General features: G+C 38.0%; 6 protein-coding genes and 2 long non-coding RNA genes across 13 annotated transcripts; 5 read left to right on the plus strand and 3 right to left on the minus strand.

Moving 5' to 3' along the window:
* Positions 1-5,560: 5,560 nt before the first annotated feature.
* Positions 5,561-100,661, minus strand: LOC5569031 (PQ-loop repeat-containing protein 1). Of its 6 annotated transcripts, none has more exons than XM_021846180.1 (7): positions 100,554-100,661; positions 88,632-89,206; positions 49,738-49,874; positions 42,236-42,496; positions 21,774-21,938; positions 21,553-21,707; positions 5,561-7,639 (listed from the first exon to the last, which is right to left on the minus strand). In XM_021846180.1, the coding sequence occupies exons 2-7, from the start codon at positions 88,832-88,834 to the stop codon at positions 7,559-7,561; spliced, it is 1,002 nt and encodes a 333-aa protein (XP_021701872.1). In that variant the 5' UTR covers positions 88,835-89,206; positions 100,554-100,661; the 3' UTR covers positions 5,561-7,558. The 6 variants fall into 6 exon arrangements, with proteins under 6 accessions (XP_021701872.1, XP_021701871.1, XP_021701870.1 ...); XM_021846179.1 differs by having other exon boundaries at positions 100,245-100,659; XM_021846178.1 differs by having other exon boundaries at positions 100,114-100,659.
* LOC5569033 (chymotrypsinogen B2) lies at positions 16,757-19,677 on the plus strand. The gene is made up of 2 exons (XM_021846175.1): positions 16,757-19,536; positions 19,595-19,677. The coding sequence occupies exon 1, from the start codon at positions 17,748-17,750 to the stop codon at positions 18,861-18,863; it is 1,116 nt and encodes a 371-aa protein (XP_021701867.1). The 5' UTR covers positions 16,757-17,747; the 3' UTR covers positions 18,864-19,536; positions 19,595-19,677.
* LOC110676832 (serine protease 7-like) lies at positions 19,543-20,191 on the plus strand. Its single transcript, XM_021846182.1, has one exon. The coding sequence runs from the start codon at positions 19,555-19,557 to the stop codon at positions 20,008-20,010; it is 456 nt and encodes a 151-aa protein (XP_021701874.1). The 5' UTR covers positions 19,543-19,554; the 3' UTR covers positions 20,011-20,191.
* Positions 100,662-111,248: 10,587 nt separating the features above from the next.
* Positions 111,249-111,733, plus strand: LOC110675856. The gene is made up of 2 exons (XR_002499854.1): positions 111,249-111,512; positions 111,578-111,733. It is a non-coding gene; the product is annotated as an uncharacterized LOC110675856 (long non-coding RNA).
* A 269-nt stretch (positions 111,734-112,002) lies between these two features.
* On the plus strand, positions 112,003-112,497 carry LOC110675857. Its single transcript, XR_002499855.1, has 2 exons — positions 112,003-112,276; positions 112,342-112,497. It is a non-coding gene; the product is annotated as an uncharacterized LOC110675857 (long non-coding RNA).
* A 20,114-nt stretch (positions 112,498-132,611) lies between these two features.
* LOC5579491 (mitochondrial import inner membrane translocase subunit Tim21) lies at positions 132,612-134,151 on the plus strand. The gene is made up of 3 exons (XM_001647740.2): positions 132,612-132,748; positions 133,313-133,844; positions 133,904-134,151. Exons 2-3 carry the CDS (start codon positions 133,314-133,316, stop codon positions 134,039-134,041), a joined length of 669 nt encoding a protein of 222 aa, XP_001647790.2. The 5' UTR covers positions 132,612-132,748; position 133,313; the 3' UTR covers positions 134,042-134,151.
* Positions 134,152-134,352: 201 nt separating this feature from the next.
* LOC5574513 (transmembrane protein 231) lies at positions 134,353-142,936 on the minus strand. Its single transcript, XM_001661432.2, has 3 exons — positions 142,574-142,936; positions 142,350-142,481; positions 134,353-134,995 (listed from the first exon to the last, which is right to left on the minus strand). Exons 1-3 carry the CDS (start codon positions 142,892-142,894, stop codon positions 134,462-134,464), a joined length of 987 nt encoding a protein of 328 aa, XP_001661482.2. The 5' UTR covers positions 142,895-142,936; the 3' UTR covers positions 134,353-134,461.
* A 1,778-nt stretch (positions 142,937-144,714) lies between these two features.
* Positions 144,715-174,922, minus strand: LOC5574512 (inactive hydroxysteroid dehydrogenase-like protein 1). Its single transcript, XM_021846184.1, has 5 exons — positions 174,417-174,922; positions 174,048-174,281; positions 158,131-158,351; positions 157,866-157,961; positions 144,715-145,214 (listed from the first exon to the last, which is right to left on the minus strand). The coding sequence occupies exons 1-5, from the start codon at positions 174,586-174,588 to the stop codon at positions 144,966-144,968; spliced, it is 972 nt and encodes a 323-aa protein (XP_021701876.1). The 5' UTR covers positions 174,589-174,922; the 3' UTR covers positions 144,715-144,965.
* Positions 174,923-276,340: the final 101,418 nt, after the last annotated feature.

Genomic DNA, 276,340 nt, shown 5'->3' on the forward strand with positions numbered 1-276,340 from the left:
TGTTCGACAGTTGGTTTGGAGTACGGTGTGATTTGATGATGGGTTGAAAAGCAACCAGTTAAATTAAGGAAGCTGAGTTCTGAAGCACTTCGTTTTGCTAAAGTGTTCTTCTGGGTTTCGTCAATGCCACGTGTTTTCAAGTAGAAACATATCCGTAAATGCTTTTTTGTCAGTGTGTGGCGGATCCTATTTTCTCGGAAAAAAGTGTATTGCCTTTGATGATGAATGTATAATGCACATTGTGTATTGCCTTAAATGTTTTTTAAATAGCATATTTCCTACATAATTCCTAGTTTATTTAGCAACATCACTTTGATGTCCGATTCACGAGAAAAATTCTGATAACCGTTTGATTTGAAAATTAATCAATATGTATCTTGGAAGTGTAATAAATTAGGGAAGATAATATTCTTGATAAACATTGGTTATGCCAAATGATTTAGACCTATACTTTTAGAAACTTTTAATCCAAAGGCACAGAATGCGTTTGATTGACAAAAGTATATCTCAGACATACCAACATGTTTGGTATATGCCAGTAAATAACAAACATTTATTAATGTGATTGAGAACCCTATAAGGTATCTTCTTGAAGCAAAATGGTCTTTAAAGCACTTTTCGTAGAAATTTGTTTCTGAAATTTGGTGGGAAAACCGGCATTGGGGTCGATAGGGGCAGTATGGTCCACCTAAACAAAAAGTCTTGAAAAGCATAGAAACACAATACAATTTAATCGTTTCATAAGGTTGATTTGTAGTTCGAAGTATCTCCTTTCATACCACAGTTGTATTTTGTAAGAACAGTTATTTAGAATTTTTCGTTTCCAAGACATAATGTAGAAGAAGACAATGTGTATGAGAGAATTTTGTACAAAAACTGTGTTGAAGTCTGATTTGAATCATGAAATTGTATGTTTTTTTTCTGAAAGTTCAATAAGCTTCATTTTTCTAACATTGTCGTTCAAAAAAGTTTAATCAGTTTTTAAAATCCTAGTTTCAGTTAAAATCACGTGCGGCGATATTGAAATGAAACTGCAAAAATGATATGTTTTGATTGTCTATTTTCTTGATAAGATAGCCTATGACCATATTGCCCCGTTCCTACATTTTTTATATAAGTTCTGATTTTATTGAAAACCTATTTTTGAATCCTCACAATTTCGTGCACATCGTGCCTATAGATAGTGGAAGAAGGAACTACTGTGAAAAACAATTGAAAGCAATAGACAAAACTTTATGCAAAGCTTATTTTAACATCCAACATCTTATAAGATTTTCGTAGTAGCATAAACAATTCAGATTTTTATGAATATATGAAGTATAAAATAAGAATTTCACACGGTTTTCACGGTGGTGGCTAGTTTAATCATATTTTATGAGGTCCTAAGGTAATCAGGATCAAAATCGTTTTTTTAAGCTCAAATGAAGGGTGACCCATAATACCCCGTATGACCATACTGCCCCACTTTCCCCTATTACACATTTCATGCAATATGATAATTTCCAATATCAAACGTGGGCTTCATGGCCGTGCGGTTAGTGTTACCAAGCATTTAGCAGCATCGAGTCAAGGAGTGTAGGTTCGATTCACGCTTCAGTCCGGAAAACTTTTCGTCAGGAACATATTTCGACTGTGCCACTGGGCGTTGCATGCCAGTTCGTTGTCTAGTGTGGTCAAAGATGGTTAAAAGGACCTAACCATCTTTGGTGTGGTGCTTCCTTCAAAGGACATAATTTCTTCTTATTCTGCTTCGCATTCCGACCCAACTGGGTCAGGCTCAGTTCAGTTCAGTGTTCTAGTACTTTCACGGGCTTTATTTGCCAATTGACTATTTTTGTATTCGTATATGCCTTATTTGCAGAGATGCTATATAAAAATTGAGAAATTTTCCTAGCCAAAAAGATCCCCTTGGTCGGGATTTGAACTCACAACCATCAGCTTGGGCTCCAACTTAGGGTTCCTTTCTTTATGGTAAGCAATTTTTGAATTAAATATATGACAATATCCTTCCTAAAGATGTTACCCTCAGAAATAACACTTCCGATTTTTCTCATGATGATTTAAAAAGATTCTATTAGGTTCTATGAACCGATGCACGAGTACACTATTTGACGTTTGAGCGGTGCCGCGTTGTTTACGTGACCGTAGCAACGAGTGAATTTGGCACCGCTCAAACGTCAATTTAGTGAACTCATGCATTGGTCCATTGTACGGAAACCATCAGGCTCTCCTGAAAAGATTTTTACGGAAAATTCTAGAAGACCTCCTCAAAATCGCTACTGAACGTACGTTCTTGGGAGAATCTCGGAACAGATTTTCGAAGTAATCCCTGCTGATACTCAGGCTTGTTCTGCGAGTCGGGTGAATCGTAACCAGTCATTCTCACCTCGGGTGACATGGGACAACTAATGCAAGTTAAATGGGAATGAGTCGACAATGTTCACCTTATTCGACTCGTATCACCTCACATAACTCGCAAAATGGTTATAAGTCAAATTCACTTTGGTTTGTGAACCAATCTTTACGAATTTCATGAACAAATTGATGAGGTAATCTCTTGATTGATTTTTGATTTCATCAAAGAAATTTCTAAGAGTTTACTCTTAATTATGAGGTGCCCCAGAAAGTAAGTGCACGACTTAATGAAAATCATAGTACTTTTCCAAACAATTAAATATTTTTATATTTTTCTATAGGCTCAACCAGCACCTGTGATAAATTTGTTTGATTTGATAATGGATCATTAAAATAACCAAAGCGGCCGCTATGGAAAGCATAGATAGCGCCACCGTAGCCTTGTGTGTTTGACAGAACAGTAATGCAGTCACAATGTTAAATATAAAATTGAAAATGACTGCCATCCTTACCTTTCACTAGACTGGGGCTCACCATGAAAATTTGACAGTTGTAACGCGCAGCATAACAGAAATAATGCAAAAAGTATCAAAAGTCAAATTTTGATGTAATTTTTCACAAGCAAGCTCCGTAGCAGTTTTAAGCGCGGCATAGGCATAGGCGACTGATGTGAGGCACACTGTCCATTTGTCATGGGACGTATTATCCGTGTGTTGTGGGGCATATTATACTGATGCTGGGGCATATTGTAGGGGAAGGGGTGGTAAAATGAACACCTTAAGGAAACCATCTTGTTTCTGATAGAAAAACGAGGAATTTGAATAATTCTATCGCACAACATCAAAAATAGGGAAGTTATCTATAGCAGCGACATGGATTCAGACTAAAATAACTAAATTTTCACATATTTTCATCGCTATCAAAAAGCGATGCAATTGTTCATTTTACCTGCACTATGTGGGTAAAATGAACAGCGGTTGGTGGTTAAATGAACACCTCGCAAAAAACGTGAGTAAAACAAATATTTCTGAAAAATTTCATTGCCCCACCGGAAATACATCCATTAATGATTGTAACCCATTGAAAAGTAATTCTAAAGGTATCAGATTAGACATCGTATCATAACGATTTCCACCTCACTGAAAAACCTCAAGTCTTCCGAGCTCAAAGTTATGTCAGTTCTAATTTTCAAACGTGGTTTTCTAAAATCTTAGTTTGCGTTGATATTTTAACTTCAATTGACATCCGTATCAACTCGAACACTCAGATTTATGCTCTAAATCGTCCGTGCGTGATAAAAATCCATCGAAATTTGTTTTTTTCTTGATAAAAGGAACGGTGATCATTTTACCACCCCTGTTCATTTTACCACCACTTCCCCTATAGGCTCTTTCTGAAGCGCGAGATTTAAATGATTGTAAAAAGGATTTTTTTTTTAAGTAAAGTAGATTTTGCGGAAAAGCTTGCATTTTTTAAACAACTAGTAAGATAAGGAGCCTATCGATGTGGGTTTTCCATAGAAGATAGTACTTTTGACAAAGATATTTTTTTCTTAAGGGGGTTAGGGCATATTATACCGGGTTCCCCTACCGAATATTCGGTCCGAATATCTCGATTATTTTGATTATACCAAATATTCAGTCTGCCGAATAAGTGCCGAAAAGTGACCGAATAGGACCTAAATAAACTAAATTTTAATAAAATATTATGTTTTAAACGAATGAAAATTTTGAAAAATTCTATGATGTATTCAAATGACGATACATTTAATTTTCCTTTTAATGGATTCCATGGATGGAGTTTGAAGCCAAATAATTTAAAATGTGATAATTTCTCCGTTCTACGACGTAAAGACGACTACGGTGCTTCTCAATACACAAACCATTCTCTGCAAATCAACCTTCACTCATCTGTCTTATTAAACTAGTTTCTTGAAAAAATAATTGTAACCAAAATGCTATGAATAAGATACATCCCAGGCATCAGATATACAAATTACAAATCCTCAGAACTTACGATTTTTGTAATTTCTTCAAACGGTTTCAAAAGCTCAAGAAAACGATCATTCATTTTCATTCATATTCCGCTCAATTCATCAACCTAGAAGCTACACCTATGAAAAAAACTAATTTGTTGTGTTAGTCCAGGAATAATGATGTAGTTTTCGAACATATGGGTGTTATTCGGCTGAATTTTAGGGTTTTATTTGTCCGAATATTAAGTCATTATTCGGCCGAATGTTCGGCAAAATTTCAGCTATTCGGTATTCGACCGGAAACCGAATAGTGCTATTCAGCACATCTCTAACAATGAGTTCTTCGGAAGACTTCCCTGAACTTTCAATTCAAGAACACCCATTTCCAGGGGTTTGCAAAATGCTTGTAGAGCTTTAAAGAGGGTCGTAGCCATGGAAGGTACTGCTCTATTCATATACTATTTTGTTAAATCGTCTGAAATTCGGCAATCAGATAGATGCGCTCACATCCCAAAACATATTTCAGCCCAATAGGGGCCTTCCATAGCCGAGTGGTTAGAGTCTGCGGCTACAAAGCAAAAGCATGCTGAAGGTGTCTGGGTTCGATTCCCGGTCGGTCCAGGATCTTTTCGTAATACAAATTTCGTTGACCTCCCTGGACATTGACTGACAATTACCCACCATTTTTCCAAGAAAAAAGATGGCACACACACTATCATAGCCTATTGATTAAAATCAATGTTTTTCTTTTCATTCATTTTCTATCAAGTAAGTTAATTAGCAAGTACGCAAATTATTCAAACATTTCCGCAATAATTTGGCTACACTAAATGCTTGCAATAATAGTTTATTTTAACAAAAATTTCACAGCAAAATTGCCTCCTCACTTAAACAAACTAAACTTTCACTTTGTTCCAGGCCCTAACGATTTCGTTCATTCGTTTCCCTCTCTAAGACTAGACTTGAACATAGCGTAATTCTCACAATTGAATATAATGCAATAGTTTTCATCCTGTTCTAATTATGGAAACAATATAGACATTATCTCTTTTTCCATTACTCAGAAAGCGTAGATATAAAGGCTTTTTTGTTAGTGTTTGTCAGGCATTAAGTCTTTTTTTATGAAATTAGAATAGTTCGTTTCTAGTGGTAGTTTTCTTGTTTTAACCTAAATAGAATTTGACCCCTCAAAATATTCCTAAAGTGATGTTGTTGGTTTACCTTATTAACGGTAAAACATGTAGTGGATTTGCATTTCTGGATGAGTGTGGGGGGTAAAGTAGTGGATTTCAAAGTGGATCGTTTAGGAGAAACCCCCAGCCGTGGGATGAGCCCCAACGGAACCAACACCGTTATTGGGTTTGTGACTTTTCAAGCGCATTAGTTTTTTCACGTTCGCCTAGCAACTTGTGGGTCAATTCATAATTGTCCTTCTAAATATGTAGATTTTCTAGGAAATATCTAAATTTTTTCATCTTTGTTGTTGAATGGTTGATTTTTGGTACAAAAATAGATCACCTCTATACAATTTAAGGTAAGACTCGATCGCTCATTGGCACACTCGCTCACCGCTCCCCTCAAGCATTCACACAGGAAGAAAGAAATTAAGTCTCACTAACAATAATATTTCTCTTTCTATATGCAGTTCTAAAAATAAATAACGACTCTTAAATAAAAAGAGAAATGCCACTGCTATAATATCACTTCTGGACTTTCCTGGATGAAGACGATCGCACTGCTGGAACCAGTCGACTCTTCCTTAGTCCGTTTTCCCTCTCCTGCTGCCGCGGCCTGTTCTAGTTCTTCGTCGATGGCCACGTGCATCTCGTGCTCGCATAGATTCCGACTGCTGTCGCTGATTTGCTGTTGCCCAGTGGAAACCACCGAGCAGCGTTCGTTCAACAGTTCCAGCTTGTTGAAGTTGAACAGGTTGGTACAGTTCAACCGTTTGATGGTCTTCAGCTTAGCATGCTCTCCGAGAATATCGTCATCGTCGTATTCATCCTCGTCGTCGTTGTCATCTTTTTGCACAGCACCTGTTGCTTCCTCGGTCGGAGGACGCGTTGAGATCACTTCAAGTTCATCGTCAATAGCACTTCCGGCGTCTTCGCTGCTGGCTCCCTCATCCCCGCTGCATTCTAGCAGTTCGGTTTGCGTCTCGGCTGACCTCATCGTGCGAGATTCATTGTTTGATATGGTCGATGTCGCCGAACGGTGTTGCTTGGAATCGGTTTCCGATTCAAGCTTCGCTATTTGCTCGTGTCTCAGCACTGGCCACAGGACCAGTGCTGCGTGTCGTCATAAAATATCCTCCAGGGACTTTGAATTCGTTTCATAGTGGTGCGGCTTAACTTCCAAACTAACTTCACATTCTTGCCCTTTCCTAGGGACAACCAGATGTTCTACCATTCCTGCCGACTCATGGCCATCATCCTTATCCTTGAGCCGCACCGCTGTTGACGACAACAGCATCGAGTCGTAATGCTCCTGGCTGTGACGGTTGATATTATTGTTATAGTTACTACCTAGAATGTACTGCTCCTTGTAGCTATTGCTATTTAACGTACAATTGGAATCTCGACGATTGCTGAAAGCATTCCCGGTGATTGTTACAAACGAACAGTTGTCTCCCAGACTGCTCAAATTGTACACGTCCTCGCTGAGAACGTTGCCTCGTCCTCTTCGCCCCGTCTGCCCAACAGTCTCATGCTCTCCTTCAACAATCTCGTCATCTCCCGCAGGATCGCCGGAGGTATTGGCACTCAAACTGAGCTGTCGTCGCTTGGGCAGGGGCAGCGAGGCAGTCTTCTGTCGATCAAACCGTTCCGAGTTGGCTCTTCGGCTGGGGACTCCCACCACTCGCACCGGAGTAGCTTCCCTAGAGCCGGAGATTGAGTGAGACTTTGAGTGGTGGAACCGGGAGCCCGATTTGTGTCGATGGGGAGTCACTGTGGATTTAAGCGATACTGAACTTTCCGTTTGCATCATGGAACTGTAGAAGGACGAGGCCGCCGGGGAAGACGAGTAGGCCATCACGGCTGATGGACCCGACGAACGGTTGATTTTGGCGTTGCCCAGAATTGAGCTGGTGCGCTGGGTGGGCATTGGACCCGTTTGGGTGTAGCTGTTGATCTTTGTCGCAGTGCCGGAGTTGGTTTGGTGGTGGTGATTGCTGTTGATGTTATTGTTGTTGCTGGTACCGTTTTGAATATTTTGAGGGGCAAACTGCTAGTCACCGCGATGGGTGCTGCGGGGAGGATTTTTCCGATATATGTACACTTGCAGCAGGATGGCAAGATCGAGGCTGACCTGGAAGGAAATGGAAAAGGGGAAGACGATTAGAATTGCTAAAGCAGAGGAATATCGTACTACGGTATAACTCAGTTTAAACTGGGATTTCGTAACAGATCTTCACTGGAGGTACATACGGTTAATTTTCTAAAACAAATCGAAAATGTTCTCAACGCATTTTTATACGCTTTGAGTAAACTGTGTAATTACAATTGTCATTAATAAATTGGTCAGATGAAGTTAAGTATCAAGGACTCATGCTAGATAATAATTTAACTTTCAAAAATCATATCGAGGGCATTCAAGCCAAATATAACAAATACTATGGGCTCCAGAAGAAACTGCGGTCAAGAAAGATTCACCCCCGCACCAAATGCACGATGTACAAAACGCTCATAAGACCGGTAGTCCTCTATGGGCATGAGGCGTGGACTATGCTCGAGGAGGACTTGCAAGCTCTTGGGGTTTTCGAACGCCGAGTGCTAAGGACGATCTTCGGCGGCGTGCAGGAGAACGGCGTGTGGCGGCGAAGGATGAACCACGAGCTCGCTCAACTCTACGGCGAACCCAGTATCGTGAAGGTAGCTAAAGCTGGAAGGATACGCTGGGCAGGGCATGTTGCAAGAATGCCGGACAACAACCCTGTAAAGATGGTGTTCGCCACGAATCCGGTCGGAACAAGAAGGCGTGGGGCGCAGCGAGCTAGGTGGATGGACCAGGTACACCAGGACCTGGAGAGCGTGGGTCACAGTCGAGGATGGAGAGAAGCGGCCATGAACCGAGGGAATTGGCGAAATATTGTTGGCGAGGCTTTATCAAGATAATTGATGTAAAGCCAAATAAGTAAGTAAGTAAGTATAACAAATATGTAAAATGTCTCTATCCCTTTACTCATAGAGAATCAAAACTTTGTCTTAAGAACAAGCTTTTGATCTTCAAACAAATTTTCAGGCCAACCATGTCGTATGCTGTACCAATATGAACTAGCTGTTGTAATTCAAGAAAGAAAGCTCTGCAGAGAATTCAAAATAAAATTTTGAAAATGATTCTGAAGCTTCCTCCCTGGTATAGTACCAATGAGTTACATAGAATATCCAATGTTGAAACATTGGAACAAACGTCATATAAAATAATTAAAAATTTCAGGCAAAAATCGTTACAATCTTCTATTGCCACGATTAATGCGTTATATATTTAGGTTATGTAAATTGAAAATGTGTTTTTTTTTCTCTTATTATAATAAACAGGTGAAATCAACTCACCTGTAAAAAACCTGAACTGCTACGGCAAATGAAATGTAATATGTTATTACATAATGTTAATAAAATCTTAAATTCGTTTTACCTAATTAGGATGATAGTGTTGTCTAATACAGGGTGTCGACTCAATTTTGAAAACAAAATTCCCTGACTTTCCCTGACCTTCCAGTTGTGTTTAGGGGAAAATTCCAGACCACTGATTTAATTAATTTGAACCGAAATAAGTACGATTTTTTACGATACATATTCAACCTTTTGTATGAATCAATGTTATAGGCCGTAATGATAAACTGAGCAAAAACTTTTATTTTACTCATGTTGACATAAAAACTTTCTTGAGAGTTTTTCAGGGTAAAATTTCAGATATCGCTTAGGAACTATCTCAGAGAACTGGTTAAAAAAAATCAACTGAGATTTCTTTATAAATTTCCTTTGAAATTCTTAGACGCATTTTTATTTATTTGTATTCCAGATCTTTCTCCAATTACTTCTTCGGGTTTTTATCCAAAAACTTTTCTAAGAAGCTTATTTTCTCCTAATATTTCCTTTTCATATCACAAGGAATTATATCATTAATTCTTTTAACCTTTAACTTTTACATTGTTCCTCCATACACAAATCCAAAGATTCTTCTAAGAATTCCTCTAGTCTGAGGAATCATATCCAGAGCTTTCTCTAAAAATGGTTAACAATTGAGGGAGTTAGAAGCAGAAGAGTGTAGGTGAAAAAACCTAGTGTTGAGGAAATCAACTCAAATTTTTCAGTTTTGCAATTTTTCAAACATGCCAATCTTCTGTGGATTATGTTAATTTTACTGTTGGACTAAAAAACCTAAAATACCGTTGGAAAGCTTAAAAACAAGATAATTTTGAAGTATATCTTACTCAAAACGTCCCTTTGCGTTTGGGCCCCACAATTTTGTTCAACCATTCCGCCTTGAATTTCTCCCAGAATAGCATTTTTCCTGAGAAGATTTCAGGAACACTTCACGCAAATCATCGTGGTAATATTTTATGATCCCAATATGAAATTCGCCTAGGTTTTCTTCCCTGCGTAATTTATCTAAAGATTCTTAAACGAATGCATTCAGGAATTTCATAATGCATTTATAATAAGTTTACTGATATGAAAAAACAGCCTAGGACTGAAAATCTCATTAACAAAGGAAGGAATAGTTTTCTGATGTCCTTCTTGCATTCGTCGTGCCTCCAGAAATGCTCTAAGGACCTCATCAAGATCTCCTATGAATATCTCCAAGAACTCTTACAAAATTTTAATGCATTATCGAGGAGATTCTTTGAAGCCAAATTTCTACTTTCAATGGATCTTCTAAATTAGTAAAAACAATCATTCAGAAAGCTTTTCTTTTGAGATACTATTCAGAAGGGAATTTCATGAGGCATCTAGAAGAATCTTCCGAATCTCTGGAAAATTTCCTGAGTATATTCTTAGAAATGAAAAAAGAAGGAAATACATATCCTGAAACAATCCTGAAATAACGCTTGTACCCTAATTCAGCAATGTTTAATAAAATAGGAAATTCGAAGTTATAGCCAATGGTATTTTTTAAGAACCATTCACCTAAAATTTTCAGGAGCTTTCGAAAATTTGAGATACGACTGTGTCTTCACCTAAATACAGGAAATCTCATTTGTTTTTCTGCATGCATCGTTTTACCAGTTTTTTTCTCAAGATTTCGAGCAAAACGTACAAAATTAGGCAAAGCGTTGATCTAAAGCACTTCAAATTGAAAAAAAATCAAAGTGATCTACGCCAACATCGAAGACATGATCATTTTTGATCCAGAAAAAAAAATCTGAGGCTAAGTAAAGAGTAAAAAAAGTACAGTTTACGAATGGAGTATGGATAAGAGCGTTTTCTCAATGACAAGCTGCTATTTTGAACGATTTGTTTACTTTTTTCGTGCATAAATCGTATTCAATGTTAACATAATGATTATTGCATTGCTGTGTTGGCCTAATCGATTGCATTGCAGACAATCAACTAGTTTGATGTTGTAGTATATGATTGATAATTTATCCCTGACCTCTAGTGAAATTCCCTGACTTTCCAGATCAACAATTGAATTCCCTGACATTCCCGGACTTTCCAGGTTTTTCCAGGTAGTCGACACCCTGTAATAACACTGAACACCTAGATATATGAAATGAATGCAATGTTGGGAATGGTATTTTTTTAATTTCTTCATTGGTATAATGAAGCAATAAAAAAAAACATTGTCATTAGATGGATTGGTTCTGGGAACATCCGTAGCACCGCTTGCAATAATTTCATTTTGAAATGATTTTACCTGATTTTGTTTGTGGTTGCCGCAGACGTACTGTTTAGTCCTAAATTACAGGCATTGCTACCAGCATTGTTCATTAATATAACATTTATAAATTTCAATCGCTTCAATGTGGAAAATTCAAAACATAGATGAAATTATACTGTTTCTATTCGCATAATTCTCCCATGTATAAAATAAATTATATAGAGCATCAGACAATTATGCGAACAGGGGCAGTATAGTGCAGTGAAAATCATCCTGCGACAATTTCTCCAAACATTTCACCAGCAACATGGGGTATTGTTATCAATTGTATGTATCAAATGTTCAAAAATTGCTACTCGATTTTATCCGATTTCTTGCTTGAATTTCTCATGCGATTCTGTTAGGAATACCCTCAATTTGCTCAAATTGTTATTATTGTAAAGTAATTAAATTAGTTGGAAAGTTATATATTTTATTTAATGAAATTAAATCTTCTGTTATTAAAGAATTTGTAGAAAATAAATCTTTTTTTTCCGAAAATGAGAAAACAGCTTTTTCTATTTCTTTATTTTTTTCTAATTCATACAATAGATTTTCAGTGAGTTTAATTAACCTTCAGACAAACCTTGACAATTGTTTAAAGGCCTAATATCTCGCCTAATTATGAACAGCTCGTGCATCTCTTATGGGGGTTGTAGGACAAAAGGTCGAAGGACAAAAGGTCGAATGACAAAAGGTCGAAGGACAAAAGGTCGAATAGACAAAAGGTCGAAGGGACAAAAGGTCGAATGAACAAAAGGTCGAATGGACAAAACGTCGAATGGACAAAAGGTCGAATGAGCAAAAGGTTGACTGGACAAAAGGTCGAATGAGCAAAAGGTTGACTGGACAAAAGGTCGAATGGACAAAAGGTCGAATGAGCAAAAGGTTGACTGGACAAAAGGTCGTTTGGACGAAAGGTCCAAATTGTACCGCTGTAAGGATTATCGTACACTCAGTTGCTAACATTTTAATCACAAATTCCTCCCTTCTCATCTGAAGTTTTTCTTTCTTTTAAATGAGAGCTGTTTTTCAGAACCATCGTTTGAAGCAATAATTTGTATTAATGCTATAATTTCCAAACAAAAGAATCATTTTCTGAAGGTCGGTCGTTATTATTTTGATACTCCAAAGCATAAAGTAATTATTATTAGCTTTTTATTTGATACATTTTCAATAGAGATTTGTCCTTCTTTGAAACATTGGCTGTTCTTTTGGAGTTATACATTATAGTGATTTTATACTGTTGTAAACACTTGTATCGACGATTATTCCTTCTATTATACAACGACTGTTCTTCATAGATTTCACTTTTACATCTTGCCTGTTTTTTTTTTCAAATGAAATGTTGCCTTCTTATAAATATCGGTTGTTCTTCATGCTTTACAGTGTTTATGAGCATTTCAATTGCATTTCTAACAAAGGATTTTCCATCTTTTGAAGTTTTGCTGTTTTAGGGCTATGCATTAGAGTTTTATCTGACTGTTGGTTTCGACTGATTTAAATTAGCATCAGGGAAAAATAATCATCCTTTTTCTGGAATTAGGTCCCAACTAGGGTAGAGTTTGCTTCTCAGCTAAACTAGCATTTACTGAGAGCTTTTCTGATAATTTGATCATTTTTGTATTTGTGCATCATGCTTTTTATTAGGAGATCTGCAACCCGAACCGTTAGAAGATAATTCAAGGAATGCAGGTGTGATGTTGCACCACCGACAATCTGAAATCTACCCATGCTCTGAATGGAGGTTTACAGAAACACACACATTACTCTTGGACTCTATTTCATATACACTCCCGTGCAAAAGTTTGGGTTCACCCCCTAAAAAACATACAAAAGTGTTCTGTCCATATCTCTGTGATTACACGTCCAATTGAAACTCTTTAAGCCGCATTCGAAAGGCAAGGAGTTATTCTTACTTCGTATGTATCTTTCCAAAAACATTCTTTGAACTTTGTATACTAAATTTTTACTTAAAATTGTGACATTTTTCAAAAAACACACTGAAAAATCATATTGAATTTCCTCAGCATTGGGTCGACCAAAATTTTAAATCAAAGTGTCATTAGAATCGTAATGTTATATTCTTTAAAGAGACCCCACGAAATTTAGGCGGAAAAATCTGGAAAGTATTCAAAATCAATGAAGCAGTCAGTCAAGTCATCGTGCAAAAGTTTGGGTTCACCCCTCAGTATGATGCAAATCGTGCAAAAGTTTGGGTTCACTTCTTCTCTCCTTCTTGGCATTAACGTCCTCACTGGGACAGAGCCTGCTTCTCAGCTTAGTGTTCTTATGAGCACTTCCACAGTTATTAACTGAGAGCTTCCTTTGCCAAAGTTGCCATTTTCGCATTCGTATATCGTGTGGCAGGTACGATGATACTCTATGCCCAGGGAAGTCAAGGAAATTTCCATTACGAAAAGATCCTGGACCGACCGGGAATCGAACTCAGACACCTTCAGCATGGCTTTGCTTTGTAGCCCCGGACTCTAACCACTCGGCTAAGGACGACTTACCGTACTGATTTTATGCAAAAATAACAAATGCTGTGCTGTACAAATTACGGGATTGTTCTTACAAAATTATTGGTAAACTCCTTGGATAATTCCTGCAGAACACTCACAAAAAAGAAGAGAAGAGTTTCTGAATAAATTTCTGGTACAAATCCGGGAAAAAACATATTCATTACAATCCAGAACGCAGTGCATGGTGAGGTCAGACATCTGAATTTTTATAAACTCCTCGAACTAATTTAGAAACACCTCGCTTCCACATAACTTTTTGCTTAAGTCTCAATCTTCAAAATATGAAGTACTTCAGAATCTCAGACAGACGTTTCAGCTTTTCATGGAGTCGATTTGGATCACTTGCAGTTTGACCGCGAGAAGCTTCATGAGGTCAGCGTGTTCCAGGTGAAGACAGTTACGTACGGAACCAAGCCTGCACCGTTCCTGGCCACAAGAACACTCAAGCAGATGGCGATAGATGAAGAGGAAACATTTCCGTTCGGTTCACGAGCGACGAGTGAAGACACATACATTAACGATGTCATGGCTGGAGCAGATGTGGTGTAACATGCGTGTGAACATCGTAAACAGTTGAGTGAAATGACAGAAAGAGGTATAATTTCGGCTAAGGAAGTGGGCTTCAATTTGTTCCAAGCACTTTCTGAGGATAACCTAGCGATCCGAGAGGTGGACGGAATCCATTTGGATCCGGACCCGTCCGTGAAGACCCTCGGACTGACCTGGATGCTGAAGAGTGATCAACTCAAAATCAAGTTTGATATTCCTTCGGTGCAACCAACTCAACAATTCTCCAAAAGACAAGTGTTTACCATCATTGCAACGCTTTTCGATCCCCCAGGCTTACCCGGGGCAGCCATCACAACAGCTGGAAACCTGATGCAACTTTCATGAAATTCCGGGATACCAAAGACCGTGCGCTGGACTGGGACCAACCAATGCCTTATTTAGGACAACTTCCTCTATTGAACGAGATCAGGATTAATAGTGGCGTTGGCATTCATGAATCAAGTTTCACGGCAATGCATTGTTTTTCGGATGCCTCTGAAAAAGCGTTTGGCTGCTGCATTTATTTGAGGAGCGTAGATACATCGGGGACGACTAAAGTGCAGCTACTTTCATCAAAATCTCGAAATTCTCGACGGGTGTCAGACCCTGATGATCCTAAAGACCTGGATCCGTTAACTCTGTCACATTTTTTTGATTGGATCGAAATTACAGGCACTTCCGAATCCAGACTTGGACATCTCTTCAATAAATCGTTTAGATCGCTACCAGTTAGTTTAACAAATTCTCCAATATTTCTGGCAAAGATGGAAACGTGAATGAGACGTGCCAGCTTCAAGGTATAAATGAACGCTGGTAGCCACCGATTCGAATCAACATTGGAGTCTAGTGCACGAAATTATAGACGGCCTTACAATGGAGGTTGAAATACGCGTATCTGTCAAAGGATACAAACTATAGTGGAATTAAATGGTATAGTACTAAATTCGGTTTTTCATCTACTTATAGGTATTCCACTAACAGCTGGAAGATTTATTATCATTGGAAAACTTGTCGTAATCCGAGAGGACAACCTACCTCCGATGAAATGGAAAATGGGTCGCATAACTGGTATTCATCCTGGAGCGGACGGAATAGTGAGAATGGTAACATTAAAAACAGCCTCTGGGACCTTGAAACGCGCTGTAGAGAAACTGAATCAACGCCTAGCCAACAGAACCAATGAAATCAATAAATCCTTTTCTTTCCTTTCTTGTCGAAGAGGATTTGTTATTTCGTTCCATAAATTTGAGAAATTTCAGGGAGGGTTAGGATATTGTGGACCATCTTCCCCCCTCGAGTAACATATCTGGATCCTGCTTATATGTACTGAGATTTGTTGCTTCAACAGAACAATGAGTTAACTACAATCTAAGATATCGGATGGATCAGAGGTAGCGGAGTAATAGGTACATGGGCGTTAAAGTTGATAAACAACTGCAGTAATGACATGAAGGTCAAGGTCATAATTGACTTTGTGCTCCCAATATTGCCAGTATAGACGTGCTTAATCTGATTGAAATAAATATCAATTTAGGGCTGACAAAATCGGGTAAAAAAGGATGCTTAAATCGGGGGTAGATAAAATCGGAGATAGACAAAATCGGGGACTGACAAAATCGGGTCATTACTGCTTCGAACTTTCGAGAAAAAGTGTCCACCACACGACCCGTTCGTTCATATGGAATTCGGCCAAATTGCCGGACACCTTAATTAATATATTTTTAGTGCATCAATCGTGAAATAACTCAAAAATGGCTACTTCTAGAAAAGTTATCATGATAATCATAATGGTTAAGAATAATGTCAAGTTTGTTTTATCGTCAAAACTTAAATATTTCTACAAACGTTTTTATTAAAATATCTTTATCATGAAATTTTGTCTCAAACATTTTGTTAATTCAATGGTAAAAATATAAAGAGATTCAGAGCTATTCAGAGGTTATTCTTGAGTCAAAATTATCGATGTATGGAATATGGAAAACATTTGTTTCACCCTACTGAATACATGCAAAGGAAGCTCTCATTTGATAACTGTAGAAGTGCCTATTAGAACACTAAGCTGAGAAGCAGGACAGATATCCCAGTTGGAACGTAATACCAGAAATAATAAGAATTATGTTCGATATATATGAACTATTAAAAATATCCGTTATATCCAGAGGAAATACTGTACAAAACTGTTGCGACGGTTGATTAAACTGAAAAGGAAAGTGCTCAGAATCAAGCTACTGAACATGAAAGTTTTTTTTTTCAAAATTTAAAAATGTACTATTTTGGATTATTCATAACACCGTCACAGACAAATATACGTAGCACTCTAATTATTTTCATCGCATAGCAGAATAGCACCCAATTCTAATATTTGATAGTTGAGCGACGGACCACTTGTGGCGCTCGCATCGCTTTGGCTCGAGTTTGACGTTTGCTCACTACCGCCACCTAGTTCGCGGTTGGCCAAATGAAGTATTCTTAGCATGGGCGTAAATGTTCACATGACTATGTTTTGAATTGATAATTGTTTTAGCTGTTACGTCTGTTTGTCTGTGACACCGTGTTGATTCGATGTGTCCGGATGCTTCAAATCTGGGACAACGGCCTTCAATCACCCAAATTTTTTGATCGACTACTTTTATGCATACAACACATCTTTATTATGGATTCTGGGCACAAAAAATCGGAATTTGGACCAAAATCACAGTGAAAAAGGCCAGTCTCCGGCTTTCGAAGCATCCGACAATTCGATGCAGAACGGTTTAAAGTATAGGTATTTGTAAATTCAGAGAAAATGTTAAAAAAATAAAACTGAAAATTAAACTTGAAATTAAATCAAAGTTTAAAATAATTAGCCTTGTTATGTTTCAACTTGATTCTAGTTCAATCAACGGGAAAGATATGAGAACAAGCTTTGAACTGTTCAGCTTCAGTGGACATGTTCGTCATTTTCCATCACTGGTTACCGGGATTCTAATAGGACAAGTATGCTGTACACGGCAGTGTATTTATGTATCACTAGAAGAAAGCAATGCGCCTGGTTCTCCTATTCATATGCTGAAGTTCATCACGCATCGTGCTGGTAAAAAACAGTGTCACGTGTCCTCCTCATTGTAATGTGTGATGCTTGAATAACAAAACAAGGATGACACGCATACATGCCAAAAGAAAGAGAACAATTTAAAGACCGAAGCAAAGCACTGCTAATAAGAGACAAAAAGGATATTATGTAAAAGTGCTTCGATTAAAACAGGTAACAAACAGCTTAGCAGGGAATTCACCACATCACCGGAGAAACATTATTGTTGTATGTTCAGTATGAACTTAGCCATCAGATCAGGCATCTAAAAAATTTTTCACATGCGTTGTTCACCTGCAGGTCAAACAATAAGGAGGTGATAAGGCTTATTCTGTGAAGTTGATATTTATTAGTGTAATTTTAAACCTTTGTTAGTACGATTACCATTAAATCCCATATTATAATCGAAATGAAGTGTAGTTCAATCATATTGTTGATAGCAATCCAGGCCGGTATAAGTAATCAGTTTAAGTGTGGCGTTCCACAGCAAAGCACAATCCACTTGATAGTGAACGGATTCAACGCACTGAAAGGACGATGGCCGTGGCACGTCGCAATCTACCACAAGAACCATCCCCTGACAGCTTACGTGTGTGGTGGAACTCTGATCTCGTCGACGCACATCCTAACGGCTGCGCATTGTGTCATCAATCCACGCACCGGCTATCAAATACCAAGTAAAAGCATTTTGATGGAAGCCGGTGCGTACGATTTGAACCAAGACTTCCAAGGTCGGCAGCGACACTCGGTCAAAGCTGTTTATAAGATGGCAAACTACACCAGGACAAGTCCCAAATATGATGTGGCCATCCTAGAGCTAGATTCGGAAGTTGAGTTCAACCAGTATGTCCAACCGGCTTGTGTGTACTCGAGAAAGGATTTGACTGGAAAGGTGGGAACCGTCGTTGGATGGGGCATAACTGAGACAAACGAAGTTTCCAGTGTCCTGAAGGAAGCGGAACTTCCGGTAGTTGATACGCTTACTTGTCTAACAAGCAATCGGTATGTTTTTGGACCAACTTTGGAAAAGGGCATGTTTTGTGCGGGTTACGTAGATGGAACCAGCGTTTGCAACGGCGACAGTGGAGGTGGAATATTCTTCAACATAAACGGAGCCTGGCACGTTGGAGGTATTGTGTCGTACAAACAAGTTAGAGAAGGGAATACTGCATTGTGCCGAACTGATGGATACGCTGTTTTTACGAAACTTTACGATTACTTGCAATGGATAAGCACAGTAACTGGAGTCAATCTGATAGGTGTAAAAGGAAGAAAAATGCCGGACGGCGATAAGTGCGAACCAAAGAGCGCCAACGCACCCAAAATAGGCACGAATGCATTTCCTCGAAATTGTGGCATCTATTCTCCAAGTAGAATAATTTTCGGCCGGACTGCAAAAGTGTTTGAATTTCCGTGGATGGCAATACTTCTATACAAGAACAAAAACCTTCATTGCGTGGGTACTCTCATCAATAAGCGCTACGTGTTAACATCGGCGCTTTGTGTTCAGCCAAGTTTTCCGTAAGTTGATTTTTTTTTTTTCAAAGACTTAGGGCTGGTAGCGAATGGGTGTCTTGAAAATAGGAACTTTAGTGACCACTTGTCTGAAAAAAGAGATCAAACCGAGAGCAAACAGAAACCAATAAGGGACCAAACAGGAATTATTAAAGCAAGCATAAACCAGGAGAAAGAAATTTGATTCCTCATAGAATCTGCCAAGACATTTTTTTCAGAATATTTTTCAAGTTCGCTGGAGTAATGTCTAGGTGGAGGAATCTTTATAAGAGTCCCTGGAGGGATCACATTCCTTCCCAACTTTTGCATCAGAATTCACTTCAAGCAGAATAAGAAAGAAGTGACTTCAGAGACCATGTTAAAATAAAGACTTAAGAAACTTTTTATAAAAAAATACCTAGACAAAAACAGTGAACAAGTCCTTAAAGAGACCTGCTGCCAAACTTGTAAAATGAGTATGGGTCTATATACCTAATACTAAATTGTATGATCTTTTAGCGAAAAAGTGCGATTGGGGGAACACACCCGACAACAAAATGTGGACTGTAACGAAGATGATGATTGTGCTCCTCCTGTGCGAGATTACCAAGTTGAATGCGTTGTACGACATCAGAACTACAACCATAAAACTGAACTGTACAACATTGCGCTCATTAGACTGAAGAGAAATGTACTATTTGAGGGTATTATAACATTCTTCTATGATTACAGATACGTTTCATACGTTTCCATCTATTTCAGATCACATCCAACCGATTTGCCTTCCCCTAACTAAAAATCTAAGATCGGCCGAGGTGGGAAGCTACATCATTACCGGGTGGGGGACAACGGAAGAGAACAAACTATCCCTATCGCTCAAAAAGGCAACCATTCTGGCGGTGAGTGGTCACGATAAATGTCGCCGACTGTTTGCCGGAGAGCAGTATGACCCCAAAGCAATCTACACCGATCAGTTCTGTACGGTATCGGAGGATTCGCCGGCTTACTGTTACGGAGATGGCGGAGGACCGCTGGGTCAAACGGTGCGGTTCAACGGAATGCGTTTCGTACAGTTTGGAATCTTCTCGAACGGATGGGGTGAATGCCATCGGTCGAATATTCTTTTTACAAGAGTGGGCGCCTATATGGATTGGATTTTGGCCAATGTAAGAGCGTAGCAGTGGATGAAATATTCGGGTGTGTACATCTTCTATAAACGATTGCAATATCCTTTAAAATTTTAGAACATAGTCACTACAATTAGAAGATGATAAGCTGAACTTGTGTTATTATTATTAGTAAAATTTATAAATGAAGGAAACATAGAAAATCATTACTGTAATAAAATTGATTAAATTGTTATAACATTTTCTTCTCACCTATATTACATTCCCTACAAAGTGGGAACTTGGAAGCTGAATACCTAGGGAGGTTAAGGACGCCATTAAACAGCTCAAGAACAACAGAGCCGCCGGCAAGGATGATATCAGAGCCGAGCTTATCAAGATGGACCCAGAGCGGTTGGCCGCTTCTCTACATCGGATGATGATAGCATGGCAACCCTGCCGTGTGGATACTCTACATCACGAACTTTTTCCATTTATTTTCCATTTGAGCTTTGAATAAAAATACAGTTGAATTCGTTTTCTCTACCTGATTGGTTTTGTTTTATTAGCTCTGCTCTACATCCTAATAGATGATAGTCAAAATCTGGGAAACGGAACAAGTACCGGAGGAGTGGAAGCAAGGCTTTATATGCCCTATCTACAAGAAGGGCGAAAAACTGGAGTGTGAAAATTATCGTGCAATCACTATCCTTAACACTATCCTCCTACAAAATAATTATCTTCCGTCGTTTATCACCTGTAGCAAACGAGTTTGTGGAAAGTTTGCAAGCAGGTTTCATCGACGGCCGCTCGACAACGGACCAGATATTTTCCGTGCAGCAAATTCTCCAGAAATGCCGTGAGTACCAGCTCCCCAGGTGAATGCGTCAAAAACAAAGTGCATCTTGGTAGACGGAACTGAGCGCGACAGGGCCTTCCTAGGAAGCAGTGTCACGATAGCTGGGGATACCTGTGAGGTGGTGGACGAGTTCGTCTACCTTGGACCCTTGCTGACGGCTGACAACAACGTTAGTCGAGAAATACGCAGGCGCATCATTTATGGAAGTCGTGTCTACTATGGGCTCCAGTAAAAAATGGGGTCGAGAAAGATTCACCCCCGCACCAAATGCACGATGTACAAAACGTTCATAAGACCGGAAGTCCGGTTGGAACAAGAAGGATCAAATAAAATAATAATGATAATAATGATCGTTGCTGATCTTCTATGTTGAAGATTGATCAGAAACTATCCTAATCGTAGCCAATACCCGAACTAGGCAGGGTGAAGCTTTTAATATCGGTATTAATTGAGCATCTTCAATGGTAAAATAAACTCAGAATACACTGCGTAAGATGCACCATACGAAATCATTTAGGTGACATAAGTTAACTAACCTAATCCCATTCCTATTCAGCCTCAGTCATGATACTTGAAAAGGACGGCCGATTATGTCGGAGAAACACGAGGTCGCTTGCACCATTGTTTCGGATAGTGCAAGAAACGCACAATACAGGGCACCCCTAGTACTCCACAGAAATATTCAGAAATTCAAATTATAGAGATTCTCCTAGAGAAACATTTTTTACAGCAGATATCGAAAAGCGATAACTTACCTGCAGCGTGCCACAGATCCAGAACTGCGTCGGTGCATTCCTTAAGATAAAGTAACCAGTCTTGAACATATCACCGGCGGTCCACATGATCACCATGCAGATGCTCATGCCGTGTGTTGATTTATTCCTATAGTTTCTAAGAAATTGCGGAGCACCTAAAACAAAATATTATCGTTTATATGTTGCTAAAGTACATGTGTCGTCGGGGTGTGGACACTCACCTAACATTGCCTCGGTGAACACGGCGAGGAAGCCCACGGATTCCATGAACCAAGTCACGGACAACATTAGGTAGGTGACGGCCGCTCCAACAACCCACACCACCAGCATAAAGTCCAGGTACGACTGGAAGTCAGTCCAGTTCCAGAAGTACCGCGAGTCGAAATCTGTGAATTGAAAAAAGATTCATTTATTATGGATCAGATTATCGTTTGTAATCGGTTTAAGCATGCTAGCGAATCAACGAAACACAAGAACGAAATGAGCAATAACTCAATTTGGTGGAACAATACTCAACGGCTGTATTAGTAAATGGCGTAAATGGCTTGATGGTAGTTTTTAACGCATTAGATTGGACAGGACGCTATAAAACAATAGTGCTAAACAGGTTCCTTAAATGCTTGTACACCATCCCGAATCGAGGGTTAATAAATTATGGAAATGATGGAGCGAAATATGCCGATGATGGTCCCACTTTCCATGATTTATGGTTGAATGTCAACCCAATGCATTCCCAGGGGGGTGTGGTCCTCGCTGGACGCTCCCCATCTCACCAATAAACTAATGGGTCCACTCTCTTTGCATGGTGTTGTTGTTGTCGTGAACGGTGAAATATGTGAAATGGAAAAATTATCCTCGTCATCGTGTTTGCTCAGACAATTCGCTAGCTTTTAACAGAGCTTTTACGCGGGGTTCCGTTTTTCCTGCAAGGTAATCCACGTCCTACGGCTGTTGCGTGACCAGGGAAGCGTTAAAAGAGTACTGTCAGAGACAGAGATGGATTGACCTTCGTGTCTTCTTCCTCTACCAGTGCTGGCCAGTTCCGGATGCGCTGTTCCCTAGGGTGAGGTGATGGCCACTCTAATAAGCGATTGATTTATGTTTGATTTTGGTGTTCAGTTATTGCGCTCCGTGTACGACAGAAAGAGAATGAAATAGTATCCTCAAAGGAACCTAAGGGATCAAAAATTGACAAAGGTCATGGTTGAATTTTGTTATTGATTTGAGCAATATAATGCTATGGATAACATAGAAATATGCACCAGATATTGCTCGCCGCCAATGTAGAACACAAAATAAAATCTGCAAAAGTCGTAAAGCCATCCTTACTTCCGATTTATTTCTTCTTAAAGAGATCAAAACTACTACAATTACTTAATATTTAAGTCATACCAATGCTCACCTAGCGAATGATGAATCTTCTGAAAACATAACTTGCAAACAAATCATTTATCTATTGATTTCCAGGTAGCATAGGATAGTGTCTTCATATGGTTTTAAAGCGAAGTCGATTGAGTCGATTGTTCGAAATCAAGAGTTTGAATTGCAGACTTGTTCGATTCCCCCGAAGAGGAAAATAGCGAAGGATAGACTAAGACATTAACTCTACCAAAACTAAGAGCATGGTTGCAGGTAGAGAAATAGGCAATACTAGTGGTATTTTTACTAAGGTTGCACTTAATGGACACGTGAATAGTAATATAACAATAATCCAGTCGTTTACAATTCAATCAACATCAATCAAAAGTTTGGTATACATTTTGGGCAGTAAAATTGTTTTTATTTCTTTGAATTCTCTTCGTCTACACCATGTTCATCACCAGATTGCAACGACACAATGATGATGCCTTATTTCGCCACAGGTAGTCCAGGCGACCGCCCGCACGCTTCCCTCCAATAGTAAATACATATTAGCAACGAACCCAAGCGAAACGAGGAAACTTTATGGAGTGTGAAATATGGCGAAATGCCACCGCTCAATTATTGTGCAAAATGTTCCACGCTTCCCAAGGCAGTGCTAGTGGGTGCAATTTAAAGGTGCCACCCATCGGCACTGTGGTGTTTGCATTTGTCTTGCGTCAGGATGGGTTCCTTCTACCTCCCAACTTTGACATTTCGTTATTTAGAACCCACCACGGAGGCACACGGAGGTGATAAGCGATCACAACTACCTACCGCAGCACACTTTTATCAGCTGCGACAGGTGTAGAGATATACCTTCATATGTGGGGATATGCGAGTGGTGGATGCCACCAACCATGAACCTAGGTCAAACTAAAGGTAGCATTGATTGATTTCGGGAGCGACCTTGCTACTATTTCACAGTGGCCACGATTCATACAAAAGTTAGTCAAAAGTAAAAATCTTTTTTAAATCGTTTTTCAACCACGGCCCAATTGTATTTGAAACGCGAGTCGAATCTCGCGAACAAAATTACGCGGCGGACCAAATTGTTCAGGACAGGCTATTATTATTTTTTTAAATCCTAAAAAAATCTGTTAAAATCGTTCTTATGAAACCGTTAAAATCTAGTCCAAGCTTCATTTTGAGATCTGAAATCTGTAAGAGATTGTGTGACCCTTGTATTCCAAATTCGGTGGTAACTATGACTCGGAGTCTATGAAATTTTGCTGAAGATTCTAGAAGTAACATTTTCAGGTGGAATGGTGGCATGTTGAGTTGGGTTGTTGGGTATTGCCACTGGTAAACGAGTTCAGGGTCTCGACTCTCTTTTGAGAACATGAATTCCTTGACCCTCCAGCCGATCTCCAGAAAAAAATCCAGACCATTGATTTTGTTGATATAACGTAAACATTTTTTACGTGATATTCTTTCTTCTTTCGGACGTTACGTCCCAACTGGGACAGAGCCTAATTCTCAGCATAGAGTTCTTATGAGCACTTATTGAGAACATAAAAAATCCATAAGTGACTATTTACAGTAGTTATTATTAGAAAACAATACATCCATTTTCAAAAATGAATACAACAGATTTTAATTCTTAAAACATTTTGATCTTTGTTCAGACAGACCAGACTAGTTATGTTTTGCCTTTGTAAAGAGTAGTAAAGAACTCCATCGAATATGATCTTTCCTCTGATATTTGGATACATGCGTTTTATCGGATAGAAAGGTTCCAGTATTACAGCAAGTAATGCAATCGACTTTGCATGATGTCTTCTAAATTATTTCCATGAAATAATGAAAAAATATTGTCTATTGTACAGTGGGCTTCTGTTTTTGGCAACAAAGTCGAAATTTTCAATTGCCAAAAACAGAACCGTGCCAAAGTCGGAACCATTTTTTTTTTTTTTTTCATTTATTGGTTTTGAAAACATTATTAGAATGTTATTACACCTTGTTTATGAAACCATATTACATCAAGACTTCGGGACGGTCCACTTCGAAGCAGATTTCCTAGGGTTGGGCTATGCTATGAATCTATCTATAGTCCCGTACTGTTAAATATGACAGACGTTCTCTTTACTTTGTATCGCTTAAATGTCTTCAGTGGTTTTAAAAGCTTCATGTATACTATCTGAATGTATGGGCAATGTAAAACGCATTAGTGACCTTTATTTAAGAACTAGACATTTTCTGAGGAAAAGTACAAGTTGAGAATGGTTCCTTTAATTTACGTTTCTGAAAAAGTAAAGCACGTCATAACGAATGATTGACTGAAGAAATCTCAAACCCCCCCTCCCCCCATAAACCCTTACGTAATTAATGGATAGCCCCTTAAGGATGATCAAAATCTGAAGTGGCCGTTTTTTTAAATCGACTTTGAAGTTTTGAATATTTTTTTTTCAGTGTAGAAAATGTGTTTTAATTTTTTTAAATTTTTTTTTCTAAAACGTCAGGAAATTTGACGACAGTCCCCCATACAACACTTTTTTGTAGGTCTTACCGTTTTCGAATTATACGGGTTTATAAAAAAAGTGAAAATAAACTTTGACCCTTTCCAAATGTTAGTCTAGATCGATTTTGAAAAAAACAAAGTATGTAAAGTATCTTAGTTTCACATAGTCTTCACACCCAGAAAGTTTCATTGAATTCTGAAGGGGTGCTGCCAATCCTTTTGTCGAGTTGGCGTGAAATCCGTCACATCAATTCTTATCTACGCAATGAAATATGTTCTATGGAACACCAAATAACTTCGAGGGCCACATTGGAACCGGTTCCGGATGTTCCGGATTGTAGTTCTATGGTTTCATGTTTGATATCTTAGAAATCATATCAAGCGACACAACAATTCAAATCTACGCTACGAAATATGTTCAATGGAACACCAAATAACACTATACTGTCAATGGCCACATTGGAAATCTCGGATGTTCCAGATTGTAGTTCCATGGTTTCATATCTGATACGTTAGAAACCATATTCTAAGTAAGATCTAATATGACACCATGGAATCATAATCCGCAACATCCGGGACCGGTTCCAATGCGGCCATTGAAAGTATGAAGTATTATTTGGCGTTCCAATGAGGATATTGCACTGTGTAGATGTGAATTGACGAGTCACATGATATGGTTCCTAAGATATCAAACATAACACAATGGAACCACAATCCGTCGCCGTCAATGTAGCCATTGAGAATTTAAATTGTTATTTGACTTTCTAAAGAACATAATTCATTGCGTAGATGTGAATTGATGTGTCGCATAATATGGTTTCTAAGTAACATCAAACACGATCCCATAGAACCATAGTCCGGAACTTCCGGTACCGATTCCATTGTGGCTAATTCCTCAAAAGACAAAACTAACATTTTGTTTAAAAACCCACTCTAAACTGAGCTGCTAAACTGAATAATTGGAATCCGAAAAATACCCTCGCGTCGACGCATTTTCCGATACCCAGAAAAGTTGGAGAGGTCAAGGGAAATGTCCCACTCAAGGATTGTAACACCATCTAACCGCATCAAGTTTAGAATTTATATCAAAATAATAAATCAAGCAGCCTTCAAATTGTGGCCATTTTAAAATGTAATGTACGTCCCGGGCTTTTAAGGGTTAAACTTAATCCCGGGACGTACCTTAATTTTTAAATGCTCACATTTCGGAGAGTAGATCAATTAATTTGAAATAAATTTTGAAGTAAATGCGATTAATTAGTCTTACAACCCTTGGGTGAGACATCCGATTTTACCCCTCCCTCCTTTTCTGGGTCACGGAAAAAACATGGACACGAGGGGTCCAAAATAGGCCTCAAACGGATATCTCAATATCCAGCTCAAGCTAGAAGGTTGGTGTCTTCGGCAAAGTTGTTCAGCAGATCAAGGACTATCAGGCGATAAAAAAATCTAATTGAGAATTCATCCGCCCGATGGCCCTTGTGACAAATTTTATTCAATCATCTGTATTTCCGGTAAAGCTGTTCAGCAGTTCAAGAGCTATTTGGCGAGCTATCTGACAATTTCTTTCTCCATTGCCTGTATCTCAATATCCTTATCAGCTAAAAGGTTGGTGCCTTCGGCAAAGATATCACAGCGCAACAAAAATGACATTTTTGCGTGTCTCAAGGATCAAATCATGTGTCTCTAGTAGATTTGAGGTTGCTGAATCTGATGCCGTTCTCAGAAATTTCCCAGCACGTCACAATTTTTAGCAACAGGTCGCTAAAGTTGTAAAAAAACATTGGTTTTATTGATGTTTACCTAAAATTTGAAATATATTTTATTAAACTTTTTTGTGATCTTATCCACCAAGCATGCAAAAGAGGAATTAAACTTTCGTTTTAGATATATTTTAGTTGAAATTTCACAATTAAATTTAGATTAAACCGATCTTTTTCAACATTTTTGCAGTCTCCATACAAAATTTTTCGTTTCTCTTATATGGAAAAATGCAATACTTTTCTAAACCATTAAAAAATAACTTTTCCGCTTCAAAAATATTATAAACTTTGATGATAAGTATTGTTGTACACATAAAGTTTGAATTCTGTGGCAAATTAAGCAAATAAATTGCCTTACAAGCTGGCAAACTTGCATGCAAGTTGGCTGAAATAGTCAATTTTTGCATTTTGAACAACCAATATCTCAAAAACTAGACGTTCTATGATATTTCTGTAAACGGCAATGGATTCAGCAATCTTTAATTAAGTAAATAGAGGTATTTTGATGCTGGAGACAAAAACGTGTTCCGCAGTGTATTCGAAAGATTTAGGGCTATCTTGCGGAGAAGAGTCTGATTGGGAATTCTTCGGCTTGGTGGTGCTTAAAAATAAAATCTTCAATATTCTCTTCATCAAGATCCTTACCGGTTAGAAGATGTGTGTCTTCGGCAAAGATATTCAGCAGGAGGGCTATCTGAAGGTGGAGAATCTAATTGAGGATTTATCCGCTAGGTTGTGCTAGCGACAAATTGTCTTATCTCAAAATCTTTATTATTTCGAAGGTTGGTGTCTTCGGCAAAGCTAGCGGTGAGAATTTATCCGTTAGGTGACGCTAGTAACTCATAACGTAATAGTATTTTGGCTTTGTGCACAAGCAGCTAAAAATAATAAGATCAGAAACGCGTGCCAACTATTTCTCCAGTTCAGTGCCTTTAAAAACGTAAGTAGGGGCCATTCTTTAGATTCCGAGATGATTCACCTGGACACACAAAAAATATAATTAGCTTTTTTCAGAAACTGTGCGTTTTACGACAATTGTAAAAAACAAATTCAGAATCAGCAGGCCAAAATCTATTGAATCAACTTGAAATGCGACCGAATGAGCGCAAAAAGTTTTGATTTTGTTGTCTAGTGTAACTTGATGGAAATTATTGCTGATATAAAAAAATCAACAATTCCTGTACATTTGACAAATTGAGTTACAAAAAGCATATTTCGTATCACCATTATAGTTAGATGACAATTCGAAGAATAACATCATGCGTAATGTTTTCGTAATTTCTGAATTTATTCAATAACTGACATGCGTTGTAGAAACAATTCAGATGCGTTGTGGAAACAATTCAGATGATTTGAATGCTGTGTTACTTTTTATTTTAAATTTTCAAATTTTGTTGGAATAATGTGCAAGCAAAGCCACAGCACATTGAATACCATACATACAGTATTGGACAAAACATATATTTTTGAGTGATTTTTCTAATCACAAATTTAGAGTGTTTTTTTTTTTACTTTTTTTTATAAAAGACAAAATCAAACATATTGAAAAAATAGCTTCATGATATCTTCAGCAAAGTTGTAGATTTTAACGAGATGAACAAGTTTGCTGAAGACAGTTTTTGTGTAGGACTATCAGATTTTGAGATAAAGATTTTTGAATTTTTTGTTAATATTCCAGTTACATCTGATGTTCTGTGAAAATTACATTCGAATCGGTCCATAAATAACTGAGATCTAGCTTACCAAAGTTGGTCATTTTGTACAGAAAATCGAAAAAGTTGCAAATGTTTTGTAACATTTGTATTTATGAGCAATGAATGATCTTTTTCTCATGTTTTCTAATTAACTTAACACTTCAGTCGTCGCGCTCTTGCATTTTGTACAACACAGGTGAAAAAAGCTCGCTTTTTGTACACAGCATCAGCGTGGTGTTTTTGACGGTGGTCAACCGCGCAACGACCGGAAGGTTAAAACAGTATTGAAAAGTTGCCAAAATTTTGTGAAAGTTCCATATTATACACTTGTTGACATATTTGAAAGATCTTCAGAACATGACATATTTGAAAGGTAAACATGTCAATTCGAAACAACTTCAGAACATGCAATAAGGTCTATTCTTTCGAATGAGACTGTTTGCGCTTGTTAGAATTTTATTACAGGGGCAGCAGTTCTCATCTGCAAAATTATGTGGGCTCCGTAGCCGTTCGACTAGCAGCGTTAGTCGCTTAGGCGTGATGTGTTCAGGAGTGTAGATTCGATTCCCGCCCTAGTCGGAGGAAACTTTTCGTCAAACGGAAAAATTATTCACTGGACCGCTGGTTGTTCCGTGTGTCTGTTTTCTAATGTAAGTTATGTTCAGTCTGTGCAGCCTTTGGCTGTAAACGTTCTAAATTGTATTTTTTTTTTTCAATTTCGACAGTCCACATGATGAGAATTATCGAAATATGTACCAATCGATCTAAAAATTACAAAAGCAAGAAAAAATATTAGTCAAAGAATTTTTAAACCTTTTTATTAAATTTGGCCAGCTTTGGGTCACTCTTCGATGCACAATGAGTGATTCATTAGTCCAAATTTAGAACGATAAATATGATGAATAATTCTCTATTAAAATAGCTAATGAACACACAAATTTAGATAATCATTTGTTTACTGCATCTATAAGTTTAACCAAACATAATCCTCAGAGAAGTCAAAAATAGATTAGGCCACTGTGCATTGAACTATGAATGAAACAGAAAAATACACCTGCTACTATCTAGAAGCTACTATTGCGTCCGATGAAACGCGTAAACAAATCATCCATAATGAAAGATGTCTCGTGAACACGCGACCTCAGAACCGCTTGCCTGTAGCTTTTGGTCGAAAAAGAGTGTCAATCACCCAACATTTCTTGCTCGAATACCATCGTGGAAAGCGATATTTTTGGAATCGATTGTTTGTCCCCATTCTGTACCCAAAAAAAGAAAAAAAAAATCATGGTAGCTACACATATCCATAATGATTCCGACGGCCTTCAGACGGAGAAATGTTGTGGCCGCCTCTACTAATAATAGAAACTAAAGATTTCATAGGTATTACCTTCACTTTGGTCAGCGTACGTCAGGGGTGCCCAATGTACGTCCCGCGGCTCAATTTTTGCGCTTCTATTTATTTGAAGTAAGAACACACCAAGTCTAATAATTTCCATTAATGAATCAATTTGTAGGTGATATTTCAATATGGTCATTCTATGATTTATTTTGTTCTTAATGCATCCCTAGGTACAATTCACACAGAACCCTGCACAGGGTTTTCATTAAATCTTGGCCAAGATTATCGAAGAATCCAAAACCTGATTTTCACTGAATTCTGGCAGAATTATTGTACAATGCTTGGTAAACTTCTGAGACCAAATTCTAGTTAAAATCCCAGACATTATTCTCAAGAGGGTTATTCTTCATGGCAATAACGTCCCCTCTGGGACAGAGCTGGCTACTCAGCGTAGTGTTCTAAGAGCACTTCCACAGTTATTAGCTGAGAGCTTTATTTGCCAAAATTGCCATTTTCGCATTCGTCTATCGTGTGGCAGGTACGATAATACTCTATGCCCAGGGAAGTCAAGGAAATTTCCATTCCGAAAAGATCCTGGACCGACCGGGAATCGAACCCAGACACCTTCAATAGCTTTGCTTTGTAGCCGCGGACTAAACAAATCTACCCGGTCACACGATTTTGTTACCGACATTTGACCCGCCGTTCAAAAAGGTTGAACAGGCCTGGTGTACGTGCTTGGCGCGATACGTTTTTGTCCCTTTCCGTTACAGCTGTGTTGATCATCGAGGTGCGATTAGTAGCAGATTGGTTCCTTAAATGGAATCAAGCACACTAATTCTGGCTAATGAATTTTCAACTTTCTCGTTGCGGTGACATCGTTTTTTGTAGGTATCCTTTGTTCGGTACTGGGGTTAATATCTATAGCCAGAATGAATCCTTAACCGGTCAACCACAAAAACGGTACCCGCGATCCCTTTAGGGGTGGGACAATATTAGCCTAAGACAAAAATCCTTCTCGGAAGATATGAAATATCGTTCGAGTGATGGAGTTTTTGCAAAACCGAGAAAATATTAGTCAAACGGAAAATTGTTCAGGTCATATCAACAGCATCACCGACGGAGTATGAAATAACAATTCGGTGGACGTGATTCTTCTTCCGGGGTACTGTCGCCAGAAAGGATAAACTTTCACGTTGTGTGTATACAGACAGTCAAAGTGTAGTTCTGTGACGAAAACATCCATTAGCTCAGCCCGGACGGATTGGCTCCGGTAGAAAAGTATTTTCTACTTTGACATTTTCGCAGATGGGCTTTCCGTTTCTACTAAATAAACTATCGCTAGCCAGTCGAGTGACTAATGGATGGGAGTTGCTCGGAAATGCGGAAATTGATAAATGATGTTACCCAAATTGGTTTCGTAAGCGTATAAAGTTTGATGAGACGATTTTAAAATTCACGGAGGAAGTCATATTTGGCAAACGACGAACAGAAAATTTAATTATATCATCGCACAAGGCTTATTTTGAAGGTTTGGTGTTTGAAAATGGAAATTATTCCATTAATTACAATTTTTTATTTTGAATCCTCTGCAGAGCTTTCTTCCTAGTATTACAAGAGCTAGTCCAGCATACAGCATACAACATGGACGGCCTGAAAAATCATTTGAATATCAAAAGCTTGTTCGTAAGACAAAGTTTTGATTTTATATAAATAAGGGGATAGGAACATATTACATATTTGTTAGATTTGGCTTGAATGCCTTCAATGTGATTTTTGAAAGTTAAATTTTTATCTAGCATGAGCCCTAGATACTTAACTTCATCTGACCAATTTATTGGAATCCCTCTCATCGTGACAACATGTCTACTTGAAGGTTTCAAATAAAGAGCTTTTGGTTTATGTGGGAATATTATTAGTTCAGTTTTGGAAGCATTAGGAGAAATCTTCCATTTTTGCAAGTACCGTTTTGTCTCAAATTCGGAACAGACTCATATTCCGAACACTCGGTTTTTGTATGGCGATGTGGTTGAAATGTTTCGAAGACCAAGACCAGTAGAATAACCTTCAGATTTGTTGGAACGAATCAGGTTTGTTACACGTAAAAGTTGATGAGTGGTCAAATGTCCATGGCGGAATCCGAACTGTTCATTGGCAAAAATTGAATTTTCGTTGATGTGGACCATCATTCTGTTCAAAATGACCTTTTCAAAAACTTTACTGATGGAGGAAAGCAAATTGATTGGACGATAGCTAGAAGCTTCTGCAGGATTTTTGTCTGGTATCAAAATTGGTACAACCTTAGCCTTTTTCCATTTGTCCGGAAAATATGCCAACTGAAAACAATTGTTAAATATATCAACTAAAAATGATAAGCTACTTTCTGGAAGTTTCATAATGAGGATGTAAAAAATTTCGTCATCGCCAGGAGCTTTCATGTTTTTGAATTTTCTAATAATAATCTAATAAGAATCACTTCTTCCAAATCTGTCGCCCAGATGTTTTCGAAAATGTTCTCATGATTGAGAATATTTTCGAAGTCCTGAGTCACTTGATTTTCAATTGAACTAGTCAGTCCTTAATTGAAATTGTGCGCACTTTCAAACTGCATAGCAATGTTATGAGCTTTTTCGCAATTAGTTAGTAATAACTTGTTATCCTCTTTCAATGGCGGTATTGGCTTCTGAGGTTTTTTCAAAAGTTTAGAAAATTTCCAAAAGGGCTTAGAGCCAGAGTCCAATTGAGAAATTTTATTTTCAAAATTGTTGTTTCTTAATTGTGAAAAACGTTTCTTGATTTCTTTCTGCAAATCCTGCCATATAATTTTCATAGTAGGATCGCGAGAGCGTTGAAATTGCCTTCTCCTCACGTTTTTAAGACGGATCAAGAGTTTAAGATCATCGTCTATAATCACGGAATCAAATTCACATTTTGGAATTGCAATGCTTCTGGCTTCAACAATGGAATATGTTAAAGTTTCAAGAGCATTGTCAATATCAAGTTTAGTTTCTAAAGAAATGCTAACATCAAGATTAGAGTCAACATACGTTTTATATATATTCCAGTCGGCTCGTAAATAATTGAAAGCGGGGCTGATAGGATTGAGAATCGCTTCATGCGATGTTTGAAATGTAACAGGGACATGATCAGAATCAAAATCAGCATGAGTAACTAATTGGCTACAAAGATGACTAGAGTCGGTTAAGACCAAGTCAATCGTAGATGGATTTCTAGAAGAGGAAAAACATGTAGGGCTATCAGGGTATTGAATTGAGAAATATCCTGAGGAGCACTCATCAAATAAAATTCTGCAGTTGGAATTACTTTGAGAATTATTCCATGACCGATGTTTGGCATTGAAGACATCAATGACAAAAAAAATTGACTTATTGCGAGTCAATTTTCGCAAGTCAGTTTGAAGCTAATTAACTTGCTGCCCAGAACATTGAAAAGGCAAATAGGCAGCTATGGAAGTATATTTACCAAGCTGTGTTTCAACTGAAATACCAAAAGTTTCAAAAACTTAAGTTTCAAATAACGAAAAAAGTTGATGTTTTAGACGCTTAAGAATGATGATTGCAACTTCCCCACATGCCTCCTCAAGTCGATCATAACGATAAACAAAAAAGTTTGAATCTATTTTATTCTTTGATTTGCATGATTCTAATCCACCTGGAGGGTATGATTCCTAATCAAGCGGTCGTTAACTAAAAATTGAGCATTGTTCGATACTCAACCAGGGGAATTCTGGAAATGAAATCAATAGCGTTGTTCATCTGCCTGGCACAAGCCTCGACGACTCGCCTATACGAAGGACAATCCCAAAAGTGAGACTTATTGTTGTCCCTGAATTTGCGTATCCAAACTTTTTGGTATCTTCCTTCACATGACAGTCGTCTTTAGCGTGAGAAGAACCTCCGCAAATCATACATTTAGCATCCATGCGGCAATGTTTTGTACCATGACTCCACTTTTGGCACCGACGGCACTGAGTGGGGTTCTGGAAATTTCCTCCAGCATTCTGGAATGTTCCCATATGACACGGACATCGAACATAAGTCTTGCTTTTCGCAGAGCTTTAATATGATCAAGATCACTTTTATTAAAGTGAACTAAATATTATTCATGAGAAAGCCTTTTCCGAAAATGCCAGATTGGGTTCTCTTTTTTTATGATTACTTGGACTGGGAAAATCCAAGTAAATCATTTATTCCATTTTTGATCACTTCAGGTGACTTATAATCACTTGAGAGCCCTTTCAAGACAACTTTGAACTAACGTTCAGTTTTGTCGTCATAAGTAAAAAATGTGCTTCTTCTCTTCAAGATGTTTGAGAAGAATTTCGCGATCTTTAAGAGTTGCCGGCAAAACGCGACAGTCTCCTTCCTTTAGAACGAAACCTTGTTGTCCCTAATGAAGTTCAAGATCTCTTGCCGAAGTCCTTCAAATTCGTAACAACTGATCACCATTGGCAGCACACTTTGCTTCCTCACTTGAATCAAAGTGCCTGTGCTAGAAGCTGTTTCGATTTGATGCCCGGAAAATTTGTCTGAAATATCGAACTGATTGCTCGTTTCAACAATTATCGATCTTAACTGTTTCACCCTAGGAAGAAAGCACGCATTCCAGAGAAACGTCCTTTCTTCCATTCTTGCCACGTTTAGTGACAGTTTCAAACCTCAGAAAGTGCCAATTTAATTTGCGTGTTAAGCTGGAAATACTCTAATTGAAATGTGCACATTATTGTCATGAAGGTGTATGTCTACAAACTACTGTTTATGTTAAAGTCTTGCTCTCACCATTTTATTTTGAAAACAAGTCTCCACTCAAAGTGACCCATAACTGCAGGACGATGATACAAAAAGTCAATGATTCCCACCCATTTGCAGCGCACAAATTATGACTTCCACTGAATAAAGAATGTTCACATTTACAATGTGTCGCACACAAACGCCGTTTGTTTTTCCAAGCTTTTAACACAATACTAAATGAAGCATATCCAGTTTCAAAGCTAATCCAACGGTGGAAGCGGGGAAGCTTTCAGTTAAAAAAGGACAACATTGCACTATGGGTCAGATATTGAAAATAAAAACGTGAAAAAGTCCAAAAAACTTTTTCTAATAAGACTAATTGGTCGGTGTTCAGACAAACTGGACCAAGTGTGTTTTAATGGTTTCAGGAAAACGTACCCCAGTCATTCAAAATATCAAAATCTTTGCATTATTTGCTGTAATAATGGAAATTATCTATTGGATGATACATCTGTATGAAAAGTAGAGATGGGCGACTCACCCACGAATCATTCAAAAGAGTCGACTCTCGAAAGTGAATGAACGAATCACGGTTCTTTTCAAAAGAGTCATGATTCATTTGCACCGAATATTTTAGAAGAGGGCTTAAAAATTCACTAGGAATCATATTTTAGAGTTGGAATTATCATAGTCAAACAATTCGGACATGTATCAATAGTTAAATTTGCTGTACGAAAAATATTCTCACACAAAAAATGTTATACTTTTTATTTCTTGTGTAAAAAAATACAAGATTCATTTTTGGTTTTATAAAATGAGTCACCGAATCGATCAAAAGAGTCGATTCACTTTTGTGAGTGAGTCACCTACGATTCGCTCTCAAAATTTGATCATTTTGCCCATCTCTAATGAAAAGAGCGTCAAAAACATCAGTATTGATGGAGCCTTAGAGAATCTTTAGATAGCCAAAATATCATCTAGTCCGGTCTGTCTGAACACCGACCAATTATAGAGATGAATTTCTCATTGTTGAGAATATGTGTGATTGTATTCCAATGGTTCAATATTTACTGAATTTCATTGCATTCATAGATTTTTTTAAAGGGATAAAACTTCGTTTCAAACATATCTCAAGAAATTTTTTTTTTTAAAATTAAGCCTTTCCTTAAAAGGCCTCATATCTAAATTTACCGAAACCGAGTTGAGGCCTTTTAAACAAACATCAAAATTGCAATATAGATTACGAAAAACGTTTCAAATTTACTAAGCAGATGCAAGTTATGCTACAGCCGCTCCTCTCTTTGTATTATTTTACAAAGCGATTGTCTCAAAGGCGAACTTTACCAAATTTTCCGTCGGATTCCTGTAGACTGATGTATTCTGTATCATACCACCTTATAAGACCCGTGTCAGCCTATCTGTACTTCACTACTTATCAACACAAACACGATTTGGTTACAATTGCATGAAAAATACCGTTCAATTGCAATATTATTTTGAATGAACCAATATATCCATAAAAATTCTTGACGACAAACTCGCGTAGCACATTCATTGTGTTCATGGATGACGAAGGATTCAATAAAGCACATAATTAATCGACCGCACGAATCTTCTCTTGCTGTAGAGATTTCCATGTACCTTACTTCACCACTTAACACTCTTCGACACTTCAATTTGCTTAAGTATATCAACGTTAATTTTGATTGATTTTTAAAAACCCGCATCTGAAGATGGTGAAAAACTAAGCCACAACTAGATGGCCTCAACACATGTTAGAGTAAACAAAGGCGTCAACTCGCTGGCCTCATCAGCGTCGGCCGGCGTCTATGGGCACAAATGAAAAGGGCTCCCATACCTTTTGATGAAATAAAAGCCTCATTCCCTTTTATCTCGTTTTTTTAGTAGAATTTTTGGCAAAAATGATAGTAATAAACATTCATTGTTGTAAATCAATTTGTACAGTGACTTTCTGGACGATAAAATAACACACATTACTAAAATTTATGATATAAATTTGATTTATTTTTTGAGAAAACAAGTTTTCGTTTTTCTTTTTGTTTACTTTTTTGGTGATGAGGCCTTTTCAATTGTTGATCTTCAAATGGCAAGGATAATTGTTGTTCGTTTTTTTGTAAAGCAAACTTAGTATATTGCACAAATCGGATGAAGAAGTAATGAAAATTGTAGATTTTACAATGTATCCACAAGTTCTAAAAACATTCACTACTTCGCCTTGAAAGTTAAAGTATTCCTACGTATTCAGCTTGTAATCAGTAAGAGGTAACCTGGACTTCCTCTTTCATGACCTCACAAAATTTCTTGTATATATATTCAAAATGCATCTTAGTCACACCAAACACAACTTTTTCATGTATACGTAAGTTTATTTTACTTTTAGGTTGATTTTCGTTTGTTATGAAAGTGCTTGGAATTTTGTCGCGTAATTTTAATTCTTGGCCCATAGTGCACCGTAACCAGGCGGGATCCGGACCAGTCTCTGAACGAACTTCGGTATTTATAGTGTTTGCATTTTTACGGCCAACGTCTGTAGGTTGCACCGTGGTCAGCCGTGATAATGACTAGTCTCTGGAGGAGGCATAATATCGTGGAGGTTATATACCAAGAACAAAAAAAAAATGGCCGCCAAGGGATGAGGGAATTGTAAAAGATAGCATCTCTCGGCGCTGTTGTTAGTTTTCGCTGTGGGGCTAAATTATTGGGTTTTTATTGGATGGGGTTGGTTGGAAATTTGCTGGATTTGTTGACGCTGGAAATAGAATTTCCCACATAATAGTTCCATTTGCATTCAAATTAGATCAATCAACTAGAGCTGGCACAATAATAGTCCGTAAAATGGTTGTGGGGCTTGAGTGAAACTGTAGAGAGAAATTGGCATTGTTATTTTTATTTGCTTTTGCCAAATATACCAAATTAACATATGAGCTGTAATATGCAGCAGATAAAGGCTAAATTGATATACGATATATGGAATATTTTCATAAAAACACTGAGTGGAATAAAGTTGTAACACGCTGTAGACAAGGGACCGAATCTCATATCAGATAATCTAGAAAAAAAAAAAAGATTCGTAAATAACCTATCGTCTGACTCTGTTTTAGTTTCACTTTTAGATTTCGGATCGAAGCTTCGGTTTTTGAAGTTCTTGATATCATGGAAGGATTCTTATGAGAATCCTAGAAGGATACTGTTGAGCATCCCAGAAAAATACTTTGAAAATCCGGGCAGGAAACTGTAGAGAATCCTGTTTGGATTGTAATGTAATGAGTATGCTGAGAGAATCCTGGACCGTTTCTGACGATATCCCTGGAATAGGGAATCTCATGAGGATCCTGAAACGATTGAAAATCTAGAAAGGGGTTCTGATGAGATTTCTGGATAAGAATTCTGGAGGATACTGGTGAGAATCTTGAGAGAATCTGATGAGAATCTTGCAGGGAGTCTGTTGTGAATCCAGAAAAATATAACAAGTTTTAATAGTTTCTGATGATAATCCTAACAGGTAACTGAAGAATCCTGTAAGGATTGTGATTAGAAGCCAGGAAAGATTCTGATGAGATTCTTGGATGGATTCTGATCAGAATTTTGGAAGGGTTTTAATGTGAATCCTGGAAGGTTTCTTATCACATGATAAGAGAATCATGATGATGAGAATCCTATTAGGGTGCTGTTGAGAACCCTGGGAGGATCCTGTGCGTATACTGGAAGGAAACTGTGGAGAATCCTGAAAGGGTTCTTATGCAAATTCTTATGTGGATTTTAGAAGAATTCTGTAAGGATTGTGATCAGAATCCTACAAGGATTATGATTAAAATCCTGCAAGAATTTTGACAACAATCCTGAACGGATTTTGACGATAATCCTAAAAGGATTCTGATGAGAACTCTGAAATGATCAGAATCCTTAGCGTATACTGATGCCAGTACTGGAGGGACACCGTGAGGATTGGAAGCTATCTGATGAACCCTGGAAGGATTGTGATGAGCATCCTGGAAGTATTCTGATAAGAATCCTGAAAGGTTTTCGATGTGAATCCTGCGAGTATTCTGATGAGATTCCAGCAAGGATCCTGATAGGAACCCTTAAAGATTCTGATGATAGCCCTGAAAGGTTTTTTATTAGAATTCTGATTAGAATCTCTGAGAGTGTACTGATGCCATACTGAGAGGATACAGTGGAGAAACCGGGAAAGGTTTCAGTGCTAATGGAATGGTTCCTGAAAGGATTGTGATGAGAATTCTGGAATGATCATGCTGAAAGGATTCTAAAGAGTATCTTTTAACGATTCTGGTTAGTGTTAGGTGATTTCTGATGAGAATTTTGGGAGGTTTCTGAGTAGAATCCTGAAACAATTCTAATGAGAATCCTGAAACGATTCTGATGAGAGTGATGGAAGAGTTCTGATGAGATCCTTGAAAGGTTTGTGGTGAGAATCCTGAAAGTATTCTGATGAAAATCCTGCAAGGAATCTGATGAGATTCCGGAAAAGATCTTGATAGGAACCCATAAAGATTCTGATGAGAATCCTGCTAGGAGTTTGATGAACCCTGAAAGGTTTCTTATTACAATTCTTTTTTTTATCTTTATTAACGAGATTTTTAGCCCTGGGCTAGTTCATCTCGGGACCAACTGCTTTACTTCCTTTCCGAAGGAAGTCGTCACTGAAATTTTTAGTGACTATCTCGGGGATGGGATTCGATCCCAGGTTCTCGGCGTGAGAGGCGTGTGTTCTAACCACTACACCAGGTCCGTCCTCTATTACAATTCTGAAAGGTTTCTGATTAGAATACTGGGAGTGATCTGATGACATACTGAAAGGATACTGTGAATAATCCTGGAAAGGTTTCAATGCGAATCATGGAAAGATTGTTATGAAAGCTCTGGAATGATTATCCTGATTGGATTGTAATGAGAATCCTGAAACGATTCTTATAAGAGTGTTAGAAGATTTCTGATGATAATCCTGGAAAATATCTGAAGAGAAACTTTGAAGGTTTCTGATGAGAATCCTGAATCGATTCTAATGAGAATCCTGAAACCATTCTAATGAGAAACGATCCTGATGAGAGTGATGGAAGAGTTCCCTGAGATCCCTGAAAGGTTTCAGATAAAAATCCTGGATGATTTCTGATGAATCCTGGAAGGATTGTGAAGAGCATCCTAGAAGGATTGTGACCAGAATCCCGGAAGTATTCTGATAAGAATCTTTGAAGGATTTTGATGAGAATCCTGAAAGGATTCCGATAAAAACCAGCAAGGATTCCGATAAGGTGATTGAGATTCTAATGAGAATCCTGCTAGGATTTTGATGAGAACCCTGAAAGGTTTTTTATTACAATTTGAAAGATTTCTTTTTAAAATCCTAAGAGTGTACTGATGACATACTGAAAGGATACTGTGGAGAATCCAGGAAAGGTTTCAATGCGGATCCTGGAATGGTTCTGAAGGATTGTGATGAGAATTCTGGAGTGATTATGCTGAAAGGATTGTAATGAGAATCCTGAAACGATTCTGATAAGAGTGAGTGAGAGTGATAAGACTTCTGATGAGAATCCTGGAAAGTATCTGATGAAAGTCCTGGAAGGTTTCTGATGACCTTAGAAGGATCTCATCAGCAACCTTCTGATGAGAGTTTTGGAAGGTTTTGTAAGGAAACTGTAGTTAATTATGAGAGGATCAGGATTTTGATGGCAATCCTTGGAAGATTCAGTTAAGAATCCTGAGATGATTTAGATGAGAGCCTTCATTTTCTTATTATTCTGTGACGGTCTTTAACCCGGTGCTCATTCGTCCCATAGGATGATAATCTTTAAAATATCCTGCGAGTGAATTCTGATGACAATGTTGAGGCGATTGTGATGAAAATCCTCAGAGGATTATGATGCTACTATTCTTCTGCACAAGACCATAACATTTTGAAAATTGATCTATTGAGTAAAAAGGTATGATAAAAAGAGGGCGATAAAGTGGTCCACGTTTTTCAAAGGTTAATGGAGATAGCTGAAAGTAATATTGCCCACTAGAATTGGGCAATTTTGGATCAATGTTCCAAAAATCGATTCTTGTAATCGATCAGAACTCGGAATCGATTTCATCCATTCGATTAATTTATAATTAAACCAAATTTCAAATTGTTTGAACTGTTTTGTTACATTTCAATATGTCATTATTGATTCATTTGAAAGATTAAAAACAATGAAATTTCATTTGATTTAAAGCACTTGTTTTCATACATTTCAATCAAACCTCGATATCAGTTTCTGTTCAGAAACATTGATGCAAAGTATTCTACTTCTTCTTTCTGGCGTTACGTCCCCACTGGGACAAAGCCTGCTACTCAGATTAGTGTTCTGATGAGCACTTCCACAGTTGTTAACTGAGAGCTTTCTTTGCCGATTGACCATTTTTGCATGTGTATATCGTGTGGCAGGTACGAAGATACTCTATGCCCTGGGAATCGAGAAAATTTCCTTTACGAAAAGATCCTCGATCAGCGGGATACGAACCCACGACCCTCAGCATGGTCATGCTGAATAGCTGCGCGTTTACCGCTACGGCTATCTGGGCCCCTAAAGTATTCTACTAAGTCGGTGAACTATTCGACAATTCCAATATGAATTGAATCAGTAACATCGGTGTTTTGGACAAATTTGCCCAACTCTACTGTCCACGTACTATGTATTCTGAAATATCATGGCTTACGTTTAATATGGTGCAAACTTTCTACAGTAAAAGAATATATGTTAAATTATTCTTACAATTAAGACGACACTATTCCCCTTGTTTAGGTATGAGAAAAATGAGCATTGATGTTAGTCCTTAACTTTCTAGATTCCGATGCTATAGATAACCCACTATCGGTACACTACTTGTGTGATGGGAGAATGCACTGATGGAACCGATGAGCACTTGTACGCCTACAAAAAGTGGATGGCCTCATACTATCTCAGCGTTATGAAGCAGCCTCAAGCGAAAAGTGGACGATGCTTGGATGGATTTTCTGTTGGCGAAGCAAAAGATTGGCATCCTACCGGGAGTGATTGTAGTTTTATACAAGTGAGTGGGATGGCATTGGGGCTAACCCTCTAGCATGGAAACGGATTACGAGGGAAGACGTACACAAAACAAATGAAGGCGCGCGGGAGAGGTTTTTAGATGGCGAGCGAATGTGGTGGCGGTGGGTGGTGTAGTTAATTGAAGATGATACTCGACTTCCGAGCTAGGAGGAGGACACGAAACGGGCAATTGGGACGTACCGACGATGTAGTGCCGGGATCGAGATTTCTTCAGACTTCCCGGCATGCCACCCACCGATGGGTGATGGGTGGGTAAGGTGGACCCAATCCCGATACTGGTGCTGTTGGCCAACTTCCCTGTCCCGGTAGCGCCATCTACAGTTGTTGTTGTCGCCGTCGTCGTCGTCACCGCAGCTCGATTGCTAATTACGCCATCGCTCTTGGTGTGCTCTTCAATGGCCTTATTAATAGACTCCCGGGCTTCCAGCAGCGTTTCGTCTCCTGCGAGAGATGGAATGGAAATCATTCGAAACTGCTGATTGATCGTGATATTTTGATGGAACAGTTGAAGGGCACAGGGGGTTCCCTTCGAGCGAAGGATGATAATTTTTGCTGTTGTACAATATTTGTCCGGTGCTCAAGCCTTGAGTGACATAAGAGCAATATGTAGAGGCGTGATTCGGTGAAAGCAAACGAAAAATGCAGAGCTCAACTAATTACTAGATTGGAAGGCTTTTGATTGGTTGATCATTATTTTTCGTCAAATAAACATTTTGAAACGTTCATATGTAGGATCAAGGTAAATAATTGTGTCGCAAAAGAAGCTATTTATAATACATATAATACATTTGATGCTGAAAATGAATTCAAATGGATATCAAAAAAAGAATTATACAGATGAAAATCCTGAGTGAAGGTAAAGTGAATCGAAGCCATGCCAAAAAATTTCAAGAGCACAAATCTGGAGAATCAGATATCCGTTCAAGCTGAAAGTTTGATTGATTGGTCACTCGCTGTTGGTGACCAATCGATCGAATTTTCAACAGGGTATGTTGCCTGGTTCTTTATATTTGAGCTCTTGAGAATTGGATGTTTGGCTTCGATTTATCGTCACCTTAAGATTACAAATAACTTTTTGTTGCTATAGCCGCAACATTGAACCTTTATTTCAAACTCCACAGTTATTATAAAACTCTCAGAAAGTGTTCTTTCTTCTAAATATCACAGAAGAAAGAACACTTTCTGAGAGTTTTAGCTTATTTTGGTGTTCTATGAGCAGTGGTGGAAAGAATCATGCCGTTTACGCAAAATGAACCAATATTAAGCATGATCCACGCTCACATGCTCACGAACCAACAGCGACAGATTTGCTCACAGATTCTTACATCGGAGAACCAGAACAAAACAAATGTAAAAAGAGCGTGATTGCTGGAAGAGCAGAGTCTGCTCACAGCCGTTCTTCTTTCCGTTCATACCTTTTTTTTGTGAATAATTGGGTGGATTATGATTATAATAGATATATTACAAACTAATGTACGACAGTATTGAGAAAATTGACCGATATATGGTGTTATTGTAGAAATATCACAGGGAATCGGACGCGTATATGTGTATATGTGTTCGGGCGATCGTGAGCAAAGAAAGCAAGAACGCAATCGCACAAAAGGAACCACCGATGCGGTAGCATTTTTCTGTTGTGCATGAAAAGACTCTGTTCACCGTTTTGCAGCACTGTCCATGAGGTATTTGCTTGAATTTTGCATTGGTCCAAATATATAAAAGAATGCATCTTTTCAACTTTTTCGTTTAGCTTACTTGTCTTGATGAAGATATATTTTTAAAGATTTACTCAGCATCAAAGTAAATTTTTATTGAAAATTTTCGACCTATAAGATTTCTGTGCCAATTATCGCATTTTCATACAAAGTAGGCTAAAATTGTATGAATTGGTCGAAAATGAGTACAGTTAAACCTCCATGAGTCGATGTTCCATTACTCGATATCAACTCTTGAATTATATCAAAAATCAAATTTCAAGGTTACTACGATGTAGCTTGGGAGTAGCATACCATCTTCAATGTACATTTTCGAGGACTCTGAAATTAGTAATGTCAATAACGGCGCCGGCCACGTCCTTACGGTCATCAAGGAAGGGAAGGAATGTTAGTGTGACATCCATTGTTACTAAAGACCGAGTATACCTCTGCATCTTCATGGTTGCCACGGGAAGGAATTTTGTTAGTGGGATGGCTTCAAAGCTACATGATCAGGATTCACATTGGTAAGTGATGCGATTCATGTAACCTCTGTTTAAAAAGTTATCTATCAATGCGTCGACATCTTAAACATCGAACTATTCAAAGGTTTGAATCTCGAAATTTTGTAAAACATGAATAAGCGCTTATGTCAACACTTAAAGCGACGAACCATTCATAGTTTATTCAACAAATTTATTAAAAGTACATGTTATGATACAAATGCGTTATTACAAGCACAAAACGAGCTCACCAATTGTTAATCTATCCCCGACTAAACTGCGATTGTACAGCGTCAACACTCATAAGCAGGAATATAAAATAACTCTAATGGCGCGCGAATGAAGAACTAATTGAAAAAAAAAACATCCCGAGCGCGCGAAAAATGAATCGGACAGCTTGGGTCTTCGTAAAGCACTGGGCAAACGAACGAAGGCACCGAAAATCACTCCGAGCGCGCGAAAATGAATCGGACGGCTTGGGTCTTCGCAAAGCACTGGGCAAACGAACGAAGCCAGCGAAAATCACTCCGAGCGCGCAAAAATGAATCGCACTGCTTGGGTCTTTGCAAAGCACTCGTTTATAAAAAAAAAAACATTGGTAGCGAGAAAGTTGATTAGAAACTCAAAAAAAGTGGTGATTGATTTAGTCACTTTTGGTTCTAAGCTTTTGCTCTGTTTCAAAAGGATAATGATAAGGACGGCATAAATAATTAAATCAACATTGACCACGGTCCACACAAATGGTATGGAAGAAAAATCACGAAAGGGGAGGGGGGAGGTCTGAAAATCCGAAGAAAATGACCACGTGGTAAATGGACAATCCCTTGAAGATGTAAAAATTCCAAGTTTAGTGCCTTTAGGCAGGGCTGGTAGCGTCTAAGTGACTTAAAAATAGGAACTTTAAAGACCTCTTGGTTGAAAAAAGAGACCAAACAGGAAGCTAAAAATGACTAAAAGGAAATCGGAAAAACAAAAAAGAAAGTGGAAATAAGAGTTTTATTACTCAGAGATCAATCTTACCAGACATTTTGTGATTATTACGAACTTTTTAAGCAATCCCTCCAAGTGTTTCGTTTTAGTTGTTTATGAGAATTCAAGAGTTTAGCTAAGAATTATAACAGAAATTACCTTAGAATTCTATCAGAAATTTTTCCAAAGTTTCTTTCAGATTTTTTTTATCAAGAGAGTCCTAACTTCTTCAGGAATTTATCCAATGATTGTATCATCGTTTTCTCAAGACTTCCTTCAAGTTTCTAGTTTTAAACATCTTTAAGGATTCAACGAGTATTTTCCCCAAGGTTTTTGTAGAATTTTCTATAAAATTCTCGTTCAGGATTACTTTGGGATTTCAATTGAAATTGCCCTAAGAATACCATAAGCAGTTACTGGAGATATTCTTCCTAAGATTCCTTCAGGAATTATTTCAGAAATTTTTCACGTAATTTTTCAATGATGTCTCCAGAAAAATGTCGAGAATTTGTTAAGAAATTATCAATGTTTATTTAAATTCATAATTAATTCAGAAGGAAATCCTAAAGCAACATCTGATGAAGCTGATCTGATTAAATTCTAAAGTAGATAAATTGCTCTAGATAATTTTCTGCATCGGAATGATCGGAGGAATTCCTGGAATAATTACTATAGTATTGGCTTGGGTGAAACCTGAAATGAACTTTTATGGCATTCATGAAGATTTTACTTAAGAATACACTCGATTTTTTTTAAGCACTGTAGAAGCAAACATTGTATGTAATGTTGGAGGAATCCATAGATAATTTTGAGGGTGATCTTCTTGAGGAATCTTATCGGATTTATTGAGGAATTCCTGAAAAGTCATTGATACATTTCCTCAAATAATGCCTTGAGGAATATTTGGAGCAATTACTGATGTAAACGTGGATGAATTCTTTACGGAAACCATATAAAAATGCCTGTAAACAGTTACACTTTCTTTTTTTAAACGAAATGATTATCTGTGGAAATTCTTGAAAGAACACCTTTAAGAATCTTTCGAAGATCTTCTATATAAACAACTGGGGAAATCAGTTGAAGAACTAGTCAAGAAACCCTGATATAAACCCATGAAAAAAAAAACAGCAGTCATTGTTGAACTTACAGAAGGTAGAATTGTAGGATTCCCCATCATTTTCTGGAACAATTTTCTCTACGCATTTTTGGAATCACCACTGAAATAAGTTCTGGGGGAGGAATCACTAGAGGAATTTCTGAAGGGATCTCTTAAGGAGTCCCTGAAACGAATCTAGAAGAAATATTTGTAGAAAGTACTAGATAAATTGATGATGCTTTTTCTCGAGGAATCGGAGAAGAAATTTCCGAAGGACTTGTGAAATAGTCGCTGAATAATCTCTGAAGGTTTCCCAGGAACCTCTAGAATTTGGCAGCAGGATTTACAACATACAGAATAATGGAAAAGAAATTTTGGAGACTATTTTGGTTGAAAAAGTGACTTAAGAGACCTTTCGTTATAAATGGAGACTTAAAAAAAAAAGACCTGCTACCAGCCCTTATTTTAGGGCATTTCTTCATCAAATTCGTTTACATTCTAGAAAATTCTATATGAATTAATATTACACCAGTATAGGAGATCTTCATGAACCAATTTTAGAGAAGATGGTAAGTGAAATATCTAAGAACTTCTTTGGGAAACTCGGAGCACGTCATAAAACAATTTCTGCTATATACTGTTATTAGGTAATTCATGTAGGGTTCCTAGAAGATTTTCTAGGAGAATCGTTTAATCTTCAGTAGAACTTTATAGATCCATAATAAATTTCCTGGATGAATTTTTGAAGTATCCCTAAAAAAATTCATGAATTATTTTTCGGAAGGTTTTATTTCGTTGGTTGATTCCTATAATAAGTGCACCAAAGTCTAGATTTATGTACAGCAACTTATTTATGGTTTCAAACGCGTTATTCCAGATAATCCTGAGTGTTTGATTTCAACAGTTCTAGAATAGAATTATTATGACGACACAATTACCTATTCCTTTCAGCTTAGGACTGAAAATTTTAACAATGAAGAAAAAAATCGACAACATAGTTTCAGAAGCAAAATTTTAACAATGAAGAAAAAAATGAGCAAAATAGTAGTATAGTAGCAAAATAGTAGTATAGTAGTAAATCGAGTTCTGGAACGAGTTGCGTACAACATTTTTTGCAACCTAGTAGAAGACCACATCAGGGTATCGGAAATCAAATCAATTCATCATCGTTTTGAAATTTTTAAAAATTGATATGAAATGATTGATTACGCAACTTAAAACAATTGCATAATGGCTATAAAGACACTGCACAATTGTGTGTAGGAAAGTAGGCACTTTCATGACAGATTGACGTGATGAAAACAACATATTACGATGAGAATGTGCTAGAAAGCTTTTACTTGCTAAATAACAAGAAAATTTCTTTTAACGATATTATCTGTTAAAAGAAATTTTCTTGTTATTTTATGAAATTTCTATTTATTCTACAAATTAGAAACAAAAATCAATTCAGTAAAAAGCAAGTGAGTTATCATTTAAAAATAGAAAACCAGTGTTTTTTTTCTGTCATTGATAAATAAAACCCTACTATAATTATGCGAGCACCGTTTTACTGCTCACTTGTCCCATTCATGAACGATCCAACATCTTTATTTATTAGTGCTAGACAATGGTATTGGTTCAACAAACGTTGATAATAAAACAGACGACTAGGCAAATAAGCTATCATCTTATCAATCCCACAAACATTTCACTGTTGGACGACCTAGACCCACACATCACGTTCAATTTAATCGCAATAAATCTACGGTAACCGTCTCAGCGAGTACTACTGCTTAGGAAACGTTGCAACGATGTCCAGAACGAAGTGGCGATAACAGTCACAGTAGGTATAGTGAACTGAATGCTATCTTCGTTCTCTTGAACAACAAATACGGTTAATCTCGTATGAACTGAATTCGTCACGATTGCCCTCGGCGAGCTCACACGGCTCACAGTTGTACGTAATTGGATCTATAGCCTTCCTCAGGGCTGGTAGCGACTAAGTGTTTTATAAGAACTTTTGGGACCTAGGGTGTTTTATGTAATTTGGACAGAGCGTTACGCGTATATAATTTGGCCACTTCCATTTGATTTTGCCGTAAATGGCCAAATTATATATGCGTAACGGTCTGTCCAAATTATTTTGATCACCCTATTATTTGAAAAATGAGACGAGAAAGAGAACAAACCGGAATGAGAAATAAAACTAACTGGAAATAGAAATAAGATCTTGATCTCACATAGAATATGACTAGACATTTCTCTAAGCGCATGCTTAGAAGTTTTTCTGAGACTTTTTTTTAAATTCATTGTACCATCACGACAAGTATTATTGCTCGTATTACTGTAGCAATGTATTTTCCATAATATTTTTAAGGTGACACGGGAGACCGTGTTATTTTCCCTATCTTTCGTCTCACTCTAACAATTATCATTATTATCATTATTAAAAAATTTTGTGGAAGCAAATCTCGTCTTATTGAGTTGTGCACTACATATATAGAATCATAGTGATACATTCTTCTTGGGAATTGCTTCTTGAAATGGATAGGGTAATTATGATGACGTCCCGTGCGGCCTTAAAGAATTACATAAAAAATGTATGCATGTATTTCCCAAAGTTTGCTTCAGACATGATTTCGAAGATTTCCCGCGTCACAATAAAAAAGGGTCAATTCCCATATCATCAGATGTGATGAAATTTGATAAAAATTTTCACCACATTTTTATTTCCCAGTGTTCAAATCAATCAATTTGATTAATTCAAAAATTTGATGATTCCGATGTTATTTGATGTTAATAACATCAAATTTGATGTTATTCTGACATGGCCAAAAATGTGGTGAAAAATTATGAGAATAGCTTGTATAACTTATTATGAGCTTAGACCATTTTCGATTTTCAAACGGACATAGGCCTTTTTATAGACCAACTTGATTTTTATTAACGTGCATTGGTCCAAGACTTAACCCTTCTTACATCCAAGGAGAATCATTGGTCCTTCTGTGAAGTTAAATTCACTCTCTCTATATTAAGTTCAATGACAGTTTTAATTTTTTTTCGCTTTCGAAAGAAGCGTTTTTGGCTAACGAGCCCGAAAATGCGAATTAAGACTATGGGTTGCTTGGGAAGCCACTAAAAAGAAACCTGCTACCAGCCCTGCTTTCTACAACCGATCCGTCTTCGAACCAAGGCACGCTTCTCTGCTAAGTTATCCTCCAAAGTTGTAGCTTGAACAAAAAATTTTTTTAGCATATTCTTTTGTCGATGGGAAGCAATTCCCGTGCTTCCTACGGAACAGTTCAATTTGAAGCTGGAAAATAAAGCATTTTTACAAGCCAATACGAAAACTACACATTTCCTGTAACGTTGGAAACTATTGAAAACTGAAAAGAAAAAAAAACTTCAACCATTCAAAAGACACAACACCCAACCTACCTGAGAACACACGTTCTCGCGTCCGCATGATGGCATTGTTACGTCGCACCGTAACGCACAGGTGGATCATTATGAACATGGTTATGTTCATGACGACACTTTGCACCAGCAGAGGAATCTCGAACCGGCTGGAGAACCTGCAACATAGAACGAATGGAAAAAACGATAAAGAAACATATTATGGCATGTGTTTTGTTTGGAATACATTTGCCGCCACAACAATAAGCGAACACAATATTGGTTGATTATCAGCGTAACGCGAAAAACCGTAGCGAAACATAATTCTCCTAATAGGATATTTGCAAACGATGACGCTGCGGGGCGTGTTCCATATCGCTTGAAGACTTTTTTCAAATGTTTGCACACGGAAGAAGAAAAAATGTTGTTTATCGACCGGAAAGAAACGGAGAAAATTGCCATTTCCGATTGAATTTATTCCGAAAATAGTTTCGTTTGAAGGGCAATGCAAACCGATGTTGGAATTTACACAAATCGAGAGTTCCGGATGCATTGCAACGTGGCAATATTGTATTCAAATTATCTCATAAACATACACATTATAGTTGCTAATCTAAACTTTCATTTAAAATTGACAACTACAATAACAACTACCGAGAATCTAGACATTATGTTCATAAAAATTCAATAATGATTGATAAATTATGAGATATTGATTACAGATTTTTCTTATGATGATCGATGATGATTAAATAATGAAAACGTTATGATTAAGATTGACGATCAATGATTGAATTAAAAACTGTAATTTTAGATCTATGATAACAATTTAACTGCCCCATATGTTCCAGTACAAGTTCAACAACTTCCAATCCATTTGATTTACACATAAGCATCATATTAATGGCCCTCATAAAGCGAAGTACAAACAAGCGAGAATACAATTGAAGAAACGATTGCTTCCATTCATAAAGATTCCAGACTCCATAAAGCTGCCATGTGCCGACATTCATCAGCCAGTTTGTACGTACCAATATTCATTGGAGCAATTATTGTTTATCCACCTCCGAAGATAAAGTATCCGTGTAGGGCAAAGAACTACTTTGGCACTTCTATGATTTACTTTGGCATGTGAGCTTTTTCTCGATCGAATTATCTGAAACTTTGCAATGAGGAACGCTTCAAAAAAAAAATATATAAAATTTTGAGAAATTTACTAAGATGATCCTCGAGAAAACCTTCAACGAATTCCTGGGAAAGTCTGACAAATTGCCTGAGGCGAAATTTTTCGTTAGATTTTTGTGGAACATTCCAGACGTGATTTTTTGGTTGTGCATATCTGTTGGCTTATCTAATGATTTTGACAGCTGTTTGGTACATTTTCATCAATACCTCCCTTTTTCTCAAAAGAACTTATCAAAATATAACTCACAAAAAAAAATTCAATGGGTGTGACAAAAATTCATACTAGAATGACACATTTCGTAAAATGGAGGTTTAGCATGAACATGAGCATGAGAATTCGTAGTTAAACTAATTAACTCATTACGCGTGGTAAAGATGGACAAATTATGGGTAAAATTATGAAAAAAATCTCTGTTCTGTTAATGCTTATAAGTTGCAGTCAGAAGAGTATAAGAGAGTAACAAGCCATTAAGACCCACCTATTCGTCCTAGTTGATAAGGAGGTCGAAGTGGAAAAATCACTGATTGAGTCATTTTTCCACTTCGACCTCCTCATCATCTAGGACGAATAGGTGGGTCTTAATGGCTTAGCGGAATAAAATTGGGAAATTTGTGTTTGGCAACATAGGTTATGAATTTCCGGATTCTTTGTTAGTGGTTAAATTTGTTGTTAAATTCACGCGTATCGCAAGAATAAAGGGTCAAAATGATTATGCCAATGGAAAATAGTTCAATGATTAATTGATTATGATCTAATTTTTGGATTGAAAAATTGAATTTTGGATGTAAACAAACATTGTCAGTGACATTTCTCTCCTTCTTCCCCAGCGACCTCTATGATGGTGGCGCATTATATTTGCCTATTGCACGATGATTTGCATTCAGCCGAAAATAAAGTTTGCGCGCTCTTCACTCGACAGATGGCATTAGTGTTACTTGAATAGTGTGTCGTCGGCAAAATGTATGGAAAAATAAAGAGTCGGTCATCTTATTCCTTTTAACCATCTTTGCTTCACCAAAAATCAGTATAGCTCCAGGAGTCCGCAAAACAAGAATTTCAATGATTCTGTCGAGAATTTTAGTTGGAAACCACTCGTATTTCCGATAAAAAAATACCAAACATTCATCAACAGCTAGAGATATTCTAACCTTTAAATTGGTTTCCCAAAGATGTTTTAGTTAGAATTTACCATGAATCTTACTGAAAACTTATCAAGTATCGCACCAAGAAGTTTGACAGCAATTCCTACGTTCCTTGATTCTGCTCAAAATTATGCAATAAGACTACAAAGCATCTCTATTGAAATAGCAAATAACTGCTTGCAAACAATTTCTTTCAAGCGCATTGGTTACCTGTAATTCAGCGAATAATGATTTTTACTTTTCCTCGTTAAGCCTTAAAACTGGTTCTGGACTTAGGTTGACGGCTTTTCAATTTTACTCCAGTTGACAGCCGCCCTTCATCCTTGGATGTAGTGGTTAGAACACTCGCCTCTAACGCCGAGTCACGTCCATGATCGATCCCCATCCCAGAGATAATCACTCAAGACCTTTAAGCAGGCCCACCCAACCGTGGGCCAAATTTCTGAAAGCATTTTGTGTGACGGGCCACGTTTTTGATTGCATAGTATTTGCATGAAATCTGACAAAAAATAATACCGTAATTTGAGGGTAAAATAATCACTGAGGTGAATTTGATCAGTACCAAATATCATTTCCCTCCAAGGATGCTTAATGTTTCGTTGAAATCATAAACATTCCACGTTTTCTTGTTTATAGATGTCTAATGAAGGTCCATTTCATTTTTATTGAGCTCTATTTTGCTCATAAAACCTCATTATTTCAAAGGAAATCGCCTACATTTAGGCATATTGTTCAGATTTACAAAGTTAAATCTTGCAATAAAATTATTAAACACACGAATTATAAAAACATTGATATAATGTTAAGATTCAGAAGGCTCAAATTTAGTACATAATATTTTTTTATTCTAAAACCTGCTTTGTTATATGGTGATCAATTTCGCCCCAATGTGTTATATTCACTAATATTATAACATATTATATTTTATTTCAGAAAAATACGATCACAGAAACTGATAAAGGTCTATTAAGCACTGATTATTTTTTTTCAAAAATAATTTGATAATATTTGAATTTCAAAGGTTGCATAACAAAAAGATGTAAAATAGTTATCAATTTGTCCCGGACTACGGTAACTGAAGATCATGGAATCTGATAAAAATAAGTGAATGAAACAAATCTGTATATTTTTTGTATTTGAAGAATCCTGTTCGAAATCATGTAATAACCTAGCACAGAATATTTTGAAGAATCAATCCCAGCATTTGTGAAATTACTACATAAATTTATTAAGTTCATTCTCAGAATTTGATTTCAAAATCCTGCAAAAGATTTTGTGAAAATCATGACGCGAAATGTGAAAATCCTAGATAAAAATTTTGGTCATATTTAAGTGAGAATGCTGTACAGGATTTTAATTAAATGCGCTTTGATTCCCTTCAAAATGTCGCCAAATATTCATTTAGAATTCGCAGAATCCTTTGAGTAAGTTGTCTAATTTGCAAAAGAAATTTGCTCAAAATTCAATTATAAATTCACCTAACAATCTTACAAAATCTTACATATGGTTTTATTGAAAACTTGTCAAGGATTTTAGAAAGTTACGTATTAAACTCAATCAAAATCCAGGTTAGAAATCTATGAAATCATGATTAAGTTTCTGAGATTACGTGTGAGATGTTACCCGTGAACGTTGTGTCGAGATTTTTTTTTTCAAATCCTATTCAAGATTTTGTAAAAAGCCTGTCTATTTTTAAAATCCAGTCAAAAATTCTGCGTAAATTACTCACAGATATTGGTGAAATTTATTTCCTGGAATCTGTGCGAATATTGGCCTAAGATTCCGTGAAATAATGTTTGAAAACGTAGCCTTTTCGCGATGACTTTTGACCAGATATCATTCATCGAAAGTTGAAGGAAGCCATGATAGAATTTTTGTTGTTGGAATTTTAACAAAATTGTTCTAATGGACTTATTTTTTTATAATGAATCTCAAATCGATCTTCACAAGTCTGATTTATGTATAAAGCTATTTTAACCATTATTAAAACTCCAATCGATAGTGCTTAAATTCTAGCTACTAAATTGAAAACTAATACAGTTAGCCTTGGGTTGTTCTAACTTCAACTTTATTGAATAATCAACCTGCGGGCCGAACATTGGACAGCTTTGCCTAAAGAAAGTCCTTCGGAAGGAAGTAAAGTCCAAGTTATTATACCAGGGAGGGAGTCGCAAAATAATGTTTAAAATTTTATTTTGAATCCTCTGTAGAGCTTACTTTCTGGCATTAAAACAGCTAGTCCATATTGGTACATCATACAACATGGCCAGCCTGAAAATTTATTTGAAGATCAAAGGCTCGTTCTTAAGAATTCTCACTTGGGATGTTGCCGTTTTCAAATGTTCAGTCTGTGTATCATTTGGCAGATCTAGGTATTATTTTTTTCTCAATCAGGTTCACATCAATGAATAAAACTGATTGCTTATCACAACAATTATATTTGAGCTCTTGTGTAATACGAGAAAGGCTGCCTCACCACTAGCATTTTATGGGTCACAACCACACGAGATGAAACTTCAAAACATCGAAAGTTCAGTAAAATCGATTTGCATTGGACTAAACCGGTTGTGCGGTTTGCGAAGTTTGTAAGTGCAAGGCCAGTGCAGTGACGTCAGCTGTGTTTACGAATCAATCAACGATAAACTGAGAGCAAAAAATAACGCAATCAAAACCGACGTCGGTGCCAACTCATAATCGAATGATCGAATTTAGATGCAATTTATTCATTTCAGTCAATCGATCAATTCAAATGAGTCAGTTCATAATAGTTTGTGCAGTGTTCTCAAGGGAGAGAATGATTTATGGATCTAATCTAGGCTGGTCGATGTTCCACCGGAGCACTTGACTCGTGTACATTTGTCGGTGTGCTCTTGATCATGGCGATTGTATAAAAATGGACCAATGCCATGAGGATGACGACAGCGGCAGCGGTGACCAAACCGTGCAAACAGTCGAGGCGTGGGTGGCCAAACACCCTTAGAGGTTGGACGTATGGGAGTCTAGGGGAAGGTGGGGCAGAAGTTCGGCCCTAGTGTCCTTATAATCATTATTTCTAGAAAAACTATAGTCCTAAGAATACACATCTCATGTGAGATTTTCATTTATTTTGTTCCATGCAATGGAAGTTATATCGAAAATTATATAAATTCTCGTAAAAAAAAACAAATATCTAAAACTTTTCCAAATAACAATCGAGTTCTTTAATATTTGAAGTGAAAGTCTCTTACTTTAACAGCATTCAAATCACCATGACCATGAACATTTGTTTTAAATTGAGTCAGAAATCCTAAAAAAAAACTTTTGCCCCACCCTACTCTATTATTTTTTTTCCAAATGCATATGCTTAAATTTCGCATACTGCCGGTCTTAGATACTGCGTTCAAAAAGGAACGGAAGCCGTGGTTGAAATTAAAATGTGCAACCAAAAGAAACTGTCACTCGGAGCAATTTGTTGCCGGTGACAGGAATGAGATGTATCGCTCAAGATTGCATTGCCGGAAACTACGTCTCGGTTGATTGATGTTATGTGATTCTACAGTTGGACGGAATAAGAAGTTGGATTTGAAATGTTTCAGAAGCGCACACGTTTAAAAATTCGATTCTTGAATCTTCTTTCTGAGTTTCTGAAAATTATTAATCGTTTATGATATCATGACGTTAAATCATGATCTCTAGAGTCATAATAAGTACAGTCGACTCTCCACATCTCGATGTTCTGCATCTCGATATCTCTCCCTATGTCGATGATTTTTTCGGTCCCTTCAATCTGCATACATTTTCACTCTCCATATCTCGATATCCTCCTTATCTCGATATCTCCCTATCTCGATGTGATTTTCGTTCCCAATTTTCTCTCCGTATGTCGATATGCCCATTATCAAAGGCTACTAGACTAGATTTTAGAGATTCAAAACAATTTGCGAAGACGAAATGACATCTGTTTGTTTTTGATTTTCCTGGCAACGGAGTGATTTTCAATCTAGTATTCGTTAAAAATTTGTTCTATGTCTCGTTCTCTCTCTATCTCGATGGTCCCTTCGATATCGAGATGTGGAGAGGCGACTGTATAACATTAATTGTAACAATACTGAGTGGTGAGCTTTGTATCAACTTATTTGTATCGTTCATCCATACTATAATACGACGATGTAGTTGTGTGGTCAAGTATGTGGCTCTCAATCAGAAGGTTCTTGGTTGAAGGACCGTTCTGGCATTTCCTTTTTTCTTGATAAATGAAAGCGCGAATCATGATTTCATGCATTTGAATCATGATGATATCATGAGTCCAAATCATATTAAATTTTCGTAAGATAAAAACACACTGAAGTTATGATATCATGAGTCACAATGTTGATTTTGCGATTCGTATTTTTTAAATATTATAAACATGGCATATGATATATCATGAATTCAAATCAAGAATCTTCCAATTCCAAATAGATTATTGCACATCCTTAATTAAAATTTCAAGTCTCTCGAAGCATTGCATCACAAGCTGAAAAAAGTCGTGTTTAAATTTAAATAAAAGTTTCAAACTGCGCACGTCGCCACATTTTTATTCATTATCTTCGACTCGGTTGGAGTACCTCTACAGCTCGTTTGCAATTTCCAGCGTCATCGTGCAAATACCTGCCGGTCCTAAATGGGCACTCGATGGAAGACGCCGCGCCATAAACTACAGAACACCAAACGTACGGCACCGAAATGATAATATAATATGGAAACGTGATAGAATTTTCGAACAATCGATTGGCAGTTGTGCGATGCGGTAAGTCTAAAAACAGAGGCTTACCGCAAGTAAAGGAGTGACGGCAAACCTCAGCGGAAATTCGCGATTTTTTTTTTTGTGGAGGTAGGGAAACTTTTCAACCGATGTTGTTAAAAATTAATCAAGCTCGAAAATTCCCCGAACGAAAGCCATCGCGGTTTGTGGCACACGTGTGGGGAACCATGCTCAACGAAAACTGCGCTCAAGATCATGTACTCGGTATGCAACTATTGATTTTCTATTCAGAGTAACCGCGAAAATCTGATGGTGGTGGGGGTTCAAAATTTTCTTCTGTTTTTAACCTTAACGTTACATGTTGCACGAAAAGGGCATGCTCGACGAAGTTTACTTGAGAATAGCTTGGATCTGGCGAAGGGAAATTCTAACTGCTACCAGAATTTTATTTTGTGAAAGTAATTATACAAAAATATTATGTCGTTTTCACCGCTGCTCCATTTTTATGGTTTAATTGAATAACAGTTCCAAAAATTAGACCCTCAAAAATATAACAAATCTCATCCGTTTCCACCGCAGTTTGATCTAAATTCCATTTCAAATAAACTTGTCATAAATTTAACAACAGCTCTCCTGCCTGATTAAATTAAACACATTTTTGCGGCGATCTGTGATAGTGAATACGGCGATTACTGTTTGTTGGTTGACAGAACGGATTTTCTCGAAGTCTGCGATGTATCTAACTCAGAAGTTTCTGCAAGAATTCACGTATTTTTTAAAACTAGTTTAGGCACTCTAATGGGCTTTGGGACATTTGTTCGAATGGCATTTGGTTGAATGACGTTTGGTCGAATGACATTCAGTCGAAAGTACATTTGGTTGGATGGACATTTCGTCGAATGGACAATTGGTCGAAAAGAATTTACTTGCTTTCTTGCACAAACTGAAAGCTTGGCGTTTTTGACGAATTTTGATTTTTTTCATTCACCCTTATTCTGAGAATCGGATGAATCGCGACGAGCTGATTTCAAATGGAAGCAAGTTATTTTTTGTCACATCAGTTGACTCTTCTCGCGACACGCGATACACAAGATAAATAAACTTCTCTTGTTTGATTATTTTCGATTGAATTAATAATCAACTTATTATCAATCGAACATGACATGGCCATTCTTATTATAAAAATGCATAATATGCAGATAATAACAAAATAAGCTTCCGACCAAATCTGCGTTCGACTAAACGTCATTGGACAAATATCATTTGACAAAATATACTAAAGCTATTCGACCAAATGTCCCTTTGAGCAAATGTACTTTCGACCAAATGTCCTAAAGCCCATTATTGACTTCTTGAGATCCAATTTTCATCTATTGTGAAAAAAAAATCCAATTAAGTTCTGTATCTGTTGGGCAAATTGGAATGACAAAAAATAAAATTTCGTCGAAAATGCCAGAAGTCAAGCGATTTTGTTTGGAAGTCGTGCAAGAAAGCAATTAAATTCTTTTCGACCAAATGTCCATTCGATCAAATGTACCTTCAACTAAATGTCATTCGACCGAATGTCATAGATTCGGTCAAATTGGTTTTCCAATAAACCATTACCAAAAAAAATTTTCAACCAAATGTCTGGTCGACCATATTCCATTTGGCTAGACGTTCCAAAGCCATTCGACCAAATGTTCATTCGACCAAATGTCCATTCAACCAAAAGTCCCTTCAACCAAATGTCATTCGACCAAATGTCCTAAACCCCCTTGTAGGATTTCTTCAAAGATTTCACCAAGAAATAATTAAGATATTATCGACAAATTCCTCCAAGGATACATGCAGATACTTCTCCAGAAATTTCTCCTCAGATTCAACGAAGAATTCTTTCGAAGATTCCCACAAGGATTTCTCCAGGTTTATAACGAGAATTTCTCCAGGGTTCTACCAAGGATTCCTTCTGTAATTTATCCAGGAATTTCTCTATAAAATCCTTCGGGGACTTCCCAAGGAATTTCTCTGGGAAAATTTAGCCGCCAAATAATTCATAGATTCTTTCGAAAACTCCTCCAAGAATTTCAGTAGTTCTTTCAAAAATTTTACCCTGGCATAATTCAGATACTTTCCACAAATTTCTCCAAAGATTCCTCCAGAGACTCCTTCCCGAATTGTTCCACAAATGTCTCCAGAGATTTTTGCAAGAAATCCCAAGGGGACTCCTCCAAGGTTCCATCGGGGAGTTCTGCAAATTCTCGAGGGATTCCTCGACAGAATTTCTTCAAGACTTCGTCTAGTAACTCCTAGGCAAAATTCATCGCTCAATAATTTAGACATTGTTTCAAAAACTCCTCGAAATAATTCAGATATTTTCCTTTTTTTTTTTCTTTCGAAAATTTTTCGTGGAACTCTTCTAGAACTTCTAGGGATTCCTCCAGGGAGTCTTCCAGGATTTACTCCTTCAATTTGTTCAGGGATTTATGAAGAGGATCTCACAGGGATTTCTCCTGGATTTTTTTTCCAGAGATCCCCTCAGGATTTTTTCCAAAACCCACTTTAAAGATATCTCGAGTAGTTTTTCTAAGACCATTTTGCTAGGAAATAAGAGATGTTATCGAGTTTTTCTCTGGGTATTCCTGTAATTCCTTCAAGGTATTCTTCAAAGATTTGACCAAGAAATAATTTGAATATAAAAATTTCGCCAAGAAATACTTCAAAGATTGCTTCGAAAACTTGGAGGTATTTCAGTAATTCTTCCAAAGATTTCATCCAGACATAATTCAGATATTCTCCAGAAATTTATCAACAGGTCCTTCCAGAGACTCCTCCAGAAAATTCTCCAAGAATTCCTCCAGAGTTCCTCCAAGGATTCCTCCAAGAGTTCCATCTGCAGTTTCTCTATTTTGCAATTGCTCTAAAAAAATTATCAAAAGGATTCCTCTAGGAATTTTTCCAAGGATTTCCTCAGAAACCCTCAGTAATTCTTTCAAAGATTTCTTCAAAGAATTCCAAAGGATTCCTTCACAGATTTCCTTCACAAACATATACAGGGTAAATCCTTCAGAAAAAGTCTTCAAACATTTCAACATGAATTATTTCAGATATTTTTGAAAAGAATTTCTCCTGTATTTCTAAGGATCCCCTCAGGAATTTTTCCAAAAACTACTTCAAAAACATCTCGAATTTTTTTTCTAAGATCATTTTGCCAGCAAATAAGAGATATTTTTGGGATTTTCTCTGGGTATTCCAGTTATTTCTTCAAGGTTTTCTTCAAAGAATTCATCAAGAATAAATCTTAATATAATCCACCCGGAATTCCTCCAGAGAATACTCAACATATTCTACTAAACATTCATCCAGAGATACTTCCGAAAATTCTCACGAAGATTCTTCTAGGGATTCACGAAGGCTAACTCCAGGAATTCCTCATGCAAATGTCACCAGGGATACCTCCACAGTATTTCTCAAGAAGATCCTGCAGGGATTTCTCACGGAATTTCTCTAGGGAAATTTCGCCACGAAATAATAAACGAAAATTGCTTCGAAAAATCCTCCATGTACTTCAGTAATTCTTTCAAAGATTTCATCTAGACATAATTCAAATATTTTCCAGAAATTTCTCAACAGGTTCTTCCAGAGACTCCTCCAAAAATTTCTATTAGAATTCCTCCAGAGTTCCTCCAAGAGTTCCATCTTCAGTTTCTCTGTTTTGCAATTGCTCTAAAGAATTTAATAAAAGGATTCCTCTAGGATTTTTTTCAAGGATTCCCTCAGAAACCTTCAGTAATTCTTCCAAAGATTTCTTCAAAGAATTCTTCAAAGGATTTCTCCACAGATTTCCTTCACAAACTTATACAGAGATTTCTCGAAATAATTCAGGCATTTTAGAAATTCCTTCGAAGATTTCACCTGGACATATATCTGAATTCGATTTCTAGAAATTTCTTCAAGGATTCCTCCATAGATTCCTCCGAGAATTCTCCATGAGATTTGTCCTAGGATTTGCTCAGGAATTACTCCAGGAGCCCTTGCAGGGAGTTTTCTACGAATTTCTTGAGGAACATTTCGACAGGAAATGATTCAATGATTATTTTCGAAAACTCGACAAGAGAATGCAGTAAATCCAACAGATAATTACTTCAAAACTTTCGCCATGAAATATTTTAGATATTTTCGAAACGTGTACACCTGAGACTTTTTAACGAATTCTTCCAAGAAATCCCACAGGGAGCCCCCATGGCTCCAGCATTTTTTGAGCAATTCCTCCAATGAATTATTTTAACTCCTTCAGGAATTTTTCAATTATATGCTCTAGGATAATTTCACTGCTAAATAATATATAAATTCTAAATAATATAATAAATTCACCTTCACATTTTACATAATTTCTTCAAGGATTTTCTCCTGAGACTCTTCCAGGGGTTCCTCCGAGAATTCTCTGGAATTTTTTCAAGGATTTCCCCATAAGCAACATAATGTATTTCCTATGGAATTTCTCTATGATCATTTCAACAATTAATAAGAGATATTTTCGATAACTTCTACATGGATTCCTGTATTACTTTCAAGAATTTCTCCAAGAAAGCAATTCAGATATTTTCCAGAAATTCCTCCAGGAATACCTCCGGAGTCTCCTTTGCGAATTACTTCTGGGATTTCTCCCAGAGTTTCCCCAGTAATTCCGTCAGGAATTCATTTAGAAAATTACTTCAATGACTCCTACAGAGAACGGTATTTCTCGGAGTTTCTCAGTGTATAATTTGAGGAATACTTCTAGGGGTTCCTCCAAAAATTTCTCCAATGATTCTGTAAGATAGTCTTTTCGAAATCCTCTTAAATCTTGTCAAATAATTCCGCTGAAAATTGTATGAACCGTGATCTTTTTCCAAACCCACCAGTGATAACTTCAGTAATAACCTCAGGAACTCAAACAGGATTTTTTCCAGCAATTTCATTATGGATTCTTTCATAAATTTCACCTGGGGTTCTTTCAGAAACTTCACAAGCAATATCTTCATTATTTCTGCCAGTAATTCCTTAAGGAGTTCTGCCAGTAATTTCTCCAGGAATTTTGCCAATTCCTCGAGAAAATGCGCCAGTAATTCCTTCAGGAATTCTTCAAGGAAAACTGCCAGAGATTTCTCCAGTAATCTCGCAAGATATTTTTCCAAGAAGTAACTAAAGGGTTCCTACAGCAGTTCACATAAGGATTTCACTGTCAATTGTATCAGGGATTTCTCCAGAAGTTCCACCAGATATTCGTGAAGAAATTCTACCATGATATTCCTCTAAAAATTCCAACAGGATTACAGGGATTTTCCAGGGAATTCGCCAAGGAATCCATCAGGATTGGCCCAGTAGTTTTACATGGGAGTGCTTCAAGAATTCCCTAGTTCCCTTCTTTCGGAGTTCCTTCAGGGATTCCAACAGGAATTTTTCCATGGATTCTTTTGAGAATTCCACTAGGAATTGCTCTAGGAATAGCACCAGAGAGTCCTCCAGGAATGCAGCAAGTGATTTCTTCGGAAAATTTCACCAAAATCAACCATCCAAGGGGTTCTACAAATGTTTCTGTTCAGATTTTCCCAGTTATTTACCCCCTCCAGATACCGTTCCTGGAGGTGTTTTTCAGAAATTTATCTTTGGATTTTTCATGATTTTTTCAAAGAAACTTCTCCAAAAATTACTTTGGTAATACTCCCAAAGATATCTTCAGAAAAAAATCTTTTGGAAATTTCTTTAAATGTACCTTCCAAGTTTTCTCAAAGAACTATTTTTGAAATTCCCACATTAATTCCTGTAGGCAATTCTTCGGGATTTCCATAGTTATTGTATTTATTTAAGAAGTCTTCATTTCTCCAGGAATTCCTCCTGGGTTTCATACAATTCCCCCTCATGGGATTCCTTTAGGAAAGCCGTCAGGAATTCTTTGAAAAATTTCTCTTGAGATTTCTTGAGGCATTCGTTCAGTGATTTCTCTGGGCATAATTTTATGACTTCTTCCAGGTATTCTTTTTCATGGTACAATTTCTTCCATTACGAAATAGAATTATCCAGAACTTTCTTCCGATATTTCTCCATGAACTACTCTTTTGATTTTTACAGAATTTCATCCAAGCATTTTCCAATATTTGTGAAGGATTATTTTCATTTTTTTTTTAGTTATAATGACAACGTATTCGGAGAGACTACTCAGGAAACTCTTCCAGAAATTCGTACATATAGTTTTATAGAAACATCTCTTGGAAATCTGCTGAAATTGCTTCAAAGATACTTTTGAGATTGCTTCTCCTGGGTGAAATTCTAGAGGAATTATAACAGAAACTCTTAGATGATTCCGTGCAGTGATTCTTAAGGTAAATACTGCATAAGGAGCGATTAGTGCAAGGACGTATGGATGTTTTCATGTATAACTTCTACAGGAATCCTAAGATGAATCGATGATGGGAGTCCTTGAAAATCCTTTGGAAGAATTTGTTTGATGGATGATGAATTTTGAAAAAACTCACTAAGAAATCAACAAGAATTTATGTAGTCATCGTTGAATAATTTCGTTGTGCAACCCGGATGAAAATTTTCAGCGAAAATAATGAATAAATCACTAGAGGAATTCTCAGCAGTATCTCTGTAGGATCTCCTAAATAAAAATTCAAAAGTGGTTCTTAAAAAAATTTTGCAGCGGAATCAAATTAGCACAAGAAAAATTTGCTAATTGAAATTCCGGAGAATTTTTCTTTGATCGTAATGACCCTCCTCGTAAAAGGTGCGAATCAACCTTTACTGCATTCTCTGGACGATAAATTTGTTGAAAACCTCCTGAAGGAGTTTCTGTAGTAATTCCTGAGCAAATCCTAGGACGTACTCTTAAAAAGAATTCAAGGAAGGAAATCTATAGAGGAATCGCTTTAAGATTTTTTTGAAGAAATCTTTGAAAGATTTACCAGAAAAAATCTTTAGAGAAACTTCTGGAAACTATCTGTAATAATTCTAATAGAAATATAAAAAAAAAACCTTGGAGAAAGTATTGTAGTCCCTGCAGAACTTTACGAAAAGATCTTTTTGCGATTCCGTTGCAAATCAATCAACTTTTCATTGATCAGATGCACAACATAATGGCCTGCTTTTCCTACCAAAACAAACAATGCTGAAAAGAGCTACTTTTCAGCACTGGTTTCGGTGCTGAAAAGTAGCACTTTTCGGTTCTGTTTGGGAGGCGTCAGCCAAATATCCCAGTCTATTCTGCCATAGCATATGATTCTATAACTGATGTGCAATCCAGATGCAAGACTGGTGATATTGTCGGCGCGATAAAAAGATAGAATCGGTTTCTTGCCGAAGATGGATTTTTCTCAGAATCTATGCGAGATAACTTCGGAAGTGGTGCATTCGATTCGTACCCGGATGCGTTCTAATGCGCCCTACTTCCATGGATACTGAGAAAAATCTATTTTCAGCGATCTGCATTGACTGCGATTGACCGATCTTCCAATATGGTTTAGGAACGGATCGTCCAGCATTCGTAGAGGTGGTAGCAGAACCCGCTATTGTACGCCCCGTCTTACATGTTCAGGGGGGGAATATGGGTCTGTATGATGTGAACTAGAAAATTTGTGACATTCGTAGATAGGTACTATGTCACAGCCTACGCGATTGAAAAATACTGAAATGATACTTCACATGGATGTATGCCCACGTGGTTTCTGTTGAAATGTTTGTTTGTGCTTTTGGAAATGATCCAGCTTAAACGGCATTTTTCGTAATAGCAAAAAATGGTGTATGCAACTCGTTGCAAAACTCGAGTTTTTCAGCATTCGTTGTATTTATCCAAATCGGCGAGCCTCGTTGGATAAACAGTGTCGTAAAAATTCAGCCGAATGATACCCGATCAGTGCGAAAACGAACAAAAACAAACTCCGCTAGCAAGAAGCCAATCTGACTTCGAATGCGAATGCGACGAGAAAGAGAGTGGGTGCAACACACGCACACATTCAGTTTCACCCACTGTTGGTGTCATTTCAAAATTCAGTTTCACCTAGAGGCACTGAAATTGAAAATTGAATATAAAAAAATACAAATGAATTTTATATTACTGGTGCAAGAAAACGGCAATGTGATGCCTCCAGTTGATGAATCATGATTGTCTTTTAATAAAAAAATACAACTTTTGCAATTTGCGGATGTTTTGTGGGGTATTCTGACGGAAATGATTTTTTTCACTAGTGAAATTGAATTTGAATGTCAGTAGTGGATGAGAATTAGTGTAGCAAAAGTAATTGAAAAACTGAATGCACGTTCTACCAGTTTCGTGCATGTATTGTCAAACAAACATTCACACAAAGAAGAATTCAACGATGACGGAGCCTACTGAGGATCGGCGTTGTTGACTGTATATTGAAATATGCAGACACTGTGGATAAATGTACAACTCGTGCCGAAAAAATCATCATTTTGCAACTTGTTGCATAAATAACTATTGTATAATCGCATTGGGAAATATTGCTAGAGAAATACGTTTAGAAAGCTCTGAAGGAGCTCTTGGAAGAATTCCTAAGGGAATTCATTTTACGCATTCCTTGAGTATTCTTTAAAATTTCTTTAGAGCAATTGCAGCTGGAATTCTTAGAGGAACCCTTAAAGGAACTCTGGTGGAATTCTTAGAGTAATTTCTGGAGGAGTCTCTGAAAGAATGTGTTGAGAAATTGCCTGGAAATATCTGCATTATGTTTTGGGGAAAACTTTGAAAGAATTAATGAAATCTTTGTAGGAGTTTTCGAAACAATCTTTGTATCATTTCGAGAATAAGGAATTCCTGGAGGAAAGCCTTGGTGAATCCCTAAAGGAATCTCGGTGAGAATTTTCGGATAAATGCCTGAATGAATCTTTGGTAGAATTACTGGAGTATTCTCTGAAGGAATTCCGGGTGAGTTATATCTAAACTATTTCTTGGTGATTTTTTGAAGGAAGCCTTGAAGAAATTACTGGAATGATCTAAGAAAAATTTCTCCAGATATCTTTGAAGTGGATTTTGAAAAAAAAAAACCTGAGAGAACCCCTGGAAAAAAAATTAGGAGAAATTCCTGGGCGATCCTCTTTAGGAATTCCTGGACAAATTGAAGGAGTAAATCTTGGAAGCATCCCTGGAGAAACTTTGGATGAATATCAGGGGGAATTCTAGAATGAATCCTTGGAGAAATTTCAGCAACATATCTGAATAGTTTCGAAGTGAAATCTATGATTGAATTACTAAAATCCCTGCAGGAGTTATCGAAAACTATTAAGCGGTGTAATTGTCTATAGCAATCCTTTGAAAACTGCTGAAGGAGTTTCTAGACGAATTCCTGAAAAAATACTGTGGAGGATTCCTGCGATAAGTTGCCGGACTCCCTGATGGAACATCGCAAGAGTCACATTAAGATTTCTTAATTACTAAAATCCCTGCAGGAGTTATCGAAACATTTTTTTAACTATTAAGCGGTGTAATTTGTCTATAGCAATTCTTTGAAAACTGCTGAAGGAGTTTCTATACGAATTCCTGAAAAAATACAGTGGAGGATTCCTGCGAGAAGTTGCCGGACTCCCTGATGGAACCTCGCAAGAGTCCCATTAAGATTTCTTAGAAGAATCGCTGGGGCAATCTATGGAAGAATTCGAGCAGGAGTCTCCATAGAAATACTTGGAGAAATTTCTAGAAAATATATGAATTATGTCAAGATAAAATCCTTGAAAGAATTACTGCAATCCGTGGAGGAGTTTTCGAAAGAATCTCTGTATTTAATGGCGGGGAAATTTCCCTAGGGAAATTCTTGGGTGAATCTGTGGAGAAATTTTTGGAGAAGTCTCTGCATGTATCCTTGGCAGAATTTGTGAAAAATATCCAAATCATGTCTTGGAGAAATTTTTGAAGAAATCGTTCAAGAAAACACTGGAGTAGTTTTCAAAGTTATCTCTAAATTATTTCCTGACAATATGTCCCTAGAGAAAATCCTTGAGAAATTCCTGAAGAAACTTCTGGAGAAATTCTTGTGGGAACCGGTGGACAAATTGCCTAAAAAATATGACTAGGTTTCTTATGAGGAATCCCTAGTGGAGTTATTTGTAGAAAGAATTGCAGAAGGAATCCCTGGTGGAACTCTGGAACAATTCCAGGTGGAGTTCTCGGAAAGATCCCTGGAAGAATCCGAAGAGAAATTTCTAGAAAATGTCTGAACTATGTCTAGGGGGATTGACTGGACTTTGATGATGATAGTTCGTGACTGAAAGTCGAAATCGCCTAATGAATTTAGAATATGTAAGATGTCCAACTATGGAAGTTGAGATCAGGAATGCACATCGGAATACGAACATGCACCGCTTCCAAAGTTTGATAAATTGCAGACTTCGAGAAAATCCATTCGTGGTTGAAACAAAGCAGTAATTACTATCACAGATCGCCACAAAAATGTTTTTGATTTGCTTCACCATCAGTCAGGAGAGATGATGTTAAATTAATGTAAAATTTATTTGAAATTGAGTTTAGATCAAGTGGAAGCGGATGGAATTTGTTCTATTTTTGGTGGTCTTTTTATTAGATCTGTTACACAATTGAATCAAAACATATATCACCGGTGAAAACGAACTGAGGGTAGACATGAATCGTATTAAAGGCTGCCTAAAGTTTGGAATCGCTGCACTTAATCTTGTAACGCCTTAGGGGAAAAGCATCATTTTTCAATCCAGCAATAATTTTCGACCCGTTCATACGATTTTTACCGACTTTGTATGAAAATCCGAAAATTGGCACAGATTTTTTGTAGGCCGAAAATCAGCGCTTTTCCCCAATAATCGTCGAAGCGCTTCCATATTTTAGGTGAATAGTTTGAAGCATTCTTATCAGGAATTATTTTAGGGTTTTTCTGGAAAAACTTTTTGAGAATTTCTCTACTTAAGATTTATCTGAGGATATCTTTAGTAATTTTTTAAGATATTTCTTTAGACATTGATCCTGATAGTTACTCTGGGATTCTGACATGAATTCATCCAAGAATCCTTCTTCTTTTTTTCTTCTTGGCATTACGTCCTCACTGGGACAAAGCCTGCTTCTCAGCTTAGTGTTCAATGAGCACTTCCACAGTTATTAACTGAGAGCTTGCTTTGTCAAAGTTGCCATTTTCGCATTCGTATATCGTGTGGCAGGTACGATGATACTTTATGCCCAGGGAAGTCAAGGAAATTTCCATTACCAAAAGATTCTGGACCGACCGCGAATCGAACCCAGACACCTTCAGCATGGCTTTGCTTTGTAGCCGCAGAATCTAACTACTTGGCTAAGGAAGAATCTTATTAGAATTAATATTAAAAAATGCACAAATATCATAGGTATTATTCTATGATTGCATTTCTTCAGCGCTCTTCCATAGTACTTCTAAATCTAAGAATATTCTTAACCTTCAATTCCTTAATCCTGCAAAAAGGATAGCTAGAACGAACCAACTGCGCTTCATGCACTCGTTTGGTCGTTTCCCTTGCACCACCAAGAAAAACCTCGAAAGCAACCTTGAACTCTAAAGCAGAGAACTGCACATAGCAAAAACTTCCGTGTGACATGTGACGGTTATGTTCAGCTAGAAAAACAGCCCTCACTGGGAAGCAGCAAAAGAAAACATCACCATCATCGTCGTTGGATTCCAGAAAAATCAATACCAAACATATACGGAAAACTTATTTCGAACCGTGCACGTTTAGAATAACAGTCAAGTAAGAGCAACTGACGAATTTGAGTGAACAACTTTTCATCTGACTAAGCTAACTTTTTTGAAAACGAACGTAAATTGGTAAAGAATAGGACGTAATTGAATAAAACTGTGCTCACGTCAAACATTGACGTACACTATCAGCACATATCACACAGTTTGCAAGAGCACAATACTCGAGAGCAAAATAAACAAGAGAAACTTCGAACTGCAACCGCAAACCTTCATCAAAGCAATATAGTACCTCCTTCAGAGTGCCTCCTTAGGGTAATTGTTTTGCGACAATTCTACGTTGTTATCATTCTTCAAATTTTGCCTCAGTATTCTTTATGATTGGACAAACAACCGAACGCAAACAACAAGTGGAACTTGGCTTTGTACAATCGTAATCGGTCCAAGAAGCTGCCTGAAGTAGTTGGCGACATTGCATTGGCAGGTACCAGGCTCATGCCAAACAGATTATCCGTATCCGTAAGCAGAAGCAGTAGCCACCACATGTATGTGTCTGCCAAATGAGATGAAAAATATCTTTTTAAAATAATAACTATTTCCACTCCCGCAGCCAAAAATAGTCGGCGCGGCATCACGATGAGCAACAGGTCTCTCTGTTTGGCGGATCGACGCAACGTAGGCAGCACTAGCTTAACGTTCAAACCGAACCAATAATGTGCCAATGTCGAATCTCCACGACCCTGACGTGCCTCACTTGCGTCGGACCAGACAGGATTGGATGTGGGTTGGGGCAGGATTGGGTGGCAGTACTGCGCCAGCTTCAAATGCATACATAGTCATGTACATAGCTAGGTTTTTTATCGAGGGGGGGCGGGTCCAGAATGAGTTTTCACTATGGGATGAAAAGTTTGTACTTTTATTACAATATCAATGTGTTTGAAACATTTTTCAAAACTTTTACATAAAATTTTTCATATAAACATACATTGTCTTCGAGCCACATTTAACTCACCCCCGAAAAAGCTGAAAATTTCACAAAACTCTATTTTTATTGTGAATGTGATAAGGTAGACATAGGAGATTGGATTTTCAAACATTTTTAAATTTTGAACCGCCCTAGTGCACAGTCAGTTGTAATTGAAATGAGTTGAGAGCATTCGAATGGTAACCCCTCCCGCTGTGCTCATCCTCATTTCAGGACTAATTCAGATTTCCGTACCTTTGCATGTGTCCAGCCCAGACCATAGTCTAGCCGCCGCCGACGACGACGACGGCGGACGGGAGCGACTGCCAGTGGAAAACACGACATTGTCATGCAAAAGTGCAATTTTGGCAGCATTCCCATAATGTTCGTACAGTGAAGGTAGTAGCGGTTGTAGTACACATAGCATCACCAACCAGCAGCCAGTGCAGAAGCGACGTTCGCTTCGGATCGATACTTAGATATAGTCGGGGCTGGCTGTCGCGCATAGTGCTCAAAGTAGGTAAATGTTACCTCCAATCCTGGCTAGACATCATCATCGTGTGCATCGAGAACTGCTCCCGTAGTCCCCGGATGTCCACGGCAAGCAGATACAACATACCACCACCATCGACGATAATTAGCCATCCTCATTTGAATATTCTGCTGATAATGGTGTGAATGGGTCGAGTAGGGTCTTGAAGAGAAAAAAGTTGACTGAATGCAAACGCCAACTGAATCAACGTCAATAATTAGAGAAGTTGGGAAAAAGTTGCACAACACTTTTTTCATACGAATGCATTGCACATAATGTGTGATGTAGAAGACCGACCAGAACGAGAAAAAATAAATGAATGGAGGAAATCTACTTGATGGACAGCTGCAATGTCAGTGATAACAATCTGACTGACACCGAGTAATGACAGCAACCAACGCAACCAGCTGTTCGTGTTTTTGTCATTTGAACCGTTAACGAAAACAGTAGGAAAAAAATGTCACTGTTTTATCGGATCCGGCTTTTCTAAAGATATTTTTAGGCTTTTATGACATGTTAGATATGGATATGGAATACTTTTTAATTACAAATTTATCGTATACGGCTAACCGGCCGAGTGGAAGTTTGAGCAACTATCGTTAAACTAAACATTACATATAATTCGCAATTGGCTTGAATGGACAAATAGATGTGAAATTTGCGAAAAAGTTGCACGTCTTCTCGGTGAGAATCTAAACCACGACTCCCTGTTTACGTGATAGGGCACGTTACCCCTATACCACGAGAGGACCCATGGGCGCAAAAGTTAACCTGATTTCAATTTCAATTCAATAGTCACGTTGCTCTCTTTCGCAAAGCGCATGTTTAGTTTTACGGTTCATGGATATGGAAATATGAAGCTGAGAAGCAGGCTCAGTTCCAGCTCGGACAAAAGGCAAAAAAAATGAAGAAGAAGATACATCATCAAATTCGCATCAATATTCCCAATCCCAGTTTTTTGTATCATAAGAATACGCTCCTGGTGTTCTAATGGCTACCGCTTCTGCTTCATGTGCTGAAGATCATGGGTTCAATCCCAGGCCCGTCTCTATTCTTGTACTTTGTAGCTGTATCTATCACTTGCTTCTATCTTCCATTCACACTCAGTATTGTGAGAAAATTAAATTATCATAAATCACGCTTGAGGTTTTTCATGCGTGAGTTGTCAATCACGCAACTCAGCAGTCACAAAATAATGGATGAGTTGGCTCACCTGTTTGACTCATTGTCTCGTATTTTCACAGTTTTCAAAAAAAAGCAAAACAGAGTCACAAAGTATGGTAGAATTATAATAATCATTTCTCAAGTAAACTACAACATTCGTTTTTCATGAGTTCTTGATGGTTTTTATGACTGAATCATTTTTGACGGCTTGAGTGTGATTGAGTGATTTTACATGAAAAACTCAAGTATGAGATATGCGAAGCAGATCCCTGATGAGTTTGCTCTCATGGGAAAGAACATTGATTGAGATAAGAGTGTAAGTCTGTCAATACTGATCACACTGATACTGATGCATAGGCAGTCAGCTAACCAAAAGCAAGCCTTCTTCTTCTTCTTGGCATTACGTCCTCACTGGGACACAGTCTGGTTCTAAGCTTAGTGTTCATATGAGCACTTCCACAGTTATTACTGAGAGCTTTCTTTGACATAGTTGCCATTTTCGCATTCGTATATCGTGCGGCAGGTACGATGATACTCTTCCCCAGGGAAGTCAAGGAAATTTCCATTACGAAAAGATCCTGGACCGACCGGGAATCGAGCCCAGACATCTTCAGCATGGCTTTGCTTTGAAGCCGCCATAAATTACCTTACCCTCAATACACATATACACTCCCAACTGGCGTAGATGCGGAGGACTCGACGATCTACAGCTTTCTATGCAAGTCCTTTGAACTCAATTTCATCTATCAGTAAGCTAGTTATATTTTAAACACTGCCACGTATTACCAGTCCCACTTTTGCAGCTTTACGTTCCAAAGACTGTCACATTTTCAAGAAACGATCGATCGTCAATGATCATATCATTCGCGAAACAACAAATTTATTGGATCTATTGAAAAAATCCACGATTTTCCGCATCTTTATCAAGGTCCCCAGCAAGATTCGAATGGGCTGTAGTGTTCACCCGAACTTTTTACACAGTTTTACTCATCATCTATCGTTGATCTTTCACAGTCTTATGATATTTCTGGGAATGTTGATCTTCTAATTCATATAAAACTGTAGTTCGATGATTTAGAATCGTGTCTTTTTCAAGGACATGCAGTACAGTAAAGATCTGGTCCATGGTCCAACAAGCATCTACTACCAACGTTTACTGCATAAGACAGACGACGAATGGGACGATTTGGGATGGCACTCCTCCGGTATCCCAAACCGGAACTTCAAGATTTTGTTGCAATCATGCAATAAAAGTACGCAGAGATCACATTAGCACCATCGTGGGCATCCTTCATGAAAAAAATGCAGTCTTTACTGAATGTTTCGAGTTTCGAGTCAAAAAGGACGCTGGCACGTTAATTCTGAAATCTTGGATAAATTGATTATTTGAGTAAGCATTACATTAGACGCAACACCCAGTTGCATAGCCGGAAAACGTTCCGAATTTGACAATGTTTCTATGAATTCTTTGGCGCAATTCTCGCCATATTATCAAAGAGCATTCTACAAAACTCAGAACTATGTAATTCTAGGAGGAAATTTAGACGATGATAAATGGTATGGGGCTGTCCATTAATTATGTAAGGGTTTATGGGGGGAGGGGGGGTTTGGGATTTCTTACGCGCCATACAATTTATTTTTAATTTTCATACAAAAAATCTTACCATGGGGGGAGGGGGGTTGAAAAACCCTGAAAATTGTCTTACGTAATTAATGGATCGCCCCTATCCAGTCTCAACAAGAATTACTGACCAGATAATTCTTCAAGATATTTTTTTTAATTGCTCGTTACATTACTGCTTGTGTTTCTGTATGCATTCTTTTTTCATTATTTCTTTATAAATTCAACCATTAATCGAAAGTTTACTTCAGGTATTCTTCAGGACTTCCTAACAAATTCCTCCAAGATTTTTGTTTTAAATACCTTCAGGAATTTTCAGAACAACCTCATAGCATCACTCACAAACTCCTCCAAAGATTGTTTCAAAAAATTTCCAAGGAAGTCCTAAGACTTACAGGAATTTATCCAACAATTCCATAATTGACTTCTCTAGAACTTCCTCCAAGATTCTCGATTAGAACATCTGCTTGAAGTCAACCAGTATTATGTCCAGGGATTTTAAAGGATTTGCTACAACGTTGTTGTTCAGAATTTCTGAAAGATTTCACCATTTTTTTATAAGAACACTAGGAATTCTTCCAGATATTCTTTGATAAATTTCCAACAAAGTCTTAAAACAGGGTGTCTACTCATTTACAGAAATGCAATTCCTTGAGATTTCCATGTTTTCCAGGTTAGAAATTCTCCAAAATAAACGAATTTAAGATGACTAAAATCTTTTTTCTTCAAATGAAAGGTATCTTCGAAACAGTGGCGATTCCCTAACCTCAAATCTACCTGTTCCACGAATAGAAATTCTTGATTTTATGCAACCAATTTGCATCTGTCAAGTGAAGATTTACTAGAAAAGAAGATTCCAATCATTTACTATTTGCTTCATGATCTCAATTTGTCGAAAAAGGCATTTTTAGATACGTAGAACAGGTAAAACGTGAGGTTACGAGTCGCCTCTGCTTCGAAAATAAATTTATCTAGGAAAAAATAAATAAAAAAATCGGTGATTTTTGTTTATTAGCCACGAAAATCCAGAATGTCATCAAATGATCTGAAACGGCCTTTATTGATGACTAATATGAGATGAAAAAATAGTCGATGCGATCTTAAGAAAAAAATATCATTTCCCTTAAAATGGGATGCAGATGTATGGACTTCTGGAGAGTGTTTTGCATTTTTTCTTTCTTCAATGCTGGTAGTATGATCGTATTAGAAATAATAACTTTAGAGACCTCTTAGTTAAAAAAATAAACGAGACCATACATGTATTATGCATACTAAGCGATACGTAACAGGAGGCACGAGATGAGAGTTCGATTGCTACGTTGAACAGACATTTTTCTAAGTAAAATTCTAAAATTCATGACATTACGACAAGTATAACAGCTCGATTTACTATAGATTTCTTTCACAAATCTCTTCAGGAGTTTGTTTTAAGATTTTTTACGTATTTCTAAGTAATTCTTCCAAAAATTTCGTTTTATATACCTTTATTAATTCAATCTTGAATTTTTCTAAGCGTAACACCATCAGGAATCATCCATCGAAAAATTATTTTATTGATTTCTCTAGGACTTCCTCCAACATTTATGTTTAGAGTATCTTCAAGAATTCAAAATTCCTTTAGGAATCCCATTTTTTTTTTTTTAATTTTTTTCAATGAAGTCTTCAAATATATTTTCTAGCCATTTATCCAAATTTCAAGGAAAATTTTCAGATTGTTTTGGAGAAAATAAAAAAAAATCTGCGCTGAATTTCAAAAGAAAATCCTGTAGTAAGCTCAGATGAAACTTGTGTGAGTTCTAAGTACGCCTTGTTGAATTCTTTCGAGGATCTCTGAAAGACCTACTAAATGTTTGATGACAATTTTCCTAAAATATAAAAAAAATATTATAATCTCCAAATAATGTCCTACAAGACGTTTTGAAGAAAATAATTGGAAAAAATCGGACCGAATCCCTGAACCTTGAATAAAGTTTTAAAGAATCCATGAAGATTGAGCATTTTTTTAGAAAAAATATTAAAGAAATGTTTGAACCGCAGCAACAATATTTTGCTGGAGACATTCCAAGAAAAATTTCTGGATGAACTTAACCCGTATAGGCCTGAGTGAAAGCAAAAATTCTAAAACCCTCACCGCTCAGCGAATTCTTAATGGATTCAAATGATTTTTTGTCAGTATACTGGCACACATATCTAGTTTCTAGAAGTGGACAGAGGAACGCGGAAATATTTTTGTGGCCGGAGTTATTTCGGTGGATCACTGGGTCAGGTCGGGGGAGAAGGGTACTGTGCGTTTGCGCCCCTGAAGGTAGGCAAATTTCAAGTCACAGATAATTTCCGCAGTCGACTATAATGTGGCCACTATATGACGGAATTTTAAGAAAATTGCAACAGTGCAAAACTTTTGAGAAACGAATGAATTGGATAACTATGAGTTTTGCATTTGATTAATCCTACAAATGACCATTTTCGGGTCCCGGGACGCCTCAAACTTATGATAAAGTGGCAAATTTGTATCTGAACATCTATGCAAAGCTTATGGGAACGCATTTTAGTGCACAATTATGTTTGATTTCTACTTTTCGAGAATTGAAACGGTTTAGTATCCAACAAATCTATAGCCGGTTCTTCTGGGCATTACGTCCGAATGGCCACATCTGGTATATTTTAAACGGTGCAAAACTTTTTATTTATAATGTTGAATATCAGATCTTAATGATTTATGCAAATTAAAATGACTTTGAATGCAAATAAATAAAGGTATCTTGGTATGTCCCAAAAAATAGCCCTTTTTTACCCGACTTGACCCAGTGACCCACCGGAATAACTCCGGCCACAGCAATATTTCCGAGTTCCTCTGGCCACTTCCAGTAACAAGATATATGGGCCAGTGATCTGACAAAAACTCATTTGAATCCGTTAAGAATTCGCTAAGCGGTGAGGGTTTCAGTATTTTTGCTTTCACTCAGGCCTATACGGGTTAATAAGGAATCTTAGAATCAAATTAATCGAGGATTTTTTTGAAAAGTGTATAATCGATATCATCGAATAATGCCTTAAGGATTTTTAGAGTAATTCCTGAAAGTAATCGTGGATGAATATTCAAAAAAAATCCATATGAAAATGCCAGGAATATATGAAAAATTAGGCTTAGGAATTATTATAGGATTTCGTACAAAAATGTCGAAACGATTTTTTTTCCGTAAACTCTTGAATAAACTTTTGTGGAAGCGTTAGAGTCCTCTAGGATTTTTGTACCAAATCCTGAAGAAATTCCTCTATGCATCTATTGAATACTAGTGGGCCCGGCAAACTTCGTCTTGCCATCAAGTAGGCTGTTGAAAAACGCTATGAATCGTCCCATACAAAATTACAGTTCCGTTCACGCTCGTTTTTTCGACTTTCTCGGTGAATATCCTGGGATTTTTATACACACAAACACGTCGGAACACTTGACGAACAAAACGGAAAAATAATCATTCAAATCGGTTGACCCGTTCGGAAGCCATTTCGTGACATACAAACATCACTCCATTTTTATTTATATAGATTCGCATCCCTGAAGAAATTTCTGAAAGTATTCAAGAAGAAATCTCTGGAGAAATTACTAGAATTCCTGAAGCATTCCTCGAGATCTGAGAAAAATATCATTAAGAACTTGTGGAATAATCGCCTCAAAGGTTTTTTAGGTTTCTCTGGAGCCTTTAGAATTTTGCACCAGGATTATCTGCAAGCATATTGGAAAAGTGACTTAAGAGATATTTTATATTAAAATAGAGACTTTAGAGACCATAACCAAAAATAGAGACTTGCATTGAAATAGTGATCAAACTGAAAAATATACTTTTATTCTTGCCTGTTGTTATTTTTGCTCTTTTCCTACAAAATTTATTTATTTTGTATAATAGGCGTAAACACTTTTTTTTTATGTTCAACTTATTAACTGTTTAGAACGACACACAACCGGAACTGTACTTGCATTTACTAATTTAGCAATCTTAAGTTCTGATTCCTAGTTTAAACATATTTTATGCTGTTTAATGAAAAATCGTTCAAATGACTGAACATGTCAACAATCGTTTTGATAGCGACGCAGCCGGAAAAAAATATGATTAAGGAGATTTGCTATCACTAAAACCACATATTCTACCATCTATTACTGTTTCAAAATAATTTTCCTGAGTATAGCCAAAATTCCCTGAGAATTCCAGGTTTTCCAGATTTTTTCCAGGTAGTAGACACACTGTAAAACATTATTTCTAGTCATTTTTCCGTGGATGCCTCCAGAAAAATTATAATGATTTTCTACAAATATAAAAAATGTTGTCTATCCGGAAGGTATTTCAGAAGGAAAGTAACATCTTATGAAACTTGATTAAGTTCTAAAGTATTTCTTGATTAACTGCCACAAGGTTTTCTAAAAAAAATTATGCACTACTTATAAAAAATTTCTTTAAAATTATCGGATAAAATCCTTGAGGAAATTTGTGTAGGAATAATTACTGTAGTATAAGCTGATGATGATCTAAAATTAATTTTTGAAGAATCCGTGAAGGTTATATTCGAAAAGTTATTCGAGAAATTGATTGGAATAACTGCAGGAATAATCTTTGAAAGAAATTTTGAAGAATTCCTAGAGAAAATTCTGGAAATTCATACTTGAATACACGTTTCACTTGAGCATAGCAACTAAGACTAATATTTTGAGTAACATTTAGCGCTAACTTTATGAAAAAACGAAGTATTTACAACAAGACACGATAAGTAGAAATTGATAAACGTAGATTTCAACTGTTTTGTGTTTGTCTGTTTTGTGCTATCGTCCGCGGTTGCAATTGAGGTACAAATGAACCGGCGTTCGAACCGGTGCTCTAACCGATGTATACTCCGATGTATTTGGGTTTAGGTTCAGCTTCATGTGTTTGGGTTTGAACATGAAAACAGAGTACAAGGAGAGTACGAAACCACCGGAACCAACGTGTTCGATGTTCATTTGGGAAGAATGTACTGGGGAAATTGTTGGAAGAATTAGTCAAAAAATATCTGAATGAAATCCTGAGATAGTCTCTGAAAAGCTTCTGGAGGTAGACGCGTTGAAGTGCTCTTGGAATAAATTCTTAAAGAAAAATCCTCTAAGCATCTCTTGAAGTGTTTAGAAGTTCACTAGGAGAATATCTTATGTTTTTCTTCGAGGAATTTCAGAAGATTTTTTTGAAACATCTGTCAAATAGTCATGTAATAAACTCTGAAGGATTCTCTGGAATCTCTTAAATTTTCAGGATTCACTGCAAGCAGAATAAGGAAAAAAATACTTAAAGAGACCATTTTGATTGAAATATAGATCATTTTGGTTGAAAAATAGACTTTTTTGAGAATTGCTTTAAAATAGAGACCAAGTCTTTAACCCGTATAGGCCTGAGTAAAGGTCAAAATACGAAAACCTTCACCAGCGAAAACTTAACGGATTCAAATATTTGTTTGTCAGTATACTGGCCAACATATCTAGTTTATAAAAGCCAGAGGATCTGGGGAATACTCCTGTAGCCGGAGTTATAGCGGTGGGTCACTGGGTCAAGTCGGGTAAAAAAGGCGTTTTTTGGGACATGCCAAGTTATCTTTATTTATTTCCAATGGCAATCATTTGAATTTTCATAAATTATTAAGATCTCATATTCAACATTATAAATAAATATAATAAATAAATAATAATAAATGTACCGGATGCGGCCACTCAGACTAAACGCCATGATGAACCGGTTCTAGATTTGTTGGATACTAAACCATTTCAATTCTCTAAGAGTAGTGATCGAATGTAATAGTTCACTAAAACGCGTTCCCATAAGCTTGACACAGATGTTAACATACAAATTTTTCACTTTATCATAAATTTGAGGCTTTCCGGGGACCTGAAAATGGTCATTTGTAGGATCAATCAAATACAGGAAGATATTAGAAGATATGTTGAAAACAGAACTGAACTCAATTTTGACGAAAATGCAGATGGGACTGATTTGCGATTTACGACAGTAAACTGTTCAGAAAAGAAAGTTGATGGAGAGATTTAGTCGACCTGACCCAGGAGGACACCAGAATAACTCCGGTCATCTGGAATGAATTTGTCTACTTGTGCCAGCATATGAAACTAGAAGCCTTTGGATTGCATGTAGTGAAAACCGCATCTAAATCAGTTAAATTGGACGTTCACAATAAAAATTAAAAAAAAATTGTTAGCTTTTCGGATACGGGTTAAGGTAAAATTCATGCTAGTCTTCTAATTAAGATTTGATTTTTAAGGGCTTATCATAACTAAGCTTTACGTCAATTTATGTTTAAGCATAATTCCAAACTTATCTCATTGATGTATTTCAAAAGCTTGATCCAATAACTGATTCCGATGACTATTAAGTATCACAAACAAAGCTCTTCCCAAACAACTTTCCTTTTTCAGCGACATTCCCAAAGTGAAGATTCCTCCTACGTTTTCCTAATCATGCCAAAGGAATCCACCCTACATAGCAACAACCACAAAAAAGGTGAAAAAACATTCCGTCGTAAAACGTGACTTGGACCGTGTGGGTCAATAATTTGCTCGCAAGACAATTGCTGGTTGGTACGCTCGCACACAAGCGAGCACAAAACAATAAATATAAAGTAGAGAAAATAAGAACTTTTCTGCTGAAGGCGACAGGTTGCCCTGTCCAAGCAGTTGTCGTGCGAGCAACCAGTTGTCGTTTGTAATTGTTGCCACATGGTATCCACCTACGCCCATCTGGCTCCCTCAAATCGAAGAAGAAGCCTATGAACCGTATTCCACCATCAGCGTTTCCGTCGACTTACCTTGAAACACAAAATCGCAACGGAAGACAGCAAAAATATTTGCACAAACGGTTTGCTTCTCGTTTTGCATGGAGTAAGAATCGCATGGGATAAGAATGGGGAACAATCGATGACGGTTTAGGCTGGTTCATTTGTTGACTTAATGTTCCGAAAATTGTGTTTTTCAAAATATCACAATGACATTTTGTCATTTCATCTGATGCCAGTTTTTCAACACCACCCGTAGCTTAGTCTTGCTGAATATTAACCTTTTAATAACTTAATATTCTGAACCAGGCTATACATAGTATCAGAAATTATCGCAACCGTTGAAGCGAAGGAAGCAGGGCGATTGACCACTATACTACACTGCACGGTTGACGTAAGATCGACTATTTCACAGATTACAAAAGCATTTATCACATCATTCACGCAGGATGTGTAAATTGTATAATTCACCTACGGAAGCGTGTGAAATGAAAAAGCAAACGTCGTCCGTCCGTGCATTGTTTGAGGCAGACAACTTTGTCTGTGATGCATCAACTTCAGACTGTATGCCACGGCCACCCACCGACTTAATCACGCGGCTTACAACGGTAATCGCGCTAATCCCTTCCCCCGCTTTAGCTTAAATTGTATTGTACGAATTCTATAAGGGGCACTCCCTCTCTCATAGTACATAGTCTGACTCAGAATGTATCACCTTAAGTACGTCACCTAAGAATCACTGTCATTCTTGATTTTCTACACTAACGGGTGACGTAAGATTCCTCACGATTTCGTGCATCACTCACAGCTGTCTTCCGAATCGCTGTTATCACCTTTGTTTTACTGTTTTACTCATTACTTTTCCTTTATCTTACTGAAGTTACGTCCCAACTGAGACAGAGGCTGCTTCTCACCTGAGCGCAATCTTTGCCAAATGACTATTTTTGCAAGTGTATATCGTGTGACAAGCACGAGGATACTCTATGCTCTGGGAAGTCCAGCATCCGGAGATTTACTACCGGTGGATTTCGAACCCATGTCCCTTAGAATGGTCATGCTGAATAGCTGCGCGTTTATCGCTACGGCTTTCAGGGCCTCCTCTACTCAATACACTATAAGTCTACGGGTACATTAGGTGACAGATGTCCATTCGAGGGATGCCAATTAGCCTTATATGACTAACGACGTTGACACATTATCAGTTAGCACTATTTGTTCACTGACTGGCTTCTCTTTCTCCACCTATTGAGCATACTGGGTTTCAACTCAAACGTGTATTGCCGATTTTAATTCACAACGCCAATTGATCGGTTCCAAAGTTCAAAAATTCGGCAAAAGTCTGGTTTCTACTTTCCGGAATGTCGTCACCACCCAAAACGAATCCATCGGTTCGGTGGTAATGATTCAGCTTTCTGTAGGTAGGTAATACTTGTCTCATCCATCGCCACCGACGACGACAAACGATGTAAACATAGGCGCGACCAACGGGCGAAACGGAACTGATAAGATTTGATAAGGGTATCAAGACGATGATGACTTGGAGGAATTTCTCTTATCGATGCCGATTTGACAAATTTGCTTTTGAATGGTATGAAACTGCAAACGTTGTGAGTATGTCATACAATCTGCTGATGACCCAATTCTGAGTATCGAGCATTGATTTCACACGAGGTTTTTGTACCCAAAATTCATGCAGAGAATTCCAGAAAAAATCTGTGAAGCGCACTAAAAACACGCTGCTTTTATCATATCTCAAAAAACTCATTTCAGCCTAGTTTTGGTAGTGGCTACGTTTAGGATAGATCATATCAATCTTCAGCATGAAAATCAGTAACGAGGCGGTAGCGGCAAAGAATCACACTAAGGACTGTTCATTTTATAAAGTGGACACTTTGGGCATGCAATATCTTTTTAATTTATCAATGAAATCGAAATCGGTTTTCTGTACATCGTTCGACTAATATTGTACAATGCTGTGGTAATAAAAAAGTTACCAAAATAATATGATTTCACACTAATAAGGCACAACGTTTAGAACGGTCGATTTTTGGAGGTTATCAAAATCAAGGATTATTAAAAATCGGCAGGAAAATTCGACAATTTATATTTTTTATTTTCAAAAAATGGTTGTACTTAGAAAGCATCATCAATTAGAAGCTTGCTAAAAAATATCAAGTTATTTTTGGAGAAGCAATTTTGCAGATATCATAAAATCATTTTTTATCATTTTTTTAAAGAAAAAATATCTTAAATTTAAATGGAACTGATATGAGTAGAATTTTATGGTTTAAAGTACGTCCAGACGGAAGTAATAATATAGTATTTATAATAAAAATAACTTACGCCTTCATAGAGTTGCTGATTTAGTCCCCACGTCATATTTTAAGCACAATAGAAAAACAAATAATTTATTTTCAGAAGACCACTCAAAGCACAATGACAATCATCAAGATTGGGAACACTGCTTGAATTAAATCAAATTTATTTTGCATGTATTATTTTCAGAATGTGTTATTCTGAGACTACCTATCAAACTATTTTGAGAAAAACGCTTACAGTTTGCTCTAGATCGATAAACATGCGTATATAATTTTAAAAGTATGGGATTTTTCAATAAAACGACCATAAAGAGTAAATTTGGTACCCAAGAGTAAGTAATCTAAACCAGTTTTGAACACGCTTATTACTTTACTTTTTTGCTGGTAGTAAAAAGATGGTGTATCAGCAAATTTGACCATAAGGAATAGATCACTAAGGTGACTCAGCGTCAGGAACTGATGGAATATTATTGATGTTTTTAAAAGCTCTACCTTAAGTTGAATAGTAAAGGATGCCAACATACAATTTGTTCATTAAATTTAGGATTTTTTTCATGCGAAAAATAATGCTTAAACTTGACGAACAGTTTTTCTTAGGAGTTTTTGCAAAAACTATTTAGTTCTTCAACCGAAAGCATTTTGTAAGTTTCTGTATTTTCATAACATTGTAGAATAATAGTTGAACGATACACAGAAAACCGTTTACGATTTCATCAATAAATAAAAAAGATATAGCATAAACAAGGTGTCCTCTTTATAAAATGAACAGTCCTTACAGATTGCCTATTCCGGTTAAAAGAGTCCACCTCAAAGGTGACCTCAAATTCATAGTTTTATAAAACTTTATGCTCACCGTGTCTAGAAATGATTGATTATAGGATCTAAATAAAATGCTTTATGCAGGTGATTTCATTTTTCTCTGAGATAACCTACACTGCCCATAACTGCATATTAGTAACATTCGACAAAAGTAGGCATTGAGTAAATGGAATGGGGCTCTGCACTGACGTTTACTGGCCTTGTTGTTTACTAATTTTATGAAGGAGTGAAAGAGTGAGACTGATTTCTGTGCAGAGCCCCATACCAAGTGTGCATTTTATGGCAATATGGGAGGAAACAAATATTTCTAAAAATTATCAGGAACTCAAAAGTGCTTATTTGAGGCTGATTTTTTGTACAACGCATATCGCATACTAGGTGAATTGTTAGAAAAAAATTCTGATAGAAATTTCATTGCTGTTGAATTACGAGACTCATTTTTAATCTCAATGTGACTGTTATGCAATTATAATTATCAATGTGACGAAACAACTTGGTATTTTTTTTTCGAATTTTCTAGAACAATCTCACAGATTTCAATAAGTTTATCGAAAGTATTTATCATTTGATGACTCTCCATGGTATTAACACCAATTTGTCAAAAATGTCGAATGTGACTGTTATGCAGTTATAGGCAGTACATGTCCTCGTGACTATGATTTTGATCGAGATTTGTTCTAAGTGTAACGTCTGTTTGTCTGTGCTTCGATTATTGATTGCTTGAACATCCCCCCTCAATCTAATAATCCAAGTTTCTCTCATAAATGAGACCTTCGTCAGTCCTTCGGTGAAAATTCTTGATAGAAATGTATATCGGCCGAAGAATATCCTTTTGAACACATTCACGGATGAAGTTGTATCGTATATCAATGTGCTTTAATCGCTTATAGTTCCGAGGTTTTTCTGCTACATTAATACAAGATTGATTACCTTCATACAATACAGTTGGTGCATCCAGTTCAAAGTCAAACTTCGGTAGCAAGTTTTGTATCCATATAGCTTCACAGGTAGAAACACATTAAGGTATTACAAATACATATAAAGGTATGAGGTATCTAAGGATTCTTTTCAGATGATTCCAGTTATTTTCTAACGGTTTTGCTTGAAAGCGACTGAAGAAATTAACAGTCGCACAAATATCTGGTCTGGACGAAATTGCTACAGAAGTTCAGGCAATCTAAATGTTCCTTGAATGGAGATTTTGTCAAAGTATCTGTATAAATATTTCTTCAAGCGGCATACTAGGTTACTTTCAGTCAGGGAAGCAATCGTCACCGTCAAATGGAAAAAGTCGTCGACGAAACTAATAGTAGTTTACGGAACAAGTTGCAGAATGATGATTTTTACAGCACGAGTAGTAAATTTATCCTACGAGGCTTGCCGAGTAGGATAATTACGACGAGTGCTGTAAAAATCGAGTTCTGCAACGAGTTACGTACAACATTTTTTGCAATTTTGTAGAAGACCACTTGAGGGTATCAGAAATTATATCAGAATGCATTCACCTTTCTTTTACAATTTCTGAAAAATTGTTGTGTAATGATTCATTACGCAACTCAAAACAGTTGCGTAATGAGAAAGCGTTGCGTAATGAATCATTACAGCACTGGTTTCAGTTAGGTAATGACTATTCCCGCACTCCATACTTCAGTGCAGGAAAGTAGGCCGTTTCATGTCAGATTGGCATGATGAAAAACAGCGTATTACGATGAGAAATTGCAAAAAAAAATAATCGTCATCGTCACTCAACCAGCGTTGGATGACGATTTGCTGCAGTTGTCCGCCACAAAGGCTCGGCGTCATGACGAACAAAGAAGCCTCCTTCGTTATGATCGAATATTCGTTCGGGAGCTCTGAGCCGACTAAAAATATGAACCGTGGCGTAGATAGATTATGAGCCTTTTTTGAAAAAATAAAACAAAAACAAAACAACAAAACGTGTCTGGAATTGATCAAACGAGCTTTGAATCGTCAACGTCACGCGCTTACCAACAGAGCTATTGATGAAGCTTGAGAAGTACGGGTTAAATTGCCAATACAATCAATTCTGGGATGGCATTCGCCGTTTTGTGCATAGCAAGCGAATAAACAATAAACGCCTCCTTCGTTTGAGAAAGGGGAGCGAACGGAATGAAGACAAAGTGGTTCGTTGACGATTTTAGATTGGCGTTCGTCGTGCATTCTTTCGTCGATGACGAGACGACGACCTGCCAGAGTTATTATACTGGATGACGATGTTTTTTTTTATTTCGTCATCGCACTGTGACGAGTCTGACGATTGCCTGCCCTGCTTTCAGTATCATATCCTTCAGATTATTTCATAAAAATTTCCTCCTCCCAATTGCCGTTCAAAAAAGCTGTTTATAACAATCAATGTTTCCATTCTCATCACGCTTGATTCGGTATACCCATTTGCAGTCCACAATGTTCCTATTAGTCGGCCGTAAGACCAGTTCCCTTGTTTCAGACTTCAGTAGTGATTCCATTTCATCGTCCATCGGCTTTCTCCAGAATTTCTTATCATCACGATTTGTTGAGTTCCACATAACCTGCAGCACTCAAAGCTAGCGCTGCTCAGCTTGCAACGCCATTTGGTAATCCTAATAGTTTTCTCTTGTCAGCATTCCAAATACGATAGCCGATATTCGCATATCCAACCATCACTTTCTTTTGAGATCCTGCGTCCAATTTGTCAGCAGTTGGGCCAAAAACACGTAGGTTGTCGACGTCCGGTTTTCGGTGATACCACATTTCATAGGGAGTTCTGAATTCTTGTAATGCAGCTACGATTTCCATGATACGCTGCTGTCAGCACGGCTTCACCTCACGTCACTTTTGGTAGACCCGCCTCCAGGATTAGAGAGCTTGATTTGTCCAACAACTTCCTATTAATCCTTTCGGCGTCTACATTTTGTTGTGGATTGAAGGGAACAGTAAACTCCAGTGAAATTCCTTTCTTGCGTCAAAAGTCTTGAAAATCAGAAGTGCTGTATTCTCCTCCGTAATCGTATCTTAGTCTGGCAATCTTGGTTCCGAAATAAGACCTTGATGGCTTAGCTTATTCTTCACCATGCCATGCGTCCCCAGTTTACGAATATTAGAGCTTCACTAACATGCCCAAAACGTCAGAGTCAAAGGGCGAAGTCATCAGTTTTCGCCATCATTGCATTCTGTTCGCAGCTTGGAAAATACACGTCCAACTTGTACAGAGTTCATGTGCCTGTTGCTAGAACTTGATTGTTCTTCACGATCGATACATTTCCGTTGACAAAAGTAACTTTCATGTCTTCTTGCTCCACTCTTCTAACGGAAAACAAACTACAGCTTGGGAACATACAATCACTTCTCGCTCATCAACATTTCGACTCTCGCCGTCCCAGCTAGATTCGTTCCTATCTATTCACCGCTTTTAGATCCTGCAATTCGAACAGTTTCCGGTAGTTTATGATACCTCTCAAAGTAGGCTTCCGAAGTCAGCATATGATTCGACGCACCTGAATCTATGTACCACTCAATTGGTTTTCCATCCTCAGAACTTCCGACAATTAATGCTTCTTCTTCACATGTGGCCAAAAACGCAATGTCTGCTTCCACGCCTATATTTGCTTTGTCTTTAGGTTCAAATTTGTATCGACGATTGTTCTGTTTGCTCTCTTCATTACGATTCTTCTCTTCCATCGCACATGTAGCACTTGAAGCTTCCTCCGCAAGAAAATATGACTCCCAAAACATCCTGGGACACCTTCTTTAGCGTATCCCACATTTCTTTAGAAGTAACCTTTTTTACGTATTCCAAATGATTCTCAGCAATCCGATTGATGACTTGCAGTTCCGATCCTTCTAGAGCCATTCTTCACGTTTAGCGATTTTCTCTATACAAACTTCCTCGGTGTCAGTTTTCCAAGCTCTCGCAAACGATTCTTCTTCGATTGATCGTATCACGCACTCTATTAAATTCCGCTATTCCCGCAAAAGCTTCATCCGAAACATCCAATTGTGAAAGTTGATTCCGTTGAACAGCCATTTCTTATCTTCACCGTCCATCTTGGAGCTTCCGTTCAGATGAAAAACTTTCCAGACTGCTTCTAGAATGTCGATTAGTGTTCAACCTTCCAAGTTTGTGTGTGGGCCCATAGCCTGACAATGGAACACGTATTTTGTGTTTGGAGGTTCATTAACGAATAGAGAAATTTTATTAATGGGTTATACTTCAAACGTCCTATCTACGATTATTGATTGCTTTAACAGATATACTATGCCCACGGAAATCAAAAAAAAATTCATAAGGATTAGATCCTGGACCGACCGGGAAACAAACCTAAACACCTTCCACATAGACGCAGAGTAAGGAAGGTCCCGATTTTACCTATGTATTCTTATTGTAATTGCAAAGTCATTAGGTTGAAGGTTATTAATTCATATGCTCATTGGGAAGTCTTGGATGATTCTCCAGAATGTTTGCTAAAATAATCATTGTAAAATTACCAAACGAGACCCTATCTCGGGTGGAGTCATTGGAGAATGTATGTAGAAATAATTGCAGGAATTATAGGAATTTTAGATCTAACTTATTTATGCAAATTTGCTGCTGAAATACAACAAATCCTACTCGTTGAATAGGTAGATTTGAGGTTAGGGAACGTTTTTTGAAGAAATTTCTGAAGATGAAGAAATCAAGGAATAGTATCAAGGTAAAGTGACCAGATATGTTTGGCTTCAATGCGGGACACAATTTGTAAACTTCTGATTATTGGCGTATAAATTGAAACATATTGAATAAACATTTTCTTAATATATATTTTTGAAATCAATTTTCAACTTATCAATATGTCAGTTTTGCACTTTTGCGCAAACATCCACAAATTCTAGTGGGATTTTCATAACTTGTCGCGAAAGAGTTTTTAAAAAATAACAAAATAAGTATGAATTTAGATCTGAATTACCTGGTAGAGAAATATTGTAGTAAAAATTTATAGTGTTTCGAACTGAATCTTAGTTAAATTCTAGACTGAATATAATCTATGAAAGATTCTGAATCTAGAAGGATTTTGAGCAATACTCGATTTGTTAGTTTGCTCAACAAAACCTTAGCAGGAATCGAAAAAATATTGAAAATTCTAATTTCTATCAACATTATGTTAAGATTCCGACTATGAGTAAATCTGTGAATTCCATGATTTTCGATCAGACACCAAATAGTTACAGCAATGTTGAGTGCGACTAAAATTATGTTACAATTTTTGTTATCTCTACAATCCGGGACGTTTTCCGGGACGCTTGGTGATGCGGGATAGGCTGCTCAAATCCGGAACTGTCCCGCACAATCCGGGACATCTGGTCACTTCATATCAAGGGAATATTTGGAGCCTTAGGAATTTACGCAAGCACCCACTGCAGGGAGAAAATAAAAAAAAGTGACTATGTAGACCACAATGACACACTGTACCTTTTTCTATTTCTTGTTCTATCGTTATACCTAAACATATCTGATATGCAGTTTAGTGTTGTACACTAAGCCCAGGAAAGTCTAGGAAATTTACATTACTAAAAGATCCTGTATCGGCCGGGAATCGAACCTAGACACTTTCAGCATGGCTTTGCTTTGAGCGTTACCACTATGCTAAGGAAGGTCCAGAAAGGTTTTTCTGCAAACCGTTTTTATATAACATTTGAAATTAAAAATCGTGGTAATGTTTTGAACACAGCTACGTTTAAAAAAAATGAAGAAAGCTTCCTTCCGGGTTCAACGAGTTCATTGCCCATTAACAATTGAATTCGACCTCAACAGAACAACAACTGATAACAGTCGTATCAGTCACTAGTTATCATCGCTTTTTTTCGTAGCACGTTTAGCTAGTAGTTGCCCAAAGAATCTAATCATTCTTGGTTCGAAAAATTCCTCCAACTCATTCTCCACTATAATCAACGCATGTTCGCTCATCCAACAGTCAGATGAATCCCGCCGCAAAGCGGCACGCTATCCGCGTAATTATAACTTACCAGAACAGAATCCGCAACGTGTTGGCAATTAGCAGGGCCAGACAGACGTGCAGCGAGAAGCCCTCCGGATCCTGGGTTTTCTTGATCTGCTTGTACTGGGGCACGTACGGAAGCACTCCGCCGACGACCATAAACGAGGCGGACACATAGCCCACGACGTGGCCAACCGTCAGGCCCAGCTCGTCATTGATGATCCAATCCATGGTCTATCCGGTTCTAACACTATATACACACTCTCTTCGCCGAAAAGTTAACCGATTCCCTATCCCATCAGGGAACGAGAACCCAGGAACAGAGACGCTTCGTATCGATATTTCACGGTCACAGAGACTTTGGCCTCCCTAGAGCCAAACAAGGAAACACTGTTGGAAGCGACTTATTTGTAACTCCCGTTGTTGTTGTCACCGTCCGTCGTTGTCTCGGAATCACAAAGATTTGCTCAAGCACCCGCGAGGGCAGGTTGGAAGCAGCTGCACTCAATTTGCACTGGGATGACGACACTAGATCGCGGTTGAAGCTCTTTGTGTGCGATTATTCCTCCAAAGGCGCAGTCGAACGAACACAAAAACGGCAGCCTAATGAATGCACCAATAATAAATAATGAATATGCTACATATGAAAGCAGTTATTTACCATTACAATTTGTGAAAGGTTCCATAATTAAATTAGATTGCTCCATAAGTTCAGTGTTACCGGTAAATTAACGAATTATTAGACATAAGAATATGGCCCATAGAGAACAAATTGTACCCATAGTTCGCAAGCAATTTTCCTTAAAAAGTATTATTTTTATCTATGAAAAATCAAAGTGAATTAAATAGTCATTGAAACAGACGCAAAACGAACAACAAAAAAGCGCTCTTACAATCCTTTGTCCCAATTTTTGCGGATTGGAATACAATGTCGTGACAAACACAGGAGGTAAAATTGTTGCATTTTTTCAACTCGTGAATGATCAATTATTTTAAACCCAAAATCAAATTTGTTTCATGGTTGTTATTCGATAATGTAGCAATGTTAACAACAGGGAGAAAGTTCTCAAAAATTGATATGTAAAGTATAGAAAATCGTTACCCACGCGGTAAGCAATGATTGTCATATGCTGTTCAAGTTTTGACAAAATGTTGTCACGGAATGAAATTGTTGTAACAAAAACAGGAGAAGACAATTTCTTGGTGTTGGTTGACAATTGATTCACTGACTTGCAGTACGGGCTATGAAGACCTATAACGTGGATAGATCACCTTATTGTGCTGCGTTATGGGGTAAAAATTAGAGTTTTCAATCCCGGGAACATTCCCCGGGAAATGAGATTTCCCGGGATTCCCGTTTCCCGGGAAATGATTTCCTGTTTCCCGGGATTCCCGTATTTCCCGGATAGTTCTATTAAAAAAGGATTGACCATCCATTTTCAAACCAAAACTATCGTATAATTTACTTTTCATATCATTCTAACCAATGATCTTACTAGATCACTAGTTATGCTTCGATATTGATTTGTTGTTTTTTTTTTGTAATCTAATAATTGTTGCTAAAATGGATAGCTCTTTGACAATTTGTTTTTTTTTTTTCAAAATAGATTGTATGCTATACAAAATACAGGATTTTTCGAGGGATCATCCATGAATTGAGTATGCTTATAAAATTTTCTTGGATGTAACCGTTACATTTTCCATCGTTAGGCTTTAGTTGGTTTTTATTCTAGTGCTTGAAAGGTTTGATTTAATGTTGGTACAGGTCGGAATCGATTATTCGTTGTATCGATTTTTTTTTTCACTCCGGATAATCGAATCTTCCTAATAATCGAATCACTGAAAGACAAATTAAAATCTACATTAAAAGAACTTAAATATTATTTTTTTCGTTGTTTTATTTATTTAATGCAGTGGCGTAGCCAGAAGTTATTTCTAGGAACCTTAGGGGTCCTGGGAAGAAATTATTTTGACCGGCATACAAAAAACCTCTTTTTCAAATCCCCTTTTTTTACCTAATTCAAAGCTGCAAAACCATTCATATTGTATATTGCAATACCAAATTATCTCAAATTTATGCATAAAATCTCAAAAACAAAAATATCAAAGAACAAACTCTGGATAATCGAGTCTAAAAGTCCGGATAATCGAATCCCGGATAGGCGAGTCCTGTACATATTATTTGAACTTCATACGATTTGTCAAGAATCATCACATGGACTCAATATCATAATTTGTGTTGTTCTGAAGCCTAGCGTACACAACGTAATCAATAGATTTTTTTGAGAAACTTAAATAAATTACTTACAAAAAAAGAATGTAGGTACCATACAAGGTTACTGGTATAAAAAAATATAACAAAAAATACTAATAATTAAAAAAAACATCAAATTTGCTGTATTTTCACGTTTTTGAAAAATTCCCGGGAACCCGGGATTTCCCGGGAAATGACAAATTTATTTCCCGTTTCCCGGGAAATCAAATCCCGGGAAATTTGAAAACTCTAGTAAAAATCTACCAATGAACCCTAGTCAAACGAAAACAAAACATGATTTTTTAGTGTTCAAAGGAACACTGATTAGACCATGTTACATTTTAAACATTGTTTATAGGGACAGATCACGATTTCCCAGTTCCCGAGAATGATCTTCAGACAAAGAAAAAATGGATTAGTATTTAAGCATTTGTTTCTAATCTCTCTTTAATTTAGTTCTCTAGTTTGAAGAAGTAAGGACTGGGATTCTGATGCATGGACAATTTCGGTGTCAATTCTATTGACTTTATCAAGGAATCTTAACTGATTGAGGGGCTCGCTTTTGGAAATTGTGCTCTCACTCTTCGAAGCATATAAATAGCGGAAACTTTCAATAAGAAACCTTTCCTGCAATCAAGTTATGAATTACAACTACAATTTTAACATTTTTTTTACAATACACGTTTTTGTATCCTTCCATCACTTACATCATGTGTCATTCAGGCATAACGTGAATTACGTCCACAGTAATTTCCATTATGTTTAAGAGAATGTGCGACAGACTGAAACATGATAAAAATAGACGTACCATGACCCCACAGTTATGGATCAAATAGTGTGGAGTCCAACCTATAAAATTCAATAAAACGACATGGAAAACGTAAAATTGTAATTTAAAAGCACGAATTGAATCGTTTCACATTGGAACTTCGGTTAGTAAACTGTTTTGAGTGTAATATTTACATAGGATTGCATAAAAATTAAAAATTGCATCGGTTTCTGAAAACCATATTATGGATCAATTTTCATATTATGGATCAAATTGTGACATATTACGGATCAGTGCGCAAAATCAAGAGATTTTAAACTCAATGCATCTGTATTGCATGATTTGGTTAAAGTTAACAATGTGTCACATATTACTGAAAAAAATAGCATTGTTAGAGCTGGAAACAAGGGTAAAATGTCCTTTTTTGTGATATACTGCATTGTAGTAACTGAGGCATGAACTGTTTTCGCTCCACACTAAGTTTTCCACCCATTTTTGTCTGCTAAAAAATTAAATTTACCAACCTTGATGTTGTATTAGTTTTATCCTTAGCGCTATTGTCTCAAAATGTCTAATCCAATGCTTAAAATGGTAGAAATCTACATTCTTTGCTAGTGATCCATAACCGTGGTAAACAATCATTTCCTGGTCCATATTATGGATCACTAGTTAGAAGTGCTAATATTCGGGATTTAGAATCAACAATCAAGAAAACTGTTTTCTAAAGATGAGTTCACACTAAATCGAAGCGAGCGAGCATGTTTTATGCTATAACATATGAATTTTACCACTTATGGGAGCTTATGAATGCTGACGGCACTTCTTACAGAAAACGACCATATAATGATAGCTGTGTGGTACCAACTAAACATTTGTCAAATACACCGTTATTAAGCGGTTGAATGTTATGCTTAACTTTACAAATGCTAGAAGACAAATAGTATAACATGGGAAAAATATGTTTTACGTCAACTTTTATGTTTTGAGCGAGTTATCCGATGTTGAACGCCAAAGTGATCCGTCACTGTGGGTGATCCGTAACTGTGTGGGCATGGTACTTGCAAGTTGCAATGAAAGTTGAAAACATGAAAAAAAATGTTTGTCAGTAAAAACAATATGATTTTTCGAGCATTTTGTAAAAAGTTGTATAGAGTAGTTTTCAAAATGCTATTAATAAACTAATATTGCTTTCTTACAGAACTGATCATAAAAGTATAGGAAATACAAAATTTGTTCCTTTGATTTTAGGAGTTTTTGTGCCGGTTTATTCTATAACTCGATAATTCTATGAGTCGATGGTCCCTTGAACATCGAGTTATAGAGAGTCAACTGTACATCAAGATTTAAAAAAATAGAAACATAAAATTGCACTCTTAGATGGCCGGAGTGAAGTCAGACCGGATCAAGTGTTGTTAGAAAACCACTTCATTCAATTTCCTTCAGGTACTACTAAGATTTCTTTAGATCTTTTACGGACTTCCTAAGAAATCTCTTGTTTAGATCTTCTACGGATTTTCTAAGAAATCCCACATAAGTTAGCTCAGGAATTAATCCAATTTTTAAGGAAATCCTAGAGAAAACGATGATAAAATATCGTTTTCTCTAGGACTTCCTTAAATTTTTTTTAGAAAATCTTACAGAATTTAACCAATAATTTCTTCAGGAATTTTCTTGGAATTCCTTTAAAATTGTCGTTCAGGATTTCTTTGAGATTCCTCATAAATTTCTCTAAGAATACCTTGGACAATTATTCCAGAGATTTCTCCTAAGATTCCTTCATAGGATGTCTACTCGTTTACAGAAATTAAATTCCCTGATATTTCCAGGTTTTACAAAATAAATTTTTAAGAAATCGCTTTTTTCCAGATTTAAAGAAATACCCTAATTTTAGATACAAAGATAAACAAAAAAATACAAAATAATATTAATTCAATAGTTTTTCAAGCTTCCAGATTTTATAAACGCATTTTTCAATGATTTTCTCAATTCTCTCCTTCACGATTTTTTTTAAGAAATCCATCAAAGGATTTTGTTTTGGATATCACAAGAACACAACCTGTTTTTTTTTTCATATATGACCACAGAATTTTACTCAGAAATCATTAAGAATTTCTTAAAAGATTCTTCTAGATATTTTTCAAGAAAGTCCTAAGTCCTCCAAGATTCTATGCGGTGAATCTTCCATCGATTTTCCTGGGAAATCTTCCAAGACTTCTATTTAGAACTTCTTCAAAAATTCAACCAGAAGTTTCTCCAAAGATACCTCTGGAGATTAAAAGTAGAAAACGGATATCTCCAAGAATTATTCTGAGATTTCTTTAGAATTCCTATAGCATTTTTTAAGGATTATTCAAGAAACTCTTTAAATATTTGTCTTAGTATTCTTCCAGGATTTTTTCCAGGCATTTCTCCGTAGAAATGTGTATGATTTTTTTTAGAAATTTGAGAAAATATCAAAAAAAAAATCGAGTGGTTTTTCTAAAGCAAATTTTAAAGTAACCTCTGATGAAACTTGTGTGAGTTTTGAAGTCACTCTTTGTGAATATGTCTTACTAGAAGAACTCACATTGAGCATTTTTTTTTTTTCCGGTTAAATTGTTAGCATACCTAATTGAAAAAAAAACACATCGGGCAAAAGTCTGGATAATACCCTGCAGCATTTTCTGAAGGAACTCCAGGCAAAACATCTAACAGAATCCCTTGAAAAATGTGTAGGATGATTTACCAAGAAAATCTGTAGTGTTAATTAGTATGGAACCATAATGAACTTTTGTAGATTTCATGAGAATTTTTTTTTTGAGAAATGTTTGGAAGAACTGCAGTGGTAATTCTTCGATGAAATCATGGAGAAATTCCTAGAAAAAAAACTAGAGGAACTCAACTGAGATGTTCTTTATTCTCGAGGATTGTTTGGAGAAATTCTTTGGAGTTACCGTGGATGAAATGACATAGGGATCTTGTCGGGTTTCTTAAAAAAAACAGAACATATTTTCTAAAAACGAGCACTCTGGGATTGACCTTTGCAGATTTTCTTGTAAAAAATCTGTGACATTTTTTGGGAGATTTCATTTTGGGAGTAATATTTGTTTAATAATTATAATAACCTGTAATTAGGTTATATTTGTTTTATTTTTATTTTGTTTATCGTATATAAAAGTAACGTTGAATTACTCAATAATTTTAGGATCAAGTTTTGGAGAAATTTCCCAAGATATTTTTCCTAAAGCTTTTCCTCGAGAAATCTGTGATGAATATTTTGAAGAATAAGTTGAAAAGTCTCGTAACAGTCTGAAAGTTTTTCTAGAATATGCATATTTTTGCATCGGAATTCCCTGCATGCAAGATATGGAAAGAAGATACTTAGAAGCAACTTAGACTGGCCCAACTCAGTATGGGAGAAAAATAAAGTTGTATGATTCCACGGGGCATTCCTAGGGTTATTCTCTAGAATTAGAGGGAGACTTCCTGAAAATTTCAGCTCAGTTGGTCGTTCCATGAGCTGGCGCATTTGAATTGAAGCTAATATGGGATTTCTAGCTCAAACATATGGGAAATAACACATCATCTACTGTTTAGTTCAGGTAAATTGTTGATCGCGTTCAATTTAACCCAGAATGTAAAAAACACATCTTGATACCATAGCGAACAATATTGTAGAAGGTTGTATCATGATTAAAATTGATAAAGTTAGTGTACTATCTATCTGAAGTACATTTGTTAAGCTCATACAATGCTGCTTTGTATTTCTTCAACATAGTAACTAAGCGTATCATAGTCACCTATGACGCTAGGCGAGCTTCTGCACAACGCGCATGCATGTGATTGTGGGGGAGTGTTGATCTAAGCCTAATTTACAACAACTGAAATGTTAATGAAAATGACCATATATCCAGTTACAACCTACTACAAATATGTTCATTAGGGTATCAACTAGTGTATTTGCAATTCTGGGCTCAATTGAGGACGATCAACTAGTATACGGAACGAAACAGTGACATAGAGTCAATTTTAAATACATTTGAAACGAATATCCCATACAAACCTCAAATTGAATGCGCCAGCTGGAGCTACCAATTGAGTTGAAATTTTGGGAGAGCTTTTTTCTTACCCTATAGCACATATCTAGGGGGTGCCCCGTTGACTTTTACAACTTTTTTGTTTGAGGGACAGTCTAAAGCAACATATTAGAGTGAACGATTTCTAGTTACATCTTCATCGAAGATCTCATTGCTTGGTGAAATCCATTTTTTTGTTACTTACTTACTTATTTGGCTTTACATCAATTATCTTGATAAAGCCTCGCCAACAATATTTCGCCAATTCCCTCGGTTCATGGCCGCTTCTCTCCATCCTCGACTGTGACCCACGCTCTCCAGGTCCTGGTGTACCTGGTCAATCCACCTAGCTCGCTGCGCCCCACGCCTTCTTGTTCCGACCGGATTCGTGGCGAACACCATCTTTACAGGGTTGTTGTCCGGCATTCTTGCAACATGCCCTGCCCAGCGTATCCTTCCAGCTTTAGCTACCTTCACGATACTGGGTTCGCCGTAGAGTTGAGCGAGCTCGTGGTTCATCCTTCGCCGCCACACGCCGTTCTCCTGCACGCCGCCGAAGATCGTCCTTAGCACTCGGCGTTCGAAAACCCCAAGAGCTTGCAAGTCCTCCTCGAGCATAGTCCACGCCTCATGCCCATAGAGGACTACCGGTCTTATGAGCGTTTTGTACATCGTGCATTTGGTGCGGGGGTGAATCTTTCTTGACCGCAGTTTCTTCTGGAGCCCATAGTAGGCACGACTTCCGCTGATGATGCGCCTTCGTATTTCCCGACTAACATTGTTGTCAGCCGTCAACAAGGATCCGAGGTAGACGAACTCGTCCACCACCTCGAAGGTATCCCCGTCTATCGTAACACTGCTTCCTAGGCGGGTCCTGTCGCGCTCAGTTCCGCCAACCAGCATGTACTTTGTTTTCGACGCATTCACCATTAGCCCGACTTTTGTTGCTTCGCGTTTCAGGCGGGTGAACAAATCTGCCACCGTTTCAAATTTTCTCCCAATAATATCCATGTCGTCCGCGAAGCAAACAAATTGTCCGGATCTCGTGAAAATCGTGCCTCGACTGTTAAGTCCGGCTCTCCGCATGACACCTTCAAGCGCAATATTGAACAACAGGCACGAAAGTCCGTCGCCCTGTCGTAGTCCCCGCCGAGACTCGAACGAACTGGAGTGTTCGCCCGAGATCTTCACGCAGTTTTGCACACCGTCCATCGTTGCTCTGATCGATCTTGTGAGCTTCCCGGGAAAGCTGTTCTCGTCCATGATTTTCCATAGCTCTATGCGGTCGATACTATCGTATGCCGCCTTGAAATCGATGAACAAATGGTGCGTAGGGACCTGGTACTCACGGCATTTCTGGAGGATTTGCCGCACGGAAAAGATCTGGTCCGTTGTCGAGCGGCCGTCGATGAAACCTGCTTGATAACTTCCCACGAACTCGTTTGCTATAGGTGATAGACGACGGAAGAGAATCTGGGATAGCACTTTATAGGCGGCGTTTAGGATGGTGATTGCACGATAATTTTCACACTCCAGTTTGTCGCCCTTTTTGTAGATAGGGCAAATAACGCCTTGCTTCCACTCCTCCGGTAGCTGTTCCGTTTCCCAGATTCTGACTATCAGCCGATGCAGACAAGCGGCCAACCTGTCCGGCCCATCTTGATGAGTTCGGCTCCGATACCATCCTTGCCAGCGGCTTTGTTGTTCTTGAGCTGTTGAATGGCATCCTTAACTTCCCCCATCGTGGGAGCTGGTTGATTTCCGCTGTCCGCTGTGCTGACGTAGCCATCGCCTTCGCTGTCCTGACCTTCTGTGCCTGTGTTCTCTGCGCCATTCAGGTGTTCATCGTAGTGCTGCTTCCACCTTTCGATCACCTCGCGTCCGTCCGTCAAGATGCTCCCATCCTTATCCCGGCACATCTCAGCTCGCGGCACGAAGCCTTTGCGGGATGTGTTGAGCTTCTGATAGAACTTCCGCGTTTCTCGAGAACGGTACAGCAACTCCATCTCTTGGCATTCCACCTCTTCCAGGCGGCGCTTTTTGTCCTGGAATAGGCGGGTTTGCTGTTTCCGCTTCAGTCTGTATCGTTCCACGTTTTGCCGCGTACCATGCTGCAGCATTGCAGCCCGCGCTGCATTCTTCTCCTCTAAAACCTCTTGGCACTCCTCGTCGAACCAATCGTTTCTTGAGCTCCGTTCCACATATCCGACAACGCTTTCGGCAGCGTCGTTAATGGCTGCTTTGACTGTCCTCCAGCAGTCCCCAAGAGGGGCCCTATCGAGCTCGCCCTCATCCGGCAACGCTACCTCAATATGCTGCGCGTACGCATTGGCGACATCCGGTTGTTTCAGCCGCTCGAGATTGTACCGCGGCGGGCGTCGGTACCGTACATTGTTGATGACGGATAGTTTTGGGCGCAGTTTCACCATCACCAGGTAGTGGTCGGAGTCAATGTTGGCGCCACGATAGGTTCTGACGTCGGTTATGTCGGAGAAGTGCCGTCCATCGATCAAAACGTGGTCGATTTGCGATTCTGTCTGCTGAGGTGATCTCCAGGTGTACCGATACGGGAGGCTGTGCTGGAAATAGGTGCTACGAATGGCCATGTTCTTGGAGGCGGCAAAATCTATCAGTCGTAGGCCGTTCTCGTTCGTCAGCCGGTGGGCGCTGAACTTTCCAATCGTCGGTCTGAACTCCTCCTCCTGGCCAACCTGAGCGTTCAAATCTCCTATGATGATCTTGACGTCGTGGCTTGGGCAGCGGTCGTACTCGCGTTCGAGCTGCGCGTAAAATGCGTCCTTGTCATCATCAGTGCTTCCGGAGTGTGGGCTATGCACGTTAATTATGCTGAAGTTAAAGAATCGGCCTTTGATTCTTAACTTGCACATTCGTTCATTGATCGGCCACCACCCGATCACGCGCCTTTGCATATCACCCATCACTATGAAAGCTGTTCCCAGCTCGCGTGTGTTGCCGCAGCTCTGGTAGATGGTATGATTACCTCTAAACGTTCGCACCAATGCTCCTGTCCAGCACACCTCCTGCAGCGCTACGATGTCGAAACCGCGGGTCTTCAGTACATCGGAGAGTATGCGAGTACTTCCAATGAAGTTGAGAGATTTGCAGTTCCACGTACCGAGTTTCCAATCGCTAGTCCATTTTCGTCGCTGTGGTCTTTGCCGATTGTTCCGGTCCGTATTCTCTCGTTGACGTTCCTGTGCTGATGTGTTTTTACGGCTGGCTCGCAGGGCCTGACACCAACCCCCTAGATTTCCGGAGGACCATTCCCCCTAAATGTTCGGAGGGCCATAGTGCGCAGTTTAGCTTAGAGTCCTTCTCTGGCACTCGGACGATGATCAGCCGCCCCTGACATGGGGAACAGACGCTGTTGTGAGCCGCTCCTAACGTGGAGTACAGACGCTCCAGGTTTGCAGAAGCAAACCCCCCCTTCCCTGTCAGCATACGACCAAAGTTCCCACCGGGGGTTGGTTACCCGATCTTCCCCAAGGTTACTCGTACCCCGGCCAGTACCACGAGGAGGTAGGGATAGGAGTTGCTGGGCAAGAGGCTAAGGACCGCACAAAGGGGTCTATTTTATTCCTGCAGGTACGCGAGGTACCAATGGTACGTCATGCCCAGCCATTTACCGCGCCTAGACATCAAAAGGGACGCAATTTTTTTACGAACATAAATGGTGAAGACACATGTTGGGAAATTCAACACAAGTTTTATTTCCGTGGCGGTTTTTTTTTGCATCGGCCAAGGAGGGGCAAGTCAACGGCGAAATGTCTGGAATGATTTTGACAGAAGTCTAATTTCAAGTTGGACTCCAAGAATTATCTAAGTTTCCATTTTATCATAACGCAATTGTATGTAAAGGTCGATACTGAAAACAATGTTCGGATAATTCTTAAATAATATGTGTTGGATAAAATAATACTTTGTATGGAGCATTGCTTCACAAACTATGGGTACAATTTGTGTTGTTTTTGGGTCATAATTTTACATTTATGTTGTATTCTAAAATTATTTGTTGGTACAATTTTTCACATTAAATTAGAAAAAATGTGGCTTCAGCGATTATCACCACTGATATTATTTATGGAACTATTTCTTTAATCAATGGACCTATATATAAATAGTAAAAAGCTTCATTTATCGAGGAGCTTAAATTCTTAATTTCTATTAAGAATTTCATTTTCTTACAATCGCAAAAACCTTTTGCCCACAAAAACAGCCTCTCCACTAGGCTTAACTCAAACGAAAGAAAAAACGGAGATAAGAATTAAATTACACCAACAGGAGGCAAATTGCCAGGCAGGCGAGCACGGAACACACTACGGGTCGGGATGTTTTGCGAATTAAGATCCGGGACTCTAGAAATGGATCGCACTCGTGAGTTTCTTCGATTTTTCGCTAATCTTTTCGGTACCGCAAATCAATCAATTTCAGCTTCTCTCGGATGTGGCTGGCAGGGAAAAACACTATTCTCGCTTGTATTCACGCAAACTATTTTCGATTCTTTTTCCTTCTTTCCACACTCCGGGAGGTTGCAACACAAACCGTAGGTATTCCCAAACACAGAACAATATTTTCACTTGATCCACCCAAAGCCAGCACCAGCCATTAGCCACTTATTTTCATGACAAAAACTACGCGAATCGATGCAAACCGGCCATATCATCGGACAAACACATTCCTCCAGAAGCCCACAACGGATCGCGTCTTTGCCGGGACAAAATTTTTCGGTGCAATTTCCACTATTCAAAATTCTTATGGACGATTTTCTTCTTCCTCACTCAAAGCACCACATCACAGAGTGCATCATCATCATCATCGTCGTCGCTCGCTAGAAAAAATCACACAACAAACCTCGGAGATTACTCTTCTTGAACTGTTGGCCGATTCGCGACTTCAGAGTTCACAATCCTCCGAGACACGGACGTCTCTCTCTGCTCCTCGCGAAACACAACGGTACTCTGACGGCAGGTTCGCGACGCAACTGCTACTAGAACACGCTTGAAGTCGTTCACACACGTTTGGCTTCAATTTGCGCTTGAAAATGTTATTGTAGAACAACACCAGATTTCAGAAAAACTTGCATTTTGTATCAAAAATGGCTAAAGTTTATTTCATTCAAAACGCCTTTGGACAGTTCATTGATTTATGTCGTTTTCGTTTTTAGGAACTGGGTCGGTGATCAACACATAAACAAACAAACGTCAAGCAAATTGTAGTTCGGTCGAACCTGAATCGGGTTGGGGTTGAAACTGTGATTCAGAACGGGTTGCGCCAGTTCCAACCTGGGTTCAAAAACGAATAAAGATTAATAAAAAATAATAATTCGTACGATCAATGCTGTGCAGCTTCATCGCCACATCGAGACAAATTTTATAAGCGTGATCAAGACGTCTAATCTTGAGAGCGTAGAAAACACCACAACGAGAGAGAAAAGCAATGTTATTATTTGTTTTTTGTTTAACGGGGAGGTACTAGCTGGGTGTGTTGACATTTGCTGAGATGTCATAGAATGCAGTACTAGTGCAAAATTGCACACACGCTAACTTGGGGTCTGTCTCATTTGCGTTGTTAAAATGAGTCCGAACTTAAATTTGACAGTTCAGAAATTATTTCCCCTCCAATTAATCAATGGACTGTCAAATTTAATTTTTGTCTGGTCCAATTCGCAATCGTTGTCGATTCAGGAAATTTCAAAACAAAATATTGTCGCACCGACACCAAACCGGACAGCGCACAACTCACACTCGCCGCACTTCGAAATCAAATGATTCAAGCGCGGCGCTGCATTCTAACGATTTTTTGTGAACACAGTGCACTAATCACATATTAGTGCGACGCTCAGACAATGAGAATTGAACATTTAAATAACGTGTTTGTCTTTCTTTATACCGGATTCACAACATCATCAAAAAAAAATCGTTTGAAGGAGAGTTTTTTCGTAATGGTTTACCATAATGTCATTAGTGTGAAAGAAGAGACCGTGAAATAAAGTTTTCTACGTTTGTACTATTGCATAGTCAGCGTGAGCGCAACATTTCTTAGGGCGAATATAGTTAATACCCTGAAGCCTGAATCGCTGCTGACAAGTAATTTATCGGCCTATCTTGATGCATGGGAAATTTCTGCAAGGAATCGATCAAGAAGGCGCTTTTTTCTGATCGCAGATTCTGTCAGTACAAATGGGAGTCGCTGTAGAAAATTTCTGCAAGGAATCGGCGACTTTAGCGATTCCTTTTCAGTAGCAAATCAGGCTTAAAGAGGAAAACAAACGTCAACGTTATACGTCTTGAAAATCTATCACTGCACGACACTTGCTGGATACAGTGAAAAGTTTTTCACAAAATATTTTTCAATTTGCGCAACAAAATTATTGCTTTTTTTAAATTTTCTAGGGAGTCTTACGTAAGATTTCATGTCCTCCCTCCCTCGAAAGAAATATTTTGAATGTTGATACACCCTCTCCCCCTAAAAGCCTTACGATTTATTCGAATGAATTATTAGTGTGGGATGAAATTCTGATTCTCAACCCAGCCCACTTTTCAGGTCCTGTTTGGGTACTATAACTGTGTAAAATTTCATCTCGATCGGTGAAACTATAATTTAGCGCAAGCCGTTAAAAGTTTGTAAGGGATTTACCTGGGAGGGAGAAACCGATACGAAATTTATGTACGTCATAGTGAGCCGAGATTCTGCTGTCACGAACTGTCACTGTGAGCCCGGATCTCAAACAATGGAAAAACTTGGAAAAAGTGCGTAATTGATCAAAACATTTTTTGGCATTTCATCAAATGTGACAAAAATCGATTGATAAGCTATTCATGCCTATTCAAAAGTAATGTCACGATAGCACCTTTTATTCTGATTGTATATAAAGTACTTAAATACGCATCATTTTACTTTTTCTAATAAAAACGAAAATGAAATGCATAGAAAACTTTGGCCCTTTTTCAATGTTTGTCCGAAAAGGTGGAAGGTACACAACAAAAGAAAACTAACGATTTTCATCAAGTCTGCCTTGATTGTCGTTGGCAAGCTGGAGTTTTCTTGCAGTTTGAAAAAAAAATCATGTCATATTTCGTGTGTAGTATCGGTGCCTCCCTCCCAGGGATTTACTATGGCAAAACTCACTTTTGCAAATAAAAATCGTCAGAGGACGCTCATTGACTTCTATGAAAAAAATTTGAACGCAGACCACGATATGTAATATTATGATGAAGAACATTATCGAAGACCACGAAGCACTTCAACTCTTGACAAAAGCAAAGTTTGAAACATCTATTTTTTAAATTTAGTTGTTTCAAACTGATAAATGCATTTGAAATAAACTAATAACATTGTTGTTTCTATCTTTGGTTTTAGTAAAATCTAACAATAATTCTGATAGTTTTAAACCAATTTGTCAGTTTATGTCAATTAAGTTATGGTTTATTTGTATCATTTATTAGGTTGTTTAGTTTTTGTTTGGATATCTGAGATTCAAACGAAAGCTTTATCAAACTAAACAAACTGTTACATTTTTCTTGGAAACCTCATGCATAAGATTTGAGTGATGCACATAACTCTTTTTTATCGTGTGACCCAGCTTTAATAAGGTAATAATCTTTTTTCAGACAATGAACGATGGATGCGAGCCTCATCAATGGTTTTGTGTAGGGTATTGAATGTCTCTCTGAATTGACTGATCTTTGTAACCAGCATTGCCAACCTTCCAGATTTGTCTGGAATATTCCTGATTTTTGAAGCCCCATTTTACAAAAATCTGGAAGATTCAGATTAAATTTGAAACGAATTTGTAAGGTTTTGTAAATAATTTGCAAGGTTTTCAATATACGAGATAAGCAAACCAGACTTTTCCAAACAAATTTTCAAAATCTTTCAGATTTTTGAAAAATTGACTTGGCATCCCTGTTTGTAACTTAACACTTCAGTCGTCGCGCTGTTGTATTTTGTACAATACTGTTGAAAAAACCTCGCTTTTCGTGCCCAACAGTAGCGTAGTGGTTCTGACGGTGGCAAACCGCGCGACGACTGGAAGGTTAAGGCTTGAAACGTAGGTAGTTATAATATAACCAATTAGGTAATTATAATACAACTGTTATAAATCGATACAAAAACAAACAAAAATTGTCTCCCACACAGGTTCTGATGATTTCCGCTTGCTAAATACTACCCAAAATATGGCGCTTCAAGCTCATGATGCTGATGACTAAGATCGCAGCACATTTTGAACGATCTAGTTCTATTGGACAAAAAATGCACTGTAATTATACAATATTTGAGCATGATAATGATAAACATATGATACCTCCCAATGAAACAAAAATAAGAACTGTCAAATGAAATAACCAAATTATTAGTTGTTGCTAACAAAATTTTTTTGAATTTAATTTGATTATCGCAAAACTATCAAAACAGTTTTTTAGTTTGTTTCAAACATGTGACATTGTGAAAGCAAACTATTTTTTTATTTGTGCAATATTCGACGTAGAATTTTGGTTGAAATAAACTAGATTTTGTTTGTTTGGGGTATGCAAAGACCTGGACTTATATGATCAAGATAGAGATTAATAAGTGATTTCGAAACTACGAGTTTTCACTCAAAAGAATGCCTAAAAACGAAAATGGATGTTATAATTGTTTTCAAAAATTTATCCGGATTGGCATCAAAAATTCCTCAAAGAGCCCCGACCAAACATTCGGACTTCTCGACAAAAATGTTTGAGGGCTATTCACCTGAAACTTTCCAGAAAGAGGAAAAAATCCCTACCTTTTAGGCCTTTCAATTTTAGTTGTAAATAGTGACTTTTTAGTTACCAGGTCAAAAGTGGCTCGCTAACAGCCCTGCAACTATTCCTTTTTGCCAACACAGACATTTTCTGATTGACCATCCGGATTGAACAACCTACACAACACACACGGAAGCTTTATATTTTGGACGCGAAAAAAGTTAGAAACGGTTTTTCCCCGAAGTTGGATTTCTCTCGGAATCTATGCTAGATAACTAACTTCGGAAGTGGAGCATTCGATTTGCATCCGGATTTGCTCTAATGCGCCCTGCTTCCGAGGTAGGGTATCTTGCATGGATACCGAGATAAATCCGGCAAATGGCATTTTCTAACTTACAATAAGTCATTTTACGAGACGTTCGAATGACGTTTTCTGGCGGGCCGCTCATTGTTGTTGTTCAAAAAACTAGCATGATATGTGAATGGCGCTGGTCACATTTTTGTTGGCAATGACGTCCCCGTCTCTTTCAGCGCATGTTTCTACCAGGTTTACATGAATTACAGGTAACGTAGATGAAAAATATCTTCCCTGCCTACTGATTTAAATTTTACATGCGAAAATCAAAAACTTTGTTTCATTGCCACCAGCGCCATTGATGAATATGCTCCTTCCAAATGTAGCGCTAGAAGAAACGTAAATAAATCGGCCCGCCAGAAACTTTCAAAGCTGGTAAACAAAAGGAAACCATATGATTCGAAACGTCTCATAAAATGGCTTATAGTTCCATGGTGTAGCTGGGAGGTCAGACCAAAGACACATCGGCAATCGAAGCGGGACGAAAAATGTGGACGACATCCATAACAAGAAACACGAACTACACTGAACCAAGAAATATCATAGAAAATATTAAAAACCTCACATACCCTTGCGATAATTGAAATCCAATTCATTTCATGTGTATCCATTGATATTCATTGAAAGAACACATAAAGCTCATTATGATATTTCATACCATTCATTTACCAACACTGTGGATTGTATATGACATAAAGTCATGTATGTCATACGATGAATATTATGTGATTTTCCGATGTGAAAATTCAGTCTTATTATTTTCGTATTTGATTCATAGTTTCGTGATGGCGAATTTGGCTATGTTCATTGTGATGGATTTAAATCAGTTTAATTGTAAGCGTCATGATTTGGAACTGTGAAATAGTTAACGAATATGTGAAAGAAGGGTAAGTAAAATATTCAAAATACAAATTGAACGTAATTAAATTTTAGAATTAAATTTACAGGAACCATCAAAAACTTTGGAACAAGAACGAAAGGGACAGAAAGTTCAGCACCACCAGAAGCATGGGATGTGATTTTTTAAGTTATCAATTAAAGTGATTGGCTATGCAATGTAATTGATAATTAATTAAATAAATGGTGTTTCAATCAATAATTATATTGTTGATTCTATTGAAAAACTGAAATGAAATCGTCACAAACTTATTATACTATCATATAAAAACCATTGACAATATTGATGTTTGTCATCTGAATATAACATAACATTCATTGGCAACATACAATAATTCATATCTTCAATTTTCATGAAATGTATGTGTTATATCAGATGAATCTAATTAAATCGAAATCTCACAAGTTTATGTGATAAGTTGATGAGCGTTATGTGAAAAGCTCTATGGAAAAAAACTATATGTGTTTTCAGATAAATCGGACATGATTACTTGGTTCAGTGTAGAGAAATAATTCTCGATCTGTCAAAAATAAGTCTCCTCTGGAGCAGACTTATTTTTGACAGATCGAAATCAGAGGGGAAATAATTCCCGAACTGTCAAATTTAAGTTCGGACTCGTTTTAACAACGCAAATGAGACAGACCCTTGGAGGTACCCATTAAGGGTCTGTCTCATTTGCGTTGTTAAAACGAGTCCGAACTTAAATTTGACAGTTCGGGAATTATTTCCCCTCTGATTTCGATCTGTCAAAAATAAGTCTGCTCCAGAGGAGACTTATTTTTGACAGATCGAGAATTATTTCTCTACACTGAACCAAGTAATCATGTCCGATTTATCTGAAAACACATATAGTTTTTTTTCCATAGAGCTTTTCACATAACGCTCATCAACTTATCACATAAACTTGTGAGATTTCGATTTAATTAGATTCATCTGATATAACACATACATTTCATGAAAATTGAAGATATGAATTATTGTATGTTGCCAATGAATGTTATGTTATATTCAGATGACAAACATCAATATTGTCAATGGTTTTTATATGATAGTATAATAAGTTTGTGACGATTTCATTTCAGTTTTTCAATAGAATCAACAATATAATTATTGATTGAAACACCATTTATTTAATTAATTATCAATTACATTGCATAGCCAATCACTTTAATTGATAACTTAAAAAATCACATCCCATGCTTCTGGTGGTGCTGAACTTTCTGTCCCTTTCGTTCTTGTTCCAAAGTTTTTGATGGTTCCTGTAAATTTAATTCTAAAATTTAATTACGTTCAATTTGTATTTTGAATATTTTACTTACCCTTCTTTCACATATTCGTTAACTATTTCACAGTTCCAAATCATGACGCTTACAATTAAACTGATTTAAATCCATCACAATGAACATAGCCAAATTCGCCATCACGAAACTATGAATCAAATACGAAAATAATAAGACTGAATTTTCACATCGGAAAATCACATAATATTCATCGTATGACATACATGACTTTATGTCATATACAATCCACAGTGTTGGTAAATGAATGGTATGAAATATCATAATGAGCTTTATGTGTTCTTTCAATGAATATCAATGGATACACATGAAATGAATTGGATTTCAATTATCGCAAGGGTATGTGAGGTTTTTAATATTTTCTATGATATTTCTTGGTTCAGTGTAGTTCGTGTTTCTTGTTATGGATGTCGTCCACATTTTTCGTCCCGCTTCGATTGCCGATGTGTCTTTGGTCTGACCTCCCAGCTACACCATGGAACTATCCAGCTTTTTACTAGCGCTAATGGCTGCCGATAGCAGGCTCTCTTTCTGGTAGGAATCGCTCGATTTGACGTTTGGCATGGGTCCGCTCAATATAAAACGACCCAAGCCAAACGTCAAATAGACCAATCCATACCAGAAAGTGAGCCTGTTTGCGGCAGCCATTAGCGCTTTTAAAAAGCTGGATTGTAAGTTAGAAAATGCCATTTGCCGGATTTATCTCGGTATCCATGCAAGATACCCTACCTCGGAAGCAGGGCGCATTAGAGCAAATCCGGATGCAAATCGAATGCTCCACTTCCGAAGTTAGTTATCTAGCATAGATTCCGAGAGAAATCCAACTTCGGGGAAAAACCGTTTCTAACTTTTTTCGCGTCCAAAATATAAAGCTTCCGTGTGTGTTGTGTAGGTTGTTCAATCCGGATGGTCAATCAGAAAATGTCTGTGTTGGCAAAAAGGAATAGTTGCAGGGCTGTTAGCGAGCCACTTTTGACCTGGTAACTAAAAAGTCACTATTTACAACTAAAATTGAAAGGCCTAAAAGGTAGGGATTTTTTCCTCTTTCTGGAAAGTTTCAGGTGAATAGCCCTCAAACATTTTTGTCGAGAAGTCCGAATGTTTGGTCGGGGCTCTTTGAGGAATTTTTGATGCCAATCCGGATAAATTTTTGAAAACAATTATAACATCCATTTTCGTTTTTAGGCATTCTTTTGAGTGAAAACTCGTAGTTTCGAAATCACTTATTAATCTCTATCTTGATCATATAAGTCCAGGTCTTTGCATACCCCAAACAAACAAAATCTAGTTTATTTCAACCAAAATTCTACGTCGAATATTGCACAAATAAAAAAATAGTTTGCTTTCACAATGTCACATGTTTGAAACAAACTAAAAAACTGTTTTGATAGTTTTGCGATAATCAAATTAAATTCAAAAAAATTTTGTTAGCAACAACTAATAATTTGGTTATTTCATTTGACAGTTCTTATTTTTGTTTCATTGGGAGGTATCATATGTTTATCATTATCATGCTCAAATATTGTATAATTACAGTGCATTTTTTGTCCAATAGAACTAGATCGTTCAAAATGTGCTGCGATCTTAGTCATCAGCATCATGAGCTTGAAGCGCCATATTTTGGGTAGTATTTAGCAAGCGGAAATCATCAGAACCTGTGTGGGAGACAATTTTTGTTTGTTTTTGTATCGATTTATAACAGTTGTATTATAATTACCTAATTGGTTATATTATAACTACCTACGTTTCAAGCCTTAACCTTCCAGTCGTCGCGCGGTTTGCCACCGTCAGAACCACTACGCTACTGTTGGGCACGAAAAGCGAGGTTTTTTCAACAGTATTGTACAAAATACAACAGCGCGACGACTGAAGTGTTAAGTTACAAACAGGGATGCCAAGTCAATTTTTCAAAAATCTGAAAGATTTTGAAAATTTGTTTGGAAAAGTCTGGTTTGCTTATCTCGTATATTGAAAACCTTGCAAATTATTTACAAAACCTTACAAATTCGTTTCAAATTTAATCTGAATCTTCCAGATTTTTGTAAAATGGGGCTTCAAAAATCAGGAATATTCCAGACAAATCTGGAAGGTTGGCAATGCTGGTTACAAAGATCAGTCAATTCAGAGAGACATTCAATACCCTACACAAAACCATTGATGAGGCTCGCATCCATCGTTCATTGTCTGAAAAAAGATTATTACCTTATTAAAGCTGGGTCACACGATAAAAAAGAGTTATGTGCATCACTCAAATCTTATGCATGAGGTTTCCAAGAAAAATGTAACAGTTTGTTTAGTTTGATAAAGCTTTCGTTTGAATCTCAGATATCCAAACAAAAACTAAACAACCTAATAAATGATACAAATAAACCATAACTTAATTGACATAAACTGACAAATTGGTTTAAAACTATCAGAATTATTGTTAGATTTTACTAAAACCAAAGATAGAAACAACAATGTTATTAGTTTATTTCAAATGCATTTATCAGTTTGAAACAACTAAATTTAAAAAATAGATGTTTCAAACTTTGCTTTTGTCAAGAGTTGAAGTGCTTCGTGGTCTTCGATAATGTTCTTCATCATAATATTACATATCGTGGTCTGCGTTCAAATTTTTTTCATAGAAGTCAATGAGCGTCCTCTGACGATTTTTATTTGCAAAAGTGAGTTTTGCCATAGTAAATCCCTGGGAGGGAGGCACCGATACTACACACGAAATATGACATGATTTTTTTTTCAAACTGCAAGAAAACTCCAGCTTGCCAACGACAATCAAGGCAGACTTGATGAAAATCGTTAGTTTTCTTTTGTTGTGTACCTTCCACCTTTTCGGACAAACATTGAAAAAGGGCCAAAGTTTTCTATGCATTTCATTTTCGTTTTTATTAGAAAAAGTAAAATGATGCGTATTTAAGTACTTTATATACAATCAGAATAAAAGGTGCTATCGTGACATTACTTTTGAATAGGCATGAATAGCTTATCAATCGATTTTTGTCACATTTGATGAAATGCCAAAAAATGTTTTGATCAATTACGCACTTTTTCCAAGTTTTTCCATTGTTTGAGATCCGGGCTCACAGTGACAGTTCGTGACAGCAGAATCTCGGCTCACTATGACGTACATAAATTTCGTATCGGTTTCTCCCTCCCAGGTAAATCCCTTACAAACTTTTAACGGCTTGCGCTAAATTATAGTTTCACCGATCGAGATGAAATTTTACACAGTTATAGTACCCAAACAGGACCTGAAAAGTGGGCTGGGTTGAGAATCAGAATTTCATCCCACACTAATAATTCATTCGAATAAATCGTAAGGCTTTTAGGGGGAGAGGGTGTATCAACATTCAAAATATTTCTTTCGAGGGAGGGAGGACATGAAATCTTACGTAAGACTCCCTAGAAAATTTAAAAAAAGCAATAATTTTGTTGCGCAAATTGAAAAATATTTTGTGAAAAACTTTTCACTGTATCCAGCAAGTGTCGTGCAGTGATAGATTTTCAAGACGTAAAACGTTGACGTTTGTTTTCCTCTTTAAGCCTGATTTGCTACTGAAAAGGAATCGCTAAAGTCGCCGATTCCTTGCAGAAATTTTCTACAGCGACTCCCATTTGTACTGACAGAATCTGCGATCAGAAAAAAGCGCCTTCTTGATCGATTCCTTGCAGAAATTTCCCATGCATCAAGATAGGCCGATAAATTACTTGTCAGCAGCGATTCAGGCTTCAGGGTATTAACTATATTCGCCCTAAGAAATGTTGCGCTCACGCTGACTATGCAATAGTACAAACGTAGAAAACTTTATTTCACGGTCTCTTCTTTCACACTAATGACATTATGGTAAACCATTACGAAAAAACTCTCCTTCAAACGATTTTTTTTTGATGATGTTGTGAATCCGGTATAAAGAAGGACAAACACGTTATTTAAATGTTCAATTCTCATTGTCTGAGCGTCGCACTAATATGTGATTAGTGCACTGTGTTCACAAAAAATCGTTAGAATGCAGCGCCGCGCTTGAATCATTTGATTTCGAAGTGCGGCGAGTGTGAGTTGTGCGCTGTCCGGTTTGGTGTCGGTGCGACAATATTTTGTTTTGAAATTTCCTGAATCGACAACGATTGCGAATTGGACCAGACAAAAATTAAATTTGACAGTCCATTGATTAATTGGAGGGGAAATAATTTCTGAACTGTCAAATTTAAGTTCGGACTCATTTTAACAACGCAAATGAGACAGACCCTAAATGGGTTCCAAGTACCCATTTTTATGACCAGTACTGAGTTGTCAGATAAAGGGTATTTCTTAAATGTCATAAAAAGGGTACTTAATCCCCATGATGAAGTTTCTATTCGTTGAACAATAATGGGTATATAATACGCCAGGACAGTTTGAAGAAAATCACCGTCATTTTGCAGTGGCTTTTGTGGTGCCGCGTCATTTGTTTTTGCTGCCGGAACTATTTGTTGTGGTGTGAAAATGCTGCTCGATACGCTACTAGCGATCATATTTACGAAATACTTGTCAAGGTAAGTAGTTTCTAAAACGTTTTTCTGGATTATTTGTTAATTTTTTCCTCGTATGTATTCCACAGAAGGCGGCTATGGATGGGGCAATCTCCGGAGCCGTTGTCCAATGTCAGTCAGTTGGAGCATCCACGATCGGATCTTACAAATTTTAAAATGAAATTTATTTGTGATGATGTAAACATTAGCTTGTGAAATAATAAATATGTAATGTTTTATGTTTATTGTCCTGATATTCTTACAATTCGATTCTTGAAACTCTCAACCTAAATCCAGAACGAAATTGGCAAAAAAAGGTTTTTTTTACCCTTTTTTACAAAATATATCAAGGGTGAAAAATACCCATGTTTTTAAGTTCCTGCCGAATACTCTTTAATGGGTAAGTCGGCCTTACCCATTTAATGAGTTAAGCCACTTTAGTTGGAAATGGGTACGAAAGTACCCATTAATGGGTACTTCACGCTAACTTGGAGGTACCCATTAAATGGGTTCCAAGTACCCATTTTTATGACCAGTACTGAGTTGTCAGATAAAGGGTATTTCTTAAATGTCATAAAAAGGGTACTTAATCCCCATGATGAAGTTTCTATTCGTTGAACAATAATGGGTATATAATACGCCAGGACAGTTTGAAGAAAATCACCGTCATTTTGCAGTGGCTTTTGTGGTGCCGCGTCATTTGTTTTTGCTGCCGGAACTATTTGTTGTGGTGTGAAAATGCTGCTCGATACGCTACTAGCGATCATATTTACGAAATACTTGTCAAGGTAAGTAGTTTCTAAAACGTTTTTCTGGATTATTTGTTAATTTTTTCCTCGTATGTATTCCACAGAAGGCGGCTATGGATGGGGCAATCTCCGGAGCCGTTGTCCAATGTCAGTCAGTTGGAGCATCCACGATCGGATCTTACAAATTTTAAAATGAAATTTATTTGTGATGATGTAAACATTAGCTTGTGAAATAATAAATATGTAATGTTTTATGTTTATTGTCCTGATATTCTTACAATTCGATTCTTGAAACTCTCAACCTAAATCCAGAACGAAATTGGCAAAAAAAGGTTTTTTTTTACCCTTTTTTACAAAATATATCAAGGGTGAAAAATACCCATGTTTTTAAGTTCCTGCCGAATACTCTTTAATGGGTAAGTCGGCCTTACCCATTTAATGAGTTAAGCCACTTTAGTTGGAAATGGGTACGAAAGTACCCATTAATGGGTACTTCAGAGTTAGCGTGTTCAGAGTTAGCGTGCAACGACCGCCCTCAATATACACGGGAAAACAGGATGAATTATTTTTTTTACTTACGCGCAATAAGGCTCTCGCACCCTTCCCGGATAAAAACGTACCATTAATGGAATAAACCATCAATGTACAATATAACGTACTGGCCACAATACAGCTTATTGTAATTGAATGACGAAGCAACATTATTCTTGTTTGAATATACAATTCAGAAACAATTTAATATATTGTAACAAAACACTGTGTTTTTTGTTGGTTTTAAACCTTACAATTTTGGCCAAATTTTTATTTTCGTGTAGAACAACTTTTGCTTTTTTCTATGTAGCTTGACCAAAGATAAATTAAAGACCTCCATGTCCCTTGCAGTTGCCCAAAATTTTATGGCTCATAAGGTAATCTAGAATGCCGTGAAAAGTGTACTGCAATCTGTCAAACTTGGGTACCTTTTGCACTAACGAGAGGCCAAATGCATTACTAGAAGTGGTACCCAATCTGAGCCCGAGTGGAATGGACCTGGCTTGACTAAAAGAAGTAAACAAAATAAGTTCAGAGAGCAAGAAATATTGAGTTAAAAATGTTTAAATAGTAAAAATAAGTAGTTTTGTAGAAGCCGCTTGACATTAGCATTTTTCAAAGGACGAATGCAATCATATAATATATCTTTACTCCTGTAGAGGTAAAATTCTTTATATACTGTTGGCACGAATATCCGGTAAGTTGAGGGACAATCCATACAAAATACAAATTCTCTACTTTTCAGCACTAATTGAAATACAGTTCATTGAATTGGTTTTGTATTGCACAATAATACACGAATTGCTAATCAAGACAATATATGAACAATATATTGTATTGTATTTTCAAATTGTGTGTATGAGAAAATATCTATATTTGTATTGTTACGATGCTTACAACCCATACATTATATTGCAAAAATCTCATATACCATACAGTGAACTGATCAAGACAATATATTGTACTTTAATTGTATTGTCATTTTACAATATACTGTATTGTATTTCCAATATATTGAATGCTACTGTTGCAATACGTTATATTGTTTTTGTATTGTATTTTTTATCCGGGTTCTCTTTCCAGCAACTCCAGAGCAAATGCGATTTTTTGTTTATTGTTTTCATACGGAACCCGTTTTCGTATGAAAACAATCTATATGCCTACGTGTGCCGAAGAGAGAAAGGTCAGAATATTAATTTTGTATGGGGAAAGGATCTAACTTTAAATATCTCGTAAATGAAAGCAATAATCGAAAAAATATTTGGTAGGCGTGATAGTCATCATCATTACGTACAACCGGTACCAAATATTTTTTTCGAAACAAGTTCCCGATTTTGAGAAATAATTCTTTAGAAGTATTACGTCATACACATATTTTTCGCTTTACCTTTTAGCGATTTTTCGTGCGTAGACACTAGCGTAAGGGCCCATTCACAAATTTCATAACGCTTTAGGGGGTGGGTGGGTGTCCTAACGTTGTTACGGCTCATACAAAAATTGTAGAGTATCAATACAAAAAGCGTCACGAGGGGGTGGGTGGGTGTCCAAAATGGACATTTTAAGCGTTATGAAATATATGAACGAGCCCTAAGTGCGTTACTATGTGGCGAGTAGCGAATCAGTGCATGTATGTAACCCATTTAATAAACACATGCTGTACTGAATTTATTAAAAATTAATAGGAGTAAAACATAAACAGATTGACATACGAGTGCAAATATCGCCTCATTCCATCTAGCGGGCCCCAAGGAACGTATCCCCACCGTATCCGTAGAGTGACCGACCATGATCCATCCACGAACATCAGTTTAACCACAGGTTGGAATTTTAAGGTTGAAAACTTTGGACCGGAAAGGTTAAGTATGCCAATGTTTGACGGTGAAATATGTTGGAATAGAGGTATCCCGTTCTGCCGCGTGGCGGATGGCTGGATGGATTGGCCGCAACGGAGGACGGAATCTATCGGGAACGTAGGCGATACAGGACACTGGATGGCAGCTGGCTGGTCAAAAGAGCTCGTGGACATGATCGAAGTCAGGAGGAGCTCGGATGGAGGATGGAGCATGTACGATGTTCGGAACGAGGAGGAGTTTCGAGACAGGAGGAGACGATCGGGAGTTGAGGTTGCGACCCTAAGGAGGAGTGTTGGAATAGAGGTAGTGTCGCACCTCAGGTAGAAGAATCGTCGGTTGAGAAGCATGCGTCGTCGTAGGTAAAAGTGTGGAAGATTTATCGAGAGGTATGATATTTGGATAAGTGTGATTGAATTGTAAATATATACCTGGAATGAATAAAGAGAGTTGCAGCTGCTGATTGAGGTATCAGTCAGTTAGCTGCCCAGTTGAAGGAAACATCTACTGTATTGTATTTCTTTATGATTTGCAATCGGATGTGGACGGGCTAGCCTCACTAGGATCTGCGTGGTCTTAGCGGACTAGCCTTTCAACAAAATATTGGATTCAGCAAATGATGCCGCTGAAACAGACAATATTTCAAGTCTTAGTATGTTTTTGTTGAAACAATATAAACAGGTCCGTCGCACCAGTGTTGCCCAGACTCATTTCCCCGAAAATAACATTTTCCGAACTACGAAGCCACGAACTACTACAGCCATGCTCTATCCTCCTAAGCAGTGTTGTGAAAAAAACAATTTCTCACAACTCACGCTTGAGATTTTTCATGCGTGAGTTGTCAATCATGCAACTCAGCGTTCAAAAAATCACGGATGAGTTGGCTCACATTCTCGACTTATTGTCTCGTATTTCCACAGTTTACTCACACACGGCAATAATTTCTTGTTAGTCTGGTAAAATTATATTATTCCTTTCTAACGTAAACAACAGCATTTGAATGCAACGAGTTTTTGACGGGTTTTGCGACTGAATCATTTTTTACGGTTTGAGTTGATTGAGATGATTTCGCATCAAAATCTCAAGCGTGAGATTTACGAAGCAGATCCCTAATGAGTTTGCTCTCACGGGAGAGCGTATTGATTGAGATTTTGAGTGTGAGTCTATCAACACTGCTCCTAAGATAGAAAAGCAGATGGTTAAGCTTGAGTACTGCACACAAAATCTATCAATTTTGATCCCAGAGAGCCACAATTCAAGTTTCGGTGAAATGAAATGAGTGAGTGAGTGAGTGCGAATCATTTCACCGAAACTTGAATTGCGGCCCACCGAGATCGAAACTGTCGGATCGCATGTGCAACACTCAAGCCCAACCACCTCCCCCTCTATCTCAGGAATACAACGCACAGTTATAACAGTTCATGGCTTCACAATTCGAATTTCGGGGAAATGAGTCTGGTCAACACTGCGTCGTACTCGGGCTCAGATTAAGTACCACTTCTAGTACTGCATTTGGTCCCTCGGTAGTGCAAAAGGTACCCAAGTTTGACAGATCGTAGTACACTTTTCACGGCATTCTGGATTACCTTATGAGCCATAAAATTTTGGGCAACTGCAAGGGACATGGAGGTCTTTAATTTGTCTTTGATATAAATGAATATTTTGATATTATCCATTTTAATAGATTTTTCTTTAACAAAGAAAAAAATTGCCTAAAGATTGTAACCACCTCTTTGCTGTAACTCGTTTAAAACTGTTGATGTTTTATTTCTCACCCAAATATGGGTACTTATATTACCTTATATTATGTTAGGTAAAATGACTTCACTTTTAATATGAGTGAACTTTACCAATTTTTATTGGTAAATTTTAGCAACATTAAAGCTATCAGTACACACTTTGCCATATGTGCAAATATTTGGCTATTTGACGTTTCAGACGTTTGCTTAATCCCAATTCAGAGTCACAAACAAGCATGCATGTTTAATTATTGTTCAACAATGGTAATGAAAGCTGAATAAAAATTTTGCTCTATAAAGAGCTGAGAAGGTGCTTTTTTAACACAAACTTAGGCAAAATGTTCAACGTTATGCATTAGAATGAACAAAAGTTGAATCGCTACTTATTAAACGTTCCCAAATATTCTCATTCGACTTGTCAAGATTGTTTTACTAATGAGCTGAACAAGACATGTTTCCCCCAATTGAAAATCCAATATTCCACTAAACAAATGTACAGTATGGCCCATAAAAAAATTCGAAAATCGTCATATCACACTCAAGATAATAGCTCCCTTAAATATATGTGCAATTGCATATACAGAGCTCAATTTTTTATTTTCATTATTTTTATTCTCATCGAATACTTTCTATCTGGGTCATATTAAAGGTATGTGTAGAATTTACTTATGTATATCCCATACCACATGGTATAAACGAAGATGGCCGCCAATAAGAATTACATCGATTTCTATTGATAACTTGAAGGTATTTATTTGAATATAAATCATATAAAAAAAAAGTTAGAACTGATAATTCATCAACACATATTTTCTTTGCAGGTGTGAAAATACTTTCCCATCAACTATCACAACTGGAAGATACTCTGGCGAGGTTTAGCAGTTAGCAGAAAAGGATGAGACTTTGGCGAGAGCAAACCAAATGAGGTGAAGTAAAACTGTAAAATAAACATGCTCATGGTCTGTGCATCAATCTGTGCTTATAGTATCTGTGCATCAATGTTCGAAATATATCTGATTCACAAAACAAAATTGTGTACCATGTGTTTTAAGTATGAGAAAACATTGTAAACATCTTAATAAGGTAGATCAATATATTCCATTTAGGCCTCCCCTGAATAGTATGTGCAGACATTATTCTTTCAATGAGGACAAACATTGGCGTTAACTCATTGATTTCGCACATACTATGCATATGCAAACCCCCATTGCAAAAATCCATGTAGGTTTGCACATGAATCAAATGGAGACATTATCTTGAGTGCATGTTTTATGGTAGTTTTTACATAGAAAATGTGAATTAAACATAAATATTATCCATTACTTGTATTGTTTAATCTATTTAGACTCAGTTTTTCGCTTTGGACATGATTTTTATCTGTTACTTTCTCCTTATCAAAGAGGAATTGGAAGCACACCTTCAAATTTTATCATGCGGACGTCGAGTTCAACATCTGTGTGATGAAAGCTTCTAAAACATCAGCGATGGCGTGAGATTCTTCACAGGTCTTGTCTCCAGCATACGCCCATATCAAATGATAGAATTGATTCATACCTGGGTAATTGGAGACTTAAACATATTTTCGAAAAAAGGCTCATTTTGGAGAGCTTTGATTGAACCTTCATATAAGTGTGATAAGCGGCTTCGTTTTGCTCAAAACCTATGAGCTAGTATTGATATAAGTTGTCTCCAACTGGAGGAACAAATTTTATCCTTAAAAATCTGTTATATGCCTCCGTATTTATTTTTTATTCGACCTTAACAAAAAATAAAGGCATATCAAACCTATAAGACGCAAATGACCTCAAAACTATGACCCTGGAAAAAAAAATTATTTTGATCATGGAAAACACGTTCTCTAAGAACTCTTCCATCCTCTGATACCAAACAAGCTAAAATTTTCAACAATAAAGTGTGATTATTGAAGGTGGAAAGTTTATCACCAGAGTATACGACAATCAGACCAAAGACACATTAAAGACCTCCATGTGCCTTGCAGTTTCCCAAAATTGTATGGCTTAGAAGGTAATCTAGAATGCCGTGAAAAGTGTACTGCGATCTGTCAAACTTGGGTACCTTTTGCACTACCGAGGGACCAAATGCAGTACTAGAAGTGGTACCCAATCTGAGCTCGAGTGGGACGGACCTGATCAGACGCTGTTTCTAGCTTTAGGCGGACAAAACCTTTGAACTTATTTGCTTTATTACATTATTTAGGACAGTAAGAAAAATATGACAAAAATTGTACTGGATAGCGAAGTTGTGTCAGAATATACTACAATAATCAGAAATTACATTCAATATCAAAAACAATGAAAATAACGCTTGTGGATGCTATATTCACGTAAAAACAATTTTCGCATTTTTTATGGGCCATACTGTATATGTATAAAAGGATATTCAGAAGACGAACTAACGTTTTACTTGCGTCGCACTTCAGCTATTTAAACATGTTTAACATTGTGGTGTATAGAGTCTGCGTTACACTCAAGATAATGTCCTCATTTGATTCATGTGCCAACCCATATGGATTTTTGCAATGTGGGTTTACAAATGGAAAGTATGTGCGACATCAATGGACTGTCGCCAATCTTCATTTCCATTGAATGTATGAATACTTCTTATCTTATCCATAAACCAGACACATATTTTACATGGGCGCCTTCAATGGAGTATATTGATCGTTTATTGAACTTTTTGGATTTCCTTGTTTTCAAATCTAATAATGAGTGAAAATAAAGAAAAGTTTATTTTGCAGATAGATATAGACATTACTCAATATTTATTTGTGGTAGGACAAAACAATGAATCAGAGAATGCAGTAGAAGCAAATGATCCAGAAATTACCATCTTTTTGGGCAATGTTGGTATGCATTTCATCTCTGTGGGCAGCGAGGTGGACGGTTCATCGTTCGGTAATTATCTATGACTGTATCATTAATCTGATGAAATCCATTATCTTTATCTGTATAGAAGTAAATATAAGTCAAAACCATATTACAGTATTGATTTTGTTTTGCAATATTACCTTCAGATACAAAATAAAAATGCAGTTTATCAAGATAACTACCACGATACTTTTAACGGATGCCATATTTGTTTGCACAATGTGCTTCAGAAGAATGTATAACTTGCACATAAATGTATAACTTGCACATAAGTGCTGCAAATAGAAGGTATTTAATAGTATCATAGTGAGTATGTGGCACAAATAAAACTAATGATTTTGGAAATTTCAGCAATGTATGTGCAAATCCTCATGAATTCAAAGGAGCTATTTTCTTGAGTGTACAAGATTTGGATAAAACGTATCTTGCCGTACATTTCTGAAAAGTTAAAAATGATAGTCTCGTTTGTTTCAGTGTTTTTCGAATTCTAATAGCTCATGATGAGCTTTACATCTGGCAAAAGCTTTTCGGTTTGAATCTGTTGAACGGGACAATGACTACCTCATCTATCAATAACCTTTGATTCCCTCTCTCAATTACCCTACCTTTCATGCTCAATATACTTTGATCCTTTGTTGACGTTTATGGCCGGTACGCTGATCATAAGTACTGTGCAAAAGGATAGGACAAGAAACGGTCAAGGAATGATTCCGCTACCGAAATTACTTTAGCTGTACGCAGCTGAGAAGTAGAGCTGATTTCATAACGTCGGTAACGCCTGCCATACAAATCAAAGGGAGCTGTCACTTTTCCGAACGGAAAAATGTGGCGCTCAATTATTCCGCAAGTAAAAGTGACATTTCGCTCAAACTGAATCACTGTCAAAATTACTTTGGTAAAAAGGAGAAATTTTACTTGAGTGATTTACGTTTCAGGTCCGTACTTGGCTTTATCAGTTAAGGCTGAGCTACAATGATGTGAGCGGCAACGCGGCGCGGCAGGATTTGACAGAAAATGTATGGGTTAACTGTCAAATCCTGCCGCGCCGCGTTGCCGCTCACATCATTGTAGCTCAGCCTTTAGTTACCAAACAGTGAGCGATACAGAACGTTTGTACTTTTCAATACCGGTCAATAAAACGTAAATATAGTTTGTATCCGCGTGTTTGTTTTCTCCGTCGGTGTTCCGAATTCCCGTTGGCCATTCCGCTGTATGTTCACCTCGACTCTGCCGTCAGGTTATGTGCCCAGCGGCCGAGGCCACGGAAGATTTGCTGTACGGAAGGATTCGGCCGGGTAGAGCCGGATAGTTCATTTTGCGTTGCGTCGCGGGTGCGCAGTTTTTTTTTTGTCGCGAGAGTCTGGACGATCTGGACGGTTGAAAGCGTCGGTTGTGGAAGAAGAGTGTAATCGCTTCACGAAAGAGAAAGAGCATACCGAGCCAACAGTGAATAACATTTCGTTTTCCGTAGTGTTCCCAACACGGGAAACAAGTGAGCTCGAAGAAAACTAGCGTAACTTTTGTGAAGTGCCTCTTTGCGAAATTGAGATGGGTGATCCGAAGTTTTCCATCCCTCTGCTCAACGGGCAGAACTGGCAGACTTGGCGGATCCGGATCGAGATGCTTCTGTGCCGTGAAAATTTATGGGAGGTGATAAGCAACGGGCTTCCGGTGGAAGAGGAGCGTACTACTGCTTGGTTGAGGAACGACCGGAAGGCAAAGGCAACGTTGATTTTGCTCATCGATGACAGCCAGCTCCCACTGGTTAAGGATTGTGTGTACGCCCACGACGTCTACAGTGCCCTGAAAAATTATCACCAGAAAACGACACGATCCGTCCGTGTGTCGTTGTTGAAGCGTTTGTGTTCCACGAATCTAGCGGAGAACGGTGACGTCGAGAAGCATTTAGCAGTTTTTGATGATCTCTTCGATCGTCTCGACGGAGCTGGGATGAATTTGGATAAAGACACCAAAGTCTGTATGTTACTCCGAAGCCTTCCTCCTTCATATGATGGTCTAGTGACAGCGCTGGACAGCCGATCGGATGAAGATATTTCCCTCGATGTCGTGAAGGCGAAATTGGTCGACGAGTTCAATCGACACCTTGAACGAAAGGGTGTAGCTGTGAAGGTGGAGAAGGCAATGCGTTCCGAAGCGGGCAAGCCACGAAACGAAACTCGAACCTGCCACTACTGTAAGAAGGCTGGACACCTAAAGCGGAACTGCCGGAAGCTCCTGGCGGACCAGCAGAGGAAGGATTGCAATTCGCCGAAGGTGGAACCAGATAGGAACGTGAAGGCAAAAGCTGCACACAACGATGCGAGAGGTGTGGCGTTTACGGTTGCTGATGAAGCTCACGGTAGCTGGGTGATCGACAGCGGAGCGAGCGCCCACATGTGCAACGATGAATCGTTCTTTCGTTCGTTGAAGCATTTCGCTGGTGGTTTTATCACGCTGGCGGATGGCAAGCGCACGCAGATACAAGGCGAAGGATCTGGCGTTGTGTACGGAGTCAACGGAGAAGGCCATGTTCAGAAGATCGACGTCAACGAGGTGAAGTTTGTTCCAGCCCTTTCGACGAATCTGATCTCAGTGAGTAAGTTGTCCCAAAAAGGCTTTAAGGTGAGTTTCGATACGGAAGGGTGTGATATTGTCGATGTTGGTGGTACGGTTGTTGCGACTGGAGGTCGCCACGGCGGTCTGTACTACCTGCGAATCGCAGAAACGTCAATGGCAGCAACTGAGGGACATCATAAAGTGAATTGCCAGCATCAATGGCACAGACGGCTTGGACACCGCGACTGGGCTGCCGCGGAGAGAATCGTTAAGGAGGATTTGGCCACAGGTATGAAAGTGAGTGATTGCGGGTTGCGACAGGTATGTGAGTGCTGTATGGAAAGCAAGTCGGCCAGGTTACCGTTTCCTCCGGTGGTTAACCGGAAAGCGTCGCGTGCACTGGACATAGTACACACTGACTTATGTGGGCCGATGGAGTGCACTACCCCCAGTGGCAATCGGTACGCGATGACCATCACGGACGATTTTAGTCGCTTCACCGTAACATACCTTCTTCGCCACAAGTCGGAAGCTGCCAACACCATCAAGGAATATGTCAAATGGGTCGAAAACCTGTTTGGACGCAAACCGCGCGTAGTGCGTTCGGATGGAGGGGGAGAGTTTGTGAATAAGGAACTACGTGACTTCTACAAAGCCGAAGGAATTCAACAACAGTTCACTACCCCCTATTCGCCTCAGCAAAACGGGGTAGCTGAGCGCAAAAATAGATCGCTTGGAGAGATGGCTACGAGTATGCTAGTTGACGCAGGTTTGGAGAAACGTTTCTGGGGCGAGGCTATCCTCACAGCCACCTACCTCCAGAACAGGCTTCCCTCTCGATCTGTCCCGAGAACGCCTTATGAGCTCTGGTGGGGCAAGAAACCAGATCTTGGTCATCTGCGGGTGTTTGGCAGCCAGGCTTACGTCCATGTGCCGGACACGAAGAGGAAGAAGATGGACAGCAAGGCTACCAAGCTTACCTTCATCGGCTATGCGATCGAGCAGAAAGGCTATCGTTTCGTAGACTTGGAGTCGAACCTGATCACCGTTAGCCGTGATGCTCGGTTCATTGAGCTTGGAAACGGTTCTTCGTCGGTGGAAATACCAGATCCCGCAACGAAGAAGATTTCGGAAGAAGATGTGCAAGTGATTCCTTCCAAAGAAGAGGAAGGAGAAGATCATGGTGAAGAAGCAAGTGGTTTGGATGACATTGAACTGGATAGTGAAAATGAAGATGCCCCTAGTTCCGGAATTCGTCGCTCGAAGCGGACCACTCAAGGAACACGACCACGGTACTTGCAGGAATATGATCTGGAATTCGCTGTTGGATTTGCTGCATGCGCAGTGGAAGGACCAGCCGATCATCGCGAAGCAATGCAAGATCCGATATGGCGGAAGGCCATGGATGAAGAGATCGCCGCTCATCAACGGAACGGCACGTGGAAACTGGTTCCACGGCCGAAGGATCAGAAGGTAATCGGATCGAAGTGGATTTATAAGGTAAAGCGGAACGAGAACAACCAGATCGTCAAGTGCAAGGCAAGATTGGTTGCCCAAGGGTATACCCAGCGAACCGGAGTCGATGTGCACGATGTGTTTGCTCCAGTGACGTGCCAGGCGACATTCCGGGCATTCCTCACGGTGGCGTCCAATAACAACATGTCTGTTCGCCATTTGGACATTAAAACAGCGTATCTCTATGGATATCTCGAGGAAAGCGTCTTCATGCGACAACCGCCCGGTTTCGAGGCAGCAGGTAAGGAGAACAATGTATGTCAGCTCCAGCGTAGCATTTACGGTTTACGCCAGTCAGCTCGGTGCTGGAATAAACGTTTGGATGATGTTTTGTTGAAGAATGGATTCCGAGCTGCTGCAGCAGACCCCTGCCTGTATGTGAAGGGTGAAGGTAAAACCAAGGTGCTGCTGATGGTTTATGTAGACGACCTTCTTGTCGCATCTACGGATGAAGAAGAGCTAGTGAAGATCTGTGGACGACTGCAAGTGGATTTCGATTTGACATGTCTCGGGGAGGTGCGCCACTTCCTGGGCGTAGAAGTCCAACACGTCGGCGGCGTTTACAAGCTAAGTCTTCGAAACTACATCGAGAAGCTGATCAGTATGTTCGGAATGGAGGAGTGCAAGACAGCCAAGTCGCCGATGGATGCCGGCTACCTGAAATTGGCTGTAGCCGGTGAAGCGTTCAAGGACCCAACGACCTATCGTAGCCTTGTAGGCGGACTTCTGTATTTAGCTGTTGTGGCAAGGCCAGACATTGCTGCGACCGCAGCGATCCTCGGGAGGAAGTTCAGCGACCCACGCGAGCAAGATTGGACAGCGGCTAAGCGGGTGCTCCGCTATTTGAAAGCGACCAAATCTCATCAACTGCAGCTAGGTGGAGACAAGACGCAGAGCTTCGTCGGTTACTCTGACGCCGATTGGGCAGGAGATGTTGGCAGCAGGCGTTCAACAACTGGAATAGTTTTCCAATTCGGAGGCGGTACAATAGCCTGGGCAAGCCGCCGCCAACCCAGCGTCACGCTGTCATCGATGGAGGCAGAATACCTGGCCCTGAGCGAGGCGTGCCAGGAAGCTCTGTGGCTCCGTCAGCTGCTCCATGCTTTGGGAGAAGCACAGAATCTTCCTACTCTAGTGAAGGAGGACAATCAGGGGTGCTTGTCCTTTGTGCGGTCCGAGAGAAAGAGTCGACGAAGCAAGCATATCGACACACGTCATCGGTTTGTGCAGGAATTGTGTGAAAGGAAGGAAGTGCGACTTGAATATTGCCCAACTGATCGTATGCTGGCGGATATTATGACAAAGCCGCTTGGACCTCAGAAACATCGGGAGTTCTCGAAGCTGCTCGGTTTGATAGAGAACAACTGATGAGTTATCATTGAGGGGGAGTGTTGAACGGGACAATGACTACCTCATCTATCAATAACCTTTGATTCCCTCTCTCAATTACCCTACCTTTCATGCTCAATATACTTTGATCCTTTGTTGACGTTTATCAGTTAGTTACCAAACAGTGAGCGATACAGAACGTTTGTACTTTTCAATACCGGTCAATAAAACGTAAATATAGTTTGTATCCGCGTGTTTGTTTTCTCCGTCGGTGTTCCGAATTCCCGTTGGCCATTCCGCTGTATGTTCACCTCGACTCTGCCGTCAGAATCGACGTAGCCTTCGTTTGTATTGGTAAAAACAAGAATGAGCTGCGCGTTCAGTCAAACGCTGTACCTGTATGCATCGCCGTGAATGAATGAAAGATGTTCGGCAAGATGCGTTTTATCCAAATCTTGTAACGCAGACTCTATACACCACAATGAAAGATGTTCGGCAGATGGGTGCGAATGAAACAGCGCTGATGGTTGGTGCGGGATGAATATGTATGGGTGTCTTTTTCGAAGCTGATGTGAGGTTGAATAATGTTCGGCTGGAGGTTCAGTTTGTTAACGGATTTTGCGACGAACGCACGCGAAAAAAATAAATCTCCCGAAATTGAGCCGGCGAGTATCGGTTACCACAAACATAAGCATGAATAAGAGCTGAATAAGTATCTTATTAAATCCTAATTCAGCTTCAGTATATTATCCAATCCAATCCAGCTTTTTACGTTAGCGTGCTATAAATTTTGAATCACCCCCTTCTAACATTGCTTGCCTACACTATAATTTTGTATAGCTCAATCAAAGCAAGCTTTGTAGTTAACTTTCAATGTTGACAACGAATTTGTTTGTCAAAAATGTTCACTTTTATTTTCCGGCATTCATAATCAGAGAAGTATTTAAGTATTCTTCATTATTCACGCTTTTCCTCCATTTTCAGATTGATAATCGAGCAATTTAAAATAGCATATTGAGACTAATAGGATCTACGGACGGACTCAATACTGATTGTTTTATTATTACAACTAGTGCATCGGTATCCAATCATGTTTTAGTATGCCGTTCAAAACAAAAAGTGATAATTTTGAACAAAATGAATGTGTAGAATATTGCTACAAGCCTTTTTAAGCGACATATTGAAGCGAAATATAGTATAACTCTTGAGAATATGTCACTGAAAAACACGACAAGGACATCGAGAACTGCTCAACCATACGCTGCCTATTAGGCCAAAATAACGATTAACAAACACATTGTTCAGCAATAAATAAGCCTTGTAGAAACAATGACACCACAGACAAACAGACGTAACACTTAGAACAAATCTCGATCAAAATCATAGTCACGAGAACATGTACGCCCAATGCTAAAATCGGTTTGTTTGGCCGACAGGCCAACAGATGGCGGTAGTGTGTGAACATCAAACGCGAACAAAAACGATGCGAGCGCTGCAGGTGGCGGATTGGTCACCAACCTGTTTTTTGTTTGTTTTTCTTTATTTTTGGACCAGTCGTATAAATGCTGATCTAAATGCTTGTAAAACGTTTAAAAAAGCTGAAAAATAAAGTTGGAATACAACGACATGCCAAATTTGTGTGAATAACGCCTGAACAAAGGTTGGCCATGAAAATTATTAAAATGTTATTAAACATGATGCTGAATAAAACTGCCATAATGGTGTTTGTTAAATGAGTGAATGTTAGTTGGGATGTTTGTTGTTTGTCTATTGTTTGACAAAGGACAGTACACGGTGGACAAACATTTGACAAACTCTCATTTGTCCATGTTTGCCTCTCGAAAACTGAGCGGAGTTGCAAACTTGACTAAATAAAATTTGTTTCGGCATGCTTTCGAAGTATATATTTTACCGTATCTGCAGGTATTGACTTTAACAATGTTAGGCAAATATTTGTACAACAATGTTTTTGCAGATATATTTGGTCAGTACACACATGACAAATAAATTTGTCAAAATTTGGCAAATATTTTCACACTTGGCAAAGTGTGTATTGGTAGCTTAAGAGTTTTATCCAGCTTTTTACGCTTGCCATAAAACGATGAGGGGTGATTTGATTTTGGCATTTATTGGCAACAGATTTTATAGTTAAATCATAGTAGACTGAAATTTAAGATTGTTGTTTGAATTGTCAAAAATTTTCACTACGTTTGTTTTGCAGCAAGTATTGACTAGAACAGTTGTTCCTCAGAGTTATTAATCGGATTTATTCATTTAATTCATTTATTTTAGGAACCAGAAGATCAATACGATAATACTTACATGAAACGAGTTGCAAAATTCTATCGTTGAATGGACATCATTGATTGCTAGCTATATTTCTACCAAATACTCAGGCCACACACTGGGCGAAGTCGTGGATCCTGTGAGATTTTCCTGATTTTTTTTCTTACATATTCGAATACGTACTGGAAAAGCTAACCAGAATGATACTCAACCTCGGAAGTGGTGCATTTGATTCGAGTTCTATTGGTTTTGGATAGAATTACGATCCGATTGGTTTGATCAATGCCTGATTCAAATCCGTCGGGGTCGGGGTTGGGTTTGAAAATTGGATTTTTTTCAGGTTGAAGTTCGGATCGGGTTTGTAGGCTACAAGACTAACGGGTACGGGTCGGGTTTAGGCTTGAAAAAAGTCGGGTTGATTCGAGTTGGATGAGAATTGTAAAAACAATGAAAACCTGAAGGGAAGCTTTAGATGCATTCGAAATCGGGTTTTATTCGGGTTTCCTCACAATTTTTTCTCGGGTTCCGGGTAGGGTCCAGGTTTGCTTTTCAATGTATGTCAGGGTTAGACAATATAAAATAAGTTGGGTACTAGTAGATAACGGGTTTGAAAAATGTGAAGCCTGACGATCTCTGGATTGGTCAGCGGAGATGTATACTAAAAACATGTTCCAACTTTTTCACAAATCAATTAAAGAGTTCTCGCAGTAGATGCCCACTTATTTTAAGTTGTTAGATCCTTGGTGAAACCAGATTCTAGCTCAGTTAGGCACGTGTATAGCTTCTTCAAAATAGGTTAGTATCATAGCCATAAGCTTCCTGTCTGTCAATCTAAAATACAAAACCGATTAGAATAAAAAGGGGAATTTTATATAAGATTGATTTTCATTTCCAAAAACACAAGACTTGACTTCTCTATGTCAACATAACTATTTTTTACCAAGGCAAAGCTTGCTTTGATCAAGCTATAAAAATTATTATAGTGTTTGCAAGAGATGTCAGAAGGGGGTGATTTAAAATTTATGGCATGCTAGCGTAAAAAGCTGGATAAGAAAAACTCATAAATGCGTGAATCAACTACCTATTTATGGGTAAACTGATATTAGCGTGTACGGTGATCAAAATTAAAAAAATCAAATTATTGATCATCTTATGTTTTTTTGAAGTCCGGCGGCGGTCGTACGAGCCCGCAGCCGTTACAGCGAACTGACACCCGCAAGGTCAAATGAATGGAAAAACTTTCCCGTTTAAATTGTAAGCACGTGGTTTACGCAAAATGATAGCGGTACATCTATGTATTAGTGATAGATATCAGGAGTCACTGTATACGATGAGTGTACTTGCTGTCTAGTTCATGTGCTGTGCTTCGAAGTTGAAAGTTCTGTATGATCTGTGACCGCTGCGCTCATATTTGGAGACATGATCGCCATAATTGGATTTATCTTGAGACAGACAATAATTATCAGCTATCAACACAACATTATCATTGACGCACATTGACGTCTCTTATCCATAAAAAACATTATATTTTGTCTCTCCTAAAAATTAAAACATACTGGACGCCATGTTGAATCGATGTTGAGTTGCTAATTATTGGCTCATGTAAACCCTCTGACAAATACGTTTCCAACTAAATTTGTGAATGACGCAATTCAGTTTCACCTTATAAAGAATTCTGGACAAAAATTTGAAAAGGGCGCAAGAGGTCTTAAGCCTTTTTTCAGAAATGTTGCTGTTGAGCCCATTTTAGCCCGCCCACGCAAACTAACACCATTATTAGAAAGATTGGTGTTAGCTGTTCCTGATAGATCGTTGCACGCCTGACATAACCTGGAAACTCCATATAAAAAAATGTCAACAATTCCAGCAGTGAATGTCAACTCCATATAAAACAAATCTAAACAATTCCAGCAGTGAGTGTCAAAGAGCAGGACAGTCAATTGAGCGTGATGAAAGAGGGACAGAGAAGGAGAACTTTTCGTGACGTCATCATGCACTCTTCTATACACTGAGATGAAATCTCCATTATATTTTATGTGCGGCAAACATAGATTTTTGCAATCAAGCTTCGCACATAAATTTTAATAATGATGCAGATAGAACCTGAAATTATGTAACCCTGATTTTTTACGTGTAACGCATATCCAAAACAAGGTTGGATCCAATTCAATTTATATTAGTCTACCTTTAAATTTTATGTTTGGTAACAAATGGTTAACAAATGGCTCGCTTTTAGATTTTTTTTTTGTTTTGTTTACTTTTCTCAACATCAAAAAAAGAAAAAAACCAAACCTAAGTTTAACGTCTGAACTGTTCATATAATGTTGAATAATATTTATTTATCATGTACATGATTAGTTGAATAAGTGCGATTATTTTTCCTGATGCTGATGGGAGTAACGAGCTGAGGACCCAAGTAACCACAAGCATTATAACATTGCACGTATTCTACTGCATATCAACAACATTGATGTAACATTGCCTTTATTCGACATATTTCAAGAGCTGTCAAGCAATATAGCATTAACTCTACATTACAAATGTATCAATGCACTAATATCACTTTATAAATTGCACTGCTGCACTAATGTTACTTTATAAATTGCTTCATTGCTTTATCGTCGTTTTTGCATTAGTGCAACTGTAAAAGGGCCCTTTTCCACTTTTAAACTACTTTAATGGTAGGCTTACGGCAATGCAGCTACATTATATATGCAATGATATAATGCTCCATGGTTACTTGGGGAATCAGTGGCATTTTTAGCATCACTTCCAGGTTTGCAGTTCACAGCCATATGTTCACAGGTGTGCTTAATCCCTCGCTATATTCATGTCATGAAGTACGTTATACTATAATACGTTATTTAACTTACGTTTAGATTAAGAGTCCATCAGCAAATTATTCCAGACACTTTCAAACATGTTTTTTTCTGTTTTCGGTTGCGTTTGATCCACATTCAAAAACATATTTCACGTTATTGAATCATGAATGCATTTCATTTGTATTGTATTGCATAGCATGTGGGAAATATATGTCATTACATTTAATTTTATTGTAATCTAACGAAAATTAAATGTTGCACATAAACTTATTGGAAGTACACAAAGACAATTCCAATTCCAGGATAGCTTATTGAGCACAAAGAAAACAAGCTAGTCCATTCCTCTGCAGACAGCTACTGACTGATAACTCAACTAGCAACTGCTGTTCCTTTTATTTCATCCAGGTATCCACAATTCATTTCCACTAAGGGCTCATTCATTTATTTCATAACGCTGAAAATGACCACTTTTGACAACCACCCACCCACCCCTTTTTAACGCTTTTTGTATGAATATTCTACAAATTTTGTATGAGCCGTAACATCGTGAGGACACCTACCCACCCCCTTCAGCGTTATGAAATTTGTGAATAAGCCCTAAGCACAGCATAACATACCTCTAAATACTACCACCGACGATTCCCGTATATTCTTCCTACGGGTGCGACACTACAATCTCAACACTCCTCCTTAGTGTCGTCATCCGGATTGCTCCTCCTGTCGCCAAACTCCTCGTCCAGGTCCACAAAGCTCTTCCAGGTTCTACCATCTAGTCCATCACAAAGGTCGTCCAGGTTCTACCTTCCGAAGATCACGAAGCTCCTTCTACTTATCCACCACGAAGTTCAGGTTCTACCTCCTAACGGATCACGAAGCTCGTTGAGGTTCTACCTTCCGAGAATCACGAAGCTCCTCCTCAACTCGAGCCCTGTACAAGTGGCCCGACTCCGATGCTTGTACATGATCCGACCAATCAGCAGCTCCTCCTACGGATCCCGTGCGGCGTTACACGGCTTATGCGGCCGATCCTCCTGTAGGGCACACTCGCAGATGAACCGTTCCTGGGCCCATAACCTATTGGAAGTACACAAAGACAATTCCAATTCCAGGATAGCTTATTGAGCTCTAAATACTACCACCGACGATTCCCGTATATTCTACCTACGGGTGTGACACTACAATCTCAACAAAACTAAAGTTTTAGACCCTGGAACCAAAGACAAATTAAAGACCTTGATGTCCCTTGCAGTTGCCTAAAATTTTATGGCTCATTAGCTAATCTATAATGCCGTGAAAAGTGTACTGCGATCTGTCAGATTTGGGTACCTTTTGTACTACCGAGGGACCAAATGAAGTATTTCAAAGCCAATGTTTTACCAATGTCGATGTGCTCTTTTGAAATGTTTGTCCAGAATTTTGGAAATAAGCCATTTTACGAGACGTTCGAATGACGTTTTCTGGCGGGCCGCTCATTGTTGTTGTTCAAAAAACTAGCATGATATCTGAATGGCGCTGGTCACATTTTTGTTGCCGATGACTTCCCCGTCTCTTTCAGCGCATGTTTCTACCCGGTTTACATGTATTACAAGTAACGTACACGCTTAAGAAAATGTATACTAGATTGCTTAAATATCATTCTAAAACCATATTCGGTCTATTCACTCATTCGAATGCATTTTAATGGTTTAAGCATTGCTTAGTATAAACGTATTTTATATCAACAAATGATTTTTCGAGAATTATGCATTTAATGCTTAAAGCTCCAAAATCATGTACAATGTATTAAATAAGCCATTTTTCTCCAATTTCAGTAAACAAAAGGAATGCAAATTAAAAAAAAAAAACGATTTTTGAATGCAACGCGTTTATTTTCATATAAATCATATCTCGGTGTAAGTGACTCTGCTAACCATGGTTAAGGTTTCTTCAAATTTGTTCGGCGTTGATCAAAATCTGTTTGCCACATAACTGTCGCAGTTGTTTCCGAACTGCTCATGACAACCGGAATGGAGCTCACCCACAAAATAACCTGGAAACGTTTGGATGATGACGAAATCCCAATATGATTACGATAAATGAACATACCTTCATCGGATCCATATTTCCTTCCTGTGATAAATTTCCTGAGACAAATGTCTTTTGAGGATGGCGTCTCTGATAAGGGCCGAGCACGCCACAATTGCGGGAAAGTGTTATTAGGACTGCGAGAACAGATCCGCTGCGGGCATTTCTGTGTTTCTTTTTGGGCTGGATTTAGACAACACTTAGATTGTAAAATAAACTGGTAGGATGCGTATTATTCGAGGAAATACTAATAACACGATGTGATTTCGATACCGAACCGAACAAACTGAACAAGTCCCAAGGGTAGCGTGTTTCACTTTATAAGCATCACAAAAAATAAATCACAGATAAGCTTGGCAAGGTATACAATAATAAGCTTCTCAAAGATTAATAGTGTATAATATTGAGAAAATAATATATCGTACACTAACTAGTATATTCGCTTTTCTCCGTGTAGATGAAAAATATCTTCCCCGCCTACTGATTTAAATTTTAAATGCGAACATTAAAAACTTTGTTGCATTGCCATTGTTGAATATGCTCCTTCCAAATGTGGCGCTAGAAGAAACGTAAATAAATCGGCCCGCCAGAAACTTTCAAAGCTGGTAAACAAACAAACAAATTTAAAACTTCCCATACAAAACCTGTTACTTGGGGGAGGGAGGGGGTCTAAAATAGGCAAATTTTGCGTTACGTAATATTCGAATGAACCCTTATTTATTTGATTTGCAAAGCCTTTCAAGTTATGTTAAAGGCCTTTCGAGGCATGTAATTTTTGAACAAACCTTGAGATTTCTGTGCAGTACTAGTTTTCTGTCATTCGTTCAAAACAGAAGTGCGGTGGGTGGGAAAATTCCAAAAAAGATCGTAAAAATAAATTTAGTGAGGATTTTCTTTGAACAACAGATTTTAAACTATCTTTTCAAATCATGTAAGTACTTCGTTATTAATATACTGTTAAGTAGTAAAGAAATAATGAATTCCATTGCATTACTCTTATTAATTTCTAGTAATATTTACTGCATTTTTAAAAACCGGGTCGGGTTAATTTGTTTACATAATTTTTAGCCTGCAGTCTACAATAAATGAATTTAATTTTCCGTAATAATAACTGAACTCTCATCAAAATTGCGACAAAATCTGAAAGAGTCAACCATTGCCAATAAGTGTATGAGATAATACATGTTTCGAGTCTCAAATTTCAAAAACTTTGTCAAAGGAATTGATTGAATTTCAATTTGCTATACCATTCTATTGTTACATTGTGCAAGATCTTGATGTGAGATTTTGGCTGTAAAACTGACCCAGACTGAAGGAAAAAAATCATCAATTCATACTTCATAGATCGTTCTGGGGTCAAACCAAAGACAAACTGGATACAAAGATAACTGTTCGAGACGGCTTTTTGCTGGCGAACCACTCGGAATATCCACACAAATGCACCTAATCCCAAAATTTCCAAATCTATCGTTAACAAAATTGTCTCTATCTACAGAATGTCCCTTTTGGCACTGCGTCCTCTGCTGGCTAGAAATCGCTTTAGTACCCTCCACCTGATTCGCATCGCTGGAGCGATTCCAGTGCCCAAGCAGAGCCGATGCTACGCGACAGCAGAAAAAAGGGAAACGTCCCTGTCGGCCGGCTCGGACAGGACTGACGTTTCTACAGATGTACGACCACTGGGCGAACGAGTGAAGGAGAACACCAAAACCGCCAGCTATATGGGAGTGATCGTGCTGGGAGTTGGGGTCACGAGCGTGCTTTTCTATGCGATTTTCAAGGAGCTGTTTTCGTCGAACAGTCCGAACAATATCTATACGGAAGCACTGGAGAGGGTGAAGGATGAACCCAAGGTAAAGGATGCTTTGGGCGCTCCCATCAAAGGTTTTGGCGAGGAAAGTCGGAGAGGTAGGAGAAATCACGTGGCCCACACGACTTATGTGCGAGATGGCGTACAGTACATTAGAATGCAGTTCTATGTGCAAGGAATTAGGAACAAAGCCACCGTGCATTTAGAAAAGAGATTGGTAAGTTATGTCAGGTAGCTTGAAAGAACTAGCAAATAACTGTTTCCTATTAATTGCAGAACGATTCCGGTGATTATGAGTATAGATATTTATTTGTTCAATTGGATTACTATCCACACAGTACGATTATTCTGGAGGACAACCGTCTTCAACAGGACGCCATGAAGAATTTACCTAGTTTGCAATCTATCGTTTGAAGAGTTTTCACGCGTAGCTGCCGCCAGTCTATTTCTTGTTTTTGTAAATATATTAGGCTTTTAATGTTTCCTCTTGCTTTGAATAAGAAATTAATATTTCTGTTTACAGTGTTCGTGTTTCTAAACTTTAATTTCATCTCACAAACCATACAATACATTCTATTAATCAATAATTATCAAAGTGTCGACTATCTGAAAAAAAAGACTTGCAAAGTTACGGAAGTGAAGGAATCAGTTGTTGAGATTTAAGAGCAATCCGTAAGATAACCTAAGGGTCTAGGGTTTCAATTTTGGAGGACAATCAACACGGCTTTTCTTAATACAGCAGCACATAAGTTATTAGTAAAAATACGTTTTATTAGGCTTTTCCAAAAATGGCCCCTTTTTTAACTTCCATTGTCCCTACACACTATAGTATCTTTATACTACTTTCTCCTTCCACGGCACGACTCGCATCGCCCGAATCCAGTAACTGTCGAACATCCAATCCTTAAGCTTATCTGCCATCCACAGGAACACAATCAGCACCGAAAAGTATTGCGCCCAAAATTGAGCCACCTTCTGCCAGAGCGAAGCATTATACAGCAGGGCAGTCTTTTGGCCATCTTCGCCTCCGATCAACAGTTGAACCTGGATTTCAATGTCGCCACTTCCATCACGACTCCATTGGGTGCGTGTATGCTCGAACGCAAAATACGCGGCATTGGAGTGCTCGATTCGATGCAGGATCGATTCCGGAAGGAACTCCTCCACCGAAGTGTAGTTCTCATTTGGACGGTAGTTGTGGTTGAAGTGAGTTTTGATGTTACGCATGAAGAAAGGGCACTGCAGTGCGACGGATTGGCTTGCACGGAGATGGCCCAGGTGCGAGATGCGACCAGATGTGAATGGCTGCGTTGGTGGGGTTTGTTTGCTCAGGGATATCATGGCGGGGATGGTAAAGTGGCAGTTGCTCTGAAAGGAAGATAATAAGGATATTATGACAATTATCAATTTTACATTCATTCGGGACCATGCGACTATCAGTACGCTATGGCAAATATTTGGCTCAGATTATATTACCTATGAGCAATTCTCGCTGAAATCAGGCCGTCTTTGTCACCCATCGTTAGAATTCCAATTTAATGTCACTGATCCTGAAGCCTCAACATTCAACTGACAAGGGAAAAAAACTCAACTTTTATTACTTAAAATCAAGATGGCGTCAAAATCCAAGATTTTTTCACTTAACCCTCTAATACCCAACCCCGCCTCTAGACGGGGTACACCTTGGAATTTTGTGTATTTTTTTGTAGCTCGGAAATCAAAATGATTTTATTTTTGGCTTATACCTTGACTCATAACACGCATATAAGAAAAGTTTTTTATGACTTTTGAAACTTTTTTGTATTTTTAGAAATTGTTTGAAAAATTGCATTCTTACATAACCTACAAATTCCTGGGCTTCATTTAACGTGTAATATAAAAAATCGTACCTTTTATATTTTCTACGATTAACCTATCACAAACAAAGAGCCTGGTAGTATTAAAATCATTTCAAACCTGTTTTTCCGTTAGTTACACGGAAAATAAAATACGCTCCGAAAATAAATTAAAAATTTAATATTTTTAAAAATACCGTAACAATTCAAATTTGTATTATTGCCAAAAATCAACAACTATAAAAGGCTTCAAGAAAAAATGAAAAAAGCTAGGGATGTTCAGAAATAAAAATTATAAAAATCAAAAACCAAAATTTAAAAATTTGCGAATAAAAATAAATAAATGCCCTAAACGTGTTAAGAACGATTTTAGATAACGAAAAATAATACTTAAATCGAAAATAAAAATTTGGGTATTAGAGGGTTAAATTAATGCTCTTATTCTTCCCTCAACTCGAAGAAAACACCACTGATTGAAAACATGTTTCTAATGATGTTTTCATTGATTGCAATCGCTTTATACATCAAAATCGTATAATATGATTTAGAAAATCGTTTTTTTTTGCGTAGGGTAAATACTATTGCTCACCTAGTTTTTGTAGCCTATCTTACTCAGTATTTCTCAGCTTTCTGATTGGGGTATTAGAATTCAAAACGAGCGGTGCACTAATGGTGGAAAAACGGCATTTCCAACAAAATTCAAAATGAAACCTATATTCTTCCTCTATGCGATGCTACTAAGTTTGCTATGTGTTCCAAGGGGAACATGAGATATATAACGTGAAGAAATACCTAAGATTTATCAAAAAATGGGCTTTTTTCAAACTGTTTAGCTAACTGACTCAAACCAAATTGAGGATTTCTTCATAAAATAGTACAAAAACTGTAGAAGTCTCACAATAAATGTCTTCAAGATCACTAAGCAAGGAGATTCTACCCCATTACCCCGAATGACATTTCCCAGAATGCCACCACCCCGAATTCCATTACCCCCAATGTACCATTACCCCGAATTCCATCACCCCGAATGCTTTTTCCCGAATTTACAATTATCTTCACATGATGATATTGATGACATTTCCCCATGATATTGGAATTCGGGGTAATGTCATTCGGGGTGATGGATCATTCGGGGTTTTGGAATTCGGGGTAATGGCGTTCGGGTTAATGGCATTCGGGGTAATGGGGTAGAATCCTAAGTATTTTCCAGAGATATTTTTCTTAAAACTTTCTTTCGCGATTGGGAATTTTCTAAAGAAATTTTTTATCAGAGTTACTGACAATTCCATCAAGTATTCCTTCGGGCTAGAAATAACTTCAGTTTTTTCGAATGATAATCTCAGGATTCTTCCATAAATAACATTTAAAAATGTATCAACTCTCCAGTTTTTGGTTTAAAAACTACTCCAATGGATCATTGAAGGTAGTTTTTGCAAGTGCTCACTGCATCAAAACGAAGGCGCCACTGTATATGGGATTTAATACTGTGACAGCATTGCTGTTATGTCAAACACACAAGGCTACGGCGCTATCTATGCTTTCAGCCGTTTTGAATTTGAATTATTTGAATTATTTGAATGATCCAATTAATCTTAATATTTTTAAGGGTTGCTTTACAAACTCCACTACAAATCACTCCACAAAAAATATACATACAAAAAAATGAAGGAACTTTTTTGGAAAATAAAAAAACTTCTTATCAGTACCCTCATGGCTGTCTTAAAATGGAAGAATTATATCGTAAAAATTCTGAAACATGTTGATAATGCACCCCTGTGAAAAGCTTAAGTGGTCCATGCAGGATTTACTACAACAAATCTTGCTCTTTTTGCTTCGTCTTTAATAATAGAAAATTATTGGTGTTAAAATGGATGAAATTTTTACTGAAAGTATTTTTTTTTGTATGGTATTCAGTTGGAGCTGCCTGACAGCTTAACTTGTCAAGGCTGAACCCTCGGTCTGGCTTTTGCCAAGTTTCCCCTCTACCAGGACCAATACTCAGACGGACTAGGCAATGGCGCCCACATGAACACTGTTTTTATTAGTATTGTGACGTGGTAGTTTCTAAAGTACCCATATTCCCTTGAGAAAAGGAAGCATTGTGAAACTTAGCAGCTCCATCAGAATTTGTTTGAAATAGTAGTGCAGTAGTGTCACTACTCGAAATGGTTTTGAATAATTTGTCATTCAAGTGCTATTCTGATTACTCCTGTCTTTTACGTAAGATTAGAGGCTTAAATGTCAATTGTTGTCAAGCCCTAACAAAATTAGGCTGTTTAGTAAGAGTTCTAGTTAATTTCAGTTTTGTTGTTAAAAGTATTTATTGGTCATTACGTTCATATTGTTGGAATAGAGGTAGTGTCGCACCTCAGGTAGAAGAATCGTCGGTTGAGGAAGCATGCGTCGTCGTAGGTAAAAGTGTGGAAGATTTGTTGTGAGGTATAATATTTGTGTAGGATGTTGAATTGTAAAAATAGATACCTGGTTTGAATAAAGAGAGTTGCAGCTGCTGATTGAGATATCAGTCAGTTAGCTGCCCAGTTGAAGGAGACATCTACTGTATTGTATTTCTTTATGATTTGCAATCGGATGTGGACGGGCTAGCCTCGCTAGGATCTGCGTGGTCTTAGCGGACTAGCTCTTCAACAGGTTATGGGCCCAGCTGGCTATCCGCGATGGCCGAAATAATCTATCCTTAAAAAAATTCGCTTCATTTGTCGGTTCAACAATTTTTCAAAACTAGCAAGTGTACCCTAATGATCGATCTAAGCGTCTTACTTTCCATAGTCATTTTTATAGTGAATATTGAAGAGTAAAGTTACCTTAGGCTTCTATTACAGTCTCCTACAAGATTCACTTTTCGGTGGCAAATGCAATGCTTCACAACGCCTACTTTCTACTTGTAAATTTTGCGAAAATGAAGCTGGAATTAGATTATTTATACCGCTGTTATTTCTTATTATGGCAATGTAAAAACCATTTTAAAATAAGATTGTCGCCACTTATTCCTACTCAGTGAATCTACTAGTCATTTTCCTAAGAGTTCCTAAGTATTCCCTAAGTCGTATATGATAACGATGTATCTAACTAGCTAATAGTAAGAGTGGCTACGGATCATTCTGGTTAGCAAAAGGCAAACTGAACGTCACCAATAGTATTAATGTCCACTTCGAATAGAATAATTATTTGAAATGGGCATAAATTCTATCAATGACGCAGAATGTCCGTTGGATCACATTCGAGATATTATTGCGTCTATGCCATATGAATTATGACGCGGCTTTAAGCAAAAAATGCCAAAATGTGATACCACCACTACAGGTTACGCCTTTGGTTTCCATCATATGGGCTAATGGATTATGCCCTCCCATCGCGGCAAGGTCGCATAACCAAGGGGAGGGAAATTTTTACTGAAAGTATTTGTAACTAAAATCTTGAATAATACAGGGGATATGCAAAATGATTGAGATAGGCAAATTTTTGCCCAAATTGGATGCATCTGGAAGCAGTCCACGGCAAATTTGGTCCAGTTTCAGCAACTTCATTGGCCACTGGACACCGGAGATGTTCCAGATTTTCTGAGGTCATGTCCAAATGTCATTTTTTCTGTCGCTTGTATTTTTGTGCGGTGTAAAGTTAGATAGATGTTTGCAATTTTCATATTTCACGCAAGGTGCACTTTGCGAAAAAGAACCACGTGATTATTGAGCTGAAATCGAATTCAGGTTAACTTCTGCGTTCATGAGTCCTCTCATGGCGTAGTGGTTAACGCGCCCCAACTAGAGATCGGGGAGTCGCGAGTTCGATTCTCACTGAGAAGACGTGTAACTTTTTCGCAAATCTTCACATCAATTTGTCCATCTAATCCAATTGCAAATTATATGTAATGTTTAGCTTTTCGGTAGTACAAAAATCTGTTAAGTTTACTATAATCTGGTGAAAATCACTGAGCAGTGCAGTAAATTTGACTATATCCATAGTAGCATCCACTACAAAGCATTGTATTAATCCGTGACACCCACCGTACAACACAGTGTAATCAAAAGTATGATGCTAAGCTTCTTAAATCAAGAATGTTTCTAGTCATAAATACTACAACTCTGGTTAAATCAACAGAAGATTTTTTTTGCGTAGTGATGTTGACTATGTGTTGGTAGAGTTAACAGATTAACGTAGTCGGTTGAAAATCGTTGGTGCAGTTCTTAATTCTACCATGGATTCAGTAGTTTCTGTTGGAATAGAGGTAGTGTCGCGCCTCAGGTAGAAGAATCGTCGGTTGAGAAGCATGCGTCGTCGTAGGTAACAGTGTGGAAGATTTGTTGAGAGAGGTATGATATTTGTGTAGAATTATGAATTGTAAATGTATACCTGGTTTGAATAAAGAGAGTTGCAGCTGCTGATTGAGGTATCAGTCAGTTAGCTGCCCAGTTGAAGGAGACATCTACTGTATTGTATTTCTTTATGATTTGCAATCGGATGTGGATGGGCTAGCCTCGCTAGGATCTGCGTGGTCTTAGCGGACTAGCCTTTCAACAGTTTCTACAATAAAATTCATTTCAGTGTACGCTCTCTTATTCTCCAATTCGTTACCAACTGCAATGATATGAAAAAGTAACTTCGTTGTTGATTTCCATATGTCTACATTGTACAATGTACAATTGTAGGTCTATTCAAAATAAAACATTATGCTATCTATCAACTGCAATCGATAAATAGAATGCCAGTACTTGTTTTAGAAATATAAAACATAAATCTTTGAAACAGAAGGCATAAATATTCAGATTTTCTTCCAAAAAACTGTCAAAGTTACCTCGTTTTACGGTACCACGGTATTTTTTGCAACGGAGATGTCGAAAAAATGCGCTTATTGCATACAACAATAAGCTAGTTCTAACAAATAACCATTCGATCGACGGCCGGATGGTTAAGCTTTCGGTTGTCGCGCGATTCACCGCAGTCAGAACCGCCACGCTAATGCTGTGTATGGCAAGCGAGGTTTTCTCACTATAGTTGTACAACATAACATAACGTAACTATTGAAGTAATTTTTTGACAATACCGGGGGACCGAAATTCGTACAGGCTCAAAATCCGTGCACTTCACGACGTTGACGCTTGCTCCTGCGTGGGCGGGCGATGAGGGCAGGATCAATCGTGTTGCGTGCCGCTCGCGTAGCACGGTGGAATAGTGTCGCAGGTCGCGGAAGGCGTTAGTAGTGTTTGATCCTTTGATCTTGTCGCTTGCTCCTATGGGGGCGAATGGCGAACACTTGTTCGACGTTCAATGCGTTTATCGAGCAATATTGCGAATCCCGTTAGGAGAATTCATTTCAAATTATATATTTATCATTTACCAAAACGAATCCCTACCCCATACCCAAACTCCCAGTGTTTACTTGTGGAAATGCAGTGGACTCCTCGGCTTCCATAGTAGTTTCTGCGCTAGTGTACATACACGTTACATGTCACCAACACTACTTAAAGAATGTTGGTGGAAAATATAAACAAAGATCAGCTGTTACCAGTAAAATCAAACGGCAGTATTTTCCACCAGCAAATTTGCACATGTGTTCGTGACACCGCTCGGCGAGAGCTCAATAAAGCAAGTAACACGTCAACATTTCCTTCCCATCTCAAATTGATCTGCATTCGGACGCAGCCGGCGCCGTTATTGTTTATTATAATAATGAGACCACCAGTGCTTACACATTGGGTATGCTACTGATCCCGAGTAGCGTCTGTTTGCTACCTGTGTAAGTACAGCTGTTCTTGCAATAACTAGTAGCATCTGTGGGCGGTCAGTCATGCTCATGCTCAAACTTTTATTTTTGATTATCATCCAAAATTCTGGGGGGGTATGGGTTTTGCATGATGATTCTAAAGGGGGCCAGATCCCCCTGTTCCAACGTCAATGGACACAAAATTGGAATGAGCCAATGCATGCTATAAAACGTTTGACCGTTCGACTTTTACTGTGCGCCCTGTTTTCAAGTTGCCCATGAGAGAGAGCGAGATAGCACCAACACACGGTGCACAGTAAAAGTCAAACAAGCAAAAGAAATTATGGCGCGTACAGAGGCTCGTTCTAACGATGGGTGACGATGGCGGCCTGGTTTCAGTGAGAATTGCTCCTATGTGATATGTCACGATCTATTATTTGCTTTTTTGTAGTTTTTCTTATCTTTTTGTTTATTTTTTGTAGTTTTTCTCATAGTTTTGTTATATATTTTTTTGTAAATAATTATGCTTCAACTCTAGTTTAAATGTAAATAAGTTAGTATGTAGAGTATTCCTACACGCAAACAAATTTTGTTGTATCATCTACCGAATCCATGGTAGAATTAAGATCTGCACCAACGATTTTTACCCGACTACAAAAATCTGTCAATTTTACTATATTCTGGTAAAAATCACTGAGCGGTGCAGTAAATGTTACCATGTCCATAGTAGCATCCACAACAAAGCATTGTATTTAAATCCTTGACACCCACCGTACAACACAATGTGGTAAAAAGTATAATGCCAAACTTGTCAAATCAAGAATGTTTCTAGTCATAAATACTGCAACTGTGGTTAAATAAACCGAATATATTTTTATGTGTAGTGATGTTGACTATGTTTCGGTAGAGTTAACAGAATAATGTAGTCGGTTGGTTGGTGCAGTTCCTAATTTTACCACGGATTCAGTAGTTTCTACAATAAAATTCATTTCATTGTACATTCCCTATCCTAAGATACCAGTTACCATTAATATAATATATGAATTAAATAAAAAATAAAATGAATTTGTAAAAAGAAATAATTTGAATTTGAATTTGATACCTATCCAACTAAACCCCTGATGTTTATGATAGTTATTAAATTGCTTGTAGCTCGACCATAACTCACCTTAACTTCCGCATCCAAAAAGAAATAGAATGTATAGAACGCCATTCCCGTTGATTCATCGGGCAGATTGAATGCAACGGATGCACTTAACTTATCTGTTTTACCATCCATATTGCCGTCGTCTGCCATTACCTGCAAATTGAGTGGGCTTCATCAGTCAAGAAACTGAATAAATGTTCCTACACAGTTCAAACCCTCGTTCGGCTCGGTTACACATCACTTACCTTGATGGCGTTGCATTCTTGGCTGTGGTCAGTTAGCTCATTGTAGGATTGAAATGAGCTGCACGTGATCAGTCGATTGGTATCATCGGGGCGATCTATTTCCGCCAGGAAGAGATACTGATAGTCGAAATGGACTTTGGGCTGCTCGTAAACCAGTCGATAGCGATCCCACAGCGCGCCGGGATTGATGAACGATATGACACAGTAGGGAAGGATTAGCGAAAGGAGGACTACCAGTGCGATTGCTAACGTCGAAAGAGAACAAAGGCGGTTCTGGTAAAGAACGTAAATTGATTTCCGGTGCAAATTGAAGAGCTGCATGATTTTTAAGACTTGTAAAATTTATCTAGAAAACCGATTTTGTTTTGGTTGACAACAAAGCAATCGAACTGTTTGCTTCACTATGCCGTCATGGCAACGCACGTGGGACATACGCTATGTCTAAAGGAAGTTATTATGCAACTATCATCTTTCATGCAACTCAGATTTTCTTTCAAAGAAAGTTGCTGCAAGTCAGTGAAAATCGCAACAGCAGTGAAAGAGAGCCCCCCTAGGTTTGAGGGTTGTTTAGATAGGTTTAGATGAGATCTGATCAGAGCTGTAGCAGACGATGATAAACAAACTCTCATGATGTGTTGCGGACCATAATTGTTACAAAGAGCACACACTCAATCTGTTCGGTAAAAATTACTGGGTTTTTGCACTACCGAGAAAGTCAGTAAACTAAGAAAATTTGTTAAAAATCGAAAAACAGGAATTTTTATTTGAAATTTCGCGGCGGGCTATATTTTAATAAAAATTACCAATGAAAAATAAAACCTGGCGATACTTGTCATTCAATCATGCATCACGAAAATTTACATTTTGCTGACTTTTTCGGTAGTTCAAAAACCCAAAAAAAATTTACCGACCCCGGTAATGAGTTGTGTTTGATCCTTCGACCTTGACGCTTGCTCCTGCGGGGGCCGGTGATGAGGGCAGGATCAAACATGTTGCGCATCGGTCGAGTAAAGTGAAAAAGCGCCGCGTTCGATAAGTTCTTTTTGATCTTTCGACGTTGACGCTTGCTCCTGGGCAGTGCGTCAAGAAAGCCCGAACAGTCGTCAGTTGTTTTCCCTCTCGGGTCGCGCGCCTATTTTCTCTGTGTGTTTTTATATAGCCGAGCAAACGAGTGAAGCTGAAAGTGGATTGTTGCTGCTCAAGGATGACGGATCAATTGGTGAGCTCGTTTCATGCTACTATATCTAATCTATAAAATATGTATGATTGCACCTTTAATCGTTGCAACGGTGAGACGTAAATATGATTTTTCAACAAACTATGAAAGGTTCGTCACTGTGAGTGTCGAAATAAACTCTGATTCATAAATTATTTACGTCCAATTTTTTTTTCTCAAAACACCTTTTTTCTTTTACTTTTATTTTTGTAATTAAAAAAAACTTTGAATGGTTCGACACTACGAGTGTAGACGCGAAAGGCTTTATTCAACAAATTTTGATAGGTTCGTCACCTCAAGTGTCGGCATAGTTTTTCTCTACATAGATATTGTTCACACCAAATGAAAATATTATATTTACATATAAGCATATTTATATCTATATAAATTTTATTTATCATGGTCAAATCGCTTATCAAAGTGAATCCTGTGACCCAACGATCCTCCCCATTAACAAACATCCCTCCCAGTAACCTTTGTGGAGATGCAGAGGCAAACACGGTCTCCAAATAGCAAAGGTTACACACTAACATTCCTTCCCCCAATCCCACCTGACTGCAAGGACGTGGCCGGCGCCGTTATTGTCCATGTATAAATAGAGGCACTGAATTATGCACACTGAAGAAGATTATGGCCAATCCCAGCCGATCTTCTAGTTGATTCTTTGTGCATTTTCACTGACCTCGGTCAATCACGGAATAGCAACCATTGATATGTGTAGTCAGTCTAAGCTAAGCTAAGCTAAGTTCAAAAACCCGACCCCGGTAATCTAATCTGAGTATGTAAGTGAGAGATGCTCTTAATTTTCTCAGAATTCAATCTCTACAGAGGAACATACATAAAAGTTGCATAATAATCCCCTTTGGACATAGCGTGGGACTGGGACAGGGCATTCTCTATCGATTCAAAGATGGCGCTCGCATTTTGTCTTCACGTTTCATTTCAAATGTATTTTCTTCATTGATTGACATGTCATGCTTCGTCAATAGCTGTGTGATCAGTCTTATGCTAGTTTAATCGAAATAGTAACGGTCGGTTATGACTATTGCGTGAATTCCCTAGGGAATCCTGTTCTAAGAGCTAAGATCGGTAACAGGTAGCCTAGAAGTATACAAATGCAATGTTTCCACAAACAATACTATACATCTTGTTGCGCAATGGGATTACGCGTGTCCCCTAGTGAGCCTTAGCAGAGGCCTTGCTTTGCGAGTAGTACTCCTCCCGGAACGACTTATTCATCATGCCTCCGATCAAGGTTCGGACCCATTCTGGCGACAATCGGATCAGGCAGTACTGGATTCCGTGGGACCAGTAGCCGGTGGTTTGTTTCGTTTTCCCCAGCGTGAAGACGGCATACTTGGCGTACGATTCGGCATCCGGAATGAAGAGGCCACCCTTCATCAGGGTGGAGGAAAAGTTGTTCATCTGCGGAAACAGGGGAAAGTTTGAACAGTGGGTTATTAAATTTATGTCTAAACGATAATTATTTTGTATATTTGTAATATAAAATTCAGGTAATCCTGCAACACATATTATATTATAATAGTGATAATTAACCTTCATCCAGCCAACATACTTATGCACATGCAAAGAACACACTAAAATGTGCATAACTTTTTTGTTTCTTGATGGATTTTGTTGAAATTTTCAAAACTTCCCGAAAAACTCTTCTAATTTATGGTCCAGGAAACTTGGGAATATGGTCCACGTGGTTCCGTAGTTATTCCGGATTGTTTTGGGGTACCAAAATTGGCCACATCGTCCATTCAACGGATATCTCAAAATCCAGATGAGCTAGAAGGATGATGTCTTTGGCAAAGTTATTCATCAGACTAAGGGCTATCTGACAGTAAAAAAATTAGTTGAGAATTTCTCCATTAGGTGGCGCTAGTAACAATTTTTCTTCAATCATCTATATCTAAAGATACTGATGAGCTAGAAGGTTGGTGTCTTCGGCAAAGTTGTTCATCAGACTAAGGGCTATCTGGCAATAACAAAATAAGTTGAGAATTTCTCCGCTAGGTGGCGCCAGTTACAAATTTTCTTCAATTCGCGAGTAAACCCCGTAGTTGAGAATTTCTCCGCAAGGTGGCGCCAGTTATACAATTTTTCTTCAATCTTCTATATCTCAAGATCCTGATGAGCCAGAAGGTTGGTGTCTTTGGCAAAGTCGTTTAATAGACCAAGAGCTATCTGGTAGTGATCGGGAAATTATTCGCTAGCTTGCGCTAGTAACAAATTTTCTTCTATCTCCTATATCACGAGATATCGATAAGTCAGAGGGTTGGTGTCTTCGACATAGTTGTTCAGCAGATCAAGGATTTTAGGGCAGTTGCAAATCTTATAAAAAATTCATCCCCTAGCTTCGCAGCAATCTCCGAATATCAAAACTTTTGTTTGAAAAAGACGTTTGTGAGGAATTTTATTTTTCTCCATTATGTACAACAAGTACTAAAATTACTTTCCTGAATATATTTTTCAATATCTTGAAGTACATAATTTATCAGACGAATTTTGCCATACAAAATTATTCCATATAACTTTTAGATTTATGTGCATTACGCTTTGAGTAAATTGAATCAATTGAATCAATTTTATCACTATCAGACAGATATTGGGGCTCTGAACTGTTTGGACAATCATTTTTTAGCTATTTACAATCACCAAATTCAGAATATTGGAGAGGTTACTATCACCATATAGCGGATGAATATTGGTTCAGTTTTCCATTTCAGGTGGCCCTTGATCTATTGAACATCCAGTGTTGGTACATTGGCACTCGAATCTCAACCATGAGGTTCTCCCACAAAAGCAAAATCTTTTGAGATATGCTTCTAAATACTCACGAATGATTTTTGGATGCAAAATCACTTGCTCACGCTCATGCCGTCGAAAATATTCAATCATGAAACACATTGAGCGTCTATCAAATCCCAATGTTATTGTTTACATTAGAAAGGTTTGTTATAATTCTACACACTTAAATTATTTTACGGATTCCTGTAAAATCTCAACAGCTGAACGGTTCGGTAAAATAAATTAACGGAGTACGGTAAATTTTCACAGTATTCGGTAAAAATTCACCGGAATCCGTAAAATTCCGACGAAGTTACGGTGTTTTATTCGAAGTTACGGTGTTTTATTTCACCGAACTCTTCAGCTGTTGAGATTACGGTGAAATTCACCGTAAGAGCTTAGTGTGTAGCAGAAAAACAAAGAATTAAGACTCTATGTGGAAATTGACTCGGTATAGTGGTTAGAACATACGCTGAGGACCTGAGATGCAACCCATCTAAGAGATAATCACTACAAATTTTAGTGACGACTTCCTTCTGAAGGGAAGTAAAGCCTTTGGTCCTGAGATGAACTAGCCCAAGGCTTCTTCTTCTTGGCATTACGTCCGCACTAGGACAGAACCTGCTTCTCAGTTTAGTGTTCAATGAGAACTTCCACAGTTATTAACTGAGAGCTTTCTTTGCCAAAGTTGCCATTTTAGTATTTGTACATCGTGTGACAGGTACGATGATACTCTATGCCCAGAGAAGTCAAGGAAATTTCCATTACGAAAAGATCCTGGGTCTACTGGGAATCGAACCCAGATATCTTCAGCATAGCTTTGCTTTATAGCCGCGGACTCTAACCACTCGGCGAAGGAAGGCTCCACCAAAAAATCTCGTATATAAAATATCAGGCTTTGAGCGAAAAAAGCATATAAAACAAATTGATGATCCAACTCACGTATTGTGGCTGTTGAGCGGCGTAAGTTACAAATCAAGCGTAAAAAATCTCGAACATAAAATATGAGAATTTAAAATTTTGTCCACGATGTGAACAACTTTGCCGAAGACAAACTGAAACCACCCAACATTGATCTGCTTGTTAACTTTTGGTACATAAAATTGAAGATAATTTGTTACTAACGCCACTTAGCGGATAAATTCGCAATTAGATTTGTTGCTGCCAGATAGCCCTTGATCTGCTGAACAACTTTGCCAAAGATACCAAACTTCTAGCTCATCAGGATCTTGAGATATAGAAGGTTGAAGAAAATTTGTAACTAGTGCCACCTAGCGGATAAATTCCCAATTAAGATTGTTACTGACGGATAGCTGTTGGTCTGCTGAACAACTTTGCCGAAGACACCAACCTTCTAGCTCATCTAGGTTTTGAGATATCCGTTGAATGGACGATGTGGCCAATTTTGGTACCCCAAGACAATCCGGAATAACTCCGGAACCACGTGGACCATATTCCCAAGTTTCCTGGACCATAAATTAGAAGAGTTTTTCGATAAATTCTGAAAATTTCAACAAAATCCATCGAGAAACAAAAAAGTTATGCACATTTTAGTGTGTTTTTTGCATGTGAAAAGTATGTTGGCTGGATGAAGGTTAACATAAAATAAATAAATAAATTAAAATTTTTAACTGAATTCAAAACTTACATTCTTTCCAAAAATTGACTTCGGATAACTTAAATACATTGTACAATGAACCCAAAGCCACATATAAATAACAACATTTTTTTTTTTGCATTTTTTCCAGTAATGTGAAATTATGGTGGTCCTGTTGTTTTCAATGTTTTATATGATAGATCAGTGATCCTCATCCCTGGTTTTTCAACCATTTTTATTTGTGATAGCGGATAGTTCTCGTAATAATTTAGTTTCATGTTCTTGATATCTTTGGGAGTAGAACAGCATTCCGAAGAGAAAAATTGCGGAAACTGTCAGACTTAAGAGATACAGCAATCACATGCGGGCCGCCCTTTGGTGACCACGGTGATAGATATTTACGATTTTCTACAAAGTTAAAAACAAATAATTGGGAGCAACTTTGCTGAATATGCCATATTTTTTGCAAATAATTTGCAATATAAAAAATATAATATTAGTTTATTTGGCAGAAACATGCGTCATCAAAATCTTTTAGAAAAAAGTTTTTATCGGAATTTAGTGTATAAAGAGATAACTATCAAATCATCTCTGTAATATTACCATAACTCTTAAGCTTATCGCACCTCTGGAGAGTGTGCATTCGACACATCTGATAAGCGTGCGAATGACCACACTTAAAATTCATTGACCTGCTTCGAACAATGGATCATCAAGTTGTGAAATAAAACTGTAATGTATGTGGTGCCAATAAGCTTGCCGTATTTCAAGCTGGAGCGACCGGTTTTGCGTTCGATCCATACCATCCAATGCTATGAGAGTCCTCCCATATGGATGGATGCCTGTAGTAATGCTCGATGTTTCTGTTTATTAGCATTCAGGGTTCCGTTGCACAACGACGTTTCGATTGGGGCAGGTTATTTTATTTTATACAGTTAACTGCAGCAGCAGCGCCTCCGCACTGGAAAATGCTAGTTGATGTCCTTGAACGGTAAATAAGGAGTCATCTGTGGAACGAAATAATTTTGAGATTATATCGTCGTTTAATACATTCAGAAGAAGCACACAGTTGGCTGATAAGGCAATAATCATAAATTACGTGCCATTTTTCCACGATTTTTTATACCACCTCCCCTCTGAAATGTTTCACGAGCATGATAAACCTACACTAACTTAAAAGTACAATTATACCAAAAAAAAAATTGAAGAGTTATGTGCAAAACAGTATGTCAACTTCACACATTTTTTTGTTATTTTTTTCCTTCAAATTGTTTTTAAAGTCTCATCCTCATTGCCATGAAACCTATTCAGTTTTTCCAAAGATGTACTTAAAATACGTTTATTTTAAATCTTCGCCAAAAGTTAAATTCTGCGATCAATAAATTTCAGGAAATTTTTGACGTCAGAATCTCGATATTTCCGAGATTATACAACCCTATTGTACTTGTTTTTCTTTATGTTTCTTTATTGTTGTTATTTCCATCTGACATCGGGGTCTTAATGAAGAAATCTTAAAATAATTAGTTAAATAAACGAGATCTGTACAATCGCTGTCTGAATGACTCTACAGAAGAGTTAAAATCGAACAGCTCGTAACCTTCTACAAAACATCTACTAATAGAATTCACCGGATCATTTGCTCCGTAATTAGTATTCCTGGATTCCACCTGAATAACTTGTCTGGACCGTAAAACACGCTCAGGGGCATAGAGTCGAATACGCTCCAACAAAGCTGCACAATCTACTTCGCTACGAATTATTTTCGCTCCATATACAGCTCTATCGATTCTGCGACGTACACGTAACGGTTCAATTCCCAGCAAGGCACAACGATCCTCATAAGGTGGTAGCATTTCAGGATGTCGCCATGGTAGATTTAACAAAGCACGCCTCACGTATTTTCTTTGAACAGCTTCTATTCTTGCAATCCACACGGCTTCATATGGCGACCACACAGTAGATGCAAATTCCAAGATAGATCTAACAAGAGAGCAATATAAAGCGCGCAAGCAAATAGGATCGTCAAATTCTTTGGCCATTTTGAAGACAAAACCCAACTGTCGGTTTGCTTTATCCACGATGGCGCAATAATGCAATTTAAACGTCAATTGGCAGTCTAACAACACCCCAAGATCCTTGACTTTATCAACGCGTTCCAGTTTCTGTCCATTTATACTGTAATCGTACAGAATTGGAGATTTGCTTCGACGGAACGAGATGACGCAACATTTAGGAACGCTTATTATGAGGAAGTTTAGGCAACACCAACGTGCGAAGGTATCCAAAAGGTCTTGAAGTTCTCTGCAGTCAGCTTCAGTTCTCACTACTAAAAATAGCTTCAGGTCGTATTCGTAAATCAACAATCCACCATTAGCGAGCAAAATAGTCACATCGTTGAAAAATAACGAAAATAATAGGGGTCCTAAATTACTCCCCTGTGGTACACCGCATGCTGGATGAATGGGATTTGATACAACTGGTCCAATTTTCACGCAAAGATTTCTATAGCTGAGATACGATTTGAGCCATTGACACATTCTTGCTGATACACCAAGCCGAAGTAGTTTTGCCAGAAGGATATCGTGGTTAACGGTGTCAAAAGCAGCCTTGATGTCTGTGTATACAGCGTCAACTTGCACACCGTTGTCCATAGCACAAATGCATGTCGACGTGAAATCGCATAGATTACTTTCAACTGAACGCTTTGGGTAGAAGCCGTGCTGTTTTTCACTGAGGTAGGAACAACATGAACTAAACATGACATTGTTCACGATGATTTCTAAGCATTTAGAACCAGCTGAAAGGGAAGTTATCCCGCGGTAGTTAACTATATCCGTTTTATACGTTTTTAACTGAAACATAGTCGGAAGGGCCCTGATTGGTTGACAGATGGTCATATATGCTTCAGCTGTTGTCTGCAAGTTGTTACAGTTCATACAAATTTCTAAAAATATTCATACAAAATGCGTTACGAAGGGGTGGGTGGGTGTCGAAAATGACCATTTTTGGTGTTATGAAATTTGTGAATGAAGCCTATTGGAAAAGCCATACTGAAGATGTCTGATTTTGATGCAGGGCATAAAGTAGTACATATCATGCCGTCATATACTGTATGTATGTAAAAGAATAACATCTTGGGCCATTCAAGCTCTTAGTTAATAACAGGCGAGAAGTGGTTTCCCAGTGATGATGTAATACCAAGAAGAAAGATTGTAATCATAAAAAAATTATTTACTTCTCTTTCTAGACCAGAGTATCCGATCACGTCAATAAAGAAGCAAAATTTATATTAAAAGAATAAAAGTGTGATCGTGTGATGTGATCTGATGATGATGATGTAATAAAAGTGTATATCAGACTAATCGTTTAATGTACGATCACTTCAGCCGTGTTCAATGCATTTTAAGTGCGATAATACGATGATATTTTTTCTTGGCTGGAGTTGTTGATAGGTTAACGATGTACATCTTGAAATTATAGGATTCCCTTCAATCAAGACCAACTTGAAATTCTACTTCCTCCTTCTTCTCTTAGCTGCCTTGACGAAATCGATTTATATCGCGATAGGGGATTAGGATTGATGAAATGGTCGTATTCGTTTGACATAATACCTACGTTGAATCCATTCCGCTTATCCTTTCTTATTATTGACTCAAACATGTAGTTTTATCAAAATTGTGTATGTTAGACCATGAATATTGTGTATATTCTCAACTGATACTTTTGTGTCCAGAGAAAACTACAGTAAATACTCATGTTAATTCACTGTTCTTTTGTAAATAGACATGCATCAAAAAGTGTACGAAAAATACTTTGGTACAATGTGGCAACTTACTCTTGGAAAAAAAAAAACCAAAACAATTTTAATAATGACAGTACCTGAGTAATTGTTTACCCACACGATATATGAATGCGAAAATCGAATTTTTAGGCAAAGTAAGCTCTCAGTTAAAAACTGTAGAAGTGCTCATTGAACACTAAGCTAAGAAGTAGGCTCTGTTCCCGTACGGAAGAAGAAAAAGAAGAAAAATAATTGACCAACTATTTTCGATCAGTTTGATACATGGACACTTTGGTGGACTGACACTTCTCAACTCACAACTCACTAAAATCGACGTTATTGTTCAACCATACCAAGTAATAACATTCAATGATGTCTCGACTGTAAGGAATGGTACACAAATTATGTGTTTTTTTTTAATTTCTTTATTAGTATCATTCCAAACATAACATTAATTTCTTATATCTAGGTGTTCTGTGTTGTTAGACAACACTATCATCCTAATTTGGTAAAACAAATTTAAGATTTTGTTAACAACATATTACATATCATTTGCCGTAGCAGTTCAGATTTTTCACAGGTGAGTTGATTTCACCTGCTTATAAGAGAAAAAACGCTTTGAATTTACTTAACTTAAAAATATAACGCATTAATTGTGGCAATAGAAGATTGTAACGATATTTGCCTGAAATTATTTATTATTTTATTTGACATTTGTTCCAATGTTTCACCATTGGATATTCTATGTAACTCATTGGTGCTATACTAGGGAGGAAGCTTCAGAATCATTTTCAAAATTTTATTTTGAATTCTCTGCCTGGTATTACAGCTGGATTTATTCCTGGTATTACAACAGCTAGTCCATATTGGTACAGCATACAACATGGCTGGCCTGAAAATTTGTTTGAATATCAGAAGCTTATTCTTAAGACAAAGTTTTGATTTTCTATTAATAAGGGGACAGAGACATTTTACATGTTTATTACATTTGGCTTGAATGCCCCCAATGTGATTTTTGAAAGTTAAATTATTATCTAGCATGAGCCCTAGATACTTAACTTCATCTGACCAATTTGGAACCCCTCTCATCGTGACAACATGACTACTTGAAGGTTTCAAATAAAGAGCTTTTGGTTTATATGGGAATTTTATTAGTTGAGATTTGGAAGCACTAGGAGAAATCTTCCATTTTAGCAAGTTTGAAGAGAAAATATCCAAACTTTTTGCAATCGACTACAGATGACACGCAGGCTTCGTCCTTTGGCGGAGAGGCCTGTGTCATCCGCAAACAAGGATTTTTGACATCAGTGCGCATCGTACCTTCGTGCTGTGCGTACACGAATTCTATCTGCTCTTGGAAATTTTTTAAAACCTACTTAAAGCAATAAGTAGTACTTTTCAGTGCTACAAAAACAGTACTTTTCAGTGCTAAAATCAAAAATGGTACTTTTCAGTGCTACTAAAACAGTACTTTTCAGTACTATTTTTCTACTATTGATCCCTTTACGATCCTTGTTTGGACCCGTGCCTTCGATTTTTCGTTAGACCCGTTGGCGAAAGCTAGCGGTGGTAATCCTTCTTGGACACCGTTTTGGGAAAAACCTCTTAGGAGGTCACGTCTGCTTTCGTTTTTTTTCACTAAACATGGTTGCAACTACAAATAAAAGGAAGAGTGAATCTCTGAATTCACAACTTTCTTCCAAAAGTGGGATTTAAAACTGTCACTAAAAGTGGCAAGAATGGAAGAAAGGACGTTTCTCCGGAATGCGAACTTTCTTCCAAGGGTGAAATGAATAATGTTGATAATTGTATCGAAATGAGCAATCAGTTCGATGCTTTAGACAAATTTTCCGATCACCAAATCGAAGCTGTTTCAAGCCCAGGCTCTTTGATTCAAGTGAGGAAGCAAAGAGTGCCGCCTATCGTGGTCAGTTGTTCCGAATTTGGGGAATTTAGGCAGGAGATCATGAACTCCAAATCGTAAAGAAAGGAGACTTTCGCGTTTTGCCGGAAACTCTTAAAGATCGCGAAATTCTTCTCAAACACCTTGAAGAGAAGAAGCACAAACTTTTCACGTATGACGACAAAACTGAACGTTTGTTCAAAGTCGTCTTGAAAGGTCTCTCAAGTGGCTATAAATCACCTGAAGAGATCAAAAATGGAATAAATGATTTACTTGGATTTTCCCCAGTCCAAGTAATCATTATGAAAAAGAGAACCCAAGCAGGCATTGTTCGGAAAGGGCTTTCTCAAGAATATTAATTAGTTCACTTTAACAAACAAGATCTAAATAATATTAAAGCTTTAGAAAAAGCTAGACTTATATTCGATGTCCATGTGACATGGGAACATTTCCAATTACCAGAATCCCACTCAGTGCCGTCAGTGCTAAAAGTGGGGTCATGGTACAAAAAATTGTCGCATGGATGCTAAATGCATGATTTGCGGAGGTTCTTCTCACGCCAAGGACGTCTGTCCGGTGAAGGAAGATACCGATAAGTTCTTATGCGCCAATTGCAAGGGCAATCATAAGTCAAATTTTTGGTCTTGCCCTTCACGCAAGAGAGTCGTTGAGGCTCGTGCCAGGCAGATGAAAGATAATATCCGTTACAATAACGTTCCTTTCCGGAATTTGCCTGGTAGAGTATCGAACAACGCTCATTTTTCAGTTAACGATCGCTTGATCATGAATCATACCCATAAGGAAGATCATAATCATGCTCATTCACAAACTAATTTTAATCCGTCGGGTAGCCGTTCGAATCTTTCAATTTCGAATGTATCTACCCACGGTAAATGCATAGAGCTATGGAAAATCATGGACGAGAACAGCTTTCCCGGGAAGCTCACAAGATTGATCAGAGCAACGATGGACGGTGTGCAAAACTGCGTGAAGATCTCGGGCGAACACTCCAGTTCGTTCGAGTCTCGGCGGGGACTACGACAGGGCGACGGACTTTCGTGCCTGTTGTTCAATATTGCGCTTGAAGGTGTCATGCGGAGAGCCGGACTTAACAGTCGAGGCACGATTTTCACGAGATCCGTTCAATTTGTTTGCTTCGAGGACGACATGGATATTATTGGGAGAAAATTTGAAACGGTGGCAGATTTGTTCACCCGCCTGAAACGCGAAGCAACAAGAGTCGGGCTAATGGTGAATGCGTCGAAAACAAAGTACATGCTGAACTGAGCGCGACAGGGCCCGCCTAGGAAGCAGTGTTACGATAGACGGGGATACCTTCGAGGTGGTGGACGAGTTCGTCTACCTCGGATCCTTGTTGACGGCTGACAACAATGTTAGTCGGGAAATACGAAGGCGCATCATCAGCGGAAGTCGTGCCTACTATGGGCTCCAGAAGAAACTGCGGTCAAGAAAGATTCACCCCCGCACCAAATGCACGATGTACAAAACGCTCATAAGACCGGTAGTCCTCTATGGGCATGAGGCGTGGACTATGCTCGAGGAGGACTTGCAAGCTCTTGGGGTTTTCGAACGCCGAGTGCTAAGGACGATCTTCGGCGGCGTGCAGGAGAACGGCGTGTGGCGGCGAAGGATGAACCACGAGCTCGCTCAACTCTACGGCGAACCAAGTATCGTGAAGGTAGCTAAAGCTGGAAGGATACGCTGGGCAGGGCATGTTGCAAGAATGCCGGACAACAACCCTGTAAAGATGGTGTTCGCCACGAATCCGGTCGGAACAAGAAGGCGTGGGGCGCAGCGAGCTAGGTGGATTGACCAGGTACACCAGGACCTGGAGAGCGTGGGTCACAGTCGAGGATGGAGAGAAGCGGCCATGAACCGAGGGAATTGGCGAAATATTGTTGGCGAGGCTTTATCAAGATAATTGATGTAAAGCCAAATAAGTAAGTAAGTAGTACCCACGGTAAATCCTTTGCCGATATCGTAGCAGGTAATTTGAACTCCTCCCCTATTCGTACTATGAGTACACATTCTACTTGTTTCAAATCAAATGGAAAAAACACTACCGCCACAGGTAACATCTACTCCGCCTCTTCGTCTAACGAAAATTCTAATGGGAAATCATCAAATGTACCCACTTCAAGTGATATGCCTGCCCTGATTTTCTAACTGAACAATTGAATCTAATGATTGATGCAATGTTCAAAGCCACCACTATGACTGAAGCAGTCCAAATTGGTGCAAAATTTACCAATCAAATTATTATTGGATTACGTTTTTCCAATGGATCCAAATAATAATTTGAATATTTTAAATTGTAATGCTCGTTCTCTGAATGGTAAAGAGGACGACCGGTTTTATTTTCTTACAGTTAATAACGTGTATATATCAGTTATTACCGAAACGTATTTAAAACCTGGATCCAAACTAAACCTGTATTCTCAAATCAATACCCTGATAGCCCAACATGTTTTTCTTCTAGAAACCTTTCTACGATTGATTTGGTCTTAACCGACTCTGGTTATCTTTGTAGCCAATTAGTTACTCATGCTGATTTTGATTCTGATCATGTCCCTGTTACATTTCAAATATCCCATGAAGCGATTCTCAATCCTATCAGCTCCACTTTCAATTATTTTTGAGCCGGCTGGAATATATATGAAACGTATATTGACTCTAATATTGATGTTAACATATCTTTACAAACAAAACTTTAAATATTTTGTTAACAAGTTTGTTCAGCAAATTTGCAGCCAATATGTTGAAAGTTCACTTTGTGGTATTTATTTATTTTAAACTGTTAAAGTTGTTCTTGAAATATCGATTATTCCACTAAAGTCGAACTTTTGTCCCACCTTACCGTATATAAATGTTACTTGGGAATAATTATCGAATATCAGGGATTCAGAGATAAGCTTTAAAACTGTATGGATTTGAACACCTTTAATTACTCATTCAACAGCTTTTCAGACACACCATAACGAAAACGTTGATGATGCAATCATATAGTTGCAATAAATAAGGTATTGTTAAAAGTATAATTTGATTATTGATTCAGCAGCTTCGGCAACAAGTTTCGTTCGGCGCGTATCATTTACCTCGCGTTAAGCACGAGCCACACTAAATACCCTTTGTTCGTTTTTTTTCTTCAAGCGATTGTATTGTTTCAGATCGTCACCTCATTTTCACAATGAACACATCATTATCGAAGTGCACTTATCTCAAGGTAGTAGACGAGCAACCTTCCCTTCGATGCCTTTCGTTATTGCTGCATTTGCTTTATCTTGTCACCGCACTAGCACTCTTCTAACGTATCGGTTTTGCCGGTATGCAATCAGCATTCAATCTCTAGCTAAGCATTAGATTGGAAGCACGAACCTCCAGTAGTAGGTTGACCTGCTTCTAGTGAATCCCTCGCGCGATTCCCACATGCACTGCACTTGACTGCCACATAGAAGCTATCCTCTCTCATTGAAACACGTTAATAGATATCAACACTAAACCGTTCGTTGATCACTTTTCTAAATGCATTAGCTATTCACGATCACTATCGCTCAAAACGAGCGGTTAAAACCGGTGTACTGAATAATTATGCGGTCTAAGTCGTCATTATCTAGCACTTGACCCCTTCGACATCTCCGGCCGAAACATGTTTTACGGTGTGTCTGAAAAAGTTAATAACTGAAAACCTATTTAGCTGTTCTGAACTGCTACGGCAAATGAAATATAATATGTTGTGATTAATAAGTTAATAAAAACTTATTTTTAATTATAAATCGTGGTTTACGGCTAAGCCAGAATCGATTATATGTTTTTCGTACATAACGATTTCAGGCACACCGTGAGTTTCTCACTGTTGTACCACCCCTTGTCGCACGCGACGCTAGACCCGGCCGGATACCACTAAGACCAAACAACGATCCCCGCAGCCCACAAGAATCCTCAAAGCCTGTAAGAGGATCCGGTATATATCTCACTCACCTTGGTCGTCACAAATAGTGGACTGACCAGTTGGCACGTTATGCCGAACGGTTCCAGCTCGTACTGCATCGCCAGGGTGAAGTTTCGAATGTAGGCCTAGAGGCGCGTAGAAAACATGACATTAGTTAGTATTCCAATGATCAACGGCTAGCATTGAACTGTGGGTCTTGAACTGGTTGGTTTAGCTAGCACCGATGTGAGATTTATGGCCTTTGCCTCAGCGGGCCTTGGTCCAATTGCGGCCAAGTGCCGTTCGTTCTCATACCTTGGAAGCGGCATAGGTGGTCATGTATGGCAACGGTTGTAGTTCGCTCCCCGAGGAGATGTTCACGATCGCTCCCTGACGGCGTTGCTTCATGCCCGGAAGCACTATCCTTGTGAGCATCGTCGCAGCAGCAATGTTAATGTGAATCACATCCCACAGTTTGTCCTCTGGAACACGGTCCAGGTCGTCCGGGTAATCCAAGTTGGTTCCAACGTTGTTCACTGTGGGTGCAGGGAGATGAGAAAATAATTAAGCGGAGGTAATAAGCTGGCAGATTTGGAAAACGAAACTTGCTGAGACGGAACAGATAGGTACCGTAAAACAGGGTAACTTTGATAGCTTCTTCGAAGAAACTTGATGTTTTTGAATTTGGTCGTGAAGGTTCTTTTTTATATTTTTATATAAATGCATATATGGATATGAATCAGATATATACAGTAAATAGAGCTTTGTATACCTCTAGGCGTTTGTCCAATTTGTAAGAGTTGTATTCGCTAAGAGACTTACGACTGGATTTAAGTTCTACTGCTCTTTAAAATTTCATCGAATAGTGATTGTAGAACACATAAGCATACACATATGTCGATCCTAATGAAAATAGCCCTGACTTAACTGTTATAACAATATTATTATCTGTTGTATTTGTTTTACTTAATTCATTAACAGACATATTGTTATTTCAATTAGCAAGTTGTGGGACCCTCACTATCAAAGATACCCCGTTTTACGATACCTCAGAAAAAAAATTAGGCCACCTTACGTCAGAAGAGGTTAGATTGTTTAGGTTCAGTATCAGCTCTCAAAGCGGCGGCGTGCCGCTCGTCATGGCGTTATTGGGTCTGTAAGAGCCCATGCCATTGGATTGGATGGTTGCGATACGACGGCGGGCACTTGAGAGAGCAGAGTGTTGGTTTTATGGCTGGTCTTGGATGGATTTGTTTGCGTCATAGGACTGGAGCTAACAGCCTATGCCGGTATCCATGAACGGACAGATTTTTCTTTATTGAATGAGTTGGCACAACTTGGTGGAAGTCATAAAACTCGAAACGATCATTTGGGGGTACAAAACATGCTAGTAACTTCACTTAATATGTTCCAGATAAGTTTATTACCCAATGATTCTGCAGACATTGTGCAAAAATTAGGAAAAGCTACAAAGTGCGAATGACATGTAAGATCATAGGAATTAATTACTCAGGGGGCTGCCGTAGGCATATACGATTAGCTACTTGATACTTTGGCAAAGAAAACCCCCCAATAATGATGGCATTATGCTACAGTTCATTTCATTCATGAAACCTATCAGCTGTGCGTTCACCTGAATCTTCGGTATATGGTCTTCTAATAACAGTTTAAAACCAAAGAAACAGCGTTCAACAGACACTTGAGTGAAATACTCAGATAATGGCGATATGGTGTGTAGAAAACTCCCCAATAAAATTGAAACCAGATTTATACTCAGATAAAAATATTTAAATCACGATATTTTTTGTTTCAAGTCGTTTTTGAACTATATTTTGACAGGTTACCTGAAAACTCCTTTGTTTTTGAAATCTGTATCTTTTGTGATCATTGGTCATATTCTTCTGGAGTTATTCCGATGCTCTTTGGGATACATCAACTTTCCCCATCACATTGAAAAAAGTCGATGGAAAGATTCGAAGGGACCGACCGACAGTTTTGGGCTTTTTGTCATAAACACATTATACATGTTCAAAGAATATATTCCAAGATAGAGTACACCAGCATTTCTTCCAGGCTTGACTCTAGAAACAGACACACTATTATTTTCAAAGTGTTTCTTCAAGAAATAAAACGGAATTGGTCATTTGGTTGAGTATCTCCAAAAATCCTTGGTGGACCGACGCTTTTAGAACTTGTGAAAAATTGGCGCCAAAATATTCAAAAACCAAAAAGTTATTGTGATTTTTATATTTTTTCGTAGTAAAAGCTTGATGCTGTCGCTAGACGGGTGAACACCAATAATCCAAATACACAGCGTAATAAAAATGAAATTTTTGCGTGTCTCAAGAATTAAATTATGTGTCTCTAGTAGATTTGGGATCGCTGAATCTGATGCCGTTCTCAGAAATGTTCCTGCACGTCACAATTTTTAGCTACAGGTCGCCAAAGTTGCATAAAACCCTGATTTAAATGATGTTTACATGAAATTTAAAGTATGATTTATCAAACTTTTGTGTGATCTTATCCAGCAAACATGCAAAATAGGACTTTTATTTTAAATATAATTTGGTTGAAATTGCACGACAAAATTTAGATCAAATCGATTTTTCCAACGTGCTTGCAGTCTCCATACAAAACTTTTCGTTTCTCTTATATGGCAAAATACAATACTTTTCTAAAACACCAAAAAATAACTTTTGAGCATCGGCATAAACCTTGTTGATAAGTATTATTATACACATGAACTTTGAATCGTGTGGCAAATTAAGCAAATACATTGACTTACAAGCCGGCAAACTTGCATGCATGGCTGAAATGGTCAAATTTTGCATTTTCAACAACCAATATCTCAAAAACTAGACGTGCTATGATATTTTTCAAAATGGCAATGGATTCGGCAACCCTTAATTAAGTAAATAGTGGTATTTTGATGCTTGAGACTAAAACGTGTTCCGCAGTGTGATCTAATGAAATTTCTCGTCAATATTTCTGTATAATTTCATACAAGAATTTCTTTCTTTTGAAAAAAGAAATGATTTTGAGATTTCTTTTGAAAATCCTTCAAATAGTGGTAATAATTTGATTTTGGAATGGATTTTTTTAAAGCATAAAAGTAATTGGGACTTTTTAAAATACTTCTGGTCCATTTGTTTGAGTATTTTTCGATTTTTTTTTAAATTATCCGAAATCTCTATTGGATTTAGCAACTCTTCAAGAAGAACAAGTAGAATTTCTAGATTAAATTCAGGCATGAGTCGATCCTTCAAAACTTAAATTAGGTGAATAATGTTCTAACGATAGACGATAAACAATATGAAAAATAAACAACATGTAAAAGTCCACAACCCATCGGTCGAAACGTCGGGACAGTATAAAAATATCGTTCTTGACCATTTGACTGAGGAAGCCATCCGTAAACAGATATTTGTATCATGAATACAAAAGGCGTCTACAGTTATTGGAATACATATTTGACTGGGAAAATCAAACGATTTTGTGTGTTTTTGATGCATATTCTGAAGTGAAGCCATGACAATTACTGACAGGCTACACAAAACGTTTTGTTTTCTAGGATAGCACTACAAAAAGCATTGACAAAGAATTCCTGCTACTGAAGAATCCATTACTAGCAATCGTCCATTTTACAAGACGTTTCTGAACAGCTGATCGCTTATTTTATGAATGAAATTTTGACAGTAGGCTGTGTCGTAACGTGTAAAAGTAACAGCAATATCATCAGTATTGTCGTTTCGTAAAATGGACTATGAAACCCTAGTTGCACAGAGAAAAAGTTTGACAAAAAAACTGGTGGCAAGGTAGAACAATTGAATCATTTTTCTAGACCAACCACTGTGACTGAACTGAAGAACACCGTTCTATTATTTAGTTTACTCTGATTTAAAAATTTCTTGAAAAATAACAATCAATAATTTTCCTTGTAATTGTTTAAACCTATCACCAAATTTCACCATGGTATTCTTGAATTTGCTACCGTCCATAAGAAATCAATGCCGGTTTTGAATCAGGAATTGAAATTAAAAACATGGCGAATACTGGTACAGTTGATCTACACACATTCTTAAAAATAATGAAAATAACAGTGGACGTAATTCTGAATTACACACGATGTAAGCGATGGAACGACACAAAAACGTGTCCGAGAAGATGTATTGGGCAAAAAATGTAAGTTTACATGTTAAAGATCAGAAAACGAAGGCGACATTTTCCGAATCAGACACTAACTTATTTAAAACTTGACACAATTTTACGTCATTCGACTCGTTTCTTCTATGTGCATTCCAAAAGACGTAAATCACATTATTTTTTGATAGTGTGCTTTTAGAAAAAAACATTGAAATTTACCCCACATGTGCCCGACACATCAAAGTAAGTAAAATGACGGGCTGTTTGGGCACGTCAGGAGTTAATGATCAATGTTAACTTCCTTTCCCCGATCAGCCTAGATAGCCGCGTAGTGTCGGTAGCGTTTTTTTTTTCAATTGGCTAAGAATTAACACTACGGACTGCCTGTTCCGGTGGTAAAAGTCCACCTCACAGGTGACCCCTAATTCATGCGGCTTTAAGCTTACCGTGCCTAAGAATGAATGGTTAGGGGGGTCTAAATAAAACCTAACCGCAAACCAGCCTGGGGAGTACCTGGGCGCCCTTCCTGTGCTAGCCGGAGCAATGGTGCAGGTGACCTTGTGTTTCTCCGAGATAATCGGCTGTCGTTCTTCAGTCTCAACCTGAGGCTAAATAAGGGTGGGATTATTAATACGTTGAAATTTAGTTGAAATTTTCACCTTTATGGTTTTGCATTATACTTTTAGACAGTGTATTCTGCGCTTTTCGCCTTTGGCGACTTTTTAGAGATACCGATCTGGTTTTTTTCGCTGCTGGTCATTTTCGTGCTGAGATTGTGAAAAGCTTAATCCTGCCTAGTTCGGGTAGTGGCTACGGTTAGGATAGCTAAGTTAGACCAATCTTCAGCATAAAATATCAGCAACGATCAATCTTTGTCGACTCATGCAAATGGTACGTTTCAAGTGGCGCTAGTTCAAAGTAATTTACCTTTGTGAACTTTTTTTTAGGTAACCTTGTGGACCCAGTTTTTGCTACAGTCAGAAACATGAAATGGCAGAGTTGTGTTTGATCCTTCGACCTTGACGCTTGCTCCTGCGAGGGCGGGCGATGAGGGCAGGATCAAACATGTCGCGCGTCGGTCGATCGGTAGTGAAAAAGTGAAACAATAGTTAGTTGTGTTTGATCCTTCGACGTTAACGCTTGCTCCTGCGGGGGCGGGTGATGAGGGCAGAATCAAACATGTCACGCGTTGTTCGCGTAGTGAAATGAAAATGCGCCGCGGATCGTTAGTAGTGTTTGATCTATTGATCGCGTCGCTTGCTCCTGCATGGGCGAGTGACGAACACTTGTTCGGCATTCAATGCGATTATCGAATTATATCGCGAATCCGATTAGGCGTGATTATATCATGGATCGCATCACCAACCATTGGTGACTCTCAGATTTATACCTTATCCCACTAACCCAATATCCTATCCATGACAACTGTGGAGATGCAGAGGTATACTCGGTCTCTAGTAACAACGGTTGTCTAACTAACTTTCCATCCCTTCCCCGATGACCGTAAGGACGTGGCCGGCGCCGTTATTGACTTTTAAAGGTTGAGCTCTCGATTTGTGCACATTGAAGAATGGTAAGCTAATCCCAACCCCATTCATTAATTCCCTGTGAAACCTCGATTGTTCTGGTCAATCACGGAGTAGCAACTACGAATTGTACGGTCATCTATGCTCATGCTCATGCTCTCATGCTCATGCTCTCATGCTCATTCAGAAACATGAAATGGCAAACTCGCGTTCCATGCTTCGTGCATGCGTGCTCGTTAATAAAGCAATCGTTGCTACACTCATTTCTGAGTTAACTACCAGAGGTGTATGTGCTGCCACAATTGATATTTCTGTTGGTGGCCTCAATAGGAAATACGTCTTTCGTTTTGTGGTGTATTTACCACATGATCTGGAGCAGCTCAGATATCAGTTTGAGAAGCTCCAGTCTGATGGAATGCTTAAGTAGTTCAAATCTCGGATTACTTATTATAGGAAATCGCCAAACCTTCATGGTATCTGCTAGAGAAGAAGTGTTAGACATAACGCTCTGCTCGAACAGAATCAGTCACGAGTTGACGAATTGGCATATATCAGATGATGAATCATTATCTGATCATCGCTACATCTCTATATGAACATATGAATGTAAATTCGCAGACTTTGCATTTGTTATACTCCACAAACTGGGAATTGGTTATGATCAAATTCCATGGATTCTCTCCGTCCATTGGAAATCCTAGTGATATGGATGTTTCCACTTCCGGTGAATTGGGACACAATTATCCTTGCTTGGAGTAATCTCACAATTGCTTGTCAGTTTGCTTATAGGAAATGTTCTTCACAACTCCTTTCGCGGGACGAGTGGACGATTAGAATTACTTGGTAAACACTTATTAAGTGAAACTGATTTCAGAAACCTGAATCTTCATGACATTCTGTTATTCTTAACCAACTGTGGTAATGACCTATAGGCTCTCTTTACGCTCATGCGTTTTGCTGTGCCGTGTTTTAATCATCTTTATATTTTTCTCGGGAAGATATCGTAGGGAAAAGCAAATCTTGAAAATGTTGGGTGCCATACTGGGTAAATAATCAGAATATAGTTCTGATAGAAATGTCATTACGAGGTTCAATGTGACTGATATGCGGTTAGAACTACAAATGTGACTAAACAACTTGGTATTTTTCTCGAATTTAATAGAACAATCTCACAGATTTCATTAAGTTGATCGAAAGTATTTGTCATTTGATGACGTTCCACAATACTAACTCGAAATTGTAAAAAATGTCGAGTGTGACAAAAATATCTCTAGATCATGATGGTTGGTTGAAAGGTTGGAGTCTTGGAAAGAGTTGTTTAATAGGGTTAACATGCGGTGGTCATTGAGATACAATATTCTGTCACCAGGCAGTGCTAGTGTGCATGAAACTTTTGTTTGCGGATATCTCAGGATCTTGATCATTCAGAAAGATGGTATCTTCTGCAAAGTTGCTCAGTAAGTCAAGGGCTATCATTTTTCGAGTTAATTGATTCAAAATTTGCCACTAGGTGGCGGTAGTGTGTATGATTTTTTTTTATTTTACAGATATCTCAAGTACCTGACCAGTTAGAAAGATGGAGGTTCTCGGCAAAGTTTTCAGTGGCTCAAGGACTATCCGAGAGGTTCGTGATTTTGCTAACATGAGGCTCTAGTAAGCATGAACTATCTTGCCAATTTAGAAGGATGGCGTCTTCGGAATATCTGCTAGTTAATTAAGAGCTATCATTGTTCGAGCTAGTTGATTCAAACTTTGCCACCAGATAGGGTATACAGGTCCGTAAATTATCCGAACAACAAAATATGGGCAAGATGATCTTGCATTGAAAACATTAAAAACCAATGTACATGTACCTTTTTCTAGTGCATCTATATATTGACACAAAATAGAATTTAAAATAATTTCGAATAATTGCTCCTTACTGAGATGGCTGAATTTTTTTTTTCGGAGACGTTATTTCTGGGGGCCGAAGACAAGTTTTCTAGGAGAGTCGAATTGGGCATCTCAGAGAGCCGAAGAAGGGGTAGGGTAGTGAAGGAGAATATGGGATGGAGTTTGGTCAGACTCGTTACCAGTTCTGTGGAGTAGTTGGTTAACACGCTCAGTCTAGCGTATTGGGAGTCGTGGGATCTAAGCCCACCAGAACGATTCTTTTTTTCACAATTTTACATCTTAATTTGGCCAAATTGACTTTTGTGTCTACGACCTTCAGGTTTTTCAAAACACCGTCGGCTGGTTTAAGCCGTAATAGACATGACAACCCTAGTTGTCCAAGTTTTCTCTCTAAAATCTGAAATAGATTAATCCAAATATCCTATTGTTATTTGAAGAAACCTACAGATTATTATAAATGGACATTTCTCTTTCATCATAAAGCTCGAAAAACAACTTTTTTGAAATTTATGAGTATTTGAAATATGAAATGTGTCAAACTTACTGCTTAAGAATATTGACCTGTTATATTCTTAAGCAGTAAGTTTGACACATTTCAGATTACTGGCGCGGGATGTCGGTGGGGCAAGTAGAATATGTACTAAAACACAATGGGTAGGACAATCAAAGGATTGTCCTATCCATGATCCAGCACACAAAAAAACAAAGCCTACATCAGAAATTATTTATCATCTGTTCAATATACATACTGACTCGATCAAGGTCGTAATTATTGTAATGGAGAATGGAAGACACGATCAGGTTTTTTTTTCTATTGTTTTCTCATGCCTAGTGAAGCGTGACATAGTTTGTGCATGACCCCAAAATGTCTGGCTTTTTTGAAGAATAATGAGCAATTCTTGCTGAAACCAGGCCGCCATCGTTAGAATTCCAATTTTATGTCATTGATGGCTAGTTTTCGATAAAACTTAAGGGTGGTCCTTTCGATTTTCTCAAATTGGTAAATAGAGATGGTCGGGTCTCGGGTTTTCAAACCTGAAACCCGACGGGTTCGGGTTTGAAAATTTGAAATTTTTCGTGTTCGGGTTCGGGTCGGGTTTGAAAGCTACAAAATTATCGGGTACGAGTCGGGTTCGGGCTTGAAAAAAGTCTGGTTTAGGTCGGGTTTCCTGAAAATTGTAAACAGAGTAGCAACTAAAAGCTTCCCTATGCATCAGAAACGATGAATTTACCATCTTTTCGAGCTCGGGTTTTTCTTACAAAAAAAATCGGGTTTCGGGTCGGGTTCGGGTTTAAAACTCAAACTCGACCTCGTACGCCAGCTATCTGAACAGTTTGCGAAAAGCCCATTTTTTGATAAATCTTGGGCATTTCCTTACGTGATACGTCTCATATTTCCCTTGGAACATATAGCAAACTTAGTGGCATCGTATAGAGAAAGGGTATAGCTTTCATTTGAAGTTAAAAAAATTTTGGCGGCCATTTTGAATTTCGCCGCCATCTTGAATTTTGTTAGAAAAAATGATTTTAGCATTAGCTGTATTAAATTCTGAAAACACCATCAGGAAGCTGAGGAAAAATTGCGTAAGCTAGGCTACAAAAACTAGGTGAGCAATGTTATTTACCCTATGAAATAAACGATTTTCTAAATCATGTTCCACGATTTTGATGTATATGGCGAGTGCAATCAATGCAAACATTATTTTTTGTACAACAAAGAAACAAGTTTTCAATCGTTGATGTTTTATCCGATTCAGACGAAAAATAGGAGTATAATTTTGATTGAAAAAATCTGGCGGCCATCTTGGATTTTGACGCCATTTTGGTTTTAGGTAGTAGAATGAGTTTTCACCTTGTTAGTACTTAACATGTTGAATTTTAATAATACCGTTACACTCACTCTTCTTCTTGTTCTTCTGTTTCTTTACGTTACGTCCCTACTGGACCAGAGCCAGGCACTCAGCTTAACTAGCATTAAAAACAAATTATCAAATAGGATTTATTAACGCTTATATGCTACCTGAATGATTCTTCTGAATATCTTCGAGTTTAAAAATAGCATTATTTATTTTATTTATTTGTTCTAAAACCATTGATAGAAATAAAATGAAGATAAGAAAGAACGAATCTGATTGTTTTTTTAACGGAGGCCTCATAATTCAACATGATTATTAACTGAGAGTTTTCTTTGCCAAAGTTGTCATTTTCGCATTGATGTATCGTGTGGCAGGTACGATTATAGTTTATGCCCAGGGAAGTCAAGGAAATTTCCATTACGAAAAGATCCTGAACTGACCGGGAATCGAACCCAGACACCTTCAGCATGACTTTGCTTTGTAGCCGCGGACTCTAACCACTCGGCTAAGGAAGGCCCAGTTTTTGTAGCCTACCTTATGCAATTTCTCCTCAGCTTTCTGATGGTGACCTCAGAATTCAAAACGAGCGGTGCACTAATGGTGAAAAATCGATTTTTCTAACAAAATTCAAAATGGCGGCGAAATTCAAAATGGCCGCCATTTTTTTTTAACTTCAAATGAAAGCTATATCCTTCCTCTATACAATGCCACTAAGTTTGCTATGTGTTCTAAGGGAAATATGATACATATCATGTGAAGAAATACCCAAGATTTATCAAAAAATGAGCTTTTTCGTAAACTGTTTAGCTATCTGGCGTACGAGTTCACCAGTTTGAGAAAACCGGAAGGAACACCCTCACGTTTCATCGAAAACTAGCGATCAAGGACATAAAATTGAAATTCTAACGATGGGTGCCGATGGCGGCCTGGTTTCAGCGAGAATTGCTCAATTGAGAATATATATATTGGAAATCCTGGGAAGCTAACTGTAAGAATTGTTACAAGAATTTCTTTAACTGTTAGAAAAAACTAATAAAGCTATCATCTATGACATTTCTGAATGGATCAACGGAAGGTTTCTGAAAAGATCTTCGACCAGCCCTGCATGAATTCCGTGAGCATTCCTGGAAGTAATTTTTGAGAAGATTCCGGGATATTTCTAGAGAATTATCAGAAGATTCTAGAAGAATTTTCGGAAGAAGTAATGGATTAATTTAAGACGCATCATGTAACACCAGTCGCGTCGTATTATACACAGCGTGAGTGTGGTGATGCTAGCGATTTCTGAACGTGCAATCACGTTTGTTATAATCTTTCAAAGCATTGCTGAATCTCTTGACCAGAACAATTCCTACAGAACTCCCACAATACACTTCATTGAATTCTGAATCACCCGCTGGGTATGACCAGTGAGTAAAATTTTCAGCACAAACGGTTGTCTGGCTCTTTATGCATCATCGCCTTAAAGACGAAATAAAGGTCTCCGCGGTCCTTGCAGCTGCCTAAAATTTTATCTGACTAATTTATTTTGCATATTTTGCAGCATCAAGGGATTAATTGCAGTACTAGAAGTGGCACATATCCATTGTTTTTTAATTTCTTTATTAGTATCATTCCAAACATTACATTCATTATTTCTTATATCTAGGTGTTCTGTGTTATTAGACAACATTATCATCCTAATTTGGTAACACAAATCTAAGATTTTATTAACATTTTGTTAACAACATATTACATTTCATTTGCCGTAGCAGTTCAGTTTTTTTTACAGGTGAGTTGATTTCACCTGCTTATAAGAGAAAAAAAAACTTTTTTAATATACTTAACCTAACTTAACCTAAACAAATAACGCATTAATCGTGGCAATAGAAGATTGTAACGATTTTTGCCTGAAATTATTAATTATTTTATTTGACATTTGTTCCAATGTTTCAACATTGGATATTCTATGTAACTCATTGGTACTATACCAGGGAGGAGGCCTCAGAATTATTTTCAAAATTTTATTTTTAATTCTCTGCAGAGCTTTCTTCCTGGTATTACAACAGCTAGCCCATATTGGTACAGCATACAACATGGCTGGCCTGAAAATTTGTTTGAATATCAAAAGTTTGTTCTTAAGACAAAGTTTCGATTTTCTATTAATAAGGGAGACATTTTACATATTTGTTACATTTGGCTTGAATGCCCTCAATGTGATTTTTGAAAGTTAAATTCTTATCTAGCAAGAGCCCTAGATACTTAACTTCATCTGACCAATTTATTGGAACCCCTCTCATCGTGACAACATGTCTACTTGAAGGTTTCAAATAAAGAGCTTTTGGCTTATGTGGGAATATTATTAGTTGAGTTTTGGAAGCATTAGGAGAAATCTTCCATTTCTGCAAGTATGAAGAAAAAATATCCAAACTTTTTTGCAATCGACTACAGATGGCACGCAGACTTCGTCCTTTGGCGGAGAGGCCTGTGTCATCCGCAAACAAGGATTTTTGACATCCCTGAGGTAACTCAGGTAAGTCAGATGTGAAAATATTGTATAATATTGGTCCCAAAATGCTGCCTTGAGGAACACCAGCTCTTACAGGAAATCGTTCAGATCTAGAGTTCTGATAATTAACCTGAAGTGTACGATTTGACAGATAACTTTGAATTATTCTAACAATGTATGTTGGAAAATTAAAGTTTTTTTAATTTTACGATCAAACCTTCATGCCAAACACTGTCGAATGCTTTTTCTATGTCTAGAAGAGCAAGACCAGTAGAGTAGCCTTCAGATTTTTTGGAACGGATCAAATTTGTTACACGTAAAAGTTGATGAGTGGTCGAATGTCCATGGCGGTATCCGAACTGCTCATTGGCAAAAATTGAATTTTCGTTGATGTGGGCCATCATTCTGTTCAAAATAACCTTTTCAAAAAGTTTACTGATGGAGGAAAGCAAACTGATTGGACGATAGCTAGAAGCTTCTGCAGGATTTTTGTCTGGTTTTAAAATTGGAACAACCTAAGCATTTTTCCATTTGTCAGGAAAATATGCTAATTAAAAACATGTGTTAAATATATCAACTAAAAATGATAAGCTACTTTCTGGAAGTTTTTTGATGAGGATGAAGAAAATTCCATCATCGCCAGGAGCTTTCATATTTTTGAATTTTTTAATTATAGTTCTCATTTCTTCCAAATCAGTCTCCCAGGCGTTTTCGAAAACGTTCTCTTGATTGAGAAAATTTTCGAACTCCTGAGTAACTTGATTTTCAATTGGACTGGTAAGTCCTAAACTAAAATTGTGCGGTACTTTCAAACTGCATAGCAAGTTTTTGAGCTTTTTCGTAATTAGTTAGTAATACAGTAGGATTTCGTTTTTGGCATGCTCCATTTTTGGCATGCTCCGTTTTTGGCACCCCCCGATTTTGGCAACAAAATGGATCCGTTTTTGGCAACATTTTTGAATACCACTAAAATAAATAAATTTTTGTAAGTATTTTCGTGTCTTTTGGTTAAGTTATTGAAACATTAGGTCAACTACACACCGACTATGTTCCTGAGCTCCATCATTTGCGATATTCCCAAATCCTACCATCTACTACGGGCTTACGTACGCGCTTATTTTCTTCGGAATGGTCATTTGTTATGCATTCGCAACGTTTCATGGGTTCATCAATCTCCATCAGTATTTCAAGTGGAGACCAAACTCCTCTTTCAGGCATTTATACTGTATAACCAGCCCACTTGAGTCTGCCGGTAGACACTTAATACACTTAATAATAACCACTTTTCTTCAGATTTGGAAACTGCTAGTTTGAACACAAAACACAAGCACTGACACAAGAGCAACAATAAGTGTATGGCTCCCTGTTTTTGTTTTTATGGAATTACATACATACACGGGAAAAAATTCTGTAGTAAAATTTACTATTGTAGCTGACTACGCCTATTTTTGAAACAATCATGGAACTTCAGAACAAATTACTTTGTTTATGGTATATCCCACCACATTTCTGGTACATTTGACAGATCTCATTTTCATCCATCTGGTTTCAACTACAGACATGGTAAAATCAAGTACGTTTATGATCTGCTGAAAATTGCCGGTGCGAGCGCTTAAGTTAACCCCCTTAAATGGTAGTATTTACCGCACAATTGTTATGCGCGTAGCGTGTGTAAAAATAAACCGCTGTAATAGAAACAAATAAAGCAAAATACCGTGTATTTTAAATTTTAACGAATTTAATATTGTGTAAATTGCGTTGTTAGTGATAATACAGTTCACTAACGAAATTTATTGTTTTAGAGATTCTGTAAGACGTTTTTTCTCGGACCGTTCAACATTCTATACAAAATATGTAATCAAAGATTCGGGTCCCATAAAATTACCAAATGTTCCTTACTAGCTGAGACTTTTCTAACTACGCTCTGGAGAATCCTAAGGGGACTCATGGTTTTAGGGGGCATCTCAGACATTTCAACGGATCCAGAGATTCCTAGTGGACACTGGGGGTTTATTGCGGGATCCTGAAAATGTGTAATTGGTTATTGGAAAATCCGGTAATTCCTAATAAACTCTCAAAGTTTCTAGGGCATCGTATGAATCGAGGTATTGTAAATTTCTGACCAAATTTTGGGGATTTTTGAAAGGTTCATGGATTATGTTTAGTTGTTTTTGCTTGTCCTCTTAACTCACCTTTTTTTTTTTAATTTTACGCTTATTGCTTAAAATTAAACTTAACGATCATTAAATCAAAAAAAAAAACTTATACAGTTTTATAATATCCAGAGCATGTCTTTTCGCATGACGTAAAAAATCGGGGGAGATCCCCCAGTGCCGGACAACACCCAATACCGGACAAAGTCGAAACATTGAGAAATCATGGTCCAATCAAGATGGTGTATTAGTCGAAAAGAAAGCAATTATGTAGACTAATGTTTGCGTAGAATAACACATCCTTGAAATATGCATGCCTTTTTAAAAAAGTAGAAAACTTTGAAAATCTTTAAAAAGTTGACGTATTCTCTTAATTCTAATTCTAATTAATCTTAACGAAAATTGTAATTTGTCCATATTTAGTTCAATTATGGCAATAATGATCCAAAGTATTTTTTCATATTCGAAATAATTACAAAATAGGCTCAAAATTAAGAGAATACGTCAACTTTTTAAAGATTTTAAACTTTTCTACTTTTTTAAAAGGGCATGCATATTTCAAGGATGTGTTATTCTACGCAAACATTAGTCTACATAATAGCTTTCTTTTCGACTAATACACCATCTTGATTGGACCATGATTTCTCAATGTTTCGACTTTGTCCGGTGTTGTCCGGCACTGGGGGATCTCCCCCTACAGTAATATATTTCATTGCTTTTTTTGCAACCTTACACAGTTTTAAGGAAATATCCAGTTATTGAATAAAAGTCACTTATGCGATTATTGATTTCACATGGCCCACAAATATCAATAGTGTACTATAAAAATCATTGGAAACATTTAAGCGATTTAAATTATGTAGAACGTATGTTACAATTAACATTACGGGGCTATAGATTCATAGCATAGTCCAATACTATCAGAAACTGCTTCAAAGTGGACCGTTCCAAAGTCTGGATGCTATATGATTCCATAGGGATGCTGTAAAAACATTTCCATATTGTTTCTAAAAGCAATAATTGAAAAATAAATCGATTTTGGCATTGTTCCGTTTTTGGCAACTGCAAATTTCGACTTCGTTGCCAAAAACGGAATCCCACTGTAATTTGTTTTCCTCTTTCAATGCAGGTATTGGCTTCTGAGGTTTTTCCAAGATTTTAGATAATTTCCAAAAGGGCTTAGAGCCAGGATTCAATCGAGAAATGGCACATACCCATTCTGAACCCGAACACTTTGTCTCTATTGAGCTCTGATACTATAGTATGCTGGTATTTAGTTTCATTACTATGATTTGGTATTCGTTTGTCATTTTCTTCTGCTCATTAACATCACCTAAGTGATGTGGAGCTAAGAAATTTTGCGTCTATCGACATAATAATCTGTTTTTTAGGTTTTGTTCGCCACTTGTTCGCCTCTGGCTTAACGCCGACCACATATGGTTCCATCTTTTGCCCTAATATGGGCCTAAAATTCTTTTCAATCATTTTAGCAAAAACTTTATGATAGGCCTAGCGACGCCATTTCATATAAAGTTGAATAAGCTTATATTTTGTCCCATAAAATGGTATTTCAAACGAAAATTTAAATTTTCCCCTCTAAAACAACAAATAGCCAAATCTTTTCCAAAACTCAATCGATTTCTAAAATGTTTGGAATGGAGGAAAACTCTCTCTTGAACAGAATAACATTTGACTTGAGTTAAGCTAGAAATCTAAAAAAAAAAACTTTTGCCACACTTTTCTCTATCAAACGGCTTCTGAATGCTATTGTAGATAACTTTATTTTATTGTACTAGATATGCAGGAATAAACTACTATGCACAGTTGTTAAATGCCTTTAGCTACTCTAAGAACGCATCGCTCCGCAAGATGTGCAGTAGAATCGTAAATATCAAACTGCGCGTGTTTGCTTCAAGGCATATTAGAATTTCAAATTCAATCCGTCCTGGTTGCTGGCGCGTCACGTCGCATTAGATAGCAAGCACGACACTAGAGCCCCGAAGCTTCAGCTGTTTCAATAATTTCAACCCAAGGAATGTGTTGCGAATACAGTCCATGTGAAATAAATTCCATTTGAAACTCGAATAGAATCGCACTCCCATGGTTGAAACCGGTTCCGCCACTTTTTCGTATCCAATCAAGAGAACTAATTCCGATCAACTATCGCACTCACCCAAAATCCCCACCGGGATACCGTCCAGCTCTCGTCGAAGTTTGTCATAGATCGGGCGACCTTGGCTGAAATCGGCCGCTATCCACTTGGTTTTGACCTGGTGCTTCTGCTCGATCTCGTTCGCTACGGCCATTAGCTTCTCAACAGTCCGTGAGATGAGAACGATGTTGACTCCTCGGGCAGCCAGCTGGATGGCATACTGCCGGCCGATGCCATCGGTGCTACCGGTAATGACTGCCGGGTGTTCATAGATATAGACGATAGAAAAAAAAAACGCGATAAACAGTTAATGGAAGTGCGCGGGAAATGCAGGCCAATCGTTTCGGTTGACCACAGGACACTTCCCATGGGTCAACCGATCGCTCTTACCGGCCCATTTCCCGAACCTTTCCACCAGGGTTTTGCTCTCGGCCGGGACAAAGAACGGAGTTAGCACAGCGATCACTATCTGCACCAGAGATTTCAAATTGTCATACAACCAACAGCTGAGAGCCCACAGGCCAATCAGAGCTGGAACCACAAGGGTCCAGACGGGCAGCATACTTCGCAAACCACTATTTCTTCGGCACTATATAGCTATCCACTTAGAGAGCCTCGCGGCTTCAAACAGCAGCTGCAACAATCTAACCAAGCACTTCTAATATGCCACTCAAACAGCAACTCTTCTACTAAGCGAAGTCAATGTCAGCGAGTTGTTTGCTGGTTTTGCCGCCCTCCCGCATATGAACCCTTCACTCCTTCTCAGAAGACCTAAAATCTAAGCGCACGACTCACGACGCGACGCGCACGCGACCTGAAGCACTGTGGATCTATTGGGCGCGCGTTACAATCGAACGATGTTACTTCGGCGAGACGTGGTGGAATACTAAGTTCGGATGCGGACCCGTTGTTCGCTGCTACTATTGAGAGAATGAGTTGTTTAGTAGATCGCTTCAACGCCCCATAGGCGTCAGCAGTTGGCAGCGGTAGGAAAAGGAGGATTGAAACCGTTTCAAACGTGATTACTTTCCTGGGTTCGAAGTTTACAGCGATGGATGATTGATTTTGCGGTCCAATTATATTGTTGAGATAGGTTTCATTCTCTCCTATATGTACGCCACTGTTCACGCTGAGCGAAACTGGCTGACTCTAGCGATTTAGCTTCAGCTCGAGAGTCTATCATTAAACTGGTTGTTCAAGCGGAGGCTTAACATGCGCGAACGAAGAAGGCTAGCTGCTCTTCTCTAGTTCTGTTTTCAACCGAACAGCTGCCGTTTGGATTTAAAGCATCATCACCGTGATCATCCTTATACCTACCCGCACTGATTGCCGGTTCTGTACGATATGCGCGAATAGTCGAACCGAAAGTGAAAGCGTCCAAAATTGCCACTAGGGTAGGTGTACCAGTTTTCGTCCACCTAAGAGAAGCTTTGTTTCTACAATATATCTAAAGCCTTCTGAATACTGCCAATATGTTAAACGGTTTAGCAGGAAAAACCTAAAAACTAATCAAAAACTGTGTTTTTGTACTTACGCCATGTTTTTATTTTCGGAGCCTGGATTCGCTACCTACATTGTTTTCTTATGGATAGTGATGAATTAAACTACACAACCAATTCAAAATGAAGATAAACCAAAAATGTCTAAATAATGGCTCATCCTGTTTTTATGTCCTTTCAACGAGATCTTTCATATGCTCTTCAAATAGGATGCAATTAAATTAAACACAATTGTATGGTATTTATGTAAAATGAAGTTCCAATTGTTGATATTATTAACACATCAATTAAACTTGCTACTGCATTGATTTCTTTTTCTATTTCTTAGGTTATATGATATACCGGAATACTTGATTTAGAAATTTGATAGTGGCTGCATAAGAAATGATAGGTATTCTCCTCAAATTTACACAAATAAAGTATAACAAAGTAATGGTCTAGGGAATGATTTTCCGCGTGCGGCAAGACATTTTGTGTTATTAACAAAAGTGCACTTTTTATGTTAGCTTTTTACAGAAATCTTAAAATAAGATGATCAGAAAGATTTGCCAACTATTTCTCCAGTTTAGTGCTTTTTAAAACGTGAGTAGAGGCATATATCGGCGATTGTAGCGGCCTCGGTCTTTAAATTCCGAGATGTTTCACCTTAACTAAAATATGTAATAGATTGAAGACTGGTTCGTTCGATCCCACAGTCCATAAACGTTTTGTTACTCACAATACCTATCTTTCTACCTTGATGGCTTCAGCGTAGCATCACGCCATTGCCGGGCGTATTGTAGAGCTCCATCTTCGTCGGTCTTTGGCGAAACTTCTCCAGTTGCCCCGAACGTTTAGGGTCGGCAGGTCCTCTTCCACTGCGTACAGTACGCTGGCTGTGGTTCCCTGCTGAATATTATTTTCGCAATTCTTTCTTCCGACATTCGCACTAAGTGACCAGCCCACTGAAGTCTGCCGTATTTTACACGCTTGATAATATTCGCATCTTTGTACACTTGATACAACTCGTGATTCATGCGTCTGCGCCACACACCATTTTCGAGTTTCACACCGAGTATTGTTCGCAGCACTTTACGTTCGAAAATACCGAGAGCTTTCCGGTCTGCGTCTTTCAACGTCCACGCTTCGTGCCCGTAGAGAGCCACCGGAAAAATAAATGTTTTATACAGGGCGAATTTTGTTTCCGTTTGCAAGCTGCGGGACCTAAGCTGGTTACGTAGTCCGTAAAAGGCCCTATTCGCAGCCACAACACGTCTTTTCACTTCGCGGGAAACGTCGTTGTCACATGTCACAAGTGTTCCAAGGTAAACAAATTCTTCGACAACTTCAAACACATCCCCATCAAACACTACCTCAGCACCTACACCACCATGCGTGACTCTATCTCTACCTGCAACCATATACTTCGTTTTGGTAGGATTAATGGTCAGGCCTATCCTCGCTGACTTCAGAGGCACCAAGGCCTCTTCCACTGACCTGCGATCAATTCCAATTAGGTCTATATCGTCCGCAAAGCCAAGGAGCATGTGCGACTTTGTGATAATAGTGCCATTTCTCTGCACGCCAGATCTCCTAATAGCACCCTCGAGTGCAATGTTGAACAGTAAATTCGAAAGTGCGTCTCCCTGCTTCAATCCGTCTAACGTCAAGAACGAGGTTGACAACTCGTTTGCGATCCGAACACTTGTTTCGAACCATCCAGCGTAGCACGTATCAGCCTAATTAGTTTCGCCGGAAAACCATTTTCAGACATTATCTGCCAAAGCCCATTTCTTTTCACTGAGTCGTACGCCGCTTTGAAATCAATAAACAGATGGTGAGTCTGCAAGTTATACTCCCGGAATTTGTCTAGGATCATTCGGAAGCTAAACATCTGGTCCGTTGTCGAACGGCCCTCACCAAAACCAGCTTGGTATTCGCCGACGAAGGACTCTTTGAACGGTCTCAGTCTATTAAACAGGATGCGTGACAGAATTTTGTACGCCGAATTCAGCAGGGTAATTCCTCTGTAATTGGCCCTTTCTTGTAGATAGGGCGGATGAGGCCATCCACGTACAATATACAAACGAAAACGCAAAGAACACTCCTAGTTCCATTAGTTCCGTAAGGGGTTGCAGTGAGGTTTTTCAAACCCGAATGACCCTAGATAACTAGAAAATAATGCATGTAAATCAAAAAACATATTTCGAGCATCCCTAACGAGGCAGATTTGCGTAGATCGCGAATTTCGCATGCCGAAACCTTTAGTGCTCTGGATATGCATGCTCGAGGTTCGGAATCTACTATAAAATATTTTGGACTAAGTTGCACTACATGATGATTGCATTGGATTTGATCTAGATAACTTATAACCCTTAAAAGTCCGGGACGAACCTTGAACCTTGAACGGGACGGCCCCAAGTCGGTGACTAGTAGATCAATTGATTTGAAATAATCTTTGAAGTTCATGCGGTTACTTGTGTCTTACTTAGAAGACACTTCCCCCTGACCCCTCCCCCTTTTCTAGGTGAAGGAAAAAGTGTGGACTCGATGGGATCAAAATTGAATTCAAACGGATATCTCAACATCCAAATGAGCTAGAAGGTTGGTGTCTTCGGCAAAGTTGTTCAGCTGATCAAGGGCTAACTAGCGTTGAAAAATTGATTGCGAATCCAGCAGCTAGGTGGCGCTATTGACAAATTTCATTCAATCATCTGTATTCCAAGATCCTTATTAGTTATAAGGTTAGAGTCTTCGGCAATTACGTCCTGCAGATCAAGGATTATTTGGCGGTGGATAGTCTGATTATGAATTCATTCACTAGGTGCCACTAATAAATAAAATCTTCAATCTTCTCTACATCAAGATTCTTATCAGCTAGAAGGTTGGTGTTTTCGGCAAAGATATTCATTAGTCTAAGGGCTATCCGGTGGCATATCTTACTGGGAGTTCATCCGCTAGTTGATCTTGGTAACTTTTTTCCAACATTCTTTATTCCAAGATCTTGATAAGATTGGTGGTGTCGGCGAAGTTATTCAGCGCAAAACTGATCTAGATCAGTTTTATCTCTTGAAGGGAACGCCCTAATTTAAAGATCCTTCTGTCATGTTGTTTATTGAGATATTATTTTATATTTCTTCGAAACAAATTTGCTTGAAAAAATGCAGAGAAACATGTTTGACCAGAAATATAAGTTTCTTATTACACTCGAAATTCAAATTACCCAAAGAAACTGAGAATAATGTTGCACTGACATGTAGTTTTTTTCGACAATAATTTGATTGCAGAGTATTTTTTACGCCTTTCCTTAGTCGAGTAGTTAGAGTCCGCGGCTACAAAACAAAGCCCTGCTGAAGGTGTCTGGGTTCGATTCCCGGTCGGTCCAGAATCTTTTCGTAATGGACATTTATCATCATCCTACCTGCCACACGATATACGAATGAGAAAATGGCAACTTTGGCAAAGAAAACTCTCAGACAATAGCCGTGGACGTGCTAATAAGAACACTAAGCTGAGGAGCAGGCCCTGTCCCAGTGAGGACGTAATGCCAAGGAGAATAAGAAGAATAATGTTTTTGAGTGGAATCAGCAATTCGAGATTACACTCAAAACTTATTTTGAATAAAAAACTTAAAAAAATCCTATATTCTTAACTTTCTACCTATAAATTAAATTTCAATGCGATGATATGTAGTTTTTTTTCTGCATAAACTGGATTGTACGTGTTCAAGTAACACGTATCAGCAGAAGTATAATATTTGGATTACACTTAAAATTTCTTTCCCTTAAAACCTACGAAAAACCCTAAATTTTCAACATGCTCGCCTCTTAATCAATATTCAAAGCAATTATTTGGCAAAAAATGGCTTTTAGAAATTCAGTAAAGGTGTTTGGGTAAAAATGTTAATTTTAAAAAATTACTGTAATTATTTGCCTATAAGTCGAGTTTCAAAGCGATGATATGTACCGTTTAGTCTCAAATTAAGAACAGACTCATATTCCGAATACTCGGTTTTTGTATGGCGATTTGGTTGAAATATTTCGCTGAAATATGTTTACGAAATTATTCGTTTGAATACGATTTATTCGTGCTGTTCGGAATTTGAAACAAGGTGTTCGGGATTTGAATCAAAATGTTGTTCTTTACTTTTTCGTGAAAACAATACAATTATAAGTACAAACAAACATTTTTCCCAATTATCAGGTAATTTATGCACATCAGATGGGTTTGAAGTCACACTTGGCCTTTAGTGTTTGGAAAATGAGTCAAAACAGTAGTTTTTCTACATAAATTTGATTGTGCAGAAACAATGTTATTCGAGTAGAACGATAAATGTTGGATTACACTCGAAACTCCTTTACTTAAAAAAACACACACACACACCGATGCCAATAAATAATAATGAAAAGCAACTACACATTCGCAACTTAGTTGAAGAAGTTCAGTGTATATGCTTGGGATAAAATAGAGTTTTTGATAACACTCAATATTTCTGTTACAGAAAAACAGATTTTCTGTTCTATTTTCTATAAATCCAAATTTGAAGTGACGACGTATAAATCATAAGGATCTGTTATTCAACATTATAAATTAAGAGTATTGAAGAACTCCGGCCATAGGAACATTCCTAAAATCGTTTAGCCACTTTTAGAAACTAGAAACTATTCGCTGAGCTGTGAGAGTTTTAGTATTTTTTTCACTCAGGCCTGCCTATACGGGTTAAGCAGGAATAGATCTTTATATTAATCTTTTATTTTTTATACCTCATAAAATTACAAGAAATCCTATTGTTTGAACCCATTTCAACCCAATTTCACTTAAAATTTCTTGTACATACTTAAAATCTAATAAACATTATTTTTATTCAAGCCTGTTTGCCTGTGAATCAAAACTCAAAGCGATGACATGTGTTTTTTTAATAAAATATTTTACAAGTCATTTAGATACAGAAAATAGACAGTTGTTAGTGAACAAAATTCGCTATAAATTTTGATTTACTTGTAGAAGGTTTGATAAAAAGGAGTTTTCGTAGTTTTTAATTTAAATGGAACATTTCTTTTTCTTCCTTTACATGTTTACTGGTCTAAAATTGAAAACATGTCGAAAAAAAAAGATATGTTATCGGGATAAAGTTTGATTCATAGGCAAAATAGGCAAGATTTAAGTAAAGTGAATTTTGATTTCAATCAAAAAAGTTGTTTCTTCTTGCAAATATGTTCATTGGACTTTTAAAACTATCAACAAATACCATATTTAATTCCTTTGGATTGCTTTGCATTGTTGGATTTGTGCCAAAAAGCGTACCAGATAAAACTAGGAAGTGTCTAGCTCAAACACTTAAGACGGACTGTCTATTTCAAGAATGTTTAAGTGTGCGTTCATTTTGAATACACAGTTAAAACAATAATGTAATTTTGAGTTTATTTTAATGCACATATTTGGAGCATGAAAATAAACTCAAAATTACGTCGGGTTTTAAATTTACACGATAGCAAAAAAAAAAAACGATGGTTTAATTTTAAATGGCGTTTAATTTACACGCATATGTTTCTCCTGCGTGGTTTATTTCATTTTCGTGTATTCTCATGACTCCGCCACTACTCCACGATCAGAGATGCGAAATAAAACTAAACTGTTCTTTGCCAGGTTCAATAAGGATGATTTATTCGAACAAAATCTCACTTTCTCGTTCTCGGCTTGAAGAGTTTCAATTGGACGTGTAATCACAGAGATATGGACAGAACACTTTTGTATTTTTTCGAGGAGGTGAACCCAAACTTATGCACGGGAGTGTATACAAGGAAAATTTATATCGAAAAAATATCAATAATTTCTCATTGAACTACTTTGCTGAAGGAAATTTTTTACTAAAGCGTTTGTATTAAAAGATAAAACAAATCAAGTTCAGTTACAAGTAATCTAGATTTAAACCAAAGGGATCAAAATATAGTGCAACTTTGTCCAAAAGACTTTACAAAATACATATCCAAAGCACTAGAGGTTTTAGCTATCGAAATAACCGACCTACCCAAATTTACCTCGTTTGGGAGGCTCGAAATATTTTTTTAAATACATGTGTAATTTTTCCTATCACTCAAGATTATTCAAATCTGAGATACTCAAAATAATAACTTTTTCGGTAAGATTCGACATGATTCTCATGCAACAATAACTTTTAAAAATCACATTGAGGGCGTTTAAGCCAAATGTAACAGAACAGTAATGACAACTACAAGTTGCCTAATATTTCTTTATTTTATTGATTTTTAGTTGAAATGTATTGTTCCATCTTGCTTGATATGCATAAAACTGTCTTTTACCTTGCTAACATTTCAAAATAATGTACCTACCTCGAGAAACATAAGTTTTAAATAAAAAAAATGTTCAAGATCCCACGGTGGATTTTTTCTCCTATAAATATAACCTTGGGTGGCGAACACTGGCACTATGGTGAATACCGGTACACCAACCCTACTCATGTTGCCAGAAATCGTGAGCTTAGAGGCATGCCCAAACCCGTGTCGAATAGCGGCACGGCGGGAGAATCGAGAGTTTGTCAACTAACAGCGCTAGCGAGCAAATGGAGCAAATGTTTGCTCACCGCAATCATGACTTGGGCTGCCACGCTGACTGGCTTCGGCGGGGTCACATTTGGACCGTTTGAAATGTTTGTTGGCTTATTTTTTTTGACTCACGCGGCCATGTGTATTTGCTGTCGCGTGGATATGTCAAGAAATTGTTATGTAAATGCTACTGACCTGCGGCGTGTTTTATCGAAGATTGTACTTTGGTCTCTGCTGAAAAGGGGGGTCACACGGGGTAGTTTGAACTGGACGGATGAATGCAAGGGTGGTTGGCGATAAGAGGTATCACTCTTCTCAGTATGCGTTGTATATGGAAGTGAACTGGTATCAGTTTCGCACATTTGAAGTTCAATTTAGGGGTTGTGTTACGCGATTGACTCAAAAAGAAAAACACAGTATAAACAAATTGATTTCAAAATTAGACATTCGTTTGCTAAACTAATTTACTTTTCTGCTTTGAGGAATGTATTCAATTAAATCATACCGTGAAAACCTTCATTGATTGGTTTAACGGTCAGATTGAGATTTATGCGGAGTAACTGTAAAATAGGGTGAACTTGTTCACTGTTTCGATTTTGTTTTAATAAACTTTATAGAAGAGACCTTCGTTAGCCTCTTGATAAAGACCGCGGCTGCCATGCTGAAGTTGTCTGAGTTCGATTCCCGGTCGGTCCAGGATATTTTCATAATAAAAATTTCTTTGATTCCCTTGGGCTTAGAGGACTTAGTGCCTGCCACAAATAAAAATGAAAATGCCCTCGATTCATGGATATACGAATCAAGATGATGTCATAAACCGTAAGCTGCCTAAGTCCGCAAAACATCGTGTAGAACATGTGCCAGCATTGAAGCACGTGGAATGCGGTGAGAAGAGACGTCGTCGCTGCAAATGATATGGCGTGTAGACCTTCGGGCCGCGAACTTATTAGGCTAGATCTCCCGGTAGGGACTAGATCGAATGGAGCGAGCGTATCAAAATGGGTCATCGAGGCACACGAGAATCGAAAGGTATCCGTTACCCGGAATTGTAGTATCGACCTCGGCATTTGTCTGACCAAGCAGGGTCCATCGCCGGGGACATGTTCAAATAGTAGAACAACACCGGCAAATGATCGTCAGGCGCCTGTGAACCGGAAGTTTTCTTCCACCGGAATCGCAGGACCGACCTCGACATATCCTCGCTTAGCTTCGATTCGGAAGATCTTCTACTGCCGAGGAAATCTTCATCGGAGTAGGATAGATCCACTCTTCCGAGTAGTAGCGGAATTTGGGGCAAGTGTGCCATAGGGGCAAGTGTGCCACCCCTGATTTTTGTAAAAACTACAAACTATATTTTTTATTTGAGCTTAACAATATGCTCCCTTATAGTCCATTATACAATGGTCAAAATATGACGCAAATTGCTCTATTTTTCACGTATTTACATCGACTTTTGTGAAAACCATAAAATTTCAGTGATTTTTTATAAGATTTCGTTCTTTCTAAATAGCATGGTGAGAGGTAAATTAATAACCAATTTTTCAAACATACTGTACATTGTGAAGCTATACAAATGTGTAAGTAATTGTGGCATTTGAACGAAAAAAATGTTTAGTATTACATACAAAATCCATTTTGGTTGAAATCTATACTTTTTGGGGCAAGTGTGCCACCTATTTGGTAAACAAAAATGGTTGGGGTGAAATTCATAAAAATGTAAACATCATCAACAAAATCATGATAATGAACCAAAATGAGGCACCAGTAGTGGTTTTTGAAGTGTAGAAAAGGAATATCGAACATTTTTGCTCCCACAATGATTTTTTTCTCCAAATATTCGATAATAACATGGTTTTAGGCGTTTTAAGAACTATTTTACTTATTTTCATCAATATTTTACCTTTATTTAGTGCTGCTCTAGTGTAATATTATACAGATCCTCCATAATGAAAGAGTAATTCATATATCGCATTGAATGGAGACAAAAAAACCGATTTTAGTTATTCGAATTGACTAGTAGAGAGTTCCACATGTGATGAGCCTTGTTATAAAGCAACCCCTCATGACGGTAAACCAAAAAATATTTTTAAAATTGTCAATTAGGCTCTGCTTTGTTAGCAATATTAACAGGAAATAATGAAAATTGCATTACAAGTAGAATTACATGAATGTTCATTCGATGGCCGTCTTTCCCCATAAGGGTGGCACACTTGCCCCATAATGTTGAAAATCAGGGTATTTTGGATGATATTTGAGGAGCTCCAAAACTAATACTTTTTGAAATTATTTTCTTTTTAAATGGCACAGTGTCTATGAAAAGATGTGAAACTAACATCGTGAGACTGAATTGGTGGGTTTTTTAAGCTTTAGACAAAGTTAGAGAACAATTTGCTTAAGGTGGCACACTTGCCCCAAATCCCGCTACGTAACTTATCACCGCACCGGCTTGGGTCATCGGAGTGCCAGTGAATTGGAAGCCATCATCCAACCGGAATCGTTGGACCGACTTCGGCACTTTCTCAGCTAATATCGAAACACGAAAAGACGTAAACTATAGATCATAATTTTTTGAATATATTTCCACAAAAAATACATGATATACACATCCATGTCACCTCAAAAGAAGTCACACGATCTGCTGCAAACAATTATCGATGTATTCTGCCCGTATCATGTAACGAGCCCATGCCGTTAAAAATCTAGATGTCGTCTTGAAATCCTTGTGTGAAATTCTACAAAATTTGTAGAATTTATTAAGCTAAACCTTAAAATGAGCTATACAGTAGATAAAGTGAAGATGTCTAAATGATATAATTCTGCGTTATAATGATGCATCAATACCAAGGCTAGATACCAAACCCCAAAAACTTAGTAAGGGACCGTCCATATACCACGTGGACACAAAGATCCTACTATTAAAGTGTAAGTAAAATTGTGTGATTCAACATGCTTGAAGTTCGTACAATTATATTATTACATTCAATTTTGGACTATGGTTGACTTCCAGGGAATGATATTACCTAAACAACGTTAAGAGCAGCAAGTTTTCGATTAATCGATTTCATGGATATTTATGTATTTCAATTTTACTTTTTTTTCGTTGTCGATCCTTCTGCAGAGTAAGAATTATACAGTGCATAATATACACTACCAGATGGAAGTGTCAGGGGAGGAAACAAGAAAGCTCTACCATCACACTGGTTTTTTAATTGAACATAGATGGTCAGCTAACCACAGGCAAGCGGTTAAGTTATAATGGAAAAATCTGAAAAAGGCGTTCAAATAGGTATCGATCTAGAAGAAAAAGTGTACGGTAATAACAATATCAAATACAAATTTTACTACCACAACCGTGCTCGAACTAATCGAAGAAGTAATCATCAAGCTGAAGCATTACGTATTTCATATATAAAGTATAAAGGAATTCACGTATTCTCGGCAGTCTAAGCCGATGCCGCGCTTCTTTTGCAATTTTCTCGGCTATCAGCAGACGAATTACATGTTTGTTTACATTTATGTGCTGCTCAATCCTCTATCGATTCAAACGGACAGAATTGTTAGAAGCTTTTTGGAAATGTTTTTACAACGCTTTGAACAGGTCTTGTTAGTGTGACCATTGTCTGCAGCCTCGTTTTCTGCGGCATTTTTCCCATAAGAACTGCAGGCGAATCTCTTCGGCAGCTTCGGTCAGCCGTGTTTTGAGGCGAATTCGTTTGAATTGATCACATCTTTGGTGAAATTGTTTGCTCAGTCTCGGAAATCTCGTCAGTGGGAAGCTGACAGTACAAAGAATCATCTGAATGTTTTCATTGCCGTGTTTTGATTGAAAAATAATGTGCATTTGGCGTTTAAATTTTGATTGCCGATAATATTGTGCTCTGCAAGAGAAATCCACGGAATGCGTTTATCTGAAAATCTCGATATACCGTCGCAATGATAATTGTAATTATAATAAAAATCAACAAATGTTTCAGATTTGGCAACTTTGGAACATTTGCGTCCTTACAGAACGGAACAATCCAAGCCTACTTGGAATTTGACGTTGCGTTTAAATTGCGCGCATATTATCTGTCGTAGTCGTAAATTACCCTGTATGGGCATAAGGGCGGTGCAAAATTCAAAATAGTTTGAAAATCCATCTTACCATAAAGATAGAGTGCTCTGTGAATTGTTTTTAGCGGGGTGATTTGAAGGTGGCCCAAAAACGATGTAGGTTTAAAATTACTATGGAGAAACTTTGAAAAATGTTTCGGACACGTTAGCGCTGTATAATAAGTACAAGTATCCATAGTGAAAAATCATTGTTCAAAGTACCGTTTTGATTCATATTACGGACACTTAAGCCTTCAGTGAACTGTAGTTCCTAAAAAGGTATGTAAAATAAATCATTCTGTATGATTCCTTAGCTTCATCGAGCCCTCAAAAAACTTATCTTTTGAATGGTGGGTAAAGATTTTGCTTTCGCAACATGAATAAATTTTAATAAATGGAAATGTGTGAACTTCTCATGATTCTTATTCCGGACGCCTCCTCACTTTTGCCTCATATTCCGGACTCTTTGATTCGAATTCCGGACAGCTTATAAAAATCATGAATTGAAAAGTCAAACCTTCCATTGAAATCGTCAAACCACTAAAGAAAGACCTGAGGCAGTTGGAAATTATAAATTTGTATAGATATCTACGGAAGATGCTTATTAAAACAAGCCTCGAAAATGATAACTTTAGAACGGCAAAAATTGAAACATTTCGCGTGAAATGTTTCCCATATAAAGTAGAGTGTCCGGAATTTGAAGCTGTCCGTAATATGAATCAAAACGGTAAATGAAGTTGCTGTACTTCGAGATTTGCACAGACTAGTAGTCGGCAAACAAATTTGCTGAGATCTCAGGAATAAATGCCGAGTATCAGTAAACCAGGCTTCGTTGCTATGCAATCTGTCAACTTTTTAGCTGAGCCTTGGATAAAATTTAAAAACCGGGATTTGCACAGCCGATCTCGTGAAAAACAAATAAGTTTGTACATTGCAGTACTAACAGGATTGGAATAATATTAAAAAAATCAGCATAGATATTTTCATATAAATCTGCTTGGATCACCTATAAATCACCTCCGAAGAAGCTGAAAAGTTCACATAACACTATTTTTAAACTTTTTTTCAATTTTGAACCACTCTAATGGGCATATCTATTACTGTCAAAATTGTAATAGTTTTAAAGTGGTTTTCCATTTGTGGCATGCTCCATTTTTGGCACCCCCCGAAACTCTACCCCATTACCCCGAATTTCATTTCTCCGAATGCCATCACCCCGAATTTCATTACCCTGATAATACCATTAACCCGAATTCGATCCCCGAATTAACAATTATCTTGACATGATGACATTTCCCCAAGAAATTGGAATTCGGGAAACCCCAACCATGGGTCGTTCGGGGTTTTGGAATTCGGGGTAATGGGGTAGAATCTGTTAACAACGTTCCATGGCGTCATAATGTCTATAAGTATCTCAAATGGAATTCCAACAACCAACATTCTTAGGCATCCATACTGAGGGACCAGCCCTCGTGAGTCTGCCGGTAGGTACACTTTATAAAAATCATTTTCTTCAGTTTTGTAACAACATCTAAGAACGATGTTCAAGCATTGTCTAGCCACAAAGCATACATTTTGTTTCGGATTTTCAGCTCCCAGTTCTTATAATTGTAGAATTACATGCATTGCGTACATTGAAACAAGCGTTGAAGTAATGAGAACCATGAACAAGTTTTTAAATTTACTATTCCAATCACGATTGAGCTATCAAGAACGGTTTATGTTTGCGTTTTGGTCCCTCTCAATCTAACCGCATCGATAGCCGAGCAGTAAGCGTTCACGCTTGACAATTGCAAGATCCTCGGTTCGATTCTGGCTTGCTGCAGGTTTTTAACCATGATATAGTAATTTTTACTGTCGAAATAGTACCATGGTAAAATTGAATGCACAAAATATTTGGAAAAATTTAGTTTGTCTATCTGCGTTGATTATTTAGAGTAATGTTCCCTATTTTTAGAGAATATGTATGGCGTTCGACTTTCTAAGAGACTATCCAATATTCCAGACTAGTGGTGCTCTGGCTGGAGTATACTACGAACCATATCAAGGATACGAGCAAAACAAAATAATCAAAATGTTTTTTGCGAGATCATGGGAATCACTAGCTGGGTCTGGTGTATCCTAACTGCATCCTGGAGAATCCTTTTGGAATCCTAGGTTTTTCTTCTGAGCTTCAGAGAATTTTCAGCGGAATATGACCGATACTGAGTGGAATTTGGGGATTTCTGTACGGGTTTATTAAAATGTTTAATTGATTACTGGGGATGCTGCGTAAATCCTAGTGATTGTAAGTAAACTTATGAGATGTATAGGGTTATGTATATTCCTGTTGGTTTCTAGTTATACCTTGAATATTTCTGGTAAAGTCTTGAGAATTCTGAATAGGTTTCCAGTGGAATTTAGGTATTGCAAGAAGCCTGAAAATAAAAAACTTCTGAATATTTCTATCAAAGAATTTTTAGCAATATCGCAGCGGAATCATAGGAATCTAAGCGACAGTCAATTGCCCTAGGTCTTGGGCATATGTCAATTCAAGTCGGAATCCTTAACGAGCTTTTAATTATTGTAGGCGAGATCCTGTGGATTTCTATCGAGAATCTTTAGATACCTAGCGTGTTCTTGTGTCGCTCATCTTATAAAACACATCTAGGGTGAAGATGCATTAAAGCCAAACTTCAAATTTTTTAGAACACAAATCTAGAGAACTAAACGGCCGTTCAAGCTGAAAACTTAATCGATTGGTTTTCACCAGCGTATGCACTATCAATATATTTTTAGCTTAAACCGCTGTCTGGTTCTCTAGATATGTGCCTTTGAAAATTTGAGGCACCAATGTTCTACACCATTTTTAAATCATTTCTATATTAATTATACATAAATATTTTCATGAAAAATCCTATGAAAAGCCTAATCAATACTCCGTTATGAAATATATCATAAATATTTTGTACAATAATTGCAACACATGATTCAAAGGAGCTATTCTCAATTTAAGAGCCAGTTCGCGAGAACCGCAACCCCCTTTCCAAGAGAAGTTGTATTGATGTTCTCCGATCAGGCTGAAATTTTCAGGGATTGTTCTTCTATATAAATGATGATGTTTTGCAAAATATTAGATTTTTATATTAGGGGGAAGTGGGACAAAATGACCCCCAATGATTTCATGTCACTAAACATGCAAAATCACAAAAACTGATATAACTATAGTAAAAGAGCACGGATTATGTTGAAATTTGGCTTGAATACTCTACGTTATATAAACTTTGAGATTGGCATGGTATATGGATTTTGAAAGTACTTCAAATCGAGAAAAATGAGTTTTTCATAAAAAATTTAGTGATTTTCAAATCGATTTTTTTCTTACCAACCAAACTAGGTCAAAAAACTAAATATGACGTTTTGTAGGGTAACTCATGGGCTTTCATTTGAGGTGTAATCCAGATATGCCGTTTCAAAAATTTTCGAAAAAAATTTTTTTTTCGGGGTAGTGTTTGGATTTGAGCCATTTTGCGAGTACCGCAACGGCCTTGTCTAGAGAGGTTGTATTAATGTTCTCCGATCGAGCTGAAATTTACAGGAGTTGTTTTCCTATATAAAAGAAGATATTTTGCAAAATTTCAGATTTTTATATTAGGGAGAAGTGGTACAAAATAACCACTAATGATTTAATATATAAAAAAATACAAAATTAATTAAACTGCTATAATAGCGATAGTAGGAGCCCAGATAGCCGTAGCGGTAAACGCGCAGCTATTCAGCAAGACCAAGCTGAGGGTCGTGGATTCGAATCCCACCGGTCGAGGATCTTTTCGGGTTGGAAATTCTCTCGACATCCCAGGGCATAGAGTATCTTCGTACCTGCCACACGATATACATATGCAAAAATGGTCAATCGGCATAGAAAGCTCTCAGTTAATAACTGTGGAAGAGCTCATAAGAACACTAAGCTGAGAAGCAGGTTTTGTCCCAGTTGGGACGTAATGCCAGAATGAAGAAGAAAAATAGCGATAGTAAAAATGCACGAATTTGTATGAAATTTGGCATGTTTACTTTACGTTATATGAATGATCATTTTGGATAAAAAATGTTTCAAATCGAGAAAAACCTGTTATTTTGTAAAATTATTTTTTTTTTCAAATCGACTTATTTTTGGTCAACCGAACTAGGTTGAAGTTTTGTAGGACAACTCAAGGGCTTTCATTCGCGGTGTACCGTGGTAAATCAAAATCCGGGCGGTATGAGCAGCGTATGGAGGCCTCTTGTCGGTAGTTGTAATACCGATTATATCATACCGTGTTGCCGCTGCCGTATCTGAAAGAATTTTAATTTGGATAATGTTTGATGGGTTTGATTAGGAGGGTCACATGTATGTGTGTATGATGGTATGTTTGCTAGAGATCAATTTGTAAATAATTGAGTTTAGCTTAGTTTAGACTGACTGCACATATGGCTGCTATGAGACACTGTACTGTTTATATCTTGAATGGAATTTTAACTTTTACTAGCCTTGATGTTTGCAAATTTCTCGAAAGAGTAAAAGAGAGACGAAGATTGTTAAAAATTGCATTTTTCCACGGAAAATTGTGTGTTTTTACAAAAAAAAAACATATTTTTCAGTACAATCCGTTTAAACGGTACAGTAGTTCTTGTGATTTTGTGTGTTTTCCGACACAAAAATATTGGGGGTCATTTTGACCCACTTTTCCCTTATAAAAAGTGTAGTTCTGCCAAATGGGTTTCTTTTTGAATAGTAATGAACACATATTGTGTAAGCAATGTTTGTGATTTAGTTGTTTGGACAGACATGTTGGTGGTTTTAATTGCAATCATCACTGATTGGTTCAATGAACGACGCACAGTATTGTTCTTATTACATATTACTCATGTTTTGATGATGTTCAAAGTATTATTCCAGTTTTATTTGAAAATTGTGTACTTACGGCATCGAAACATACAATTCCAATACAATGTCCAGATTCAAAAACATTGGGCTCCAATTCCGGACAGCCTCTTTTTACTTTTTTAAACCATATTTACAGCATATTTTTTCAATGTGGTGTCACTAAACTTTTAAACTATAACTTTGTATATTATTATGTTACAATCACCACTGCTGCGACGATTGCCTCCATCTAAGCGCCCCTCGAACGCATGGGGGAAATGTCAAGTGGGGGAATGAGAATTGAAAAAAATAACTTCTCATTGTTGATTGATCGATGTGAATGCAAAATCGTTTATTAAGTTAATTATAATTTATATATTATTACTATATGCTTATTAAAACTGAATAATTACAGATAGCGACCTGAATTACCCTACATTAAATTTAAAAATTTGAATTTGTTTGCCTAGTGAGAGACCAAATGTAAGTAATAAAAATATGCTATACGATTATCTCTAACCAATTAATTTATACCTTTGAGCTGATCTCATCGGGGACATTGATAAGTTTGTTGAACAGACCTCCGAAAGGCCAATACGTCGTAATAACTACAAAAACAGCTATTTTTTCATTCAATATAGTTGTATAAATGTTGTCAATTTAGCATTTTATTGGTAAATATTATCAGAGTGTCCGGATATTGGTACCGTCCGAATTTTGATTCACTACGGTACACCGCGAATGAAAGCTCCTGAGTTTCCCTACAAAACTTCATATTTAGTTGTTTGAACTAGTTCAATTGACAAAAATATAAGTCGATTTGAAAAAAAAACTTATTTTATTAAAAAAAATAAAACAGATTATTTTTATCAATTTGAAACACATTTCTAATCCAAATACCATGTTCATTTTGAAGTTCATATAAAGTAACGTTAATTAAACATGCCAAATTTCATGCAAATTCGTTTATTTTTACTATCGCTATTACTTCAATTGATTTTGTATGTTTTTATATATTAAATCATTAGTGGTTATTTTGTACCACTTCTCCCTAATATAAAAATCTGAAATTTTGTGGAATATATTCTTTTATATAGGAAAACAACTCCTGTAAATTTCAGCTCGATCGGAGAACATCAATACAACCTCTCTAGACAAGGCGGTTGCGGTACTCGCAAAATGGCTCAAGTTCAAACACTACCCCGAAAAAACATTTTTTTTCGAAAATTTTTGAAACGGCATATCTGGATTACACCTCAAATGAAAGCCCATGAGTTACCCTACAAAACGTCATATTTAGTTTTTTGACCTAGTTCGGTTGGTAAGAAAAAAAATCGATTTGAAAATCACTAAATTTTTTATGAAAAACTCATTTTTCTCGATTTGAAGTACTTTCAAAATCCATATACCATGCCAATCTCAAAGTTCATATAACGTAGAGTATTCATGCAAAATTTCAACATAATCTGTGCACTTTCACTATAGCTATATCAGTTTTTGTGATTTTGCATGTTTAGTGACATGAAATTATTGGGGGTCATTTTGTCCCACTTCCCCCTAATATAAAAATCTAAAATTTTGCAAAACATCATCTTTTATATAGTAGAACAATCCCTGAAAATTTCAGCCTGATCGGAGAACATCAATACAAGAAGGGGTTGCGGCTCTCGCGAACTGGCTCTTAACGAATTTTTGTCGAGTTTGGCGCTAGGGCTTAAAGGATAAAAGGATTTTAAATTTTCATTTTATTAAAAAATCATTCAGTTTTTTTTTATTTATTTATAATACAGAAGTATGTTTTATTGTATTTCTGTATTTTACACAGTTTAAAGGGAATGTCTAGTTCTTGACTAAAGGTCACTTATGTGTTTCTAAATCGCCCATTCATACAAATTGTATGCATAAAGCTTATAAAAATAATTGAAGACATTTAAGCGAAATTATGCTGAACGTCTGCCACAATTAACATTACGGGTCTAAAGATTCATAGCATAGTTCTACTCTACGGGAATCCGCTTTGAAGTAGACTGTTTCGAAGTCTTGCTATCATATGGTTCAATAAGGATGATTTGAGGGGACAGGATCCGTTATTGCTTTCGGAATTTTCAATAGCAGCTTTTTCGTTCAAAATCAAGAAAATTTTCATGAAAATGTATTCACTGTATTTTATTCATCAACCGAAACATAGTGAACACATTTTCATCGAATACTTTTTAGATTTGAACAGAAACACTGCTTTTGAAGTTTCAATGATGACGATGATTACGATGACGGAGCGTTGAGCGTTAATAACATCATGATGGTATACCAAGAAAAAAAAAAACATTTATTTTAAAATAATATAGAAAAAATGGGTTCTCATTTTGGCAAGGACTTGGCCGGCGTCGTTACTGACTTTGTGTGAATTAAAGTGTTAGTTATGGCCAATCCCAGCCGAGTTTCTATTTGATTCTTTTTGCGAAGTTAAACTGAGGTACCGTAGCCCAGGGTAACATTGATCAGTTTTTTGGAAAATTATCAAAAATTTCATTTTGAATATGCAAATATTGAAAGTTTTATATATTTAAAACAAGTACTGGCTTACATCGCTTATGACTATATACTGTATTTTGTTTTTGAATGTTTGAAGCATATTTAAAAATACTCAGACAACCAAAAGTCATATAAGAATTATCGTAAAAACTTCTTCACTTGTACAGATAACATCAAACCAGCAAAAAAAAAAAAAAAAAAAACGAGGACGGAAATCGTTTGAGTGGCGAGTTTCCTCGTATAAAATGCTATTTTCCGAGTTCTTTTATGCATTTGGTTTCGTTTCGTATACACGTACAAAAAAGTCGAATCAATTCGTAGCAGCTGTCAAATAAACTGAGTTATCATAAATTAAGTCGTATAAGATTACAGCAGAGTTCGCAATAAAATCTATACACTCGCATTGCACGTCGAATTTCATCATATAATGTATACTCATATATCGCCTCCACTTTTGTACGTATAAGGCTTCTTCGCGACATCTTATACATACGTGAAACTTAGTACATTAAAGCATTGCATAACGCAAAAAGTGATTTCATTATACGTACATACTGGTTGCCTGGGTATGTTTTATGCGATTTTTTGATTTAGCTGATATGGGGTAACATTGATCACCCTTGTAAACAATGATCGGTAATGTTGAAAATATCGTTACTTACTAAAATCATCGTCCCTAAAGCTGAATATGAAGGCCAAACTCTTACAAGTCATTTACTTTTCCAGTTATAAAATTAAAAACACCTTGAATCGTGGAACACGCCTACAGGTAGGCAATTTCCTTAGAAAATTCTGCTTTCTTTATAGTTTAAAGTTTTGACAACGGATTCCTTTTTGGTGATGCCATTTCCTACAGAAGCGCATTTTCCTTGCTTGTATCATTTGCAGAATTCATTGTAGACATGAATCTTTGGTAGTGTAATGTATAATAATGGACATCGTGGTTTTAAAAACGCTTGAACATTATTTGATTTCTACGAAAACATTTATTTCTACTAGCTAATGGATATAAGATGTAGAAGCGCCATTAATACATTGGAAATATTCCATCCGTAAATTTTTTTTTTTTTTTTTTTTTTTTAATTTCTTTATTAGTATCATTCCAAACATTACATTCATTTCTTATATCTAGGTGTTCTGTGTTATTTGACAACACTATCATCCTAATTTGGTAAAACAAATTTAAGATTTAATTAACATTTTGTTAACAACATATTACATTTCATTTGCCGTAGCAGTTCAGTTTTTTTTACAGGTGAGTTGATTTCACCTGCTTATAAGAGAAAAAAAACGTTTTTAATATACTTAACCTAACTTAACCTAAACATATAACGCATTAATCGTGGCAATAGAAGATTGTAACAATTTTTGCCTGAAATTATTAATGATTGTATTTGACATTTGTTCCAATGTTTCAACATTGGATATTCTATGTAACTCATTGGTACTATACCAGGGAGGAAGCCTCAGAATCATTTTCAAAATTTTATTTTGAATTCTCTGCAGAGCTTTCTTCCTGGTATTACAACAGCTAGTCCATATTGGTACAGCATACAACATGGCGGGCCTGAAAATTTGTTTGAATATCAACAGCTTGTTCTTAAGACAAAGTTTTGATTTTCTATTAATAAGGGGATAGAGACATTTTACATATTTATTACATTTGGCTTGAATGCCCTCAATGTGATTTTTGAAAGTTAAATTCTTATCTAGCATGAGGCCTAGATACTTAACTTCATCTGACCAATTTATTGGAACCCCTCTCATCGTGACAACATGTCTACTTGAAGGTTTCAAATAAAGAGCTTTTGGTTTATGTGGGAATATTATTAGTTGAGTTTTGGAAGCATTAGGAGAAATCTTCCATTTTTGCAAGTATGAAGAAAAAATATCCAAACTTTTTTGCAATCGACTACAGATGACACGCAGGCTTCGTCCTTTGGCGGAGAGGCCTGTGTCATCCGCAAACAAGGATTTTTGACATCCCTGAGGTAGCTCAGGTAAGTCAGATGTGAAAATATTGTATAATATTGGTCCCAAAATGCTGCCTTGAGGAACACCAGCTCTTACAGGAAGTCTTTCAGATCTGGAGTTCTGATAATTAACCTGAAGTGTACGATTTGACAGATAACTTTGAATTATTCTAACAATGTATGTTGGAAAATTGAAGTTTTTTAATTTTACAATCAAACCTTCATGCCAAACACTGTCGAATGCTTTTTCTATGTCTAGAAGAGCAAGACCAGTAGAATAGCCTTCAGATTTGTTGGAACGGATCAAATTTGTTACACGTAAAAGTTGATGAGTGGTCGAATGTCCATGGCGGAATCCGAACTGTTCATTGGCAAAAATTGAATTTTCGTTGATGCGGGCCATCATTCTGTTCAAAATAACCTTTTCAAAAAGTTTACTGATGGAGGAAAGCAAACTGATTGGACGATAGCTAGAAGCTTCTGCAGGATTTTTGTCTGGTTTTAAAATTGGAACAACCTTAGCATTTTTCCATTTGTCAGGAAAATATGCTAATTGAAAACATTTGTTAAATATATCAACTAAAAATGATAAGCTACTTTCTGGAAGTTTCTTGATGAGGATGTAGAAAATTCCATCATCGCCAGGAGCTTTCATGTTTTTGATTTTTTTAATAATAGTTCTCACTTCTTCCAAATCAGTCTCCCAGGCATTTTCGAAAACGTTCTCTTGATTGAGAATATTTTCGAACTCCTGAGTAACTTGATTTTCAATTGGACTAGTAAGTCCTAAATTAAAATTGTGCGCACTTTCAAACTGCATAGCAAGTTTTTGAGCTTTTTCACAATTAGTTAGTAATAATTTGTTTTCCTCTTTCAATGCCGGTATTGGCTTCTGAGGTTTTTTCAAGATTTTCGATAATTTCCAAAAGGGCTTAGAGCCAGGGTCCAATTGAGAAATTTTATTTTCAAAAGTTTTGTTTCTTAATTGAGCAAAACGTTTCTTGATTTCTTTCTGCAAATCCTGCCATATAATTTTCATAGCAGGATAAGCGAGTGCGTTGAAATTGCCTCCTCCTCACGTTTTTAAGACGGATCAAGAGTTTAAGATCATCGTCTATATTCACGGATTCAAATTTTACTTCACATTTTGGAATTGCAATGCTCCGGGCTTCAACAATGGAATTTGTTAAAGTTTCAAGAGCATTGTCAGTATCAAGTTTAGTTTCTAAAGAAATGTTAAGATTGGAGTCAACATACGTTTTATATATATTCCAGTCGGCTCGTAAATAATTGAAAGTGGAGCTGATAGGATTAAGAATCGCTTCTTGCGATATTTGAAATGTAACAGGGACATGATCAGAATCAAAATCAGCATGAGTAATCAGTTGGCTACAAAGATGACTAGAGTCGGTTAAGACCAAATCAATCGTAGATGGATTTCTAGAAGAGGAAAAACATGTAGGGCTATCAGGGTACTGAATTGAGAAATATCCTGAAGAGCACTCATGAAATAAAATTCTGCCGTTGGAATTATTTTGTGAATTATTCCATGACCGATGCTTGGCATTAAAGTCACCAATGACAAAAAAATTTGACTTATTGCGAGTCAATTTACGCAAGTCAGTTTGGAGCAAATTAACTTGCTGCCCAGAGCATTGAAAAGGCAAATAGGCAGCTATGAAAGTATATTTACCAAACTGTGTTTCAACAGAAACACCTAAAGTTTCAAAAACTTTAGTTTCAAATGATGAAAACAGTTGATGTTTTATACGCCTATGAATGATGATTGCAACTCCCCCACATGCCCCATCAAGTCGATCATTACGATAAACAAAAAAGTTAGGATCTCTTTTGAGTTTAGATCCAGGTTTTAAATACGTTTCCCATCCGTAAATGTTGATTCGTGCTTCTTACTAGGATGGACGTTCCGATCAATGTTACCCCGGATTACGGTAATTTAATGGTAGGTAAGTATCTAGGTATCGTTTTGTCTCAAATTCCTAACAGACTCATATTCCGAACACTCTGTTTTTGTATGGAGATTTAGCTCACTGAAATTGTCATGGATTGGCATTCATTTGAAATTCAATTTTAACGTCTTCTTTATTTATTTTATACTATGTGATTTAAGGCGAAGTAGGCCGTCATTGAAATTTGTACGCATCGTTGATGATTGTTGCTAATTCATCTCACGATTTCGAATCAAAGAAAATCAATTGATTTTGCACTGACACAGCTGAAAAAGTATCAGCATACTTTATGCATGTTAGCGCGTACAGTGATACTTTTTCAAGTCAATATAAACTATCAAGACTGAGTTTTATCACTTTGAAATGCAAGCTGAAAAGTCATCATTGATGCCAAAACGAATGACGGGCTACTTAGCCTTAAAATGATTCTCTAGTTCGAAGTCATCGAAACTAGCTCAGATAAATTTATTTGCGAAATTATTCATTTGAATGCGATTTATTCGGGCTGGTCATGGCAAATCAAATCAAATTTTCATAGATATCTGCTAAATCATGCCTAACAGTTGCATTTGAAGGTACCGTTGACCTTAAGTGTTCGGAATATGAGTCAAACGGTATACAATGCGTAACGCATCAGCTTGATGATTACTTGGGGAAAGTTGTTAAGTCGTCGAAGTTAAAATACCCTTAAGTATTGATGTTCAACCATGCGCCTAACGTGTCGTTAAAAAACTTGTTAACCAGTATCTCAGAAATTCGTTTTAAACGTGGTTCTATTTACTTACTCCATGACTTAATACCATTCCTTCGAAAAACGATCATGTTTTTAATGTCGAGGAAGGAAGAGTTGTATTGTATAAAATACTTTCGACAAACCCAGTCAACATTTTGGTTGGTATAACTTTTGTTATACATCATTCTATATGAATCAGTTCAATCGTATAGAATGCATGAGAAGCCTATATATCTACCAAAGTGGAGGCTATATACGTACTTGGCACGACTTTTTCAGACTTTCTGCGACCAGCGAATACAACAAAATTTGGATAAAAATTAAAAAAAAGTCCACAACAAGTTTCGAACGCGGAGATCAGGAATCGGACACTTTACCACTGTAGCACCATGAAACATGTATTAATATTGGCAAATAATCATTTGTCTAACATGAATCCCTTATGTTAGACAAATGATTATTTGCCAATATTAATACATGTTTCATGTACAGCGAAACATACTTTGTTGTCCTTTGAGGCCCATCGTCAGCAGATACCAATTTTGGGTGGCAATTTTTGCTAAGTTATTGCGATTTCATACGATGCTTTCTGGATTGATATATGATCTTTCAGTTCATACAACTTAACGCGATTCTATGTTGCACTATTTACGACATGTTTTGCTGTCAACACTGATTGTCGTTTATGAATCGTATTGGGGATTTATATACAACTTGTATTGACATTGATAGCGTTTAATTTGGCATCTTGTGCGATTCTGATTTTTGACGTACGAATGTGTGATTTTGGATGCACATTCTTATACGATTCGTGGTTCACTGGGAAGTTGATCGTGACATTGAAATCAATTCAAACGTATTTTGTATTATATCCGTCTATTTTATGAACCTTAAATTGGCGACCACTCACGTAGATCGGGGATGAATCAGTCTCGGGCTAAATTTCCCCTTAATAAAGAGTCAATCAGTCAATCACGTAGATGATCAACACTCTCTTCAAGACATGCGAGTATAAATTGATATTAATCAAGTATACTTAATAGAATGGCTAAGTAAGCAGATATTGTTGATCCTTACAGTATAACATTCAACATCAATTATCGTTTGGAACACACGTAAACTTGCTCGAGACTATTACATCAGAAACAAAGTATATATAATGTAGTGGTACAACTGAACATATGTAAACAAGCCAGAAGGTACAAAGAATGCCTTACAATTTTCAGCACAGCCATCACTCAGTAACACCCGCTATCAGGACTGGTCTACCAGTGTGTGTGCTCGTACGCTCCAAGTCAATCCCATTTGACTTCACAAGCGCGAGGTGTATATCATTTCCGTGATCTCTGCCTTAACATTTGTTGTAGCTATCAGTTTTTCAAAGTTTGCAAACACATCATAACCGGCTTAGGCCAACTCGGAGCTATGATGGAGCAGCACCATATCGTTCTAACCTTGACAATGACTAATTGACACACTGACTGCCGGGCAAGGACGTATGTAGCACAAGTCAAGCGGTCAGTTTACTCTTCTATAGTCAAGTCATAATTGTTGTTTACAAAACTCTCCGTTTGTTTGCTGCATCTGTGTTGGACGATGACTTGGCTCGCAAGCATCATTCATTAAGCGACCACCAGGGTGGTTTAATCGAAAAAAAAAGATGCACAAAAAGAGCAAATCGAATGGGAGGCATTAGGAAATGAACCCAACGCGGAAATAAGCGAATCCAAAGCCAAATTAACAACGAGTGGGAACGAATGAGGATCATTATTTGGGTACCTATGATGACTCTACCACAGACAAACAGACGTAACACTCGAATAATTTTTATCTTCCATAAAACAACGATCAATTCAAATATTTGTTGGTTGGCCAATTGCTCACTCATGGCGCTTGTATCGCTTTCGTTCATGTTTGACGTTTACGTACTACCACCACCTAGTTTTCGATTGGTCAACTCAATATTCTTGGATGAGGCGTATATAATCGCATGTTTTAACTGATATTTGTTATAACTTGTTACGTATGTTTGTCTGTGGCTCTGCTTTGTCATGTGTACTTTGGTCAGACAGAACAACCGGATCGCCATTTGGCTAGGGCGCTATGTTGCATATCGTGCAGCGCTATGAACTGGCGATTCAAGCCGGCATCAATTATCTGTAGGTACAAGCGTAGAAGGCGTAGCAAAAACACTCAAGTTCAAAGTCGATTCGCTGATTTTCACAGCATACTTTGATCTTGAGCCGATCCGGGGTTATTAGTCGGCGAGTGAGTCTAGTCGGAAAGAGCCTTGCACGGTGGAGACTAAAGTTTAGAGTCTTTTAATGGCTGTATCTGATAGGCTTCCAGCATTTTCAATACATCTGAGATTGTGTCCTTGAGCGACCTACCGATCATTCTGATTCACGATTGTTCTAGAGGTTTTTATTTGAATCCAATTGATTAGAAAACTGCCATAAATCTCAATATGCTGGTAATGAAGGAGCTTATAAAACCTCAACAAGAGTTTAAGTGCTTTCGGGGTAATGTTGAGCCTGTTGAGCGTACCGGTCACATCGTAAAGAAGAATGGCAAAATGCTACTGCAAGCAATGAACGAACACTTAAAGGCACAAATGTATTAATGAATAACATTGTAACGGGTTTAATTGGATGCGGTTCATTGAAGACATGGATAGCAGCTACAATGTATCATTCAATATAATCTGAATTTCAATTTGAACGTCGTATATACTTAGCGGTACAACTATCGATGCGTTTTATTTCATATCGTATAGAAAGGCGTTCGTTTTATGAACTTTTATCGAATCGATAGACATTGTAGAAAAAAAAACCTTCAAGATAACAGACTCACTTACGTGTTTCGATGAATTGTGAACGGGAAGAGAATCTATTGAGAATGCCAACTACGCGCTACCATAGATACTTACTTGATAATTGATGGGTTACAATTCGCTGCGATAAATCTACTGGGCTCGATTCTTGGCCAATCGCTACCAGTCGCTCTGGACGTTAAGTGCCCTTAAGTTCTCCTCAGCTGCAAAAAGCCAACGTGTGCGCGGCTTACCACGAAGTCGACGGTCTCGTCCAGGTTCTCTGCTCAGTATTATCTTTGCTAGGCCACGCAGCCTGCCGTGTTTTATGCGCTTGACAATATCGACCTCTTTATACACTTAGTACAACTCATGATTCACGCGACGCCAGCAAATGCCGTTTCCTAGTTTACCGCCAAGTATTGTATGCAGCACTTTACGTTCGAACATCCCGAAAGTTCTCCGGTCGACTTCCTTAAATGTCCATGATTCATGGTCATATAGGATAAGAGGAGGGATCAGTGGCTTGTATAACGCGAGTCTTGTTGTCGTTTGCAGGCTCAATCTGTTGAACAGAATTCCAAACATGATTTTATACGACAAATTAAGAACTGTTATCCCTCGGTAATTGGTGCACTCCGGTCCATGGCCTTCTTGTAAAAAGGGTAAATGAGACTAATAAATCAACCAGTGGGCATTTGTTCTTCCTCCCATATCCTCGAAATGATACGGTCTCCTTTACCGTCGTGCAGCTGCTCACTTCCGTGTTTGAGAAGCTCGGCCGGGAGCTCGTCCTTCCCAGTAGCCACCATTGTTTTATCCGTCAGCAAGTTTTCTTCGCGGTCGTTGCACACCGCGGGTGACGGCAATGTTTTTTCTCAACAGATTGGCAGATTCGTAGAACGGTAACATGTCATTCTGTTCCATAGTTTCTTTGTGCCGGATTCATCGCAGACATGAAGAGGCAGCAATCTTCATGTCTGCGATGAATCCGTTTTTCGGCTGCCCTTGCTTCCTTGCACCACTCTCTGCTCTGACGGGTACCAGACATCAACATCCGGCTTAGCTACATTCTTCTCGTTCGTCATTCTCTGGCTACGTTGAGCAGTACCTACCACTTTTCGTGCTACTTCCGTGGACTGACTCTCACAGATCACTGAGGTTGATATCCTCGTTGATTTCACCGAAATTCTTGCACGTTTTATGTTCTCGTTTCGTAGAAATACACCGGGGTTCTGAAGGCGATGCGAAGCACGGAGAAGCTATCGCCATTGGGTGCAGATGTGTGGAGCATAAGGCGAACTAGGATTGGTGAAATGCTCCTAGTCTTGAAGAAGGACGCCAAGCAAAAGGGTGCGGTCTATAAGCAACTAGCACAAGAAGTATTTGACGACGAGGTTGATGTAAGATTCCTGACTCCAGAAGGGACTCTCCAATGTAAACATCTGGATGAGGTCGCCGAAGCAGCGGAGGTCTCGGCTGCCCTCAAAGAGCGGTGTAACATCGACGTAGCCAGTAAGGCCATCCACTTTAGATAAAAACCCGCAGGGCACCCCGTTGGTGGCGATAAGGCTGCCAGTTGCAGAGGCTAACAAAGCGATGAACTTTGGCATACTCAAGGTAGGCTGGTCGATTTGCCGGCTGAGCATACAACAGCCTCCTGAAGTTTGCATCAAGTGTTTCGGGAAGGGCCATGAGTCGTGGAAATGCAACGGTTCTGACAGAAGTAAGCTGTGCAGAAAATGCGGCACCGAAGGCCATAGGGCAAGCGATTGTAAGCAAATCGATACACTATGGCTTATCAGGTGGCCAATAATCAAAAAAGTGATGTGCCCCAAATTTCAATTCTTATTCGCCATTTCATTGTAAACATGTCTGCTAAAAAATTCCCAAAATATTAGGGCATGATTTGCATTGCACACTCAGATATGAGGTGCCAAAATTGAGCCTATGGAGAAAAACTTGTTTTTATTAACAAAAACTATGGTTTACTCAAATGAATATAACTTTTTTTTCTATAATACTTACGTAAAATGTTTTTACACCATTTGAAAGCAAAGCTTCAAAATAGTGGCTTTTATGATGTTTTTTTTTATAAAGCGATTAAAAAATCGAATAAGCTTATAGTTAACACATCGAGTACTTTTTTGTCCCAAGTTGTCCCAGACTTAAATTCAGTTCCAAGGGTACTTTGAGATGTATACTAAAGGATCGTGAAGAATTTAGCTGCACAAATTTGCACTTTTCTAATTTAAGGCTTTTTGAATTTTTCCAATATTTTTAACCATTTTCTATTGAAAACAGCTAAAAACTAATTCAGAAATAACTGAATTTCGCTAAATCATTCAAATCATCATTTCTATGTAAGTTTTAATATTTATAATGGTTTGCCCAACGTTAATCGCATAAATGGCTTATATGCATTATAAGTAACAAAGTTTAATATTTCGCTATAGGCCCTATTCAAAAGTTAGTCTCGAAAACTAGTTTTTGAAAATAAAACATCAAATTTGTATCATGAAACTCATAAATACGACATGATATGGAAAAAATATTTTTGGCCGCCAGTCTGTATGGAAACCGCCCATAGTGCGATAAGTGCCTAATATGTGTCGACAGAGCAGACAACGGACACTTAACGGGTGGACCCAAATGTCCGGGCACAAGCGGAGTATTTTGATACTCGCAGTCAAAACGGAAGTAACACAGTTACATTTGAAAAACTGTGATGTAGCCCAGCAGCTGCTTTGGCAGTCAGTCTCGGAAACGAAAAGACGTGGTGTTACTATCGGACCCATACCACATACCAGCCAACAACGTGAACTGGGTGGCGGGTAGGTCTCAACAGCTAGCAGCTATAGGGACGACAGGACGATACACAATCCCAATTTGCGCCAGCAAAAATTAATGGCGTGCTCTATTGCAGATGCTACGCGCGGTCGATTAAGGAATTTTCCCATATGGTCGACAGGATGATAGTCGAACTAGCTAATCTGCATCCAATAGTGATAGCTAGTAACTTTAATGCATGTATAGTGGAGTGGGGTAGCCACTGCACCAACCAAAGAGGCCTGGACCTAAACGGTGAAGAGCTAGTTGCTGTGATATCACGAGCGTGTGATGCTTCCATGCCGAGAAAAGAACAGCCTAGATAGAACAGGCCGCCGGTGAACTGGTTCTGCGAATCAATTGCAAATCTTAGAGCAATCCGCATCGGGCTAGACGAAGAATGTAATGCGCACGCACAAAAGCACAACAGAAGAACGCAATGTAGCAGGGCTGGCGCTCAGAAAGGAAATCAAGAGTTGACAACAGGCATGCTTCGATAGTCTATGCTAGAGTGTCAATTCAGTGCGCATCGTACCTTCGTGCTGTGCGTACACGAATTCTCTCTGCTCTTGGAAGTTTTCTTAAAAACTACCTAAAGCAATAAAACAGTACTTTTCAGTGCTAAAATTCAAAACGGTACTTTTCAGTGCTACTAAAACCGTACTTTTCAGTACTATTTTTTCTACTATTGATCCCTTTACGATCCTTGTTTGGACCCGTGCCTTCGATTTTTCGTTGGACCCGTTGGCGAAAGCTGGCGGTGGTAATCCTTCTTGAACACCGTCTTGGGAAAAAACCTCTTAGAAGGTCACGTCTTCTTCCGTTTATTAACTTAACATGGTATCAACAACAAACAAAAGGAAGGGTGAATCTCTGAATTCACAACTTCCTTCCAAAAAAGTGGGAGTTAAAACTGTTACTAAACGTGGCAAGAATGGAAGAAATTACGTTTCCCCGGAATGCGAACTTTCTTCCAAGGGTGAAATGGATAATTGTATCGAAATGAGCAATCAGTTCGATGCTCTAGACAAATTTTCCGAACACCAAATCGAAGCAGCCTCTAGCCCAGGCTCTTTGATTCAAGTGAGGAAGCAAAGAGTGCCGCTTATCGGTTGTTCCGAATTTGGGGGACTTAGGCAGGAGATCTTGAACTCCATTAGGGGAATCAAGGTCTCCTTCCAAATCGCAAAGAAAGGAGACTGTCGCGTTTTGCCGGAAACTCTTAAAGATCGCGAACTTCTTCTCAATCATCTTGAAGAGAAGAAGCACAAATTTTTTACTCATGACGACAAAACTGAACGTTTGTTCAAAGTTGTCTTGAAAGGTCTCTCAAGTGACTCACTCAAGTCACCTGAAGAGATCAAAAATGGAATAAATGATTTACTTGGACTTAGCCCGGTCCAAGTAATCATTATAAAAAAGAGAACCCAATCTGGCATTGTTCGGAAAGGGCTTTCTCAAGAATATTATTTAGTTCACTTTAACAAAAAAGAACTAAATAACATTAAAGCTTTAGAAAAAGCAAAACTTTTGTTCGATGTCCGTGTGACATGGAAACATTTCCAGGAGGAAATTACCAGATCCCCACTCAGTGCCGTCGGTGCCAAAAGTGGGGTCATGGTACAAAAAATTGTCGCATGGATGCTAAATGCATGATTTGCGGAGGTTCTTCTCACGCCAAGGACGTCTGTCCAGTGAAGGAAGATACCGCTAAGTTCTCATGCGCCAACGGTAACTCCTACTCAGCTTCTTCGTCTTCTGAAAATTCTAATGGGAAATCATCAAATGTACCCACTTCAAGTGATATGTCTGCATCTGATTTTAATTTTCTAACTGAACAATTGAATCTAATGATTGATGCAATGTTCAAAGTCACCACTATGACTGAAGCAGTCCAAGTTGGTGTAAAATTTACAAATCAAATTGTTATTGGATTACGTTTTTCTAATGGATATAAATAATAATTGAAATATTTTCAATTTGCGAGATGGATCAACTAGGTCCGAGCTCTAAAAACAGCAAAGAAAAAAAAAATATTTTCAATTGGAATGCTCGTTCTCTGAATAGTAAAGAGGACGAGCTGTTTAATTTTTTTACGGTTAAAAACGTGCATATAGCAGTTATTACCGAAACGTATTTAAAACCTGGATCTAAACTCAAAAGAGATCCTAACTTTTTTGTTTATCGTAACGATCGACTTGATGGGGCATGTGGGGGAGTTGCAATCATCATTCATAGGCGTATAAAACATCAGCTGTTTTCATCATTTGAAACTAAAGTTTTTGAAACATTAGGTGTTTCTGTTGAAACACAGTCCGGTAAATATACTTTCATAGCTGCCTATTTGCCTTTTCAATGCTCTGGACAGCAAATTACTTTGCTCCAAACTGACTTGCGAAAATTGACTCGCAATAAGTCAAAATTTTTTGTCATTGGTGACTTTAATGCCAAACATCGGTCATGGAATAATTCTCAAAGTAATTCCAACGGCAGAATTTTATTTGATGTGTGCTCTTCAGGATATTTCTCAATTCAATACCCTGATAGCCCTACATGTTTTTCCTCTTCTAGAAATCCATCTACGATTGACTTGGTCTTAACCGACTCTAGTGATCTTTGTAGCCAATTAGTTACTCATGCTGATTTTGATTCTGATCATGTCCCTGTTACATTTCAAATATCCCATGAAGCGATTCTCAATCCTATCAGCTCCACTTTCAATTATTTACGAGCCGACTGGAATATATATGAAACGTATGTTGACTCTAACCTTGATGTTGACATTTCTTTAGAAACTAAACTTGATATTGACAATGCTCTTGAAACTTTAACAAATTCCATTGTTGAAGCCAGGAGCATTGCAATTCCAAAACGTGAAGTAAAATTTGAATCCGTGAATATAGACGATGATCTTAAACTCTTGATCCGTCTTAAAAACGTGAGGAGGAGGCAATTTCAACGCACTCGCTTATCCTGCTATGAAAATTATATGGCAGGATTTGCAGAAAGAAATCAAAAAACGTTTTTCACAATTAAGAAACAAAAATTTTGAAAATTAAATTTCTCAATTGGACCCTGGCTCTAAGCCCTTTTGGAAATTATCTAAAATCTTGAAAAAACCTCAGAAGCCAATACCGGCATTGAAAGAGGAAAACAATTTATTACTAACTAATTGCGAAAAAGCTCAAAAACTTGTTATGCAGTTTGAAAGTGCGCACAACTTTAATTTAGGACTTACTAGTCTAATTGAAAATCAAGTTACTCAGGAGTTCGAAAATATTCTCTATCCAGAGAACGTTTTCGAAAATGCCTGGGAGACTGATTTGGATTCAAAAATATGAAAGCTCTTGGCGATGATGGAATTTTCTACATCCTCATAAAGAAACTTCCAGAAAGTAGCTAATCATTGTAAGTTAATATATTTAACAAATGTTTTCAATTAGCATATTTTCCTGACAAATGGAAAAATGCTTAGGTTGTTCCAATTTTAAAACCAGACAAAAATCCTGCAGAAGCTTCTAGCTATCGTCCAATCAGTTTGCTTTCCTCCATCAGTAAACTTTTTGAAAAGGTTATTTTGAACAGAATGATGGCCCACATCAACGAAAATTCAATTTTTGCCAATGAACAGTTCGGGTTCCGCCATGGATATTCGAATACTCATCAACTTTTACGTGTAACAAATTTGATCCGTTCCAACAAATCTGAAGGCTATTCTAATGGTCTTGCTCTTCTAGACATAGAAAAAGCATTCGACAGTGTTTGGCATGAAGGTTTGATTGTAAAATTAAAAAAACATTAATTTTCCAACATACATTGTTAGAATAATTCAAAGTTATCTGGCAAATCGTACACTTTAGGTTAATTATCTGAAATGAACTGAACTGAAATGAACTGAACTTGAAATGAACTCCAGATCTGAAAGACTTCCTGAAAGAGCTGGTGTTCCTCAAGGCAGCATTTTGGGACCAATATTATACAATATTTTCACATCTGACTTACCTGAGTTACCTCAGGGATGTCAAAAATCCTTGTTTGCGGATGACACAGGCCTCTCCGCCAAAAGACGAAGTCTGCGTGTCATCTGTAGTCGATTGTAAAAATGTTTGGATATTTTTTCTTCATACTTGCAAAAATGGAAGATTTCTCCTAATGCTTCCAAAACTCAACTAATAATATTCCCACATAAAGCAAATGCTCTTTATTTGAAACCTTCAAGTAGACATGTTGTCACGATGAGAGGGGTTCCAATAGATTGGTCAGATGAAGTTAAGTATCTAGGGCTCATGCTAGATAAGAATTTAACTTTCAAAAATCACATTGAGGGCATTCAAGCCAAAGGTAACAAATATGTAAAATGTCTCTATCCCCTTATTAATAGAAAATCAAAACTTTGTCTTAAGAACAAGATTTTGATATTCATACAAATTTTCAGGCCTGCCATGTTGTATGCTGTACCAATATGGACTAGCTGTTGTAATACCAGGAAGAAAGCTCTGCAGAGAATTCAAAATAAAATTTTGAAAATGATTCTGAGACTTCCTTCCTGGTATAGTACCAATGAGTTACATAGAATATCCAATGTTGAAAAATTGGAACAAATGTCAAATAAAATAATCAATAATTTCAGGCAGAAATCGTTACAATCTTCTATTGCCACGATTTATGCGTTATATGTTTAGGTTAAGTTAGGTTAAGTATATTCAAAACGTTTTTTTTTTTCTCTTATAAGCAGGTGAAATCAATTCACCTATAAAAAATCTGATCTGCTACGGCAAATGAAATGTAATATGTTGTTACACACTTAGATTTTTTTCACGAGCTCGGCTGTGCGAATCTCGGTTTCCCGATTTCAACCGAGACTCAGCTAACAAATTGTCCGGTTGCTTAGCAACGAAGCACGATTTACTGATACTCGGCTTTTATTTGCTGGGATCCCAGGAAATTTGTTTGCCGACTACTCGGCTGTGCGGATCTCGGTTAAAATTAGCCGAGATTCAGCATTCTGAGTTAAGTGTGTAACAAAATGTTAATAAAATCTTAGATTTGTTTTACCAAATTAGGATGATAGTGTTGTCTAATAACACAGAACACCTAGATATAAGAAATATTGAATGTAATGTGAATGAATTAAAAAAAAAGTGTCAATTCGAGTTTGTGGGGTGACGCCTACAAGACCAAAGGTGCGCTCCAAGAGAAGTCACCCGAGTTGCTGCGATCGATAATCGATGTACTCTTCCCGCATAATTCCTCAAGTCCATGGCCTCCAGCGTCGTATGCGGCAGATAAAGGAAAAGAAGCGGTGAGGGTGACGAACGAAGAGCTGGCAGAAGCAGGCATTGCATTTTATCTCATCTTTCGATCATCTGAGCGAAATAAGAATATATCATCTAGGGTTCTTTGATCATCTTTAAATGAACATCTTTGGATCTTTTGATGCTCGATAAAATCTTTTCGATCCAGCAATCCACGTAGTTTATACGGTGACACCGTTTGAAAGAGGTGCAAAACAAAAGCAGTGAAAATTCTCGAACTCAACGAAAGTAAGTGAACTAGCATATTTGAAATATAAATATCCTTCATTTTAATAAATTTTTAGGTTCTGCGCAAAACGTACCAGTGAATCTAGCGACATATTGGGAATCTTAAACACCGTTTTCTCGTCAAAGACCGAAATCAAGCGTTCAAGGGCAATTATTGCCGGAATATTTCAAGCGATTGGTGGTTGATCACTATTTATAATAGCTGACCACCACTTTTTTCATCAAATAAGTGATATATAAAAGATTACATCACTGATTATAGAATAGTCCAATGAAAAACAAAAATAAACAAAAATGTAATATTTTATTTTTAGAAATAAACGCAATTGTATGTCTAACATAATCAAAACGAGAGGTTTTTTGCTGTTTCCGAGGACCGGGTAGGGCAATTCGCCTAATGTTGAACGGCTAAAAACCTCGCCTATTATTGAACAGTGCGTGTATTCCTTATGGCGTATTCAAAAATTAGCGAGCATTTTTTCGTTCAACAATTGGCGAATTACCCTAATCTGTACAGCACTTTGTGCTTGACCATAGATCTTACTCATGAATTTGGAGAAAAGCCAACTTTCACTTGTCGATAGGTATATACGAGTGCTAATAAGTGAGTAATGGAAAACTTTTCTTCAAACTAAAAATTCTCCACTGGTCTATTCAGTGTTTTAAGTGTCTTCGGATGGAAGACGGTCCAATTGTCTCAGGGAGTCCCTAGTACATTGGTAAAACGGGTTTATATTCGTTATTTTTTGTCATCTCGAAAAGGTTCAATAGCCGACCGCAATTCACCCATGTAACAGTTCCTGTACACATTTTTCGGTCATCAAATTTGTCGGAACACTCAATGATTAGCTTATTGTTTATCAATCAGTAGATAGCACGTTCTAAAAATAGCTCATTCCGGTGTCACAAAATGCTATTGTTTCCACTCAAATTACCTTATTGGATACCAACAATTTGTTTTGAAACAGGCATTTCATCATATCACCAAAGAGTTCAAGATCATCAAGATGGAAAGATGGTATGATTTCAATGCACTCTTGGATTGAGGATAATATCTTTTAACCATACAGAGATGATCTCTCCGATCAGATGAGATTGTAATGCCTGGTTTTCAGCCAACTTGCAGATGATGTTTGATCCTGGTATGATTCAGTGGAAAAAATGAACTAGCCACAGCAAATAATGTTACTAGCGGATAGTATCATCCTCAATTGAATTGCTCATAGAGAGTGTAGGAAGACTTGGCAACTCGAAAAGTACGGGGAATTCCAGAAAGTATCGCTCGACACTCTACGATGCACTCAACATCAATCTTGAATCCACACTATTTTGATTTGCGGAGTTTCAATAAAAACACTACACACTAAAACACTCTTAGCATCGAAACCGACGTGATTGTCGAGGCCCCACAAATCTGGAATCTTCGGATGTTTAAAAGAGCCTGCATTCCATCTCCGACTAGGTACATAATGGCTCCGTTTCTAAATTGCGCCGTTATATTCGGAGCATCACCTATTTCTGTTAGTCTTCGTGGTGCCACGTCTTCGGTACGGAAGCTGCAACTGTATGTCTCCAATTATTCAATTATTGGAACGAGAAGATTCACACGGTTTTGTACAGTTCCGCAGCGTTGTTTATGTCCATTAGCAATCGATCAACGACACCGAAGCCGATGTGCAGAAAATATCTCAATCACATGGCGGCATTGGTTCGCAGCGGCAAGTGTATGGTGAGAGAGAAACATGTGATGTATGTTTCTACGACGTGCGTGAATGCAGATTCATGTCATAGGTTTTGTAATATCGATAGCATGGATAATTTAATAGAGTTCAACAAAAATTTATCAAATGAAGACTCAACTTTTTAACTTTTAAACTACATTTAATACGATGTTACGATAAGCTCAACTTAAGCTTTGCAGCAAATCCCACTCTAAAAAAAATGTCAAAACGGGCTCTTGTGGGTCAATACACCATGTTTTTTTTCACACATCCTGAAAAACCGATTTTGTGCAGATTTATGCCTAATTTCTCAAACTTAGTGAAATGCTTAGTAATGTCATATACTTAGCAAAGAAGCAGCTTACATCATTCCATGAGCTGATTTTTTAGCATGTGGTAAAATTACACATCTGATTCTAATCTCCTCAAGAGGTCGAACTTAACAGTCACCACCAACTCAATTTTGTGTTAACCGATCAGACCATGAATCATATCTACAGTCGACTCTCTACATCTCGATGTTCTACATCTCGATATCTCTCCCTATGTCGATGATTTTTTCGGTCCCTTCATTCTGCATACATTTTCAATCTCCATATCTCGATATCCTCCTTATCTCGATATCTCCTTATCTCGATGTGATTGTCGTTCCCAATTTTCTCTCCGTATGTCGATATGTCCATTATCAAAGGTTACTAGACGAGATTTTAGAGATTCAAAACAATTTGCGAAGACGAAATGACATCTGTTTGTTTTTGATTTTCCTGGCAACGGAGTGATTTTCAATCTAGTATTCGTTAAAAATTTGTTCTTTGTCTCGATCTCTCCCTATCTCGATGGTCCCTTCGATATCGAGATGTGGAGAGGCGACTGTACTATCGAAGTTGCATGAATTTTTGATCTTTTTTCACAAAAAGTTAGCCTTTTTTAGTGAATCTTGCGGTATATTAAAAAAATCTTTCATCGGCGAAATATTGAAAAAAGTCGATTTTATTTTGTATTTTCCACTAGTTCCACAAGCTTTCAACGGCAGATGAATTTCAATGGATCAAAGTCCAATTTGACATATCTTGGACACGAATCAATTATCATAGGTTTTAACAAAATGCTACATTTTGATCAGTAAGAGATTTTTTTAATATGCCGCAAGCTTTTCTTGACTACTACGGCTAACTTTTAGTGCAAAACAGATTGGCGGTTCATGCAAATTTGATAATATGTGCGTTTCAGCGCTCTTTGAAGCCTTCTTTGGTTCTAAGCCCAAGCACAAGGTTCACCATGCGCACTTGTCTTCCTCATTTCTCACGGCATCCGTCGCAGTCGTATGATACACACCTTGACCGTGAAACACGTGCACTCCACAGCGCCATGCGTGGTTTCTATCATTGCTCTCAGGTGAAGGTGTTAATTAAGGCGAGTTACTTGACCATGTGTAACGAGCATCGCTCGTAGGGAAAATACAACTACCTAGTAGGGTATATGGCACTCGGTGTCTCGAACCAATCGCATCCAATTTCGTCTTAGCTAAGGTAATACCAGCAAGTACTTACATCTCCAGTAACAAAGTCATTGTCAATGCGCGGCATTGCTCAGTTATGCACGTCATACCCGTCATACCACAACCGCATGCATCGTAAAATGTATCAGATTTGCGCGCCACCACAGTCGACATTGGATGCGAGAAGCGTGAAACATTACATAACGTAGTCGGTAAAAAGCACAAGGCAAAAGCGTTAGACAATCAACTTTGAAAGCTTACCGAAAACGTTACGAAGTGGTTACGGAGCGTTACAAAAGCTTCACAGCCCAAGGTACGAGATTTTTATCGTTGAAGTGCTGAATAAGCTGCATAAAGCTCAATCTTTTGAGGTAGTAGAGTAGGGCAAGGGGTGGTAAAATGAACACCTTAAGAAAATCATCTTGGGGGCCCAGCTAGCCGTAGCGGTAAATGTGCAGCTATTCAACATGACCTTGCTGAGGGTCGTGGGTTCGAATCCCGCTGGTCGAGGATCTTTTCGTAAAGAAAATTTTCTCGATTCCCAGGGAATAGAGTATCTTCGTACCTGCCACACGATATACACATGCAAAATTGGTCAATCGGCAAAGAAAGCTCTCAGATAATAACTGTGGAAGTGCTCTTAAAAACATTAATCTGAGAAGCAAGCTTTGTCCCAGTTGGGACGTAATGCCAGAAAGAAGAAAAAAGACACTGGCACGTTAATGCTTCCAGTGGGCATTTATGCCCTTTGAAGGAAGCACCACATTAGACAACGGAAAAGAAGAAGGATATCATCTTGTTTCTGATAGAAAAACGAAGAATTTGTATACTTCTATCCCACAACATCAAAAACAGAGATGTTATCTATAGCAGTGACACGAATTCATACTAAAATAGCTGAATTTTAACATATTTGTGTCGCTAGCAAAAAACAATGTATATGTACATTTTACCTGCACTACGTGGGTAAAATGAACAGCTGTTGGTGGTAAACATCATGCAAAAAACGTGAGCAAAACAAATATTTCTGAAAATTTTCATTGCCTTACCGAAAATATATCCATTGATGATTATTACCCATTCAAATATAATTCTAAAGGTATCAGATTTGACCTCATATCATAACGATATTCACCTCACTGAAAAACCTCAAGTCTTCCGAGCTAAAAGTTACGTCAGTTCTAGTTTTCAAACGTGGTTTTCCAAAATCTTAGTTTTCGTTGATATTTTCACTTCAATAGGGCGATATTCAAAACTGAAAATGCAATAGATGGCTCTTTTTCAATGGTAGTAAAAACGAAATCCTGAAGCAAAGAAAGCACCACGTAAGATGAATTAAACACAAAAAGTTATGTATTCACTTTACACTTGATTTCTAATCACCACTTTTGATTCAGTTTCCTAATTGCAAGCAATTTATGATTTTCATTATTTTCCATACGTTTTGACAGTTCTCCAACTACCATTCTTCCATGCGCTTGTGTTGAAAGTTTGAGAAATTTGAGAATCCAGCGTACCGCGATCAATGGAACAGTGTCGTCGCTCGGCGGCCAGTGAAAGAAACTGAATGTTCTAAAGGTTGTTGTCTGTACTTTTTGCCGCTGGCGCCAACTGTTAGCGGTTATGAACGAAATAAACAGTCGGTACCCTATTGACCTGCGTATCAACTCTAACACTCTGATTTATGCTACAAATCGTCCGTGCGTGACAAAAAATCATCGAAATTGTTTTTTCTCGATAAGAGGCAAGGTGTTCATTTTACCACAACTTACCCTAATTCAGTAGCACGCTTTGATTTGAAAGCACTTAACTTTTGTAAATTTTTGTTCGGTGTTTAAAATTGAAGTTTAAGCGTTTCATTAAGTTTTCTCGTTTTAATGACAGGCGGTTACGCGATAAGAATGTTTTCGCTGTGAATGTGTAAATTTCATAAAACTATCGAAAATTGCTTCATGAACAGAATTACATTTGCGCGGGTAACGTAACTAGCTATAAGCGTGTAGTTCATTTAATTGCATAACTTTCAGGCGTATAAATGTTCGAAACTCATGGTTCCTCAACAAACACAATAGGATTTTCATACGATTTATTTGATGAAATCGGTTATTTTTTCATTGATTTATTGATTGATGAGTTAATTGAAAGTCTATTTTCGGTTTTGGGGTAACTTTGATAATGGGTAGATAAACACATGGAAAACCACAACCAAACTACAATTTGACACCATTGCAGTTAGAACTGAATTGGTGAATGTTAGAGAACGTGAATTTGATTTTATTGATTGAAGTACAGCATATGTAGAAAACATAACCTTAAAAAGTGTTTCTAGTCAAAACAAACAAGACAAATACTGTTATACGTTGATAATAATTTTGTAATTATATCTCTCAATAGATATCGATTGAATAGTGGAATCAATCAAGTTGAAATCATTTATTTTTGAAATGTATTTAAATAAGTATATTTTGAACAAAACCGAAAGAATTCAGTGATGTTTATATGGCGTTGAATACCCTCTAGGCGTTTAACGTTATATGAGAATTTCTGACTTTGGTTATTACAATACAAACATGGTCCCAATTTAGAAAACTGCTTTTCACTAAGAGATTTGAGACCCAATTCATGTTCTACTATAACTAGGCTATCAAGAAGTCAGTGACGAACTCGTTATAACTGTTTGTAAGCGTTTCAAAAATGCTAAAATCTAATCAATTTTTATTATCTGGATATAAATCCTCAAATGCTGTCTACTCAAACGAAAAAAACTCTGACATGAAGTGTCATACTAATGCTTTTAACTTGTGTATTCGTTTTGCTTACCTGATTAACAGATTATTTCTGTTGGAGCAAAGTTGGGCAAAGCAAAGAAACTTGAAACTCATACGTTATTTGTTTGCGGTTGTCTCAAATTACCGAAACCATCTCTACGAAGCAGCGGGGTAACATTGATCGGAATGACTCATCTCGTATAAAGCTAGTATCATTATTTATTGATGGAACATTTCCAAATCATGAATGGTGCTTCTCTTTCTCATATTCATGAGCTAAAGAAAGTAAAGATTTTTTGCGAAAATTACGTTTACCTTATGCGTAAATTTGTCAACTTTTCGAAACAATGATCTCAATGAGTAAGGATGACACTACCGAAGATTCATGTCTCACATATGTTCTGCAAACGATATGAGCAAGGGAAATACAATTCTTACTAAAAATAGCATCGCTGAAAACGATTCCGTTATCAAAACTTTCATAAGTATACTCAATTAGGTAACATCAACGATTTACTGTAAAGAATATATATTGCCTACCTTTAGGCGTATTCTGTGGCTCGAGGTGTTTTTAATTTTAAAATAACTCAAAAAGGAAATGACTTGTAAGCGTTTGGCCTTCATATTCGGCTTCGGGAGTCATGATTTAAGTTAGTTACAGCATTTTCAATTTTACCGAACGTTGTTTACATGGGTGATCAATGTTACCCTGTATCAGCTAAATTAAAAATCTACTAAAACATTTTTTTAAACATACTTATATCTTTCAAAAATGAAAATGCAGTATATAGTCACGAGCTATGGGTGGCAGTACTTGTTTTAAAAATATAAAATTTGCAACATTTGCATTTTCAAACGAAATATTTAGGAAATATTCAAATAATGATCAATGTTACCCCGGATTACGGTACCGTAATTCGGGGGCAAATTGATCACTGGGGCGAATTTGATCAGGTCGCACACTGGGGCAGATCGCTGTTTTCGACGGCCAAAACCTCTAGTACTCTAGATATGCATCCTAGAGGTTTGGTGTCTTCGACAAAGTGTTTTGGAATAACTTGTACTATATTTTGACACATTCAGATTTGATCTAGATAAGTGAAAACTGATCTAGATCAGTTTTATATTTTGGTAGGAGCGTCCTAGCAAAAAACTTTCTTCTGCAAAGTTGTTCATTGAGGCATTTTTGACATTTCTTCGGAAGACACTTACACTCTATCACTGACGTGGAATACGATATATGACAATTTAGTAAAAACAGTCAAAAAATCGATTTTGACCATTTTTTCATAAAAAAATTATTAAAACATTTTTTGTCATCAAGTATTAGAAGCTTAACTATAACAAAGTAAATTTACATCATTCACTAGCAAAATTTTCAGATTTAATTATATTTTTGGTAAAAACAGTCTAAAAATAGTGTTTTACAAAATCCATGATAACTCATGAAGCGGCAGATGGCGGCAGCTAATTTTTTGTATACGACTAGCCAAGAACATAAGTTTCATTGTTGCGAAGAAAGAAAAGTGGGGCCACGTGGGGCTTTTTTGTTGTTGTGGTTGAAAATTTGATGAAAATATGTTAAAAAATGCTATAAGCATTGTGAAACTTTTCATGAATTTATACTTTCCAAATGTATTTCTCAAACATATTGCATGTTGACGAAGTGTTTTGAAGAAGTCTCTAAACTGGTATTCCAATAAACTTTTAAACGGAATTCAAGATAATTTATCCCATATGTGTATCTACCTATCTATCTTTCCTTTGATTTTTATTAGAGTAATAGTATTGTGTTTAATAAAAGCCATATTATACGATACCAGTTTGGTGATGACTTTTACGAATCACTTCGTCAACATGCAATATGTTTTAGAAATACATTTCAAAAATATAAATTCATGAAAAGTTTCTCAAATATAAGCATTTTTTAACATATTTTCATCAAATTTTCAAACCACCACAACAAAAAAGCCCCACGTGGCCCCACTTTTCTTTCTTCGGAACAATGAAACTTATGTTCTTGACTGGTCGTATACAAAAAATTAGCTGCCGCCATCTGCCGCTTCATGAGTTATCCTGGATTTTGTAAAACACTATTTTTAGACTGTTTTTATCAAAAACATAATAAAATCTGAAAATTTTGCTAGTAAATGATGTAAATTTACTTTGTTATAGTTAAGCTTCTGATACTTGATGACAAAATATTTTTTTACATTTATTTTTGTATGAAAAAATGGTCAAAATCGATTTTTTGACTGTTTTAACCAAATTGTCATATATCGTAATCCACGTCAGTGATAGAGTGTAAGTGTCTTCCGAAGAAATGTCAAAAATGCCTCAATGAACAACTTTGCGGAAGAAAGTTTTTTGCTAGGACACTCCTATCAAAAGATAAAACTGATCTAGATCAGTTTTCACTTATCTAGATCAAATCTGAATGTGTCAAAATATAGTACAAGTTATTCCAAAACACTTTGTCGAAGACACCAAACCAGGGCTGTTCATTTTCAATTCATTGAAAGTATTTTCAGTCCCCAACTGACTGACTCAAGCTTCTCTTTCGATTGAAACTCTACTGTTTCGTTTCAATCCGACAAACATTTCCTTTCATCGCAGCAAGCGTAGTCTTTCAATTCTTTCGTGCTGCCTGTGCGTCGCGCGTCATTTATCAGAGCCTCACCGCAGCAAGCTAGTCTTTCAATCGATAGTCTCTAGCTTTAGGAGCTGATTAATTCAAATGAACGACGTGGTGGCCCGCATACTTTCTCTATCTTAATTTATTACCTATCCAGTTATATACATTACTATTGCAAAAAAATATGTAAAATCCAATTTGAAACATTTTGATAGATTTCAATGAAATCAAATGAAACGAAATTGTTACTCTTTCATTCCACCTTTCTGTTGTGGTGAAAAGTCTATCGACGAAACGAATGAGTGGCGAATGAAGAACGAAGCGACGCAGTTGTTCGTCATCATCGAGACGACGCAGCCAAGCCTTCGTGTTTCACAAAATGCTTTCGAAAATGCACAGCCCTGCACCAAACCTCTAGGGTGCATATCTAGAGTACTAGAGGTTTTGGCCGTCGAAAACAGCGATCTGCCCCATTGTGGGTCGGTACCAAAACACATTTCCTCCCAAGGATGCTGAAGGTTTCGTTGGCACCACATACATTCAATGTTTTCTAGTTTATAGATGTCCAATGATGATATTGAACTATTTCATGTTTATTAGGGTCCGTTTTGCATAGAAATATTCACACTTTTTGAAGGTGTAAGAAATACAGCTGGAAATGTCGGTGCTAAACAATCCACTGGTACTATACCTACATATCAACTTTGAGTGTTTAAAATGTTGTGTAAGCCTAAGTATGAACTACTGAACTCATTTTTGATATCTTCCAGCATAGCAAGTTTAGTTTTTTGCTCATAAAACCGTTTATTCTCAAATATTGTGCTTCTTTCAAAGGACATTGCCTACATTTAGGCGTATTAGGCTGATTTTCAAAGTTTAGTTTTCTAATAAAATTGTAAAATACTCAAGTTGTAAGAATTTTGACATAATTTTCAGATTCAGGAGACCCCAATTTAGTAGATAAGGAAATTTTTCATTTGTGTGTGTGTGTGTCATTTTTTTTTTGACATTAAAACCATTTTTATAATATTTTAAATATTATTTCATGAATAGTCGATTACATAAATTGATAAAGATCAAAGGAGTACTGATTTTGTAGAAATTAATTTAACAATATTTGAATTCCAATGGAGAACATAACAAAAAATTGTAAAATAGTAATCAATTTGCCCCCGGATTACGGTAGGGGGACTGGGGGTAGTTTGCCCACGTTAAGGAGAACAGCGATTTTAGATGTGAAAAACATTATTTTATGTTCTTTTTTAATTATGTTCGGATAGACAAACACGTTTTCTACCCAATAGTACAAACAGCTATCCATTTTAAGTTTTCTAGGTTTTATAAATGAATTTAAAAAAAAATGCTTGCTTAAGGCGATCGTCTAATGGGTTTGAGAGATTTGAAATTTGTATGGGAGCGAAGGCGTTATGCTGACTTTAGACCATTGGGCTGCTTAAACCTGGCCGAATTGTGTCATATAAAACCTTTCACGCTACGAGGGATCATGTTTCCTTCAAATCGTGGAAAAAACTTTTCCCGAATTTTCCCTTGTTTTTCCAGCTTACTTCGGCGAATCAAGCAAAGTCGGGAAAATGTTTCCACCAATTAGGTATTTGCGTGATTTTCAGGAAATTTAAAGCGGTGACATATACTTTTTTCAACTCAGAATGGTGTAAATGATCTCAAACATTGTCACTGAGGTATTTTCCGGAAAATTGATTCTCGATTTTCCCGGAAAATTTGATACTTCCCTACCGTGGACATGTGCCTAAATATTGAACGACTGGGCTGGCTAAAAAATTTGCAAAATATTTTCAATTACTAAATAAAGGGTAGCTAACTGGATTCAGGTGATAAATTGAAAATATGAACGTTTTTCCCAAGGGTTTTCCCCAATTTTCCACAAACTGGCTCAAAAAATTGAACGCGTAACGCCTGCGTACATGGATCAGTGTATTGAAATGAATGATTTTTTCACCCTCCTATTTGAAGCTAATAAACGAAATATATACTCATATTTTTGTATATCCCGCATCCTTATATTCCCCTGCAAGTCATAGGCATAGTCGGGGGCCCTAATTTGAGCATTTTTACACCAAAATTTTGAAAATTTTGGCGTGACCCCACTTAGCAGCGACATGTTTTTCCAACCAGCTGCCGTGCGGATAGAGAAACGTCAATTGAGAAGTAACGCTGCCACACACGCCTGAAATGGGCAGGGCTGGATCATGTAGAATGCAGGGTGCTATCGTCAGATCGTCACTAAACCAGAAAGCGTACAACACTATCGCGACGCGGCTAAACTCGTCGCAATATAGAATCATGTTTGAAACATTACGCATCTATCAGATAATCTTTGAATACGTAGCGCGCTGTTGTTAGTATATTAGTTGCGGTACAAGGGATAGATAACATTATATTTTCATATGAAATGCCTGTCTTGTTTATGTAACATTGAATAGTCCAATTTACGAGTCGTTTTGGATCTGATGATCGCTCATTTTATGAATGAAAATTTGACAAGAAACAGTCGCGTATAGCGTGAAAGTAACAACATTATCAGCAATGTTGAAGTTTTGTCAAATAGATTATCAATCATTGATTGAAATGCATGATATAAGCTTTGTTCAATACAATAATGTTTTGTTTGCTTGCATGATGCTGAGTAAACAATCAAATCACTGTTATTCCAAAAGCAATATGCAGCTATGTGTCGACAAATATCAGAGAACCACGTTTATTTATCGTTTTGTTCATATATGGTCTGCGAAAGCAGCTACAAATTATTCCAAATATCTTTTATCAGATTTTTTTTTGACAAAAAATGTTATAAAAATTTGTATTCCAAAATCTTAAATATTCTAGAAGAAAGTTTCTTTAGGAAAGTAACTTTCTAGGTAATGATCTGAGTTGCTTAGGAGGTCGTTGGCTAAGAAAATAGATACATATTATTCCGATATTCAATTGTAGGAATCTTTGCCTGTTCCAATATTTGAAAATTGAATGATATTGTAGAAGTATTTGCAAAGTTTATATTTTAAAACCTTAAATATTCTTCCCAGGGCTTATGGGATTTCATCAATTTGGGGGTGTTGTTGAATATCTCGTATACGTAAAGAAATAGCACAGTACTTTCTTCGGTGAAGTTTCAGCACTCAGTACGATTTACCTTTACGGGATGAGGATCATCCGTTTAATAGAGAACTTGACCGGTATGGGCACTTTTCCTGACTTGTCCTATATGAACCTTGAGAAAAATGCATACTTTGGAATTTCAATTTTTTTTTTTGGAGATATCCCTCAAGAACATCTCCGGTGATTTTCTCTAGAAATTACTCCGGGGCTTTCTTCCAAGAATTCCTCCGAAAATTGCTCCGTAGATTACCTCCAAAAACTTTTCCGGGAATTTGCTTCCTTTGAGAATTTCTCCCAGGAATTCCGGCGGGGATTTCCTCAAGGAAATCCTTTGAAGATTTTGTCGAGAAATTCTTTCGGGGATTTCATTAAACAAATTCCTCGGGAGATTTCGTCCATAAATTCTCCCGAGGATTTTTTCAGAGAATTTATCTAATACTTTCTCTGGAAATTGAGGCTACCCAAGTAACCAATTGGCACGCTAATTCGCCCTCCGTGCCAATATAGTGCTATTATACAGCTGACAATTAACCATTGTTTGGTCGTAATTTTGTATGGTTGTTTACTTGTTAGAACCAGCGACACGTTGGGGTAGCAGTAAAGAGCCGCCAGTTCCACCCTTGGTAGAAATAGACCAAACCGCACGCGCATGCACTGGTTGTTGTATTTTTTCGATCCATTTCGAATATGATCAACAAAAAACAAACAAATGATGAACTGAAAAGCAGAATTTATTAAACCTGAAGAATTCCTAAGGAACTCTGATGGAGTACACGGATGAACTGCAAAGGAATTCCCGAATGAATCTCGACAGAAATCGCGGCGGAGCTTGGAAAAAAATTCCGGCAGAGCTCCGAAAGAATTTCCGGAAGAGCTCCGATGGTATTCTCGATGAAGCTTTTCTCCAGGAATTTTAAAGGGAATTTCCAACAACAATTCCTTCGGGGATTTTATCAAGAAATTCTTCCGGATATTTACTCTAGACGCATCTCTAAAGATTTCATCAATAAATACTTCCAAGGATTCAATTAACAAATTCATTTGTGGATTTTCTCCAGACATTCATTAGGGGATTTCTCAGAGAATTCAAAAAGGAATTTCTCCGAGAAGCACTCTGAAGATTGCACCAGGAATTTCTGCAGAGATTTCCTCCAGGAAGTCCTCTGGGGATTTCAAAAATTGCTCCAGGGATATCGCTCAACATTTATTCTGAGGATTTTCTCCAGGAATTTCTTTTAGGCATTCATCCGGGGATTTGCTGCAGGAATTTCTCCGGGGATTACACAGAAAATCCCTTCGGGTATGTATTTCCTTTAGAAATTTTTCCGTGGCCCAGAAATTCCTCCGGAGATTTTTCCCAGAGCTCTTCCGGGGATTTCGTAAAGAAATTTATTAAGAACTTCCTTCGAGGATTTTCTCCAGAAATATTTTCGAAGACTTTTTCAGAGAATTTATCAAAATATTTCTTTCAGGAATATCTCTGATGATTTGCACCAGGAATTTTTCCAGAGAATCCCTCAGAGGATTTCCGATAACAATTCCTCTGGGGATTTGGTCCAGGATTTTCTCTGGGGATTTCATCCAGAAATTCATAAAGAAATTCTTCTTAGAATTTTCTCCAGAAATTCCTTCGGGGATTTTTTCAGAGATTTTCTCCGGAGACATCCTTCAGGAATATATCTAGGGATTTGAACCAGGAATTCCTCCGGGGATTTTTGCAGGAATTTCTGTAGGAATTCATCCGGGGGTTTAAAGGATTCCTCCGGCGATATCCTTAGAAACTCTTCCGTGAATTTTCTCCAGAAATTTCTCAGGGGATTTTCAATAGCTATTACTCCAGAGATTTTGTCCAGATATTCTCCCGCGGATTTCCTCCAGGAATTCTTCTGAGGATTACGTCCAGAAATTTCACCAGGAATTTTGTCCAGAAATTTCACCAGGAATTTCGTCCAGAAACTCCTCTGGCGATCTGTTCCAGGTATTCCTCCGTAGATTTTCTCCAGAAATTTCTCCGGAGGTTGTTTTTTTCAAGGTTTCTCCCGGGATTTCCCTCAAGAACTCCTCCGGGATGTTTTACAGGAATTTTCAAGGGGATTTCCAACAGCAATTCCTCCGAGGATTTCCATTAGAAATACTCCTGAAGTTTTCGTCCACCAATTTCTCCGGGAATATCATCCAGGAATTCCTCCGAGTATATCCTGCAGAAACTCCTCTGGCGATTTGCTCCAAAAAGCCTCCGATTATTTTTCAAAGAATTCTTCCAGGGATTTTCCCCAAGAACATATTATACATATATCTGGATCCTGATGTTTTGGAAGGTTGGTGTCTTCGGAAGAGCTGATCAGTTATTCTGGCTACCGCTACCGCTAGTGACCATGAAATTTTTGTTTTGTGGATAGCTCAGCAGCCTGACCACTTTGAAAGATGGCGTCTTCGACAAAGTTGTTGAGTAGTACAAGGGCTAACATTATTTGAGCCAAGAGATTCGAGAACTTTCTACTAGGCGGCGCTAGCGAGCATGCAATTTTTATTTTGTGGTTAACTCAGCAGCCTGACCACTTCGAAAGATGGCGTCTTCGACAAAGTTGTTCAGTAGTACAAGGGCTAACATTATTGATGCCAAGAGATTCGAAAATTTGCCAACAAGTGGCGCTAGTGACCATGGAATTTTTGTTTTGCGGATAACTCGGTAGCCTGACCACTTAGAGAGATGGCGTCTTCGACAAAGTTGTTGAATAGCACAAGGGCTAACATTATTTGAGCCAAGAAATTCTAGATTTTTCTACCAGGCGGCGCTAGTGAGCATGAAATTTTTGTTTTGCTCGGCAGACTGACCAAAGGAAGATGGCGTCTTCGACAAAGTCGTTGAGTAGCACAAGGGCTAACATTATTTGAGCCAAGAGATTCCCGGGATTTTTTTTTCAGAGAATTCATCCATGAATTTATCTGGAAATTGCTCGTGGAGTTTCTAAGGCATTTTCCTCCAGGAATTCAAGGATTCCCCCGGGGGTATCAAGAACTTCTTTTTTTCTAAGAATTTCTTCGGGAATTTCAATGATTTTTTCGGAGATATCCCTCAAGAACATCTCCGGTGATTTTCTCTAGAAATTACTCCTGGGCTTTCTTCCAAGAATTCCTCCAAAAATTGCTCCGTAGATTACCTCCAAAAACTTTTCCGGGAATTTGCTTCCTTTGAGAATTTCTCCCAGGAATTCCGGCGGGGATTTCCTCAAGGAAATCCTTTGAAGATTTTGTCGAGAAATTCTTTCGGGGATTTCATTAAACAAATTCCTCGGGAGATTTCGTCCATAAATTCTCCCGAGGATTTTTTCAGAGAATTTATCTAATACTTTCTCTGGAAATTGAGGCTACCCAAGTAACCAATTGGCACGCTAATTCGCCCTCCGTGCCAATATAGTGCTATTATACAGCTGACAATTAACCATTGTTTGGTCGTAATTTTGTATGGTTGTTTACTTGTTAGAACCAGCGACACGTTGGGGTAGCAGTAAAGAGCCGCCAGTTCCACCCTTGGTAGAAATAGACCAAACCGCACGCGCATGCACTGGTTGTTGTATTTTTTCGATCCATTTCGAATATGATCAACAAAAAACAAACAAATGATGAACTGAAAAGCAGAATTTATTAAACCTGAAGAATTCCTAAGGAACTCTGATGGAGTACACGGATGAACTGCAAAGGAATTCCCGAATGAATCTCGACAGAAATCGCGGCGGAGCTTGGAAAAAAATTCCGGCAGAGCTCCGAAAGAATTTCCGGAAGAGCTCCGATGGTATTCTCGATGAAGCTTTTCTCCAGGAATTTTAAAGGGAATTTCCAACAACAATTCCTTCGGGGATTTTATCAAGAAATTCTTCCGGATATTTACTCTAGACGCATCTCTAAAGATTTCATCAATAAATACTTCCAAGGATTCAATTAACAAATTCATTTGTGGATTTTCTCCAGACATTCATTAGGGGATTTCTCAGAGAATTCAAAAAGGAATTTCTCCGAGAAGCTTTTTGAAGATTGCACCAGGAATTTCTGCAGAGATTTCCTCCAGGAAGTCCTCTGGGGATTTCAAAAATTCCTCCAGGGATATCGCTCAACATTTATTCTGAGGATTTTCTCCAGGAATTTCTTTTAGGCATTCATCCGGGGATTTGCTGCAGGAATTTCTCCGGGGATTACACAGAAAATCCCTTCGGGTATGTATTTCCTTTAGAAATTTTTCCGTGGCCCAGAAATTCCTCCGGAGATTTTTCCCAGAGCTCTTCCGGGGATTTCGTAAAGAAATTTATTAAGAACTTCCTTCGAGGATTTTCTCCAGAAATATTTTCGAAGACTTTTTCAGAGAATTTATCAAAATATTTCTTTCAGGAATATCTCTGATGATTTGCACCAGGAATTTTTCCAGAGAATCCCTCAGAGGATTTCCGATAACAATTCCTCTGGGGATTTGGTCCAGGATTTTCTCTGGGGATTTCATCCAGAAATTCATAAAGAAATTCTTCTTAGAATTTTCTCCAGAAATTCCTTCGGGGATTTTTTCAGAGATTTTCTCCGGAGACATCCTTCAGGAATATATCTAGGGATTTGAACCAGGAATTCCTCCGGGGATTTTTGCAGGAATTTCTGTAGGAATTCATCCGGGGGTTTAAAGGATTCCTCCGGCGATATCCTTAGAAACTCTTCCGGGAATTTTCTCCAGAAATTTCTCAGGGGATTTTCAATAGCTATTACTCCAGAGATTTTGTCCAGATATTCTCCCGCGGATTTCCTCCAGGAATTCTTCTGGGGATTTCGTCCAGAAATTTCACCAGGAATTTCGTCCAGAAATTTCACCAGGAATTTCGTCCAGAAACTGCTTTGGCGATCTGCTCCAGGTATTCCTCCGTAGATTTTCTCCAGAAATTTCTCCGGAGGTTTTTTTTTCAAGATTTCTCCCGGGATTTCCTTCAAGAACTCCTCCGGGATGTTTTACAGGAATTTTCAAGGGGATTTCCAACAGCAATTCCTCCGAGGATTTCCATTAGAAATACTCCTGAAGTTTTCGTCCACCAATTTCTCCGGGAATATCATCCAGGATCCAAATTCGTACAGAAATTCTTTCGGACTTTCCACTATGAATTGTTCCGGAAATTTCCTTCAGAAGTGCCTCCGGAGATTGGTCCAGGAATTCCTCCATGGGTTTCCTACATAAACCTCTCTGGCGCTTTGCTCCACGAATTTCTCCGGGGGTTTTCTACACGAATTCTTCAGGGGATTTAATTCATACATTCTTCCGCGGATTTCGTCCAGGATTTTCTCTGGGATTTGGATTTCTCTATGAATTAATCCGGGGAATTCTCCCCAGGGTTCCTCTTGAGGTTTTCACAAGGATTTCCGCTGGGTTCTCTTCGATTCTTCGGAACAATTCATAGTGGAAAGTCCGGAAGAATGTCTGTACGAAATCCCCGGATGAATTACTATTAGAAATCCCCTGGGGAATTCCTGGAGAAAATTCCCGTGGGGGTCTTGGGGAGAAATCCTTGTAATTCGCGGAGGAAATCCCAGGAGGAATTGATATTTGAAATTCTCGGAGAAATATCCGGAGGAATTTCTAGACAACATTATCTGAGGAATTCCTTGAGGAAATCTCCGGATGAATTTCTGGAGCAAATCTCCGGAGGAATTGCTATTGAAGAACTTGAGGGATTTCTAAAGAAAATCCCCGGAAGAGTTCTTGGGGAAAATCCCTGGAAGAATTCTTTGAAAAATAATCGGAGGCTTTTTGGAGCAAATCGCCAGAGGAGTTTCTGCAGGATATACTCGGAGGAATTCCTGGATGATATTCCTGGAGAAATTGGTGGACGAAAACCCCAGGAGTATTTCAAATGGAAATCCTCGGAGGAATTGCTGTTGGAAATCCCCTTGAAAATTCCTGAAAAACATCCCGGAGGAGTTCTTGAGGGAAATCCCGGGAGAAATTTTGAAAAATAACCTCCGGAGAAATTTCTGGAGAAAATCTACGGAGGAATACCTGGAACAGATCGCCAGAGGAGTTTCTGGACGAAATTCCTGGTGAAATTTCTGGACAAAATTCCTGGTGAAATTTCTGGACGTAATCCTCAGAAGAATTCCTGGAGGAAATCCGCGGGAGAATATCTGGACAAAATCTCCGGAGTAATGGCTATTGCAAATCCCCTGAGAAATTTCTGGAGAAAATTCCCGGAGGAGTTTTTAAGGATATCGCCGGAGGAATCCTTTAAACCCTCCGGATGAATTCCTGCAGAAATTCTAGGAGAAATTCCTGCAAAAATCCCCGGAGGAATTCCTGGTTCAAATCCCTAGATATATTCCTGAAGGATGTCTCCAGAAAAATTCCCTGAAAAAATCCCCGAAAGAATTTCTGGAGAAAATCCTTAGGGAAATTTCCTAATGAATTTCTGGATGAAATCCCCAGAGATAATCCTGGACCAAATCCCCAGAGGAATTGTTATCGGAAATCCTCTGAGGAATTCGTGTAGGAAATCTTTGGAAAAATTCCTGGTGCAAATCCCCAGAGATATTCCTGAAAGAAATATTTTGATAAATTCTCTGAAAATGTCTTCGAAAATATTTCTGGAGAAAATCCTCGAAGGAACTTCTTAATAAATTTCTTTACGAAATTCCCGGAGGAGCTCTGGGAAAAATCTCCGGAGGAATTTCTGGACCACGGAAAAATTTCTAAAGGAAATACATACCCGAAGGGATTTTCTGGGTAATCCCCGGAGAAATTCCTGCAGCAAATTCCTTGGGGTATTTCTGCAGTAAATCCCCCGATGAATGCCTGAAAGAAATTCCTGGAGAAAATCCTCGGAATAAATGTTGGGCGATATCTCTGGAGCAATTTTTGAAATCCCCAGAGGTCTTCCTGAAGGAAATCTCTGCAGAAATTCTTGGTGCTATCTTCAAAAAGTTCTCGGAGAAATTCCTTTTTGAATTCTCTGAGAAATCCCCTAATGAATTTCTGGAGAAAATCCACCAATGAATATGTTAATTGAATCCTTGGAAGTATTTATTGATGAAATCTTTGGAGATGCGTCTAGAGTAAACATCCGGAAGAATTTCTTGATAAAATCCCCGAAGGAATTGCTGTTGGAAATTCTCTTTAAAATTCCTGGAGAAAAGCTTCACCGAGAATACCATCGGAGCTCTTCCGGGAATTCTTTCGGAGCTCTGCCGGATTTTTTTTCCAAGCTCCGCCGTGAATTCTGTCGAGATTCATCCGGGAATTCCTTTGCAGTTCATCCGTGTACTCCATCAGAGTTCCTTAGGAATTCTTCAGGTTTAATAAATTCTGCTTTTCAGTTCATCATTTGTTTGTTTTTGTAGAGAATATTCGAAATTGATCGAAAAAATACAACAACTAGTACATGCGCGTGCGGTTTGGTCCATTTCTAATGGTTTATTTATTTTTGACAGGAACATTTTTGGTATAAATTTGGACCAAAAAATGGACCACCTGTGAAGTTGCCCTAAGCCCTGGGAAGAATCTTTGCTGCAAAATATTGAGGGTTTTAAAATATGAACTTTGGAAATAATTCTACAATATTATTCAATTTGTAAATATTGGAACAGGCTAAGATTCCTACAATTGAATATCGGAATAATATGTATCTATTTTCTTAGCCAACGACCTCCTAAGCAACTCAGATCATTACCTAGAAAGTTATTTTCCTAAAGAAACTTTCTTCTAGAATATTTAAGATTTTGGAATACAAATTTTTATACCATTTAAAAAAAAATGATAAAAGATATTTGGAATAATTTGTAGCTGTTTTCGCAGACCATATATGAACAAAACGATAAATAAACGTGGTTCTCTGATATTTGTCGACACATAGCTGCATATTGCTTTTGGAATGACAGTGATTTTTTTGTTTACTCAGGGAGATATCAACGGAAGAATCAATGATATCCCCGAAGAAATTCTAAGAAAAAAGAAGTTCCCCCGGGGGTATATCCTTGAAGATCCCGGAAGAAATTCCTGGAGGAAACTCCCGGAGATATTCCAGAGCTGCAATTTCCAGAGAAATTCCTAGATGAATTCTCTGAAAAAATCCTCGGGAGAATTCATGGACGAAATCCCTCGAGGAATTTGTTTAATGAAATCCCCGAAAGAATTTCTGGACAAAATCTCCAAAAGATTTCCTTGAGGAAATCCCCGCTGGAATTCCTGGGAGAAATTCTCAAAGGAAGCAAATTTCCGGAAGAATTTTTGGAGGTAATCTATGGAGCAATTTTCGGAGGAATTCTTGGAAGAAAGCCCCGGAATAATTTCTAGAGAAAATCACCGGAGATGTTCTTGGGGGATATCTCCGAAAAAATCATTGAAATTCCCGAAGGAATTCTTAGAAAAAAAGAAGTTCTTGATATCCCCGGGGGAATCCTTGAATTCCTAGAGGAAATTGCCTTAGAAACTCCACGAGCAATTTCCAGATAAATTCATGGATGAATTCTCTGAAAAAAAAATCCCGGGAATCTCTTGGCTCAAATAATGTTAGCCCTTGTGCTACTCAACGACTTTGTCGAAGACTTCATCTTCCTAAGTGGTCAGGCTGCTGAGCTATCCGCAAAACAAAAATTTCATGGTCACTAGCGCCGCATGGTGGCAAAATCTTGAAATTTTTGGCTCAAATAATGTTAGCCCTTGTACTACTGAACAATTTTTCCGAAGACGCCATCTTTCTAAGTGGTCAGGCTACTGACCTATCCACAAAACAAAAATTGCATGCTCACTAGCGCTGCCTGGTAGAAAAATCTCAAATCTATTGGCTCAAATAATGTTAGCTCTTGTGCTACTAGACAACTTTGTCGAAGACGCCATCTTTCGAAGTAGCCAGGCTGCTGAGCTATCCACAAAACAAAAATTTAATGGTCACTAACGCGGCATGGTGGCAAAATCTTGTAATTTTTGGCTCAAATAATGTTAGCCCTTGTACTACTGAACAACTTTGCCGAAGACGCCATCTTTCAAAGTGGTCAGGCTGCTGAGGTATCCGCAAAATAAAAATTGCATGCTCACTAGCGCTGCCTGGTAGAAAAATCTCGAATCTCTTGGCTCAAATAATGTTAGCTCTTGTGCTACTCAACAACTTTGTCGAAGACGCCATCATCATGCTGGCAAAATCTTGTAATTTTTGGCCGAAATAATGTTAGCCCATGTACTACTGAACAACTTTGCCCAAGACGCCATCTTTCGAAGTGGGCAGGCTGCTGAGCTATCCACAAAACAAAAATTTCATGGTCACTAGCGCCGCATGGTGGCAAAATTTTGTAATTTTTGGCTCAAATAATGTTAGCCCTTGTACTACTGACCAACTTTTCCCAAGACGCCATCTTTCGAAGTGGCCAGGCTGCTGAGCTATCCACAAAACAAAAATTTCATGGTCACTAGCGCCGCATGGTGGCAAAATCTTGTAATTTTTGGCTCAAATAATGTTAGCCCATGTACTACTGAACAACTTTGCCCAAGACGCCATCTTTCGAAGTGGCCAGGCTGCTGAGCTATCCACAAAACAAAAATTTCATGGTCACTAGCGCCGCATGGTGGCAAAATCTTGTAATTTTTGGCCGAAATAATGTTAGCCCTTGTACTACTGAACAACTTTGCCCATGACGCCATCTTTCGAAGTGGCCAGGCTGCTGAGCTATCCACAAAACAAAAATTTCATGGTCACTAGCGCCGCATGGTGGCAAAATTTTGTAATTTTTGGCTCAAATAATGTTAGCCCTTGTACTACTGACCAACTTTTCCCAAGACGCCATCTTTCGAAGTGGCCAGGCTGCTGAGCTATCCACAAAACAAAAATTTCATGGTCACTAGCGCCGCATGGTGGCAAAATCTTGTAATTTTTGGCTCAAATAATGTTAGCCCTTGTACTACTGAACAACTTTGCCGAAGACGCCATCTTTCTAAGTGGTCAGGCTGCTGAGGTATCCGCAAAATAAAAATTGCATGCTCACTAGCGCTGCCTGGTAGAAAAATCTCGAATCTCTTGGCTCAAATAATGTTAGCTCTTGTGCTACTCAACAACTTTGTCGAAGACGCCATCTTTCGAAGTGGCCAGGCTGCTGAGCTATCCACAAAACAAAAATTTCATGGTCACTAGCGCCGCATGCTGGCAAAATCTTGTAATTTTTGGCCGAAATAATGTTAGCCCTTGTACTACTGAACAACTTTGCCCAAGACGCCATCTTTCGAAGTGGCCAGACAAAAATTTCATGGTCACTAGCGCCGCATGGTGGCAAAATCTTGTAATTTTTGGCTTAAATAATGTTAGCCCTTGTACTACTGAACAACTTTGTCGAAGACGCCATCTTTCTAAGTGGTCAGGCTGCTGAGCTATCCACAAAACAAAAATTTCATGGTCACTAGCGCCGCATGCTGGCAAAATCTTGTAATTTTTGGCCGAAATAATGTTAGCCCTTGTACTACTGAACAACTTTGCCCAAGACGCCATCTTTCGAAGTGGCCAGACAAAAATTTCATGGTCACTAGCGCCGCATGGTGGCAAAATCTTGTAATTTTTGGCTCGAATAATGTTAGCCCATGTACTACTGAACAACTTTGCCCAAGACGCCATCTTTCGAAGTGGTCAGGCTGCTGAGCTATCCACAAAACAAAAATTTAATGGTCACTAACGCGGCATGGTGGCAAAATCTTGTAATTTTTGGCTCAAATAATGTTAGCCCTTGTACTACTGAACAACTTTGCCGAAGACGCCATCTTTCAAAGTGGTCAGGCTGCTGAGGTATCCGCAAAATAAAAATTGCATGCTCACTAGCGCTGCCTGGTAGAAAAATCTCGAATCTCTTGGCTCAAATAATGTTAGCTCTTGTGCTACTCAACAACTTTGTCGAAGACGCCATCATCATGCTGGCAAAATCTTGTAATTTTTGGCCGAAATAATGTTAGCCCATGTACTACTGAACAACTTTGCCCAAGACGCCATCTTTCGAAGTGGGCAGGCTGCTGAGCTATCCACAAAACAAAAATTTCATGGTCACTAGCGCCGCATGGTGGCAAAATTTTGTAATTTTTGGCTCAAATAATGTTAGCCCTTGTACTACTGACCAACTTTTCCCAAGACGCCATCTTTCGAAGTGGCCAGGCTGCTGAGCTATCCACAAAACAAAAATTTCATGGTCACTAGCGCCGCATGGTGGCAAAATCTTGTAATTTTTGGCCGAAATAATGTTAGCCCTTGTACTACTGAACAACTTTGCCCAAGACGCCATCTTTCGAAGTGGCCAGGCTGCTGAGCTATCCACAAAACAAAAATTTCATGGTCACTAGCGCCGCATGGTGGCAAAATTTTGTAATTTTTGGCTCAAATAATGTTAGCCCTTGTACTACTGACCAACTTTTCCCAAGACGCCATCTTTCGAAGTGGCCAGGCTGCTGAGCTATCCACAAAACAAAAATTTCATGGTCACTAGCGCCGCATGGTGGCAAAATCTTGTAATTTTTGGCCGAAATAATGTTAGCCCTTGTACTACTGAACAACTTTGCCCAAGACGCCATCTTTCGAAGTGGCCAGGCTGCTGAGCTATCCACAAAACAAAAATTTCATGGTCACTAGCGCCGCATGGTGGCAAAATTTTGTAATTTTTGGCTCAAATAATGTTAGCCCTTGTACTACTGACCAACTTTTCCCAAGACGCCATCTTTCGAAGTGGCCAGGCTGCTGAGCTATCCACAAAACAAAAATTTCATGGTCACTAGCGCCGCATGGTGGCAAAATCTTGTAATTTTTGGCTCAAATAATGTTAGCCCTTGTACTACTGAACAACTTTGCCGAAGACGCCATCTTTCTAAGTGGTCAGGCTGCTGAGGTATCCGCAAAATAAAAATTGCATGCTCACTAGCGCTGCCTGGTAGAAAAATCTCGAATCTCTTGGCTTAAATAATGTTAGCCCTTGTACTACTGAACAACTTTGCCGAAGACGCCATCTTTCAAAGTGGTCAGGCTGCTGAGGTATCCGCAAAATAAAAATTGCATGCTCACTAGCGCTGCCTGGTAGAAAAATCTCGAATCTCTTGGCTCAAATAATGTTAGCTCTTGTGCTACTCAACAACTTTGTCGAAGACGCCATCATCATGCTGGCAAAATCTTGTAATTTTTGGCCGAAATAATGTTAGCCCATGTACTACTGAACAACTTTGCCCAAGACGCCATCTTTCGAAGTGGGCAGGCTGCTGAGCTATCCACAAAACAAAAATTTCATGGTCACTAGCGCCGCATGGTGGCAAAATTTTGTAATTTTTGGCTCAAATAATGTTAGCCCTTGTACTACTGACCAACTTTTCCCAAGACGCCATCTTTCGAAGTGGCCAGGCTGCTGAGCTATCCACAAAACAAAAATTTCATGGTCACTAGCGCCGCATGGTGGCAAAATCTTGTAATTTTTGGCCGAAATAATGTTAGCCCTTGTACTACTGAACAACTTTGCCCAAGACGCCATCTTTCGAAGTGGCCAGGCTGCTGAGCTATCCACAAAACAAAAATTTCATGGTCACTAGCGCCGCATGGTGGCAAAATTTTGTAATTTTTGGCTCAAATAATGTTAGCCCTTGTACTACTGACCAACTTTTCCCAAGACGCCATCTTTCGAAGTGGCCAGGCTGCTGAGCTATCCACAAAACAAAAATTTCATGGTCACTAGCGCCGCATGGTGGCAAAATCTTGTAATTTTTGGCCGAAATAATGTTAGCCCTTGTACTACTGAACAACTTTGCCCAAGACGCCATCTTTCGAAGTGGCCAGGCTGCTGAGCTATCCACAAAACAAAAATTTCATGGTCACTAGCGCCGCATGGTGGCAAAATTTTGTAATTTTTGGCTCAAATAATGTTAGCCCTTGTACTACTGACCAACTTTTCCCAAGACGCCATCTTTCGAAGTGGCCAGGCTGCTGAGCTATCCACAAAACAAAAATTTCATGGTCACTAGCGCCGCATGGTGGCAAAATCTTGTAATTTTTGGCTCAAATAATGTTAGCCCTTGTACTACTGAACAACTTTGCCGAAGACGCCATCTTTCTAAGTGGTCAGGCTGCTGAGGTATCCGCAAAATAAAAATTGCATGCTCACTAGCGCTGCCTGGTAGAAAAATCTCGAATCTCTTGGCTCAAATAATGTTAGCTCTTGTGCTACTCAACAACTTTGTCGAAGACGCCATCTTTCGAAGTGGCCAGGCTGCTGAGCTATCCACAAAACAAAAATTTCATGGTCACTAGCGCCGCATGCTGGCAAAATCTTGTAATTTTTGGCCGAAATAATGTTAGCCCTTGTACTACTGAACAACTTTGCCCAAGACGCCATCTTTCGAAGTGGCCAGACAAAAATTTCATGGTCACTAGCGCCGCATGGTGGCAAAATCTTGTAATTTTTGGCTTAAATAATGTTAGCCCTTGTACTACTGAACAACTTTGTCGAAGACGCCATCTTTCTAAGTGGTCAGGCTGCTGAGCTATCCACAAAACAAAAATTTCATGGTCACTAGCGCCGCATGCTGGCAAAATCTTGTAATTTTTGGCCGAAATAATGTTAGCCCTTGTACTACTGAACAACTTTGCCCAAGACGCCATCTTTCGAAGTGGCCAGACAAAAATTTCATGGTCACTAGCGCCGCATGGTGGCAAAATCTTGTAATTTTTGGCTCAAATAATGTTAGCCCTTGTACTACTGAACAACTTTGCCGAAGACGCCATCTTTCTAAGTGGTCAGGCTGCTGAGGTATCCGCAAAATAAAAATTGCATGCTCACTACACTGAAACAAGCGTTGCAGTAATGAGAACCATGAACGTGTTTTTAAATTTACTATTCCAACCACGATTAAGCTATCATGAACGCTTTTTATTTGCGTTTTGTTCCTTATCAACCCAACCGCGTCGATAGCCGAGCGGTTAGCGTTCGCGCTTGGCAATCGCCAGATCCTCGGTTCGATTCTGGTCTGCTGCAAGTTTTTAACCATGATATAGCAATTTTTACTACACAAATGGTGCCATGGTAAAATTGAATGCACAAAATATACTAAATAAATGCGAATTTAGTCTGCACAAATCAAGTGGCGTTGTGTATTTAATTTAAACCTCTGATATAGTATTTTCAACCGCAACGCTGTTCTCAGTGTAGCGCTGCCTGGTAGAAAAATCTCGAATCTCTTGGCTCAAATAATGTTAGCTCTTGTGCTACTCAACAACTTTGTCGAAGACGCCATCATCATGCTGGCAAAATCTTGTAATTTTTGGCCGAAATAATGTTAGCCCATGTACTACTGAACAACTTTGCCCAAGACGCCATCTTTCGAAGTGGTCAGGCTGCTGAGCTATCCACAAAACAAAAATTTCATGGTCACTAGCGCCGCATGGTGGCAAAATCTTGTAATTTTTGGCCGAAATAATGTTAGCCCTTGTACTACTGAACAACTTTGTCCAAGACGCCATCTTTCGAAGTGGCCAGGCTGCTGAGCTATCCACAAAACAAAAATTTCATGGTCACTAGCGCCGCATGGTGGCAAAATTTTGTAATTTTTGGCTCAAATAATGTTAGCCCTTGTACTACTGAACAACTTTGCCCAAGACGCCATCTTTCGAAGTGGCCAGGCTGCTGAGCTATCCACAAAACAAAAATTTCATGGTCACTAGCGCCGCATGGTGGCAAAATCTTGTAATTTTTGGCTCAAATAATGTTAGCCCTTGTACTACTGAACAACTTTGCCGAAGACGCCATCTTTCTAAGTGGTCAGGCTGCTGAGGTATCCGCAAAATAAAAATTGCATGCTCACTAGCGCTGCCTGGTAGAAAAATCTCGAATCTCTTGGCTCAAATAATGTTAGCTCTTGTGCTACTCAACAACTTTGTCGAAGACGCCATCATCATGCTGGCAAAATCTTGTAATTTTTGGCCGAAATAATGTTAGCCCATGTACTACTGAACAACTTTGCCCAAGACGCCATCTTTCGAAGTGGCCAGGCTGCTGAGCTATCCACAAAACAAAAATTTCATGGTCACTAGCGCCGCATGGTGGCAAAATCTTGTAATTTTTGGCCGAAATAATGTTAGCCCTTGTACTACTGAACAACTTTGTCCAAGACGCCATCTTTCGAAGTGGCCAGGCTGCTGAGCTATCCACAAAACAAAAATTTCATGGTCACTAGCGCCGCATGCTGGCAAAATCTTGTAATTTTTGGCCGAAATAATGTTAGCCCTTGTACTACTGAACAACTTTGCCCAAGACGCCATCTTTCGAAGTGGCCAGACAAAAATTTCATGGTCACTAGCGCCGCATGGTGGCAAAATCTTGTAATTTTTGGCTTAAATAATGTTAGCCCTTGTACTACTGAACAACTTTGTCGAAGACGCCATCTTTCTAAGTGGTCAGGCTGCTGAGCTATCCACAAAACAAAAATTTCATGGTCACTAGCGCCGCATGCTGGCAAAATCTTGTAATTTTTGGCCGAAATAATGTTAGCCCTTGTACTACTGAACAACTTTGCCCAAGACGCCATCTTTCGAAGTGGCCAGACAAAAATTTCATGGTCACTAGCGCCGCATGGTGGCAAAATCTTGTAATTTTTGGCTCAAATAATGTTAGCCCTTGTACTACTGAACAACTTTGCCGAAGACGCCATCTTTCTAAGTGGTCAGGCTGCTGAGGTATCCGCAAAATAAAAATTGCATGCTCACTAGCGCTGCCTGGTAGAAAAATCTCGAATCTCTTGGCTCAAATAATGTTAGCTCTTGTGCTACTCAACAACTTTGTCGAAGACGCCATCATCATGCTGGCAAAATCTTGTAATTTTTGGCCGAAATAATGTTAGCCCATGTACTACTGAACAACTTTGCCCAAGACGCCATCTTTCGAAGTGGCCAGGCTGCTGAGCTATCCACAAAACAAAAATTTCATGGTCACTAGCGCCGCATGGTGGCAAAATCTTGTAATTTTTGGCCGAAATAATGTTAGCCCTTGTACTACTGAACAACTTTGTCCAAGACGCCATCTTTCGAAGTGGCCAGGCTGCTGAGCTATCCACAAAACAAAAATTTCATGGTCACTAGCGCCGCATGGTGGCAAAATCTTGTAATTTTTGGCTCAAATAATGTTAGCCCTTGTACTACTGAACAACTTTGCCGAAGACGCCATCTTTCTAAGTGGTCAGGCTGCTGAGGTATCCGCAAAATAAAAATTGCATGCTCACTAGCGCTGCCTGGTAGAAAAATCTCGAATCTCTTGGCTCAAATAATGTTAGCTCTTGTGCTACTCAACAACTTTGTCGAAGACGCCATCATCATGCTGGCAAAATCTTGTAATTTTTGGCCGAAATAATGTTAGCCCATGTACTACTGAACAACTTTGCCCAAGACGCCATCTTTCGAAGTGGCCAGGCTGCTGAGCTATCCACAAAACAAAAATTTCATGGTCACTAGCGCCGCATGGTGGCAAAATCTTGTAATTTTTGGCCGAAATAATGTTAGCCCTTGTACTACTGAACAACTTTGTCCAAGACGCCATCTTTCGAAGTGGCCAGGCTGCTGAGCTATCCACAAAACAAAAATTTCATGGTCACTAGCGCCGCATGGTGGCAAAATTTTGTAATTTTTGGCTCAAATAATGTTAGCCCTTGTACTACTGAACAACTTTGCCGAAGACGCCATCTTTCTAAGTGGTCAGGCTGCTGAGGTATCCGCAAAATAAAAATTGCATGCTCACTAGCGCTGCCTGGTAGAAAAATCTCGAATCTCTTGGCTCAAATAATGTTAGCTCTTGTGCTACTCAACAACTTTGTCGAAGACGCCATCTTTCGAAGTGGCCAGGCTGCTGAGCTATCCACAAAACAAAAATTTCATGGTCACTAGCGCCGCATGCTGGCAAAATCTTGTAATTTTTGGCCGAAATAATGTTAGCCCTTGTACTACTGAACAACTTTGCCCAAGACGCCATCTTTCGAAGTGGCCAGACAAAAATTTCATGGTCACTAGCGCCGCATGGTGGCAAAATCTTGTAATTTTTGGCTTAAATAATGTTAGCCCTTGTACTACTGAACAACTTTGTCGAAGACGCCATCTTTCTAAGTGGTCAGGCTGCTGAGCTATCCACAAAACAAAAATTTCATGGTCACTAGCGCCGCATGCTGGCAAAATCTTGTAATTTTTGGCCGAAATAATGTTAGCCCTTGTACTACTGAACAACTTTGCCCAAGACGCCATCTTTCGAAGTGGCCAGACAAAAATTTCATGGTCACTAGCGCCGCATGGTGGCAAAATCTTGTAATTTTTGGCTCAAATAATGTTAGCCCTTGTACTACTGAACAACTTTGCCGAAGACGCCATCTTTCTAAGTGGTCAGGCTGCTGAGGTATCCGCAAAATAAAAATTGCATGCTCACTAGCGCTGCCTGGTAGAAAAATCTCGAATCTCTTGGCTCAAATAATGTTAGCTCTTGTGCTACTCAACAACTTTGTCGAAGACGCCATCTTTCGAAGTGGCCAGGCTGCTGAGCTATCCACAAAACAAAATTTCATGGTCACTAGCGCCGCATGCTGGCAAAATCTTGTAATTTTTGGCCGAAATAATGTTAGCCCTTGTACTACTGAACAACTTTGCCCAAGACGCCATCTTTCGAAGTGGCCAGACAAAAATTTCATGGTCACTAGCGCCGCATGGTGGCAAAATCTTGTAATTTTTGGCTTAAATAATGTTAGCCCTTGTACTACTGAACAACTTTGTCGAAGACGCCATCTTTCTAAGTGGTCAGGCTGCTGAGCTATCCACAAAACAAAAATTTCATGGTCACTAGCGCCGCATGCTGGCAAAATCTTGTAATTTTTGGCCGAAATAATGTTAGCCCTTGTACTACTGAACAACTTTGCCCAAGACGCCATCTTTCGAAGTGGCCAGGCTGCTGAGCTATCCACAAAACAAAAATTTCATGGTCACTAGCCGCCGCATGGTGGCAAAATCTTGTAATTTTTGGCTCAAATAATGTTAGCCCTTGTACTACTGAACAACTTTGCCGAAGACGCCATCTTTCTAAGTGGTCAGGCTGCTGAGGTATCCGCAAAATAAAAATTGCATGCTCACTAGCGCTGCCTGGTAGAAAAATCTCGAATCTCTTGGCTCAAATAATGTTAGCTCTTGTGCTACTCAACAACTTTGTCGAAGACGCCATCTTTCGAAGTGGCCAGGCTGCTGAGCTATCCACAAAACAAAAATTTCATGGTCACTAGCGCCGCATGCTGGCAAAATCTTGTAATTTTGGCCGAAATAATGTTAGCCCTTGTACTACTGAACAACTTTGCCCAAGACGCCATCTTTCGAAGTGGCCAGACAAAAATTTCATGGTCACTAGCGCCGCATGGTGGCAAAATCTTGTAATTTTTGGCTTAAATAATGTTAGCCCTTGTACTACTGAACAACTTTGTCGAAGACGCCATCTTTCTAAGTGGTCAGGCTGCTGAGCTATCCACAAAACAAAAATTTCATGGTCACTAGCGCCGCATGCTGGCAAAATCTTGTAATTTTTGGCCGAAATAATGTTAGCCCTTGTACTACTGAACAACTTTGCCCAAGACGCCATCTTTCGAAGTGGCCAGGCTGCTGAGCTATCCACAAAACAAAAATTTCATGGTCACTAGCGCCGCATGGTGGCAAAATCTTGTAATTTTTGGCTCAAATAATGTTAGCCCTTGTACTACTGAACAACTTTGCCGAAGACGCCATCTTTCTAAGTGGTCAGGCTGCTGAGGTATCCGCAAAATAAAAATTGCATGCTCACTAGCGCTGCCTGGTAGAAAAATCTCGAATCTCTTGGCTCAAATAATGTTAGCTCTTGTGCTACTCAACAACTTTGTCGAAGACGCCATCATCATGCTGGCAAAATCTTGTAATTTTTGGCCGAAATAATGTTAGCCCATGTACTACTGAACAACTTTGCCCAAGACGCCATCTTTCGAAGTGGCCAGGCTGCTGAGCTATCCACAAAACAAAAATTTCATGGTCACTAGCGCCGCATGGTGGCAAAATCTTGTAATTTTTGGCCGAAATAATGTTAGCCCTTGTACTACTGAACAACTTTGTCCAAGACGCCATCTTTCGAAGTGGCCAGGCTGCTGAGCTATCCACAAAACAAAAATTTCATGGTCACTAGCGCCGCATGGTGGCAAAATTTTGTAATTTTTGGCTCAAATAATGTTAGCCCTTGTACTACTGAACAACTTTGCCGAAGACGCCATCTTTCTAAGTGGTCAGGCTGCTGAGGTATCCGCAAAATAAAAATTGCATGCTCACTAGCGCTGCCTGGTAGAAAAATCTCGAATCTCTTGGCTCAAATAATGTTAGCTCTTGTGCTACTCAACAACTTTGTCGAAGACGCCATCTTTCGAAGTGGCCAGGCTGCTGAGCTATCCACAAAACAAAAATTTCATGGTCACTAGCGCCGCATGCTGGCAAAATCTTGTAATTTTTGGCCGAAATAATGTTAGCCCTTGTACTACTGAACAACTTTGCCCAAGACGCCATCTTTCGAAGTGGCCAGACAAAAATTTCATGGTCACTAGCGCCGCATGGTGGCAAAATCTTGTAATTTTTGGCTCAAATAATGTTAGCCCTTGTACTACTGAACAACTTTGTCGAAGACGCCATCTTTCTAAGTGGTCAGGCTGCTGAGCTATCCACAAAACAAAAATTTCATGGTCACTAGCGCCGCATGCTGGCAAAATCTTGTAATTTTTGGCCGAAATAATGTTAGCCCTTGTACTACTGAACAACTTTGCCCAAGACGCCATCTTTCGAAGTGGCCAGACAAAAATTTCATGGTCACTAGCGCCGCATGGTGGCAAAATCTTGTAATTTTTGGCTCAAATAATGTTAGCCCTTGTACTACTGAACAACTTTGCCGAAGACGCCATCTTTCTAAGTGGTCAGGCTGCTGAGGTATCCGCAAAATAAAAATTGCATGCTCACTAGCGCTGCCTGGTAGAAAAATCTCGAATCTCTTGGCTCAAATAATGTTAGCTCTTGTGCTACTCAACAACTTTGTCGAAGACGCCATCATCATGCTGGCAAAATCTTGTAATTTTTGGCCGAAATAATGTTAGCCCATGTACTACTGAACAACTTTGCCCAAGACGCCATCTTTCGAAGTGGCCAGGCTGCTGAGCTATCCACAAAACAAAAATTTCATGGTCACTAGCGCCGCATGGTGGCAAAATCTTGTAATTTTTGGCCGAAATAATGTTAGCCCTTGTACTACTGAACAACTTTGTCCAAGACGCCATCTTTCGAAGTGGCCAGGCTGCTGCGCTATCCACAAAACAAAAATTTCATGGTCACTAGCGCCGCATGGTGGCAAAATTTTGTAATTTTTGGCTCAAATAATGTTAGCCCTTGTACTACTGAACAACTTTGCCCAAGACGCCATCTTTCGAAGTGGCCAGGCTGCTGAGCTATCCACAAAACAAAAATTTCATGGTCACTAGCGCCGCATGGTGGCAAAATCTTGTAATTTTTGGCTCAAATAATGTCAGCCCTTGTACTACTGAACAACTTTGCCGAAGACGCCATCTTTCTAAGTGGTCAGGCTGCTGAGGTATCCGCAAAATAAAAATTGCATGCTCACTAGCGCTGCCTGGTAGAAAAATCTCGAATCTCTTGGCTCAAATAATGTTAGCTCTTGTGCTACTCAACAACTTTGTCGAAGACGCCATCATCATGCTGGCAAAAATCTTGTAATTTTTGGCCGAAATAATGTTAGCCCATGTACTACTGAACAACTTTGCCCAAGACGCCATCTTTCGAAGTGGCCAGACAAAAATTTCATGGTCACTAGCGCCGCATGGTGGCAAAATCTTGTAATTTTTGGCTCAAATAATGTTAGCCCTTGTACTACTGAACAACTTTGTCGAAGACGCCATCTTTCTAAGTGGTCAGGCTGCTGAGGTATCCGCAAAATAAAAATTGCATGCTCACTAGCGCTGCCTGGTAGAAAAATCTCGAATCTCTTGGCTCAAATAATGTTAGCTCTTGTGCTACTCAACAACTTTGTCGAAGACGCCATCATCATGCTGGCAAAATCTTGTAATTTTTGGCCGAAATAATGTTAGCCCATGTACTACTGAACAACTTTGCCCAAGACGCCATCTTTCGAAGTGGCCAGGCTGCTGAGCTATCCACAAAACAAAAATTTCATGGTCACTAGCGCCGCATGGTGGCAAAATCTTGTAATTTTTGGCTCAAATAATGTTAGCCCATGTACTACTGAACAACTTTGCCCAAGACGCCATCTTTCGAAGTGGCCAGGCTGCTGAGCTATCCACAAAACAAAAATTGCATGGTCACTAGCGCCGCATGGTGGCAAAATCTTGTAATTTTTGGCTCAAATAATGTTAGCCCATGTACTACTGAACAACTTTGCCGAAGACGCCATCTTTCTAAGTGGTCAGGCTGCTGAGGTATCCGCAAAATAAAAATTGCATGCTCACTAGCGCTGCCTGGTAGAAAAATCTCGAATCTCTTGGCTCAAATAATGTTAGCCCTTGTTCTACTGAACAACTTTGCCCAAGACGCCATCTTTCGAAGTGGCCAGGCTGCTGACCTATCCACAAAACAAAAATTTCATGGTCACTAGCGCCGCATGGTGGCAAAATCTTGTAATTTTTTGGCCGAAATAATGTTAGCCCATGTACTACTGAACAACTTTGCCCAAGACGCCATCTTTCGAAGTGGCCAGGCTGCTGACCTATCCACAAAACAAAAATTTCATGGTCACTAGCGCCGCATGGTGGCAAAATCTTGTAATTTTTGGCCGAAATAATGTTAGCCCTTGTACTACTGAACAACTTTGCCCAAGACGCCATCTTTCGAAGTGGCCAGACAAAAATTTCATGGTCACTAGCGCCGCATGGTGGCAAAATCTTGTAATTTTTGGCTCAAATAATGTTAGCCCTTGTACTACTGAACAACTTTGCCGAAGACGCCATCTTTCTAAGTGGTCAGGCTGCTGAGGTATCCGCAAAATAAAAATTGCATGCTCACTAGCGCTGCCTGGTAGAAAAATCTCGAATCTCTTGGCTCAAATAATGTTAGCTCTTGTGCTACTCAACAACTTTGTCGAAGACGCCATCATCATGCTGGCAAAATCTTGTAATTTTTGGCCGAAATAATGTTAGCCCATGTACTACTGAACAACTTTGCCCAAGACGCCATCTTTCGAAGTGGCCAGGCTGCTGAGCTATCCACAAAACAAAAATTTCATGGTCACTAGCGCCGCATGGTGGCAAAATCTTGTAATTTTTGGCCGAAATAATGTTAGCCCTTGTACTACTGAACAACTTTGTCCAAGACGCCATCTTTCGAAGTGGCCAGGCTGCTGAGCTATCCACAAAACAAAAATTTCATGGTCACTAGCGCCGCATGGTGGCAAAATTTTGTAATTTTTGGCTCAAATAATGTTAGCCCTTGTACTACTGAACAACTTTGCCCAAGACGCCATCTTTCGAAGTGGCCAGGCTGCTGAGCTATCCACAAAACAAAAATTTCATGGTCACTAGCGCAGCATGGTGGCAAAATCTTGTAATTTTTGGCTCAAATAATGTTAGCCCTTGTACTACTGAACAACTTTGCCGAAGACGCCATCTTTCTAAGTGGTCAGGCTGCTGAGGTATCCGCAAAATAAAAATTGCATGCTCACTAGCGCTGCCTGGTAGAAAAATCTCGAATCTCTTGGCTCAAATAATGTTAGCTCTTGTGCTACTCAACAACTTTGTCGAAGACGCCATCATCATGCTGGCAAAATCTTGTAATTTTTGGCCGAAATAATGTTAGCCCATGTACTACTGAACAACTTTGCCCAAGACGCCATCTTTCGAAGTGGCCAGGCTGCTGAGCTATCCACAAAACAAAAATTTCATGGTCACTAGCGCCGCATGGTGGCAAAATCTTGTAATTTTTGGCTCAAATAATGTTAGCCCATGTACTACTGAACAACTTTGCCCAAGACGCCATCTTTCGAAGTGGCCAGGCTGCTGAGCTATCCACAAAACAAAAATTTCATGGTCACTAGCGCCGCATGGTGGCACAATCTTGTAATTTTTGGCTCAAATAATGTTAGCCCTTGTACTACTGAACAACTTTGCCCAAGACGCCATCTTTCGAAGTGGCCAGACAAAAATTTCATGGTCACTAGCGCCGCATGGTGGCAAAATCTTGTAATTTTTGGCTCAAATAATGTTAGCCCATGTACTACTGAACAACTTTGCCCAAGACGCCATCTTTCGAAGTGGCCAGGCTGCTGAGCTATCCACAAAACAAAAATTTCATGGTCACTAGCGCCGCATGGTGGCACAATCTTGTAATTTTTGGCTCAAATAATGTTAGCCCTTGTACTACTGAACAACTTTGTCGAAGACGCCATCTTTCTAAGTGGTCAGGCTGCTGAGGTATCCGCAAAATAAAAATTGCATGCTCACTAGCGCTGCCTGGTAGAAAAATCTCGAATCTCTTGGCTCAAATAATGTTAGCTCTTGTGCTACTCAACAACTTTGTCGAAGACGCCATCATCATGCTGGCAAAATCTTGTAATTTTTGGCCGAAATAATGTTAGCCCATGTACTACTGAACAACTTTGCCCAAGACGCCATCTTTCGAAGTGGCCAGGCTGCTGAGCTATCCACAAAACAAAAATTTCATGGTCACTAGCGCCGCATGGTGGCAAAATCTTGTAATTATTGGCTCAAATAATGTTAGCCCATGTACTACTGAACAACTTTGCCCAAGACGCCATCTTTCGAAGTGGCCAGGCTGCTGAGCTATCCACAAAACAAAAATTGCATGGTCACTAGCGCCGCATGGTGGCAAAATCTTGTAATTTTTGGCTCAAATAATGTTAGCCCATGTACTACTGAACAACTTTGCCGAAGACGCCATCTTTCTAAGTGGTCAGGCTGCTGAGGTATCCGCAAAATAAAAATTGCATGCTCACTAGCGCTGCCTGGTAGAAAAATCTCGAATCTCTTGGCTCAAATAATGTTAGCCCTTGTTCTACTGAACAACTTTGCCCAAGACGCCATCTTTCGAAGTGGCCAGGCTGCTGACCTATCCACAAAACAAAAATTTCATGGTCACTAGCGCCGCATGGTGGCAAAATCTTGTAATTTTTGGCCGAAATAATGTTAGCCCATGTACTACTGAACAACTTTGCCCAAGACGCCATCTTTCGAAGTGGCCAGGCTGCTGACCTATCCACAAAACAAAAATTTCATGGTCACTAGCGCCGCATGGTGGCAAAATCTTGTAATTTTTGGCCGAAATAATGTTAGCCCTTGTACTACTGAACAACTTTGCCCAAGACGCCATCTTTCGAAGTGGCCAGGCTGCTGACCTATCCACAAAACAAAAATTTCATGGTCACTAGCGCCGCATGGTGGCAAAATCTTGTAATTTTTGGCCGAAATAATGTTAGCCCATGTACTACTGAACAACTTTGCCCAAGACGCCATCTTTCGAAGTGGCCAGGCTGCTGAGCTATCCACAAAACAAAAATTTCATGGTCACTAGCACCGCATGGTGGCAAAATCTTGTAATTTTTGGCTCAAATAATGTTATCCCTTGTACTACTGAACAACTTTTCCCAAGACGCCATCTTTCGAAGTGGCCAGGCTGCTGAGCTATCAACAAAACAAAAATTTCATGCTCACTAGCGCCGCATGGTGGCAAAATTTTGTAATTTTTGGCTCAAATAATGTTAGCCCTTGTTCTACTGAACAACTTTTCCCAAGACGCCATCTTTCGAAGTGGCCAGCCTGCTGAGCTATCCACAAAACAAAAATTTCATGGTCACTAGCGCCGCATGGTGGCAAAATCTTGTAATTTTTGGCTCAAATAATGTTAGCCCTTGTACTACTGAACAACTTTTCCCAAGACGCCATCTTTCGAAGTGGCCAGGCTGCTGAGCTATCCACAAAACAAAAATTTAATGGTCACTAGCGCCGCATGGTGGCAAAATCTTGTAATTTTTGGCTCAAATAATGTTAGCCCTTGTACTACTGAACAACTTTGCCGAAGACGCCATCTTTCTAAGTGGTTTTCTGCTGAGGTATCCGCAAAATAAAAATTGCATGCTCACTAGCGCTGCCTGGTAGAAAAATCTCGAATCTCTTGGCTCAAATAATGTTAGCTCTTGTGCTACTCAACAACTTTGTCGAAGATGCCATCTTTCGAAGTGGCCAGGCTGCTGAGCTATCCACAAAACAAAAATTTCATGGTCACTAGCGCTGCATGCTGGCATCGACCTCAACTGTAAGGCCCACGGTGCTCCCCTGACCGTTATTATCAGAAAAAAATCTCCATCAAATCTGTGCTCACCAGTCGATTTCTATAGCCAAGCTACATGTCTGGGCAAAATTTTAAAAAAATCGTAGGGCCCGTTTTGAAGTTACGCCCTTTTGAATGTGTAAGTCCACTAATTCTAAGAAAATCTGAGATATTTAAACGAGTTTTTATTGGCCGTGATTATCAGAATAGATATAACATTAAAATTTGAATCAAAGTTGTTTTATATAGTTTTTCCTAACTACTGAGAGTAGTATTGAATGAGAAGATAGACGAAATTTGGAGTTACGTCCTTTTGGAAGTGTAACCAATGAAAACACTAATTTCCAATACATTAATTAGGTATTATTTTAGGCAGGCATTCCGTTAAGCATGTTCAAATGTTTTCAATGCAGTATTGCACTTAAATGTCGCCAAAGTATTTCACAATTGATTATTTTTTCAAAGGTTCAAGCGCTGTAACGCATTACGGAGCAATTTTCATGTCATTATTATTCATAAATATTGTTATGGCCCAACTAGCTACCTTGGGCTTTCCCTAACCGAGTGGTTAGAGTCCGCGACTACAAAGTTAAGCCATGCTGGAGGTGATTGGGTTCAATTCCCGGTCGGTCCAGGATCTTTTAGTAATGGAAATCTTCCTTGACTTCCCTGGACATAGAGTATGTTCGTACCTGCCACACGATATACGATGCAACAATGGCAACTCTGGCAAAAAAAGCTCTCAGTTGATAATTGTGGTAGAGAAGCAGGCTCTGTCCCAGTTGGAACGTAATGCCAATAAGAAGAAGCAGAAGCTACCGGCTATTGCGGCTAATTTTGTACTGCCCCAGAACATAAACTTCAATTGCTGAGTAATGCACAATTGGCCAAACTATAAAACCAAAGACACATTAAAGACCTCCATGTCCCTTGCAGTTGCCCAAAATTGTATGGCTCATAAGGTAATCTAGAATGCCGTGAAAAGTGTACTGTGATCTGTCAAACTTGGGTACCTTTTGCACTACCGAGGGACCAAATGCAGTACTAGAAGTGGTACCCAATCTGAGGCCGAGTGTGACGGACCTGATAGAACTCTAGACCACTGTCAATAGTTTTGTGATCAGTTGTAGCATACATTACTACATTTATATTTTTCAAAAATCTAAAATTTTACCATTGGGTTACTCGGTCTTTTGGATTTCACAAACACGTAAGAGCTCTGTATAAATACAATAGTGAAAGAATTGTATAAATCAAACAGTCCATTCTCATGGTATGTCGTGAAGCAAAGCCTCAGTACTTGAAATATGCTTAAGAAAAGTAAGAAACATTCGTTATTATTTGGTTTTATTGAATTTAAAATCATAACACTTCAGAGCTTTATGTTATATGTCTCCCTTGAAAATCAAACTCTCTTGAAAAGATTCTATACCGAAACTCCGAATTTCATTAACCCGAGTGTCATCACCCTGAACGCACTATTACACTGAATGCTATTGTCCCGGATATATAATTACCTTGTATGGCATTGTCCCGTGATAATGGAATTCGAAGTAATGCCATTCCAGAAACTGGAACTTGTGAAGATGGTCTTCGGGTATTCGGGGTAATAGAATTCAAGTCAAGGGGTCTAACTTTGAAAAGATAAATAAAATATGGTTATGACAGAGTTGTTCATGGATTTTACGTAAATTCCAGTTATGATTACCGGAAAATCGTAAATTGTTCTGTGGCCCTGTTGATAACCTGCTGGACTATATACCAGAATATGGTTTCAATCCTACACAATCTAAAGATTTCCATGTACACTTTTATTTGTTTTCGATCGCAGACTGTGCTTGTGAAGTAAAAAGCTGCTATGACTCATCACAAACGAAAAAAAGTATACATTGGGAGCCTCACAAAGTTTTCTAAATTGACAAAGACAAACATTTAAGCTCTGTAAATGCTACAATTTTGAACTCCATTAAAAAAAATAACGGATGTTCTAAATTTTGCAGTGTTTTCTTCCTTTTTGTATCGCTGCTTTCTACGTTGTTAATTTTATTTTATTCCATACACTGCTATCCATAACCGAAAACTTAACTCGTAAAGTATTCCTTGGCGTATACTTCGCTTCGATGTACAACAGGTAGCAATAATTGCGTGTAAAATAAACTGAATCGTGAGTACATGGGTTCACCAAGCTATCCAGAATATTGTGCTACAAGAACTAATTTGGTTACATGATGAAATTGGCTCCGTAATGCCTTAAAACACTTGAGCCTATGGAAAAACAGTTGATTGTGAAATACCTTGGCGGCATATAAGTGCAATGTGCCATTGAAAACATTTGAACATGCTCAAAGGTATAAGAATACCTAATTAATCAATTGGAAATAAGTGTTTTCAATGGTCACGCTTCCGAAAGGACGTAACTCCAAATTTCGTCTATCTTCTCATTCAAAACTCTCCCCAGAATTTACAAATAACTATATAATCCAACTTTGATTCAAATTTTAATATTATATCTATCCTGATAATCACGGCCAATGAAAACTCGTTTGAATATCTCGGATTTCTTTAGAATAAGTGGACTTACACATTCAAAAGGGCCTAACTCCAAAACGGGCCCTACGATTTTTTTAAAATTTTGCCTAGACATGCAGCTTGGCTATAGAAATCGACTGGTGAGCACAGATTTGATGGAGATTTTTTTCTGATAATAACGGTCAGGGGAGCACCGTGAGGCCGTCTTCAGTGTCGTGTACTAGACTCGACTTGAAGAAAACCATCGAATGCACACATTATATATTAACACTAGGTATAAGCGTATTTCCCTACCCACACAAAACATTATTATATTGAAAGAAGCTTATATCATGCATTTCAATTAATGATTGATAATTCATTTGACAAAACTTCAACATTGCTGATAATGTTGTTACTTTCACGCGATACGCGACTGTTTCTTGTCAAATTTTCATTCATAAGCTAAGTATGCTGTTTCGCTCAAGAAAAGTAAAGAAATTCCTTGACTGAAAGGGTCAAGAAATTTCCTACAGAGAGCCCCCTTTGAAGTGACATTTCTTCTCAACTGCGTACTGCGTTCAGAAAAAAGTGATTTTCTTGACCATTTATTGGGAGAAATTTTCCACGCATCGTGATAGGCGATTCCTTTTCTTGTCAGAAGCAAACCGGCCTATAAAATGAGCGATCATCAGATCCAAAACGACACGTAAATTGGACTATTCAATGTTACATAAACAAGACAGGCATTTCATATGAAAATATAATGTTATCTATCCCTTGTACCGCAACTAATATACTAACAACAGCGCGCTACGTATTCAAAGATTATCTGATAGATGCGTAATGTTTCAAACATGATTCTATATTGCGACGAGTTTAGCCGCGTCGCGATAGTGTTGTACGCTTTCTGGTTTAGTGACGATCTGACGATAGCACCCTGCATTCTACATGATCCAGCCCTGCCCATTTCAGGCGTGTGTGGCAGCGTTACTTCTCAATTGACGTTTCTCTATCCGCACGGCAGCTGGTTGGAAAAACATGTCGCTGCTAAGTGGGGTCACGCCAAAATTTTCAAAATTTCGGTGTAAAAATGCTCAAATTAGGGCCCCCGACTATGCCTATGACTTGCAGGGGAATATAAGGATGCGGGATATACAAAAATATGAGTATATATTTCGTTTATTAGCTTCAAATAGGAGGGTGAAAAAATCATTCATTTCAATACACTGATCCATGTACGCAGGCGTTACGCGTTCAATTTTTTGAGCCAGTTTGTGGAAAATTGGGGAAAACCCTTGGGAAAAACGTTCATATTTTCAATTTATCACCTGAATCCAGTTAGCTACCCTTTATTTAGTAATTGAAAATATTTTGCAAATTTTTTAGCCAGCCCAGTCGTTCAATATTTAGGCACATGTCCACGGTAGGGAAGTATCAAATTTTCCGGGAAAATCGAGAATCAATTTTCCGGAAAATACCTCAGTGACAATGTTTGAGATCATTTACACCATTCTGAGTTGAAAAAAGTATATGTCACCGCTTTAAATTTCCTGAAAATCACGCAAATACCTAATTGGTGGAAACATTTTCCCGACTTTGCTTGATTCGCCGAAGTAAGCTGGAAAAACAAGGGAAAATTCGGGAAAAGTTTTTTCCACGATTTGAAGGAAACATGATCCCTCGTAGCGTGAAAGGTTTTATATGACACAATTCGGCCAGGTTTAAGCAGCCCAATGGTCTAAAGTCAGCATAACGCCTTCGCTCCCATACAAATTTCAAATCTCTCAAACCCATTAGACGATCGCCTTAAGGCGATCGTCTAATGGGTTTGCGCGATTTGAAATTTGTATGGGAGCGAAGGCGTTATGCTGACTTTAGACCATTGGGCTGCTTAAACCTGGCCGAATTTGGTCATATAAAACCTTTCACGCTACGAGGGATCATGTTTCCTTCAAATCGTGGAAAAAACTTTTCCAGAATTTTCCCTCGTTTTTCCAGCTTACTTCGGAGAAACAAGCAAAGTCGGGAAAATTTTTCCACCAATTAGGTATTTACCTGATTTTCTGGAAATTTAAAGCGGTGACATATACTTTTTTTTACTCAGAAAGGTTTAAATGATCTCAAACATTGTCACTGAGGCATTTTCCGGAAAATCAATTCTCGATTTTCCCGGAAAATTTGATACTTTAGTACCGTGGGCCCTAATTTGAGCATTTTTGCACCAAATTTTTGAAAAATTTGGCGTGACCCCACTTAGCAGCGACATATTTTTCCAGCCAGCTGCCGTGCGGATAGAGAAACGTCATTTGAGAAGTAACGCTGCCACACACGCCTGAAATAGGCAGGGCCGAATCATGTAGAATGCAGGATGCTATCGTCAGATCGTCACCAAACCAGATGGCGCACAACCAAATCGCGACGCGGCTCGACTCGTAGCAATATAGAATCATGTTTGAAACATTACGCATCTATCAGATAATCTTTGAATACGCAGCGCGCTGTTATTAGTAGATTAGTCGCGGTACAAGGGACTGAAAACAATATATTTTCATTTGAAATGCCTGTCTTGTTTATGTAACATTGAATAGTCCAATTTAGAGTCGTTTCGAATCTGAAGATCGCTCATTTTATGAATAAAAATTTGACAAGTAGCAGTCGCGTAGCGCGTGAAAGTTATAAAAAATGTTATAAAAATTCGTATTCCTAAATCTTGAATATTTATAAGAAAGATTTAAGGAATTAATTATTTATAAGATAGATAATTGAGAAGAATGATTTGAGAAACAATTTATTCCAAAATTCGTTCGCTAGATTTATTTTTTGACCAAGAAAAATTATTTAAAACAATTCGGGTCGAATAAGGAGGTCATAGGCTAAGAAAATAGAAACGTATATTTCCGATATTCGATCTAAGGCATCTTAGCCTGTTTCAATATTAAAAAATTGAATTATATTTTAGAATTACATATTTGCCAAATTCATATTTTCAAACCCTCAATATTTTAAAGCAAAAATTGTTCCCAGGGCTTATGAGATTTCATCAATTTGGGGTGTAGCGCAGTATTATCTTCAGCGAAGTTTCAGCACTCAGTACGATTAACATTGAGGGGATGAGGATCATCCTTTTAGTTGAGAACTAACTAGTCCAGCAGAGGCGCTTTTTCCTATATGCCCTATATGAACCAGGTGGCGCTAGTGAGCACTGAATTTTTGTTTTGCGGATAGCTCAATGGCCTGACCACTTAGAAAGAAGGCGTCTTCGGCAAAGTTGTTCAGTAGCACAAGGGCAAACATCATTTGAGCCAAGAGATTCGATATTTTCTCACCAGGTGGCATTAGTGGGCATTGAATTTTTGTTTTGCGAATAGCTTAGTGGCCTGACCACTTAAGAAGATGGCGTCTTCAACCAAGTTGTTCAGTAGCACAAGGGCTATCATTATTTGAGCTAAGATATTCGATATTTTCTCACCAGGTGCCACTAGTGGGCATTGAATTTTTGTTTTGCGGATAGCTCAGTGGCCTGACCACTTAGAAAGATGGCGTCTTCGGCAAAGTTGTTCAGTAGCACAAGGGCTATCATAATTTGAGCCAAGAGATTCAATATTTTCTCACCAGGTGGCATTAGTGGGCATTGAATTTTTGTTTTGCGAATAGCTTAGTGGCCTGACCACTTAGGAAGATGGCGTCTTCAACCAAGTTGTTCAGTAGCACAAGGGCTATCATTATTTGAGCTAAGATATTCGATATTTTCTCACCAGGTGCCACTAGTGGGCATTGAATTTTTGTTTTGCGGATAGCTCAGTGGCCTGACCACTTAGAAAGATGGCGTCTTCGGCAAAGTTGTTCAGTAGCACAAGGGCTATCATAATTTGAGCCAAGAGATTCAATATTTTCTCACCAGGTGGCGCTAGTGAGCACTGAATTTTTGTTTTGCAGATGGCTCAATTGCCTGACCACTTAGAAAGATGGCGTCTTCGGCAAAGTTGTTCAGTAGCACTAAGCCCTTGTGAGCTAAGCATTATTTGAGTCAAGAGATTCGATATTTTCTCACCAGGTGGCGCTAGTGAACATTGAATTTTTGTTTTGCCAATAGCTCAGTAGCCTGACCACTTAGAAAGATTGCGTCTTCGGCAAAGTTGTTCAGTAGAACAAGGGCTAACATCATTTGAGTCAAGAGATTCAATATTTTCTCACCAGGTGACGCTCGTGAACATTGAAGGCTATCATTATTTGAGTCAAGAGATTCGATATTTTCTCATCAGGTGGCGCTAGTGAACATTGAATTTTTGTTTTGCGGATAGCTCAGTGGCCTGACCACTTAGAAATATGGCGTCTTCGGCAAAGTTGTTCAGTAGCACAAGGGCTATCATTATTTGAGACAAGAGATTCGATATTTTCTCACCAGGTGACGTTAGTGACCATTGAAATGTTGTTTTGCGGATAGCTCAGTGGCCTGACCACTTAGAAAGATGGCGTCTTCGGCAAAGTTGTTCAGTAGTACAAGGGCTTACATTATTTGAGTCAAGAGATTCGATATCTTCTCACCAGGTGACGTTAGTGACCATTGAATTTTTGTTTTGCAGATAGCTCAGTGGCCTGACCACTTAGAAAGATGGCGTCTTCGGCAAAGTTGTTCAGTAGCACAAAGGCTATCATTATTTGAGTCAAGAGATTCGATATTTTCTCACCAGGTGGCGCTCGTGAACATTGAAGGCTATCATTATTTGAGTCAAGAGATTCAATATTTTCTCACCAGGTGGCGCTAGTGAACATTGAATTTTTGTTTTGCGGATAGCCCAGTAGCCTGACCTCTTAGAAGGATTGCGTCTTCGGCAAAGTTGTTCAGTAGTACAAGGGCTTACATTATTTGAGTCAAAAGATTCGATATTTTCTCACCAGGTGACGTTAGTGACCATTGAAATGTTGTTTTGCGGATAGCTCAGTGGCCTGACCACTTAGAAAGATGGCGTCTTCGGCAAAGTTGTTCAGTAGTACAAGGGCTTACATTATTTGAGTCAAGAGATTCGATATCTTCTCACCAGGTGACGTTAGTGACCATTGAATTTTTGTTTTGCAGATAGCTCAGTGGCCTGACCACTTAGAAATATGGCGTCTTCGGCAAAGTTGTTCAGTAGCACAAAGGCTATCATTATTTGAGTCAAGAGATTCGATATTTTCTCACCAGGTGCCACTGGTGGGCATTGAATTTTTGTTTTGCGGATAGCTCAGTGGCCTGACCACTTAGAATGATGGCGTCTTCGGCAAAGTTGTTCAGTAGTACAAGGGCTTACATTATTTGAGTCAAAAGATTCGATATTTTCTCACCAGGTGACGTTAGTGACCATTGAAATGTTGTTTTGCGGATAGCTCAGTGGCCTGACCACTTAGAAAGATGGCGTCTTCGGCAAAGTTGTTCAGTAGTACAAGGGCTTACATTATTTGAGTCAAGAGATTCGATATCTTCTCACCAGGTGACGTTAGTGACCATTGAATTTTTGTTTTGCAGATAGCTCAGTGGCCTGACCACTTAGAAATATGGCGTCTTCGGCAAAGTTGTTCAGTAGCACAAAGGCTATCATTATTTGAGTCAAGAGATTCAATATTTTCTCACCAGGTGGCGCTAGTGAACATTGAATTTTTGTTTTGCGGATAGCCCAGTAGCCTGACCTCTTAGAAGGATTGCGTCTTCGGCAAAGTTGTTCAGTAGTACAAGGGCTTACATTATTTGAGTCAAAAGATTCGATATTTTCTCACCAGGTGGCGCTAGTGAACATTGAATTTTTGTTTTGCGGATAGCTCAGTGGCCTGACCACTTAGAAAGATGGCGTCTTCGGCAAAGTTGTTCAGTAGCACAAAGGCTATCATTATTTGAGTCAAAAGATTCGATATTTTCTCACCAGGTGGCGCTGACCACTTAGAAAGATGGCGTCTTCGGCAAAGTTGTTCAGTAGCACAAAGGCTATCATTATTTGAGTCAAGAGATTCGATATTTTCTCACCAGGTGGCGCTCGTGAACATTGAAGGCTATCATTATTTGAGTCAAGAGATTCAATATTTTCTCACCAGGTGGCGCTAGTGAACATTGAATTTTTGTTTTGCGGATAGCCCAGTAGCCTGACCTCTTAGAAGGATTGCGTCTTCGGCAAAGTTGTTCAGTAGTACAAGGGCTTACATTATTTGAGTCAAAAGATTCGATATTTTCTCACCAGGTGACGTTAGTGACCATTGAAATGTTGTTTTGCGGATAGCTCAGTGGCCTGACCACTTAGAAAGATGGCGTCTTCGGCAAAGTTGTTCAGTAGTACAAGGGCTTACATTATTTGAGTCAAGAGATTCGATATCTTCTCACCAGGTGACGTTAGTGACCATTGAATTTTTGTTTTGCAGATAGCTCAGTGGCCTGACCACTTAGAAATATGGCGTCTTCGGCAAAGTTGTTCAGTAGCACAAAGGCTATCATTATTTGAGTCAAGAGATTCGATATTTTCTCACCAGGTGCCACTGGTGGGCATTGAATTTTTGTTTTGCGGATAGCTCAGTGGCCTGACCACTTAGAATGATGGCGTCTTCGGCAAAGTTGTTCAGTAGTACAAGGGCTTACATTATTTGAGTCAAAAGATTCGATATTTTCTCACCAGGTGACGTTAGTGACCATTGAAATGTTGTTTTGCGGATAGCTCAGTGGCCTGACCACTTAGAAAGATGGCGTCTTCGGCAAAGTTGTTCAGTAGTACAAGGGCTTACATTATTTGAGTCAAGAGATTCGATATCTTCTCACCAGGTGACGTTAGTGACCATTGAATTTTTGTTTTGCAGATAGCTCAGTGGCCTGACCACTTAGAAATATGGCGTCTTCGGCAAAGTTGTTCAGTAGCACAAAGGCTATCATTATTTGAGTCAAGAGATTCGATATTTTCTCACCAGGTGCCACTGGTGGGCATTGAATTTTTGTTTTGCGGATAGCTCAGTGGCCTGACCACTTAGAATGATGGCGTCTTCGGCAAAGTTGTTCAGTAGCACAAAGGCTATCATTATTTGAGTCAAAAGATTCGATATTTTCTCACCAGGTGGCGCTGACCACTTAGAAAGATGGCGTCTTCGGCAAAGTTGTTCAGTAGCACAAAGGCTATCATTATTTGAGTCAAGAGATTCGATATTTTCTCACCAGGTGCCACTGGTGGGCATTGAATTTTTGTTTTGCGGATAGCTCAGTGGCCTGACCACTTAGAATGATGGCGTCTTCGGCAAAGTTGTTCAGTAGTACAAGGGCTTACATTATTTGAGTCAAAAGATTCGATATTTTCTCACCAGGTGACGTTAGTGACCATTGAATTTTTGTTTTGCGGATAGCTCAGTGGCCTGACCACTTAGAAAGATGGCGTCTTCGGCAAAGTTGTTCAGTAGCACAAAGGCTATCATTATTTGAGTCAAAAGATTCGATATTTTCTCACCAGGTGGCGCTGACCACTTAGAAAGATGGCGTCTTCGGCAAAGTTGTTCAGTAGCACAAAGGCTATCATTATTTGAGTCAAGAGATTCGATATTTTCTCACCAGGTGCCACTGGTGGGCATTGAATTTTTGTTTTGCGGATAGCTCAGTGGCCTGACCACTTAGAATGATGGCGTCTTCGGCAAAGTTGTTCAGTAGTACAAGGGCTTACATTATTTGAGTCAAAAGATTCGATATTTTCTCACCAGGTGACGTTAGTGACCATTGAAATGTTGTTTTGCGGATAGCTCAGTGGCCTGACCACTTAGAAAGATGGCGTCTTCGGCAAAGTTGTTCAGTAGTACAAGGGCTTACATTATTTGAGTCAAGAGATTCGATATCTTCTCACCAGGTGACGTTAGTGACCATTGAATTTTTGTTTTGCAGATAGCTCAGTGGCCTGACCACTTAGAAATATGGCGTCTTCGGCAAAGTTGTTCAGTAGCACAAAGGCTATCATTATTTGAGTCAAGAGATTCGATATTTTCTCACCAGGTGCCACTGGTGGGCATTGAACTTTAGTTTTGCTAATAGCTCAGTGGCCTGACCACTTAGAAAGATGGCGTTTTTGGCAAAGTTGTTCAGTAGCACAAAGGCTATCATTATTTCAGTCAAGAGATTCGATATTTTCTCACCAGGTGGCGCTAGTGAACATTGAATTTTTGTTTTGCGGATAGCCCAGTAGCCTGACCTCTTAGAAGGATTGCGTCTTCGGCAAAGTTGTTCAGTAGTACAAGGGCTTACATTATTTGAGTCAAAAGATTCGATATTTTCTCACCAGGTGGCGCTAGTGAACATTGAATTTTTGTTTTGCGGATAGCTCAGTGGCCTGACCACTTAGAAAGATGGCGTCTTCGGCAAAGTTGTTCAGTAGCACAAAGGCTATCATTATTTGAGTCAAGAGATTCGATATTTTCTCACCAGGTGGCGATAGTGAACATTGAATTTTTGTTTTGCAGATAGCTCAGTGGCCTGACCACTTAGAAATATGGCGTCTTCGGCAAAGTTGTTCAGTAGTACAAGGGCTTACATTATTTGAGTCAAAATATTCGATATTTTCTCACCAGGTGACGTTAGTGACCATTAAATTTTCTGTTTTGTGGATAGCTCAGTGGCCTGACCACTTAGAAAGATGGCGTCTTCGGCAAAGTTGTTCAGTAGCACAAAGGCTATCATTATTTGAGTCAAGAGATTCGATATTTTCTCACCAGGTGGCGCTAGTGAACATTGAATTTTTGTTTTGCGAATAGCCCAGTAGCCTGACCACTTAGAAAAATGGCGTCTTCAAATAAGTTGTTCAGTAGCACAAGGGCTATCATTATATGAGTCAAGAGATTCGATATTTTGTCACCAAGTGGCACTAATGGGCATTGAATTTTTGTTTTGCGGATAGCTCAGTGGCCTGACCACTTGGAAAGATGGCGTCGTCGTCAAAGTTATTCGGTAGCTCAAGGGCTAAAATTATTTCTCGCATAATTTATGATCTCGCCCTAAAAGGCATTGGCAACCATGTGTGTAGTTCGTTGTTTCTGAGCATTTGAATGGAGTTACACGTTATTTAACTACGCTATGGTGAAGAAAGAATCATTCTCTATCTGCCAGTTGTGTTGGTTTGGATGTTTGTTCATTCATTTGCTCAGAAATAATGAGTTCGACGAATAATGTTAGTTCTACCAACATTTTTTTTTTGTTTTTAATGTTTTTCAACTTTTAAACAACATGCAAGTATTTAGTCCCTCCAAATAATAATTGATTCAAGTTTCCCCGAATACGAAGAATTTTAGAATAAATATCGAGTTATGGAAATAAATTTACCTCTCACGTGATATCGACTAGTGGAGATATCGACTTATAAAAAGCAATGTATGAAAATTTTTATAGAAAATCAATTTTTGGAGTATATTCATGTATAGAATATCGAGTCGTCGACTGTTTGCGTCAATATATATTAGAGTGTACTGTAACTCTGTTGCAGACTGAACCAATTGATCCGATTCAATTTATCTGAAAAATCATATATATCATCGATTGATATATGATTAACTTTATAAATATCCAATGAAGGCTATACGATTTCCTAATGCATCGTAAATAAAATTCAAACGAACATTGTATGCATCAGTTATCAATTTTCATCTGACTGTGTATTCATCAGGCATTACAAAATCAGATAGACGCTATATGATTGTCTAATATGAAAAAAAATATCGATGATAATCAAGTCAATGAAGTGCAAATCGTCTGAACAACAATCATCTCATTTCGTGACGCCTGTATTGCACTTATTCGGAATGTGAAGTAATTTCTCGTTCATTTCAAAACATAATAGTGATGTAAACTTTATGTTCTCATTTTAGATTGTAGCAGAACACTTTACAAAGAAGTGATCTGTTCGTCGTAGTAAATGCTAAACGCCCAGAGGGCATATACTTCATGGCCGAAGCGACAGTTGATAATGTGCATAAATGTACCCAGATAAAATAAGGCGATTAAAACAATAAAAAATGATTGTCCTTATTTCAGCCGGATCCATAATATGATTCAGATATAAGTTATCTGATACAAATATTGAGCGTTCTTTATGATATTAATATGAATGTTGAGTGTAAATCAATATGGAAAAAAAAGCTATATATTTTTGATAATGATTTAAATCTGACGACTTCTCAGAGTGTAGTCATGTCGTCACTTGAATGCGAACAACACGTACAGTTGTTGTGAAAGCGATGTAGCTATGATAGGCAAACAGTTTCAACACCAAATAAATTGCTCTCGCTCTGCGCGCGTGTGCAGTATACATGAGATGGATGAATATGGGTTATGAAAAGGGTCTGCGTAATCTGTGGGGATTTGAATTCGAAAAATGTAACCTTTTAAATTATTAGGTCACAAAGTGGCTCGGTAGCTTAGGTGGTAGAGCGCTTGTCTAAAAAAAACCCAAGACTCTCTGTTCAAATCCCAACAGAGAACGTGGATTTTTCTCATAATTTCATCCATACTTTATTCTTCTTTGCAACGCGTGATGATTAATTAATTTAATAACCATTCGGATGAGACTACCGAACATCTCAATATATGTACCAATATATATATGACATGCTCACTAGCGCCGCCTGGTGGCAAAATCTTGAAAATTTTGGCTAAAATAATGTAAGCCCTTGTACTACTGAACAACTTTGCCGAATACGCCATATTTCTAAGTGGGCAGGCTACTGTGTTATCCGCAAAACAAAAATTCAATGCTCGCTACCCAGCCAACATTTTGGTTGTTATAATTTTTGCAATACATCATTCTATGAGAATCAATCCACTCGTATTACATGCATGAAGAGGCTATAAACATACCAAAGTAGAGGCCAAATATCAACTTCGCACTTTTTTATATTTTCTGCGACTAGATATAAGATGATACAAAATTTGGATAAAAATAAATAATAAGTTTTCTTGTCTGGAATACAGGACGTAGAGGAAAATGATATACAATTTGTGCTAATTATTATTCATTTTAATTTGGAATATTGTGCGATTCTGATTTTGACGTAAGAACATGTTATTTGGAGCACACATTCTTATACGACACGTGGTTCACTGGGTAGCGCCACCTGGTGAGAAAAATCGAATCTCTTGACTCAAAACTTGTTAGCCCTTGTACTACTAAACAACTTTGCCGAAGAAGCCTGACTACTCAGATATCCGCAAAAAAAATCATGCTCACTATCACCAAGTGGTGACAAAACCTCAAATCTCTTGGCAAAATTCAAAACTTTTGACTCAAATAATGATAGCCTTTGTGCTACTGAACAACTTTGTTGAAGGGGCCTTCTATCTAAAAGGTCAGACTACTGGGCTAACCGCAGAGCAAAAATTCAATACTCACTAGTGCCACCTGGTGAGAAAATATCGAATCTCTTAGCTCAAACAATGTTACCCCCTGTACTACTGAACAACATTGCCGAAGAAACCATATTTCTAAGTAGTCAGGCCACTGAGCTATCCGCAAAACAAAAATTCAATGCCCACTAATGCCACCTGGTGAGAAAATATCGAATCTCTTGACTCAAATAATGATAGCCTTTGTGCTTTGAACAACTTTGCCGAAAACGCCATCTTTCTAAGTGGTCAGGCCACTGAGCTATCCACAAAACAAAAATTCAATGGTCACTAACGTCACCTGGTGAGAAAATATCGAATATTTTGACTCAAATAATGTAAGCCCTTGTATTACTGAACAACTTTGCCGAAGACGCCATCTTTCTAAGTGGTCAGGCCACTGAGCTATCCGCAAAACAAAAATTCAATGTTCACTAGTGCCACCTGATGAGAAAATATTGAATCTCTTGACTCAAATAATGATAGGCTTTGTGCTACTGAACAACTTTTCCCAAGGCGTCATCTTTCTAAGTGGTCAGGCCACTGAGCTATCCGCAAAACAAAAATTCAATGTTCACTATCGCCACCTGGTGAGAAAATATCGAATCTCTTGACTCAAATAATGATAGCCTTTGTGCTACTGAACAACTTTGCCGAAGACGCCATCTTTCTAAGTGGTCAGGCCACTGAGCTATCCGCAAAACAAAAATTCAATGCCCACCAGTGGCATCTGGTGAGAAAATATCGAATCTCTTGACTCAAATAATGTTAGCCCTTGTTCTATTGAACAACTTTGCCGAAGACGCAATCTTTTTAAGAGGTCAGGCTACTGGGCTATTCGCAAAACAAAATTTCAATGTTCACTAGCGCCACCTGATGAGAAAATATCGAATCTCTTGACTCAAATAATGATAGCCTTCAATGTTCACTAGCGTCACCTGGTGAGAAAATATCGAATCTTTTGACTCAAATAATGTAAGCCCTTGTACTACTGAACAACTTTACCGAAGACGCCATATTTCTAAGTGATCAGGCCACTGAGCTATCCGCAAAACAAAAATTCAATGTTCACTAGCGCCACCTGAGAATATCGAATCTCTTTTCTCAAATAATGATAGCCTTTGTGCTACTGAACAACTTTGCCGAAGACGCCATCTTTCTAAGTGGTCAGGCCACTGAGCTATCCGCAAAACAAAAATTCAATGCCCACTAGTGACACCTGGTGAGAAAATATCGAATATCTTAGCTCAAATAATGATAGGCCTTTGTGCTACTGAACAACTTTGTTGAAGGCGCCATCTTTCTAAGTGGTCAGGGCTGAAGACGCAATCTTTCTAAGAGGTCAGGCTACTGGCCTAATGGGCTAACATTTTGAGTCAAGAGATTCGATATTTTATCACCAGGTGGCGCTAGTGAGCACTAACCATCTTTCTAAGTGGTCTGGCCACTGAGCTATTCGCAAAACAAAAATTCAATGCCCACTAATGCCACCTGGTGAGAAAATATTGAATCTCTTGGCTCAAATGATGTTATCCTTTGTGCTACTGAACAACTTTGCCGAAGACGCCATCTTTCTAAGTGGTCAGGCCACTGAGCTATCCGCAAAACAAAAATTCAATGCCCACTAGTGACACCTGGTGAGAAAATATCGAATATCTTAGCTCAAGTAATGATAGGCCTTTGTGCTACTGAACAACTTTGTTGAAGGCGCCATCTTTCTAAGTGGTCAGGGCTGAAGACGCAATCTTTCTAAGAGGTCAGGCTACTGGCCTAATGGGCTAACATTTTGAGTCAAGAGATTCGATATTTTATCACCAGGTGGCGCTAGTGAGCACTAACTATGTTTCTAAGTGGTCTGGCCACTGAGCTATCCGCAAAACAAAAATTCAATGCCCACTAGTGGCACCTGGTGAGAAAATATCGAATATCTTAGCTCAAATAATGATAGCCCTTGTGCTACTGAACAACTTGGTTGAAGACGCCATCTTCCTAAGTGGTCAGGCCACTAAGCTATTCGCAAAACAAAAATTCAATGCCCACTAATGCCACCTGGTGAGAAAATATTGAATCTCTTGGCTCAAATGATGTTTGCCCTTGTGCTACTGAACAACTTTGCCGAAGACGCCTTCTTTCTAAGTGGTCAGGCCATTGAGCTATCCGCAAAACAAAAATTCAGTGCTCACTAGCGCCACCTGGTTCATATAGGGCATATAGGAAAAAGCGCCTCTGCTGGACTAGTTAGTTCTCAACTAAAAGGATGATCCTCATCCCCTCAATGTTAATCGTACTGAGTGCTGAAACTTCGCTGAAGATAATACTGCGCTACACCCCAAATTGATGAAATCTCATAAGCCCTGGGAACAATTTTTGCTTTAAAATATTGAGGGTTTGAAAATATGAATTTGGCAAATATGTAATTCTAAAATATAATTCAATTTTTTAATATTGAAACAGGCTAAGATGCCTTAGATCGAATATCGGAAATATACGTTTCTATTTTCTTAGCCTATGACCTCCTTATTCGACCCGAATTGTTTTAAATAATTTTTCTTGGTCAAAAAATAAATCTAGCGAACGAATTTTGGAATAAATTGTTTCTCAAATCATTCTTCTCAATTATCTATCTTATAAATAATTAATTCCTTAAATCTTTCTTATAAATATTCAAGATTTAGGAATACGAATTTTTATAACATTTTTTTTTGTCAAAAAAAAAACATCTGATGAAAGATACAGGGAATAATTTGTAGCTGTTTTCGCAGATAAATAAACGTGGTTCTCTGATATTTGTCGACACATAGCTGCATATTACTTTTGGAATAACAGTGATGTTTATGTTTACTCAACATCATGCAAGCAAACAAAGCATTATTGTATTGAACAAAGTTTATACCAAGCATCTAAATCAATGATTGGTTCGACAAAACTTCAACGTTGCTGATATTTCTGTTACTTTCACGCGCTACGCGACTGCTACTTGTCAAATTTTTATTCATAAAATGAGCGATCTTCAGATTCGAAACGACTCTAAATTGGACTATTCAATGTTACATAAACAAGACAGGCATTTCATATGAAAATATATTGTTTTCAGTCCCTTGTACCGCGACTAATCTACTAATAACAGCGCGCTGCGTATTCAAAGATTATCTGATAGATGCGTAATGTTTCAAACATGATTCTATATTGCTACGAGTCGAGCCGCGTCGCGATTTGGTTGTGCGCCATCTGGTTTGGTGACGATCTGACGATAGCATCCTGCATTCTACATGATTCGGCCCTGCCTATTTCAGGCGTGTGTGGCAGCGTTACTTCTCAAATGACGTTTCTCTATCCGCACGGCAGCTGGCTGGAAAAATATGTCGCTGCTAAGTGGGGTCACGCCAAATTTTTCAAAAATTTGGTGCAAAAATGCTCAAATTAGGGCCCCCGACTATGCCTATGACCTGCAGGGGAATATGAGGGTGCAGGATATACAAAAATATGGGTATATTTTTGGTTTATAAGCTTTGAATGAGAGGGTGAAAAAATCATTCATTTCAATACACTGATCCGTATACGCACGCGTTACGCGTTCAATTTTTTGAACCAGTTTGTGGAAAATTGGGGAAAACCCTTGGGAAAAACGTTCATATTTTCAATTTATCACCTGAATCTAGTTAGTTACCCTTTATTTAGTAATTGAAAATATTTTGTAAATTTATATCCAGCCCAGTCGTTCCATATTTAGGCACATTTCCACGGTACTAAAGTATCAAATTTTCCGGGAAAATCGAGAATTGATTTTCCGGAAAATGCCTCAGTGACAATGTTTGAGATCATTTAAACCTTTCTGAGTAAAAAAAAGTATATGTCACCGCTTTAAATTTCCAGAAAATCAGGTAAATACCTAATTGGTGGAAAAATTTTCCCGACTTTGCTTGTTTCTCCGAAGTAAGCTGGAAAAACGAGGGAAAATTCTGGAAAAGTTTTTTCCATGATTTGAAGGAAACATGATCCCTCGTAGCGTGAAAGGTTTTATATGACCAAATTCGGCCAGGTTTAAGCAGCCCAATGGTCTAAAGTCAGCATAACGCCTTCGCTCCCATACAAATTTCAAATCGCGCAAACCCATTAGACGATCGCCTTAACTGCATATGTACTGTTTTGCGGGGTAAAATGCCCCGCTTGAGTTCGGCGTTAGCCATGCTGTAAACGAACGCACACAATCATGCTTGTATATGTGTTGCAAACATCCGGGCGTTTGTTCAGATGTTATTGTTCAACTAGCTTACCCGACGTGGCTAGCCACGTTCCAACGAAATTTTAAAGTTAAAAGCTACGTATGTTATACGCACGAATAAATCTTCCAAATCGCTTGATATTGATGAGTGCAAAATCGCCTAAATTTATGCACTGGCCATACTTCATAGAGTACGTGGCCTACAAACTGTTGTAGTGTTCTAATCTGAAATAAGTATAGCCTTGTATGCTCTTGTAGTGTTTCTTCTGTTGTGAAATATTTCAAAAGTTCCAGAAAATTCTATGATATAGAGAGAGTAGAATCTTATCAAAAATTCTAGCATATTCTCCCGAATAGCTGCTGCAGTGTGGTATGATTCACTGTCATTTCCCAAAATCACAGTTGTGGTGAAAAGTCTATCGACTCAAGGAAATATCGAGTCATGGAACAGGAATGTTTTGGAAAGCTGTTTTAAGGGATCATCATAGTACCGCAAAACGGGGTATCTTTGATAGTGAGTAACCCACCACATACTACACCATATATCATAATTTCTGTTAATCGGTTAAGCGAAATGAATGCAAAACTAAAGAATATTAGTATGACACTTCATGCTAGAGCTGTTTTCATTTGAATCGAGAGCATTTTAGGCTTTATATACGAATTTTAAAAATTGACACGATTTTAGCATTTCCGAAGGGCTTCCAAATCTGTTCTACGATCACTATTTGATGTAGTTTTGAATAATTGATCGCTTATCTTTGACAGCCTAGTTATCATAGGACTTGAATATGGTCTCAAATTTCTTAGCGAAAAGCATTTTCACAAACTGGGAGCATTTTCGTAATCTGTCAGACATTTTCATACAACGTTAAACGCCTGAACGTATGCAATGCCCTACAAATGTTACGTTATTTATTAAATTTTGTTCGATCAGGGTGTCTACTCATTTACAGAAATGAAATTCCCTGAGATTTCCAGGTTTCAAAAAATAATTCCAGGTTAAAGAAATTCTCCAAAATATGTGAATACAGTGAAACCTCCATGAGTCGATATTGAAGGGACCATCGACTCATGGAAATATCGAGTCATGGAACAACAATCCTTTGCAAACCTGCTTATAGGGAACATCATAGTAACCATGAAATTTTGTTTTTAGTATGGTTCCATGAGTCGATATCGAGTCATGGAACATCGACTCATGGGGGTATCACTGTAGTTAATTCGATGATTTGATGATGATTAAAAACTTTTTTTCAAATGAAAGGCGAAATAAATTTATTTAACAAAGTATTTTTCGCTTCAATAAAACAATAATATATTTTGTTTTTAACGTGTAAACATATAAAAAAAGTAAGAGGTTGTGTCCGAGATACGACCGCCAAATTTACGTTGGATAACGTTAGTTTCTTCTATTTCCTGGTTTGAGACCGTCACGAACCTATGAAAGATTTCTACTGCTAAAAATCTAATCAATTTCCACACTATTTGTTACATGTCTATTCTGACCTATAATGGACGTTTTGTGTTATTATATGTTTGGTTCGATTAACACTTCAACAATAGAACCAGTCGACGGAAGAAGAAGCATGAGCGGTAACTTTTGCTCTTGAAGCAAATATTACGGTTGAACGTTAGATCCACGTACATTTTTGGTTTCTGCTACACTACACGGAGCCAAAAATTACGTACGAATTTCATAAGAGATCGCTTGTGAATTGCTTTCTTGAATTGGTTTCCCTCTTTGATAATGAATGTTTCTTATGAAACACATAACGTCCGGTAATCACAAGAAGTTCTTGTCGGTGTCATTAGAGATCTTATGAAAATCTCTCTTTTATTAAATTCAAAGAGCGATTCTCTAAATACATAATAGTCCTAAAGAATTCCATAATTGAAATCTATAATCCTTCGTAAGAGTATCTTATGATATTACACTCATTTGTATTATGAACGCAATGATCGATGGAAGTTCACAAGTTTTTCTTATGAGTCCCATTAGCTGAAAGTTTTTTCACAAGTGTTACTAATCATTGTCATACGCACACTTATGAATCTCTATTTATAATATTATGTTATTGACATCGCGTAATTCATAAGATTTAGGCATGATTTTTTTTTTTTACAGAAATCGTACTTCATTAGAGAGCCAACGATCAATGCATATGATTACCAAAAAGAGTTTCTTATAAAATTATATCTGCTTATGTTATGAGTATTGTTTCATAAGTCTTTTATGGGATATTATAAGATTCTCGAATGAAAAAAATACTTCTCATGTCGTTATTCCATAAGAAAATCTTATGCACCTCATACGTTCCATTTCCTCAGTGAATAATATTACTGATAGAAATTCATAAGTGTGCGTATGACAATAATTAGTAACACTTGTGAAAAAGAGTCAACTTCCTATCAAAACGTAGGAATTTCATACGAATTTCTTATGGAATAAAGACATAAGAAGCAGCTTATGAGACTTATAAGAAACTTGGGAAGTTCCATCGATCATTGCGTTCATAATACAAATGAGTATAATATCATGAGATACTCTTATGAAAGATCATAGATTTCAATTATCGAATTCTTTAGGATTATTAGGTATTAAGAGAATCGCTCTTTGAATTTAAGCAAAGAGAGATATTCATAAGATCGCTAATGACAACGAGAAGAATTTCTTGTGATTATCGGACGTTTTGTGTTTGATAAGAATCTAATGAAAGAGGGAAACCCAGTCAAGAAAGCAATTCACAAGCGTTCTCTTATATAATTCGTACGTAATTTTTGGCTCCGTGTAGTGGGAAGCGGAAACTAAAAATGTGCTTGAACGTAATTGGCTAGATAAGAAAGGGGTCAACATTTTACGATTTTTCAATAGTTTGTTGCTAATAATCATTAGTGTTCTCCATTGGAATCAACGCGTAGGTAAATTTCCGATCGATTGATGGATACATATTGAAAATCTATCGATAAATGGCGGTCAAAACTTGACCATTTTTCATTACATGCTCAATTTTTCGTTTTTGACGTTAACTACGTCTTACGGCAATATACTGGGTGTCAAATGAAAATCTAAAATGTTGCGAACGTCACGAAATTATGTAAGATTTTGAATGGTAATAACTCAGCCATTTATCGGTAGATTTTCAATATTTTCCCACCAATCGGTCGGAAATTTATACAACATTTTACTCAAATGGAGAAAACTTTTGATTTTTGACGATAGACTGTCGAAAATTGGGAAAATGTCGACCCCTTTCTTACGCAACCAAACTCGTTCATATTGTCTTCCACGATTCCTTTGGGTTGGCTAGTGCACTATAAAAGCATACCAATTTCTGCTTCTTCGCGCATTCTTCTTTTGACGTTAACTACGTCCTACGGCAATATACTGGGTGTCAATTAAGAATCTAAAATGTGGGGACCGTCACGATATTATGTTAGAGTTTGAACTAAAGGAAGGCTGCAACTATGAAAATCGACTAAAATTCAAATGCAAAAAATCACTTGGCGTAGTTAACGTCATGCGGTCGTGTCTTGTACACAACCCCCTCTGATTTTTGGAATTGTACGAGGGATGTTATCCAACGTCAAACACATTTGTTAGAAAATTTTGGCACATGTGTCAAAGAAGTTGACCGTCGTACTTGTTTTCCTGCATTCAGTTGTTTGGCATTTAGAACATAATTGAAAACAGTCAAGTAAAACCATGAAAAATGATCAATTTTACCCGTAATCACGGTACCGTAAAACGGGGTAACTTTGATAATGCGGGTAACTTTGATAATGCGAGACTCTTAACATACCAAACGAAATAACAAAGTTCCTATTAATCTGTTAAGCAAAACGAATGCAAAAGTAAAGAGTATTAGTATGACACTTCATGTTAAAGCTGTTTCCGTTGGAATCAAGTACATTTGAGGATTTATATGCAAATATGGAAAATTTATAAGATTTTAGCAATTTTGAAATGCTCTCAAACAATCGCTTCTACGATCACTATTTGATGAAGTCATAATGAATTCGTCACTTATACTTGACAGCCTAGTTATAGTAGAACTCGAATTCGGTCTCAAAACTATTAGCGAATACTATTTTTACAAACTGGGGCCATTTTTGTAATCTAAGTCAGAAATGTCCATATAGCGTTAAACGCCTAAAGATATGCAACGCCCTACAAATGTACGTTATTCATTCAATTTTGTTCGAGTGATACTTCATTATCAAAGTTACCCCAAAACAGAAAACCGACTTTCGATTATATGAAAAATTATATATCCATTAAGAATAAATCTTTTGGAAATCTATTAACTGGAATCGATGGTTAGGATACCAGTACTTGTTTTAAAAATATGAATTAAAATTTTTTGAAACAACATGCATAAATATTCAAGTTTTCTTCGAAAAAACTATCAAAGTTACCCCGTTTTACGGTACATGTAAACTTCAAAACGTCAAAACCTTATAACAGCAAGAAAAATGTGCTTTTCTATGAAAAATAAGACATGCCTCGATATTTACCTATTTTTCAATAGTTTTGTCATGAGAATCAATAGTTTTCATTATTGGAGTCGATTCGTAGAAAGATTTCCAATCGATTGGTGCAAGAATCTTGAAAATCTATCCGGGCGTTAGTAAGTTATTAACAGTCCAAATCTAACCACTTTTCGTGACGCGAGCGATTTTTCGTTTTTCGAAATTGTACCCCAGTATGTTGCCGTAAGACGTTATCCAACGTCAAAAAATATAATAATTTTGTGGTTTTTATTTAATTGACACGAAAATCATTTAAGAAAAAAAAAACCTTTCCCTTAAAATTGGATTCAGATGTATGGACATCAGCGATGGACCTGCAATATTTTTTTCTAGAGAGCGTTTTGTATTTTTTTGCTTTGGGGAAATGGTATGGTATGGGCAGGTAGTATGATCGTATTGCAAATAATAACTTTAATGGCCTCTTGCTTAAAAAAATGAATGAATTGTGAATACTAAAAAAACCTATCAGGAAGCACGAGATGAAAGTTTGATTCCAAAGTTGAACGCACATTTTTCGAAGTATATTTCTAATGCCATTTGTTTTTGAATTTCTTATGACATTACGACAAGTATAGCAGCTCGATTTGCTTTAGCTTTTTTAACATATTACTCCGCTGATTTCTTTAAGAGTTTGTTTTGAGATTTTGCACGATCTTTCTAAATAATTCTTCCAAGAATTCCGTTTTATATTCCTTCATTGATTCAATCTGGATTTTTTCTAAAAATAACCACATCAGGAATCATCCATCCACAAATTATTCCATTGATTTCTCTAGGACTAGCTCCAGCATTCCCGTTTAAAGCGTATCGTCAAGAATTCAAAATTCCTTCAGGAAGTTGGGACGAACCAGCCAAGGGTTGAAAGTCTCGTTAATAAAGTCAATAATAATAATTCCTTTACGAATTCCTCCAATTTTATTTTTTGGAAAAATTCAAGTTTCAAGTCAATAATCCGGTGAAATTTCAAGGAAATTTTTTAGATTGTTTTGGAGAAATAAGAAAAAATCTGCGGCATTGAATTTCGATAGACAATCCTGGAGTAACCTAAGATGAAACTTGTGTGAGTTCTAAGTACCGTAAATCGGGGTAACTTTGATAGTTTTTTTCGAAGAAAACTTGAATATTTTTGCATGCTGTTTCAAAGATTTACAATTTATATTTTTAAAACAAGTACTGGCATCCTAGCTATCGATTACAGTCGATAAATTGGCAAAAGATTCATTTTGAATAGATATATAATTTTTCATATAATCGAATGTTGGTTTTGTGTTTTGGGGTAACTTTGATAATGGAGTATGATTCGAACAAAATTGAATGAATAACGAACATTCGTAGGGCATTGCATACCTCTAGGCGTTTAACGTTATATGAAAATTTCTGACTAAGATTAGAAAAATGGTCCCAGTTTGTGAATATGCTTTTCGCTAAGCGATTTGAGACCGTATTCAAGTTCTATGATAACTAGGCTATTAAAGATAAGTGACCAACTATTCAAAACTACACCAAATAGTGATCTTAGAACAGATTGTTTGTAAGCGTTTTGAAAATGCTAAAATTGTGTATATTTTTTTAAATTCGTATAAAAAGCCTAAAATGTTATTGATTCAAATGAAAACCGCTCTTACATCAAGTGTCATACTAATATTCTTTAGTTTTGCATTCGTTTTGCTTAACTGGTTAATAGAAATTATGATATTTCATTTAGTATGCGGTGGGTTACGCACTATCAAAGTTACCCGCATTATCAAAGTTACCCCGTTTTACGGTACGCCTTGTTGAATTCCTACCAGGATCTCTGAAGGTGAAGATGCATCCAAGACAAATCTTGAATTTCCAAGAGCACAAAACTAGAGAACCTGACAACCATTCACACTGAAAATTTGATCGATGGGTCACCTCCAGCGAGTGACCAGTGAGTTAAATTTTCAGCACAAACGGCTGTCTGGTTCTGTAGACTTGTACTCTTGGAAATTCGTGGCTGTGCTTCGATGCATCTTTACCAGAAAGACCTCCTAAATTTTTGAAGAAATTCTTCCTAAAATATAAAAAAATAGAATCTCTAATATAATTTTCTACAAGACCTTATGCAGGAATTACTTGGAGAAATTAGGACAGAATTCCTGAACTTTGAATAAAGTTTTGAATAATCCACAGAGATTGGGCAATTTAATTTGAAAAATTATTAGACAAATGTTTGAACCACAGCAACAATATTTTGAATATATGATGGAGACATTCCAAGAGAAATTTCTGTAGGAACCTAATGAGGAATCCTAGAATTAAATTTATCAAGATCTTCTTCATAATAGATATAATCGAATAATGCCCGACGGATTTTTGGAGCAGGTCCTAAGAGTAATCGTGGATGAATAGCTTAGCTTAGCTTAGCTTAGACTGCAGTCAGGTGGGATTGAGGGGAGGAATGTTAGTGTGTAACCTTTGCTATTTGGAGACCGTGTTTTCCTCTGCATCTCCACAAAGGTTACTGGGAGGGATGGTTGTTAATGGGGAGGATCGTTGGGTCACAGGATTCACTTTGATAAGCGATTAGACCATAATAAACGATTATTTGTGAGATATAAACATACTTAGGAATATAATATTTTCAATTTACATGGATAATTTTCAAAAATGAGAAAATAATGTCATTACTTGAAGTGACGAACCATTCAAAGTTTGTTGAACAAGTAGCTAAAAGCAATATTACTACAGCTGTTAGGATATTTTACTCAAATTGAAAAAAAAAAATCGATTGGCTTGACCATCACATAATATTCTTATGCCGACACTTACAGTGGCGAACCATTCAAAGTTTTTTGAATAAAATGAAAGTTTTGCAAGTCTACACTTCTAGCACAGACAAACAGACCTAACCATTCAAAGCTTTTTTTATTTATAAAAATATAGGTAATGGATTTTATATAAAAAATATAAAACAAAAAAGTTATGAATAAGAGTTTATGCCGACACTTACAGTGACGAAACATTCATAGTTTGTTGAAAAATCATATTTATGTAACGATTAAATGTGCGGTCATACATATTTTACAGATTTCAAAAAAAAAAAAGCATGAAACGAGCTCACCAATTGATCCTTCATCCTTGATTGAGCAGCCACAATCCACTTTCAGCTTCACTCATTTGCTCGGCCTCAGAAGCACTCAGAAAAAAAAGGACGCGCGACCCGACGAAAAACAAACTAAAATTACTCGGGCTTTTTCCATGCACTCCAAAGAAAGCGCAACCCGAGAAAAAAACTGACGACTTCTCGGGCGTTTACGACGCACTCTAAGAGTAATCGTGGATGAATAATTGAAAAAATACTTATGAAAATGCCTGGAATATATAAAGCAATTTATGGAAAATGTCGAAACGATTTTATCCAAAAAAATTGGAGTAATTTTTTGTGGAAGCTTTGGAGTGCTCTAGAATTTTTGGACCGAATTCTGAGGAAATTCCTGTACCTATCCATTGAAAAATTGCTGTTAGCCTCTCTGGAGAAATTTCTGAAAACATTCAAGAAGAAATTACTGGAGAACTTACTAAAATTCCTGAAGCATTCCTCGAGATCTGACAAAAATATCATTAAGAACTTGTGGAATAGTCGCCTAATAGGTTCCTCTGTAACCTCTAGCATTTTGCACCAGGATTCACTGCAAACAGATCAAAAAAGTGGCTTAAGAGATATTTTTTATTACAATATAGGCTTTAGATACCATTACCAAACTGGAGTTTTGCATTAAAATGGTGATTAAGACTCTAAAAAAAATTGCTTCTGAGAAATGTATTTTTTTAGTGTTTTCAACTTATCAACTGCTCATGAACGACACCCAACTGAACTGTACTTGCCTCTACCAGTTTGGCAATCTTAAGTTCTGATTACTTGTGTAAACATGCTGATTAATAAAAAACCGTTATAAGGACTGATCAAATCAACTAGTGTTTTGATAGCGGCGCAGCCGAAAAATTTTTTGATTGAGGAAATGTTTTGTCACAAAACGACATATTCTACCATTTATTATTGTTTCAAAATAATTTCCCTGAGTGTAGCCGAAATTCCCTGAGAATTCCAGGTTTTTTCCAGGTTGAATAAAATTCCCTGAGAATTCCAGGTTTTCCAGGTTTTCCAGGTAGTAGACACCCTGTCGATTTACACTCCACTATCAAAGTTACCCCAAAACAGAAACCCGACTTTCGATTAAATGAAAAATTTTACATCCATTCAAAATAAATCTTTTGGCAATCTATCTATCAATTGCAATCGATAGCTAGGATGCCAATACTTGTTTTAAAAATATAAACTATAAATCTTTGAAACAGCATGCATAATTATTCAAGTTTTCTTCGAAAAAACTATCAAAGTTATTCCGTTTTACGGTAAGCATAAAATTTTGTTTTTATTTAGTATGCATCCATGAGTCGAGTCATTGAACATCGACTCATAGATGTAACTGTAAATTAATAAATCTCGAATATTCGGCGCACATTCATCTCTTCCATGTTTATCTTGCTTTTATATGTGTCGAGCTCGTTTTTGAACCTGAGTTGGAACTGTGGAAACCTATTTCACATTTTCAACTCCAACCCGATTCAAGTTCGACCGAATTAAAATTTGCTTGAAGTTGATTTGTTCACGTTTTAGTCACCAACCAAATTTTTAAACAGACGACAATGACGAAGGGTTCGAGAATATTCTACAAATTGGAATGAACAAAGTTCCCGAGAACTCCAGAATATTCTGTCAAAGAGCTATTGTAGTGCTCAACGAAACTTTTCGATAAAACATTTCAAAGCGTTACTGACAGACAGACAACTCAGGGATTTTATATATATGACTAGCCTACCCTACGTGGCTAGCCACGTTCCAACAAAACTTTAAAACGAAAATCTATCTTTCAAATCGCATGATGCTGATGACCGAAAAATCGCCTAAATTTACTCTTTCGAGTACATGCACTAAATACTGTTATAGTGTTCTCATCTCAAATAATTAGAGCCTTATATGCTGTTGTAGTGTTTCTTCTGTTGGGAAATATTTCAAAAGTTCAAGAAGATTCTTTGAATAAGAGAGTAGAAATTTATCAAACATTCTAGCATATTCTCCTGAATAGCTGTTGCAGTGTAGTATGATTCATGGTCATTTTTTCAATATCACAGTCGTGATTAAAAACACATCGACTCAGGGAAATATCGAGCCTTGGAACAGCAATGTTTTGACGTTGGATAACGTCTTACGGCAACATACTGGGGTACAATTTCGAAAAACTAAAAATCGCTCGCGTCACGAAAAGTGGTTAGATTTTGACGATTAATAACTTACTAACACCCGCATAGATTTTCAAAATCATTGCACCAATCGATTGGAAATCTTTCTACGAATCGACTCCAATAATGAAAACTATTGATTTTCATGACTAAACTATTGAAAAATAGGTAAATATCGAGGCATGTCTTATGTTTCATAGAAAAGCACATGTTTCTTGCTGTTATAAGGTTTAGACGTTTTAATATTTATATGTACCGTAAAACGGGGTAACTTTGATAATGCGGGTAACTTTGATAGTGCGAGACCCTCAACATACTGAACGAAATAACGAAGTTTCTGTCAATTAGTTAAGGAAAACGAATGCAAAAGTAAAGAGTATTAATATGACACTTCATGTCAAAGCTATTTTCGTTGGAATCAAGTGCATTTGACGATTTTTATGCAAATATTAAAAATTTACAAGATTTTAGCATTTTTGCAACGCTTACAAACAATCTGTTCTACGACCACTATTTGATAAAGTCATAATGAGTTCGTCACTTACCCATGATAGCCTAGTTATAGTAGAACATGAATTCGGTCTCAAATCTCTTAGCGAAAACCTTTTTCACAAACTGGGACCATTTTTGTAATCTAAGTCACAAATTTCCATATAGCGTTAAACGCCTAGAGGTATGCAACGCCCTATAAATGTTCTGTAATTCATTCAATCTTGTTCGATTTATACTGCATTATCAAAGTTACCCCAAAACAGAAAACCGACTTTCGATTATATGAAAAATTATACATCCATTCAGAATAAATCTTTTGACAATCTATCAAGTGCAATCGATAGCTAGGATGTCAGTACTTGTTTTAAAAATATAAATTGTAATTCTTTGAAACAGCATGCAAAAATATAGAAGTTTTCATCGAAAAAACTATCAAAGTTACCCCGTTTTACGGTACCGAAAAACGGGGTATCTTTGATAATGCGGGTAACTTTGATAGTGCGTTACCCACCACATACTAAACGAAATACCATAATTTCTGTTAATCAGTTAAGCAAAACGAATGTAAAACTAAAGAATATTAGTATGACACTTCATGTAAGAGCGGTTTTCACTTGAATCAAGAACATTTGACGCTTTTTAAACGAATATCAAAAATTGACACAATTTTAGCATTTTCGAAACGCTTACAAACAATCTGTTCTACGATCACTATTTGATGTAGTTTTGAATAGTTTGCCACTTATCTTTGACAGCCTAGTTATCATAGAACTTGAAAACGGTATCAAATCTCTTAGCGAAAATCATTTTCACAAACTGGGACCATTTTTGTAATCTAAGTCAAAAATTTCCATATAACGTTAAACGCCTAGAGGTATGCAATGCCCTACAAATGTTACGTAATTCATTCAATTTGGTTCGATTTATACTCCATTATCAAAGTTACCCCAAAACAGAAAGCCGACTTTCGATTGTATGATAAATTATATATCCGTTGAAAATAAATCTTCTGGAAATCTATCAACTGCAATCGATAGCTAGGATGCCAGTACTTGTTTTAAAAATGTAAATTATAATTCTTTGAAACACCATGCATCAATATTCAAGTTTTCTTCGAAAAAACTATCAAAGTTACCCCGTTTTACGGTACCGTAATCCGGGGGCAAATTGATTACTGGGACGAATTTGATCAGGTCGGTACCAAAAAATATTTCCTCCCAAAGATGCTGAAGGTTTCGCTGGCACTACAGACATTCCATGTTTTCTAGACTAGTCTAGTCTAATGATGATTTTGAACTATTTCATTTTTATTAGGGTCAGTTTTGCATAGAAATATTTACAGTTTTTCAAGGTGTAAGCAATACAGTAGGAAATATCGGTACTAAACAATCCACTTAACTTTGAGTGCTAAAAATGTTTTGTAAACAT

This window comes from Aedes aegypti, chromosome 2 (genome assembly GCF_002204515.2).
Source record: "Aedes aegypti strain LVP_AGWG chromosome 2, AaegL5.0 Primary Assembly, whole genome shotgun sequence".
In the NCBI taxonomy this organism is placed as follows: Eukaryota; Metazoa; Arthropoda; class Insecta; order Diptera; family Culicidae; genus Aedes; species Aedes aegypti.

Excerpts from the sequence above, each read along its gene's own strand:
- LOC5569031 (XM_021846180.1), bottom strand. The coding sequence starts at position 88,834 with ATGGATTGGATCATCAATGACGAGCTGGGCCTGACGGTTGGCCACGTC. Across the intron at positions 42,497-49,737 it reads GCGAGAACGTGTGTTCTCAG|GAGACGAAACGCTGCTGGAA; the intron begins GTAGGTTGGGTG and ends CATCTCTCGCAG. Across the intron at positions 21,708-21,773 it reads GTTCACCGAGGCAATGTTAG|GTGCTCCGCAATTTCTTAGA; the intron begins GTGAGTGTCCAC and ends ATTTTGTTTTAG.
- LOC5574513 (XM_001661432.2), bottom strand. The coding sequence starts at position 142,894 with ATGCAGCTCTTCAATTTGCACCGGAAATCAATTTACGTTCTTTACCAG. Across the intron at positions 142,482-142,573 it reads AAGAATGCAACGCCATCAAG|GTAATGGCAGACGACGGCAA; the intron begins GTAAGTGATGTG and ends CTCAATTTGCAG. Across the intron at positions 134,996-142,349 it reads TTTTGGATGCGGAAGTTAAG|AGCAACTGCCACTTTACCAT; the intron begins GTGAGTTATGGT and ends TCTTCCTTTCAG.
- LOC5574512 (XM_021846184.1), bottom strand. The coding sequence starts at position 174,588 with ATGCTGCCCGTCTGGACCCTTGTGGTTCCAGCTCTGATTGGCCTGTGG. Across the intron at positions 174,282-174,416 it reads AAGGTTCGGGAAATGGGCCG|TCATTACCGGTAGCACCGAT; the intron begins GTAAGAGCGATC and ends AACACCCGGCAG. Across the intron at positions 145,215-157,865 it reads CACTATTTGTGACGACCAAG|ATGAACAACTTTTCCTCCAC; the intron begins GTGAGTGAGATA and ends CTGTTTCCGCAG.
- LOC110676832 (XM_021846182.1), top strand. The coding sequence starts at position 19,555 with ATGATTACAGATACGTTTCATACGTTTCCATCTATTTCAGATCACATC.
- LOC5569033 (XM_021846175.1), top strand. The coding sequence starts at position 17,748 with ATGAAGTGTAGTTCAATCATATTGTTGATAGCAATCCAGGCCGGTATA.
- LOC5579491 (XM_001647740.2), top strand. The coding sequence starts at position 133,314 with ATGTCCCTTTTGGCACTGCGTCCTCTGCTGGCTAGAAATCGCTTTAGT. Across the intron at positions 133,845-133,903 it reads TGCATTTAGAAAAGAGATTG|AACGATTCCGGTGATTATGA; the intron begins GTAAGTTATGTC and ends TATTAATTGCAG.